We start from the raw sequence: 256495 nt of genomic DNA, 5'->3' as shown, positions 1-256495 counted from the left end.
GCCCCCCTTTTATGGGCTAGTGTATAGAAATACATATAGACGCGACTACCATGCGCCTTAAAAGTGTGCAACACTTCGTTCCAGCCATTCTACAGCGCTCTCAGATAATTGCGAGTGAGACCTCACAGACTTTAAGTAGCGTCTACGGTCGACTTAGAGCTGCAGAATTTTTTTGTCGCGATTTTGGCGAGGCGCGGCTATTACACGCAAGCGTAATTTTTCGGTTCAACTTTGCAGCTACAATAGGGAAAAACTACTTCATTATGCCATAGAGTCGGCCGATGTTTGACGCCTAGTTGCAGATAGATAACTTAAGGTTTTTTATCGCTATTGCTGTCGCCACTAGCCCCGGCTCCCTCCCTACCCTAGTAAATGAGGTAATTATTTTCGGTTCCGTCCTTCCGACTCGAAATTTATGTAAACGATATCAGGGACACTGCCCTCCATGGATTGAAAACTAACCCTGTACCCCGTATACAGGTGTCGATTGCTGATGAGCTGAATTGATGCTGTTCTTATCCGCCCAGTCAGCGCCAATTCGTGGTAAGCCGTTGCCAGTGACTTCGAGTAAAGGCGTCTGAATTCTGCTTTAAATAGCACGCAGCTGCATAGCGGTGGATTCTGGAAGATGGTAACAATTGGAGAGGACACTTAAGCTCCTCCGTACGGGTATGACGCGATAGTGTAGTGGGTTAGGCTTTCCATTCTGAGAAGTTTGACACCTTTGAACGCATTTTTCATTTTGCAGTTGTTTCAATTAATAATTTATCAATTACACACTCTATTTTTTAATTAACGTCATCGAGCATTGTATTTTTATTCTGAGCATTTTGACACCTTTGAAACCCCTTTTTATTTTTCCATTTTTATTTCTTCAAATATTCAATTACTAAATTAATTACAACGAATTAATTAACTCGTCATTGCCCATCACATACCAATTAGTCGTCAGTCACTAGAAACACAAATTACCGTGATACAGATTTTTTGACGCAGCCCCAAATTATTTCCGACTCGCGGTTCCGACTGCAGTAATGGCAGCTACAGGTAGCTGTAGTAATCTGGCAGCTCCCGGGGGAGAGTGCCGCGAAAGAAAACGCCTACACGTCTGGAAGATTTCTGCTACTTTGCATATTTTGTTTTTCGAATTATCGCCTCCCAATTTCGAGAAAGCGGCCCATACACAACTGTGGCTCTTAGTCGAGTGTATATGACATTTTCATTTAATAACCTGTTTAAAACTCAGCGCTGTTTAGCCAGTCTTACCTAATTATTTGTGTGCCGTGAGGTGCTGCACCAGCTTATCATATATCATTATTGATATATTTGCAATATCCTTAAAGACATACTGAGATATATCACACACGTAATGGTGGGGGGGGGGGAGGTTGGAGGGAGAGGGTCGGAGGGCGACCATGGCATGCACTGCAAATAAACAGAAAAGATAAAAACGAACTGGTCTATAACAAAGACAAACAAGAAAATTAAGCTGAAAATGATGAAAATCTATTCATAGACAGTGTCAGATGGCAACTCATTCGAATGTTTGGCAGCTTGTAGCAAAATCATGAATTCGAGCACGTACGCCTGGAAAACGGTACTGATATATTCAAGGTTGATCACATCAGATAGAAATAGGTGATTCCATGCGAATATAGGATGTGCGAATTGTACGGTACAACTGCTATGATAGAGTTTGAAGGAATATTGAAGCAAAAACTTAGTCAACGTTGTTGAAGCGGTCGCAAGTCCAGGTTGTTTCGGAGCTCTGAAAACTGACGCGCGCGTAGTTGCTCAGCATGATAGCATATTTTCGCAATGATTCAAGTGAATGTGCTAAGCAAGCCTGATGCGGATGCTGAGCAAGGGTAACCGGAACTATATTTAAGTGTTTGTACCTACGTTCTCTGATATCTTTATCAGAAATAACAGATCTCCAATAAATGCTAAGCAGAAATTTCATACATCTGCTACGCATTCTATCCAAGCGTGTTATGTTGGGTTGGGTTTTATGCAGCATATGCAGTTAAGTTCGCAATACGCGAAACACACAGTTAAGTATCCAAACATATGTGTCAAAACACCTGTATTCAAGCATGAGAATAAAATACATCTCAGCATTTTGTGTACCGCGGACCACAATGGCTCCCAAGCTGGACCACCCACTAAAACGGCAATACCCATTGAGCTTCAACACCAAGAAAGAAGGTTTCAAATTTAAAGTCTCAAGGTGGCAGAAAGCTGCAAGAATTAGGTTCCCGCGCAGTATGCGAAAAACGCATGAAGAGCAAGCTTTGTTCTACGAAACCATTTATTGAAACTGCACATATTACGATATCCTGAAGGGCAAGAGTGCTTTCGGAGTTTGGTAAGAAGCCTATGCATTTAGAATGCATGTGTTGCAAGAAGCCTGTGTGTATGTTCTCCCTTGCCTAAATCCAGAACAGCCACTTTTCGTAATGGTTCTCGTCGTATAGAGGGATTTTGAAGGACGTCTTCATGGTTTCTTTCCGTCCTCTGGACGCCTGCAAAGAAGCAAAGAACGCGTCACGACAGGGCTAACAATATGGATTGCAGAAGTTTAGAGGTTATTTCGCGGTGACATCAAGGTTACAAATGGAACGCATATGGCAACAACAGCAATGAGCCGTCCGCTCAAGGCGGCACTGGCGATTGGGTACAAGGACACCAGTAATCAGCTGCACAGAGAGATGTACATTTTGGTATGTGGAGCATTCTTTCTCAGCGCTTCATTACTTTTCCTCTCTCTTTGCGACCTCGGCTGGGATTTGCTCCGCATAATAACTTGTCTCATCTGTCAGATTGGAAGTGAAATAGACAACAGGCACGCAGAAGTGGAACCATGTGACAAGTGCCCATTTTCGGTCGGGTGCACAACTAAAATATTATTAGAGCGACCTCGAGACCCTAATGAAAACATGATTGCGGCACAAAGAGCAGTGCTTTAGCTTGCCGAGAAAAACAACTGCCCTCGGACGTTTGAAAGAGGTTAAACAGCAATGACTACTTCCAGCACAACAAGCAGGCAGTACTTGTGGATGCGGAAATGAGCGCTACAATAAAGCAAAGATTTCTGTAAATAGCTGTTTATCAGAAATAGCCTCAGCCTTTGTACTACATATTCTATTTACGATAAGTACAAATAGCCTGCAGCAAAGGCCGGCCATAAATTATGGAGGCATGCACGCAGAAGGGAACGCAACGCTAAAAGCACACAAGAGACCCATTAACTATCTGCTATTTTTATTTGCGCGCCTAGCAGGCAAATACGTGAAGAAAAAAATGAGCATGAACCAGAAGGAGGCCGACAAGCCATAGTGCACCCAAAGGCTACGTCGGCAGACTGCAGCGTTCATAACGCATACAGCTCGGAAGCAAATAGGAAAATGGAAGTCTCACTCATGCAGTCTCTGCTTTTTTTTCTTATATGATAAGCTTCCAAGCGCCTACATGTTATTGCGCCTTGGCTCCTACGTGGATTCTACTTACTATCTTTTGCTCAAGAAGTCTCGGCTCGCATTTTCGTGCACTGCAACGTCTTGAGGAATGCGCTTTTGCATTGTTTTCTAGAAGCATTAGTACTCATGCGCAGTCGTTTCAAGTGAAACCAGTTTTGCCTCCACGCAGATAAACGGAATAACGCATTCAGCGCCGGCAGAGAGTTTTTCATCGCGTTATAGAGTCTTGTACTCACGTACGGGCTTTCCGTGCCTGCCATTGTCACGCATTACACCTACGAGTGGGGCAGCTGACTCTGATAAGTTTGCACGATCTTTTAATCGCATAAGGGATTAAACAAGACGAGTTAAATAATGCTGTAAGTTTCTTTAGGTAGCACTGCCTTGGAATGTTCTGTTGCATCTCTAAATATTTACTATATGTAAACGTCAGTCATGTCCGTGCTAACACTAGGCTAGACTGCTGAGGGAAGCAATTTATTATCGCGAGGTGCTAACTACGTCAATGTTCATAGTCAGCAATCACGAATTCGGCTTTCCTCGTACCTACAGAGCCAATTATACAATGCATGCTATGCGTTGCCTTGTCTATATTGCAGGAAATAAAGACGCACCATACACAGTTAACTCGGCTGTGTGCTTATTTTTGTCCACTACTTCGTCCTCTTCGTCTGCATTTCCATGTATACAGTGTGCCCTTATAAAAACATGGGCGCTCGTTATTTTAAGCCAACCTGGGTTTGTACTGTTGCGCGCGCGCACAGAAAATCCCAGCCTTGCAAGATGCCTTAATGCCAACTTAATGCCAAACGCAAATCTAATGAAAATATTGCATATCGCCTAGCGCCGAGGACATCCCCAAAACTCAGAATGAAATGATTTACACCTCTGATCGCCATTGAATACGCTAATCATTTTCCTTCTCGCCATAGAGCGCACTTTTTTCGCCTGGTATGCGACTTGCGGTGGAACAAGGCTCTGAACATATATACGATACTATTGAATTGAAGTGCTCATTACTTGATCGTATATTCCCTGGTATCAAGTCAGAATGCCTGTTGGTTCAGACAACGGATTGACCAAACATGCCAGTTTTTTCCTCTCTGTCAGCCGCTGCCAGCCTGTTCGTCTATTTACTTTGTGTTTTGTTTTCACGAACCTGATTATAACATTAACAACGATGTATAACCACTACTGTGAGGCTGTGTTTGTGGCATGCTCTGTTTGAGTTTGGTGGTTTTGACGCCGCCAAAAGGTGTTAGCAAGCTTGCGGGGATAAGGTGCTGCGGGGATAAGGTGCTGCGGGGATAAGCTGACGCAGGACAGGTCTAATTAAAAGTCGATGGGAGAGGCATTTAACCTGCAGTGGACGGAGTTAAGATGATGATGGCAATATTGATTACGATGATGAAACGTGTTTTTCTCAGTCCCTCCTCTCTTGCGACCGCGTATGGGCTGATTTCTTAACTGGCCATCGGATTTTTGTAACATGACAGGCGTTGAGGTGAATTCAGCATTATTGGATAATACCCTGAAATAATGTAGTTAATACTCGTTAGCATTCACCCAAGCCCAGTCCTACAGATGCAAATGAAATCTGTACAGCTAGCGCGGAAACTTCATAGCTGAAGAAAAATTAGTCCTGGTCCGGACAACTTCTTGAACTACGCAGTTTCTGTTGAAGTTGTGCAGAGTTCCTTTGTAGCCGTATAGCTGCATTTGGGTGAATGCTACCGAGTATTAACTCTTTTAATACAAACCTGTTCCACCTTGGGCAACTCCCCTAAACATTGGACCAACATCGTTCCCAGTCGGAGTCGGTGATCAGTTTGCTCTCGCCCTACAATATGCTGGCCGTCCTGGTTAATTCAGTTGGTAGAGTGACGGCTTCAATGTGGTGGTGGCGGGTTCGAACCCCGGAATAAGACAAATTTTCTTGAGGTACGCAGTTTCTGTGGAAGCCTAGAGTTTTCTTTTGTAGCAGTATGGCTACGCATGAGTGGATGCCAACGAGTAATCACTCCTCTAGTGCACACTTGCTCCCCCATGGAGGATTCCCCTAAACATTATACCCAGAAATGCTACGCAACTTTTGTGCTTCATATTAGAAGTATAATTACAGGACTAAGGGTTGGGTTTATGGGGATTAACGTCCCAAAGCGACTAAGGCTATGAGAGACTAAGACAGGACTAAGGATTCAGAAATAAGGATCCATTTGTCAGAATTAGATGAAAATTAGAAATGACCATTGCAGAATATTTTGTAAACACCTAGTTTCCATGTCTTCCATCTTGGCTGTAGCTATGAGAAAGGTGTAGTCGGTGAGGTTTGCAGTATTAGTGTACTGAGCTTCCTGGCTCTTCCACTTAACTGGGAAGGCCATACTGACCCTGTACGATAAAGTCGTAATCTTGGCACTTCTGTATATGATGTCTCGACCTCCTAGAACAACAAAAATGTATGACGGTGATTCGACTTACTGTCTGTCTACTAGGCTGTTCTTTTAAAAAGGGTATGCCGTATTATTTTCACTAACCTTATGAGAGTTTTTCAAACCAATAAACCTCGTTTTAAGGGTCACGATGCGGATGAGAGTGCGCAGCTCGTGTCGCACAAGTGGTGCTGTTCTCTAAGCGATAAGATTGAGCGAGAGGCCTACAGCACCGACAGGCAAGGACGTGAAGAGGAAAGACAACACGGACGGCGTCCTTTCCTGCCCTCATTTTTTGCCGCTGTCAGTTTGAAAAATGTGACACATGCTATTTCGAGCCACAACACTAAAGAATGTGCGGGGTTGGTTTCTGATCTCACTCACGCGACTTCATTGTCTTTCCGCTTATTTTTTGTGAGGCTCGGTTCTGCCTCAAAAATAGCGACGGGCGTTTAGGCCGCTGGCATTTGACAGCTGTTTACTCACGCCAACGTGATTATCTGCCAGAAAAGAGCTAATGCGCTATCATCTACTTCTCTCCGACATTGCAGGAATTCGAGGTAACCCATATAAAACAAAATGAACGACCTTAGGCCAACTTGTTTCGAAGAATTTAGTAGGTTGGAAGTTCTTTAGAAATTCGAGTGTACCATTTTTTGTTCGGCACATAAGTTTGAGCTCTGGAAGAGATAAAATTTGAAGCCTTGGCCAATCGCAAACACTCTTCGCCTTTCTGCCAGTCAACCGTCAACATCTGTCACCTGTTTTGCCGGAGGACCACGAGATGAACTGGTGCTTGGTGTCGTCGGAGCAAGCTTCGTAGAGGATGGCCTGACTCCACAGAACAACCATTTCCGGTTTTTCTCGCTCTCGCTGCGTTTAGGTGTCTCCATTCGGCCGCCTTCAGAAAAATCTCTTGGCTGTTTGGGTGCTGCACAAGAGAAGCGTCCCGTGGAGCTGAAGGGAATCTGTACTCAACCCGGAACGGAACTGAAAATTTAGCAAACTTGATCTCTTGCAAAGAAAAGCGCAGTCGGAAGAATTGCTTTCTTCTATACTGTTTGTTGTCCCGGAATTCTGCGTTTCTGTCTGCAGAAAAAAAGATTTAAGTTTGTCTTGTTGTGAACAAGCTTAGGGTGACATCCTGTGTGTACTACGAGAATATTTGTCAGCGTCTAAAATACAGAGAAAACGTGCCCATGTGTAACACGAGGTTGGATGTTACGATTCTGTCTAAGGCAGTTAACTCATAATATAATCGAAACACAATTACTCAAATAGATCTCGAAGTGTAAACAGCTCCAAACCATACCAAATGTTGTGCGAAATATTTGTCCTAATTTAGCCAAGGATTCCTCGCATTCACGGTATTTAGGATGTCAGAGAGGACTTACCCCAAAATCTCAACGTTGCAAAGAGAGCACGCTCTTGCACAAAGTACGCTCGAGAATTCTCGATGGTGATGGTGAAAACTGCGTCGAGGAATAATTCTGCAGCGCGCATTACCTCTAACGCTCGCTGCCATGTATGAAGCGAAAACCGGCCTAATGGCCGCCTAGAAATGTTTTCCGACTAAACGAACTGACTATACCAAAAAATCAAAAAGACTTACCCTTGCGGACATGCCACATGCCGTTAGCTGAAAAAGGTGTAGTGCATTTCGCTTGACAGATACATTAGGTCAGGCATCAGACTTGTCGACGAGGAGCCCACTGCGACGGTGACCCAGCCGCTGTTCACAGAGAGAAAAGCCGGGCATATCAAGATATGCCGTTCGAGCGCCTGCTGCCGCGGGCGCACGATAAGCGCTGACACGAGATAAGCTACTGAACGCGGCCCGACAGCATTAGACGTGTTACTCGTAGCATGGGAGAATGGCTGCCAGGCTGCATGTTCTGTGCTGAGGGGAGGTTAAGGTTCGGTGCGAACGGTTGGCTCTGCAGCCCGTACACCCACACTTCAAATTTTATGCAACGCTGTATCAACAAATGGGATGCACAGACAACGCAACAGCACACGGACAAAGAAGTCAACAAAGGAGGCTGCACAGCACCGACGGAGCAGTGCAGTCTGTTTGGAACGCCACGCGTGTAAATACAGTGCGTGCCATACTAAGAGGGAACACAGGCAACGCATTTCCGCCTTGCTTCACAAAGCTGCTCTTTCCGTGAATGCGCCTGGCGCCGCCCATTCTCACTGGCTCTCAACCGCCACTTGCATACTCTGGACCTTTACCTGTGTACACATCATCGCTCATACACTGTGGTAGCTTAGTGGTTAGGACATTCGGCTTCAGAGCGTCTCAGTGTCGATTCTGGGCCGCAGCGGTGACATTTTGATGAAGGTGAAATGCAGAAGCACACATGTGCTGCGCGAGGTCTGTGCACGCCAAGGAAGCCTAGGTGCTGGAATTTAAATCAGGACCACCCGCTCTGCCGAAGTTTTCTCCATCCATTCTTTCACCTCGGCCTTCATCCCTCAGCTCTCGAAGCGTTCAGTGTCCACCACGAGGAAGACAGTTACTGCGGCTGTGAGTCTTCAAGCTTTTCGTTACATTAAATCTAATATTTGTCTCACCTGGATGAGAGGACAATCTCTGATTTTAAAAACAGTGTTGATGTACACGTTCGTATAATACTTGGAAAACAAATATCTTTGGAAAGTCGCGAAAATCTGGTTAGAAGAGCCACAGAAGGAAACTATCTTTCAGCTAATGTGCTATCTACGGCTTCTGTGAGCGTTGCACTAATTTACAGTCCTAACTTCTCTTGCATCTCTAAAGTCTGAACACACTATTATTAAATCTGTAATAATTATATAACTACCAGATAGAAGACATATATTTGCCTTCACCGCAGGCAACTGCAAAAAATATTTTGTTATCGGAAAACTCTCCAACTTCCCTTTTTTATTCATTTCTTCATGGTAAGTACGTGGTTACACCCAGCATGCGTGTTTTCTACTGTTTTCCTCACCCGTCTCAAGTGGTTACTGCCACTTGCTTCCTATTCGGAGAAAGCAACTTCCGCTTGGCGATGACTGACGTAAGTGGCGTGGAAAAGGTGCATCTCGACCGTGCTGCACAGCGCACACACTGTTATAGGCACAATGTAGGGGAAATCAGGTAGGTCTTGCAGATGTCTATTTTTTTAAAGCATGAAATGCTTTTAGCTCCCGTTGTCGGCAGTGTGGTGACGTCACGCCGAGACCGAGAGCGAACATCCGGGCTCTGAATTCCACTCATCCGGGCACTGAAACGAGAACATCCGGGCACCGTACGAGATTTAACAAGACTAGAGTGTACTAGAAAGTTCTAGTACACTCTAACAAGACTCTACGAGAGAGGGCCGTGGGGGGCCGCTTCCGCGCCGTCCCCAAGGATGGCGCTGCGGTCCCACACTCGCGCATGTAAAAGACCGGCCGCTGGGCCTTCAGCTCATGACGTTTGCCCCTTTGGCAGGCAGATGTATACACGATCGCGGAATATTAGAACGCGCTGCTTATACATTCTTGTCAGGCCTGCGTCTCGTCGTGTCCGCGTACGCTTCTGCATCGTCCTGCATTTCAATGCCGCCACCGTCACAGCTGCTTAAGCCGAGCAATGGAGCCTGATGAAGGTGAGGGAGGAAGCGTCTTGCGGAATGCGATCGCTTTGCGAGTGATACGCCATAGCAGAAGACTGCTCGCCGCTGCCGACACCGCCATGATTATGCGGCCGCTCCCGAAAGCGACCAGGCCGCGACGGTTCGCGGCTGCCTACCTAAGCCCGCTCTATTGCAGGCGATCGCTTCGACGCAACAAGAAGAGTGTGGTGTGGTGTGGTGAACACTAGACCCATTTCAAGATTTTGACTAGTACCATCTACAACCAATGTGTTATGCCCGTAAACATTTCATGCTTACTCTACTCTCGATTACGGGAAAGGCAGATTTTTTTTTTTATGGAAGCCTGTAGTATTTCTGGAAGCGTTGTTTCTTGCACAGCATGACATGCTTGTTTTGTTTGGCTGTTTTCTACACGAATGTTTTGTTTTGGACGACGTCAAAACGAATTGAGGAATGTGAGTATTGCTCTTATCAGCTGTTCTCAATCGTAGTGTCAGGCTTACGAGCTTGCCCAAAGCTGTGTCTTAGTCATCTTAGTTTCGCTTTTTTTTTCTCTATTTTCGTGTCTGATGTTATTTTAAATCTGTTTTGTATAAATTTCGTGTTCCTTTCTTGCATTTGACTTGTACCGCGTTCTTGTACCGATATTACGGTTTTTTCCATCTGTATATGCCTTTTTTCGATTTGCTCCCCTCACCCAATGCTCTTCGGGGCCTGTGAGGTACTAATAAATAAATAAATAAATAAATAAATAAATAAATATTTTATTTTCTTTTGAACGAACCCCGTGGCCTAATCTGCCCAATTCAGCTGTCGTTTTTTGTAAGCAAACCTCTGTATTACGTCGTCATGCCTGTCAGACGAGCACCACTCGGTGTTCCATTTCATTCGGTACAGACATAGCTAAAATGGAGGAATATAAAGGAGAATTAGGGGACTCCTTAAAACAGAAGTAGGATTAAAACACTTATGCTATCCGATACACGAAACACCATTTATAGCGCTTATTTGTTTACAGCACCGCTGATATGAGATGATAGGTGTTGGAAAAACAATGGAATAGAAAGTTCAGACTGCAAGAACTAGAAATGTATCGCACACCCGCTAAATAATGAAATAGTCTAGAAAGTATTATAAAAACCAATAGTAGGGAGGTCAGCAACCGCGTAACATAAAAGTGATAATAAGGTGAAGGAAAAACAAGCATACATTGATACTGTAAAAATTATCGCTTGTGTGAGCAATCAGGCAAGTAAAAAAATGCGAGTCACTACCAGAAAGGCATACAGACGTACAGGGTCGTCCACTCTTAGTTAGAATGCGCTAGCGCATGGCCGCACTCTTCAAAGGGCCACCGCGTGCGACACAATCGCTCATCGCAGCAAAGTGGCGCAGGAGAAGGTGTGCCTGGACGTGGTGCTTCGCGTCATCTGTCACTTCGCTTCGATGCGCAGCCGTTTCGGACACAGTGACCCTCCAAAGAGCACGGCCATGCGCTAGCGCATTCTAACTAAGAGTGGACGACCCTGTACATGAGAAAGGCATAAGGAAAGGAACGATAACAGATTGCACTATCGCCTTATAGTGCAGTCAGAAATTGTATAACATGATATTATCTGTAGCACTGTGAAGCCCACTACCCAGCTGCAATGCTCTGGGACTGCAGGTTACAGTGTAAATAAAATAAACAAAATAACACTTTGACTGCGCTCCTGATTTCTGATAGCGTGCAGCTTTGTGCTCAATGAAGTTAGTGAATCCACACTGGTAAATGGATCGTGTTTTGTCCATTCGTGGATGTCTACAGAGAAAAGTTAATGTTTTGCATGCGTCTGGTCACATTTGCATTCGTTTAGCGTGTTCCCGTGTTCACGTTTATTGCCACGACTGCGAAGACCAGGTATCCTGACCGATTTATGTTGCAATTACTGAGTAGCCACAGAAAAAAAGAAACTTAGGCCGAGATTTTTTTGTTTTGGAGGATTTTGATGATGATAGCTGCTGCGTGGTTCGTAAAGGGAAAAGTTTCTTTGTGCTTGTTAGGAATGAAGCTTATTCTTTTTCGCTGCACCCTGTCAACGCGTATGACGTTGGTGGCTTTTTGTGGGATCCAAACTGTGCACGCATTTTCCACACCCGTCATGCATGGGCAATGTAGGCAAAAAGCCTAGGGCTTTTTGAAAGCACCCGTTGTGAAAAACAGATTTCGCAAGACCGCAGAGCAGACAGTGTGTGCGTCCCATTTAAGATCAGATGCAGTGTAGCCTGGATACTTTTTTTGGACTCAAGAAAACGGCGAGCTCTTAATGGCATGGGCAATTTTCTCGATTGCTGTTATGCAGAAGGATTTTTACATGTTCAGTAAGGGATGGAGAGTCTGCGGCGCAGAGTCACTGTATGTGTACTATCACGATGGAAAGAAACGCGAACAGAGCGGAGCCTAGGCGCTCCACTGGTCGCATTACTTTCAAAGACGCTTTTACTTCGGTCGTAGTAAAAAGATGTTAGAGTTGTCCGTGATGCATTCTAGCACGACTCTAACGTCTTTTTCTAACCACCCTGGTAGAAATGCCATCAAAAGAAATTCGAACAGCGGAGCGCGTAGGCCCCGCGCTGTTCGCGTTTCTTTCCATCGTGATAGTACATACCACGGAGGGACTAGCGCTTCGTCTGCACACCACCTAAAACCGTCAAATATTCATGTACTTTCTGCTCTGCGTATAGGCCTTGTTAGTGTTTTGGTATCAAAGTAGCTAGCAATACGGTAGGCCAAACTAGTTCTATTTGCATTGGTTTCTGAGCGACCATAGAACTGTGCTCTAGATCAAGAATTCGTGGCATCGGTTTCCAGCTGCTGTGGCGCCATTTCACAGCAGGCACAATGAGAAAGCGCACGTAGGCTCTGACTTCCCTGCTCGAGCAGAAACACCAGGCTGGCGAAACTTATCTCGAAGCTTCCCCTCAGCTGTTTAAAATACGTTAGTACAAGCCTATAAGAACAGTACGCGCCGTTTAAAATACGTTAACTTTTACGTTACGTAGGGGTTTGAAGCACACAACATGGGAGGGAGAGCTTCGGGCTGTTCTCACTCACATGGTGTCTGGACGCTTTTGCCTACACATGGTAAGAAGGACACAGATAGTGGTATACGCAGGGTGCACAAGGCCGTAGCTATGGCTCGGTAAATGAGTAGTCCGATACGTCACCATGCAAAAGCTTCTAGGTGGAACACACCCGTGTTAAGCGTGGAGAATTGTTTTTCTATTGATTGAGAAGATAAGGCACGTACTGTTTTTATTCATTTAACCAAAATATGCCTGTAGAAAGTATATCTTCGCTTGCATCTAGCGCGTATATGACGCGTATATCTTGCGTCATTTGGTCAGTGGATGTGTATAGTGTACGATTTCATACACCTCCGAGTACTACCTCGCCACTTCAAGTTGTTTCAGAGGTAGTGCAAGAAACAATGGCGCAACCCACTAGAAATAATTAACAGCATCAGAGTGAAATTGTTTATATCATATTTTAATATTTTATTAAGTGACGGCATCCATGTTCATTACATATAGTGAGCAGACATCCGTCTGCGTAAACTGGATATCCGTTTACATCCTATATTCTTGCCTTCTAGTTCCTTTTTATGAAGACTGGTGCGGGTACCAAGAACAGGCTTGAGTCGAAGGCATCGAAGCTCACACTCAGTGGACCATCTGGAGCGCGGCAGCTGAGCTTCTGCATGAGACGAACCACGATGTAGAACAAGCTCATCTGCGCCATCTTCTTACCAGGGCACATTCGCGCCCCCAGTCTTAACGTGGGCAACGGGCCGGCGTCCTGGAGCAGCTGACCCGTGACGGGGTCCAGGAAGCGTTCTGGTCGGAACCTGTGGGGCTCTTCCCATAAGACGGGCTCGTGGTTCGCGGCGTACAGGTTGTACAGAATTCCCGCGTTATCTGGTATATCCGCCCCACCTGTAAGGCATGGAGCGCGACGAAGAGAATGCATTGCAGGAGCGCTCTGATAGGATTAATTAATGGTGAAGCGCGCCCTAAACGAGAAAGGCCGTTATGACCGAGAGTCTGACTTCAACCATACGTTCACGAGCAGCCTATGGAGAATTACCATTCTCCGAAATATTTTCGTGCGATGTTTTGCGATTGACTGCTGTCTCAAAATTTGCCCAGAACAAATTCCTACTGACACATGTGAGACTTTTATGAGCGCTGGGATCAGGCGGAAGTGTTGCTATGTTGAGGATAATTTTACAATGGAAGCTGTTCAAGTTGTTTTTTTTTTGTCACGAGAGCCGCACTGCTGGATTTGCACGGATACAGCGAAGAGAGGTAGGAGGATTAAGCGCAATCGACCAATTGTGGTTTTATCCCATTACGATGGGAAAAGAAAGCAAGTACATATAGCATTGATTTGATACTAAAAAAGGACTGACAGGGAGATTGCACAGAAACACAATGCGCTGACAGGAAAAAGAATCTTATTTTTTCTAGTAAAAAAGAAATTCCAACTAGCCCAATCCCAAGCATTTATTAGCTGCTAAGGGCACGTTTGCTGGTTTTCCGCCTCGGAGGCGTTGCCTTAACACGAAGGAGGAACGAGGAGCAAAGAGGAGTGGCGCCGTTCACCGCCCTACAGAGTTGTGGCGTCCTCTGGGCCCGCCGGCGTGAACTAGCGATAGGTCATTTGAGCTTCTGCAAATAAGGAGCGCCACTCTGTGGCCCTGCCATCGAAAGCATCCAAGTTAAGAGCGAAAAGCTCAACTGTCGCATATAAGAGCCATTTCTGGCGCGGCGTTTATAGCTGCTCGGTCATGCCCTCATGTTTTGCCTGTCGAATTCACTTTGTTTTAAGGAAAATGCTGTTGTAGTGGAGTAGTTAGCTTTACAGTAGTAAACGTGCTACACGATAACCTATCTAAAGTTACCGCCAAAACAATTGCCGTGTGGATGCGTGGCGCCATCTGCTGTAAACATGAGAAGTGAAAAATGATGCATTATTGAAAAGATAAATTTTTTCATAAAACACCGTGTTCCAGATACGAAAACAACTTTCCAACAATATGTTCATGCGACCAACACAAACAGCCCATATAGGTTGGAACTTTATGCAACCTAATGTGTTTACGGCAGCAACGGAGTGACAAATGTTGCGGAGGGGTCAGCTTGTCTATATCGCATGGATACCACGGAGCCAGGTGGTCGCGGGTGGCGCAGGGAACGCATTCGCGAAACTCTCGCTCTCTTAGGGAGCTTATACAGTAACTACAGTCAGGTGTAGCGTTACTGGGGAATTTTCTAAGCTTTTCCTGTTACTCTAGTACGATGTTGAGTGTCTCGGTCTGAGTCACTCAAGAAGCTTTCAGTAACTCTAGCCACGATGTGCCAGCGGACTTTCGCAGCGAGCGGCGAATTCCGAGTCGCAAATTGTTGTGACTGGATCCGGTGTAAAACTAGCGTAGTAACTATCGGTCACTTTTTTAGGCAACCTTGAGCAAGGACGAATTCTTTATTCGATGCGAAAACGGGCAGACTTTCTGCGCTATCTCTGAATGAAGAAATGACGGATGTAACCATGGCGCACATTAAGCCCACCACATTAAGGTGGGGAATGGCAACACACATGCCAGTGCGCGCCTTTTTGAAAGGCAAAACACCGCTTCCTTGGCTATGTATTGGCAGTCTTTTTCAATCGCATCAGCGGTAGCACTCGTTCGAAATCCAGTACTGCAAAGAGGGTGGAATTTTATAACTTTCAGGGGAATGGTTATTTTAAAAGGAAGGAAATCAGGTTTCAACCTTGTCTTCCGTCTTTAGTGACCAATGAGAATGTACGCATAGTCAAAATACATGCACAAGTAAGTGAAATTTTTTGCGTGCTTGGTTCGTACACGGTCTAAGCCTACAGAGAGAAGAAAATTAAAAGGAGCACAGGTACTCGACCCAATATTGGCAACGTATTGGCAATGGCCGGTGCTACAAAGGATCAGAGTGAAACCATCGAATTCCAAGCTTGGGATTTACATAAAAACATTTCAAGCTAAGAAAACCACTGTCTTTGTTCTCACTCCTGACATGAATATTTGAGTTCGAAATGCACATTATAGTCCCGAATAAACGCTTAGTCGAACTGTAGGCAAGTCTGTCTTATACTAACCAATTCTTATTCCTGTCAGAGATTTGTGAGGTACTCCGAGGGGAACCACAGGGTGGCATCGAAGTGTCTCCAAGATGCAGGCCACAGTGAACGGAAGCCGCTCCATGTCTTCGGGAGTCGGTTGATTGGTTCCTGTGACGGAATAATGCACTTTTTTATTGTAGAAAATGGTGCCCATTGGGCTACGATGGAAGTGCAGCGCGCTGATAGCGACGTACAGAACAATCTTGTTGAACGTTTTGGAATCGGAAGATTGAAGCAATCAAACGATAAAAGAAATACAAGGAAAAGAGTGGGAGTTAGAGGAGGTTGCTGTTAAAACTAGTTAGTGCATGCAGTGAAGTTATTGAAACAGTCTGTAACGATCAAACATCTGAAGATTAAAGAAGGTATAGAAAATGAAATGCGGTTATTAAATTTATTTATATTGTTGTGTGGCGTAACTACAGTAAGAAATGCTGTGTGTTTATACCAATCAAGAGTGACGAGCTGAGAAATCTTCGCAATTTCACAGCACTGGGATGCAAGGAAATGTTCCCGCATGAAAGCTCTTAAACATTAAGTTCTCATTCATGCAATGACATTTGTACGCTCAAAGTCATTTGCCATACCAATGGTGCTTTCTATCTCTTTTTGTATTTTGTCTTGAATCTCAGGCGATTTCATCATTATTAGAAAGAACCACTGCAGTTGTCCCATTGTAGCATTTGTGGCATCTGCAAAAAAGAACAAATAGCCGGAATACAGATTTGTTTCAAAGAAATACACCCAGGGACAAAAGAGAAACATAGCGTACTTACTGGTGAAGATGTCTACTGCAACTTGATGAATGTTCGGTTTGGTCAAATACATCGCGTTCTGCTGGTTTCCTTTGCACGCTTCCTCAGCTTCGGCGATCAGTGCATGTGTGATGTTTTCGAGATTTTCTGAAAATGAAACAGCCTACTTTGCACAACAAGTAAAAACACGTAACAAAATGAAAAAGGCCGTGTGGTGTTACCTGGAGGGTAGCAGCCGTTAGCGAATTCAAAAAGCCGGCCCATTACTCTCCGAAATTCAGCCATAACGGTTTTTATTTTTATTTCCGTTTTAGCGTGAATGATTCCAAGCCATGGCGCGACGTCACTCGGCAGGCCATCGGGCGCCAGTTTGTAGAAGTCATCGTTAAGTTCACGCAAATGTCGTATCTCGTGTCTTTCGAACTGAAAACTACAAAGAAAAAAAAACGCCATTCAAAGTATTCATCATTTTGAATACTTTCAAAAAGATGTCAAATTTCCTTGGTTCTTGTATTTATTTTCCATTAAAAATAACGAGGACGAGGCTAACAATAAGAACAAAGAGCGGATGCCTGCCACAGTGAGCTGAAGCAAACTTAGGGAGCAGCAAACGAAATTAAACTACTTGTACAGGTGAAATTGCTTTGATTTCTTTTTTGTATTATAATCATGGCTACGGAGCTCCGCTCACTGGAACTTTTCCAACAAAACCGTCTTGGAATAAGTTTTTGCACGGCAACAAATAAGCAAGAAAAGGAGAAGTAGTACCTTTAGTGTGTGACATAATCTTGCCCGGCACCTGCAGTTCGGAAACTATGGAAAGAAACCTGGGGGACATTTAACGCACCTTAAGAGAGGAATGCGATAGCATTCGAGCTACCCATTATTGCAACATCTTTTATTCTCATTCATACTTTTTCTGCCTTCTCTCTCTTGCTTCTCGTTCTCCTTTCTTACATGGGCGGTTGTGATGACGTCACCAAGTCACGCGACCTCTTTCTGCCAATCATTAAATTCCCTTGTGCCAAAGTGAGAAGGTTGCTCGCAATCCAGTGGGCTGTTTACTAGCTGATTCGGTGGGCAGCTTGTGATGACGTCATAAGTTCACTAAAACTCGCTATCCGCTGGGCCGGTTGCCGCCTGCCAAGGGGGCAGGTTGCAATGTCGCTACAAGGCCACATGACCTCTTACAACCAGTGAGGGAATTTCGTGAACCATGCCCCCATTGTTGCGGACTATGAGCTCTAATGCTGTCGAAATAAGACTTCCTTCCGCGTAACAACAAGCTTAATGGAGGCCAGTTTTTATTCTCTCAGCAAATTCAACCGAGCAGGTCAGGGGAAGGCGCAGCAGAATTTCTTATTGCAGTACGCAGGACAGCACTATGAAAGTAGGAAAGAAAGAAACGGGAACTAAAAAAGAATCTTCAAGGAAATAAGATGCGAGTATTCTTTGCCGTATCAGTGCAATTGGAAGCAAAATTTGGCCACAAAGCAGCTGAAAGCGGTAGTGGCGAAAGAGGCACATTCTTGTTCGCCTTGATTCGTCTGGGATAGTCCTGACAGTAGACAGTAAAACAGACTCGTTAGGCAATGGCCTGACTCCGTGATGACTGGATGACGCTGAGTAAAAGTATTTCACGGCTGAACTCCTCCATTTTAACAGTGCTATGTTTGTTGGTGTAAGTAAGCCGTTATCAGCCGCCATACTTCCCTTTGCTTATATAAACAGTTTGAGACTGAAATTGACTGTTGGAAAAAACGTGCGTATCAGTGAGCTTTAATTTTGAAAAATACCTGGTTCCGAATGTGGATGCTCCGATTTGATAGAAGAGGATCGCCGAAAATGGGCTCTTGAGCTCCGTGACTGCTGGTTTATCTCCCAAGGAATCCACGAACGCGTCAACTACGTTTACGCAGTCCCTTGGCAGGAGCTTGCTTGCTGAAAATTTCCTGAATTTATTTATGTGGAGAGAAAAGCAAAAAAAAGAAACGCTTCAGTAATGAAAGCAAAGATAAGAAGAAGACTGCATTGCCTGATAAAATATCAATATCGATGTGCATACAATATCTTGCATCTTTACTGCCGGGTACTCTGGTGCTTAAAAATTTTGAAAATGTTTACCTCTTCTTAAGCCTGTATCTAAAGGCATGAACTAATGTGGAGAGACCATGGTTCCGACAGCCGGTATGGCTGCGGGGCCGCACCGTGGAGCTGCTATGGCGCTGCTATCTCACGCGCGATAATGAAACATAGAGCATTAAGGGGGTACAATAAGTATAAAGTACTGAGAGGTAATTGGCAAGGAATAATGGTGCAAGGGCTTGCGCATGGGAGCCGTTTTATCAATCAATCTCTATCGCGAGCCGCTAGTGCAGCGAAGCTTTCCGCGGAGGTTCTACATACTGTCTGAACCATCGCATGGCTTTTACTCGATGCTGGGCATTCCTATGTGATGGTACTTCGGATTGGAGGTTAGATTGGCCTTTTTTTTCATGATGAACACTGTTTTTTGAAAAAAAGTGCCACTTACTCGACAAACTGCGATGCGCACCCCCCCTCGTCGCGAACGTCAGCAGCAGAGTAGCTGAACGCTGCACTAGAAATATATCAAGCATCATAAGCATAAGCGTGAGGGCGATGACGAAATTGGCATTCCCTCGGGGCAACTCTAATTAGTAGCGCCGCTGGGCGGCCCCGCAGTCGTTCCTGCCACCAGATCCGTGGTCACTCCAGTTTCGTTCACGCCTGTACCTTCAGAATCTGGACCTTCGCGGGGCGAAAGTTCTTGGCGCCAGACCCTATAGAGCAAGCTTAACGATGACGATAAAAAAAGGCAGTGGTTGTTTTGCCTCTGCAATCAGTTCTCGACCATACCAACAAAAACTTGTTTTTCGAATGAAAACTGATATTGTTCGCATGCACCTTGCGTTGCCCACAGATGACAATGCTTTGTTTGTTTTTCGTTTTTTTTTTGTAAAACGTAACATTGCAGCTCTCAGTAACGAGCAGGCATTAGTTTATCAACACTTAGTGAATTTTTAATGATAGAATAGACCATCAATTTCAAGAATGTCTCTCTTCGCTTTCAATGAAATGTAGCCTTTAATGTGGTGTAATTTTCTTTGGCGCATGTACAAGCGAAACAGATCACAGTCTAATACTTTCACGCAGAAGGCGATCTTTGTGCTAATAACTAACGGACAAACCTCAGCGCCGCGGAAGCAACCTTTCGAAGTGCTTTCCAGTGAGCGTTGTAGTCTTCGAAGAACACGTCGTGAACTCCTTCTGTCTGCAAGAAACCTGCGGGTGAGATGTAAAAGGAATATATTTTTATTGAACGAGAAAATAATACTTATATGCGATTTATGATGCAACAGTTTTTTTAGGCAGAAAAAAGATTTCAGGTTCATATCTTTCTAATATGCGGGCTGTAGAAGCCGCATACGCAGTTATGTAATACGTAATGAATGCGCAATACCTTAATTAGGTTTCGTATGCAGTCATCCGCTATTCAATTCACATCATTTTTGTACGCTAAAGGCAGAGTATGGTAATATGCAGTCAGTAAAATGCATCACGATGATAACGGCCAACAAGAAATTTGAAATAATTCATTCGTTAGCAAAGCTAAAAGAGGGGCCAGTTGGTTCTGCATCATGGTATATTGTGCGCTACTATACACAACACCACAAACGACGAGACTAAACAAGTACACACGAGGCGCGGGCTCATCTGCTTAATTTCATTTAACTTTTACCTCATGACGTGCCCGAATATTTGGTCATAATGATAGACGTGACGCCCCACCACTAATTCATTATTAATTATATTCATCTCTGTTTCTGTTAAGGCAGTCGAAGGGTCACGAATGCACTTGCAAATTATAAACGCAAATAAACGTTATAAAAATTCGACAGAAAAAATTAACCTCACTGAAAACACGTGGAGCTGATAAAGCTACGAAAAACATCAAATTGCTTAATTTGAAAATAAAAAGTATGATGATTAATGGCAACTGAAGTCTGTTAACAGTTTCGGCGAAATATTGCAAGAATAAATATGAGTGAATAAGCTATGAATTGATGAATAAAGGAAAGCATTGGTATTTGAGTGCTGGCGCAACGACGGACTGCACTTTGAAGAAATTATCAGCTCGGAACAAAATATAGTTCGCAGGAGAAATGTAAGCGACCGCGACCCCGAATTTGATGCATACTAAGGAGGGAAGGAGGAACAATGAAATGTATTCCGTCGAGGTCTAAAGCCAAGAATTTTGACGGCCTGCTTTAGCCATGACAAGAGTTTTAAGCCGTGAGTGTGAAGTTCGAACCCAAGCGCTTTGTTTTGAACACACTCAATGCAGTTAATTAATATGATGATGCTATACTGAGGCGTACTGAAATCTTATCATTTGGGAAATGCGTGTCCGTGCAGTTTCGTCTCGATGCAAAGGCGTATCACGCTACGCAATGAATCACAATAAGCACAGTAAATCAGATGTGAAGTATGTCACGGTATTAAGAATTTTACATTTTTTTAGGTGCGTTATTCTGTGAATAGTAGAAAATGTATTACATATTGCAGAAAATGTCTTAATTTGATTTTCTTTAGATTAATTCTACCTGTGAAATCTAGAAACACTTATATAGTTTCGTAAATTTTTCTCGTAGGATAAGTACGTCATCAGAGATAAGCCAGAACGTAATGCCTCTCCGCTTGGCGTGAGAGATTAGAGGCTTGTACTCATTATTAGTAACGCTGTGGTAGCGATCAGATAAACAGTCATTGCATCGAGGAATCTCTTGGCGCAATTGATTCCTTTTAAGTGCCTTATTTGGTGTTCAATGACTAACTCGACCAACAGCTTATTATGAATAGAAGTCTAATTTCACGGTGTCTGGTACTTACTACGGAATATCTCTCGCGAACTACAGTAACTGCGCTTAGCAACACGTTGTGTCAGAAGTCGTGCTCTTTATGAATGAGTAGGTTATTCTAGCTTAACATAGTTCTTAGTTGTGACTAAATATTATGTTCCGACAGTTTCCAGCTAAGTGAGCTTGGTGTTGTGATTTAGTGGAAAATTGTGATGCTGCTATGTTGAAGCGCATACTTTACTCCGGAGTAGCATACTTTGCCGGTTATGAGCATGTTAACTTGTCTTATAGCGCGCATTTGAGCTCCATTCATCACGGTCTGCACAAGCGTTCCCAGGAACCAGTGTGCGATGTGAGAGAGCAAAAGGGAAAACATAGTGAAGCGTGCTTACGACGGTTGACGACCGTGCGGAGGAAACTAACTGGAGTGGACCAGAACTGACGCATAACAAGTGCAGATCACCACTAAAAAGCAACACCTGAGATACCCGCTGGCCGATTTGATGCCGGGGAATATCTCTCATGATCTGTGGTAGAAGACCTAACTTTCGGACGGTGGCCAGCTGCCACACAGGCTATATGACACTTGAGAAAGGCTTTGAAGAACAAGCCTTTTCGTATATTCCACTTGTGGGGCACCTTTATAATTTTCCAATGCACCGTCACCTTCTCGCGGCAGTAAAGCTTACTACATGGTACGGCCACTAGCGAGGCTATCAACCACCTAGAATTATCTCCAAGAATTTTGCTGGCCCTTTGACGCCACAATATGTCCCCACTACCAATGTCATTTGTCTCCCGTGTTGCTAATCCCGAACACCATTCTCGGCACCTGTGCTTTGTAGTTTAACCAAATGTGCTGCAAGCGCACATTTTGATAAACAGCGTCTACTAGTTTCAACCACAGCAGGTCACCAAATACAAACGCAAATGATGTTTCGGGCTTTATGGCGGCCACGGCACTTTTCAGTCCTCCATAGCACTTTTAATGTGCTTCCGCAGCGACCAAAGGAAAAGAGAAATTAGGATTCATTCTGCTCGGGGTGCTTTGCCTCACCAAGCGGCGTCACAAAGTGCACAGCATACCGTCTACCTAATCGAGGAGTGTCATTGGTTTTACATGGGTGCCTTTGTGTTCTTAAACAGTCTACGTTATTAGTACCAGCAGGAACAAAAGCATCGTGATCAGCAGACCCAGCTTTGTGTCCAGGCGTCCCGCGCAGTCGTTCTTGCAGACCACGAAGGCCTCGTGGATGGCCGGGTGACTGTTCAGGAAAACCATGGGCTTCTCCCCTAGCCAGAGGGTGAACACGTCACCGTACATGGCGGACCACTCGTCGGCCTTGCAGTACAAGAACCTCACACGGGCCAGCGCTAGAACAGGAAAAAGAAAGTGAAATATAAAATAATGCAGATGAGAACCCTGAAGAACCAGACGCGCTAAGTGGCTCCACCTTCATTGTCATCTGTTAAGCAAGACGTGTGCCTAATGGGTCATGGTAAGGTGCAGGAAGCCACGCGGTCAAATACATTGTTTACATAACACATTATGAATTGGTCACATAGAAAAGTGACAACTATTGGGTCACATGACTCATTCTTGCACCCTTACTGTATGAAGACATCGTTTCATGCGGAGCCCGACCTTGAGATCTCGGGTGGTCTGGCTAAGCTGCTGACGATGTAAAATAAATTAACGTTACTAAGTACCTACCCATACTGATTTTGAATAAGAACAACTGAGGGCCGGGCATTGCAGTGGATGCTTTCTTAGGGAAGAAGAAAGAAAGGTTATACTAACGGAGTGCGGAGATGCCCTGTTAGAAAACGCACCTATAGTAGATTTCGGTGTTGCCGAAGGAGAACTCCTGTATGAGGAACAAGAATTCTTGCCAGCACTGTATTTTTCCACCATACCAGTAGGGCAACATCAACACAATGGCCATTAGACATAACGCACTATACAGCATATGCGACAAGTGAGCCTGCTATCACTCCTAGATAAAGTAATATCCACTTTTTCTTGCTACCTGTCAAGACATAAAGAGCTGCACTATGGAAACTATGGCAAGTTTTTTTGATACTCCAATGAGAACATGCAGCCCATCTACTGCGCATCGTCATTATCATAATGTCCGCCGGCCCCGTCAGCATACATCCTCCTTTTGCCTCTCCTCCCATTCATCAGTGCGCGCTCTATAGGTTTTTCTTTTGTGCACAGTTAATACGTTCTCCCCTTCTGATATGCTCCGAAGTGCACACTGTTTTATTTTTTATTTTAGCGAAAACTTCTCCGACAACTTTTTTCTCTAGTCGGTTCTCTTATCGCTGATGTAGGAGTCCGTTTCTTTTTTCAGACATTCAGTTGTTGAATCTATTATTTGCGCTACATGAAATTTTGTACTCGCATATTTCCCATGACCCCGAACAGAAATGTGTATTTGCCGCGTGCGTCGAATTAAAGCCATTTCATTTACCTTTTACATATAGAAGTACTCGGGTTTTCGTTTCTAATTACCTTAAAACGTAGTTAGTCAGTTAGTCTAGGAGCTCAGAATACCCATGGGCAGGCCTACTCACTGAGCAAGTTTCCAAGGAAGGGAAGTGGGAATGGCCCCCTGGGATATTTGGCGACTTTGTGATATAGTGTGATACAACTTATAAAAACAGCAGTTGCTAACACTGGGCCGCGGTCCGCGGCATCTTGCATTACTCCGCTGGCCAATCACAACTGTAAACGAAATCAATTTTTTAATGTTTGACTATATCAAACAATCCACGTATCAAAACTGTAGAGCTCGTAACTTTTTTCTTGTGCTAAGCGTCTTGTTTACGTAACAAGAAACGTTTCAGCCACAGACTACTTTTTCGTCGTGCATGAATTCTGCGCGCGGAGGCTGAATGTGGGCGGAGCTTCACTGCAGACTTAAGTTGTATCCGACTATGGGGAACCTGCGCTGAAGTTTGCCGTGTCGATTACAGCGCCGTAACGCACAGCATAGCGAGAGGAGCAAGCAGTTTTTGGGCCTATCGTAGCACTATTCCACGCCACCTTCCTGAGCCTATTGGCGTGAGCTTCTGCGCTCTGTCGAAGCCACACGTGGTGCGTGTCAGTTATCTGGGTTATGTCTGCAGAAGCGAGGCAAACAGTGCTATCAACCAAACGCGGGCTTCTAATCGTTCAGAATGTGCCCTCGCGTTCGTAGCGGCCCAAGCGACTGACGGCAGCAATTTTTAGTCGCCTAGTGGAATAACTGCAGTGCCACCTGGGCAGCGCAGGCTCCCCATAGAAGAATGCCACGCGGACTAGCAAGGCGGCTGCTGACACCAAAGCGACCACGCAGCGCCAATCGCAGAAGATCAGGATGCCCTCCGAAGCAGCCGGCACCGTGCCTGCCCTGCGCGAAAGGGAAGGTATCTAAAGAGTAGAATTACACAGTTTCTTGCCAAGCGTACCGTCTTTGCCAAAAGTAACCACGCGGTGGCGACGGCAGCGGGAGCGGAATCACGGCCGAGCGGCGAGTGTAATCATTGCCATAGAAATGTCTGGACATGCCTGGACAGTGGCCCAGTGCCGTAAGCGCAGTGGTCGGAGAAAATCGAGTGGCACCAAGGGAACGGCGTCGACGTGGCTTGCCAGTGCGCGTCTGTGCAGTGGGCTTTGCCGTTTTTTTTTTTTTTTTTGCGCGTACGCCCTCTTATTCACTGTTTTTTTTTTCTTTTACGCCAGAAATCGTCATACGTCAAAACTGTGCTTTTTCTCAAGGACAAGTCCGTGCCTTACGCATCTTTACTGGCCACCTGTGTGAAAATATCGGAGCGCACTTCCACGCAGCAAGCTGCTATGCGATAAGGCAAAATATGTAGCGAAAGTAGCGGCGTGTTGTGCGTGAGTGAGTTGTTATGAAAGCGAAGAAACAAAGCGTATTATATTTTCCCTTGTGCGTTACTTGCCTCTCTGGTGAGGACACAACGACTTCACTTCCAAAGCAAGCAATATACGTGCCATATAAGAATTTGACAGTGAAGAAACACAGCCTGACCATATACCGGTGTCAGACCGACGACCTCGGCGTGTTGTCGGCCGCGTGACTCACCAGGAACCTTCGAAAGCAAGTTCAGCGGCGAATTACCGAAGTGTGAAGGCTGCTATCTGCATTTTCTGTTAATGTAGGGTGTGTAGAGTGTTTGCAGCTTCAAATTCGAACTAGGAGATCACTTTTCATTTATGCGAAGAGATGCAATAGCACTCGCAGTGTTCCAGAACTGGACTAGGCAGAAACGATTCACGAGTTCTTAAGTAACCAGGACTTTGTTCTGAGCTTAAATAAAACGATGCGTTTATTATGCCGGCGAGCCAGGTGTGTTCTGCGACTGCATGAGAAAGTTTTTCGGTTCGTCTGTTTGTGAAACAAGTTCACCCGCGCCAGTCAATGCAGTATAATATATAAAAATATCCAAGACGTTATATAGATTTATGTTGTTCCAGAGCAGGGTACGCATACAATGCGGGCGCAAATGGAAAACGGAAGGCGAAGCCCCCTTAAAAGGGTCGCGTTGAAAAGTTTGCTTCATTTTTCGGTGGGAGGGAACCAAAGGGCATGCTAGAAAACATTGATTGAAGTTACGAAAACCGCTCTCCTATTTATTTTGCGTGCAATAAAAGCTTGTAGAAACACCCGTCCTTGAAAATTCGTTGAAAAGACAGGAGCAGCGTACCGAAGTTAAACGCTCAAGGTGTTCTGAGGAGACAAAGCATACGAGCTTCACAGTTGTACCTGAAAGCAGTCGACAGCGTGTGCTGTTGTGCACAGCGGCCTGGCTCAGCAGACCGGGGCTCCAAAGGCATGAAAACGCACGCTGAACTTGCCATAGATGCTATCCGGCGACTTTTTATCACCCGCAGAAGGATGGCAAGGACGCAGGTTTAGCTCACCCAGGTTACTCTCCGAACGGTAGATGTTCAGGCGACTTGATTGTTGGTGACAACGGTAGCCACAGCGAGAAAAAGACAGCATGAACACAACAAGTAAGAAATCTGCAAGAAAATGGAACACAAGAAATCAGCGCCGACCAGCCCCGGTGACCACAGCGCAGCGTCTCGTCCGCAATACCTCTCCCCCACTATGATAGAAGTCTTGTTACTTTTGCCGAAGACGGTACGTGTTGTGTAATACCTTTATGTGAAAACAGAGGAGAGAAGATGCATATTTTCTGGTATAAATATGAGTGTTTTTCCGTTACTCGCAAGCTCGTGTTTTCGCGTTATCACATAGGATACATCGCAAGGTTTGTTTGTTTGTTTGTTTGTTTGTTTGTTTGTTTGTTTGTTTATGGGGTTTAACGTCCCAAAGCGACTAAGGCTATGAGAGACGCCGATCCCGGCCGCGGCGGCTGGAATTTCTTTGGAGGAGAAATTCTAGAGGCCCGTGTACTGTGCGATGTCAGTGCACGTTAAAGAACCCCAGGTGGTCGAAATTTCCGGAGCCATCGCAAGGAGACAGGCAAATAGAGGGAACAGTGAAGAAAACTTTGGCATGTTGGTAGCGGGATGGTGCTCAGGGGGCTTGAAGAAGAACAAAAATATTACGCAGCAGAAGTTGCCACGAAGATGGAAAGAAGGGTGGCCGGGTAGGGTGGCGGCATTATCTGGGACCCCCGGGGAAATTAAAAGAGATGGGGCTTGGAGATAAAAAAAAAAACAGCAAATTTTGCGCGCCGAAAACAACGATAGCTGCGAGGAGTCCACGGAGAAATGCGCTCGCTGTGCGCTTGGCCGTTTTGGCATTCAACGGCCTTGAACTCTGCACAGGAGGAGCACCATTGCATTCCTCGTAGCATTCGTATGATTGGAGTCGGGATAGCGACAGGAAGGCGCAGTCTGGATGCCGCTCCCATGCCGCCGAAATGAGAGATGGATGCCTGGGGAGCAGCGGATGGCTAGCCCAAGTGGTCTGGAGCCCGCCGTCTGTTTCGGGCTCGGTCAACGGAGCAACATAACGCGCCAAATCGACGTGGGCAGTGAGATGAAGCAAGGCAAGATGCAGCGGCAGATAAGATGAAGTGCGTGACGCGCCAGCCAAACTGAGGAACAAAGGCAAGCAACTACACAGCACAAAGCTGCACCAATGCATGCAAGATGCTAGAATTGGCTCAAAGTGCAGCAAAAAGTTCCCTAAACCCTCCGCTTCTCCCAGCGAAAAATTTTAATGTGACCGTTTGACTTGGAAATAATGCGTGGCTAATGACTTTAGGGAAAAAGGGCTTACACTGCACGCGTGTAATGCTGACACATTACTGACCATGAACAATTGCGGAGTGCTGGATATGGTGTCTGGGAAAGACCTTCTTAGAGTAGGTTATCTCAATTTAGGGACATACTTCAGTTATCATAATGCTATTAAGTGTGCTTTGTGTTAATAAATACGAATAGTCCTCGATGATGTGTTCTAGCAGTGTAGCTGTGTATAAGTGCAGTGGAACCTGGAGACTATCAGCTATCTCCGCTGTTATTTTGTACGATACGGAAATGAACCGGGAATTCCCCTCCGCCCCCCCTCCCCCCGCCTCCTGAAAATCCACTCAATACTACTGGGTTATAAGGGGGGGGGGGCGCTCTGACGTGAAGGTAGAACAAAAGTGGGCACGTAATCGTCACAATCACCTGCAAATACAAGCTCCTCTCACACAGTATTTACGAAGATAATGCGACTTCAGACCTAGACCATGCAACATGTACCGGGATGGTCATTAAGGTGGCATTGGCATTAAGGTTCCTTTTACAAAGATGAATTTATGCGAGGCGGGTTGCAAAGCTAGTGAAGGCACTGAAGCATATAAGGAAGTGATGGTCGAGGAGGGCTAACAGTAATGACACCTGACCCCCCCCCCCCTCCCCCGTTCTCAATCTCTCTCGCCTAATGATTCTAATTGGTCTAAATATAAATACTGCGCTTGTTTCATACGTTTCAGCAGCACACGTGACCGCCACAAGCGCCCTAGGGTTGTTTCATGAGCCACTAAACCTAAAGGTCCTCGCGCTGGGTGATTTTTCTAATCATTTTTATCGCAAATACGAATGTTCGTAGTTGTTTCTCTCATTCCGGGAACATCACTTGTTACTGTGACAGAAACTACCTTCATACCAAAAAATCCAATTAGAAACCAGGCCGGGCAATCTGCCCGTATTCTTCAGCTGAAAATCATGAACGTACGCACCTTGTTTCGGCTAACACAGCGCAAGGGAATGAGGGCGTCAAATACAGCGGATGGACGACGAGGTCGTGTAGGTGATGGCCGCAGCTGGCGGCTTGGCTCACAGCAATAATTGCACTAGCCGAACCAGGTGCCCTTTACACGCTGTTGTTTGACAACGCTAAAAAATCCACTCGCAACGATCGCTTGTCAAGGACTCGAGAGTTGAACGCGCTCCTCTGCATGGCGGCGGCCGCTCTTCGGTGAATACCTGGAGACTCCTCGAAGCGGTCTCATTACAAGTTCTCCACAAGCAGCTCTAATATGTGGACTTCTCCCAGAAGGTGTGCATAGAATTGGGTATATTATTTAACTAAAGTTTTCTGTACAGAGGAAAATATGCATAGCATGTGAGGCATGTAAAACTTTGAAAAACACCATTGCGATTCATAGGAACGCTGTATGAAGAAGCCTAACCTACGCATGGTATTAGATATTGCACAAGCACCTAATTAAAGCTGGATCTACTGAAACAACACGAGGACAGGAATAAAAATTCAAGAACCAAGATGGGTAGCAATTTGCGCAGTTGCTATTTTACATTTTTTTGCAGGGAAGAAGACAGGACGCGCTTCTGTCCCCTGCTCGAGGTGCAGGGCCTGTCCCTTGATTAACGAAGTTACAAGCCTAAGAACAGCAGCATGGCCAATTTTGTTTGATATTTGTTTGATATGATTTATTTCCGTCAAAGCGGTAGGGGCTTGAACAAAAGTGAAAAATAGTTCACTTGACGAGGTTCAAGCCCCTCTTTACAAGGCATACAACGGTTGCGCAACGTAGTGATTAATTTTCCAAACACACTCAACACACACAAAAAAAATGAATGTGCAAAGCCACTGCACGAACTGAAGCAAAATAGCAAAATAAGAATATTGCATTTTCATGTCGGAAGATAGCATAGGCACAATACATATATAAAAGTAGGAAAAAAAATACATCATCATTATACAATTCTTAGTGAAGGTACCATCTCTATTATGACGAAAAAAAAGTCTTCAACATTGACATGCTAATATTTTCTAAATGGATGTTATGACTGTGAAGATAGTTAAGTAACGATGGAAGGGAATACTCTAACATTTGACGGCTAAAATTTGTACGCAAAAAAGGAACCTTCCAAATTTCTGGAGACCGAGACGTCAACCTGCCTTCTCTTAATTTTAAGTTTGCTATGGATGGAATAAGAGCCTCCTCGCTATGAAGATCTTGCTTATATCTTCTGGCCAAGGTGAAATAATAAAGGCTATGTATGGAAAGTATTTTGAATTTCGTGAAAAGGCTTCTGGTGTGTGTATTTGCCTCCACACCTGCGATTAGTCGAACGGCTTTCTTTTGTAGAATTTGAATTTGATTTAAGTTTGTAAATGTAGTGTTACCCCAAACAAGAAAACAGTAGTTCACATTAGACATAAATAACGCATTAAACAAATGAAGTTTAACAGCAGGAGGTAAGAAATTTTTGAATTTAGCTAGTATACCCACAGTCCTTGAAATTCGAGAAACGACGTTATTTACATGCACATCCCAGAGCATATGTTTATGAAAATATACACCAAGAGTTTTAATAGTATCGACAAGTTCTATTGCTGTGTGACCAATAGATAAATTGATACTTTTTGTAAATGTAGACTGTCTTGGGGTGAAAATTACTGCCTTTGTTTTTTTCCCATTTAGTTGTAATGAATTTAACGAGCTCCATAAACTTAAGTCCTTGAGAGTTTTGTTCATGTCTCTTTCTAGGCAATCATAACTTTGACTACAAAACAACAAGGTTGCATCATCTGCATATATGATAAACTTGGCATCCGAGGTGATATTTATGATATCATTAATGTAAAAATTAAATAGTAAGGGTCCTAGGATGCTTCCTTGAGGTACACCTGTCAAAACTCTTTTATAGGTCGATAAATGTTTGCCTATTGCTACACATTGGTTTCGATTTTGCAAATATGATGTCATTAATGATAATGAGATTCCCCGTATCCCATATAATTCCAATTTCTTTAATAGTGTTAGGTGATTGAGACTGTCGAATGCCTTAGAAAAGTCAATGTAGAGGCCCGCTGCAATTTTCCTATCCTCAAATGCTTTCAGGATTATTTCTTTTTGTGTTAAAAGTGCCAGTTCTGCAGATCTCCCCTTACGGAATCCAAACTGGGATGCACTGATAAGATCATATTTATTTGCAAATTTTGTTATTCTCAAGTGTATTATTTTTTCTAAGCCTTTAGAAAACACCGGCAAAATCGAAATGGGCCGGTAATTATGGAATGAATTTTTGTCACCTGATTTAAATATTGCTATAACTTTGGATATTTGCATTCTCTCCGGGAAGATACCGGTTGAGAGGGCAAGATTGTAGATATGTGTAAGCTGCGGTAATATTAAGTCAAGAACATATTTGACAGGAATTATTTGAATATTGTCAATGTCAGTAGCATGGCTATTTCTGAGCGATAAGAACACTGTGCTGAGTTCGCTCTCACTTGTTGGTTCTAAGAAAAGTGTGTTTGAGTTTCTACTCACACCAATTTGAGCTTCAGGATAATAAGAACTTGAAACTAAATTACAAAAAAAGTGGTTAAATGCTTCGGCTAGATCCTTATCACGCAGAATTTCGTTGTTCACTGTTATCTCACTGAGGCCTCTGTTGGTGGGAAAACGATTTAATAATACATTTATTTTGTTCCACATTAGTTCCGGTTTCTTGCTGCTACCGAGTTCAAATACATTATGCAAGTAATTACGCTTTTGATTTCTTAGTAAAGCATTTGTTCTGTTTCTATGTTTCTTAAACTTATTCCAGTCACTTGGATCACGTGTGGTTAGGAAATGTTTAAATAGTTTGTCCTTCTTTTTTATCATATTAATGCATTCTTTCGTGATCCAAGGCTTGCGAGACTTCTTAGCTTTTTTAATCTGGACGAAAGGGAAAGATTGAGTATACGCAAGCGCAAAGAGGTTGATAAACTCGTTATAGGCGTCATTGGCAGAGTTTAATCTATAAACGTTATCCCAGCTTGTCTCCATTATATTCTTCCTGAAGTTATTTAATGTTCGTTCATTGATGTTTTGCTTTACGCAACAGCCTTCGGCTTCCGCATCAGAGTGTGGTAACGGCAGTTTCGTGAACATGAATATGGGTAGGTGATCACTTAAGGTTGCAGCGCACACGCCGGCGGAAGTCTCATGAGTAGGTAAATTTGTAATGAAGAGGTCTATTAATGTATTTGTACTTATTGTAATGCGGGTTGCTGTTTCTATTAGATTGCTGAAACCATTTGAAGAGAGTATAGTTTGCAATTGACGTTGAGCTGTTGACTGACTTAAAAGATCAATATTGAAGTCACCTCCTAAATAGAGCGTTAGACCATTTTCGTTTGTAAACCATAGCAGCCTTTCCAGGTTAGCAAAAAAGCTTTCTATATTGCCATCAGGTGGGCGATAAACGACCACGAAAAGATGTTTGCAGCTGATAGCCGCTAGACATTCAGTGTGTTCGCTGATAAAAGAGAACTCTTCCAGTAAATCGCAATTTAAATTCTTCTTCACATTTAACAATATGCCACCACCTCGCTTTTTATGTCTGTTTAAAAAAAAGGTGTTATAGCTTTTGTCCGTCATGACGTCACCATCGCAGGAATACCAAGTCTCCGTCAACATTTTCACTTACTTCACCTCGCATTTATGGACTAAAGGACTGAATGCCATCATATCCCTGGCAATAATATTCGACATCACGATGGTAATCGCTTTCTTAAAGGTTTTTAGCTATTTTCGCGTTAATTAATTTCTTATTACTGTATGATATCGTGCTGGAAAGGTCGCTGTGGGAGGGGACCTTAAGGGTAGGGATGAACTGGGCGGGACGTCGGGTGGCCGCCACCACAGAGACGGAGCGAAGAAGAGGTATATGAACGAGGATTTATGATTTATTTATATGGCAAATGTTGAAGTGAAAGCTCTCAACTTTTTACACACTATCCACCATCCGGGAAAGAGGCTAGTTTCCTAGGCTGAAAAGTTTAGCAAATCAAAACGTTTACGCCACACTCCTTCTAGATTGTTGTTGGCACATGTAGTACCGCTTCCTTCACACATTTTCGCCTCACTTTAGGAGTGATTGATTGCCCAACTCTATCAAGATGACATAAAATACATGTGACAATGATGATTTGCGGCACGTATTTCTGGCAGGCTCGTCCGTTTACGGCGACCGATGGGGGAGCGACTTCTGGCTTACAAACGAAACCCACTATTGTGTTGCACCTGTCACAAGACTTGGACACGCAGTCACCCATGCAATTAATTGGAGACCTAATGGAAATTTTTGAGTGGCCTAGGGCCACATAAGTCCGCGACTGTCACCTGGCCTGAAATTCAAATGTGATTCTGTCGCGTCTTGAGCTGGTTACTATCGGCTGACACGGAAGAACTGCCTTAACATACGCTTCTGGAGGGAAGCATCCTTCTTTCTCCGAACAAACCCGATCCTACAGCTGCTGCTCCGGATAATGAAAGCAAGTATTTTTTTTTTTACTGTTCACTGATGCTGAGAAGAACTTCTGGCCAAAATGTAACAACCGCAGAACGGAGCCGGCCTTTCAAACTTAACTTCTCGGTCCGTTCAGGAAGGCTTACTTTTACGACTTCTTAGGAAAGAAAAAAAAAACACCGCATATACTATATAAGGCGCTCGACTTCAAGATCGCAGCATTCGAAACTCGATTAAACTTCGTCGCGGAAAGTACTACGACACGAAGCTTCCACATCGGGAGCTTTTAGGAAGGCTTTCTCGGCGTCAGGAGATCTGCAAGGACGTGCCGTAGCATCCTGGGGCGGCTTCGCGTGCTGCATAACGAAGCGTTCCCACTCTCGAAGTCTCCCCCACAGACACTTCTGACAGGAGCCTCACCGAGCGCATCTGTCGGCGCATTAATGAGCCAGAGAGCTGCCGACGCATAGTACGCTGGGTCTTTGCCATCCGATGTACGGTAGCAGCTGGTTCTAAGAATGCGGGAACAGCTCCATCCAGCCTGAATTAATGATAAGCGTCGAGTTATAGACTTGGGTCTCGTTTTCACGAAGACGTACAGTTCGCAAACTCTGCGATCAGTATGGAAGAGCGCAATGATAGGTCAGTCGTGTATAAACGTATAGGCCTATGGCGAACTGGAAATTGGAATGAGAGAGAAATTATGCGGCTGAGCGCAGAAATATTCTGGGCAGCTGAGAGAGCTGGCAAACCTAATTGAAGAAGGACTGCGGACGAGAACAAATCACGCGAAGCGCACCGTTCAAAGAGTTCGAATGACGCGTCAGAATTTGGCAGATAAAGGGCTTATAACGAAGAAGTTTTTTTGATACCCAATGATTTGCGCGCTTCTGGCATAATAAACGCGATAGGGTGAGGCTTTTTAAGCCGGAAATCAAACTCCTGAATCAGAAGTATATCTCGTTCTTTCTTAAACATCAGTCGTGTTTTGTTTCCCCACTTAATTAATTTACCGCACAAATAAGTAATTGCTTGCACATGAGTTGCAGGGGGCAGGATTTGATCTAACGTTGTTTTTTTTTCCTTTTTCGGCGCCCTACGGCGCCCAGCAGACACAACAGCTGAGGGTAACCCCCGCACACAGTCTCGCAAGAAGCAGAAACACGGTACCGCTAACTTAAAGATGAAATGTTGCACAAGTGGAACTGACAATATTTGGCTGTACGTGACGTAGCAATGCTTGCGAACGGATAATTCCTTTGCAGAGGACAACAGGCCAAAAAATAAAACTGCGAACCTAAGCTTGAAGTGTTCACGTCCCTTGAGAGATAAGCATCGCCTGAATTGAGATAATGCGAAATGTCGAAAAGTTAATTGAAGCCATGCTTTCACTAATCCGCTGGAGGCAGTAGCCCTTGCGTGAAATGTGCGAATCCGCCAGCTGAGCTTTGCGCCCGAGTTTTTTTGTGGATTACGATTCAGCTGGAAAGCGCTTCCAAGCCACACGAAATGAACAGAAGGTCGAAAAATAACGCACGATATAACAGAAGTTATACCTTTCTTGGGAGACAACATTTGAAACGTGACATAAATCCTGTGGCTCGAGATGTCCTTAATACTGTATGATTTATGTGGTCGTCCCATTGCATATCTTCAGTGAATACTACGCCAAGCGATTTGTATGATTTTACTAACTCAATCCGGTCTCGGTTGTAGCGTAGTTCACCGAAATCACTGCAATTTTTGTTTTTTGAATGAAAGAGTACTGCCTTAGATTTTGTTGCATTAACTGAAAGAAGATTGTTATCGGACCATGTCTTTAATTTTTCCAAAAAATATGTTAGCATTTTCATTAACTTACTACAACTAGTTTGGCTTATGCATAAACTAAACTTTGCTAAGCATAAACTATTTTGGTTTATGCGGTTTAACGTCCCAGTGCGACTCGTAAGCGAAGGAAAGAAGGTGGGAGGCAAAGAAGAAAGAGAGAAAGAGGTGCCGCAGTGAAGGGCTCCGGAATAACTTCGACAAGCTGGAGGTCTTTAACGTGCACTGACATCGCACAGCACACGGGAAAGTTTGAGTTTTGCCTCCAGCGAAACGCGGCCGCCTCGGCGGCTGGGTTCGAACCCGCGAAACTGCGGCTGAATGGCCGAGCGGGTAACCACGCACTGAGCCACCGCGACGGGGCTGCTTTGAAGGAATAATTTCAAAAGGATTTCACAATTGGGAAAAACAGTGTCCATTCAAGTCACCTCGTGATACTGGCGCGTGGCCGTTCCATCCTCACTGAATGTCCTCATGATACTGACGCTACAACTTTTGCAAGAATGTATTCTTGTCAACTTTCCCAATTTTGCATGCTGGACGAGTCTTGTGTTGGATTACAAGGCTGCTATATTAGCAACACGAAGTTACCTTATGCATCTTTGGGTATAATGATTTTGTTACTGAGTGGTAGTTTTAAATCTTTGAATTGCTGCCGCGAAAAGTAGATAACAGTTGTTGCCATCTCACTGATTGTTTTACCAGACATATACACAGAAAAAACGAGCTTTTATAAACTCCTCAATAAAACACGTTAGTCTTGCTGTTGCCGGAAGATCTATTCGAAACGAGGACGATGCATACTTAATGTAATTACTCACTTACTAACAGGAAGTCGCCTTGTAAGTGCAAATGATGCGACCGGCTGCTGCTGTGCCATTCTCCCCGTGGTTATGTATCATGATGATCTATAGTAGACTGAAACTGTTCAATCCACGTTGCTTTTTTTTAGAAGGCTGTGAGTTAGACGAAGCTGAACAAGTGCAGCCAAGATCAGGCCGCTGTTTCCGAGCGAGCCCCATTCGCGTTTTTAAGCAGTGTGGTTTCTAGATTTTCTGCACCTTTCAGTGTGAGAACTCTCGGAAAAGCTAAAGTTCCGCGCTCGCACTCGGCAAATAAAGAACGGCAGGCTAAGAAGACGGCAGCACTGAAGAAGCGTAAGCTCCCTCGAGCTTCGTAACACCAGCGGCGAAACAGACGCTGTGCAAATCTCCAGTCGGCAACTCGTTCGCGCCGTCGTGGGCCGCAAGGAGGCGCTCGCAGCTTTTCTTCGCCGTCGAGCCTCCGTAATTACACTGCGTCGAAAGGACGGAAATAACAGACAGGGAGCTCGGCTCGGTGCTGGGCGGCCGAGACTGCGCCGGGAGCTTTGAATTCCACGTGACACGCATTCGCAGCCACGGCTGATTGAGTACGCGCGCCCGGCCGCTGGATATGGGCTCCGTTCTTATTACTCTAGGGTGCATATAGAAAAAAATGAAACAGGCAGCGGAGAAAGTGGAAGCGGTGGTAACCGAAGGTGATGAAAGTACCGCATTCACTTCTCGCCTGTGCTGCAGCGACTTGAGCAGCCCATGGCGGTGGAACTGCGCTTCATCACGCCCATCGTTTCAAAATTGCGCCTGACTCCGTGTGGTAGGGAAAAAAAAGACATGCACTCACCAACCGCCAAATTACACGGCCACGGTTAGGCTTACGTGTTTGTCTAACTGACTCGCAACTTGTTCGAAGTGGAGTGCAGCTTCCAAAAGAATACTGCCTTCACGTGCACCCGAGACAGTAGAGAGTTTTGTGGCTTTGCGTGATTGTGTTTTTAGCGGAATAACGTATCAAGACCGCGCATGCGCTTTTACGCATATAGCGTGAAAACATGGCGGCGTCCTTGGTTTCATATACCGGATAACCACCCAGCCTTTCCTCTTACTCTTCCTCCTCCTTCCTAACGAGAGCCGCCCGTTTCTTCCGAATAAGCAGTCGTTGTGGTTCTGGTCGGCTTATTTAACGGTAACTGCAAGCGGTGCATGCTTTCGCTATGACCGACCTTGCTTCGACGACAAAGTGCAAGCCTTAATTCAGCCCAGTTTTTGAGATGCACTCTCGATTCTGGCGCCGCGCCGAAGGCTAATGGGGCCTCTATCTGTGCTGCTACCGTCTGCAACTATTCAGAAAGTAACAGAAGTAAGTTTCGAGCTTTATCGCGCTGTTTCATGCATACGAACAATTTACCATGACAATTTATATTCAATTTACAAAATTGTTTTCAGTATTACATGTAATGTGATGGAAAATGTTCTCGCTCGAGTGGTTTGTACTTTGCATTTCCCTCACTAGATGGCACCGCTGTGTACAACGATTTTTTAGAGTTTATTTTTGCGTTGTTGAAGTACGAAAACGAACTGACGCCTAGGTCCCAGTGACAGTCACCTCCCGCTCCGAACATCATTATCGTATTTCATGGACTTTTAACTGCCGCGGAACTTCTTGGGCATTTGTCAGGCGAAAACAAGCTGTACTCTGTTAATAGGTTGTGAAAGGCTCTGTGTCACCCAGACTTCGCGCACTTTTACGTGGGAAGCTTCCAGACACCCTTAGAGCGTGTGGGGGTAGCGATCTCGGACTCGAAGGAGATGCCCTCGACTCAGCGTGGCAAGCTCAGCGTAGACCAGCTACCAAGTGACAAGAGGTTTTTGGGCGCCTGGTGCCCAGCTTTCGCCGGTCGCAAGCCAGAGAATGGGTCGGAGCCAAAGGTTCACAAACAAAACAATGTTTATACAGCAATGAGACGATACAGAGAATTTCACAAACACTAGTACAAAAACAAAGTGATTAGCAACACAATGCAACTCGCGCAAAGTTAAACTCGAGAGAAAATACAATTCAAAGGAAGTATTACACCTAAAGTGCACTTAAACAGGAGAGAGAGGTAAACAAGCAAAACACAATTTGTTCACCGGGCACTGCGGCAGTCCGACGACCAGAGTTCCATGACGATGCCGTCCCGCAGACTGGCGAACGTTGCCTCGTTGGTCCAATGCTGGCCGAGTGATGTTTTCCCGGGAGTTGAACGGGCGCGCTTCGATGAAGCTTAAACGGCGGTCCGGACTGACTTGACAGCGGTCAACGTCCTTCTTTTATAGGCTCGCTCTCCCGTCTGTTTGTTGTACGCGCCAAAGTAGGCACGCACATACACGCAGTATCTCCTGTGTAGTTTCCCTTCCTTACTCTCGCCGGCCGCTCGTCCCCATTGGTCAGAGGTCGGGGGTGCGTCTCGAAGTTTCGAGCGTATTCCGGCGTGGCGCCATCGTGGCGGCGTCGCCGATGTCCGAGTGCAGAGGAGGGGGACATGTCTTAGCGCACGCAAGGCTTCCCCCTCTTCCCCCCGTCAGCTGTAGAAGCAACTCGGATGTTCTAGAGAAATCTTCGGCGTGGATGACTCATCCCCTCGGCGCACGCCGTGTCGGTGAGCGGTGGTGGAGGGGAGAGAGAGCACACGCACACAGGCTAGGCGCTCCGCGGGGGTTTCCTCCTCTCCCGTTCGTCTCGTGCCGGCGAGACGCGTCCACGCGGCGCTGTTTTTCTTTGTTTGCTTCAAAAATGCGCCGAATTTTGTGACACTCTGCTACCTTTATTTTGGTAACTTAGCTAGTGTGGCGACCGTTTTAAAACAGCCTTCCGCCTCCAATCAATGTATATCGCATTTAACGTTTTCAGAACGCTATACTGCATGCAAACGTAATTTTCCTTCGTAGTTTTGTTTCCGCTGCTTTGGTTTTCAGTGATGAACCGACTAGCCCAAATTGGCACTCTTCATCGGCTGCTGACAGCAAGGTCGCATGTTCGATTCCAGCCTTGGGGGCCGTATTGCAATGGAAGAGAAATACAGAACGGCCGTGTGGTCTGCGGTGTCATCGTGCGTTAAAGAACCCCAGGTGGTCTAAACTAAGAGCCCTCTGCTACGGTGCCCCTAGTAGGCCTTGCGTCACTTCGGGATTGAAACCCCCCCCCCACCCCCCCGCACACACACAAACACACACGTACACACACCCCACAAAAAAAAATTAAGAGAACCAAGAGCGAGTCAGAACATCAGCTTGAAAATCTACGAGCATTTCAGATATCACAAAACTGGTTCGTCTGTGATAACATTCTAGGTAGCATAAACGTAGCCAGTGTATGGAGCTAGATTTTGCTGAGTTTTGCTTCCTAAAAAGGAGAATAGCTGGTGTTGTCCTTCCTTCCTGACTTTTTTCGAGTTCTGCTTCCATCATTTCTCATCTCGCTCCTTATTTTATTTTTTTTCCTTTATTTTTCTGTCGCTCCCCGTCTTTTTATCCCACCCTTTTATTTTCGCTCGTCCAGCATACAATTTCACTCATGTATGGACGCGAAAGCATGAACTCTCTGCACACGTCCTGAAGGCGGGTAATATGTGTCAAGCGACAAGAAATGCGAATCTCCGCATTCTCCGTCAGAGTGCAAGCTAATCATCTCTGGAAGCGAAGCTGTGACAGAGTGTACTTTTTCTTCAAGCTTTCGTGAAAAGCTTCCTTGATCGTATATCCTTGGAGAGCTTTGAAAGTAAGAAGAATGAGTTCAAAATAAGCTTCCCGGGTCAAGGCCGTCGCATATTTTGTGCAAGAATGGGTACCGAAAAAGCAGCTCCTTCGCGTCGTGGCTCGCCCGCGTCCGCCGGAAATTTATGCATTAGTCCCATGCCATGTAGAAACAGCCGCAGCTTGAAAAGTCTTCCTGCATGGGAAATTTCCCGCACGGAACAAGAAAGTTGGGAGTTGAGCTCTCCAAGAAGATGGGTACGTTATTTTAGACATTTAAAGCAAAGCGGTATTTCGGAGCTGTCAGCCAATCCTGCCTCTGCATTTCCCCGCAATTTCCATCACAAGAGCTCACCGAGCGAGGTCTTCCTTAGAGACCCTGCTTGAATATTTCCGTGGCTCGTAGAACAAGAAAAGAAGAATTGCACGAAGAGGAAAAGAAAGGAAAGCAGTAAAACGACCTTTCGCAAGTACGCTTGTAGTGGTTTATGAGCAGGTGCGGCTGTTTACCGCGGCCGGTTTGGAGGACGTTCGGGCATTGATTCGCAAGCAGAGCATTTTCGACACACTGGTGCTGTAAAACGGTACGCTATGTCTTTGCACTCCATTTAATTCAGGTAAGGCTCGCGGCATACCTCGCTGTTGAAGGGCGATGCGTTTTCCTGTTTCGGGTAAGAGTACAAAGTTCATCTGTTTGCAGCGAGCACTCAACGCGCCATCAATAACAAAATGCCGGCGTTCGTTCATCTCAAATGATTATTTTTTCCTTTGAGAAACGTGGGAGATTGCCAGGGACGGTCGTGTTTCCTAATGGAGGAATGGGATGGAAAGAGGAGCGGAGGGGGGCTAAGGAGGGGTAGGGAGGGGGAGGGAGGGTGGGAGGAAGAAGAGAGACAGTAAGGAGTTCTCTCGCTTGTACGTCACCGTTTGTTTCGACGCTTTTTTTATTCGATTCTCGGAACGGTGGCATCCATCCATTCTGCCGGAAATAAATCTTCCCTGTACCTCATAAGTTAGCTCGCTTGGATGATGCGCGTAAAGCCCGTCCGATTTTCGCTGGCGCAGTAAAATATCAGAAATCTCCTCTGGCTTTGGCAGTAAATGAACGGAACACACTAGCGCCAAGCATCGTCTGCCATTCCGAATCATCGTCTTTTCAAACACATTTACTAACATCTTTGAACACAGAAAAGGCGTCGTAAGGGCTTAATGCTTGCGCAATTGATGAATGTCGTCCCATTTTCGCCAGTGCCTTTTTCGTTTTTTTTTATGTTCTGTTGTATATGATTTGTTTAAAAGATACCAAAGCTTGCTTTCTATACTGACCTGTTTACCCAGTTTTTGTTCCTTCTCGATTTGAATTGTAAACTTGACTTTGATTGTTGTTTGTTGTCGCGTTGCTGCTTTGTTCAAAATGTCCTCCCCCCTCCCCCCATGTAAATTTCAAGTGCTGGACTTTTATTGTAAATAAATAAATATATAAATGGGTCCACGTCACTATCGTCGCGAAGGAAAGGAACGTATAATTTAGGCGGCTGATGGAATATCTAATCATCCAATCGACACCAACTACCATGAACCGGATGCAAGGAACTACGTAACCCATCCACGCACTCTCGTTACGCCATGTGTTGCATATACGTATAAGTCGCGACGATTCCCTGTCCCGCTCAGTGATCAAGGAACTCTTACGAGGTTCCGAAACGTCTCGAACTTCTTGACATGGTCTGTGACCGTGTTCTTTTTCCCTCAATTAAATGCCTGACCAGACGAATTTTCGTCGAAGAAATGATTACATAAATCAATGGATAAATAAATAAATAAATAAATAAATAAATAAATGAGCCCCCATGTTGGCGACGATCGCGTAGTCAAAGTCAGCAGCCTGTAAGAGGCAGTTGTAAGTCATTCAAATTCCGCTGGTTCCACTAATATTCACGCTCTCATTTCGCTGCTTTCTTCTACAGGCCGTGACTGGTGACAAGCACTTTTATGAAAATCGTCGAGTGCTTCCCGAAAAGAATTGCGCCCGCGACGCTCCCCTCGGGACATACCAAGCGCCTGCGTCTCCCCAACCGAGGGAGCATTCGCGGAGGAGGGACGCGGATATACGAGGTCAGAGCTAACAGGAGAGGAAGACAGCGAACGCACTACTGCGCATGCGCTGAAGAGGGGAAGGCGAGCGAGCGGACGCATTCGAGCGTTGCACGAGCGCGTTCTCGGCTCTTGGGCGTCGACAGTCGCCGACTGCTCAGCGCTGGTTCCGGAGGAAGCGACGCACGACCCTCGAAGCGTAAGCAAAGGGGAAACAAGGTTTGCAGAGAGAGCTGGCCCTTGTCACAGCAGCGCCGGAAAAGGAGAAAGAACGCTACCGTACGCAGACGACTTCGTTGCTGACAGTTCTTCGGTGGGTGAAGATGTTGGTTCATACCTTTCTTTTTATTCAGCGTAGCGTATAGGGAAGTGTAAGAAGCCTACTTTTAGAGCTGTCGAGCTTACGAAACAGAAGCCTGAATTTGCGATAGCGGAAATAGCATGAAGATGCTGGAGAGCAATGGGGCAGCCTGTAGGTACTTTCCCCTTCACTCTGCACCTAAGGCAAGAACAGCAGAAGTAGTGTGATAGTGAGAGAAATTAAATTAAGGGAGATAAAAGCCGAGTTCTGTGTACCTGGAAAGCTAAAGATTGTAGCCATTCAAGACTAGTGTGCAATCACAGTGTTTGATTTTCTGCTCCTCAGGCATGTCAACAATTTCACAGTTAACAGCATGTGTCATGCTTTTTTTTTGTTTGCATGGTGCAAGCGATCTTCTAGTAGTTCGCTTATCATGTGTTTGCACTACGTAATGTGCCTACTTTTTAAAAACAAGGTACGATGAAACTAATAACCTCAGATAGAACACTAAAGTATTTCGCTTAGTTCGCTTATTTTTGTTTCAATTCAGTTGTAACATAACCACCAAATATGCGCTTCACTGCCTCGTCACTTTGCTAATACAGGATGGCGTTAGTAGATGTTCCCGTTTTTCATTTTTGTTTGTGAACAAGCGTGTTGCGCTACTGCTTGAAAACCATTTTAGGTTTTTTGACGATTACGAGAGTCGAGGTCATAAGGAGTTATTTTCCAAGCTGTACGTGAGTTTACGAAATGTGCTCTTACGTACCGAACAAAAGCGAGGGAAAAAAATGCCGGTGTGACAGTCATGCGGTATTATATATAAAGTCATATAAAGGTTGTTTATCAAATTCCACTTCACGTTATTAGTATACCTGAAAACAACAAAAACTTGAAATGATAGGAACAAGGTTATGTATAAAAGGAACCCTTGGATCATATTCAAAGGCTACCTGCAAGCGAAGGATGCCCAGAAATTAAGTTATCCGAAAAAACGTACGTTTTTTAAATCAAAACATGCGCGCAGGATAACTAGTCAATTCTCAACAAATTGATTGGCTGTCGTAAGGACGTAACCACGAAAACAGCTTCAGCAGTGATTACTACGGCGTAGCCAACGCATCTATCGCGCTTAGGTGCAATAGTAAAAGGATGTAATAAAAACTATTGAGTGCACGGAATAAAATAAAGTAGTGAAGCGCCCTGACGAAGCTTGATATCAGACGAATAGCGCTGAAAAATACTAAAGTTAACGGCTTACTAAAATGCGCTTTATTAGCTCTCTAGTTTGTCATAGGTTTTTAAATATTTTGGCGTCCATCTGAATCTGTCTATTCTACTGAAAGTTTCTTATAGCGCTCGCCCAGATATTTCCTTCCTATGGTCGTGTTAAGCTCTAAAACATCGCAAAATAAAAGTAAAATAATGCCATTTACAGATTACAAGAAAAGAGACATCCACAGGGGGGGGGGGGGGGGGGGGGGGGGGGCATATTGAATATTCCTTCCTTCCTTGAATGTGTACTGCAACACATCATCCTGGCTGGCATAGCAGGGGGTTTATTTCACATAGGCTACAAACACACAGACTATCAAGAGCGTGGATGGAAACTGCTCACCGACATGGTAATTGTGAATCTCTGAACGGGCCTTGGTATTAAATGTCCTATTGCCCGCTATCCCTGTGCAAACAAAAAATGATGCCTTAACGGAATATAGCGCTTGTTTTTCGCAATAGCGCTTTTTTTTTTTTTGCAGCGACACTCATACCAGGAATGAGCGTTAGGGCAATCAATTTTACTTTTATGCTACTATCAGGCAACAGCCCATTCCAGTATTTGTCTAATGCAATACAGAGCGTATCACGCGTGCAATAAATTGCGCGTTTAAAATCATGTGCCTGGAATTTCTTGTGGCGTCGGGGCCAGCACGGGTTCAAGCATTAAACTATACGGCCCATTCTACACGCTCAACATTGTTGGTTCTTTAGTGAGGAATTCTCGAAGGACCGTGTTTCAACGCTCTTGCATTTCCGCCATTTCGTGTTTTCTGCAGTTGCGAAATTGAGATTTTCTTCGGGAGCCTTTTCGCACGGTCCCATAGTTTGAAATGGCTTTCTCACGGGTGTCAAGATGCTTCTGATTTCTTATCTTTTTTTTTTTTTTGAGGAGGCAATCGAGGGAGCAAAAGATGAGTTGCACTGAACATCGCGAGAGACTGGCAGTTAAACGCGAGCCGCGACCGATTGCGGCTGGCTTAGGTGTGTCGTGTTATGCATGGTCTTGATTTGGCACTGTTTTTCTAATGTTTCTACGTAGTTCACGTGCATAAAACGCAGCATCACTGTAATAAACACCATGCTGAAAAAAATAAAAGGCGATAGCACAGTGCTCTCGTGCAGCGGCCAGCGAAGCTGATCCGCTCGCGCCGCCGGGGGTTTGAAACGCACGCGCGGCGCAGTCGTGGCCACATTTATTTTTATTTATGCATGCCTAGCGGACTTCGGACAGACATACAGCAGTTTATTTATTTTTTTTTTTTGAGATTGGAAGCCTTAGGGCTAGCGCCCAAAAATGAGGACAAAGCGCAGGCTTCCTTTGTTGGGGGAATGCTGAGGATGGCTGCAAGAATCTCTATTTAAAAAGCAGCACGTGCCAGCTTTCTGTCTCATGACGCTTTATTTACGGGGCAGTTGTCACTCTAAAAAGCAGCTCAGCTGCAAAGCTCTGGGAGAGTATGCATAATTCAGTGATGAAGCGCACAGATTTCGCCGTATGGCCCTGCCCTTCTTTTGTCTGCATAAAAAGGAGCGTGCCGCACGCAATATCATAAATACACGAGGAGGATACAAACGAACGGAAACTCTGTTGAATGACGCCGTACGTCAAGCCTTTATTTTATCATTTTGGAAAGCTAGGCATATGCTTGGCGCCGTAAGTACGACATCCCCGGGGGGCACAAGAAACGACGCTGGAAAAGGACGGCAACACACATAATCAGGCGAGGAGCTGCGTTGCCTGGGGGGCGTCTTTATGGCTGTTTGTTAAGTACGTTGCTATTTAGAATTGCAGAAGCAACATGTTGACAAAAAGAGAAATTAATTAATGGGGGGAAGGCTCACACGATCATGCGCTGTCCGCAGTAATGATACTCCAGACGAAAATAGTGCTGCGACTAATGGCTTTGGCGCAGTGGCATGAGTTGCAACTATGCAAGAAATCTAATTTTAGGTAACTACCCTTCTTTGTAAATTAGGCAGTATTAAAGAGTGACAAATTAGTTTTCATTGTGTGCCGGTGTAGAGATCAACACTTCGCATTTAGAACAAAAAAAAAAGTGGTGCAATAAAGGTCACTAAAGAAGAAAAACTTCAATATCTCGTCTAATGCAAATAGGCCCCCATGACACTTATCATGATCATCATAAGAGTTATGTTCGTTACAGAAAGATAACAAAAGACCTATCCCAGTGGTTTCGGATGACCTTTTTTAGATGCCAGTTATTGTCATTTGGGATAACGGCGATAATCTTATTGCCGTTGGAGAGCAAGTTGGAAGACTTACCATCAGCCAGCAACTTTTCTGTGCCACCCGAGCCCAACCTGTTCCAGCAGGATTCCCAACCTGTTTTTTGAAGCTTGACCCTATTCGTCATCGACTGGGTTTTTCTTTTCTTCCCTTAATATCCTCCAGTGCCACACCCTAGCTGTTAACTATCATACATGTTAGAATTCAGCCCAAGCCCATTTCCTTGTGTTTGTCTGGGCTAAAATATCAACTGGCGTTTCACATCAAATATGTGTTGCTATAGCCGTACCTGAACAAAGAACCGCAATAATTTTTCATTGCTGGCGTTCAGCTTTCGGTCTGATAAGAGCGATATTGGCAGTCTACCTCACTTAAAGAATTCTCTTCTAAAAATTACTGGTACGCGCACTCTTGAATGCATTAGTGCTTGTTCATAGCGTCGGAGCGTGGCGATTGTGTTCTGCGAATATGCGTCTCTATCATTGAAGGGCCCATTAAGGATTCATGGTTCACCTTACAACAGCCAAAGGTGCCGAAAGGGGCGGAATTTCGTTGCATAATAGTGCGTCTGAGTGATAATGCGATTCGGGGCGCGTATATACCTGAGTCCCGCAGAAAGCACAAGTCAGAGGTTCATTTTTATCAGCTTACACTAGTACACACTCGCAAACAAATCTTTTTCATTAGACACAATGTTTTCGCCAGTCATTAACCAAGAAAGGGCGCAGCGGAAGTGGTGTCTTTGCCTGCTGCCTGCTTATGGTGATAAGTTTTCAATGATAAAGAAAAAAAATCTATGAAGCAAGTAATGACCCCATTATGCACCTTACGGCGAGGTGGCTCTAAAGTTTGTTGTGCTTTATTGTTAGGAACACAAAAATCTTTGACAGCACTTGGAGACTCCTGTGCACTTAGCTGAGAAGTTAATTTCTTTGCCTTTTAATCTACAAATCAATAGGAGAACTGGAGCAATATGAATGCCGAGCACCCCATAAATGAGCAAATGGTCTCCTCAGGACAACCTACCACAAGCAAATTTCTTTTGTTTTCAAAAATGTTTTCAAAATATTGGCTATTAAAAGGAGGCTGCGCCATCCTCACGTATCGCCTCCCCCCCACACGCGTACATTTTTTTTCTATTTTTTTACGTTTCCAAAGTTCCTCGATCAGCCCGCGACTCCAACCGCAGGCCATCTGTAGCGTGGAAGTTTTCAGGCGTTCTTGCATCTTCTTTCTCATTCAATCACTTATGTGGCAACAGAAATGAAGAAACAAATAATCATGTACTGCTGGTAGATCTGTGCATCAAATCGTTGGCGTTAGTTGAGCTAATCAGCTAAATAACAGCTAATCTACTCTGTCCGCTTCATCACAAGCTGCGATTTTATGTGCTCGGAAGCTATTTAGAGAAGCAACAATTTGTTCTTTTTATTTGCGAAGGTATTTAGAGAACAACAGCAAAAAAATTTAAAGGCGGGCTGAAGGAGACATTAAAAAGATCTTATAGTCGCGGCTTTGTGCGAGTGAAAACTAAGATTCAATAGCTTCATAGAAAACCAGTATTCACTGGTCGCTGCAAAAAAAAAACAGTTAATTTGCACTGCGCTCAAGATTAGCACAGTAAAAGAAAAGAGGTTTCGGGCACATAAGCTCCCTGCAAGACCATCGTATTCGGAATAAGAATTTAAAATAAAACTAAAAAGTGTCCTTCTTGAAACATGTCTCCTAATTGAATTTTGCACTTAAGAAGAGGCGAGAGCTAACCGCTCAAGGCTAGTTGGTAATTAGATTAGGTGACCCTTATGTGTGGACTGTCTAGTTTCTAATGTGTTTCCACGAACCACATTAGCAGCATGCCCTTTATTAGAGGAGCATAATCCCTGTCCCAAGCCTACTTTTGTTCTTCTTATTTCCCGGCTTTCTAACAGTCTCTTGCCTTATTCTTATAATAAGTTTATTTACTACTTTAACACATTTTTGCCCAAATCAGAGTAAGATAAAAATATATATGCCCTTGGTTATATATTTAGAGAACTCGAAGCTGTCGTCTAGATTGCTTTGTACGGTTTCAGCAGCTGGTTTCGCGCATAAATGACGATGCCTGAGAGCCATTTTCAGGAGTTCGATGCAAGCGTGACTGAAAGGAACCCAAGAAAAAAATTCTGAGCCGATTATCGGCTCAAAACCTTAAGGTGGTTTTTTTTCTTTTCCGAGGTCATCATCTTCCGCTCCGCATCCGCTTCACCCCATTGCTTTGTGTGCTTGCTTGAAGAGGTGATCCTTCGAGAAGGATCACCTCATCTCCTCTCTAATATTACCTTCAGCTAGCGCTTTCTTTCTTCCTCAAAAGGCTAACCTCCCAGTTGCGTTTCCCCTTCACGTGGCGACGTGAGGAAATACTTGTTGATGATGAAATAGGGTTTCTCGACGGATTGATGGTTCGGACTCGCAAACATTCACATTACTCGAAGGTTAGCTATTTATTTACACATGAATAAACAAGAATAAAAGAGCAAGGAGAAAACTATATACAGCAGGACTGAACCGTTGATTAGACGAAATAAGCCACCGCTTAACGCAGAACGCTTAGATTTAAGCACTCTGTCTCCACCCTCGGCAGTGACTGCAACCAATAATAAATCAGTCGACATTTCTCACCAGTCGATGGTTAGGGAATGGAAAATAAAGTTTCCGTCATCTAATCAAAAACTGGGGAAAGGAGAGGTTCCGAGCACACATACAAACAGCACTGAATTCGCTGCATTCCGAACCTCTGCCTTCCGCAAAGTTTCCTTTCCCGCACACGTGCACGCGGGACACACGTATGCCTCGGGAACAATCCCTCAAGCTTCTTTATAAAAAAGAAGAAAGCTGTAGTTGAGGGCTCAAGCGCCCAGTGGCAACTACAGCCTAACCAGAGGCCTCTTGTGAGTACGCAAAGCTCTGGCGACCCATTGGCGCCGCGTCGCGTACCGCTCAGCCATCGTAGGCCTGCGTCCTCGCAATAAGCCATGTATATGAGCAGAGCGAATGACTGACAGGCAGGGAAACGAGAAGGCACAAAAAAAAAAAAAACATCCACTGGTCAGAAAAATGGCGACTGCAGGCATTCAAACACTGAACACAGCATTAAGCTGCGCGCTGGGAAGATCTCTGTGGTAGGAAGGCAAGACGGAGACGGAACGAGCGCTGTGGCGGCGGTGCCGCCGGCAACAATAGATCAGCCACGGAGTCTCTGTCGTGTGTCCGCGGTTCCACGAATTTGGTAACCCTTCCAATGAGAACAGGTGCACATCTCAAAGTAGCTACGTCGCGCCGTACGCTCGGTGCTGGAGAAAGTACAGCGAACTTCACACCCCCTCTCTTCTTTATCGAGGTCACACCGTGGGTGGGACCACTGACATGCATCACGAAAGTGCCAGTAAATAGTCCTATAAATGCTTCGCATTTAAAATGGGTTTTTAAGTGTTCCCTACCAGTGTGCTGGGATGACAAATTCTCATTTCAATCTCTTTTATTCGAATTACCAGGAACACAGTTTACACCTTTAGTTGACGTGATTAAGTCGTCAGAGGTAATGGAAGCTTGGCAGAAAGCGCAGTTTCTATTTTTTTCAGACTCTTCGCCTTCGTGCTTCATGGGGCTTATCGGTTCAAGTTTAAGCCCGGAGACAAACTTTTTCTTGTTAATTGAGGCCTCAAAGTTCTTTACGGAAATCTAGAAAGAAATGGTAGAAGTTTTGAGGCACGTGACCTTAGAGCCACCGCTAAGACTTCCAACATAGCATTATTAGCGCACGGGTGACCACTCAAAAGAAGCGTTCATTTGCACGCAGGGACTAATTTTGAGCTGATCTCTGCAATGCGTTGCATATTTCACTGAAATCTTACGCTCGCATGATTTGCCTTTAACACTCCGTTGATGCCTCCATAAAAAAATTAAGACGGTAATTTAGATTACAAAAAATCAATAAATAAGAAATGATCTGTTCTAGAACTTTCTGGTATCTCTGCTAGCAGTGAGTCCCAAACTTCCCCAAGTGGCGATTAACGCCTTAGTAGCAGTACAGTGTTCGAAATTGTAGCCTTCACGCGCGCACTTATGGAAGAAATCTTTGCACTGGGCTGTCCGTCTTTGTTACTTTGTTGCAAATGTGTTTAGGCCAGCGAGAAGATTCGTAAACTATATTGTTGAGGACGACAAAAAAGCAGTAGAGGAAATCGTTAAAATAAGAGTCATCGGCTGCTGAACTACTGTTGCTCAAGATAAAAAATACTGGAATTTTCTTTTGTACAGCAGGATGTGCGAGTGTACTTTCCCTGCAATGCGGTAAGTTGAATATATTTTCGATTGTTAGAGAACAGCGCTGTAGTGCTACTCAGTAGGAAGAAGGAGCAGACAGCGGTGTGGGGCTCATTCTTTGTGTGCTCTCATGCTGCTGACCTTCAAAAACAAGAGCTGATGCAGTAAAAAAAATGTTTAACTCACACTGTGTTACAGACCAATAGTCTAATTTTCTCCCGGTAGAAGCTGAAATGCTTGTTGTTTCCAATGCTTTGTTTCAGCCTCTACGGACGGTATGGATGAATTTTCAGGAACTGTTAAAATAATTAATAACGTTCCTGTTCTGAGCATTTTTTTAAAATGTTCGCTTACTTACAGCACACAGTAAGTTTGTAGAACTGCTCTCTACAGAAAGGAAGCGGTTTTACACCTTGCGTAAGGTACACAGAAATGAACTGTTGTGTTACTTGAGACTCGTTACAAGTAAAATTTTTATGTTCTTTTCCAGCTGATCCTGTTCCTGTAAATAAAGCCTTGAAGACATCTCGAGCTTTAGAAACCAACAAGAATCAACTGATCAGATGCTTCAAACTAATTACCTTGTTCAGTGTTGCATGGAATCACAAGCCACTTGCAAAGTTTGGTCTCTCATCTGTTCGATTAACACGGCAGATGCTGTTTGGACGTCAGTTAACACGAACGGTTAGAACGATTTTCGCTAAAGGTGCTGAGGTCATTGGCGAGGCATTCTTCCTGAAGGACGAGCGACTTGAGGGCGCTCAGCTACCTGGTGCTCATCCTGTCTGTGGCCCGCTTTCGAGAGGATGGGGCAAGAGTCAGACGTTGGATTGACAACGGTGCCCATCCTGCTGGAATACTATCGCTACCAACTAGCCCCTATAATGAGTCAGTGTTGGCAAATGCGACAGCGGAAGACGTGCTCGGTCCGCAATACGCTAGCACCCTCCGGATCGCATTCATCGGCGTCATGCTTGTCCTCTCACTGGTGGGCAACGTGGCGGTCTGCTTTCGGCTCCTGACGTCGCGACGCCAAAGGCTGCTCAAGGCGCAGGTCCTTTTCTTGAACTTGGCCCTTGCAGACCTGCTCGTCACCCTCGTCACAATGAACTCTCAGCTGCTGTGGGAGATCATGGACCGCGTGTGGATCGCTGGCGACATTTCCTGCCGGCTGTTCAAGGTATTGCAGACTTACGCGCTGGTGTCCTCCACGTACATGCTGGTGGGCATCGCGGTGGACCGCCACTTCGCCATCTGCAACCCGCTGGCTCCAGCGCCAAAACCACGCACCCTGGCCGCTGCATGCTGGCTGCTCTCCCTCGCTCCTTCCTTGCCAAACCTGTTCGTGTTCCGTCTTGTTGCCGTACGGGACAAGCACTACTGTGCCTCGGTCTTCTACATCTATCCAGACTACGTACCCGTACGGCGGATTTACATGGCGTTCGTTTTCGTGGCCGTGTTCTTGTTGCCGCTTGTTGCACTTGTTGCTCTGTACACTCACGTGTTGATTCGGATGTGGAAAATGGCCACGTGCTCGCCAGAGCCGTTCAACACCCACGTCGTGGTGGCCGGAGCTGAGAGCACCCGCAATACGCTGCCAAAGGTGCGCGTGCGGACGCTGAAGATGGCTGTGGCGATTTCCGTGGCGTTTCTGGTTACCAACCTGCCTTACATGGTTCAAGAGTTGTTGCTGGCTTTTGCGCCACACGTTTCCTTGGGACAGCACACGGTGGCAGTGTTCGGCGTCATGTCGGCCTCTAACAGCGCCATAAATCCGTACATTTATCTAGCCTTCAACGGTGGCGCAGGGTCCGCAACGTGCGACGCTCGCATGCGTGGTATGTGGCGCCGCCTGACGCGTTCCTCGGAGTGTAAACGGACCACTGTCACGTTCCGTTCCCAGAGGTCGACTTTGAAAACTGCGAGCAGTAAACGAGTGCCGGCGACAGGAAAGAAGCCGCCTCAACATGGTCGCGAGAAACGAGAAAAGCAGGAGAGGGCTGAGCAAAATTGCTGAGATAGCGAGAAAAATCATCATATGACTGCTTATACTATTCCTTGCGACCTTGTTCTTCCTCCGATTGCGATGCCTCAGCTAGCACCAAATAGCTTTGCACGCAGAGAGTTTGTCGGTCATGAATTTTTAATAAGTGCTGGCGTGGTGCATGGTGTCGAATATCTGTACGGTACCAGCATTATACTCTAATTTGGAACCACAATTTTCTCCTTTCGTGTTTCGCATACTCAGGGAGTTTACTCAGGACAGCACTGAGTCGGCACTTTGACTCGCGCCTCAATCTGGCCTCAAAGCTTTGACCTTAAACTGCTGCGTTAGAATCGCGCATGACCAGTTTCTTTCGCAAAAAGCACGGGACAAAAGAGCACACGGAACGAGCGTAGACTGACAACTGGTTTATTGCACCAACGCCTTCTTCCCTCAACGTCAAAACGCATGGGTACCAACCACACAAAGCCAAAAAAAAAAAAATGTTATCTCGCCAACCCGATGATGATGAAAACGTTTATTAAAGCCACAATGCCTTAGTTGAAGGGAAGGCTGATCGGGTCCCTAGTCCGGGACGCCTCATAAATCAGCCAACGCGGGAGGGCTGGGAGGCGGCCCTGTCCAGCTCGGAATTCGAGGAAGAACGAACCCTCGTCGCCAGAGCACGGGCAGCGGCTTTCGCCAACCCGAGAAATCCCAACCCCTTGCGGTTGTGGGAAGGAGGTGTTGGTGCAATAAACAAGCTAATAGTCAGCGCTTGTCCCGTGTGCTCCTCTCTTGTCTTGTCCTATTATGCGCAGTTCTTGTTTTTATAACGTCATATCAACTAGCCCCTCACCGCGCTCTTCTAGAGTCACAGCGCTTTACTGTGTCTTGCAAATAAGTTTGGGTATGTATACGTGTGTGTTTGCGCGCGGGTTTGCGTCTGTCTGCGCGTGTATGTGCGTCACATTGTTTTGCGTGCATGGCGCCTGGCCTAGGCTGCCATGCGTTCGTCTGTGAAAGAGTCTGTTGCGTTTAGTTTCTGTAAAATTATTGTTAAACAGAAAAAAATTCGTGCTTCTCAATCCATTTAACGTGCTCTTGAACAGCCTTTATATCTACTTCTGTTCTTCCCCTAAAGTTAGCGAGGAGGCGGCATTGAATATATTTGTGGCCGCGGTTTGTGAAGCGTACCAGGGCGCTTTATATGAAGCGCACTAGGCCCGTTCACTGGGTTGGAAGTATAACGGTCTTTCGGCGAAAATTCCGTGTCCGTGTGCGTGTGTGTGTTAGGCTTCCGCCTCCCGAGTACCCCTAGCGGATCGCAGCGGATCGGGGCCCCTTGTAGGGCGTGTACCTCCATGAGCCGACCGGTAAAAATGCATTTCCTGCATGCGAGAGTTCACCCTTCATTCAGCTCCACTTCCAGAAATCCTCCAGTCACCTAAACTCAGGCGAAGGCAGCACCCACCAGAAGACCATTCAGCAGGGAACGAAAAAGCGGCGGCAAAATCTAATACAAAGACGCAAAGAGAAGGCGATTATCAGGGGAGTGAAATGTACGACGAAATACTGCTAACGGAGATTTTTCGCATCACATCACATAGTATTGCCAGTGCTTTTTTGGGTGTTACCGTTTGGCTCCACAAGTGCCAAGGTAGCTTTAAGACCGCGTGCCACTACGTTTCATCGGTATTTACTGATTTGCGGAATCTCGGTATGAGCACCACTGTAACGATGCTAGTTTATTATCAGGAAGAATTTCCCAGCTTGGACTGTAACCATAACAGGAAATAACTCGAAACGAAAAGTTGCTGTGCTTTCCAGATATTCATACCACAGCAAAGAGCATTACTCCAAATGCGGCGTTCGCAGTGCTCTGCTTACACGACGCTACGTGCAATCCTAAGAAACGCTTATTCGCCCTAATTACAAAAAAAAAAACTCCTTTCTTTTTCTCTTTTCTTCCCGTTTTTTATCGTTCATCTTTTTGGTTCAGACCACAGCGCTCAGCGCCCTTGAACATTACGGGTTTCACTGACGCAGAAAAGTCATCACGGGCGTGTTTTAAATAAACGGAAGTATTCCTGCTATTCAACCTTTCCCTTTATTTTCTGCACCCGTAACTGCCAGAGCCCTTTCGATGTGTAATAGCATCGCATTTAGTATGGTGTATGCTTGATTACTCCAGGCATGACTGCCATTGAGATAAACTTACCTTAAAGGTGCGCTAAAAGGAATCTGAACTCGTCTTACAGCCGGAACTCGATATACACATTTCGAGCATTCCTAAATATGGCCCTGTGCGGCCGATTTCCCTAATTTAAATTGGATTAAACGTTCCGTCTCCCGCCTTCTTTTGAACTCACCGCTGACGGTGGGAGGAGTCAACCAACCTTTCAGCCTGTCCCGTGGCGGCTTGCCGCTCTGCCATCGGCGGAGTGATACGTAGCGATCGGCGAAAGCAAAGAGACCACGCGTATTTTGATCTCCATGGGCCTAATTTGCAGCTATGTTGTCTCTGACAGGATCTATTTATTCAAGGAAACCTAGAACAAAAACAAAATAAAAGCAAAAGCGAAGCAGCCACGCGACTGCCGGAAAGGCACTCCAAGCGTTAGTTGATTCCTCTGACCATCAGAGGCGAGTTAAAAAAAAAGGCGGAAGCCGGGACGTTTAATCCGATTTAAATTAGGGAAATCGGCCCCACAGTACAATAATTCGCCGTTTTTAAGAATGCTCGGAACATGTAGATCGAGTTCCCGTGGCAAAAAGACGAGTTCAGGTTCCTATTCAGCGCACCTTTAAGGCATACTCACCACACCTGTTTGAGTCATGCGCAGTTTTTGAGATTTTTGAAACTGTGCCATCAAAACTGCACACTTGCATTTTTGGGATTTAATATTCCTGCTCTTCTTGTGTTGTGACACTTCATCCGCATGGTAGCTAAAGGAGAGTCAGATGGGAACACAGCAGTGTGAACTTTCTGATGCAAACATTAAAGGTGCTATGTATGTTTATGAAAAATAAATGCCCGTTTCTTGAAAAGCTACAGCAATGTCGCGCAGTCTTCGGTGATAAAAAATAGACAAAAATTACTTTTACTTGGCATCGATGTTTACTTTAATCTTCGCCTTTCCTCCATCATTTTAAGAACGAAGCCCGTGATTTAGGTTTGAGATTTATTTACACTTAAATATATACTATGTGTGTAACAAAGAGTAAAAAAAGGAGGTCCCAAAGTTACTGTCAGGCGGACGTGCCAAACTGCCAGGAAAACCTCCTAAATCAAAGCAGTGTTATTGTTTGGATGCATGGAGTATTGCGGCATGATAATCTGTAATAAATTCGGAGGTATCAGAAATGGAAGCCAAAGTTGTCGAACATATATCTAGGCGGATCTTGTAGAATTGTGTATCTCAGATGGGAAGCCCGAACGAGACGACCAGAAGAATGCAGGAAGAGGACGATACAAACGCTGCCCTTTTGGGATGAATAATGTACAAATCGTCCGGCTCCCATCTTGCTTCAGTACATGTAAAATCAATAAGCCTCTCATATGGGAGTTATTAGACGCTACGTTAATGGCTGGAAAGTTCAGCTAAGCAGTATAAACGCTCGACTTTGGTTTTGTTCGCGATTAATTTATTGAAATTTCTTGTGCTTTTCTGCAACACAAAAAAATTGTTATAGTAAATATTTGATATAATTTCACGTTCTAAATAAAAAGTATATTTGTGCTAAGCAGTAAATCAGCTTTTCGTTTTTATGAGATTTTATTTGATGGTATACTCGAAAGAAATTATATGATGCTCGAAAAGAAAATCAAGTGAGGATGATAACCAGAAAACATAGACCATCTTAAGTAAAGAAGCTGTGTTTTGTGGCCAAGATCGTTGAACGTTCCAGGTTTGAGTTTTCGACGTTCCAACTTCCTTATAGCGCGCTAGAAAAGCTCGCTATTTGCGCAGAAGGCAGGATCAGTGTGTACATCAAAGCTTCCTACTGCGAATGTAGTCTTAGAGAGAGAGCATACAAGAAAATTTAAGCCGCATAAGAAAGCCTTCTCGTATTTGATGCGCTGCCGGTTCTGCTTTATGCCAACGTTTCGACGACGCATACTGCGGCTGACCGACAAAATATAATGGCAGATAACACATAAGGTTGATCTGCTGTACTAATGCGCGCAGTACAGAATGCACACAGCAGATTTATAAATTTGAATTCGGCGCCATGGGCGAAGCATCACGAAGACGATGGCTGCAGCGACAATTCAAGACGAATACATTTCTTTTTTTTGCGCTGTGGACACGGTAGCGTCGTGCATATGTAGGCACCATGATATTCCTTTTGCGTCCCTGATTTTGCTTTTGCTTCCATGTATTCCTATGGAGGCTAAGCCTACTTTTCACTCCCAAGATTTTTCCCTGTTTTTCCAGCCGTCGACAGCAGCCCCAGCGCATCTGCCTTACGGCACAGGTTGGTGTTATTCTATGCACGAATCGTCGTTGTGATCACTGGCTTGTTCAATGAGCACAAAAAAATGGCCGATGGTTTAGCATTGCTGAGCACCTAATATTGTGCGAAAGTGCAGTTTTTTGCAGGTGTACACCACCGCCATGTACCTAGATCGATTGATATGTCCGCTAACCCAGGGGGCAAGTTATGCGCGTCCAACTTTTTCGTCGTCAACGCTAATTTACCCCATGTACGCCGGCGGCCTATGCTCCTGTTCTGCGTTTCTGCAGCAGTGTTGTCAACGCCAACGCGTATTGCTGCACGGTCTTGTTTCTGCCGCAACGTTGTCCCTGCCAGCGCATGGAACGCACATCTCTTTGTCACTACCGCCACATGGTGCAAAAGGGGAATATAAGTTTAACAGTAATATTAGTTGATGAAGAAGGCGATGTGCAGTGCACAGTGCTAGAGTGTGCTGCAGTTTGCCGCAAGGGGTGTTGGGCTGCGGCGATAGCCTAGCACAGTGATGCGATGTTTTATGTACATGAGCTATCTACATACATTAAGGAAACAGTGGTACATCAACACACATAAGCAACGAAACACGAGAAAAACAGTCAATTCGGAGCACAAAGCTAATACATCATCACACAACACATCTAAGCAACAAAGAACTAGAAAAAAGGCAATAAACAACAGAGCTCTAAGAATGAGTGCCACTCTGGTTGAATACAGGGTTGAAAAAAATAGAAGTGAAAGCGGCGAAAGCCTAGTGCTCTCGCGCAGGGGCCAGCGAAGCTGATGTGTTCGAGCCAAAGCTAATTCGAATTCACAGATATTTATTTGATTTATTTATTTCACTTGGCACAAACCCACAAACGTCCTAAGATCTTGCTTGGGGTTTACCCATCGGAATTGTACTTTAAAACCAAAACACTTTCTTTGTGTTTAAAAGTGCTCTAGTCTCTAGCATATTTCTCTAGTCTCTAGTCTCTAGCAATTTTGCCCGCTATATGCGGGCAAAATTGTCAACAGAGTGTCTTCAGGAGGCTGCTGGGTTAATGTCATCATTCGTAGTTTTTTTTTTCAGATGCTACTGTTTTCTCGTTTCTGTCATAGCAATACTAAATGAGATCAGGTAATACAGCACTTTGTTAAATATCCTTTTCGTATTATCTCTCAACAGAGAACAAAGATAAACATTGGCATCAGTCCTATCGCTGGGTTCAGATAAGGACGAAAGCCGAGGTCCTTTGATCATTTTGTGTTTCCAAATACATTTTTATACCTGAGAGGAATACGTGTCCACGTGAGCGAATGATACTTAGTTTCACAAAAAAGGCTCTAATTTTTTGGGGAAAAATCTTACATCACACGAGCTAGAAAATGTCGCTTTTGCGATTTTGCAAAATCGCCAAATCGCCACTTTGGAGCTGAAGTCTTTGGGTTTGAACCCGGCCGCGGCGGCCACGTTTCGATGGAGGCGAAACGCAAGGCGCCCGAGAGCTATGCGAAGTCATCATCATCATCGTCAGCCTGATTACGCCCACTGCAGGGAAACGGCTTCTTCCATGTCTCTGCAATTAATCCTCCCCTTTGCCAGCTGCGGCCACTGTGTCCCCGCAAACTATATCCTGGAATAAGTGCAGCTCCTGCGAGCTCCCAAAGATGAGTTTCATTAATGAATATAGTATATTTAAATCTTCTATTTACATCTGTCACCCGATTTCAAGCAACCTTACTAGCTCTCTGCTCCCCTGCATATTTTGTAAGCTCCTCTACTTGCATTGTCATGTGTCCATGAGCGGCAGAAACGTGCACGCTCGGCACAACACGCCCGCTCCACATCAAGAGGGCGCTGTTCCCACACCTGTCTTACCTGCCGCGACGCATGGAGGAGGGCGCGACCGCAAATCATATGGAGGGCCCCCAGGCGGCGCAATCGGCAAGCACAAGCAAGCGAGCTTGCCTGTTCGCCAAGAGGTGGCGTAAGAACTGCGTCCAGAGTAAGTTCAGAGTAGTTCAAAATGTAACCTCTCAAAGATTCGATCGTGCCGCCTCTCTCCTGCGCGCGGCGCTATCACACTCGATTCTCCTCATCCGCCGGCTGCCCGCGCTGCTAAAGGCACGCTTTTTCTCCTAATCAATTAATTGCCTTATTCCTACATCCCTCCCTCCCACAATTTAGTAATCGCAACATCATCTCCTAAGCGCTGGCTGGCCGGTCGCAGCAATCGGTAAAGGCGCGTGCTTTTAGGACACTCTAGTGCCTCGGGAAGTATCAGGTTTTGAAAAAGGGCCATAACTGCATTGAGAATACTGAAAGTAACGTTTATCAGCAAGTTCGTTTTTTAAGGTGCTCGAACAGGAGATAATTATGTAAACCGAAGTTTTGTCCTAGTTAGTGTCATTCTTCCAATACCTTCTCCGTCGGAAGGTGGTTTACAGTGTGTATGGGACCTAATATTCCATTGACACGTGTTCATCTGCGTTTTGCTTTGCTTAGTGTGTACGTCCATATGCAACGCCAGCCATTTGCTCAGGATGTCTGATTGCAGTAAAACAGTTCAGTTCAGCATCCGTTCACGTGTGTGGCTTATTGATGTGAACTGGTTTTTTTCTCTGCTATATCGTCTGAAGCTACTAAGACAGTTCTGCAACTCCAAGGTGTTCAAACAGGGACGGCAACCACACACTGGTCACAACTGAGACGCAGGATTGACCGGATATTCTTTAAGACACCGGCGTGAAGAAAGCTTCCTAAATAAAAAGCCGTGATTACCTGTGTGATGAGCCACCCTTCTTTATCAAGATGAATAAAACACCTTGCGGACGCACCAAGTGCTAAGTATGTATTGTCTGCTCAAATTCTCTACGTTCTAACATAAAAACCGCAATAATTATTGGAGGTCGCCACGGTGGCTCACTGTCTTTGTTGTTCAGTTCCTGATCAGAAGGTTACAGGTTCGTTAAACCTGACAATTTGCAGTTGATTTGAACAACCACGAATTATTGCTCAGGATTTGCAATCACAGCGCATTGCTTTAAATATCTCACCTAATCTTGCAACGATGCAAAAGCCTTCCACTGACCAAAAACACATCCGCAAAAAAAAAAACGCTTTTTCACAGCATGCGTTTTTAGGATCTCAGTTACTAATGAGCATACCTATCTGCAAGCTGGAAAGAATAGCTCTTTTGCAACGAACCTTATCAAAATCATGATGTGTGAACAAAGTAGAAGGCAGAGTTTTTGGTGTTGTTAATACTGACGGGATGAACGTTAGCAGCTTACGACGCGATAAAGTCTAGCATAAGACTGAACCCACTGAGCACGGTGAATTTTTTAGTGCATAGTGCAAATTGCCTCAGAAATGACACAAAAAGAGTGAAGAGCAGACAGGAAGATTTGCAGAAGCCACTAGGCTGGTTGTCTATGACCTGCACGAGCATTCGTGATGATACCCTCGATGCAATTCAGTCCGAACTCGTCCTGCATGAAGTGCGTCGTAAAGTAGGCATCGGCCACGGATGCAGATGGTTTATCCCCTCGTAACAACGCTCGTCAACCGAGTGTGCGGCTGACGAGCTGTTACGAGGGGATAAATCGCGATGCCTGGGCTGGGCAGCTAAAGAATGCATCGCATTAAAAAAAAAAATTATGCGGCGATGCAAGAACCGGGAGCGATAAAGAATGCCCGTTACCTCGCCAACAACGCTGATGTTCGTCGGTACAAAATCCTTGAAAGAAAGAAGGCCACTGCTTCTTCGGCAAGCAGCCACGCTTTCTGTGGGGCGTCGTGAAAAGTAAGCAGAGATTTTCATGACATGAAACGGCGTTAAACGAGCAAAATCTCAGTATAGCGTTAACACACAGCAGAGAAAACTCAGCGTGCAGCGTTCGCTCTACCGTACTCAAGAAAAAAAAAATGGCGCAAAGGAAAAAAGAAAACGCAAGAAAAAAGCAAACTCCGCCTGTTTCCAAGATTAAGGGAGGTGGAGAACCAATTTCGCCAAGAAAAGCGTCGAGAAAGGCGCGCAAGGGGGCCCCAGCAGGTGACGCGTAAGCGAGGAGTTCAACGTGAGGCGGAGCTTTAAAATTATCAAACCGCTTGTTTAGAATAGGGCACCTCGATGCGCGGGTGGTTAGGCGTGCGTATTGACGCACCCTATTCGAGGAGTCCGCTCAGGCCCTTCCACCCGCGCAAACGAAGAAACTCGCAATCTACCCTCCAAGCCAAGGTAAGTGATCAGAGAATTGAATCTTGCGGTAATTGCTGGGACCTGCATTGCACGCTTCTAATGTCCTTTCTGAATATGCCTACAAAAAAACATTCCCGGACGATTACCTGCATAGTTGTCGAATTTTAGCTATACCTTAGGTGGAGTGAGACGCTGATATGCCAGCTTGAACACTTAGTAACTTTAGGCTGGTGTGCGGGAATTCATTCCGCTAGCCCTTAGACCCCCACTGACCGATTTCGCCACTGTCTGTCTGGCGACGAAGGCAGTACTGTGGGTCTAATAAGCTCCACCGCTGGCAGTACCTGCCATCGCAGGGCAGTGCGCATCGCTTAACCGCTGCACCACTGCGCCTGGAGTGGTATGAGGACCCCCAACAATCTATGAATGTAGTGAAGAGAATGACCAGTTCCGCATATGTGGGCAATAACCCATCAACGTTATCGTATAATACCCTTAAGCTAAATCATAAATGTCACCCCCCCCCGTCCCCCAGTTTTGGTGCGCTACCACTAAATCACCCCCCCCCCCCCCCCCCAGCTTGACCTTGAAAACCTAGCCTTGAACCAAAGCCGAAGCGAAAACCGAAGTGCTAGTGCACCTAATTCGCCTTTGGCCTAACCACGCTAAATTGCCGGTCAAATTTTGTGGCGTTAATGCTGCTAGACCTCATATCACTGTGCTTTATTCAGTAAATTTTTCTCGGAGTTTTCAAGTAGCCGGGTGAAGTAACCACTAATAGGGTGGGAGGATGCGGGTTAGCGCGATGCGTTATCACGCTCGGTCGCTATGCCACCCGTAATCCATATCTAGAAACAGAGAAAAGGCGTGTGTGGCAGCTCTGCACTGACAGTGTTAGAGTATATTAACAAAACTTCTGTTTGGGCTAGATGGTGCATAGCTTATATTGAAATGAAATTTAAGCGCACACGAAAAACGCACACAAGAGGAGGATGCACACAGGACAGGCGCTTGCGTGACACAGGACAGGCGTGTGCGCTTAAATTTCATTTCAATATAAGTGTTAGAGTAGCTAGGTGCAGTAAGTAGTCGTAAGCGAGCGGGAAGGGGGGTGCGGGGGAGAGGGTAGTTGACGACATGCCACCTACTGGTCGTTTTATGGCAACTCACATAATTTTCTCAAGAAACCTATTTAAGTTTGCAAATGACATGTATTGAGGGGTTCATTTACCAGCCAAACCATAGCTTTTACTTCAGAATAAATTTTTGCCTCAGTATATGCGCAACCAAACGTGCTGCTTTTTATATCGGCGCCGACGCTGATTCTAGATGAAGACTACCTGTACCTGCACAGAAAAAAAAATAATGAAAATAAAAATAAATTCGGTGCCTTTTATTATTAGAAACTGACCATTTATAAGGAGTGGTAAGGGTTTCCGTGCAAGGATAACGTCTGTGAGGGTGTCGCAGTCGTACACGGTTAAAGACAGTCAAGAAAGTCCAAGAAATCCGAGAATTCAATTGCTTAGGTTGCAGGGTTCTGCATGCTGTTAGATTCGCTGTTGACCTAATTAATGTTGACCTAATAAAGCAATTACTCCCTTATTAGATTCGCTGTTATATTTGGCTGCGTATCGTGAAAAAAATAGCTCAGTTTTCGTAAACAACCAAGTCTCACTAATGAAATCTGTAAACCGTTCCGTTCGCTCTACTACCACCAAAACATCACACTGCACTGATTGCTTTCGATCACTTTCAAAACCAATGGCGGTATAAATAGCCTTAGAAGAGCGATGTAAATATTATTAGAAAACCAAAAGCCCTAAAATCGGGAAGAGGAACCAAGAGAAGAATGAAAAGAATGAAGACGCGAGGGAATTCCTGTGCAAAGCCGACCCAGAAGGAAAGGAATGAACTTGGCAAACGCTTAAAAATCCTGCCAACAATCTTAGATGTCTATCAGATTTACTACCAGAAATTGACACTCTGCAGTACAGACGGGTTCATATTTACTGTTTGCTTTTATGAAGAAACATGGTACATAGTCGTTACAAGGAGGCGCAAGATCAATTACTGTAGTATGGTGAGCCCGAAAGAAAAGCGTGTAAGAAGAATAATATAGTGGGTGGAAAGCTCAACCTACAGTGACGTCTAGGTATAGAAATCGAGCGCTTGTTTGCCTGTGACCTGCTGCTATAAATTCAGCCAGTAGGCGCGGAGGGTTATTAAGGCTCAAAGAACAATAAAAAGACTGCCAGAATGCAACCAGGAGATGCTGAAGTACCACTATTACCAAATGGAGTACTGCTAATCACTAACCAGCTCAGAGGTAGCATAACCAGGCTCAGTATAAAAACAATACGTGACCTGGCTTCTTTTCATTTAGGCTGACGGAAGAAACAATAGACTTGAGGGGCGATTCTGATGCCCCCGTAAGACTAGTTATATGCATCCTGCTTTACACGGTAGATCTGTTTCACATGAGTTGTAAGTTACATGCTGCTATAACTCTGGTCCACATCAAAGTAGCCGCTGCAATTGATTTGATTAGAAAACCTGTGCCTAAATAAAGTGGTGCTGCATGCTCATCACTGCCTCTTAGCGTCTTTAAATTCCAGGTTACATTCTGAAATTCCACTAATAAAGTTCAGTTTTTTCAGATAATTCTTCCTGTCACGGCCAGTTGGGATTAGCTAGAAACCGAGAAGTCGCAAAAGATTGCTGGGTGGGACTTTCATGCGCAGCAAATCCCTCTCTTTTGATGCTGGAAGCAATTTTGCCCTGGATTTTTCAAGCAAGAAGGAAATCTTCGAGATTGCCTCCGAATACAGGGGTGGTCTGACAGCTGCTTTTATTAGAGCATACAGCCCAGCATGAGACAGGCACGTGAAGATTAGCCGCTGTGTGCTCCAATTCTCTTCTGACGACCGTGACTTGCTTGCACGAAGAGAAAGACTCTTACAATCGAGACGCTCGTATTTTGTTCTCGGCTCTAAAGGCGTGAGTAGAGTGAGAGGTGTGCCTTGCCTTATGTGTTGGAATGCATGTGTATCGATTCCATGCCTGACACTTGTTTCGCGACTCGACGCTGAAAGACGACGGCACCATGCGGGTGTCTATCCTAGGGTAAAACCACGGCCAGAGCTATTCAAAGCACGCGTCTGCGCTCTTCCTAGGTACACCCTTAGCCACGAAAACATCCTCTAAGCCCTAAATCATTCAACAATCTTTTATCGCACGCATGTCATAGCATACCTGAAGCGTCTCGTATTTCCTACAGGCAATTCGAGTTCCGAAGTGCTGCTCGCGATAAACATTGAGCTGCAGGCCGTGTTTTCCTCAGGGAGCAGAGAGTGTTCGGCGTCAGCACTGCTCAGCAAACAGCGCGCATGGGGTTTTTATCGCACTTGCCCGAGTACGTAGCAAATCATTCGGTCCTTTGTTTTGGCTGCTGCTTTTTATGCACTGTGGTCGAGCTCCTCCATCGCTGAATTTTAGAACAGTATTCTTTAGAAAGAAATGCCTGTGCGCATGCGATGCTTTCTCGAGAATTTCATCCTTCGCCGGCGCCCGCAACAGACCGTTGCCTCTGCACGAGATAGCGGACATAAACGTAGGGTGGATTAAAAAAAAAAGTCTGTAGCGTACGTGGGTCATGAAGTAGAGGCATGCGGCAATGTGGCACTAGATGGACGCAACGGCGTTGGCATCCGGGCAAGTGGTCGTACTAGTAATCTTAATGCCAGTGGTACCAGCAAGACTGCACGCTAACGCCAACGTTTTACTATAAGCGTAGTCACAGCTGAGCAATTAGAAGTCAGCTTAGTTGTTCGATTGATTAGAGTGGCTAATTCTGCTGCCCCACACCACCACTGCTGGCCCGTGCACTCCGAACTTTCCGAATCTTTAGCTTTTTTTTTAGTGTACTGTACGTATTGAAGTCGAGTCTCTATCCTTTTCGCATTGCGTGTTTCGTGATGATAACTTCGAATACATTGTCATTTTTCATTGTCATCATCATCATCGGCATGACTATGCAAACATCTCTCCTATCATCATCATCAGCAGCCTGACTACGTCCACTGCAGGACAAATGCCTCTACCATGTCTCTCCAATTAATCCTGTCCTTCGCCAGTTGCGGCCCCCTTATCACCACCAACTTTTTTATCTCATCCACCCACCTAACCTTCTGCCGCCCCGTGCTACGCTTCCTTTCTCTTGGAATCCGTGACCGCGGATCCGAATCACGAGGGCGAAATAACTAGAAGGATAAGAATGGAATAGAGTGCATTTGCCAGATTTTCTCACATCATGACGAGGAGTTTACCGATTTCTCTCAAGAGAAAAGTATGTAACAGCTGTAACTTACCGGCACTCACCTACGGGGCAGAGACGTGAAGGATAACGAAAAGGGTTCAAATTAAATTGAGGATCACGCAGCGAGCTATGGAAAAGTAAATGATCGGTGCACCATTAAGAGACAGAAACAAGGCAGAGTGGTTCATGGAACGGACGCTGTTTAATGACATCCTAGAGAAAACCAAAAGGGAGGAATGGGTATGGGCAGGGCATGTAATGCGTAGGCAAGATAACCGATGGTCCTTGAAGTAACGTATTGTCATGTATAGCAATTTTTACCATCATTTTTGGGCCACGCGTTGACTGATATAGAGGAGATGCTGAATACTACCTACTTTCGGCTCCTTCGCTGCTTTATACGTTTTTCCGCGAACAAAGCAAAGCACACTCATCCCTTAGAGAGGCTGCGAGGTGCATTAATTAAAGATAAGAGGAAGCTGTTCGCCAAGACAGAGCCATGGTGCAGGTTAAAGTTCGTATTTCTGATTCAAGGTACAGACCTGATAAGGAAAATAGGGAACCGAAGGAAATTTCCTGCTACCCCGACTCTCCCCATCTAAAGCTTGACTGCTTTTAGCCTGAATTTAGCATTTTTGTTAGCTTCGGCCCCGTAGATTCGGCCCCGTAGCCCAGCACCATAAAAATCGCTTATCATGTGCATTTTTTTTTTGTGGACTAAAAATTAGTGGCTTTTTTGGCGGATTTTTTTTTAGCAGAAACCGTTTTTACTGAATTTGCAAGCATGAATAACTGAAATGAGGCGCACGCATGATGACTAATTCAATTTTCTCTGTTCGTTTATTTTAGGGGACATGCAAAAGACGATTTTGCTCGGGTTCGAACCTCCCTGATTAGTGCTACGCAGTGGACGACGATGAGATGGCAGTGCCGCGGGACGGAGCGCTCGCGCTAGGCCAGCAGCGGCACATACACGCAAGAGGGATTCTTGCCAGGCTCTGAACCTCCAGATTAGTGCTTTCGCAATTGGCTTTGAAATCTCCAAAAGTGGCCGAACGATTTTTTTTAATAAATTGTTGTATTCGCTTTTATGCCTAATTTATTTGAGGCTCACCGGAATTTTCATTGCTGAAATCGACTGTGAAGTACACTAAAAAAAAAAGTTTCGTGAACTTAGCGGCTGCGAATTCCGTGGGAACGCTCCAGTAAAGGACGTTTTTTTTTCTGTTACGATTTTTAGCCTAGATGCTCACCTTGGGGAGCAGGTTTCTTCACGACTGTTATTTGTACTTTGACTCCATCTGTCTTGTTGCCCTGCTGGGACGTTAGCGCATGTCAAGACATTCATTGTTGTTAAAATTTTTAGAGAACAAATTTTCTTGATGAAATTTTCTTCTCACTCTAGATATGTCAGGGACAGAGCATCGCAAAAAAATTTAGCATCAACAACTTGTGCTTTACAAAAAAAAAACTTCTATGAATGCCTCGACTTGGAGCAGTCCAATAGAAACGCAGTGAATATTGAGCTAGAATTTGCTACATTTTTTAAACTCTGCGGCCTTTTTGGAAAATTTATAGGAAAGATATCTATATTAGAAAGCAATTTTCGTTAGATATAACAGACAAATTTAGTGAGAGTGCTCACAGAATATGCCGATATTGTTCAAAATATTTCATCTCTAGCATTTAGAAATAGAGAAAAAAGTTTCGCTGAATTTAGAATTTAGAATCTAGAATCCAGAATCGCTAGATTCTAGAAGAATCTGGAAGAATCTAGAAGAATTTAGAATCTCAGCCATTGAAGTCCTCGGGTATTATAGTGAACAAAGAAAGCGATTACGTCATCGCTCACTGTTTCACAATGTATAGGCACATGTCCACTTTGAATTAATTCCTGTTCTCTTTTTTGAGACTTCAGGTTTATTTGCATTTCACTAAATATCACATGGGTAATTGACTGCAAAGAATGCGGTCCCGAAGTTAGACTATTTTTCATGAGGCAAAAGGAAGACGGCCTTACAAAATAAATAAGTTTGTTCCCCCGCGCAGTGCAAATTCAGCAAATTTAAGGAACCAATGCTGATCGAAATTAAGCCTTAGCCATCTTTTCAGATGTTTCTCATAGTCCGCTATGTACAGTCGGCGGCAAAAGTTTACGGAATGTGGATGTGGGGGAAAAAATTGCTTTTGCTTAGTCATTCAGGTGAGTAGCCTTAAATACGTGCGGGTACATAGAAACTGACATGCTCCACCCGTTAGTATAAACACCTGGCGACTGGGAGGCGGGGTGGCTCAACAATAAATTACTTCCTTAAAAGTCTCAGTCCTTACGCTTTTGCTGCCTGCTACAGCTTTGGCGCGTAAAAGTCGATTACCTGAATGCTGACTTGCTAATGAGCCTATGATGAATGGGATCCATAGCCCGACGGCGATGCCGGCGGCGCATAAAATGGTGGCCTAGGCTGAGTCCACGGATGAGAAATTGTCCCGTCACTCCATAGGATTGGACAGCGATTAACAGCTGCTGATTATTCTTTGACGTACTTATAATAGTGATGCTTGCCTGTCGTTTGTCACCTGTAGTGAAAGGGAAAATAAAGACCCGTCTCTTGCTTTGGACGCAGCGATAAAAAAAAAAAATATACGACGCGCAAGAAAGTGCGGGAGGTGATATAAACCAGGAACTGTGCCGTTCGGACGAATTGATTTTCAAATGAACTCGCGCAGGTCGTGAAGTAGTTTTCTCACCAGAACCTCGCCCGAGCGTTGCATTAATATTCGCTGCTTCGCATCATTTCGTATACTCAAGTGCAATTTATCACCACTGGGCTGCAGGTCCGGTGGTAGCATGAGTATTTTTTTTCACTAAAGTTGGAGGGACCAAAAGAAAAATAAAATAAATAAGGAAAACGAAAATGTGACGGAATCAGAGGGAGGCAGTAAAGAAAGCGGTGCAGCTAAAGTTTCGAGACAGCGTATTTCACTCTTTCGGATAATAAAAGGTTCTGATAAAATAAAACACTGAACTTTGCTGATTAGTACTAGATAACATTTTGTCTGGTTTGGGAATTTAGGAGCTTCAAAACTTCATTGCAAGAAAAGGTCGCGTGGCTTTAGGAAAACAACACCGCTGTGTCAAGACAAAAAAATATATTTATGAAAAGGACAGGGTTGCTTTGAGGATTTTAAAGTGCTACTGTAGACTGAATTGACAACACAATTAACAGTTGCACTTCAGCTTTTTCTAGATCGCAAAATTTAATCTCGATGGAACCTTTACTTTCTGACAGATGAGCTAACGGGCACTGGGGTTGAATGGTGCGAAGATATGCTGGCAACATTTGAGGAACGCAACTACTTACGTATTTCGCATACTATTAAAGTTAAAGGGGTGTTTACTAACCAGAGACATAAAAAATAAACATAAGAATCTACCAATAAAAGCGAAGTGGCCCCGAAGTGTCAGTCACAGATTGGTATCGGAGCTGCTCCTCTTTAACCCCAAGACGGCGCCCGAGGCAGACGCATGTGCGAGCTGCTCCCAGCCCATTCGTGATACGCAGCAAGTTTTGCGTGAGTGTCGTGCAAGCAACGTTTTCACTGCAATTTTATCAACATACAGGCCAAGGAATACAACACTCTAATGGAATCCCGGACCAGCAAGCACAAGTGTGTTTACTTAGTGAAGCGTCGTGATCCTTCGTCGACAGGGCTTATCTGCACAGCCGGCGGCCCGGAAACGCCCCCCGAGGCACTCCGTTCTTCTCTGGATCTTCAAGACGCAGCTTCCGTCAGTGCTTCATCGAGTGTTCATCAGGTGATGCGAAAAATGCGTAGTCGAATGGATGCGTTGGCCGGTGAGGTGCGACAGCTTCTAGCCGAGAATGTGCTCCTGCCTGAGGCTGTGAATGGCCCAGGTGCATCTATGCTGGCTCGTACCGCCAACCACAGTGAGTTCTTGCCCTTCGAGTCTTCGGAATCTTGCAACTACGCGTCTGTTGTGGCGGCAACGATCGCTGCGGCAAATTCGGCACTCCCACCGGAGCCTCCTGCTCAGTACCAACTTACTCATCTGCCACGCCAGCCAAAAGCGGTGAGCCAGCTATCTCGGTCTCGAGCGACGTTTAGCACAGCTAAGCAGTCCATGCTTAAAGTAGTGTCCAAATCAGCGGCAAAGAAAAACCTATTTGATTCTCGCCTGTACCCTACTACAACAGCCTCAGATATACAGGAACTTTTGGCGGATATAGTGATAAAGTTGTCACGTGTACAAAACTGAAAACGAGGTACGATACGTATTGATCCTTCCATGTCTCTCTGGATGAGAATTGTTCGAATTTGTGAACAAACTTGAAGTGTGGCCTGATGGTAGTGTTTTCCGCCCTTTCTAGGGAACACTGCGGTCCTCACGGCGATTTTCTGATCCAAATGGTTATTTACCCACGTCCGCAACGGGCACAGGAAACTAAGCTTGATTGTTAAAATATGAGAGGGCTCCGCACGAAAAACGAAGTCCGCTTCTCCAATGCACATCAATGAGTACGACATTATATGCCTGACGGGAACGTGACTAAACTCATCGTGTGCAAGTGGCTGCTATTTGTCGGATAAGTATGCTGCTTTCAGAGCCGACGGAATGTATTCTGACGAAGTTAAATACGGGGGTGGAGTACTGACAGCCTGCCGTTCTGTGTTCGGTGCATTTAGAAGACCAGACCTGAAGACGTACAGCTGCAACGGAAAAAGATTAGCACAAGTGACTCATTACCGGAGCGGAAAAATTGCGAGACGCGGCGCTATTGTAGCCGTATGCGCAGATAGCGAGAGTGCCTGGCACATTCCACTTTCCAAAGTGGGGGTGGCCGACAGAATGCAGCCCATCCGAAAGCAGGCACTGCCACCCATTACTTTTGACAGTGCATCGCCACTTTTGACAGTTTATCCCCAGCACATTTTCAACGAAAAAGGGTGATAAAGATAACGTTGCTCGCCACGCCAGCGCAAAAAAAAAAATAAATAAGACGAGGTTATGTGCTTAGCCACCTTAGCACATGGTTTGGCTGATAAGACATCTACAGGCGTTCGTTTAGGATATTGCATTTCTGATCGGCGAATGTATAGCTGGGCTGCTTTCCGCCGGCCACCCACGCTTTAGGAAATGGAATGTTCCCGGCACTCTCGCTATCGGTGTACTCAGCGACAATAGCGCCGCGTGTCGCGATTTTTTCGCTCCTGTCATGTTTCACTTGTGCCATTCTTTTTCCGTTGCAGCTGTACGAAGAACGTGTGTGGTTGGAAATTCCAAAACGTGACAAATCACACTGTCTTCTCGACTGTTATTACTTTCCGCCAAATTCAGATCCTGGTGTTTTCACGAGTCAATTTTTTGATATTGGGGAAAATTTGATTTTTCAAAGTACAAGGTTCCCATTTACTGGGATTCTAACCTTCCTAGTGTCGAATGGACCGGTGGTTTGGTCACTAGTGACTGCACAGCCGTACTCGAAAAAGTCGAATGTCTTATTGATTTTATAAATTTCCGTTAGTTACGCAAACACAATACGATGAACTACGCTGATAACATTTTAGATCTAATCGTATCCAATGTGGCTCTTTTTGGTGTACAGGCGCTGCGCGATCTTCTTGTTCATTTTGACAAATACCACTGCCCGTTTACTCTGCCATCCGTTTTTTTTTTCTTTTCATCCAGTACGTGTCATGATATTGAAAAAATTAGGTGCGCTTACGGCGATTACCTTGGGCTGTACTACGTACTATCGTCAGCACGCTTAACGCGAATGATGGAAAGCGTGGCCGGGAGCGGCTTGGACTGACGCCAGCGCCGCGAAGTGTTGCGCGCTGTTGCCCAGATAGTATCTCGGTATGTTTGCGGTGGCAGACGATAGCTGGAGCGCAGCTCGATTTGACTGCTCACCTTGTTTTTTCGTTTGTATCGAGCCAGCGGGGTGAGTGCGCTCACTGGACTTATTGCCGACTTTTCTCTACTGGCCGCTGCTCACGCGGGCGCAGAAGACACGTCGCGGTTTGCTTATCTCCAAAAAGCTTTAAAGTGGCGCGGCTTCAGACTGCTCGAGCGCTTTTGCAGCTCGGGCTCAAGGCCGTTGATCGAAAGAAATGAAGATTCGGAAAAGGAGAGCAAACGTGGGTTTTTAGCGTTTGTAAAGCCTGGGCAATGAATTTTTAAATCCTGTGGCATCGTTGCGCAGGTTCTTCACTTCTAATATTCTGGGATAGCATGCGTCGCTGTGTTCTCGCAGGTTAATGTCTGGCTTCCCGTTGCGCCCACGCTGCCCTCTAGATGCAGTGCAGGTGCGTAAGAGCTGCTCGTGTCATGAGCAAGAAAGGCACGTCGATGCCATTAAAACTAAAATTTGGTTATTAGCGAGAAGCGCCAACAAATCTGAAACGAGCCTATTTTGAGCACAAGCACAAAATAGGAACAAACCAGTCCTGGATTCAACGAGAAATAATGGCTGGAGCACTTGTCGGCAGCAAAAAGAGCAAAATAAATAAATAAATTAAAGCATGGTACAAAGGAAATTCTGCCTAATCGACAACCTAGTAGCGCGTGCTCCCGCCATGTGCGCTTTTCACTGCGTCCATTCGCTCAGGCAGCGAATTGTAGTGGGCGTTAACCGCCTCTCTGCTCGCCTGCAAGAGCTGCTGTTCTTCTAGGGCGATCCAGAGCTGGTCCGCCGTTGTGCAACTCGAGCCCAAGCACCTCGAAGGATTAGATTTCATCATGTCCCAAATATTTTCAATAATGATTAGATTCAATAATGATTAGATCGTGGCTACAGCTGGGTCACTCAAGCTGCATGATCGCTTGGCGATCTAGGAACTCCTGTGCAACTCGTGCAGTGTGGATGGGAGCGCGGTCGTGCTGAAAGCAGAAGAATCCCTCCGGGAAGGGCCCATCCAGCACGTAGGGCATGAGCACATGCTCCAATGTGTCCACTGTTGTGCTGGCGCCCACATTCCGCTGGCCTCTCTGGAAACCAGCGCCGCGCGCCCGCAGTCGCGCAAAGCGAGCCCACACTCTCATCTGACATGTCGCGGCTTGCAGCGTGAATCCTCCTGCCTCGCTGGCGCGGACCCTTCCTCCTACCCCTCCTCACCGTCGGTTCGAACTCCTACGACGCTTCGCCAGCCGCCCTTTCCAGTCTGCAAGCCTTCAACGGGCGGGCCCTTCTCGATCATTCGTCTGATTTGAACGGTGGCCAGGGCCGTGACCTGATAGGAGGATTTGAACGGCTGGCTGCCGCAACGGACACCGGCGGCTATAAAAACGGAGCCGCGCTGAGCCCGAGCAGCAGACCCTTCTTCTTTGTGCCGGCCCGTGGTGCTCTTGGCCCTTGTATCATGTAAAAGCCCTTGTACATAATGTACATAAACATCTTTTGACTCACCGTCGCCTCGACCGTTTCTTGGCTCGGAGGCCCAGTCCCAACACCACGTAGGAGTCCGCTGTCATACGGCCTGGAATTCTGTGGATGGATCCCAGGCCTTGGTAGCTCACCGCACCCCAAACGTTCACAGCTGTGCGTCAACTTGTGATCACGTCTCAGACGTACCAGTAATCGTAACTGAATAAAAAGATGACATGTCATCACTGGATGGTTGTAAAATGCACCAAGTACTTACCGGTAATGCTCAGGACGCCAAATTCTTTGGCGTTGGTCCCACCGCATACAAAACGTTTCTTAGTCTGTAAATACGACGTATTCGCAGCCGCCCGGCGTCCAGCCTTCGTGTTCTTGAGCAAACTGGAGTCGCTGGTGGCGATGCGACGCTTCCAACACTGGCTTCCTTGCTGCGACCCGGCTTTGGATGCCCGCTTCACGCAGTCTTCTGCGCACAGTGTCTGTGCTAAGTTGTAGCCCATGCTCATCGCGTATTTGGCGCGCTGTCAGGAAGAGGTCGTCGACTGAAGCGGCTACAATGAGGAGATCTTCTTTTGGGGTTATTGCCAACTTCGGAATTGCGCGTTGATATGTTTTGCCGGGCTAGTAGCGTATTCCACCCGGCATCGTGTCCAGGAGCACCGCCGCTGTGCCGACGGAGGAAGGAACGTGGGCCGGAGACAGGGAGTAGGGGAAGTAAAGGAAAAACTGTATTACAATATTTACAAAGTTATTTACAAACAATGACAAACAGGGCAAAAGCTGAGAAGTCTCAGGGAAACGCTGAAGGAATCACTCCTCGATGAACGCGTCGAGCGCTTTAAATAATCCCTCCCGAGGTCTTCCCGCCTTTTTCGACCAATCGTAGGGACTTCGTCCGGGTACTCCTTAAGGGCGTTCCCCGCTCCATCGTCTTCCTCGGCTGAGCCACTTGAATAAAGTTTACTGGAAGTGTCCCTTCCGGCCAGGGGGATCCCATATCTTCTTTCAAGGAAACGGCCTAAGGCGAACACCTGCAGCGGCGTCACCCGCGCAGTTGACAAAAGAGCGAGGCGCGGTTGAAAGGCAGACGCTCGTCTCCGCAGGTGGCAGCAGGCGTTGAGTGATGTCACCCTCGCAGATGTACACACATGGTCGCAAGGTCAATACTGCTGCGTTTGGTGCTGTTCCAAGGAAACGCCCGAAGGCGAACACTTGCAGCGGCGTCATCCCTGCTGTTGACAAAAGAGCGAAGTGCGAATGAATGGCAGACGCACGTCTCCGCGCGTGGCAGCAGGCGTTGAGTGAGGTCACCCCGGTGGATGTACGCAAATAGTCGCACGGTCATTACTGCTGCGTTGGATGCTGTTTAAGGGGAACTCCTTAAGTCGGGGAAAACACGTGGTGGCAGTTATGCCGCAGTGGAGGTAAGCGGAATCAAGGAGTCGTGTCCGTCCCTCGTGTCCGGTTCCACCTTTCTTTTCAGGAGGTCGCATGGGAGCGCGTGCACGGAGAAAGACCACTTTCGCAGAACCACGCACTGCCTCTGGGAATGGCCTATGTGGATACAGGTGTGACGGGAACACACAGAGAGAGCTAGGGGGGGGGGGGGGGATGAGTCACAACAGCGTGCAGCATCATCTATCCGTTCTTCGTCTCTGATTGCCCGGACAATTCGGTTCACCATGGAAACTAGGCCCCCAACTGTAGCAGCTATTTCTCGCTGCGACATTGTGCGGGCCATGTTAACTATAGCGAATGGTACGGCAAAACAGCGCTGACGGACGGGACGGAAGAAGAGACAAACACATGCGCTGAACTAACAACCAAATGGTTTATTGCGAAAGAGGGGTGCAATATAAAGCATAGAAGGGAAAACTGCGGTGTAAACATGACAAGGCATACATTCGGGATATCATCAATGATTAAGAAAAGCGATCTCCTGTGGGAATAGAGCCACCGATGGTTGGCTTACACATGAGTTGCCTAATGTGTGAATGTGAAAGGCCTCCGATATCAGGCGTGAGGTGTGATCTCTATACTTGGCGATGATAGTGGTTTGGTCTAAAAACGCCTCACATTTGTCGCAATCTGCGAAATGAATGACCATGTTATTTCGGCGTGACTTGTTTTCTATGTCTTTCGCGTGTTCGCGTAGCCGATCATTGACGCACCGTCCGGTCTCCCCGATGTAAAATCGGCCGCATGACAGTGGAACCTTGTAGATCACACCACAGCAACAGTTGACAAATTTGTTTCTGTGTTTCTTCTGACATGCCTTCTTTCCATTTTCCTGATTCACTCTCTTGCACAGGCCTCCCAACTTGTTCCTGGCAGAGAAAAGGAGCTTCACGCCGGCTTTGTTCACAATCTTTTTCAGGTTGTGCGATACTTGATGAACATACAGAATACTGTATTCCGGAATACTGTACGGAATACGGAATACTGTATTCCGTATGTTCATCAAGTATCGCACAACCTGAAAAAGATTGTGAACAAAGCCGGCGTGAAGCTCCTTTTCTCTGCCAGGAACAAGTTGGGAGGCCTGTGCAAGAGAGTGAATCAGGAAAATGGAAAGAAGGCATGTCAGAAGAAACACAGAAACAAATTTGTCAACTGTTGCTGTGGTGTGATCTACAAGGTTCCACTGTCATGCGGCCGATTTTACATCGGGGAGACCGGACGGTGCGTCAATGATCGGCTACGCGAACACGCGAAAGACATAGAAAACAAGTCACGCCGAAATGACATGGTCATTCATTTCGCAGATTGCGACAAATGTGAGGCGTTTTTAGACCAAACCACTATCATCGCCAAGTATAGAGATCACACCTCACGCCTGATATCGGAGGCCTTTCACATTCACACATTAGGCAACTCATGTGTAAGCCAACCATCGGTGGCTCTATTCCCACAGGAGATCGCTTTTCTTAATCATTGATGATATCCCGAATGTATGCCTTGTCATGTTTACACCGCAGTTTTCCCTTCTATGCTTTATATTGCACCCCTCTTTCGCAATAAACCATTTGGTTGTTAGTTCAGCGCATGTGTTTGTCTCTTCTTCCGTCCCGTCCGTCAGCGCTGTTTTGCCGTACCATTCGACATGAACCAACCAGCCCGACTCAGCCCTCTCCTTAACTATAGCGAACCGCTCTTCCCTCGGCACTCTTCGCGGCATCTTTAGCACACACTGCTTAGATGAATGGCTTTATATAATCCTGGTCTAACGTCACCCCAAAAAATTTAATTGGCTGTCGCCGCGCCTATATCGGCGTTAGCGCGTTTATGCTGTCTCATCTGGCTAGCTGCCTGAGAACGGTCCACTTCGTGCTTCTTTATCGCTTCATGCTGTAGTGTAATCAATTACTTGGCTGCTTTGCACGAAACTCCCAAACCGTAACCTATGGTTTGTGTATTGATGATATTCCTACACGAGAAACGCCACTTTACAGTATTCTTTCTTCTTGATAGCAATCTTCGCGCCAAATCAAGTGCCATGCATGCCGTATCAGAGTCACTTGGTAAGGATCGCATCAGGAGTGCCCGGATAAGAGCACGCGGGAACAATTCACTTGGTTTCCAGAATATCCCAAAGGCCAATCTATTATAAGCCAACTGGTATCCTTCATCGGCTTATACCATTGGACTCGTATCTCTGGCCAGAGGCTTCCTAGTTTGCATAATATTCCCGCCGCGGCATCCAATGGTATTTGTACTCAGCTGCTGTCCCGTGAGACCCGGGTTAGATCCCGGCCGCGGCGGTCGTGTTTTGATGGATGCGAAATGCTATACGCACGTGTGCTGTGCGACGCCAGTGCACGTGAAAGAACTACAGGTGCGAGAAATTATCCGCTGCCCTCCGCTGCTGTATCCACAACCTGAGTCGCTTTGGTGTGGCATCCATAGCCTGAGGCGCTTTGGGACATTAAATATCATAAAACCAAACCAAGTTTTCCTAAAGAGTCAGTTTTTTATCCCAAGGGAGGCTGTACATACCGCTTCTCGCTAATAACCAGGCATTAAAATTTTAGTTTGAATTGCATCGACGTGTCTTTCTTGCTCATGACACGAGCAGCTCTTACGCACCTGCACTGCATCTACAGTGCAGCGTGGGCGAAACAGGAAGCCAGACACTAACCTGCGAGAGCACAGCGACGCACGTTGTCCCAGAATATGAGAAGTGAAGAGCCTGCGCAACGATGCCACCGGATTTAAAAATTTATTGCCCAATCTTCACAAACGCCACAAACCCACGTTTGCTCTGATTTTCCGAATCTTCATTTCTTTCGATCAACGGCATTGAGCGCGAGCTGAAAAAGCGGTCGAGCGGTCTGAAGCCGCGCCACTTCAGAGCTTTTTGGAGATAAGCAAACCGCAACGTGTTTTCTGCGCCCGCGTGAGTAGTCAAATCGAGCTGCGTTCCGGCTATCGTCAGCCACCGCAAACATACCGAGATATTATCTGGGCAACAGCGCGCAACACTTCGCGGCGCTGGCGTCAGTCCAAGCCGCTCCTGGCCACGATCTGTCATTCGTGTTAAGCGTGCTGACGATTGTACACATTGAACTTCAGAACTACGACTGGTCTGGCTTTTTTGAGATCGAGAATGTTGACGCAGGTGTTGAGCTACTGACACCAGTTGTGCAGAGAATATTGAAAAAATGTATACCGCGGTGTCAACCGAGGAAGTCTGGATTTCCTGCTGCTTTTCTTGTGATTTGAGACATTATTTCAAGAAAGAAGAGGTATCATAAACTTTACGTAAAATCAGAAAGTGAATATTGGTACCAAAGATAGATATTGGTTATGTAGACAAGTGGAAAAACTGATTGCACACGATGAAGCTGAATACCACAAACTTCTAGAAGAGAACATTGTAAGAACCAAACTGTTTTTGGGCTTTTGTGCGGAAGAAAAGGAATGATAATGTTTGTGCTGCCAAGCTGAAAATTCTTGATGGTATCTGTTCTGAACAGCTTGATGTATGCCAAGCTTTCGCTTATCACTTCAGCTCTTTCTTTTTTGTGTGCACCCTGATAGCGCAACTGCTGTTATCACTTTTGAAGACACCGCTGAATGCTTAGCGCATGAAAGTGTCGCTGAGCATGAGGTTGTATCGGCAATTCACAAGCTTAAATCAAAACTTTCAACACGAGTGGACGAAATTCTCCTGTTTCATAATCAAAGAATGCGCCGGCATTTTTGTTGCTGCTTGGCACATTTGATCAATTTATCCTTGCGCACTGGTGTTTTTCCTTCTCATTTCGAGCTCTCAGTAGTTCCTGTATTCAAGTCTCGCGATGCTTATGATATGAATAATTTTCGCGCTGTGTCGCTGATATGTTTTTTTGCGGAATTTTTTTGAAATGGTAATGTACGAACGCATGAGCTCATATTTCAAACAAAAGATATAAACTCTGCAGCACGGTTTTTTAAAAGGACGATTAATGAAAACTAATTTATGCAGTATTCTCGGAAGCCACTTTGACAACCGCTGTAATGTGATCCGATTTTCCGGGTTTATTTCCGACGAGTTTGTATCGTAATCTGGAGTGTCTCAGGGATCCAACTCACGAGAGCTGCTGTTTTTTAGTGTTTATCAGTGATTTGTCGATACACGTTATGAACTCGAGGCTTTTGCTTTTTGCGGATGATTTTAAATTATTCTGCAAGATTCAGAACATAGAGGACTGCCGCAGCTTGCAAGCTGACATTAACAAGATCGAGAAATGGGTGCTTGATGAATCGCCTTAAACTGAATTTTAAACATCCGCTTTGTCCTTAACTAGAAAACGCAATACTGTCATGTTTTATTATGCACTTGCTGCCGGCCAAATATCTCGTGCTCCCCATGTACGAGACCTTAGTGTTAATGTGGTCTGAAGGCTTTATTCTCGATTCCATGTATCTACAATTGTATTGCTTGCATTGAGACAGCTTTGGCTTATTTCCAGAGTAACAAAAAAAAATTGTCGATATGAGAGTCTGCACGCTCTTCATTGTGCTTTCGTGAGACCGCGCCTTGAGTTCGCGTCGGCAGCTTGGAATAACATCTCTATTAGCTACTGCAAGAAAATTCAAAATGCTCAAAGTAAGTTCGTACGCATTCTCTATGCCAGATATATTGGTCGCCTTGTTTCTACGACTCTGATTCCCTCTTAGCATACCTCAGTATGTCTACTCTTCATGACAGGCGACTCATGCGTGACATGAGTTTCTGCAAAAAGTTGTGCGTGGCTCCATTGACTTTAAACAATTATTGATACCACTGAGATTTTTCGTGCCTCATTCAAAAGCCGCCAAATGTTCTGATACTTCTTATCCCATGATGCATGCCATGTGTCCAATGACTCATTTGCAGAACACACATAATTCGACATTTGTAAGCACGGACATGTTTGCCTAAACTGGTTTTCATAAGCCATCTGAATGAATGTCTTTAAATTTGTCTTTGCTACCTATTGTGTTCATGACATGTTTGTATCTGACTTAATGTGCTCTCGTTTTAGGCCAACTGTCTGTTGGGGCACACGCAAGTAAATTCATCTATCAATAAATAAATGACTTACGGCACAGTGGTGCACAACAATGCATCTATTGAAAGCTTTGCGGCTATATGCAAAAACGATGATAAAGAAAACCCCGGATGATCATCATTGCACTATGACTGCACGTGCTCGCACAATTCACACATCATGGTTTATTTGGTCAGGTACGCAGATATGTCTTACGGTTCGTTCTTCGTATGGTCCTTACTTCGCCCTACAAATGGAGAGTTCTTGCTTCGTTCAGTAAAAGAGTGGTTATATTTTGTCCAGGACTCTAACCAGGCACTTCCAGCGGTTTACCAGGCCCTATCTTTACGCCTACGTGGCTGACCTTGTACCATTCGAACGGAAGTCGTATTGTTAAGTAACGTTTAAACTGGTTTATACCCTGAAAGAGTGTACGGTGTGGTCGGTGATTTGAGACAAATAAACGACCAATAGCTTTCGCGGTTTTTTGCTTTATATTTTTTATGAAAACGTCTGCAGTATTTTTCACACCAAGCTGACTGTCAGAGCAGCGCGCTCAATAAACATCAGGATGTAATTCCAGCATAGCAGCCGAATAAAATATTCGTAAGAACTCCCAGCAACGCCGAGGCAACCGTCCGGCGTACATTTGGCGATATTATAAGGAATGTTACGGCGACTCATTGGCGCGTCTCGCCTCCGCTGCGCTCTGGAGCTTCGCGCTTTTGGCTTCAGCCTTTCGCTGTTTCAGTTCGGGGTCTACCCGGCACTTCCGTCGCCTAGGCTCAGCGTGCTTCTCATTGGCTGTGGGATCACACTGTCGAATTTGGAGCTTTGCAGCAATGTCACGTTCATTTAACGCGGGATTCTGACGACACCATTGGTTCAGATCAACAGCCGCGGCACGCTTCTTCTTTGCTGGGGCGCGATTACGAGTTGCTCAAAATCGTCTCAATCGGAAAGTGTCTCAAAAAGTGTCTCATTTGCCCCGTTCCTATTGGTCGGTCGTGACCAGCGGCCATATTGGTTTTTTGCGTCAACGGCCGACGTCAGAAGTGCGCCAGAAGTGGTGACGTTGCTTGCCTAATTATGCGAGCCGATTGAGACGATTTTTTGAGACTGGAACGAGTGATCTCAAACCGCTCGAGACAGAAAATGGCGGTTGTTTACATGGCCGGTGGCCGCGCGAGCAACGGTGTAAGAGGGTGCATGAAGGCGGTTTTGACGTGCCGGACGAGTTGTTTCGACGTTTTGACATAGGAAGGAGCATAACGGCTGTGCGACGAACTCGCCGTTGAACTTGGAGGTGTGCGGGTGAGTGCGCGGTCAGTGGAGCGGCAAGTGCCTGTGCGCGCCTTCGCCGCCGGTGGGTTTCAAGACACCGTAGGAAATGAAGTAAACGTCGGCGTAGCCCAACCGACTGTGGAAGTGTTTGCGGTGAGTTGCGGAGACCACTGTCAAAGTTAAGTCACAGAAGGTGCGCGCTTTCCGACGAGACCCCCAAGACAAGGCGGCGGCGAAGGAGGACTTCCTTCGCATAAACTTTCGCCACCGCAGTATCCCCGGCGGCGTCATCCGAGCATCATCCGAACGGAACGGCAACAACACCAACACGAATGTCAAGTGCTTAACCCGAAGCGGGCGGCATGTGTTGGTTACGAGGCGTCGTGAGTGATTGTTGGCGCAGTGACCGGGCGCGTGCCGGCCTTAATTCCCGCAGTGAGATTGCAAGCTCCCAGCAGCTGCACCGGTCTGCTCCCGTGTGTCGGCAGTTGCTGCAGTGTGATTATTCATGGTCGCCGGGTATTTTCTGAACAAAAATAAATATAATCACGCATCGCCCTTGGAGCACATTTGCCATCGATAGCAGCAAGGTGAGTTCACACTGGCGAGTCGCGGAGGTCGCGCGACAGGCTTAAATCGATTTATTACGCTCCCTCCCCGCTTTACATGTGCTTCGCAAACCGTAACTAATTGACCGAAATCGGTCGCCTAGAATACTAGCGCGACGATTGCAACTCGCCAGTGTGAACTTGCCTTGAAGCTGCCTTCGCCGGTTTTCGAGCCAAGCGCTCCTTCCAAATTGTTCTCGGCAGACTCGTAGCAATCACTGCCTTTAAACAGATTTTTCCGCGCACTTAAGACGTCTGCGCAGTACTTTGATTCTGCGTAATGTGTAAAAAAAGAGGACAGCCGTCGAATCAGCTGATTTTTTTTCTGGCTGCCATGTTTACGATGGCTGAATATGTGCGTGGAAGGGATAAGGCTGAATCGGTTGAATCAGGCGGCAGCTCACGCCGCCTAGCCGCCGCTACCGACGCTTTTCCAGCGTCAGCGCACCCTCGCGGCAGCAAAAGTGACTGAAGAGCAAACTTAATTGCAAAATTGAGGACGCTTCTTCTTTTGCTTCATGTCGTTGAGTTTGAAACATAGTTTGTTAGCGAAATAAAACATTCTTCAAATTATTAACGGCGTGTTTACAGCAAAACTTTAGTATACGGTCCCTTATTGCGCAACTAAATGCTTCCTGGGTGGAACCCTACTAGTAGACACCACAACCTCGCTGCTAATTGGTTGATTCCGCGGTCAACAACTCGCGGTGTCGTCATTTTGACGTCAGAGTCTCAAAATTGAGACGATTTCTCGTAATCGCGCCCCTGGTGTCCTATCCCGCGACGGCTCCAGTTCCATGGCACGTCCGGGCGTGCTGGTGATCAAAGGAAGAATGGCGAGAGTGTGCGCTCCGCACGCTCGTACGTTTCGAGGGGCTCCCGAGGGGCCCCGAGCGGTTTCGAGTGGCTTCGGATGGCTACAAGTGTGCTCCCAATGGCTTCGAGTGAGGGCGTTTGGTGCCGTCACACACTCCTTATGGTGTACATCAAGTCACATTCTATGCAATTTGAGGTTTTTTCATTTTATTTAATTAAAGGTAATTGCCTGTGACTCCATATGCACTGATATGATAACGTTTTTGCATTGTGCACCTTCAAGATACATCATTTTACAACATTTGGATTCAAATTCTTCATCATTCATTAAATTGCGTGGTGGTGTAGCCTCGAACAGCTTTCGGGCTTCGGGTATCGACTTTTCACTATCTGGTGAGGCTATTGTATTTCGCGTAATACGATTGACGTATTAGCCTGAAGGTAGGTTAGCTACGGCACCAATAAGAACAAAGAAGTCTAACAACACCAGGGAATGAACTTTAGCGTAACGTGACGTCATGTGCAAAAATCTGAACCCGAAACACCAAATTTTACTCACGCTATTTTAACGAAGCGAAACTGCAGGCATCTGAGTATGGCAGCACATGACATGCAAGATTATTTTTGTTTGGTTTGGTTTATTGGGGCTTAACGTCCCAAAACAACTCAGGCTATGAGGGACGCCGTAGCGAAGGATCTAAGGAGAAGTGAAAGCAAAATACAGTGAACCTAGCAATTCTCACTTGGAGTCGCATTTTTCAGGTATAAAATGCCTGCGTTTTGAACTGTGATATGGTCGAGCCGCTCATCGCTAATAGCAAGTAAACTACTGTGGAGCTTAGTTATCTATGCACAGAGGGGACAGAAAAAAAAATATTGCAGTGGTTGAGAATTGCGCAAGTGAAGAGATACCCTGGAAATCGGAATGGTGTCATTAACTCTGATTATTAGTAATATAGTATATAAGCGCATTTCTTGATAAGTTAACGCACAGATCTCCCGTGTACTCTTCTACGCAGGGGCTAGGGTGAGAAAGTATTGAAGAGGGAAAAAAAACTCAGGGGGGGGAGATATTTTCGGAACTAGCTCTGCATTTGGAGCTCGGTTACCGTATCCCGAAGAAGCAGTGTGCTTTCACGCGTCGAAAAATTTTGATGACATGCCGAAGACCGGCCACGTTTTGTTTTATGTTCGCCCAACACCTTTCAACTTTTTCCACGCCCCCCTGCAGAGACCCTTGAAGCTAGAAGCAAGGATAATGCTATGAGCAATGGAAGTCTACTTACGCTAGTACATGTCTCCAGTTTTGAAACCAGCCCACGCACGCCGCGGCGTTGTGCGCACAGTTTTAGGCGCCTTTCAGAAACACGAAGTCTCTCTGCACGTGTCTACAAGAGCTCAGCCCTAAGCTCTCCTCGAAACGGCTGAAGACTTGTTATATTTTATTGCGGCACCTGAGTGCAGTAAACATATCCATGAAACCTGCATGCGTCCTGTCATAAAGAAACTCACAAACTCAATAAGACATGCGCACTGTCAATGTGCCTTTTAGTGCAATGCTTTCGAGTGGCTTTTCCCTTTATTGAGTTGCCTGCCATTCAGTGACGCATTAAATCCGCACTCTCGTCCTGTCATTGCGTATGCAGATTGTAATTTCGTCTGAAAAAAAAAAACATCGTTTTGCGACAACAATAATTATTTCATGAAATTGATTCCGATCAAACATTCTTACTGCATTTTCGATGAGACAGGTGCCGTTTTGATGATACCTCGGGTGAACCACGATGCTTCATATTGCTGGTTTGGGGCCAATTGTTTTACTTGGGACGTTGAAAAAAACGTCCTTAATGTCAAATTAATGTTATATGATGTTCCAACTATTATCATAGATATTCCTGAGGTCTTGAGTTTTCTTGAGTGATATATTTTTCAAGCAATTTTTTATCTTTGTCATCATCATCATCGCCATGACGTAGAATGACGCCAATATATAGACGCAAGAGGCTGGCAGCGAGGCTAATGCGGCAAACAATCTTAATGAGCGTTTGCTGATTTTCTCAGTACAAAACTAAATCGCGTATTAACTGTGATAATTAACTGCGATAATAAGTTTTAACAGCTGGTGGATGGCATTGAAGATCAAGGGGACCATGCACGCTGTGACCGGAAGCCCCAGACTGGAACCGTGTAATTGTTTCGCTGCAGCGCCAGCAAAGAATTGGCCTTCAGTAACAACCTTAAACGCCCTGCATTCAGGTCTTCACAAGCCCTGTTTGCAGAGCTCATAGCATTAATAGAGGGAGCACTGCAAAAACACCCCTTTTCTGGGGAGCAGCAAGAATTAGCTTAATTTCGCGCAAGTCTAAAACAGTCACATTACCTCAAAACGAAGAGCAGGCATAGATACACAAATTCGCCGCATTGTGTAACTGTTCCTCATGTCTATGACGTGGGAATTCATTTGCGCTATTACTCAGTTTTTTTTCCCCAAAGAGAGCAGTTACAGATATGTGTGAAGTAAAAAGTTGTATTAAAAAGAAAAAGGAAAAGATAGTGACCCCAGGAAAATTAGGATGCGTGTCTACACATTATGTTTTTGTTTCATCCCATCTTCTTGGGTGGACTTGCTTAATGCGGTTGGTACATGCCACAGAGTTGGGAAAACTTATACGACATCGTTAACGCGCAGAGCTGCTTTTCTATTCCTTCTATCTACTCCACTTTTGACCATGGTAGTTAATCTGGATGAAGTGTAACAAATTGCCTAGGCTTTAATGCGTAAACTGTAATAAGGAAAAAAAACGACAAAAATCGTCTAAGATAAACGTGTGTGCACAAGCTATCTCATATTACTGTGCCGCAGCTTAAATTTTCTTCCTTTATTGCCTGCCATTGTCTTGAATTGTTAATACGATGACGAGAAAAATTCCGCCGTATTTCACAAGAGATTTATAGCGGAGCGCATGTCGTAAATTCTTGCCGTTTTCTGTTGAAAACTGCCTGCAATACCTGTGGAGGATTCCCTGCGCCTCTGCTCAAGAATGCTGTTTTTGTCGCTTTGTAAGCTAGAGGCTTAAAAGCTTCCCGTTACTCCGTGATCTTTTTGAATCGTTGATAAGCAGCTTAGCAAAAAACGAAAACAAGAAAAATGAACGACTGTGTTGCAGGACGTGACCGCGGAGAAGTTGAACGAAAATTTGAGCACGTGCAGAGCTTACATTAGGCTGAGTTTGATTTTTCTTGCCTTCAGTGTCTTGCGTTTTGGGTTCAAAGCGCCTGCACAGTTTGTTAGCCAGAAGGTAGAAAGCACGTAAATACTTCAAGGAAGCTTTTCCTTATAATTACTACAGTGAGTTATTTGCATAGAGGGGTCTTGCGGAACGAAGCTCACGGTAGCCTGAAGTGTGCAATGTATTTTAGCATAAACCCGACAAAACTTTTTGCTGCGCCCTTTACTCAGTGTGTTTTTGATAAAAGAAAGAAAAGCGCAAGTAAAAAAAAAAAGCGGTGACATTTTCCCAATGAGATGGAACCCAACTCTCATGTATGTTTTAATTCTTCCGGATTGAAAGTAGAATAACCATGTGGAGCTCTTTTTACTCATGTAAGATCATAACCCAATTCGAAAGAATGTAGGGCTCTGAAGTTTGCCTTTTTGAATGGGAGATATAATTTTGCGAGTTGAAGTGAACACAACTATTCGAATCGAAGGGACGAGTGACCAAGATTGCAGTGCGTAATCAGAATTTGGGAATTACAACAAAAAAAAAGAAAAAAAAATAACATGCGAAAGGCTTGAGCAAGTTAAAAAGTGGCGACTTTTATCATGAGTGGAAGAGGTATTGTTGGAAATGCGATTTTGGTGGTAATGCTTTAGTCTTTGCTAACTCCGTCTGGAGGTTTTCAAGGACATGGGGCTATATGTTTGGGGGCAACGAAGCACCACTGCGAAGGGCAAACAGTGGGCTACAAACTACGCTGTAATTTTATGCGTGAGCATTACTTGCCTCATGTGTGGCTCCACACTTCCTGTTCATATATTAACTCGGGTGAGCTCAGGTAAGTTCGCAGGAGCGCCGCGAAAACTGCAGCCAATGGGAGGAAGATCTGGTAGGCTCAGGTAGTAAGTTAGGTAAGCTGCACGAGAAGTTGCTGGAGAATAGCAACATAAGTCCTCAACCCCTACCAGTGGCAGTGATAGGAACAGCAACCTGCCAGTGCAGGGGAGCATCGGTTAACCGCTGCGAAACTGTACTGGTAGTGGTATGAGGGCTCGGCGTCATATATGAATGTTAAGTAGAAAATGACGAATTTTGCATATATGGGACTTAAACCACGGAACTCAGAATGGTATGCAGTTTGGGGGCCAACGCGAACGAAGTTACCCAAACGCACAGAATGCCACCGACGTGGTCAACCACAAACACACCAGTGAAAACAGCAGTAGTGCGCAATTATTTCGCATGCATAGCACGTAAAGAGATTTGGTTGGTTGGTTGGTTTATGGGGTTTAACGTCCCAAAGCGACTAAGGCTATGAGAGACGCCGTAGTGGAGGGCTCCGGAAATTTCGACCACCTGGGGTTCTTTAACGTGCACTGACATCACACAGTACACGGGCCTCGAATTTCTCCTCCAAAGAAATTCAGCCGCCGCGGCCGGGATCGAACCCGCGTCTTTCGGGCCAGCAGCCGAGCACCATAGCCACTGAGCCACCGCGGCGGCGTAAAGAGATTTAAGTGCTCCCCGTAGTTTTTTTTGTGTTTTAAAATGTCATTGGTGAGTGTATGGTAGAGAGAGGGTGTGGTTGATGGTCCTTTGCGATCACAAAAATGAACAAGGGAGGGGAAAACCTCAGGTTGCTTGAGCCAACGTTTCGACAAGGGGACTTGTCTTCGTCTGGGCAAAGCGTTCATCATTGGCAGGGATTAAATAGGGCCTTCGCTCCGAGGAGCAAGGCCCCGGGGGTGGGGAAGGAAAGTGGTGTGAGAGGGGATGCGTGTCAGGAAGGAGAGGGAGGTGAACCTTGATTCGTTAAGCTGCAATAGTGGAAAAACTTATATCCGGGGGGTGTGTAATGAACAAAGGCTTTGAAGGGGCTGCGACGGGGGGAGGCGCTGTAGGACCTGAAAAACTCAGATAAAAGGATTAGTTAGCGTGGTACAGGGAAATGAGAAGAAGGCAAACAACATAGGTTGGCACTGGAAGGAGGGGCATTTCCAAGGAAGGACAAGACAGGGGGGGGGGGGGGGGGGGGGAATGGCTCGAGTTCAGAGAAAGCCATAGTAGGGGATTAGGAAAAAAAAAAGAAAGGGGGTGAGTCACAGGGAGACGGTGAGAAGGCCGGAAATGTGGTGGAAGATATGACGTGGGAAGGGTGCAAAGAGTGATAGTATACTCAGAAGTACTTGTATTTGGCCGTGTTGGTTCATAACTTTTCAGGAGGACACAGGGGCGCAACAAAAGACATAGAAGCAGACAGGGACAAGCCCTTGTCCCTGTCTACCTCCACGCCCGTGCCCCCATCCCGCCCCTGTGTCCTCCTGAAAAGATAATATACTTATGCGAGGTTCTAGGAAATGGTCTGAGCACGTCCTGCCAATGATGAGCACGTCCTGCCAATGAATCCCTGCCAATGATGAACGCTTTGCCCAGACGAAGACAAGTCCCCTTGTCGAAACGTTGGCTCAAGCAACCTGAGGTTTTCCCCTCCCTTGTTCATTTTTGTGATCGCATTGGTGAGTGTATGTCTTTCCAATCCCTATCAATTTTCTTCTGATTAATTTTACCATTTTGTTTGCCAAATTGTAGCCTTGTTTGAAACTAGAGGCCACAAAATGTTTGGATATTAACGAAAGCAAGAAGACAGAAAATTTTGAAATGCTCCCTTCAACGTTGTCGATACACATAAGCTAAATGCACATAGAGTGCACACAAGCTTAGCTACTTATTTTTTTTTGCTTGCGTTAGGCTGCTTAGAGAAAAAGAATTAAAGATCTTCGTTACCCTCGAGTACACAATGAGCAAGTGTTTTGAGGCGTGTTAAGGCAGAGCTTTTTCTGATAAAAAATACATGGAAATAATTCAAGGAGAGAACATTGTCTCGAGTCCATTTTACAAAGTGAAATAGCTTAAATTGAGGCACACCGTTTTTGATGGAACATATTTCGCACCAGTTAGTTCTAGGGTTCCTCAAGGGTCAACCCTTGATCTCGTACTAATGAAAATTTACATAAATGGCTTACGTACTGATGTTACTTCGATAATTTGTTTTCTGATGAATGCATGATTTAACGTAAATAACTAATGATTGCGATTTTTGCTCTCTAGGTCATTCTCAATAGCATAACTAATTGACGTCATACTTGGAAAACGGAACTAAACATTAAAAAATGTCCTTCAGTTTCTTGGTCGAGGGCCACTTGTCTGTCTTATTTTCTTCAGGTATCTCCTTGAAAGCGCAGCATCTTGCCGGTACCTTGGCGTTCACGTAACTAACACTCTGTGCTGATAATTACATATCGAACACATAGCATGTAAAGTATACAAAACGCTAGGCTACCTTCGCCGAAACTTCTTTACTGCTCCATATGCACTAAAGTCATTATTATACAGCACCTACATGGTACCAAAAATAGAATATAATTAATCTTCCTGGGACTTTGGACAGGTCAAATTAGCTGTTATGTTGGAAACCTTGCAGAATCGTGCAGCTTGTTTAATTTTTGCTACTTTCGTTAAGCTAGCGTCACTCAAATGAAATCCGCTTTAAACCTGGCCCCTCTAGCCACCTGCCGAAAGCACACCCGCCTTTGCTTTTTCCACAAGATTTTCTGATTTAAACCTCAACTTCGCTCCCCATGGTTTCAACCACAACCTTCGTTTCGTATCGCCTTAACCACCTAAAACGTCACAGTGCCCCACTGTAACCCAGTCACATGTGCGCGATCACATTTTCCGCGAACCTGTAAAGAATGGAATTCCCTATCCGCATCATTAAGTATCATCAATAATTCAATTCAATTTAAAAAAGTCCGGACTCTTCTCTCTAACTACCGTTTTTGTATTTTGTGCATTAATTCATTTGCTGTGCGCGTTTGGTTCACCGTGTGTTAATATTGTTTTTATTTTTGTTCATTAAAAGTTTTGTTATGGTGTTCTATGAAGATTTTTAGCGTTATTGTTCATGACCTGAATTGTTCCTTAGTTTTGTATAGAAAATGCTTTGCCGTTTTGTTATTGTTCTATGCTTTTCCCCTCTGAAATGTACTTTGTAGTAGATAAATAAATATAAAATAAATAAACTAGACACCACTATGCCTTAGGGCCTTCGTGTGGCCCAGTCCAAGTCACCTCCTGCTCTAGAACAATAATTTAAAAGCCGTTCCTATCGTATGCCGAGTGCGCGATGTTACCTCGTCGAATGCTTTCATCCTCTGCAGGAAATATAATGAATTTCATGATTATGCTACGTGAGATACTTTCTTTGCCTTACATTTTTTCTTTCTAAACTGAATGTTTTTCACCGACACGGCGGCTAATTCCCCCGATACTTCCCTCGCGAGGATTATTCAGAGCCCGCTTTGCGAGAGTAGCTTCGTTACCGCGTCTTATCATGGAGGGTCATTCTAGGGATACATGAAAGTATTCTTGTGATCTTTCAGTTACCAGCCTTATAGAAGGGTATATTGTCTGCTTCGATGCTGAAACATTAGGTGCACAGAAAGCTAAACAGTTTCTCTACGTTTTCTGTAACATTTATAGTGCTTACAATGAACTATTGATTAAAGGGCTTTGGGAATGGGAAGTTACTGAAAAAAGCCGAAACCACTCCTAAAGCTCGACTTTTCTTTAAAAATCAGAAAATAACTATTATGAAACTACGGGTGTAAGATTGCGTGTTGGAAGGGCTGCAGGAAAGTTGCATGATTCACAATAATATTGCTCGTCGATACTTCAGGAAAGTGTCATAAAGCCAAGAACAAGTTCACCTAGTGCCACATAAAGGAGCCTAGCTATATTACGTATGTTGTTCCTCCTGATAGCTGAAACCCGCAGCTTTCCTGCGGCGTAGCTCATCCTTTACTTGTCAACCTGAGTTTATGCCGAGCATAACTCAAACGACCGCTGTACGGGTAATAAGTAACCTGATATTCCATGCCCACCCACCCGCTAAGTGTACACTGAGATGCTCGGTGCTTTCAGTTCTTTTCGACTTCTTTAGGTGAAAATCCAATTATTAATGCTTGTTGTTTCTTTTCCTTCTTTTGAATTGACTACGTTTTCTGTTCACTTCACTATACATAGGGACTAAACCAACTCCTCTTGTTCGCCATACAGAAAACTGCTTTCAGCTTTACTTCGTTCAGGTTTATACCTACAGCGTTTAAACAGCGAAAACGGAATAAAACACAGTTAAGAGGGGTAAGTGCGGAGAGAGATTACAAAGAAAAACAAATTATCAAATTGAAGCGTCTGTAGTGGTTGCAGAATCAGTGCGAATGTGGTCGGAGGAGCCAGTCGAAAGAAACGAGGGCAAAAAATGCGTTCAGTCTCTTCATACTCTTCGCTTAACAAGTGTTTCTCATTTTCAATGCAGGATTTAGTCACTAGATTTACGTGTTCAAGATCAAGGCGATTCCATAACAATCTGCAAGTTCGAGTCGACGAGCTGTCGGGAGGTTTTATACCATAAGACAAGACATTTATTTGCATTAAATCATGTTATTGGTCACGCAATTAATAGCAGAAGCACTCCACTGCTAATATGCTAAGAGAAGGGGCCCCTGTTTTTGAAAAACACTGATGCGAAGAAATAAAGGAAATAAATTAAGTAAATAAATAAACAAAAAAAATCGTGGTGATGTTCTATGTAGTCAAACGTAAGGGTGTGCAAATGGTACCTTTTTTTGAAACCGATATGAGTACGATTTGAGCACGAACTCGAATAGTGCAGTTAAAAGCCGAATTAATTTGAATCGAATAATAACAGAGCCGAATAAATTTTTGCGCAATTATTCGCTACTTCTCGAATATTTTCAGGCGAAATTTCTCTTGGGGCGCTAAATAACGGCAGGATGCCTTTCTAAGTTTTTGTAATAGCTGTTCTAACAAGGTTAAGCTGAGTGTGACAATAAGCGTGCGTACAGTCAGGGGTGCATCTTGAGTCTTCTCTGCAATGTCTCCCTCCTTGTGGTTTGCGGCTCGTCTTTCTTACCAAGGTGGTCAGACGTCTATGGTCATATCGATGCAAAAATCCAACTTTGGTCTTCCCTAGGAAACAGGCAACACGAATTCATTATATCAATGTGAGACACTGACGTCACATGCATAAGAAAATTACCTTTTCCTACTAATTACTGAAGTGAACAGAGCACGTCCAAATCTCATTGATGAGAGGTACGACGGTTGAGTAGAAGGTTGATAGATTCGCTATCTAAATCTCTATCGAGCGATTCGCTATCAGTCGAGTAGAACGTTGATTCACTATCGAAAAAGTTTGTATATTCCAACACCCCTAGTAAAACATGTCCTACATTCACGAAGAAAAATTTTGCAAATTAAAAATCGTAAGATACTGTTATGCAAATATTCAACGTAATGGTCCATTCTTCTGATACGATCAATATCTTTGTTTTAAAGTGTTTCTATCGAACTCACTGAGCAGTTGAGACTACTATAGAAAGCCAATGGGGAATAGTTTTTAGAACAGCAAAAACGTTAATAGAAAAAAAAAAAATAGAAGACTGCCGTCGGGTGATCTGCGGATATACTGATTGTTACAGTTAAATTTACATCACATGAAAAAATTTGCGTTCATAAACGATTTCCCGCTCAAGCATGCTTTTGTCGAGAATTTCTGGGTATGAAAAAAGAATACGGAACTGAAAACAATGAAAGCCGTTCCTGCCCCTCTAAAATCAAATGTTCTGTGTTGATGGTTGTGGAGGCAGGTAGTAGGCACTTTGCTCTTCTCTGTAAGATACTGTTCAGTTAGGAACGCCCCCGAACCTGTCTTACAATTCCCTAGTGCAAGAGGTTCAGAGTTCTGCCAATGTTTGTCGCCCTCTTCGATTATCCATTCGCAGCAATGTTATCTTTTTATTATTTTAAGATATCTGCAAGAAACTCCTTGATATGGCTGTACCTCAACGACTTTCGTTGACTGGACGCCCAGTTTAACTAGACAAAAATGAGGTTAGCAAGGCATTTACGAAATGTGCACTGCGATGATACCGAGTTTACCGCCGTTTAATATTTAATACAGATGAAATAATTATTGAGGCAAGCACCTACAACGGCTTGCCGGCAATTGCTCCACCTGAGTCATTTAGTTAAGTGATTGTGCATCTTCCACTCTTCCATAAGGCCAGTGCCCTCTAAAAACTTCAACAGTTCATGAGACTAATCACCGCTCAGTTCGGGAGCACTCGGGGTGCACGATACGAGAGAAGTCGTCCAAGGAAACGTTCACTCTCCTGAGGTTTTCCAGGAGTGTCTCACGCTCAGCTGTAAGACGCCGCCATGCTAAAGTGAAGTGGTTCACATGACCCACCATATTACAGTGTACGCACATAGGTGAGGTGGCTCGGTGAATTTTGAGACCTTCGCTAGGCAGCTAGTGGTGCAACATTTTTCACACTTCGGCCACTTTTCCACCACCCTTGCGTTACGCGAGGCTTGTCGCGCGACTGACGAAATCTCTTGTATCGACTGCGCATGAACTCTGCTATTACGTTGTCACCCAAATGCTAAGCAGCGCGGAATTTCGCCAAAAAGATCGAAGAAAAACTACAGCCGTTGGAGCGGAATGTCTTCTTGAATTCTAAAGTTTACGGTGCTTCACATAAATGCAGCCGACGAAGATTTCTACACAGAGACCTTGCACAGGATAAGAAGGTTCAGGTTAAAGCTGTAACTGCTATGAATACAACAGAAAGCTTCACTACACAAGAAGAGCGTACCACACCCGTTGTAACTAGGGGCTTGGCTTTCCGGCTTATGTTTTTAAAAATTGGCGGATTGTTTTTCCGGTAATTATTAAAGAGGACAGGTTTCATTCTTTTTTTTCGGTGAATATGTATTTCCTACAGGTGAACAACCTTGTTAAGTGTCCCATTTGACTGAGTAATTCCCATTCGATAGCAACTTAGCAGCCGTGTGCATATCCAGGATATTTATCTCTATGGGTTGAAACCAATTTTAGGAAGTTGAATTCCGTGTACGATTGTTTTTTTTTCCAGGGTCAAGGCGAATAGCCAAGTTCTTAGTTATAACCTCCTCGCACGCGGCAGAAAAGCGGGACTAAACTTACATCTGCGGCCTGGTGACATATAATCTCAACTCAAATATTGAATCACGACTAAAAGAAACGCATTCTGTTTGAGCGAAAGAAATACCTGCTTACATAGGCTGCATGCTTATAGGAAGATTTTATAATGCATACTTTTAAATGCTGCTTTTTTAGCTTATAGGAAAGGAAAGCTCTGAAACAGTTACCAGTAACGGGATAGAAGACGCTGCCTTTCTTATACAGGACGGGAACGAAGTAGATAAGGGAAACCATGGTCCCACGAGAAAGATGGACCCGTTGGGTACATTGCTGAAAGAAGATCCTGTTGTTTCCCACTGTCAACGAAAAGCTAAAAAAAATTTTCTCACAACGCAAAAACGCTGTAAGCGGTTCTAAACGGGAGATTGGGAGAATTGTTTTACTCGTGGTCTCCTCACCTTTCCTACGAGCTTCATGCACCTAACGGTAGAGAACAGGACATCTCCTCAACCTAACCTAATCTATTCAATGCTTCACTACTTCTTTACTGCTCATGTCAAGATACTGAATTTTCAATTTCAGCTCAAGCGCATTAAGGGGATGTCAAAGTGGTTTGAAACCAGAATTCCGACGTCTCGAACATTGAATACCACGGGCACGAAGGAAAAGGAAAGGGGATATGAGGGAAGAAGAAGAAGGGACACAAAACGTATGGAGATGTAAGACCACGTTCCCTTCGGGTTACTCCAGCGCTCGTCGCTGAGTTTCAGAAATTTCAGACATACGATAGGGGCTGGTCACAAAAAAATGAAACGAACACAGTTGTTTTGTAATGTTGCGCGAGACTTTGATGTTTATGTTTGGGATGTCAACATTCTCGCATATTATTCGAGGGAAAAAATTTTCGGGAGCGAAGTGCCATTTGAAAAAATGTCGAGTATTAAGACTTAGCGAGAATTCATTCGTTATAGTTATTTAACATTTTTAGCAGGGTTCTCATGAATAAAGTTACTGAGTAGTATTTAAGAGCTGCATGGCTGGAGTACGTGGCATGAGTAATGTCTTCCTGGGTGATTTTCCTTTTTGCAGATTTCAAACCCGCCTATTGTATGAACACCCATTCAGTAAACTGTTGTGGTACACTCCGAAACCTTGTGCACTCAGGTGACAGTATAGTTCATTAGCTGTTTGCTGATTACGTTTTAAAATTATTCTCAGAATACAGTGGAATTCTGAATCGATTGACTTTCAATAAACAGGGTTTGACGACATGGCTGCTCTTAAATAATTTATTACCTGTTCAATTAACGCTGGAGGTTTTTACTTGCCAGCATAACAGGAGAAAGCAGAGAAAAAAATTTCGATGTGTTGTTGAAATGGTCCGTGTTTGATGAAAAGATTGGATCTCTTTATGTGTTGAATATGCCCCATCCTCGTTTAGTTGGGTGCCATACACCGTCCCACTGTGAATATAAAATTATAAAAATCCGTATGACGGCCACTGACCAGTCAAGCAAAAAGAATGAAGTGAGCATATAAGTTCCGCATTAAGGACACTAAGTCGTGACATTTTTGCAAGCGAAACATTTTATATTGAATCCCAATGTTTTGAAGCCGGTCCGGCTGTTTCTTCACGCGTGACTGGGGGCTTTGGCTAGCGTATTTAAGTACGGTATATACTTAATGTTATGGTGGGAGAAGTGTCCCACCTTAGTGTAATTCATCAAACTCAACCAGGCAGGCAATTCTGTCGAGATGTTTAGTTTGCCGCCTTAAGGACATGACGCGGTAGGCTTAATGATTTTAATGCACTTATATACTGAACAATCTCTACAATAATAGATTCTTGGGAGTCTTCATACTAATTCTGGCTCTGCGGTGCAGTGGTTAAGCGATGTGCAACTGCCCTGCGATGGTAGGTGCGGCCACCGGTAGAGATTGGGACAACCGGGTTGCTCTTCCCGAGCGAGCTGTTACAAACAGTCAGTAATTTAGGGGCCACCCGCCTCTCTTTTGCCTTAGTTTTTGGGAGTGCTGATGGCCTTCTCTCTTGGCTTTGATTCATCGTCATTATTTTCGCATTGATAGTTGAGGTAGGCGCAAGAACAACCGTGCTGTTAAGCTAATTTCCTCTACTGAAGACCAGCTCCTCGCTTTATCCAGTTATCATTGTTAAAACCTATGAGAAAAAGTTTTCAAATAGGTAGAGTTTTGAAGTTATATTTTCATTTTATTGTCCGGAATATATTAAGCTAAATCCAGCCTTTTATAAATCCAATCGGATGCTCTTTATGAGGACTTTGTTACAAGTACGAAATTTTTTGACGCACAGCAGCACCTGCGACAAAAGGTATTTGTCCGCCGCCGCGGTGGCTCAGTGGTTATGGTGCTCGGCTGCTGACCCGAAAGACGCGGGTTCGATCCCGGCCGCGGCGGTTGAATTTCTTTGGAGGGGAAATTCTAGAGGCCCGTGTACTGTGCGATGTCAGTGCACGTTAAAGAACCCCAGGTGGTCGGAATTTCCGGAACCCTCCACTACGGCGTCTCTCATAGCCTCAGGCGCTTTGGGACGTTAAACCCCATAAACCAAACCAAAAGATATTTGTCCTTTAGGTTGCATTCCGGGCTTTCTTTCAAAAGACTTGAATAAAATAAATAAAATTATGCGACGAAGAACTGTTCGGTGCAGCTTCCTTCGATGACTAGAAGATTACCCGCAATTTTTGTTCCTGCATTTCTTTGTGCGGCTGCTGAAACTGCTGGCTGCCTAAATAATGGAAAGTCTCGCGTGAGCCATTTTATTATTGCAGCGAGATTAGATGCGTCCATTGACTTACTAGCCATCGTCAACTTCCAGCTTTGTTGAAAGTTATGACGAAGCATGCTGGAAATTGTAGTAACTGTTCAGTCTTTCGTGAAGGTAATGCGTCCGCTTTTAATTAATGTAAGATATTTTTTTCCTATTATGTGGTCCTGGTTGCGCTATTTATAACGTCGTGAGAGCTCTTAAAGCTACATTCTAAGTTAGTGCTTTTACACAAGTAACTGTAGCAAAGCGATTAGTTAGAACTGAATTGCTTCGGTAATCGGTTTCATAAGAAATACAGGATCATGACCATTAATCTTCCTCCATTATTAGAAGCCTCTATGGCTACTGTTGCTGTGGTGGCGTACAGTGGAGCAAGGAGCACTGAAGAGCGGTGGCTCTCTTCCGATCGAGAACACATTTGCGTACTTCCGAAGCGGAGAATGGCTTTATTCAGATATTGGTTACCGTTTAGCACGGCCAATGGAGATTCGCATAAAATATCTGAGTGGTCATTAGGCAGTGATTTGTCTTTTTAGGACCAAAACGAAGGAAAAATCTTGCCGTATATCTTATTAGAAGACCCCGTGAAAGTCAGTGAACCATCTGCTTTTTGTTTTTGTCAGGCGATGAAACTAGAAAGTAAGGAAGTGGCCTTTCTTATCGCTTTTTGATCACTGTTCACGATGGTGATTTCCAGGCGCACTTTTTCAAACTGTTGTATGGTTTCGATTGAACTGATGGAGGTAGAGGTCGGGGAGCCGTATTCAAAGTACGGACCGTCGTTATACACGTGAACGTACGGAGATCGATCGTCGCCTTTTTTTGCCAAGACAACGGAAGCCCCGGACAAAATTCCGCTGCAAAGGCTCCTTCAAAGCGTAGTTCTATTCGTTTGGACATACGCCCGAAAAGTGGAAGCTCTAGCCTCTGCCCGTTTCTTTACTGAAAAAGTTGACCGGGCAAAGCTCATATCGGAATGCTGCTGACTTCTTTTTAGATTTTATGAGCTATCTAACATTAGGGGGCGACAACCGCTGATAGCTGTTTCTTCTAGCCCCTTCTGTAGAGGTTGTTCTGGCTTCGCATACAGTCTAACAAAGAGTCGTACCTGCTATCAGAGTGAATCACGTCAGCAGACAGCAATGCTTTCCCTAAAGCAGAATCAATAAGTCATTAGATGACGGCACTTGAAACTGTTTTGGGAAGCGATTTTAAGAAAATATAGCTCTTTTATGGCCCCTCAAAACTCTGAGAGTGGTATGTAGAGCAAGAGACTAAAAATAACTTACTTCAGAGTACGATTCATTTACAGAGAAGATGGAAATATAAGTATTCTTAAATGATGATTTTGGTAGCTGCAGTTTACACAGGCAGGTGAACATTCGCACATTTTATAGAGGAAAGAAATCAATGTGTAACGGAATGTTCATGAAAAGGAGACCCGACGCCGAAGTCTGCTGTAATACATAACCGCAAAAACAAAAACAGTCTGGGAAACGTATAGCGCTGCACTGAAGTAAGGCTTCGTATTTGTTCCTTTTTCTGCTTAAGGAAATCAGCTTCGCTTGTACTTAGGCTGTTCAGCAATTGTGCTATGTCTGACCACGGCAGTATAGTGACTTCGAGTCAACTATGACGCCACCCTCTTTTGTAACGAGTCCTGAACAGTGCTGTCTGAACAGTAACTTATTCGCGCGCGAGAAAACGGCACATTCTGTTTCCTTTTTCTGCTAAAGAACTAAGAAAATTCAAAGAAGATAGAGGAGCGTTCAGCCATAGGGAACCATGTTTATCATGTGGGAAATGAAAAATCGTGTAAGGTTGCGGTTTATTACCTACAAGATAGTTTCGATTCTGGGCGAAATTGAGCGCAGTGCACGCGGGATAAAACGGAACAAGCATTGCGCCTATGTGAGAACGGTTTGGTTTGGTTTGGTTTATGGGGTTTAACGTCCCAAAGCGACTAAGGCTATGAGAGACGCCGTAGTGGAGGGCTCCGGAAATTTCGACCACCTGGGGTTCTTTAACGTGCACAGACATCGCACAGTGCACGGGCCTCTAGAATTCCTCCTCCGTAGAAATTCAACCGCCGCGGCCGGGATCGAACCCGCGTTTTTCGGGTCAGCAGCCAAGCACCATAACCACTGAGCCACCGCGGCGGTGTTATGTGAGAACGATTAGGAGAGATGCCACCAAATCCCACGATATTTTTCTACTAAGGACAAAAATCTCGCGCGGTGAGACACGTAAGTAAGGAAACAGAGTCTTTTGTATATATATGGAGAGTTTGGTGGCATTCGTTGCAGCTTGAAGTACATAGCACAGGGTGTGGCTTAACGATCACGAGAGTGGTTATGAAATGTCATTAAAGTTCGTCGATGTAGTAGATTTGCCGAGAATACGGTCAGAAGTCAATGACAGATGACGACACCGTAATGGCATATAACCGTAGCTGTGGGACTCTTACACGGCAGTTGGTGTTAAGGGGACAGTTCGTTGCTTCTGAATGCCTGTATTCGTCCCGCGCTCGTGGCAAAGAGGCGTATAAGATTATCCCATAATCGACGTACTTATTTGAGCTCTTGGTTATCTTCACGAGGCCAACCAGCAAGGATTGTAGAAGAGAGAGAATTAAAAACGCGGCTGGAACTTTAGGTCATAACAGCAATGCATTCCGTCCTATTCAAAACCTTAGCTACAAACTTTTTGTTGACGCTATTGGTGGTCACGACGCTGAACTGGTACGCGGAATCAACAGAGCCAGACTTGCTTTTCCAGAGAAAAATTTGTCACTGCTGCAACGCTAGCTGTCGGGACGACGAAGGGATCGTTGCTTTGTTCGAAATCCTTTTTGTCTTGCCTTGACACACCGTGAAGTTCTCTGCGGCGTTCTTAGAGTGGTAGCATTAGGGAGGCCCACGAGTAGCATATGTAGTCATGAACATATCTCTATTCTCCAGGTTTATGAGATGAAGCCCGCAAAGTTCGCTGCTGTTATCATTATTTCCCATCACGGTTAATAAACTGTCACGATCAATTCGGCAAAAAGGTGGGCGGGCTTTTCCGCGTACTGACAGGGTCGCTATTGCAGCTAAATTTATCGGGGAAGACTGGAGTTCGTCGCCGGAAACTGCCATGTTTTTACTTTATAGGCATTATTGATATGTAAAGGAAGCCCGACTGTGGCGTTTGGGAAAAATTCATTCTTGTCAGTTTCTTCAGCTTCTTCGCAAACCTGCAGAGAGAGCAGATGAGTTTGAAATCGTATGAATCGTTTAGCCGCCGCGGTGGCTCAGTGGTTATGGTGCTCAGCTGCTGACCCAAAAGGCGCGGGTTCGATCCCGGCCACGGCGGTTGAATTTCTTTGGAGGAGAAATTCTATAGGCTCGTGTGCTGTGCAATGTCAGTGCACGTTAAAGAACCCCAGGTGGTCGAAATTTCCGGAGCCCTCCACTACGGCGTCCGTCATAGCCTTAGTCGCTTTGGGACGTTAAACCCCATAAAGCAAACCTATTAATCGTTTGAGTTTGTAAACGTGCTATGTGGTGTTTTCAAATCACGGGGTGAAACCTCGATCTTTCATTCTTTCACATGCGCTCTATCTGTGGTCGAGATCTCATTCTGGCAGGGAGAACTCAGGACTTCTTAGGAGAGTTTTGTGGAGCATTTTTTTTACTCAAGAGTTGAAAATTGGTTTTTGAGAGAAGGAAATGACGCATTAATGGTCTCACGTCTCGGCGGACACGGGAACCGCGCCGTCACGCTCGTGATTGGGGAAAGTGAAAAAGAAAAAGCAGATTGAAAAGTATACACAACTAAATGAATGTCCAGATAACTCTGAGCTTCGTAGCTTCGTTTGCTGTATGCATAAATTAGATTGTGATCCAAATGGGGTAGAATTAATGTATTAACCAATGTAAGGTGGGCTTGGCGAATATACGATGTTTATTCCGTCCTTATGCTAGAGCAATAAACGAAACATGCGATCACCCCCATTCTGACATCAGTTCAATTGCAAAGTACAAGGCGAAAACGCTGGGGACCATTGTCACGAGCAGCTGCAAAGCACGGCATAGGTCATCGAAGGAGAATAAAATGTGTTGCACTCAAAAGAGTTTATAATGGGAACACTTGAATGAACTTTTCGTATTCAATTTCTTCATCCCCGAGATATCCTGAGATACCCTTCACGACCAGATGGTTGTGAAACTAACAGTGAATTCAACTCAGTGTCAACGAGGATTCGATTTGGGTGTGCTGTTGTGCTGTAATAGAGTTGGTATTCTTGGTCATGTCTTGCTCTCTTCTGCGTCTTTCTTAAGGCAAAACCGCATTAAAAAGTCGGTTTCGTCCTTATAAAGGCAGAGTTCTCATTTTACTTTCCTGGTATCAATAAATTCTCCGCATTTAAGCAACACAGAAAATAATAGGCCGCTTTAAATTTAGTGTTCTATACTTTCTAAAAGTTAAAAAAATGTTCCAATGAATCTTTTTTCTTGCATTTTCTTTTGCGTAGGTCGCAGTTTTCCGCAACCCATACGAAAACTGACTCTACGTTTTGTTTTGCTTAGAATTAACAGACAACTAGATGATCATGAAAAAAATATACAAAACCCTACACACAAAGAAGGTAAGCGTCGAAAATCCTACTTTTGGGTGAAGACCGGAAATTTTCACCAGAAAGTTTATTTTCAGTGTTAAATTTCGAGGTTCTTTTTTTCCTCTTGTTTCTGTCTTATTGTCTTCTCTTTTCAGTAGAAATGCAGGAACTTACACATTTTTCTGCATGCTAGACATACTAGGCCAGGAAAAATTGAAAGCTTCTTTGCAAGCGATAATGTCAGCTATCAAAAGTTAATGATGCAGTACATAGAGATGAAGGCTCTTGGGGTTCTTTTAAGTTACACAGTAACATAAACCAAACTCTACTAAAGAGATAATGACACCTGCCGCATCCTGACTGTACAGAAGACAACAACGCCAGGAGGAATCGACTGACCGCCGAAAGAAGTCAAACAAACATGTGAAGCCACTCGCTAAGCATGTTTGTTTGTTGTAATACAATGCAATAGCGCTGGAGCATCGCCAGCAATAATTGATTATATTCGTCTGAAGAAAGTGATAGATTAAACCTAAATCAGCATGACAGAAGCTAAGGGGAACCGACAACTGACGCTTGTGCATCGGAAAGCAGATGGAATCCTTCCTTTTCGGCATCTATTGCTTCAGAGAGAAACATGGTAGAGATATAAATCATTTTTCAGGATCCTGAAGAGCGTGCATATTAGGTGATCGAGTATTGGAGGAGCATCGAGAGAACGAGTGGCATGCCAAGACATGCTTTGCTAACGGGGTAATGGCCGATCTATTGAGAGCTCATTCCACTTGAGACTAGCCTCATAGCATCAAGCGTGCGGTACTTCGGGAACTTCTGACACGTTAAAGTGACAGTTTTCTATAGAACTGAGATGTGGCCGATCTGTCAATTAAAAAAAAATATATTTTTAAAATGCTGACCACCGCTAATCGAATCACAAAGCATTCAAGGCATCACCGTTTTCCGCAACCGTCTGAGCTATGCGGACGCCGCTGGCGGGGTGCTATGGCTGCCATTGCGCAATCTTGCTGAATACATTCGTCTTCCTTTTTCGTCCACTACTTCAAGACTCCGTGCTATTTCTTTTAAAAAATGGAGAGCGAAGCTACGGCAAAACTGTTTGTCTTTTCCTTACCTAACACTTCGCTGTCTCTTTCAGCGCTTTTATACGTTCTAAATATGAAACGAGTATTTAGTTCCTGCCATTCGTTCCCGGGCTATAGTAAAAAGCATGAAAGCAAAACAATAGCCTCGAAATTTAATGCGCATGCACCACGGGGAAAGCTGCGTTTCGGGCCGCTCACATCGATCGGGCCCTTAAAGCTTTCTTTACTGCAACAGTGGAACTGTTTAACAGCGAAATGTTTGGTGTCATTGCATGGAAAAATATTTAAATAAAAAGGGGGCACGCCAGGCTTTTCTCGGGTGACTTAACTGAGCTGACAAGTTATTCGGTGGGGTAATTATTGTGGCGCCGGAAGCAGGCGCGGCTGGCGTCTGAAAGCAGAGACATGCCAGCCACTCACCTCTACGTTCCTGCTCGGTTTGTTTCTTTCGCCATGCCACTGCGAGCAAGATATGTTTGCAACAAGGATAAAATGAAAGAACGCACACTGAGGCGTCAGCTTAATGGAGCGCTGCTAGGGTTTTCTGCAGGCCAATGCTTATGAGAGCGTGTTGGAATACACCATACCTATCTTGAGAAAAGTGGGGGTGGGGCAGGGGGGCGGTTAGCGCTTTTCTTGTGTTTTTACAGCCTATCTGGCATGGGAAAAAAGCGGGAAGGAGCTACCGCCGTTCTTGTCCTTTTTCCGTACTTAGCTTAATCGCCGACAAATGTAGTTTTAAAGCAACAGGGTTTGTGGTTGTCAGACATTTGAGAAGCGAGTTATGGTTCGGGTGAATAACGTGGAACGGAAGGCTGGCGCTGGTCGAAGTTGTTTTGGGCGGAAGTGCTAAACAAATAAGTCTGCGCCAGGCTCGCAAATGCAGAGCAGGAACAAGATAAAGAAACACATAAGCTAGTCGCTTTTGCTTCCCTAACCATAATCGAAAATAGCAAGCAGGAAGCGTAAGCGAAGCTTTGAAGTCGTCGTTACTTTTGACGCGCATGTGGTTGAATCACAAATTCGGGTGCGTTTAAATTGAAAGAAATGCGTTTGTTCCTGAAGGTTTATTTATACTGCCGCTTCCCAAAAAGAGACGTACATGAGACTAATTATTTGCATTTAATAACAATTTACTTTTATATTGTTTAAGGTCGTCAGATAACGTGTGTCAAAGCGACAGCGAGGATGACTTTCAATTCCTTCCCTTATATGTATGCAATCCGCAAAGTTGAGGCACATGGGGCACCAGATAGTCGTAGAAGGTTGTAATTTTTTTCCCGATGGAGCTGGTACGACGGAAGATTAGTGAGGTGGTGAACTAGACAAAAAAGTTTGAAGGCAAGACCATTATGCGCAGAGGAAATTATCGCTTCACCGAAGAGAATAATGGAAACGAAAAGATCGAAAGTAAGCTCAGAAAGGTAACTTAGAAACACGTACATCCACAAATGATATCCCGAAGGTGCCACAGTATGTTGCCGCCCTAGTTGGCACATTTCTTGAGGTGAAGTTAGCGTATCACAGGATGAACAGAAGAAGGGAAGGAAAGGCATGTCATGTCCTGAGTTACTTGTTTTGATCCTGTGTTAAGCTCACTTTATCCCAGTCGGGTAGTTCTGGTTTCAAATATGAGTTACGAAGCTCAGAACAATAAAGGAAGAAAAAAACTGCTGATTACTGACATGAGGCAAAATATAAGTTGAAGCTCTCGCACGCAACTAATTATATAATATTTTAACCAAGGACATACCATGTGTTTTAAAATATATGTATTTCCATTAAAAGCCCTGAAATATATGTTCGTGATGTTTTCGTAGCTGTAATGTGTGCCAATGTGGACAATATTTCTGTAACTGAGTGCAAATAAAGTAGAAATACTAACTTCAATTACCTAATCAGCCCATAAGTTATGTGTGTGCACCTATACGAAAGAAGATATTACTGCGAAATTAAAGGCGATATACATCGAAAGCGAGCTCAGTTTTTAAAATGTCGGATAATTTACATGCGGTTCGAGATATCAAACCTAAAAAACACAACTTTGAAAAACTTCTTGAGCTGGCATTTCCGCAATGCAAAATGATGAAAGGACGTCATTAGAATATTTATTGCAAGAAATACTTATTTCGCTCATTTATTTTATGATGTAGAAGATGACGGCTTTCTGCGAGGGCATCACGTGCAGCGAAGACATTTGATGAATGCGCAATGTGGAAATGCGAAGTAAGGAGCTTTGGGAGACACCCTCTTGTCGTCTGATAAATTATACCAAGTTGGCGACTAAGATGTTAAAAGTCGTCTCACTTTCAGTGTTGATGGCCTTAACAACTTTCAGTGTTGATGGCCTAAAATGAGAAATTTACGGAAGTTAATTGGTCTACTGGTTATTTCATCTTTTATTTGCCTATATCACATCAGTGTTAAATGTTGGGATACTTGGTGTTCAGACTTCACAAGCATATTTTAGCGCAAAAGACAGGAAAGGGGGACAGGACTGCATTAGTGACACGCCTGTCGCTCTGTATAATGCTGAGATAAATTTCCTATTGCGTCTTATATGATCTCCTATGTAATTCCAAGTTCCTCGGTAGGTAGCGCTGGCGCAGGCCAGAAGCGTATTTATATGCCTCGTTCTCGCTTCAATAAAGCAGTGGCCAGTAGCGCCCGTGTTCGTCTTGTCTTTCTGTCGTCCCGTTTTTTTGCACTAAAATATGCCTGTGAAATCATATCAGTGTTGTGCGCAATGCCACACCATTCATGTGAGCAGATTGCACCTGCGTATCTCTCACGGCTTTTAAAAGAGAAATCTGTATCGAATAATTAGAAATACTCGGTATAACGACATTATTTTTTGTCACTGTTGGAGACGCAAGAGAATAAAATGTGGTGTATGTTGCACACACAAAAAAAGAAGCCTAAGCGAAGAAGGTATGTACCATTAAGCCTGAGGACATCATCGTCAACATCAAGATGGGCATCAGTTCAGCCGCATTATCATCGCTCCTCAGCGTAACCAAATAAACCACTGTTATACCTAGAAGCCATTTTCTAACGGCTCCAATAGCAAGAGAAAAAGACACACATCTGCAATACACTTGAGCATTTTCTTTCTTGCGGCCCACAATCAAAGAAAGGACATGATGAAAACCCATGCTGAAATGTTCCGAGATGTCACAAACTGTTGCTCGAACTCAGCGACAACTTCAACAACGTACAATGCATTTTATATGGGATATATGTTAAATATAAGGCATTTCGAACTTGAGGCATTTTGTCTATTTTACACATGACGTTTTGTATAGAATAAATCATCGCAAAGTTTCAACATTAGTGCCAAGCAGAGCAGCTCCTCTAGAGGGGTCCTAGCTGATCGCAGGAAGGGCAAGCATCCCATGTGAACATAGTGAAGGCGATTGCAATTCTTCACTACATATTTTTCTTATGGAATGTGAACAAAACACTACCGAGAAAATGAATAAAAGGAAAAAACATTTGCAGCTTGGCGGTTCTTCTCCGAGGCCACATTCCTGCCAACAACAACAACAACAACGAAAAACGGCCATGCGCAAAACACGCACCGCTTTCATCTCTGCGTCACACACTTCTTCCGGAACATGACACATTTTGGCCCTGTTTAGAGAGAAGCCCGTCTTCTTTGCACGCGTGAGGGAGGCTTCCGGGTGGTGTTCGGGGAAACAAAGCGTACGCGTGAAAGGGCGCGTAGAGATCCCGGTGTATCAGTAAAAAGAATGAAAAACTAGAGCACCGGCGGAAGGTGCGCCTGGGGCGTCTCCTATTATTCTTCCTTCACTTTGAAGAAAATTCTCCGCGTTCTGTGCTCATCCAAGCTTAGGGCCGGCGTCTTGTGAAGCGCGACATGTTTCTCTTTTTTTTTTTATTCTTGAGTAACGGCCTCTAGCATGGCGAGTCGTGTGTTTAGTAATCTCACTTTTCTGGCCGTTCAAGGTAGTTTATATTTTCTTGCGCGAATGTCATTCGCAGAAAAGAACGCTCACGCTTCCAAAGGCTTCAGAAGCGTGAACTGCTGGGCGAGTTGGTTCAAGTTCAAGTAAAAAAAAAGATGCCCAGGATTAGCTTGGTTAAGCCAAGAATGCGTTGCATATTGCGCGGTCTTTTTGCGCGAGGTATTGCTTGGCGGCACTCGATTTTATCCGCAGCTTTTCCTCCGTGACGTATGGATGGATGGATGGATGGATGAATGGATAGGAGCGTCCCCTTTGAAACGGGGCGGTGGCAACCGCCACCATGCTCAGGCGTTCGTTTTTTTTTTCCTGTTTTTTTTCTTCTTCTTTTCTTTTTTCTTTTTTTTCTTTTTTCACGTGATTTGGTGACGTCACGTCACGTGGTTTGGTGGCTGCCCGGCCGCGCCCAAGGGCTGAACTCAGTGATTGCAATATGCTACGCATAAAAACAGTGCTAAAGGATGCAGGACCGGGAGAAGACACACGCTGACTGTCGCCGGTCTGAATGTGTTTTCTCCTGCTCCTGCGTCCTGTTTCGCTGGCTTTCCTCACTTGAACACGTTAAAAAGGCTTTAGGAGGTTATTTATTCAACCTATTCATCTTATCCGCCTAAGTGTCAGGAATGAGGATATTCAAAATTCCGCAAGTGCGCTTTCCTGCATAACAATGTTGCCCCCAACAAGATGGCTGACCATGCGTTTCCAGCTGAAACAAAGCAAGAAATAGTGGTTTTTTGTTTGATTCTTCCAAAATACGTTTCACACATTCTATCCACACCTTTAGCGCCTGTCCTGTAGACCACGTAGTTCATTAATAGCGAAGTCGGCCATCTTGTCTGGGGCAACATAGTTATGTGGGAAAGCGCACTTGCGGAATTTTGAATATCCCCATTGAGTTTTGCTCGTGCAACGCACAAGCCTTGCTTAAGCACGGGAAACTTTCTGATGATGTAGTATGTAACAAAAAATGTTGGTAACAGCGGCATGTTTGAGAAAATTTCGACGCGTGCTTAGTATAGTGGTAGCTTTTAAGATCGTTCCCGACAGTTTCTTGCATTTTCTATATTTTTGCGCATCTCATTCTTAGCATTGATTCTTTCAGAAAGCTTGTTTTGCCGCATTATTATGCTTTTGGTAGCAGTGCACACTTTACAAGCACACAAATTTGAACAATAACGAACGGAGAAAAGCACTAGAAATGAAACGCGTGAAGAGCCGTACAGTGGATGAGTGTGCACTGTGGAGAAGGAACAGGATGCAGTTCAGATGGGGAAATAAGCAATGCACATCTGGCATTTTTATTGCGGTAGCTCTATTAGGTGCATCTCGATTTCGGGCACACGTACAGTCTTTGTCAAAAGTAACCAGACTGCATGGTTTGCTTCTAGCTCGTACAGTGGAGCCTTTACGGCTTACCTGAAGCTTAAATGGTCGTTACAGGTAAGAACTGGAGGTCTTCTTAGCTTCCAACACCTTTTGATCTTTAGGAAAGACACAAGGGCTCCACTATTCAAGCTAGAAGCAAAACATGCAGCCTGGTTACTTTTGACAAAGACGGTACATATGTTCCATATGCTCCATGTCCATATCCTCGCCAGACCCGAGCAGATGGTGTCTCAGCGTTAATGCGAACACATTTCTGAACTCTAGGTGTACTCACAGTTGTACACGGGACATTTTTCCGACGTGGTTCGAGCAGTAGTTTGTGTGAGGTTTTTTTCAGCTCGGTGCCATTGGCGTCTGTGCCCATAAAGAACACGCAAAAAAGATCTTATAACGCTTATTTATTGGAAAACATGCGCAAGAGAATGCGTGTAAAAGTCATACTTATACATACCTTTATCGCTAATTGCGAGAAACTTCGCAGCTACTATGTCACGGGCCGAAGGAAGTTAATTTAAGAAGAAAAAAAAGCTCACTTGTGAAGCTGCTCAGAGGCCCGCTATTGTTAAACAATTCTTTAAAAACTGACCATGAGGGGAGCGTAGACAGTGCTTTCTGACTTCCATTGTCACTTAATCTGCAGAAGTGGTGCCTTCTTAAAAACTTCAATGAAAGACAAATGCGTATAACAATGTACGCGGGGTCTAACGAAGATATTAAATTACGGACCACCAACTGCACATTGGAATATAATTTATAAAATTTCGGTGTATTCGAACTTCCGGTTTACTTCAACTGGTGCTTTCGCCGCAGAAACACTGTTTATTAAAGACGCTCTCATAGTTCAAACTGGAGAGAATCTGAACAAATTTTTAGTCTCATGCCTTTTTGGTTTTATTTAGAGTGGACTGTAGAAAGCAACCAGTGTCGAATAGTGCCACATGGGCGCTGGCTCCAATTATCCATCTGTTCTGTTTGAAATGTTTGGCATACCAGAGTAGTTCCTCCCAAAACAATTCTGGTTTGGCAAACTATTTAAGTCCATCCATACTGAACCGAACTACGGGGACAGGGGAAGAAAGAAAGGTGAAAGCCTGTGTTTTCTGGCATGGAATCTTCCAGCATTCATTGTCGAAGGAGAAGCATGTATTATCGCGACAAGTCATTGAGGTGCTCCATCTCGTCGACGAGGCTAGAGCACACAACGCGAGCCGAGAGGGGCGACAGTTGCGAGCGACCTAGCAGGTCATTCGTTTCCCAAAGCCAGTGCCGCGCTACTCACGGCCGCGGTTCGCACCACATTGCGGTGATGCAATCATCCTGTCAGCAAGGCACGTGGAAAACGGCGCATACGAATCCCCTGCCACCGCAGTCACAGCTAGCTCTGCGAGTCTTGCTCTGAGAAGAGGGGGCGGAGCACAGGAGGCATAACATGTCGCGACCGAAAAGACACATGCTCAACCTTGTTGCGGCCTTTTTATTGTCGGCTCTCTACGTTTGGTGGTCATGCAAGTTATTACAAAGCGTCTATTGCTGGCATGCCTTGGAAGCCTTCTTTTCTGCGAAGGAGCGGAGCTTTAGAGTGCAGAGAATCGTGTCGTTTTAGATGGAAAAAGCTGCATAACCAGAAGCCACAAGGATTGAACCCAGTACTTTTGCCAGAAAAGAAAAACTAGCCAAAAAAGACGAACACACAAGGAGAGAACAACTCAGGTCCAAGGCTCTCCTTGTGTGTTCGTCTTTTTTTGGCTAGTTTTTCTTTTTTGACATGCCATACCAACAGGCCCACCATTCTGCTCTGCGCCAGTGATCTTGGAGGTCGTTTTGGAAAGCTTCGTCTTAAACTGGATTTTTAAGCTTTGCTTCATGTTTCATGCGATGAACTTCTTTTGGCTGCTCTTGCATGGCCTGCTATCACTTTCTTCACTCTTCGTTTCACAGCTTTTCTTATACGGGCGATTTTACGAATAGTTTGCTTAGTTTCTGCTCAGCATCCTACGCCTTTAAATATGTAAAATGTTCGCGATAATTTGCAGCTTTGTTTTCTTTATAAAATCTAACGTTCGACGAAAACTCGTCTGGTCGGGAAGAAGATTCATGAAGTCAATAGAAGGAACGCCGACCAAAAGGTTGTTGTTTAATATGAACACGAAGACGTTTCGGCTTCCATACGGAAGCCTTGATCACTGGGCGGAAAGCCCAAAGCACATCGCTTAAGTGCGCTGAAGTAATCGCCCCAGGCATCTTGCGTACGTAGGCGGGAGATTGCCTGCGTTGTGGTTGAGGGTTTTTTCCGTTGATTGAATTATTAGGGATTCCAGATATCGACGTGACAGCCAATTCTTCTCTTTTGCGATGACTGAAGCTTCTTCCCAGGCTATTTTGTGCGTCGCGGCTTCCACGTGTTCCGCAAGTGCATTAGAAGCAATCCTCTTGTTCCTGACGTCGTTCCTGTGGTCCCTCAATCGTCTTTCGAAATTCCCGCTCTCGCCGATATAGCAGTAGTCGCAATCTGCGCAGGGAATCTTGTAGATGACGCCAGGAAACTTCTCTTTCTTTATCTTGTCTTTGACAGATACCAGCTCGTGCCTAAGCTTGCACGCCGGAACGTGAGCGACGTGTACACCGTAAGTGCGTAAAACGCGAGCCAGAGACTCGCTCACGCCCGGTACATATGGGATAGCGGCTCGGGCTCGGCGCGGGGGACCAACTGGTTCTGACGGGCGCGATGACCGTTGAAGAACGGAATCTACGAAGTGCTTCGGGTAGCCACATTCACTCAGTTCTCGGCGCACTTGGCGTAGGTCAGCAGCCCGATCTTCTGGTCTTGGGCACATGTTTTTGGCACGTCGGACGAGGGAAGCCACGACGGAGCGTTTGTGGCAAACCGGGTGCACGGAATTAAAATGAAGGTACCGGCCTGTGTGGGTGTCCTTTCTATAAACTTTGAAAGAAAGGCGGTGGTTACGGCGTTCGACCAAAACGTCCAGAAAAGGAAGACGGCAAGCAGCCTCCTCCTCAACCGTGAATTGAATGGAGTCTTCCATGCTATTGATGTGATCTGTGAAGGCACCTAACGCATCCTTTTTGATAATGCAGAAACAGTCATCCACGTAACGTACAAACACTTTTGGGTGCGGGTCGAAGGTGGCCAGTGCACGGGCTTCTATTGCTTCCATGGTAAGGTTTGCGGTTGTCACCGATATAGATGCGCCCATAGCGGTGCCGTGAACTTGTTTATAGACTGCATCCCGGAAAACAAAGTAAGTGTTCTCAAGGCAGAACTGCAACAGCTTCAGGAGATCTGATGCTTCGATAGGGGTTCTTTCACACAATCCGTCGTCATTCTGCAGCGCTGAACGGCACACCTCAACAGCCAGATCCACGGGTACGCTGGTGAACAGCGACTTTACATCAAAGGACACCATGACCTCGTCATCCTCCACCGTGACGTCACGTACTTTTTCAATGAAATCAAAAGAGTCACGTATGAAAGTCGAGCTCTTTCCAACGAGTGGCGCCAAAACCTTGTGCACGTAGCCCGACAAGCGATATAAGGGCGACCGTGTAAAGTCAACTATCGGTCGCATCGGGACATTAGGCTTATGGATCTTCGGGAGACCATACAAGGCGGGAGCGGATCCATTGTGGCAGAGAAGCTTGAAATAAAGTGACTTGTTGTCCGGTGGAACAAAACGGAAGACGTCAGTCAAATGAATCTGCAAGTTCCTTTCTATCTTCAGCGTGGGGTCCCGTTTCAGCGGCAAGTATGTACTGTCGTCCTGCAGAAGGTCATTCATTTTCTCGAGGTAGTCGCTGCTGTCCAAGATGACGGTAGCGTTGCCTTTGTCAGCGGGAAGTATAGTTATGTCCGAGTTCTTACGCAGGCTCTTGATACCATCACGCTCCCCAGAAAGAAGCGGGGTCGGAGGGTGTCGCGGAAGCTTGGCAAGGATACTGACTGCACGAGTTCGGGCCTCATCTCGGCGGTGGTTTACTACTTGACCTATAGCGCGTTCGACAGCACAGACGATTTTTCTTGCGTCTGGCGCAGCTCTCGCGCTAAAGTTCAACCCGAGCTCAAGTACGGCGAGTTCTGCTTGAGTAGGCCTGTAAGAAGACAGGTTGTGGACTGTCGAAGAGGACGGGCCACGCGCACCGACATTTTTGTGAGGCAACAGCCTTGATAACTTCTTTTGATGCGACAGCTCTCGTTGGCGGGACATGAGGCTCACCTTGTAGTTAGCATGTAACTGGATGCTGGCGAAGTCGTCCGGACACTGGTGCTCGAGGCGGCGACGAGCAAAGAAGACTTCGTTCTGCAGGTGCCTGATGGAGTCTTTGCAATCTAGGATCCTGGCTTGAAGCTGTTGCCGTTCCGCTCTTGATACCACGCTGTGGCCAAAGGCTGTGTCAACAGGTCGTAGCAGACGGAGGGATCTCGGAATAAGGCTCCTAGCCTTGCATATGAGGTTAAAATCCAGATGGGCTTTAAAAGCAGAGAGTCGCATGGATAGCGAAACGTACTTGCGCACATGAGTGACGAAGGGTTGGCCATACGACCGTCGTAGGGTGATGAAATCTAACGTTCGACGAAAACTCGTCTGGTCGGGAAGAAGATTCATGAAGTCAATAGAAGGAACGCCGACCAAAAGGTTGTTGTTTAATATGAACACGAAGACGTTTCGGATTTCTCTGGACATCTGGATTTTAACCTCATATGCAAGGCTAGGAGCCTTATTCCAAGATCCCTCCGTCTGCTACGACCTGTTGACACAGCCTTTGGCCACAGCGTGGTATCAAGAGCGGAACGGCAACTGCTTCAAGCCAGGATCCTAGATTGCAAATACTCCATCAGGCACCTGCAGAACGAAGTCTTCTTTGCTCGTCGCCGCCTCGAGCACAAGTGTCCGGACGACTTCGCCAGCATCCAGTTACATGCTAACTACAAGGTGAGCCTCATGTCCCGCCAACGAGAGCTGTCGCATCAAAAGAAGTTATCAAGGCTGTTGCCTCACAAAAATGTCGGTGCGCGTGGCCCGTCCTCTTCGACAGTCCACAACCTGTCTTCTTACAGGCCTACTCAAGCAGAACTCGCCGTACTTGAGCTCGGGTTGAACTTTAGCGCGAGAGCTGCGCCAGACGCAAGAAAAATCGTCTGTGCTGTCGAACGCGCTATAGGTCAAGTAGTAAACCACCGCCGAGATGAGGCCCGAACTCGTGCAGTCAGCATCCTTGCCAAGCTTCCGCGACACCCTCCGACCCTGCTTCTTTCTGGGGAGCGTGATGGTATCAAGAGCCTGTGTAAGAACTCGGACATAACTATACTTCCCGCTGACAAAGGCAACGCTACCGTCATCTTGGACAGCAGCGACTACCTCGAGAAAATGAATGACCTTCTGCAGGACGACAGTACATACTTGCCGCTGAAACGGGACCCCACGCTGAAGATAGAAAGGAACTTGCAGATTCATTTGACTGACGTCTTCCGTTTTGTTCCACCGGACAACAAGTCACTTTATTTCAAGCTTCTCTGCCACAATGGATCCGCTCCCGCCTTGTATGGTCTCCCGAAGATCCATAAGCCTAATGTCCCGATGCGACCGATAGTTGACTTTACACGGTCGCCTTTATATCGCTTGTCGGGCTACGTGCACAAGGTTTTGGCGCCACTCGTTGGAAAGAGCTCGACTTTCATACGTGACTCTTTCGATTTCATTGAAAAAGTACGTGACGTCACGGTGGAGGATGACGAGGTCATGGTGTCCTTTGATGTAAAGTCGCTGTTCACCAGCGTACCCGTGGATCTGGCTGTTGAGGTGTGCCGTTCAGCGCTGCAGAATGACGACGGATTGTGTGAAAGAACCCCTATCGAAGCATCAGATCTCCTGAAGCTGTTGCAGTTCTGCCTTGAGAACACTTACTTTGCTTTCCGGGATGCAGTCTATAAACAAGTTCACGGCACCGCTATGGGCGCATCTATATCGGTGACAACCGCAAACCTTACCATGGAAGCAATAGAAGCCCGTGCACTGGCCACCTTCGACCCGCACCCAAAAGTGTTTGTACGTTACGTGGATGACTGTTTCTGCATTATCAAAAAGGATGCGTTAGGTGCCTTCACAGATCACCTCAATTGCATGGAAGACTCCATTCAATTCACGGTTGAGGAGGAGGCTGCTTGCCGTCTTCCTTTTCTGGACGTTTTGGTCGAACGCCGTAACCACCGCCTTTCTTTCAAAGTTTATAGAAAGGACACCCACACAGGCCGGTACCTTCATTTTAATTCCGTGCACCCGGTTTGCCACAAACGCTCCGTCGTGGCTTCCCTCGTCCGACGTGCCAAAAACATCTGCCCAAGACCAGAAGATCGGGCTGCTGACCTACGCCAAGTGCGCCGAGAACTGAGTGAATGCGGCTACCCGAAGCACTTCGTAGATTCCGTTCTTCAACGGTCATCGCGCCCGTCAGAACCAGTTGGTCCCCCGCGCCGAGCCCGAGCCGCTATCCCATATGTACCGGGCGTGAGCGAGTCTCTGGCTCGCGTTTTACGCACTTACGGTGTACACGTCGCTCACGTTCCGGCGTGCAAGCTTAGGCACGAGCTGGTATCTGTCAAAGACAAGATAAAGAAAGAGAAGTTTCCTGGCGTCATCTACAAGATTCCCTGCGCAGATTGCGACTACTGCTATATCGGCGAGAGCGGGAATTTCGAAAGACGATTGAGGGACCACAGGAACGACGTCAGGAACAAGAGGATTGCTTCTAATGCACTTGCGGAACACGTGGAAGCCGCGACGCACAAAATAGCCTGGGAAGAAGCTTCAGTCATCGCAAGAGAGAAGAATTGGCTGTCACGTCGATATCTGGAATCCCTAATAATTCAATCAACGGAAAAAAACCCTCAACCACAACGCAGGCAATCTCCCGCCTACGTACGCAAGACGCCTGGGGCGATTACTTCAGCGCACTTAAGCGATGTGCTTTGGGCTTTCCGCCCAGTGATCAAGGCTTCCGTATGGAAGCCGAAACGTCTTCGTGTTCATATTAAACAACAACCTTTTGGTCGGCGTTCCTTCTATTGACTTCATGTTTTCTTTATACTGCAGCCACCTCTTCTTTTGTCACTGGGAGTTGTAAGCCTCAATAATGTGTTAGACAAAAGCAAGAATAGCCAATTGAATGGCTTTGTGAAATTGCACCCTTGTCCCTTGGCTGGCCCAAATCTGCTCACAGCTGAGGTAGCCAGTTTCATGTTCGTCTGCCTCTAGCCTTTTTCAAACCGTCACAGAGCCACCGCGGCGCCTCACTAAGCCACTAACAAAACTGTATAATACACAGCAGAGAGGCCTAGCCTCCATTTGTAAGTATCAATGTGCAAGCCATGGAGACGCACTCTGGTAATAAACATAAGTTTGCCTTTGTTCGCTTTTCCAGCAGTCTGGCCCTTTTGTTTCCGGACTATGAAATATAGGTAGATTAGCCACTCCAGAACTTCGACACCTTTTGCGTCTGCAAACAGCGCGCGTATGTAAAAGGGTGCTGTGAAAGCGCTTGTGGCGTTGGGCACTTCACTACAGCGTATGGTGATACCGGGAGAGGGCTTTTTTTTTTCTTTTCCATCTACAGGTTATTGCTAACTGCGCTCCCTCTGTGTGTTGCGATAACAACAGCGACTGAGGTAAGCAACGTCAGTTGAGCGAAGCAGGGTTGCTAGGGGCTTCTGCATAATTATGGGTAACGACATACACGAGCTACGCTGTTAACTGTGTAATGATCGATCTGCCAGAAATGAGGGCTCCCGCCCTTAACTGTGTACGCCAGCCTCATCAGCTTGCGAGCGGAAGTAAACGAAGCGGCCCCTATATGGGAGTGCAGCCGCTTGCTTGCATAACAGCCTTTTCGTAAACGGCCCCTGCGTACGAGCACACACGAATAAGTTATTTTGGCTGAGGTATGGAAAATGCTTCGAATTCTCGAGTAGTTTTGTTGCTCTTCCATATATGTCAGCTAATCGCACTTAACTTGGTTATCTTGCTTCAAGTGGAAAAAAAGAATACCACTTAATGTCTCCTAGTGTGAGCTTAAAGTTGAACATGGCGTTTGACTGCGGCAGTATTTTTGGACAGTGCATCCTTGTTTCCTCAGCCCGCTGGCTTGTAAACATACCCCAGAGGTATGGCTAAAGAATAATATTAAATAAGAAATAAACTTGGTAAAAGTGAAGGCTATTAATATTATGATCAGAGCACAAAAACCTGCGTGACAGCCGCTGTAAAGAATTACATATTTGTGCTTTGTGCTGATGAATAGCTCAGTTGCGTTTATAAATGAAATCAGTGCTATGCTCTCTCAGTTGCCCGTTCATGGATCCAGTTCTAACGGACACGGAAAACTTTTTGCTCCATAAATGCTAAAGCTGAGCACATGTTTTTATATGGACGGACCACTAGCGATCGCTTGAGTAGGCATATGAATTAATGTAAACAATATATCATTACGCGACCAAAGACAAGTTCAACACATGATCTGCCACTTGCCTCTTTATTCGAAATTGAGCGCCCCCTTCGCACAGATACTGCAAGCCACATGTATACCTCTGTTAACGCATGCGGCTGCTGAGCCTAAGCTCGCGGCATCGAATCCCTCCCGCGGCGGCCGGATTTCGATGGCTTCGAAATGAAAAAGCCGCCGTGTGGTTTGTGATGCTAATGCAGTTTAGCGTCTTAAGTGGCCGAAAGAAAACCACAGCCTTCACCTACCATCATTCATATAGTGCACCGCGGTGCAGATTCACGACTTGAAACCGAATGTTAAACTGCGCGTTGTTCCTCTGGCCACCTTCAAGCACGTGTACACCCTGCGTTCCTTTTTAGAGCCCTCCCCATCAATTCGCATCTCCTCCCCCCCCCCCCCTCCTGCCCCCCACACTTCCCTCTCGTCCAAAAAAAAAAAAGAAAGCATTGTGAACATTCGGGTTAGACAGCCGATTTGAAGATTAGATCTTGTATTCCAATTTGCCGAAGGTCCATCCCAACAGTCTTCACATACGGCCAGCCTGTGATGCTCCATTTCTTCTCGCCGCACTGATCGTTATAAGCAGACCATTGGCGCATTCAAGTTTTGCCGCGACTGCAAAGGTTGATGAAAAAGGCCTTTGGCGAACTGGCGCACGAGAATCAAGGTATATGAAAGATACATTAGACGGGCAGCTCCGGATTTCGCAAGCGCGGGTGTGCTCTATTAAGGCTTCGGTAGCGAACTGACATAATGATCCTGGTGTACGCCTAAGATCTTTCGTAATTTTCTTTCATCTAACAAGATCGTCAGTTTATGGGGCGGCACTTTTATACGGGCCCTGCTCATTGCGTTCCCAGAAGAACAGATGCCTGCAATGTTGCGCGCAACGTTTTCTGAATTCCCGAGAAAAACCTTAATATGAAGAGCTTATGCTGTGGTGGACAGTAGCCAAGAAGTCTGATAATTTTAAGCCATTTTTATTCTTGGAAACTAGGATAATTGTTCAGCTAAGTGCTGTACTTACCAGTATACTCTGTTTTTTTACCGTAACTAAAGAAAACAGGTAACTGTTTTTTTACCGTAACTAAAGAAAACAGGTAACTGTTTTTTTACCGCAACTAAAGAAAACAGGTAACAGTCACGTGTAAACAAAATGCACAGGCAGTCAGACAATGTGGTGCTACGAATCTGCGTTTGTAGTATTGGTTGTACAGCCGTGGGCAAAAGTAAGAGATTCCTGCCTAGTGCTCCGAAACATGCAGCTCTGCATGAGGACGGAACCTGAAGAAGCCTTCCTGCTGCCGAGACCGGCAAACTGGGTCCTCCTTCAGAACGGCCAGTTCGGAATACGAGGAGAGGTCTCTTATTTTTGCCCAGTACTGTACATTTCACAATAAAATTGAGCGCCTTCAGATTGCATTTTTGAATGTGACTTCGCTTTTCTTATTTCGTTCCGTTGCTGGTGTTACGTTTCGCCTTCGTTGTGAGGAAAAATCGGCGCGGTTTCAGCGGAATGCCGACGAGTCACGAAAGGAACGCGGGGTCAGCGCCTGGATTAGCCACGGAAGCAGCACAGCTCTGCAGTGCGCCCGGGGGTCAGTTTGGTCCAGTCTGACAGTAGCGTTCGTCTTCCTGGAAGTAGTTTTCAGCGAGCGTCTCCCCCACACCGCGCGGACTTGCACGTAGCCTGTACCTTGCACGTGCGAACTCATGAAATGCGCGGGAACGCCGCTCGTGGACATTTCAGCGTCTGCGCGACGTAGATGGCATCTTTCTCCCACTCCCAACACGTGACGGGGGCGTCTCACCATAGAGCGTCTCGCCATCGAGCCTCTCACCATAGAGCGTCTCACCATCGAGTGTCTCGTCATCAAGCTCCTTGTCGAGACTCTTTGTTTGTACGTAATGTAATTTAATTGTATAAAGTTTTTCTCCTCGTATTTCCCGCATCATCGTCTCCGACCTCCCTCATTCCCTCTCCGGCCCGACCATGCTACCTGATCCGCAACACTGGGTGGTCTTTGGAGGGTGAGGCTTCTCCAAGGTTGAGAATCGGATGGGTGGGTATGTGGGCACCGAACACGCGCACACCCACACGCATACGCTGAAAATGTCTTTTTTTTTTTTTGCTGAAAAAGGAGTACGCTGTCAACGATTTAAAAAAAATGAAGAGAATCCTCATAACTTATCTCAATGACGTTCAATACGCCGTCAAACTGACGTTCGCCTTTTAAAAGCGGAAACAAGCTGAAGGTACGTATCCACTATAGAATATTGCTTTCGTGGCCACTTCGGAATATTTTTCTTCACGAAACTCATAGGACACCTTTATTCGAATCACCTCAGACTTCTCAGTGCGTTTCATTGCACGCATTTCTCAGTGATATCGACTGCATCTCGCTATAAAGTTCATATGTCCTGGAGGGGCGAATGAGGAATTATATTTGAATAAGACTTCGCAGGCTCATCTATCTTCCTTAGAACCTATTTATACCATATAGGAAATTGTGGGAAAAAGGGATAACATCGAATGAATCTGCGTTTCTGCCGACATGCGGGCGAGTAAAGGAAAGTGCATTTGCGGAATATATATGCGGTTGAATGACTGACTAGTTATACGATTGGGAAGGCTTTCTGCATTACAGAGGCGCCACCACTCTGGAACAATCTCCATTCTTTGTCTTTCTGCTATAGATGGTTGCGTCCTCAGTGAGTATAACTTTCCTGAGCATCCGATAAGCTTCATGCGATAAAAGATTCTTTCATCGGTGCACAAACAATTTTACCTCCTCATCGTTTTGTGATTGCCTCCGCACTTGTCTACAGCCTGAAGAAACGTTTCTGTATGCATATATATGTCCATCATTTTTACTCATATAAGTTGCTCAATTTTTGCCGAACAGAAGGGAAGAAATCAACGTGCATCAAGTTGCCGTCAAAAGTATTCTGTTACTGTGACCAACGGAATAGTTTACTAGCTGTAACACTAGGTACGCCAACTAAAATTGCCTTCGGAGGCATCGTTAATTTTGCGTTTTCCGCCTTCCTCAGCAAAGTGTTTTTTTTTGCCATAAAAATTTTCTGCAAATCCTATAAAACCTAGCCTGTAGAGCGCAGTTCTGGTTTATGAGCAAAGCTTGCGTCATTGAAAAGAGCGGGCTTCAACACTAAGGGAATCGCATACTGGTCAACAGGTCACAACAGGTCACAAGAAATTAATGACGCAAAACTGAACGCAGTGAACAAAAGCACGAAAAAAAAAAACATTCAGGCTACTCTGGAATAAACGGCGTCGTCGTGTCTCTCCCGAATACACTGTCTCCGATGGCTGCACTATCGACAGAAATGTGTGCGCTACGCAGCTCAAATGTGATAACCATAGGATGAGATCTCGTAAGTAAACTTTGAATATTCTTTGAAACATAGTGACGAGAACCTCTGTTACGATAATTTTTGAGTGAAGTAAACCGAGTAAGTCACGTGCGCGTCTGGTGCCATGCGCAAGCAGTTTTAAGGTACGAAATGATTTCATAGTTCGGCACGTGCCTGACTTCCAGGAGTGAACTATATCTTCCTTTTTGGTGTCGGCAATTTACCAGATGCAATATAACCACGTCCACACGAAAGCCCAAAGCTCTTGGAGAAATCACGCCTGCCAAAACGCGACTAACTTCACGCACATTATTCTTCATTTTTGGGCATCAAGTGAACTCAGAGTTCGGGATACATACACGGCTTTAAAAGAAACAGTTATTGCGACTGGCATTGACCAAAGCGGCTTCGAATTGGAAATAAACTTAAAATGCTCGCCTGCTCTCCGTAACAAGATGTGTACTCCTCCAAAGTTGTATTTTGTTTTATTTTTGTTCATTTTTCTTCCTAGATGACTTGCGACTATTCAAGACGGTGAAAGCTGTTGCAATAGATGGAGCCCACTTAGCGTTAACTTGACATGAAGAACGAAAGAAAGAAGCGCAGCAAAAGTTAGTTAAAATAAAAGTTCTTCATTTGGCACGTTTTATTAGCTCAAGAGTAGAGCATCGCTCACGATCTAGTATGCCAGTGGAAAGTTTCGTTGTTTCAACACTCGAAGACCTAAACGGCTTTATATACCATGACGTGCCTCGCAAAAGTATCCTTTCACTGACGCTGACTTCAAGAGAGTTTGTGTGTTTATATCAGACTAAATTCGCGCCTAAGTATGTTTGCCCGCTGCGTTAAACGAATACGCGCGTGGCACTCTGCCGCGCGTGTTAAATATACCCCGACCTCTGGAGGATCATTTCAAAGGGAGGAACGTGAGGCTTTGCAAAAAGAACACCTCCATCTTTTAAGAAAGCGTTTTTGAGGGCTAGTTTGTTCGCGATCAAAGAAAGAAAAAAAATTGCGCAAAATAACCAAGATGGAAGGCAGAGGGACTGTGCCTATGGTGTTGTGTTCGTTGCTTTGCCTTTCGTCCTTGCCATTTAGCACATTTTTTTTATTTTCTTCATCTTCTATGGCCCATTTGGAGCCAAGCGCTTTTAAAAACCGCGTTCAAGGGAAAAATTCGGCGGACAATTTATGTCTATAGGCGCCTGTTCGTTTTTGTTTCCCGCAATGCATATGCGAAGTGCATATGCGAGTGAGAGGTAATTTACTTTGCTATTCCAAATGTGTTCTAGGGGAAACCTCTGCTGGGAAACAACAAATCACGAAAACGTTCTTCATAGTCATAAGTTCGTAGAAGGGGCGTCTGTACTTGGAATCCCACGTGTTGCGTCGTGATTGACTCAAAAATATGTTGGCAACGCCCAACAATTCTCTTAGTCTATATTTTCTAGAGACGACGACATTGACTCGTCAGAGACCGAGCTATCAAAAATGAACTCCTAGATTAAATTATATGTAAACGCAAGGGCAAAAGAACTTGCTTTGAGGCTAGTTGGTTCATGACTGAAGTTCAGAATGGCGCAAAAGACACAACACAGGAAAAATAGGGGATGACACAAAGAGCGCCTACTACCAACTGAATTTATTGCGGAAACACCCTCTTTTATAAGGCAAGACATATCAACCACGAACCGGAAGCAGAAAAAACACATATTCATGGTTTGAATTCACATTTCGCAACACCATCGGCAGAAAAGAAAAATCTACAAGAACAAAAAAAAACACAGAATCTAACACAGAATCTAAACACAGAATCTCTGAAGGGCAACCTTCAGAGATGATTTGAAAGAGAAACACTCGTTCTCTTTTTGCTGTTTATGCTTTTTCAAGGCTGAAGTGAACTTTTGGACATTTTGGTGACGCCGATTGGTCTTTGCGGATGTATGGCAAAAATAATTGCCCCACGAAGGGTATACTTCTGTTCATGTGGCAGTGTGTGGAGTTATGCGGTATTGTGAGTGCCTAAACACACCAAAACGTTTCTTCGGCAGATCTTTGCTTTTATTTCGTAAAGACGCGCATGTTTTTACCTATAAAGACTAAGCTTTCTTGGATGAGTGCAAAATTTTTTGTTGTAAGTGTAAAAAACAAACCATGAAACATGCGAACAGATGAACGCGGTGCCACGTACTGCAGTCGTTTTACAAAAATACTACCAAGCACCCACACTTGCAGTTAATGTCAGCGACCCTCTCTCTGTTTTGAAGCGTTCGAGGAGCATGGTATTTGACCATGTGGCGTATTTCGTAAATTCTGATGGGATGGGATGACACTGGCGCAGAATAGCGCATTCTTCACAGTGCACAAAATAGACACGCACGGCGGGAATGAATACGTCATTTCTGGCACTTTATAACGCCGCTTTTCTGCGTTTTGGTTTGAAAAATGACGATTTTTCAGAGCTGTCTCTGGAGTACGCACTTTAATTACGAATATTGGCTCTTGCTTTTAGGACTCTTTCATGACATAGCGAAAAATAAATTTTTCATGCGGCGAAACATTACTTTGCAGTTGGCTTTCAAGATAATTAGTCCTGCATGGGTCTGTTGTGAAAAGATCACACATTTTTCGTGGAAGTAAGCGTTAACGTAGTAAATATGTCAAAACAATTCCCGTTACATTTTCATTCCCTTTTTGAAAGGGGAAGTTATCTTATACTGTTTATACTTTTGCCTTCAAAAGCAGTGATTTCTGACACCAAGCTGGCTTATCTACGTCTCACAGAGTTCTGTCGGCGAGATTGTCACTAGTCCCAAAAAAGAGAAATTTATAAGCTATGTAGTGAAAGCCTGAAACCTCGCTCAACCGCCACTCTGCCTAAAATGAGCCTAAAGTTATACTGGTGTGGCACCACAGGGACAGGGACAGAGACAGAGTGACAACAACACAAGTGCTCACTAACAACTGACAAAGTTTATTAAAAGCACAAAAATATATAGACAAAACCTATGGTTACATGCACAGTCATAACACGGTTACAAAGGTTACAGGCAAGAGCACACATTAAATCACGACGAATCTACCTGTTATCATGGTTTAGTGTTCTTTGAAGATAATCAACCTCGGCGTCAAGCAGTAGCAAGGATGGCAAACTCACGGTCCCTGTCCCTGTGGTGCCACACCAGTATGAATTCGTACCAACTCGCCCAATTTTCAACCCTTTTGAGCCTAAAGTTATTTGGACCCATTTTAATTCATCTTACCTGAACTGGTTGGTGTTTGAAAGCACAAGCTGAAGGGCGAGTTGGTTATTCATTGTTTGAGTTGGTTATTCATTGTGTTCCCCGGTTGGCCTGGCTCAAATCCACTCGTCTCCTAGGAAATTTCTCAAAACTGGTGGGTGTTCCACAATGCTTCCTAATTAGTTTGAGCACATACAGTGCTCTTAGCGACTCCTTATCGCCTGTTTTCCCGTTTGAAAAATTATCCAGACACGGGTGCCGAGCTTTGTCCCAACGGGAATCCTAAACGAAAGCAGCGGATTCGTACCTGCCCTCCGTTCCGTCCCAGCGCGCCCTAACGCTAGCCGTACGCGTGCGGTGAAGATGCGCGTACAATGTACAGAACCGGCGGAGTTCATAGCAGAGCCAAGCTAATTACAACCACAACGAAGGACGACTTCTGGCGCAGCGCTCAATGGCGCAGCGGCTGACCAGAGAGCAGCTAATTAAATCAGAATTGAGTGCGTCGATTTTACAAGTGCGCGCGCCCGCGTCATACGCCAACGCCGCCGGCCCAGTGCCGGCCGCCAACGGGCGGAGAGAACGACACGCTGGAAGGATTCTTGGCTTCATTTGCCGCGCAAGTCCGAGCGCGAGATGACTTGGTTAGCCCTTACAAATGCGGATTTTCAGAAAGCTTACGAGCCTTCGATGCAGAAGGAAAGATAAATGGATACAATGACAATTACAGAAAAAGTAGAGCGAAAAATCATGAAAAGCACCGCACTTAGAGATCAAGCGTAAAAAAAAACGAATGAGCACGGATTGAGAGCTGTTCTGCACATGAAAAAGAGCCCCGCCGCGGCCCCTATAGTCTTTGTGAGAAGGAAACGAAGGTAATTCGAAAGTAAAGGGACGAGGGTTATGAGAAGGCTGGCTTGCCTGCAATTCTTCAGTAATCGATTTAAGTATACATGGAAATATAAAGGTGTACTACTTTAACTTTTTTTTTTAAATACATAAAACTGCCTGTTGAACTAAACATTTATGAGCCTGCGGACAACGCTTCTCGCATTTTTGCCCCGCAATAATTTTTGATGTCAACCTTTTGCGACATATTGAGTTATAATTAGTTTCTTTAGTTAGTAGAATGCGTTGTGATGGCAGAAGCTCATAGCTCGGTTCTGCTTTCTTCTGCGGGTGCCCTGAAAAGCAGCAATATCATATTTCAAGCACAGTAAGCAGCATAATAATAAAAGTAAAAGCGGGTCCCACAAGGTAGGAGAAGATTCTCTTCAGTTTAAATAAATGTATGTTTTCTCATGGAAGTTATGTTCCTCAAGTGGTTTTAGCTTGAGGGCTTGAACGCAATGACACACTGAGTTCCTGTAGTCTTCCTCACGAGTTCAGCTGGAGCTGCACTAATTCCTAGCGATAAGGTTTACTGATGGTCAATAGGATTTGTTTCTTCCTGTTTAGTCATCTGATGACAGCACCCAGTTGTGCAGCGATACTGGCTAGTAAGTCATCAGAATCATCATCATCCCGACTACATCCATAGCGGGACCAAGGGCCCTCCCTCTGATTTACTATTATTTTCGTCCTGCCACACTGTAGTTGTCCTACCCCAACAAACTTCTTTATAACATACGCCGTTGCGATTGTACGCCGTACCTTGATACACTTACTCTCCGTTGCAATTACTGCGTTACCCTAAAGGCACATCGGTTGTGTAGTCTTCGCATTTCGTGCCTAACCCACGTCGATTTCCTAGCGTCGCACTTTAGGCGTGTTGGTGTAGCAGGACATAAAAGGACGGTGAAAAAAGTCAGGTGATTCATGAGCGCTCGTGTGTCACCTTCCTTGGTCCACCGTTCTCGTCTGGTGCCGCGCTTAAACTTTTATGTCGATTTACTCGTGTTGATTGCAGCTAAGATAAACTTAAGTCGTGTTTGCTCCCCAAAGAACTCTCATCTCTGTTTTTTCTTGAAGTTATTCGATGATTTGCTCAATTGCTCAATTTACTCATGATTTACTCAATATATCTGAAAAGTTTTAAACTATTAGACTCGAAGGTGCTCCCCCCCCCTCCCCCTTAGCTACTGATGAAGGCAGCGGTCAGACCTGGAACGCCACAGAGAGTGCTAAAAATATTGGGGTTCGGGCAGGCCGCCATTGGGAACTGAATCTGGTATCTGGTAACTTTTTAACCGAAGAACTTCATAGAGTGATGCAACCTAGCTGCGGTGTTCAAGTAGCTGTCGGGCTTAAAGTGAGATACGACTGGCGTAGTTAGCAGGGAAGATGAAGCTATTAATAGGTACTCGTTTATATATAGTGAGTATTGCGAGTATTCAGATGTTGAAAGCTTCATCTACCCTGTTAATTTCGCTAGTCATATCCCATTTCATGCCTGATAACTTACTGAACATCGCAGCTATGCTGTTTCACTCGATAAGATTCTTCAGTTCAACAGCTCCCAGTTTCTGTTTTCAAGGGCGGCCGGCCCGAACCGAGAAATTTTGAGCACCCAATGCGCCGTCGAAGGTCTGAAAGCTGCCTTGATCAGGTGCCTCGCAGCCGTTGAGGAAATAAGTTTTTGTAACGCAAAATGACGTAGCTCTAAGAAAGTACTATCACACTGGGCTTATTTTAAGTGTTGGCTGTTTCGAAAAGTGAAATTTTCGCCTTCGATAGTACAGAATGTGTTGACGCCATGGTCTGAAGACTGGGACGTACCTGTTTGGCTGACTCTACAAAAAAATAAATACAGGCGTAAAATGCGCTCGATTTTCGTTAGACATTGCTGTTGACGGGAAACGAAGAAAAAGGGCAGGCTATAACTGGTTTGGTTTGGTTTATGGGGTTTAACGTCCCAAAGCGACTAAGGCTATGAGAGACGCCGTAGTGGAGGGGCTCCGGAAATTTCGACCACCTGGGGTTCTTTAACGTGCACTGACATCGCACAGTACACGGGCCTCTAGAATTTCTCCTCCAAAGAAATTCCAGCCGCCGCGGCCGGGTTCGAACCCGCGTCTTTTGGGTCAGCAGCCGAGCACCATAGCCACTGAGCCACCGCGGCGGCAGGCTATAACTCGAACACACGCTAGGCTGGTGGAGACACGACGCCTTCGCAATTAAGCCATAAACTTGATTGTTAGTAGTTGCAAGAATTGTCATCTTTGACGCCGTCTAACCTTGTAGTGTCGCAAGCCGAGTTGTTTTGCCATAAAATGCCGTATTTAGCAAGCCGGTAGTGATTCTCATAGTAAATACGACGTATGAACGCTCAAAAACAAGAGCAATTTCCAGTCAAGAAAAATAGTGTCTTTCCTTTCTCAAGTATGTCGCTGGGCACTTGTGCTATCCACAGAGTCACCCTATGCGCAAGCATTCAAGCACATATAAAAGCACGGAGCACGGAGGCATTACGCTCTTAGACACAATCGCGTGCTCGCACTCAGCGCTAGTATGCACAGGAGCGTTCTATTTGAACAGGCATTCTCGGCACGAATGACTGGTAATGAGGAGCTGAGCTAGAAAGCTTTGTTCTTATGAAAGTTTGTGGTAATGACATGCACCTCACAGAATAATAATAAAAAAATTAGGAGTGGAAACAGGCGCGTGAAACAAAAGGAGCTTCGTAATGTACGTGTTTCTTGATATCCTTCAACAGATCGCGAGGAAAGGAGCGTAGGGCTGCTCTGGTCATTGGTATTCAGGATTGGCGACTGAATAAGATTTTCTCGGCGCCTGTGCACGGGAATATGGCCCCTGGAAACTTTTAAGGCGTGCTACCCACGATGTAGAATAGCTCGCTGGAAAGTCCCCAGGCAATTCGCCCTAAATTGCCGGGCGATTCGAATACGGAGGACGTCTGCTGCGGGGTGAGCTTCTCAGGACAAGAAACATCAATTTCATGAACTCGACAAAGCACGAATGAGATCAGAACAGCTTGGCGTGAGGGAACCGCGAGATTCGCGATGTAAAGCGTATGCGGACCAGCTCTTACAGAAGGGGTTAAATTCTCTTATTTTACAACTCCAATCTGCAATTCTGCGATATAAGAATCTGCGATGTAAGAATCTCCAATCTGCGATTCTTACATGGAGATCATGAAGTTTTTGATCCCAACTGATTCCCGATAATTTATGCGTCTAACTTTGCACCTCTGAAATGCAGCGAAGCGCACGGAAATGATAGTCTTCTTCATTAGTAGCTTGTATTCTTTTTTACCTTCTCTTGCGCTCTGTGCTTACCTGTCGTTTACCCGCGAGCTAGTCGAACGAAATGGCTATAACTAAGTCATGCAGGTGTTTCGCTTGTAAAGTGCAGGTTTTAGAAATTTTCATTTAACTTTTACCAGTCCGACTCGCAAAGTGGTCAGATTCTCAAAGCTGGTACTGTAAACTAACAGATGCACATACAAACGGGACCACGAAGTCAAGATGAGGTGCTGCAGGATCAACGTGAACAATTGCTCTGCTTTATACACTTCAATCTCCACTAGGTGTCAGCCATGCGTGCCGCGCCCTTTCTGCTACTTTTGCAGCTGATCAAAAGAAAATGCGTTTTTGGTCATAAAATTCGCCCATTGGCTGGAGGGAAGTGGCTTCATCAAACCGGAGCGGTCCATTTTGCTTGAGGGAAATGACGTCACCGGACCGGAGTATTCCCATTGACTGAAGGGAAGCGACGTCATCAGATCAGAAGTTACGTCGTCAACAGATGCTAATTATTGCTGTCACATATTGCCATTAGGTGTCTTGTGAATTTCCTTTACTACGCAGTGGGCGGCGCCGTGAGTTTGGCCGTGCAGTTGCTAGCCGCAGCCAAAGTGGCAATACAGCGAGGACTGGACAGCATAGCATACTAGAACACGCCTAAATTCTTTTCAATTTCACCCTTTCTGCGCCTATAAAAATTTGAAGTTTACCAGTATAATCAGGGCATTTCAAATGCGAGTGGAGGTGGGGTTCAGGTCTTGGTTTGAAGATAAGCTGTTCGGAATATATGCTGACTTGAAGGAGCTTGAGGTTATCTCCAGCAGCATGAAACTTATGAGTGATATATGCTAGTTAGTCTAATTTACGTAAAAATTCTAGCTCGCTCTGGTTGCGCTTTGCAAACGTTTGAAGGACAGGCGTGTTAAGGAACGCGGAACTTATACAAATCAGGACTGGTACAGCAACAATCCTTGAAAGATTACCTAAAATCCCTGCACTTCATTATGGTCAAAAGCACGCGACGTACAGTTTTTTCTACCGTAGGGGAGATATGATATTACTTTTAGGCACCCTCAACGGTTTTCAGCATTAAGAATGAAATACACGCATTCTCATCTATCTATGGGTGAGCTGAGAAAACAAGCACCAAAGATTACGCCGCGATCGTTCGGTGTTCTTCAAGCAGTTTCTAGGAGCATACTAGGAGCATTCTGCTATTAGCTGCATTCTAGGAGCTCGGTAAATCAGGAAGCTTTACCAATTCAGATAATGCGGTGATAGTTGAGCGGGCGAGACAGCTACCATTTTTAAATATACAAATATTACATCATAAGGAAAACATGCTCCTTGTAAGCCTATTAATCACGCCACAGTTTGAAACCCCTTGGAGGATTTCATTCAACAGCAAATGCATTTTATCATTAAGCTTATGTCATATTTCAAAATAAACTTTACCTGCATTTGTGGTCCTTGAATATCACAGTAATACAGATCTGGCGGATTATATATTCGGAGATGTCTAATCATGCTGGAGTAAGGTGCTCGAAGATAGCCTTCTTGCGTTTCGACAAGAAGCCCGGTTCAAGTAAGTGAACTTCTTAGCGTGAAAGCCGGAGCTGGAGGCATTTTGGGTATGCTAATTAGGACCGAATAAAATGGCATGTTTTATTGGTGTGGAATGGGCATTCGTTTTTTCGGCAGGAAAAAATTACCACAAGGCCCGTGCGCATGACTGCGTGCGCGAGGTACATGTGTTTGTGCTCTGTGCTATTTTAACCTATTTTAAGTCTGACGACGAAGGTGAGCGGGAAAGATGGTTAGGCAATTGCTCCTCTCGACGCAGGTAGTCGTCGATATCTTGCGGACGTTGGTCGAAGCATGGTCGGGTTGTGTCAATGGTAAAACCACAAAGACCAATACGTCGATACGGGCAGCGAGGAGTAATATGGCCGGCTTCACCGGAATGAACGCACAACAGGTGGTTGTCAGAAGTCCTCCATGCATTCGCTGGATTATCAGTCAAATTTGCGCGAAGCTGATGGAAGGATATTTAATTAGCCGCTCTTCAGCGTGTAGCATGAAAGGGGACGCAGTGGATGAGAATGGGGTAATCGGCCTAGAAGCCGAAGGTACGCTCTTTCTGCCAATACGCCGCTATTTTTGGCCACGCATCCGGAGCGGCCGTTCGAGGGAATGTTAATTTCCTGCTTTAGGAAAGGTCATTGCTTGCGTACGTACTCGCCTGCGTTCGGCGACCAGAACTCGAAAGTAGGCCGCTGCTGTCAACTCGTCAGGCTTCGACTTCCAAACTCGGACTAGCTTGCGGTACTTCTGGGAGCGCAAAGCCATTATGTCGCGCAGCAGTGGTTTGGAACAAAGTTTCTCCTGCGAGCTGAGTTTGATCCCACATGCGAGCTTTCGTAAGGGATTGCTGACGTCATTCAGAAGGCTTTAGTTAAAATACAGTAGTGAAGCTTGAGTTCAACTTTCTTTGCACTAGAGCAAGTTTTGTACATCATAAAGTGGGGAAACATCACGAAATCAGACATAATCACCATAAAAGTCTTCAGCAGGACAGCAGCCTTTCCCATAAGCTTTCAATTAACGCTGTCGATGGCCAGCTGTTATAATAAAGGCCGTTGTCCTGTAGTGTGCGTAGGTAGTTAGGCTGCTGCTTCTGCGGATGATGATGATGATGTTGGTGTGCCAGGTTCGACCACCTTATCGCCACGAACTTTCTAATCTCATCCGCCTACCTTACGCTTCGACGCTCCCTGCTGCGCTTGCTGTTTTTGTTTTTTGGAATCCGCTTCGTAGTTTTAGACATCGGTTATGTTGCGTTCATATAACATCCCCTCTCCTTGCCACTTCTTGATTTCGGCCAGGATATCGCTGGAACATATTCGTTCTTCTATCCTTCTGCTCTCTTCTTGTCCCTTAACCTTACACCGATCATTTTCCCGTCCATACCTGGCTGCGTTGTCCTCAGTGTAAGCTCAATACTTTCTGTTAGCGGCCAAAATTCTGCCCCGTTGGTTAGTACTGGTAAGGTACAGCTTAATCATCAGCCTGAGTAGGCTAGCGGCACGAAAAAGGCCTCTACCATTTCTCTCCGATTAATCCTGAAGAGATGTGGTTAACATAGGCAAACCAAATTATGGAGGCTCTTTTCCAATGGCCAAAGTGTTTTTAATGCACTTACCCTCGTAAACTTGCTTTGTCACTATGGACACTAGATTAAAGTTTGAAAGCTGACAATTGTATATATTTTCGTCGACGTAATACGGACATCAATGATGTCCATAATCCTCGTGCTTGAACACGCCTTTCGAAAATGCAATACAGGAATCTCATCTTCGTAACAGCGCTTGTGAAAAGGTTGCTTCACGATCTCCTGCAGAAGGCTGACGGGTTTGGTACAACTTGCGGAAAAGATTAAACATGCATAGAGTTAGGAGTAACGTGGTGATGAGTATTGCAGGTCACTGGCCAAAGTCAATAAAGAAAGACGTTTCGGGAGCGCTACGGCTCCCTTGTTCACTATATCTAGATATAGTGAACAAGGGAGCCGTAGCGCTCCCGAAACGTCTTTCTGTATTGACTTTGGCCAGTGACCTGCGATACTCATCACCATGATTCCTGACCAGACGGTATGCCGTCAAACCCTCGACTACAGGAGTAACGTGTTTGGACTAAATGAGCATTTTCCTCGCACTATACCTGTTTGCGGCTGCCACTGGTATTGCGTCTTCTGTAAAAACCAAAAGGAGAGCAAACCCGTGGTTTTCTGCTGCGAAGCAGAAATCATTAGTGCTTTTGGGATCTGTACCGCATGCAATGCTCGGGAAAAGACCTCCGAATATCAGCTCTACTCAGAAAAGCGAAACAGGCTTTGCTCCATTGCATGAGCATCAATAGCACGGCACGGCTGCCTAAGAGGCTCGGGTTACGAACGCGGTCGAGATATCCTGTGTCCTCAGCGCACCAGGGTGCCAGCCCACTTCAACTTTCAACAGCTCATTAAGAAGTCGTATTTCCGCTATAAGCTGCGCCCCCTTCCGGGTTGCATTACCAGTGTCCTTTGTTACAATGTGGCCCCCTAAAATGCAGAGGACTGGCAAGAATGCACATGGTGGCACTCACATCAGTTCCTACCCAAGTAGCACAGGTAATTGGCCCAGTATTGCAAATGGATTGTTTCACTCTGTTACCTTGAAGGACCAGTGTTAGCTAATACGTTTCCAATATTGGCCGATTAGCTGTGTTGAGTGGGTAGCCTGCTAAAGCGGCGTACAGCGCATTCCATAAATCGGTAGAACCAGCCAGAAATATTACCTTTACTGGCGTTACCTTTCGCAGACGAAGGGCTGAACGGCTTGGTCCTTTGGTCAACTGAGAAGGATGGTGGTACTGTTTAGGCCAATGAGACAGTACGAATTCACACGCAGAGGTGCTGCTCTCGCGACTACGTAACCGCAGCCAATGCTTGTCACCGAGCACGGCACGAACTGCCCGAGGGATGGATGTCACAAAATTCTGTGCTCATTTTTGAATCCGGCGGGAGCGAAAGAAAACGCGCTTGCTTACGCTGTAAAAACTAGAACAGCGGAGAAAAATTCACTGCCAGTCAACGGAGAGTGTGCAGCCGAGCTCGTAAGTGACGACCTCTCCAAACCCCTCTCAAGTGGCGGCATCCGGCAGGGGAAGAAACGACTCAATTTCTCGATGTCCCCTCGAATAAAGTACCTTGATGGGACAGCGTCACTTTCAGGGTGGGGATAGAACTTCCGCCGGCTGCATGCTGTGCCTCACTCCCGTTTGGTCGAGCGCACTGCGGCGGCGGACCGTTGATAACAGAAATTTGCGGTGTTGACAAGATATTCTGCACACTTGGCACCCTAACAAGACAGGGTGGTGCAAGCAATTGAGGAAACTGAAATGAAGTTAGTTACGCAAAAGAAGGTAGTTTTTCTCAGCTCATTTTTCGAGAAACTCGGTACCTTGTAAACAGTCGTACCATCGGGCAACTGATAGCCAACAATCTCAGACAATATTTTGAACACTAAAATCCCAGAATTCCTTTTGCACACACACAGACGGCACAAGACCAGGGAGACATTGTGTCGTGTTTGTGTGCGTAAAAAAATATTGAGAAGGAATCAACTTGCCCCGCAACGCATATTACTAGTATACTCTAAAATGTAAGGTACTGTATGGAAACGTTGAAGACAATTTTCCATTCTCCCGATGTGTAGAACAATATTTGTTACAAGTTTTTTCCACCGCTCGCATCAACCATTTAAAACTGCCATAGAAAATCAATGACGAACATTTTTGGGGGATGGCAAAAACGTTAATAGCAAACAAAAAAATTCAAGCCTGTCGACGGAAGATGTGGATATATTGATTGTTACAGTGAAATCTTACAGTACTTAAAAATTTGCGATCATAAACTCCCTCCTGTTCAAACATGATTTTTTCCAGAAGTGCTGGTAAGAATGCAGCATATTGCTTCGCGATTCATTGATCTGGATACCGAAGGGCGTTACTTGTCTGAAAGCGGCCGAGATTATTCAGAATAAGGAGCCTTGCACCATCGTTGAAAGTGAACAATTCAAATAGGCGCGTTAAGGAAAGAGTTAAAAGGAGGCGCGATATGGTTACTGCCACCACTTTCGCAGCGAAAGCTGTTGAAGCTTTGGTTTAGTCATATGGGCCTCCATACTACGGTGGAATTTGCATAATCAGCCGTAAGAAGTGAATTACACTATGAATTTAATTATTTGACTTGCCAGCTGCCATTGGTACAGTGGAAGAGGTGAAATTACCGTTATCAGGTTTTGGTAAGAACAAGGGGCAGGAGAGGCAAAATGCGAGGGATAAGAGAGAGAGAGACTGGAAGGCTACGGATGACCAGATAAGATTTTACTGATTCTTGTCAGGATGGCCATAGGCATTCTGTTACGGCTGACTATGCAGATTCTACGGTCAAATGCCGGTCTAAAATTGCTAGGCCATAGCTTAACGAGCTCTCATTGATTATGATGCGTTAAGCCGGTAAGCATGACTGCACAAATTTGTTTCATTCCAAAATTCATAGAACCGCCCTTAAGAAATCGATACCTTAGATTAGCAGGGTGTAACGGGGTGTACGGCGTTGGATGACTTGGGAATCGAACGGTCGTACCACACCAGAACAAGGCAAACTATTCCGAAAGAGTGGAGATCTAGGTACGAGATGACTCCCCTGCATAGAAACATGCATCCGGAGCATCACTTGGCAAGGAGGATTGCCAGAGCCAAGGCGATTAATCGTAGCTGCAATAACTTAAAAGCGGCCTTCTTTGTAGTCTCTTGAAAGGGATTTCAGCGATCTCGGTAATCCACCAGGTAGAGGTAGTCAATGGATTATCTGTCGAACGAGGAGAAATTGGAGAGATGGAAGAGTTAGAGATTGCTCTGGCTGCCTCACATCCTACGTTAGAATACATCCTCACAGATTCCCAGACAGCCTACAGAACCTGTATGTGGGGCATATTTGCCCCGCTCGCCTGCAGAATCCTAAAACAATCCAGAGCTTGTGCATTCAACAAACAGCTGATTTGGGTAGCAGGCCACCAGGAGGAAAAGAAAAACGAGCGTGCGCACGCCGCCGCCTGCGCATTTCTTCCCCGGGATCCCTCCTCTGCCCTCCCTAGAGATTGTGATCCATTTGTTCCGTTGATAACCTATGCCGAAATTGTACGACGCCAACGTCTCATGAGGCAAATCTTTCTCTATCCCGCTAAGGCTTTGAACAAATCAGAAGAATGTCATCTCAGAGAACTGAAAACTGTGTCATCCAACAATCCGGCTAAACTTCAGTAGGTAAATTCAGAAGCTTTGTTTGTGTAATGGGGTTTAAAATCCCAAAACGGCTCAGGCTATTAGGGAGGCCGTAGTGAAGGGCTCCGGAAATTTCGACCACGTGGGGTTCTTTAACGTGCATTGACATCGCACAGTACACGGGCCTCTAGAATTTCGCCTCCATCGAAATTGGGCCGCCGCGCCCGAGATCGAACTCGAGTCTTTTGGTCCAGCAGCCGAGCACCATAACCACTGAGCCACCGCGGCGGTGCCAAAATTCAGAAGTTTTGAATCAGGGTGTGAATTCTTTTGTCAATATACGCAGACATATATCATATTGCGTAGGCCCTCCGGGCTAACAGTTCTATGGACTTAATAGAACAGTCAACGTGGAAAGAATGGGAGGCAGCCCTATTCAGCTCGAACCTCGAGGACCAACAAGCCCCCGTCGAAGGAGCACGAACGGCGGTGTTTGACAAAAATGTTTACTGAGGACCCGCTCCACTTCCCCTAATTCCCCCTCCCCTTTTTTCCCCATGAAACATGTTCATCTTCATCATCAACATCATTGCAGGAAAAGTGGGTACATTGGGAGTGTTGCCTTTTCTTACTTGTGTCGTTTTTCTTTTTCGTCAACTGACGCATCCTTAGACGTGAGGCCACCTATAGTATATATTGTTTGTAGATTTGCAGCTACGACGCAGAAATGCGCATCATTATACATTCTGTCTCTCCAGAACATGGTTGAACAAGGCAGTAGCAGTGAGCTCAGACCGGCGCCTTAGCTCTCTGGCGCCTAAATGCGGTGTCTGCGTTGTATAAGCAGCATTGGGAGCCAGGAAGCTGGATAAGACCTGCGATGTTACATTTGCGAACGCTGCTCATTCAAGCACAAGGCGGCGGATTGGAGTCGCAAACACAAAGAAAAAGGAGCCAGAATGAAGCTTCAAAACTTTTTCTTCCGCCATGTCAGCCGAATCGCACAACGAAAGAAGCATTGTAAAGGTATTTATATATATGTATACACATACAGGCTAGCATATACCACGAATCTAGGATGAATTCCTCCGAAATGTAGGAGCAGTCGGCGAACTGAGAAAATCAGAATTCAGCATACTCCTCGTTTCGCGCCATCCGTTACCCTCCGCGGCACCTACAATAAAAAGCAAAAAGAGCAGCTGATGCTGCAGGTTGCGCTTTACAATGCATTCTTGAAGACACCCGAAGAAGGGCGAACAGCGTGCAGAAACAAACAGCAACAATCTCTGCTACGCATCAGGCCACCTTTAATATAGTATTTGGCCTGCTTCTTTTTTACTTGTAATGATGACCGAAGCTGGTTGCAAAAATATTTTGAGGAGTTTCAGTAGTTGTTACCATCATGCGCCTACGCATTGCCTCTCCTTTGCAGTGGCGCTCATATAGTAACCTGTTTCTAGAGATATATTTCTGCAGCAGCTAACCTCTTTGCCCAAATTTGCAAACTCCTAACCAAACCTTAGGAATCTGAACGCGATAGTAGTCACCGCAGTAAACTTCTTCTTTCGACTCCCGCATTCAATGCACGCTCACGAGCTTGTTCTTCTGCTGGCGTCCGACGCGTAAGATGCTCCGCTTCAGCCTTTCTCTTTGGCAGCCTGCGCGTCCCCCTGTAGCCTACGCCGCCTTGCTTCTGCCTCTCTCTCTTCTAGCTCTGCATCGCCTTGGGGGTTGCGCCACATTTCTGCCTCCTAAAGGGCCAGTCTAAAGGCGTCTTGATTACCGTGCGACGCACGTTTACGCTCCGCCGCCGACTTTTGAGTCGCTGGGTGGTCCACCACGACGCCACGAAGGAACCGGCTATCCACTAACCGAAACTCCGGCACTCGTCCAAAGCACAGCGTCCATCTTAAACGGCAGCTTACACGACCGAGAAACGCTCCTTCGCTGCCTCTCTACCCCCCCCCCCCCCCCCCCCTACCCACGTCGTGCACCCTGTCATATGGCTAGGCGCGTTAACACGACTGCGACAACAGCTCATCGTATCGACTCTCCGGGGTGTCGCCCTCGTGTAAACAAAAAAAAAAATGCGCCAGGAAAGCGCGTCGTGCGAATCTGTAGGGCAGATAAAGATCGAGAACGGCACGTCGACTTTCCTGGTGAATGAAAAAAGTTTGTAGGCGACCGTCCTCCTCCTTGCACTGGCTGCGCAATAGCTGCTCAGCCGGATAGCAAGCACACTGCGCTCAAGATGGGAACTGGACCTCTCCCTAGCGTCCACTGGGCGGGGGGTCACGCCACAATAGATTTGTTGTGGTCCATGTAAACAGTGGCATGTCAGATCCGCGAGACACGCTAGGAAATAAGATGCGCCACTGTCGTATTCATGTAAGCGTGTTTTATGACTCGACACGTCAGCCGCAGACCAGTGGAAACTTTCCACACGCGCGTACTACGGCGCAGGTGGCCCCGCGCGAACCGCTCATTCATCTGCCTTGACGGATGGTGAGCGGCGTCCCCCTCTCATTGGTTGATAGTGGTGCACGTCACGACGACTGCCGACCAATCCTGAATTAGTGCGACGGCGCACATGACTTCTCCTTCGAACGTCCACTGCAATGCTATCGTATTAAAAGTAATCAAGCAGCCGTGACGGCGGCTTGAGCGGCCGAGTGGCGGCGCTGCGGTCTCTAGGGCTGGCCTCCGCTCCTTCCTTGGATGATAAGGAGTAAGTGGGTAACGTGTGTGACGCGATTTCACGCCTTCGCAGCGCTGTCACACCGTGTGAGGGCGCAGGCATAGTCAGTCAGTTTACTAGGGGTGTGCGAATATTCGGGAATTTCCAGTACCGAATCCGATATTGTCCTATACGATTATTCGAATGAATCGAATGGTGTACCTTCACAATTAATCGAAACGATTAGAATACGTCCTCAAGTTTTCGAATACTTTTGGAATAATTGACGTGAAGTTCGATTAAGGTCTGGCGTATTTTATTTCCACTACTATTAAAAGACAAGGACCATACGCTCCACGTATGCTGATGTGATTGGTATGCGTGTAATAGAGGGCTAAGCGTCGCGGTACGGTTCATTCGCTTGGCGTGGTTCATAATCCTCATACATTGGCACGTGTGAGGAATTTCTTTAACCAGGTAATAACTTCTGTATGTAAGTTAAGTCGGCAAAGTTCTGAGAGTAGATTTTTTGAGGTACCTTATCGAATGCTTTGGCAAAGGCTAAAATGGTGTCACCAATTTGTAGGTTCGCATCAAAGTTGAAACGGAGACCGTGAGGTAAAATAGCAAGCTGCGTCCCGCGCGATATGCCTTTTCGAAATCCATGTTGGAATGGAATGAAAAATTTATAGAACCTAGATGCTACATTATCTGTGAGTAGATGACGTGTTCCATTAATTTACAAGAGACGATAGTCAGCGAAATTGGACGACAGCTTAGGGGAGAGCCTTTTTTACCTGACCTGAACACAGGAACGACCTTCCCCATTTGGTCTCCATCCTCTTTCTTTCCATATGTAATTTAATGGAAGAAACAGCGCAAAGAAACACGGACACACGTAGAAACGACACACACGCACGAGCGCTGACTCACAACTGAAATTTTATTCTTGTGGAAAGACGCTTAAATAGAAAACGTGAGGGGGTGGGTAACAGGGCAGCTGCAGCGATAACCGGCAATCAGTGTGGTCGCGTCACAAGATGAAAAAAACAACAACAGGGAACAAAAGAAAGTTATAATCGATAAAAGGGCGATGTAAAGGGTCGCGAAACGGTGGTCAGGTAGGTAACATTAACAACAAACACTGAAAAAGTACCCAAAAGGGCGGGGAATGATAAAAGCTATGAAGGACACAGTTGAGATTATGCAGGTGGAAACATAAAAAAATACAAAAATATAAAACGTGAAGAAGGTAAGTGTTAAAAAACGTGCCCAAAAGGGGGTGTGGAAATAAAAGCAAGATAAAAGCAGTACCAACGAGGATTCCGTGAATTAATCAGCTGTGTGTGGCGCACCAGAAAGCTTAGGTGTTTGTCAACTCGCCCAGAAAATGCAGCTCTTTTTTTGACAAGGAGAGGGATGGAGTACTGACGCATTCTTGACCGGCATAATGGATTTCTAGGGATTTAACGATTTCCCTCGTCAGCCTCGTCGCAATCCAGATAATCATCGCTCAGGCTGACTTCTCTGCCTTTTTCTAAATTAAAGATGTCGCTATCCCTCTCGCCCTGGTTCCGTACTGCTGAAAGAGCTGCTTCTCGCCATCTGAAGTAGCAAAGCATTACAATGGCGAGGAAAGTTTCGGCTTGAACAAGGTAGGATGCGTACGTGATGTGTGTGAGTGAGAACTCCCATTTTGTGGAGATTGTGCGGTTTTAAACAGTATAGCGTTAAAGACCCCGTCCGCCAGGAAATCCGGTGTCGGCTTTGTCGGCTTAGGCATCGGTGTCGGCTATGTGAGAAAAATTCTCTGTGGCTTAGCTTGGTTAAGCCCGGTAATTGCGAAAGCAATATCCGTACCTACGCCATGGTTCAGCTGGTAGTGTAGCTGGTGGTGGTGCTTGTTGTTAGACTTGTGGTGATGCATCGGTTATGAAATCCAATCCAATCCAATCCAACCTAATCCACTCCAATCCCATCCAATGCAATCTAATCTGATGTAATCTAATCTAATCTAATCTAATCCAATCCAATCCAATCCAGTGCAGTCCAATCCAACCTAATCCAATCTAATGAAATCAAGGTCAAATGAAGGTCAATGGTGGTCACCGCCGCGGCACGGCAAAGGCGTGAAAGTGCAAGTAGTATTGCTTTCGCAATAAAAATCGCGAGCTCTGTCGGGTGGTGCCCAGGGAGCAACCTAGGAGGCAGGAGGGCCACCTAGGCCACGTAACCTTGCGGATTCATCACAGCCTGCCCACCGGATAGTCAGTAAACTGCCAACCGAGGTAGGTGGCAGGTAAATTAATCATTGGTCGTTCGGGACGAGCAACCTGGGCCGCATAAGGCCCACCACCTGGAGCACATGCCATCGCCGGCAGTGGCGCATCCGCTTAACCGCTGCGCCAGGAGGGGTACGAGGACTCCCAGGGATTTATGAATGTAAAGTACGGAATTACTTTCACCACATATAGATAATTAACTCATTACGGTATTGAATGATATCCTAAACGCGCAGCGTAAGTGTCCCCTCCATTTTTTTGTGTTCTTGTAGCGTTCTGCTATTTGCTTTTTGTATCAAGCGACGTTTCCATCTGACGTAGGGTGTGGCCAAAGGATCGTCAAGTGATGGAATATCTTGGAGGCCGTGCAATGAGTAAAATGCCGCTTCTGTCTGTGCACTAGACCCTATTTGACAGGGATGACGGCGACAGCTTATTAAGGCACATATATATAATAAGATGCTTTTTTAAGCCTATTCTAAAAAGAGAGATAAAAGATGCCTATCTACGCTTGCTTCAAAAGCAGTACCTTTTTCGGGTGCAAATATTTTCTGTGGGAAAAAGCTGAGTCTTTTGAGCGAATACCGTATATTAACAGAGCAAAATCACTTACCGCTCCTTTCAATCTCTATCTAGAGCGCTAAATGAATAGAATTTTAACGAAATCATGCGTTGAGCTATGAAATCTAAGAAAATGGTGGAAAGTTGAACAAAGTAAAGCGGCGAAAAAAATTCCTGTAATAAATATAAAACGATGAGTTAAGATACTCAATTCATTTTTTTACCTCATCTCCCAAAGTAAGACACGGTCTGTAATGCTCTGTAAGACACGGTCAGAATGCGTGCGCACTTTCCGTGCATCGACTACATCGGCTAGAGAATGGGGCAGCAGGCTGCAGTAGCTGTCACCACTGACAGACGCTACTTTCTCAATAGCGTCCCTTACGTATGAGTAATACAGGTGACGCTTTACGTAGGAAGCGAGACTGGCCCGCTGCAGTGGAACGGATTCCTTTCGTCGTCGGCGCGACCACCGCAGTGGCTTGCTACTTAAGGGCTGCCACTTCGTAGCTCGCGCAGCCAGCTGTGCAGGCGTCGGAAAGAAGCGGTAAGTGCACTCACTGCAATCTCTCGACGAAAGCCGCTGGAAACGGGTTACAGGTAAGTGACTTCTTGAGTGAAGGTCGCTTTTTTTTTTCTCTGGAGGTCGTCTTTTTCTACGTTCGTGTAGCGCAGGAGATGCCGAAGTGCATTAATAGCGATGATTTCACGACAGTTGAAGGAAGCCTGCAAATGAGTTGGATCCTTCAGTGTTTTTAATAAAGTGTGAGTTCAGCGTATGCGTTATGATTTGCAAAAGATTCTAGAGTGTGTATACAAGAATACACTCTTGGTAATTTCTGAAAAAGAGGAACTTGAAGAAGGCGGTGAAAACGGTCCGAACACAATAAAGTACATCCCACTCGCAGGACGCGAGATTCAATGAAAGATCAATAATGTAATGCTTTGCTGGGTTCTCTGCAATAAACATCGCAACGAGTTGAAATTTATCGGACTTTATGGGCAAGCAATCGTATATCAAATAAAAAGTAGATGAAATTGAGGCACTTCGAGTTCTCCGAAAAGTTTCCATCTGCGACAGGAAAGTTGCTAAATGAATGACAGATACGACACATGCGTTAAGGCGGAATGCCGAAACTAAATCGCCTCGATAAGTCTTGCCGAGTAAACACGGAGAGTGAAAGCCTCGGTGTTGAAAAAGATCTTCCCGAACGACGAAATCATTCGACGTTCGAGTCAACATATTTACTAACGTAATGAACCCTTAAGGATAATTAGTGCACTCCCGAGTTTGGCTGTCAAAAAGTAGTTTTTTTGTTGGTAACTTAATAAACACATACATTCCTGCTTGTTGCAAAGTCTACTCATTTGGATAATGAATGCTACAAGCCGCTCGCTTTCAAACGCCGAAGCAAATACGCAATGCTACAGAGCGCCGCCTCTAGAATGCCAAGACCACTGTACCTAAACCTACGGTAGGAACAAACAGTAAGAATGTTCCGCGAGGAATTCAAGAACCAAAAGAGACCACGTCCGAGAGCAAAATGTTCTTCTCTTCGATTTCACGACTTAAAGACTGTAGCAATTCACTCATGCTGTTCTTGCCACGAAATGCTGCGGGTTGAGCTTAAGTCAACTCCAGTAGCATGGACAACATTATGCGTACTGCACGAGTTACGGGGGCTAATAGTTGTTGATTGTGCTTCAGAACAAGAAAGCCTTCCCGAAGAGTGCATTTTCTTTTGTTTAGAAGGTGAGTCGTGTACGAGATGAAGCGTTTATTCCTCCAGCCTACGTACTATCCGGTTTTCGCAGTTTCACCTTTTCCTCTGATTATTTCTCCCCTCGCAATGAACGTACTCCCTACCCCTCCACTTTTCAGATATTCATAGCGAAAAAAATGTGTTCATTACTTGAGTAAATACACTATACATTGATATAATTAAGTTTTCGAAGTCGAGTTCAGCAAAAGCTGTACTTTGCATTTTTCTATCGCGCGTAAAGGGCGAACTATTTCCCTATTTTGGGCCCTATTCTGCGATGGCAACAACTGTGCAAAAAGGGGCAGATCATTTCTGAAAGCAACAGTTGTACGCACACCCTCGTGAACGATTGGAATTTGTGCTTTTTGGAGCGGTTACTGTTTCACTTCAAATATCTTGAACTTAATATCTAAAAGAGCTTTTGTGGAACTAAAACCGGCCGCTGTCGCGAATAGTTTCTCTTATTTTTGCCTTAAATAAAAAAAAAATATGTTGCCATGTTGTGCCACTTGCAAAGCTTTTCTAATAATTTGATCTTCTAGTTTGTTTTAAAGGAGAGCAGTAGACATTACTAAGGATTCAATCGACGTGTTCGCAGACAAACAACAACTTCATCAGCACAATGCGATCAATGATTCTGATAATGTGGTCTTTTCGCCGCTCCCTCCACATGGCTCTTAGTATCTCTACAGGCTACGGGTACGAGTCAGATATCTATCAAATAATCTGATCTTAAAACCCCTAACTCGCAGCAAAAACTATACGAGGAGTCCGTACGTAGCCTTTGCTACTCAGCGGCATTAGTGCAGATCGGATATCAAACTGATTTTTTCTTTGAGATCAATACTCGCTTTTGAACTTAAAGCAGGACCCAAGAAGTCATCCTAAGTGGAACGCACAAAGAAAAACGAGCCTTCAGCAAAGAGATTTTTTTGTTGCCCAATAGCGTCGGGTATCGATGCTTGGAACGTCTCTTTATGGACGGACGCAGGCTGCGCTGCACTCCCACAGACAACAGCTGAAGGTGATTTAAAGTTGCATGTTTTCCGCTCAACTGGCCATACCCCTCCCCCCCCCCTCCCCCCTGGCTGTCCTTCCGATTGTACTGTGCCTTCGTTTCTCTTTGAAGTGGTGGTACTTGCACTTTGGCTCTCTTGCGGGTAAAAAAAACAGCAACAAATGTATTGAGGATTTTGCCCTTTGTGCCAGGCTAACTCTGTGTTAGAGTTGCTGTGCACCGCCTAAGAAGTGCCGCATGATGGTTTAGCAAGGGTTGGTGGGGAAGGCGTTGGGAAACTGAGCATTTCGTAGAAGCATGTTTCGGTATTTTTTCGTGTTTACAAGCCTAACCAAAGGAGTCGAACGACAACCACTTCTGCCATTAACCTCCTTTGTCTTTTTCGTCGCTGCCCTTGCGCGTGGATCTTTGGTTCCACATGAAACATTCACAAGAGCTATTTCCTCAATTACGCTATAACCTTTCTTCTTCTAGTGCATGAAACATTTGTGCAAACGCCTCTGTGACCCATCAAGCTGAGAGACGCAGCAGGCACGATCTCTAGCCACCAGCTGTCGATCATTTCAGAAGGATTTTCAAATTACCTGCACTCTTGATTTCGGTTCAACATAGACTTGGTAGTTCCACAAAAGCTCCTGCCGTAATTGCTATTCCTCATATTTTTATCTAGAAGCACACTCATGCAAGCTTTTTCAAGTAGAAGAATAACCTTTGGAGCGTCCTTTTCGCCTCATTAACTGGAACCTCTGTGGTAGGCGTTTATTTAAGTTGGACAGCTGTTTCCTCGTTTTTCTTTGCAATACAGCTATGAGTAACCAGGTTCCATTTATTTGGTGAGCGTTCCGTATAAAACGGGAGCATTGCTAGCGAGGCGGAAAGGAGGCGGAACCTATAGGCACGTGTTTTCTTCTTCTTCCATTGGGGCACGTGACGTCTGGAAACTAGGGATCTGAAGGATATTTAAATTTCAAACGCCTCCTCAACGGTTCCAGTGCAAAGAGATGCATTTGCGTGGCGATGTTTTTTAGTCGTTCGCTCCGGGCAGATCACGTTTCTTGCCTGCCGACTATTTTCAGCTGGGAATCGACAACTGTGCTCGAGAAAGCACGCTCCGTGCGTGAACAGCGTTGGCATAGTTGTTCTTTTCGGCGAGAAACTTTAACAAAAAACTGTCGCCGGGACGACGGCGACGGTTAAACAGTGTTTCGATTTTGAGACCGTTTCTCTGCAAGCATAAAACACTGAAAAAGGAAAGAGTTTAAGTCACGCTAACAGATTTCTATCGTGAAGTGCAATATGCTCACTAATAACTTTTGGTAAAGTGAATACAGCTTACATGTAATAAGTCTTGTCCTGAAATCAGAAAAAAAGGAGAGGGTACCTCTAGCTGCATTTCTGTGGTTCTCGTTGTCCTATCTCCCTCATGGAGTCCATATCGATCTATCCGTACGGATCTGCCATATGGAGTCCATATGGTCAATACCGATATCTGCCATATGGAGTCCTGAATAGAGATGCGAAGGCCTGAAAGAAACACTGCAATTTTGGAAAAAAAACCGTTTTTTTTTTCGTTTTTTTCAGACGAGGAAAAATGGAAAGAAACATCAAAAATTTCACAATGCAATTTCAAGGTTTTATAATTGCTTGCTTTTAGTTTAGACTTTTGATTTTGCTTTGAAAACCATTACAGTGTGCATAGTTGAACGATTCTAGAGCAGTCATCATCGCCTATGCCAGGTAGTGCTTTTAAAACGTTCGTGCTGCGAGTCCGCGGGTTGAAGGCCAGGTCACATATAAGATCCAGGCTTGACTTAAAAACACACTAATACTTGAACTCACGGCTCAAGTAGAACAAAATGGCTGAAAATTCTACAGCTCGGCACACACGGCATAAATAACATAGGCTGCTGTGCACGTAAGCGGTTTTAGCCAAATACAAGCCTAGCTTCCTGATTTCCAACGTAGCAGAGTAGAGGACATCCGCAGGAATTTGATCCAAGACAGGGGTCTGGGACTCAGCGATGCACGTGGCCCCATCTAACTGGTGGCAAGGCCTTTGCACCAACCAGCCGCTAACTCGTCTGGCTTGCCGACTGCTGCCGATACCACAATCAACTTCCAGCTGCGAACGAAACTGGTCACGTTTCGGAAACGTCCGTACAAGGATTCCCAACAGGCTTTCAGGGGAACGCGTTCGAAAGGCTGTTTATGTGCAGTCGAACCTAGCTGTGGACACAACTTCAGGCCATGCTGCTGCGCGTAGTGCCGCATCCAGCGACAGTGACTCTGAGTCCGATATGGAGTGACTTATAGATCAGTTTTCATGTTCCCTTTCTCGGTGCAATAGAACAAGAAGTTCGTTCCACAAATATGATATTTATATCTCCATATTCGCCTAAAGTGCAAATCATTATTTATCTTCGCGGTGCAATAGAGCAAGATGTTCGTTTCACAATACGACATCTATAACTGCATATTCGACTGAACTTCGGAGAATTATTATTGATCGTCGTGCTGTTGCAAATAAATCTGTTTTTGATACGTTTTGCAAAATTTCCAATTTTTCATGAAAAAAACCCGAAAAGAATGGTTTTTTTCACGCCTTTCAAAATTTCTTGAGATTTTACATCTCTAGTCCTGAATACTACAGTTTTAGGCCCACCGCACTTAAACTAGGAGAGCGGCACTAGAAGCCCGAGGTTCCGATACTGTGTACCGCCTGAAACGTTACGCTGTTTTCTGCCAGTATACCGTGACTCAGAGCTGGACAACTAGCTACTTTGAAGTGGCAGTAAACGACGGCCTGAGGTTGTTAGCTCCATCTATTAGGGTAGGCTTCTCGGGCGAAAGTTTTTTTGTCCAGCGTAGCAGTTTAGCAGGCGGAAGACTGCGGGTGGTTAAGTATAGCACCAGAAATGTGCAGTGTGCTGAACACCGATGTCGTGAATCCTTATCTCGATCACACACGCATGTGCACCAAGACACGCTACTGAGCCCCGTTTTCTCGCTGTTAATAGTTCCAGTGCAGGGCAAAATGGGAAGAAAATGACTCAAACTTCTTGAACCAATTCGGTCTAAGCTTCGTCAGGGTATGGTGTTGATAACCGCGTGAGTGATAAACAGATTTAGGAAAATACCTGTTCTCCCTCTTGCTTCGGTGCAAAAGGCAAAATTCACAGTTTTGAAAGCCTCAGGAATGCCGGAGCAACTTGCATGTTTAGGCATATCTCGATCTGTCAATGTTTCTCAAAAATGCTCCTGAGGAAATTGGTTGCAACGGCAGTAGGGCGACGTTCAATAAAAGCCTCATCGGGGTTCATGTTTTTTTGCAATATTCTAGTAGAGCGCTTTGTTTATAAGGCGTTGCATGATATTCAGACATGTGAAAACATCAACAGACCACATAGAGCGTTGTCTGGTGCTTGCACTAAATGCCCCTCTTTAGTCGGATTTGAAAGATAAAAATGCGCCATTCGGTTAAGTTCAGGGCTCTAAAGCACATGAAAATTCAGTCCTGAAGGGCTGATTGAGTCTGTATAGAAATACTGGTATATTTGTCTAGAACTTAAGGGGTGATTTTTTCTACTTCTGTAGCAAACAGCTTTGCAAACAACATGATTTCGCGCCTTTAGATATAGTTGGATACGGCAACAAAACCGTCAGCAAGCTTTCCTTACGTTACAAGTGCTTTAAAAACGCTCCAAAGAAAGTTTGCGGTTTCAAGTTACGACCATTTCTGTTGCAGTCATGGCTATTTGTAGAAGTGGTGATGAACGTTGAAGGATGTAGTGCTTTTACATTACATTTTTTTTTCAATTCATGGAACTCCTATTGTTTTTATGCAATGCAGTTTTCAGAAGTTCGTTACTATAAATGGATTAAGCTGCGTACACAACTACCTGGATGTTCAGTGAAGTTTGTATGAGTTCGTGTGAGTATTTGTTATAAGTATCGCATAGAGAATGCAAATCATTTCAGTTACATGTGGGCACTATTATTCCTGGTCAGAAGCTACCACAGGATTTGAGCACTGGGTTTGCTAAGAGTAGTGCAATCGATGTGTATTAAAGAAAGGAGGCGTCGCTTCATGCACAATGTTTTAACTCAGCTGAGGCCGGTTTAAAGCCGCCGAAGTATTTATGTCCAGAACGTCGCAAATATGCGATGCGAGGGATTTAAACTGCAAGTGTGAATGGGGCATGCCCACTCAGCACCGGCGCATGGCAATGAAACATTATGTCCAATGGAGGCTGAGTGAGACTAATCAGGCTACTTGGAACACAGGTCCAGAAAATCTTCGGAGTTTAGTTGAAACTGTGTTCCAGATACGTATATGCAGAACCGTGAAAACTTTCTTTTCATCAACTGGAATGTTGTTCTAAACATTTCATTGCAGTGTTCATTTGCAGCATAGTTTCATTTATATAAGCGCAATGAAAAAGAATGTTTCATAACTTCAAGTTATATGTGTGAAACCAGATAAAGAACTTTACATGCGCTTCAAATTCACAACGTCAAACGTCATTGTTCTACGTAAGCAAAAAATTCAGGCCCTTGAATCGAGCTCTCGTTGAAAGTGTGTTATCAAGTTGTACAAAATCTCGCTTCGAAATGTCATCTTGAGCGAACTCAGGCAGAGGCGGCATTGAGCGGTGTGTACTTTCTTTTCCTCTATGGATCGCGAAATAAAGCAACCTGCAGCAACTAAACCAAACAATGAATCCTGGTCCGGGCGTGAGCGTTAGACGACGATTCTGAACGGGTGACTACTGGATCAGCGTAGTAAACCGAATAATAATATTCGCATCACAACCTAACTGCAGCTCCAAGAAGGGGCCCCTTAGCCGCCGCGGTGCCGCAGTGGTTACGGTGCGCGGCTGCTGATCCGAAAGACGCGGGTTCGACCCCAGCCGCGGTGGCTGTATTTTGATAGAGGCGGAATGCCAGCGGCCCGTTTACTGTGCAATGCCAGTGCACGTTAAGGAAACCCAAGTGGTCGAAATTACCCGGAGCCCATCACTACGGCGTGCCTCATAACCTGAGTCACTTTGGGACGTTCAACCCCATCAACCAAGAAGCTCTTTTTCTTTCACAGAGTGCGTGTGTCCCCATCGTTAGTCATTTACGAAGTGGGACAAAAGTTTCTCCCAAGTTCCAGTACCGGCGTTTAAGCCATCGCATGTCATGTCTCTTTGAGTAATGTGGCCGTATTACTGTAAGAACCGCGGCACTTGACGGCTTAAAGTAATACGGTCGAGGACCATTAAAACTGCTTGAGTATGACAAATGAGGGCCTGTTCGAGAAGGTGCTGCTCGTCCTAACAAACTTGCAGTCATTTTTCAAACGCTGCTCGCGCGGAATTGCTGTTCATTGACTTACGGTTCGCTAAGGATCTTAAATGAACCTGTTTTTTTTTTTGCAAAGTTCGCGCCAGTCTCTTCGCTTAGATCCTACTTTTTTTTGCATCTTGAAAAAGAAGCGAGAGAAGAGTTTTGTTACTGGGAAACTTCGGGTTGTAAAGCAATCAGGCCGGTCACACGATATAAACAGTAAGGTTCTGGGAAGGAACTTCGATGCTCCGAGAAACTCTCGGCAATTCCTTGTTTTTGTGTAAAGTTCACCCTATCATTGTTCATGGCCTTGATGAGAAGAGTAAAAATCCGTTAAAAGCTTTTTTTTTTCTGCCTCCCAGGAGTCCTTCTTTTATTCTTTTTTTTAATACTAAGGATGTCACTTTAAGCAGGAAGCAGCTATTTTGGTTAAACGGTTCCGCCAGAATGAGCCCATGTTGTGTCTTTGCTTCTGTGTGTCGTCTTTCGACTTGCATCCATGCAACACAGATATTCTCCGCGTAACCCTGGGTTACGTGGGTGAAAATGCGGGCGACACTTGAATTATTGAAAGCAGCAGAAATAACTGAAAGTGAATATTCGAGGTGGGCGAATCTTACATTTCTTGGTTCATATAACCAAAAATTTCGTTTTTTGAGAGTGTTTAGAAATTTCCAGAATCATTTTCTCCTTTGGTGCAAGCATTTTTGTCAATGCGATGATGGTGCCGCAAAGGGTTGGCGCAGCCTTCAGTGCTAAGAGTAAAAAAAGTTCGGTTTGAACTCATTCGAATAGCAAGTACTATTCGCAAACTATTTGAAGCTTTGTATTTTTGCACAGATTTAGTAAAAGGCGAGAGGTACAAATATAGAGAGCATTGATTTCTCACGTGTGAGTCCATCCGCGATAGGTACGGCTAAGGCTTGCATGTGCTCGCATGAGGTCACCTGGAGCAAACGCGTGCTGATGTCCGTGGTCTTGACGCACCTCAGAACTGTTAATACTGCAGAGGCTCGGCAGGTTTCGCAGCGAAGCACTGGCGTTTATCGCGGGATACTAAAAAAAAAATGGTAAGACGCGGACTGATGAACAAAAATATGTTTGAAAATTTATCTTCCTTTATTTCTGGACTTGCATTCGTGCAGCTGTTTCAGTGAATCTATCTTTTCTGTTGAATATGCTCGTCTAACTCTCCGTGGATGCGCGATAAAAATAAAGTGCTGTGTTTGGCTGAGCTTGCAGGCGGGCGCAAGTGCGAGCGTACATGTCTCAATTCACATTATTCTGCTGTTCAGTTATCATGAATTTCGCCAATTTAAGAGTTCCAGTAAAAGATAGCAACATAAATTTGCGTAATCAATCGTAATTGATCGGATCAAGCCTAGGATTTCTGGACACTTTCCTCTCAAGCCACCTGGAACCGGTCAGGAGCGCTGTCGCTAAGAAAGTGACGCCTAAAAACATTATTGTTGCGAAAGTGCTTAAAGAAACAGTAAAAAGCGATCTCTGTATGTAGTGTGTCGAAACTCACCTCCGCAATACAAGAGCATAATCGTTTATTTTTTGAAGGCATAATGAAGACTCGTACTCGCCTGCTTTCTTTTTCATCTTATTTCGCTTCCCTTCGTACTTTGCCTTCTGCTCTTTTTTTCATCTTATTTCGCTTCCCTTCGTTGTTTGCCTTCTGCTTTCTTTTTCGTCTTATTTCGCTTCCCTTCGTACTTGGTCGCTTCCCTTCGTACTTGGTCGCTTCCCTTCGTACTTCGCCTTCTGCTTTCTTTTTCATCTTATTTCGCCTCCCTTCGTACTTCGCCGCTTCTCTTCGTACTTTGCCTTGTGCTTTCTTTTTCATCTTATTTCGCTTCCCTTCGTACTTGGTCGCTTCCCTTCGTACTTTGCCTTCTGCTTTCTTTTTCATCTTATTTCGCCTCCCTTCGTACTTCGCCGCTTCTCTTCGTACTTTGCCTTCTGCTTTCTTTTTCATCTTATTTCGCTTCCCTTCGTACTTGGTCGCTTCCCTTCATACTTCGCCTTCTGCTTTCTTTTTGATCTTATTTCGCCTCCCTTCGTACTTTGCTTTCTGCGTTCTATTTCATCTCATTTCACTTCTCTTCGTACTGCGCCTTCTGCTTTCTTTTTCATCTTATTTCGCTTGAGTTCGCACTTTGCCTCCTGCTTTCTTTTTCATTTTATTTCGTTTCCCTTCGTACTTCGCGTCCTATTTTCTCTTTCAGGATAGCCGAGATATTCTTCAGATCAAGATAAACTCAACCTTTATTCAAAAACTGCACTCTTCTTTCTACTAAGATAGTTTTAGGCATGGAATGTTCGTAGCCCTTCCCTCGTTTCTCGTTTTTGCATTAGTTCGGGTGATGACACCATAATCCTAGTGGATGCAAAGGTGGAAACTGAAAGGGAACTTATAAAAAACCCGCACGAGACCGCGATTGCCAGTAAAGAGAATTGTGCCAGCCCTGAATCTTTTGATGATGCAGGTAGGGAATTGTAATGGCCGGGAATATTGTGACGAACACAGGAGAAGTGTGCACTTTTCTCCTTTTGGCTGTACGTGTTTTGGTTTGTGTCAGAACCTTATACCTTAGTAAAGTATTTACGTCTGTGTATACAAATGATCTGCTTTAGGAATGTAGCAATGAGATGTGAGTATGCGCTTAGTCTGTCCAATCTTTCCTTCGTGTGCTCTTTAATCTCGAGGTAAGCACTAGAGAGCGGTTCCCTGCGCAATGAAAACTCTACAAACCCTATGTCTTGCTTCTTTGTCTTCCTTCTTTACGTCTGTCCAGTGAGCTAGGATACATAGGACACTGAATCTCCAAGTTTTTAGTATCGTAGGCAACCAGAAAATAGCGTTTTTTTTTGTTCAAGTCGCGTAAAGTGCTTCTCGTCAGGCACCTTCTCCTAAATATACTCGTTGTAACTCAATATGACAACACTTCAGAATAATTTCATGAATGGATTTACGTAGGAGGATTTAAATTCTTTCGGCCTCTCCTCAGGATGCTGTGTACACTGTACCAGAAAGCTTTTGAGAGTACCTCAACTCAGTCACCACCCCTGAATACGCAAGCGCGCTTAACCGCGTGGCAGAGTGTGATAAAACTGCTCAAAATCTCCTAAAAAATGCTGTTTTTGTCAGTATGACCCTTAAATGAGAACGCCATAAGCTTTGTGCATTCTGTTCTTGTCGACCTAGTGCCGTTCCTTAGCGTCGAAGAAAAAAAAATTTTAACAAAGGCAGCCCGTTTAAATTCAATGCCCCTTAGCAAGCGACCGAAAGGTGGCGCAAACTGTCGATGTCCCAATTCCAAGGCACATTAATATCTATGCATTCTAACGCGACGAAACTGCTTTCTCCTGCATTGAGTGAATGCTTGCAAACATGTCGACATATTGCTGTGGTGATGCCATCATGAGTAGTTAGGAGGGCATCAATAGATTTATAGCACCTGCAAAAATACAAGCTCTGTAAAATTCTCGTTATAAGTACGCGTGGTGTAAAAGCGCGAATGGTCTGTACTTAGTCTAGCTGAATTTCTAAGTCGGCTTCTCATCCATAGTCTCTAATGCTAGCTAATCCCCATGCGGCGTGGCGACGGCCTTTTTCGGGAAGGTGCGTTGCACAGTGACAAAATTTCAGGGAAACGCGAAAGCCAGGTCAGTTTCGCAGTCATGAGTAATATAATTAGGGTTAAAGATTAATTCTTCAATCAGTATCTCCCATATTTTGAACTTCATTTCCATATACTAGGGGTTTGAGAGAAGACTAAGTAATTTTTAAAAATAGGCTTTTTGGGGTAAAGATGGATTTTACGGCATTGCATAGCAAGTGTTGGCGGACAGCGGAAAGCTGATGAATTGTCCTATACTAAGCTGGTTAACTGCTTTCTGATCATTATCTTTCTAACTATCACAGCAAGGCAACTGGTCCTAAGTACGCATTGGTAGCCGGTTGTTAGTAATAGCCATATTAATTTTTAGAATTTTGGAAACGTGATTATCTTCGGTGCTGTGGGTCTACAAAATTTGGCTACGTTGTGGAAAAATACATGCGCTTTTGAAAAGCATGTAGGCAAAGCGACTTTTACAGTGCACCTCCTCATCGTCATCATCGTCATCATCATCATCATCAGCCCGACTACGCCCACGGCAGGACAAAGGCTTCTCCAATGTCTCTCTAATTAACCCTGTCCTTTGCCAGCTGCGGCCACCGTATCCGCGCAAATTTCTCAATCTCATCCGCCCACCTAACTTTCTGCCGCCCCTTGCTACGCTTGCCTTCTCTTGGAATCCACTACGTTACCCTTAAGGACCAGCGGTTATCGTGCCTTCGGATTACATGCCCTGCCCAAGCCCATTTCTTCTTCTTAATTTCGACTACAATGTCATTAACCCGCGTTTGTTCCCTCACCCACTCCGCCCACTTCTGATCTCGTAACGTTACACCTATCATTTTTCTTTCCAAAGCTCGCTACGTTCTCCTTAACGTAAGCTGAACCTTCTTTGTTAGCCTCCACGTTTGTGCCACATATGTGAGTAGCGGTAAGATACAACTCCTGCACTCTTTTCTCTTGGGGGATATTGGTAAAGTGCCTTCCATGATCTGCACACAACTTGCCAAAAAAATAAAAATTTTTTTTCGAGCCCCAGCATTAAGGGTAATCGCGTTTTCTAAATGCTGAAAACTGATATGACTATTACCAACGACCGGCTACAAATCTCTGATTCTAACTTGGTGCCTTACTATAACAGTTAAAAGTTAATTATTAAAAACTAGTTGACCAGATTACTACTTAAAATGGTTGACCGGTTTTCGAGTGTCAGTGAACACTAATAACACTATGCTTAAAGGGCGAGATTTTTATATGAAAAACCTATCTTTCGGAAATTATGTAAAATCTTCCCTGAAACACCCGCTGTAAAGCCAACCAATACAAACTGATCAGTTGAAGCATTCCATACGTTTCTTGAGCTGTTTTTAAAAGCAAGCCTCTCAAACCAGGGGATGAAAGACTGCGAAGTCAACACACAACGAAAAAATGGCGCTCCAAGAAATTTCTTTGAATTGTGCCTTTCGTTTTGAAGCTACTCTCAGAAATTAGTATTTCTGCGCCGACAGTCGACGATTACAGAACATTAATATCAATCAGGTGAGGTGTACTTGGAGGTTTTCCTTCTCATTCGCAGGAATATTAATCATCCTGGTGGCAGCTTTGTGGCCGGCTGACTTTAAAACAGACAGCTACTGTGGAAAGCTAGTCCGCACAGCATAAACCAAGAAGAGTGCTCTCCCGGGGCAATGCAACTTATCCATTATTCTTCACATTTATAATAATTTCATTTCTTCACAAGTTTTTTTTTTTCAGATGTATGCAGTGCTAGGCAATGATTGCGAATCACGTCGCGGCAATAATTATGAATAATGAGATAATTATGGCGCCATTACAGACTCGTTAGAACCTAATAATTTAGGTTCTTTGCAGCGAGGTTGTGATTTGCTAATATACTCTGCTACAGATGTACTTCATTTCACTAAACCCTCTAACGGGCGGTGACGAGAGAAGATAGATCATGCTTGGAATAATTTGCAGTAGGCTGTGGACTTCTTTTCTCTGCTCATTTTACGCCGATACTTGAGTGCGTAGCGCCCACTGTGCTACCCTGAGTGAAATCCCATGTTTAAAGAGCGTTCAGAGCGCAAGACAGGAAGAAATAATTGCGGTCTGATTACTGAATCTTCACATGATGCTCCAGATTTCGTTTTGAACCGGGCAAATGTGCGAGTGCGAACCTGCGCGCAGTCTATACATAGCCCCGAAGCACAAGTGGTAGAATAGTTGCGTGGATACAGAGAAGTAGAATGTTAGCGATACTCAATTGAGTGCTATGCGGAAAATAGCTTCACGAAATAACGGACATCACTCAATATCGCAAAGGTTTAAAGTGACAACGTACAGGGCTACGAGGTCTCGTTCAGTATTGTGAGCTTGCTTTCACTAGGAGCCCAAATTTCGGAAAGCGATAACCTCCACAAGGAAAAACGCTAACCGCTGAGCAGAAAAAAAAGGAAGCACAACTGTCTGCTCAAAACATGACTAAGAATTATGCTGCTTAAGTATCCTGCGAAAACAAAGGTCCTCCGTAAGGCAGAAGAAGGCTCTGCAAAAAGCGTCGCCAATTCTTACGCAGAAATTCTCAATTTCAGCACACTGGCCGATTTTTCGTATCACCATCGCTTTCTACTCGGCCCTTTCCTTGGCCGTATCAAGCCATAGTTTGCCTCTTGTTGTTGTCGTTCCCTGTCTCATGTCCGCATCTAGACGTTGATGTTTCCTCTGAAGCGGTGTCTTGCCGGATTTCACTTCGTCGTCTTTATTACTGCAAGGTATGGTGAAGTCTCATTTGTTTTCTTATCCATAGATCTCTGCTTTGATGCTTCAGCTTTATTAGCTTAATGATTCTTTCCATATTTTTCCCCGCTACCCTTTAATAACATTTAAAGCTTTCCCGTGAGCGCCTCCAAAACTCGGCCTTACTGACGGTACTTGCAGCATAAAATTTTTGTATACTTCTGTTTTGAACTGCACTGGAAAGGTGCTTATCATCGGCGGCAAAATAAATTCGATTCTATTCCTAATTTCATGGTAGCTTTAATTTCATACTTCCGCTCTGCAACCGTTATTTTTTCGCGATAAATGCGTACGCTTACTACAACCATTATCACAGTGCCGACAGTAAACATTTGTTCGTTTCCCGAAGTGTGGAGCGTAATCTGTTTAACCTCATGCCTAGTTTTACTCACACGTTTGAATGCACATGGCCTGTTTAACTCATCAATAAAGTGCGGCAATTGATGCTGTGATTTATTTTTGGTGGGATTTACAGATTCAGGAATATTGCCTTAGAAATCTGATATTTCTACGGCCATATTCGCGATTCTGTTCAGTTCTTTTCTATAAAACCACAAAAATAAATCTCACAAACTTGCAGAAAACAAAAGAAAAGGAATTGTATCTCTCTGCTTGACATATTTTGATTTCGGTATCACTTTTCTTCTCATGTCGATGATTAGGTTTGCATGCCTAGTAGTGCTGTAAACAACCACTATCATGACACCCAGCCAGTTGAAGCTCTGATTGTGTTGTCAACCTCGATTCGAGAATGTCTTGAGAAATTCTAGCATCCAGTGATATTATATTCATCTTCTATGGGTGATAGGGTCTCCCATATCAGACGGTGAGGACTATACTGGTGCCGGAGGCTTCGTTGCGGTGCAAGTGTCGCGCAATGGGTGCCTGAATTCCATTATCACCAAATTCACGGGGTGCTATTTCTAGTCACCTTTTTTTCACTGATTTTATTGCGTCGCCTTGCCGTATTTTAGGATTTGATCCATGTGTTCTTATCCAATCGCCAGCGAGCGGCAAGGTAAAAAGTTTCGATACGTCTCTCGAAGCATCATTGAGAACCCGACAGGGACACCGTCCTTCCTTCTTTCATTCCCTCCTTCATCCCTTCCCTTCCGACTTGGTTCGATTGTCCACCGACATATGTGAGACAGTTATTGCCTCATTTTCCGTCTTGAAAATCAATTTTCAATTTACACCTTCAGCCGGGCTACTTCGATGCCTCTGGGTTTTCTTACCTAGAGTACTGTTTTCAAGTAGAACATTATAAATGCAACCCTACCGATAGTACTTGATTTGCAGTCAGTCTTCTAGAACAATTCTTGTGCTACAAACTCACGTCGTCTCACCCCGGCACGACCACCAGTGATGCGCACAGCCGAATATACGTGTCTCACCATCAAGTCTATGGCAAGACTTGGAAACGCCGAGGGAAACGAATGCAACTAGAAAAGAACTGAAGCAATTGGCTGCAAAGCTCAAATAAACGTGCATAGCTTTTTCGGCAAAAATATTGCTCTGTACGAATAGCAACGCACCATGCAACCTACCGCTGCAGTTTAAACACCGTCATTACGATGTATACGAGGTCAAATATTTTTTCGTTATAGCCGTTCCTACATTATAACCATATGCGACTGCTTGACGCCATTGAAATTCTCTGCCAGCGTGTACAGCGAGGGTAGGATAGCTGGCATTTAGTGTGCCCTCGATTTGTGTCCAGGAAGCATTCAACATGCGCCCAGAGCGCCCACCACGAGGCCGAATACGGCAGCCTTGACAACTAGAAGCTGTTTTTTGTGTCCCGCATGGCCTTAAAAGCATACAATACGGGTCTTGAAGGAACATTATCGTAGAGCATAGCGGCAGGATTTCTTCAGAACATTTTAGCTCCGTTTTAGCGCTCTATCTCACACACGCACACGCACACGCACACGCACGCACACGCACGCACACGCACGCACACGCACGCACACGCACGCACACGCACGCACACGCGCACGCACACGCGCACGCACGCACACGCACGCACACGCGCACGCACGCACGCACACGCACGCACACGCACGCACACGCGCACGCACGCACGCACGCACGCACACGCACGCACACGCGCACGCGCGCACACACACACACACACACACACACACGCACGCACACACGCGCGCACGCGCGCACACACGCGCGCACGCGCGCACGCACGCGCGCACACACACACGCACGCACGCGCGCACACACGCACGCACGCGCACACACACACGCACGCACGCGCACACACACACGCACGCACGCGCACACACACACGCACGCACGCGCACACACACACGCACGCACGCGCACACACACACGCACGCACGCGCACACACACACGCACGCACGCGCACACACGCACGCACGCGCACACACACACGCACGCACGCGCACACACACACGCACGCACGCGCACACACGCACGCACGCGCACACACGCACGCACGCGCACACAGAGAGAGAGAGAGAGAGAGAGAGAACGCATGCTTTGTCTCAGTTTGTGGAAGTCCTCAGTACAGCTTGGCACAGGCTGTGGCACTGAAAGTAAAAAGAGTGGCAGCTACATTTAGTAAAAAAGTGCAACTGCACTACAAGGATTTCCGCTAGAAAAGTAAACGGAATTGCGCACAGAAGAACTCGCGCCGCGGACCGTGAACGACAGCAAAGGCACATGCGTTAGTGACTGCGACATTGCAACTAGCGTGGAAAGCACAAGGACAGCGACAAAAGGAACCGACGGGACAGCACGCTAGTTCCTTTTGTCGCTGTCCTTGTGCTTTCCACGCTAGTTGCAATGTCGCAGTCACTAACGCATTCACACCAACTAGCCCAACTGTCTTCCATGATCAAAGGCACATAGCGCGAGATGCAATATACAGTACGTGTTAGCGAAATGTTTAGGGGAATCCCCCAAGGTGGAGTAGATTTGTAATAAGGGAGTAATTACTCATTGACATCCACCCAAGCGGTTCCGGCGTTAAAACCCGGGACCACCGCTTCACCGGAGCAGTCGCTCTACCAACTGAGCTAACCAGGACGGCAAGCTTATGGTAGGGTGAGAGCAAATTGATCAATAACTCAAGTGAGAACAGTGTTATTCAAACTAGCTATCCTTTAGTTAGCTTTCCTTTGTAGCCGTATGGCTGCGCTTGAGTGGACGTCAATGAGTAATTACCCCCTTAATACAGTACGTGTGTTGTGTTGTGTTGGGTTTAATGGCACATAGGAAGCTAAGGCTTTCATACGCCAAGCACAATACGCTTTTATATCAGAAGCAGCGGACATTGCCCGCGACCCAGGGAAATTCTCTGCTTTTTCAATACAGGGTTTCTCTCTCTCTTTCTCTCTACAGGGAACATATGGGCAGCAGGAACCCAAAGAGCTGTCACAACTGCCCACCGTGGGCTCGCCACCTGCCACCATCTGCCGCCTTCCCTAGAGACGACGCAATAAGGGCATCCGCAGTCACCGCGGTGCACACGACCACCCGCCAGTCGGTCGCGTCTGTACCTCTCCTGGTTACTGTCAGGCCGCTCGTGACAAACGGCCGTGGATACTGGGAGCCGTAAAATTCTGGCCGTTGGGGCTCTGTTCGCCGGCTGCTACCCTCTCCGCTGCGCGCCGACTGTGAGATCAAGTCGCTACATAGCAAGCCCTTCAATAGACACGCCTGGCTTGTATCCGGGACTAAAGAGGGAAAAACCTAACAAAAAGCAGAATAGAGGGAAGCTGTGCGGTACTATAGGATGGCAGCTATCTCGCAGAAAGTGAATATCTGAACTACGCTTTAGGGAAATCGGTAAAATGAGAGGTAAGAAGAACAAAGGCACATGACCCCAGGCACAGTACCCGAATGCGCCGAGTCTGCACCGTAGGCAAGGAAAAGGTGGAAGCGTGGGCTGCGCAACGGGCGGGGGCCTTAACGTGCTTGCCGAAACGATAAATAATGCCGCGTACGCACCCGTTTAGCCGTCACTTACTTCCCACGGTGTAGAGCAATGTCACCACGTGTTACACAACCCTGAGTGGTGTCATCATCATCATCATCGTCAGCCTGACTAGGCCCACTGCAGGTCAAAGCCCTCTCCCATGTGCCTTCAATTAACCTTGTCCTTTGCCAGTCGCGGCCACAATATCACCGCAAACTTCTCAATCTCAGCCGCCCACCTAACTTCCTGCCGCCCCCTGCTACGCTTGCCTTCTCTTGGAATCCACTCCGTTACCCTTAAGGACCAGTGGTTTATCTACCTTATTATTACATGCCCTGTTCAAGCCCATTTTCCCCTCTTTTTTTCAACTAGGATGTCAATAGTCCGCGTTCGTTCCCTCACCCACTCCGCCCGCTTCCCGTTTCTTAACGTCGTACCTATCATTTTTCTCTCATAGCTCACTGCGTTGTCATTAACTTAAGCTGAACCCTCTTTGTTAGCCTCCACATTCCTGCCTCATAGGTGAGCACCGGCAAGATACACGTGTTGTATACTTTTCTCATGAGGGATATTAGTAAGCTGAAGGGTTGAAATGCGGGCCAGTTGGTACATTGTAAACGGAGAAAAAACCAGTCACACAAGACGACGGACAAGTGTACACTCTTCTTGTCCGTCGTCTTGTGTGACTGGTTTTTTCTCCGTTTATTAGTAAGCTGCCATTCATTACCTGTAGCAACATATCATAGTGGGAGAGTTGGTATTGCATCTTTAAGGAACGAAACAGCGCAACTAAAACGAAGGACCAAGAAAAAGAGAGACACGAACACGCGCTGACTTACAACTGACTGTTTTAATCGGAAAACCACATATAAATATAAACCGCATATCTCTAATCACTGCTATGTTAGTGGTTTGCGATGACGACGTGAGCCTGTGACGCAGCGATTAGAGATATGTGGTTTATATGTGGTTTTCCGATTAAAACAGTCAGTTGTAAGTCAGCGCGTGTTCGTGTCTCTCTTTTTCTTGGTCCTTCGTTTTAGTTGCGCTGTTTCGTTCCTTAAACATTCATTACCTGCAGGAGAGAAGCTGCCATAGGCACTCCACCCCATTCTTATTCTTCTAGTTATTTCCCTCTCATGATCCAATCAGCGGTCACTACCTGCCCTAAGTAGACATATTTCCTTACTATAAGTGGTGTAGATTAATCCAAAGCACTCCACTACTCCGGCCTACACATTACGGCCATTCCATGCCGAATAACACACACTTTTTGCTTTTTCTGGACCATCTTTGTCCACAAAGAATTTCTTCTCAAGCGTAAAAACTTAACAAGGTAGGGAGGTGAAAATTGCTGTTATGTGTATTTTTTACAAGGAACATGTTTCTGACAAGATTTCGTGGAGAGAAAACTCCGAAAGTTTAAAGATTTTTTAAAGATTTAATTTACCCGGCTCTCTTCAGGCCACTGCGCGTCTGTACACAGGCAAGCACTTTAAAGTGCTGAGTGTAGCATCTGGCTGGAATAGTATCTGAACGAAGTCCCTTGGTTGCTAGGACCATTAGGCTAATATGGGAACCTTCATTCGCTCTCTGATTTGTTTTCAATGTGTACGTGTGTTGAATAGAATAGTCCTTAAGCGAAACCTGATCCCGAAATGTGAACAGCGGTGCGGGACGGAGGGAACGTTATTTTCATAATACAAAAAAAAAAAACAGTCCTTTGCGCGCGAAATTGTTTCCGTGCCACTAAAGGCCAAGGCTCCAAAGGAGTACGAGAGAGAGAAAAGGGGTGCTAAATATAGGCCCGAAAATCTACTATAGTGAAGAATACCAAGACGGCAGCATGCTTCCTGGAGTCTAGCCATCATTTAAGCGATCGGGGAGCACTGTATTTGCGTGAGTGAATAAAAACGCTTTTTTTGCTCGTATTTTTGGGCGATAAGGTTTTTATGAGTATTAAATTGCCTCTTGAATGTTTTTCTGACCCTCCAGGGTCTGAATGTAAAAAGGAGTATAATCGCTTTAGTCTGTGCTATCGGGAAGAGTCAGCAGAACAACTCAGAGTTTATTCAGGAACATTGCAGCACGCCTAGGGGTCGTCGTCGTCGCCCTCAAATTCAGGCAATTGCGTTCACTATGCTACAGTACACGACAAAGGACTAGGAAGAAAAGCAAAAATGTAAAGTTCATCAGGCTCACCACATACCGAAACGCTGTCACATCAGGCCCTGTCATATCCGCGTTGCGTTAATGAAAATTTTAGGGTCATCAATCTCCTCACAACTCGTACTTTGGCTATTGTTAGCCGAGACCCGGTTTATTTTTTGAGGCTTGCCGTGGGTGTAGACATCATCGAGCACGTAGGCAGTCACCTTGCGTGAAACCTTATTCTATGGCGAGAACGATGCTAAGAAAAGCCCCGATTGTATTGGGGTACAAGGCGCACTACATCAACAGATAACAGTTTATGACAACCATGAACCGCTTTACCCGCAGTTCTCCAACCGACAAAGAAAACAGCATAGTGTTCATGCACCTCTGACTACGGGTGCGCCCGGGTGACAGTTTTATGTCACCCTTCCTTCTTTCCTATTTTTCATGTTACGCGAGTGTCATCCTTGTCTCGCCCCTGTCAAACACACTCGCGCACAGAGGAAAAATGTTGTCACCGCTGTGTTCCGCTGGAGTCTTCCTCCTTGTTTTTTGAAGCTGTGCATCCGTTCAGAGAACAGCGAAGCAGAACCTGCAGCTATAACCAACTTAAGGCTTCCACCTCTGAATTTGTCTTTGGATGATCTATTAGAACACGAAAAGACAGAGTTCAGAAAACGAATTAGGCTTTAAAAACAGCTCGTTTAACTCTTTTTTTTTGTACCATTTGCATGTTAAGTGTTACACATAGTTCCTATACGTAAGTGTTTTGTTCCAACAGTGGTAGAGAAGAAGTCGGTAGAAAATAAAAAGAGCAGAAACATTCTCATCCGTCTTTCTTCTTTTCTGCCCTTTTGAACAAAGCATCAACAAGGCAAACTTCGCATCTAAATATTCCAGTAACGTTCTTTACAGTGTGCAAGCTGCTTGTCTGTTCAACAACACTGTACAAGGTTTCTTTCTCATCTTTTTCTCTCTAAAGATTAGCAGCAGCCTAATGCGATACGTATTGTTCCTGTTTCATGAAAATTATTACATTTCTTCTTTTGTAGCTCACCACAGCTAATTTGTCCTACGAAAACAAAGAGAAAGTCCCCTCCGAACAATATGCCAGTGCGCCTGAATACACTTCTGAGATTATGATCAAGAAGCTAATTTTAGATGCGTGCAGTAAGAGCTTATTTTTTAATCGCTTTAGTCCCTGTGTCTTAGCGGTGATTGCAAAGATGTGACTGCTCGCACTTAGAAGTATTTCTCCGCTAATAAATCGACGGTACTTGCCATTGCGCAAAACGTGATCATAAATTGTATTTAAACACGTTCTGTACGCAGTATCTGCCGCTAGAATTAAAATTCCGAATGCTGAAACTTAAAGTGAAGATAACAAAGATTCAAAGCTCTTTCTGGTGTCCCCACCACTGGAGTGCACGTGTCGAGAAATTCCATGATAATGAGCATGACGAAGAGCACAAAACCACCGATTGTAGTTGCTGGTTTTGTGCTTTGCCTGTCCAGCGTATTTCATTTATTGTTTATTAACTGTGGGAAAGCTGAAATACAGAAAGCAGCAGCTGTTACTTCATTGTCATTTTTGAAGACTTAAATCCTGATTGTGAACAAGCTAAAGGCTTCTTTTGACCGAAGACAAAAACCTAATGAACGGCCAGCTTTAAGCAACATGGCTTGAATACATTAATGCATCACAATACGAACCAGATAACGGGTTCGAGGAATCCGTGGCTGTAAGAATGCCTTTCCGGCAGTGCGCCGGCGAAAGTGCGGATTCGTCCGTACGTCGAGAGAAAGAAAGGAAGGAAGGAATGGGAGCAGTCCTTCGGTTGTGTTTACATCTCCAGCGATGGTAGTGCGTCGATGTGGCACGGGCACTTTCTTTTATCGGTGTCCCTTGACGAGCGGCTCCGCCAGCATCGATTGCCGGCATTTCAGGAGGCTTCTCGGCTCGATCGAGCAATCTACGTTGCCCACGGTCGAACGTCCCTCGACCGTGAGTAACGTAGATTAGAGCCGCGGAACCCTTCGAAACCAGCGTACGGGACAGGAGAGCCATCCGGACGACCTGGTAGCTTGGCCAATATATACGAAGCACAATGCAGTTTCAATAAACCGCGTACAAACTACGTTCTATAATCAACGACTGTCGGATGCAGGGTAACTGGCAGTTGATTTGAACCTCGAATATACGGCACGACAATAAACCCAGAAGGCGGCTACACAGGAACAACAAAGAGATGCAAGCTCTTGAGCACAACTAGAAACTGTAATCGCTAAGCGAAGGAGAACGAAAACACACTAGTTCTCGACCTTTCTTAATCACCAGATTTTTTAAGTTCTTATATCAACGCGAAGTGCAGAGCGAGGCCAGTTATGTTCTTTCAAATAGTTTAGCTTTCTTTTTCAATGAGTCTAATGGATAGCACGCTTCCACATGATTCATTTGTGTCTTATTCAAAGGATCATGTTATAGACCGGCATCTATCTGGAGTCCGAATCGCACATATTTAAAGAAAAGGTAACCTCTATCGCTCACCTACTCCGATTTGTGGGCTGAAAGTCATGAGACTTGTCAGTTCAGTCAATGCTGCTGCTGTACAGAGCACCCTTCTTTTGCGTTTGGGGTACAGTACACCTGTGCGTTCGAACCCACGCAAGACGAATTTGCATGCCCTGCAGTCTGTACAAGGTCACGCTTTTCGTACATGCCTGGGTCACCTTCGAAGAGCATCAACAGTCGCAACCACTGCTTTAGCCAATGACTACCCGCTTTTGACGTATATAGCCCTTCAAGCAATGCGTATTCACATACGTCACCTAACAAGAATTCCCCAGCTTAACCTTGAATCAGTGCCGGTACAGAGACCAATAGCGGCCCAGCAGTCGTCCATCCCATCACAGTTCACCCCGGCAACATGACCCTTCTCTGCACTGTGGTGTCTGCGGGAGCCATGCGTGCGCCTTAAAATTCCAAGGATAGCGAACAAGTCACAGTTGTCGACGCTGGCCCAAAATTTGACACTATCCTTAATCCATCCCGAATATAGTGACCGCAATAATTTATACAGAGATGGTTCGATCTCATCTACTAGTACAGCTTGCGCCGTGATCATCCCTGTGAGACAGACCACGGCGCTAAAGTCTCGTTTCTGCCAAGCACTCGCAGATGTCTTGCTACGTCGAGCCTTCCCGTAAAAAAAAAAAAAGTTATCGAGCCGACTGGCTGACCGCCCTCCCTCCCACGGCGCTCCAAACGTATCCCTGTGCAGAATGCACTCATGCGTTGGACAACCGGAAGCGAACCACGTGATCGCGTAGCGCGCGGCATAGGGCCGACCTTGTCAGGTCCGCGTACGTCCTGGACGCGGTTCACAACACAATCAAAATCTGCGACAAAAAGTGTGGCAGGAATCAAACAAACGAATTAAGCCTCTCGAAATACCCAGAACTACTAAAGCGCCGCGGTGGCGCGCATACAACCAAGGCCAACAGTAAAGTTTCACAGGTTCTTTATCTTCCTCGCACCAGAGGTGCCCCGCCAGGGACGGGTGGTTTAACTCGAAGACTGAAGCGTTCCTTCGCACCAGGGGTGCCCCGTCAGAGACGTTCTCGTGATGAGTTGACACGCAGGGATGAAAAAGGGAATAACTGAAGATTTATATACAAATATTTACAGAATATACAAGTTAGATACAACGGCAAAAAGACAAACAACCAAAAGGCGGAACTGGCTAATACTAGGGGAGGCCCCTATTCGGCATAGCCGAAGATGCATAGCACCTGACCTTAGCGCAGAACCCCGCTTCCGGCTCCGGGGCCCGGTTTTAAAGCCCTAAAGGCCCGGCCCACATTTCGTAGCTTCCAATAATGTTGCACTCTTAACATGGTTGGCTCTCCAAGGGCATAGCCAGCCCTCCGGCTTCTACAAGGTAGACCACCCTCTCTACCACAAAATAAAATAAAAACAAACACAAATACACATTCGTGCCAGCACGCGCGCGAATCGGTTTCGCAGGGTGGGGGGACACTCGTACTTGGCGGCGCGTTCGCGAGCGGCCGCGTTCCAAGAAAGGAGACGCTTCGCTTTGAGCGCCCCCAGACGCGTTCCGATGACCCCGCGTATACTACCGATCCCTTACACGCCCTTCCCAAGATTCTACAAAGGGCTCAAATGCCACTTTTAGAATTACAGCAACAAGGGATCGGTCCAACTCATGAAATCGCCGCGAGGGCGACGTACATAGAGCAGTCACATATCGTGTCATCACAGGCAAACAAAACCTGACGCAAAATGCACACGTGCACCAACAAAACAAGCGAAATGCACACATTCAAGTGCGCGTTTCACACAATCAAATACATACAGTGGCATGCCTGGCGTGCGCCGTAACACGGCGTCCATGTACCCAGTTCACTTGCATGCACGTCCTGCTCGCAAACGAGCGCACACACACACCAACACTCGAAACTGGAGCGTTCACTAACGTTCGCACGATGTCCTTAAGTGGCCACGTGAGCCTCCTTAATCGCACTGAGCGTCCTTGTGCGCGTTCGAGCCCACACGTGTCTCATTCGACACGATTAACACCTAATGGCCACTATGCTCATCAGGCTGGTGCCACAGCGGGGTGAGAGCTCAAAAGCTGGTGCCCTCCAGGATCAAACACGTCCCGGTTCTCGATGGGTCTAAATCCCTGACCACATGACGCACCTGAGGGTCCGCTCTCTCTGGCGCGCCGGTACGAACCCCGTGCTGCGTAAGGAGCATAGCCCTTGCCTCGTCTAACCATACCAATGCGGCCGGTCTCGCTACGCTTGATTCGATGACCTGCAGCACGGAACTTAATGTTCCACGTACCGGCTTTCAACATGAAAGCCGCGCTCCTGCCTCCTGGCACTTCACCTCGCTTAGAGCCATGTGCCCCGTTCCTGCTCGGGCAAACACTGACGTTGCCGTTCCCTGCTTGATAGGCATTTGCCGGCTTCGTGGCATCGTCTAACTCCGAGGCTCCATGAGCTCCCCCGCAGTCGCTTGACCCGAGCTTGCCTTGCGGCAAGTCGCCACTCATTTCCGGGTCCTCAAATGACCTGGCCGGACACACACCGAGTGCGTTCAACAACTGCACGGAGCTCCGCCCGGTAGGCGCAACAGGCCCACCTCCGTTCTCTGGCTCGGATGGAACGCTCCTGCCATCACTGACGCTACGAGGCACTTGCTGCCCTATGGCCGACACAGTGTGTGTTTGCAGCAACGCCAGATTTTCACCTGTTACCAGCTCCGTGTCCGAGGTCACAATCTTAGTCATAGAGCCTGCAGGAATTCCACTGCTGTTCTGTTTGTTATCGGACACCTTGGTCTCGATTGGCCCTAGATCGTGAGAATTGGGCTGCTCCTGTTCTTTGCTAGCCGCCCGCGGTGGCGGAAAAGCTGTGATATTTCCGCGTCTTTCAGGAATCCTGTTTTCAATTCCTGAACCTTTTGCGTCTTTTCCTAACAAAGTTGCGTTCCCGCATACCGGCTGATTGCTTTCAGCGTCCACACTGCTGCTTCCCTGAGCTGTGCATGGCAAGCATAATCCTTTGTCTTCCAGCACAGGCGGCGGCCTCACCTCTCGGGACTCAGAGCAGTTCTCCCTGGCTAGTTCACTAGCTTTCCTAGACTCCTTGAGCTCAGCGAGCTCCAGCGCTAGCTGCTGGCTCTTTGCTTCTAATTCCTCGAAGACGCACTTAACATCCTGAGGTTTCTCCTCGCACAGCGGCGCCTTTCCTCTATTCACTTTCGCAAGTTCAGCCTGAAAGTACGCTAAGCGCGCCTTCGCTAATTCCACTTGGTACCTCACATCGAGTGAGGGCCGGCATGGATAACCGTCCATACCGCCGTCTGTACCCCTCAACTATCCCACCGGCTCGAACACATGCACAGGGACGTGAACAATGCGACGAAGGAAACTCACAGTTTCGATGCGTCGATCCGCATTGCCATCTCCTTGGCGGCGCAGTCCACCGCCACTTTCACCGGATGCTGCGATGAGCTGTCGCACGCCGCTGGTCCTGTGCACGTTGTCGTCACTTGCTGTGACCCGCCGGTGATCGTCAAGTTCTCGAAGCGCTGCTTTTCTTGACCGGACGCAGTCCCGCGTCGCTGGACTACTGCCGTGGTCCTTGCCGCTGTCTCACCGCAGGTCCTTTTTCGAACGCTGCTGTTGCCTGACCGTCGCCTTTCACCCTGCGTTCAATCGTCTTCATTCACCGTCTTCCGATGGCCGCAAGATCCTGTCGACTGCGCCAGTAAAGATCAGGTTCTTCTTCGTCTTCTTTGCACCAGAGGTGCCCCGCCGGAGACCGTCTTGTGATCAGTTGACACGCAGGGATAAAAAAAGGCAATAACTGAAGATTTATATACAAATATTTACAGAATATACAAGTTAGATACAACGGCAAAAAGACAAACAACCAAAAGGCGGAACTGGCTAATACTAGGGGAGGCCCCTACTCGGCATAGCCGAAGATGCATAGCACCTGACCTTAGCGCAGAACCCCGCTTCCGGCTCCGGGGCCCGGTTTTAAAGCCCTAAAGGCCCGGCCCACATTTCGTAGCTTCCAATCATGTTGCACTCTTAGCATGATTGGCTCTCCAAGGGCATAGCCAGCCCTCCGGCTTCTACAAGGTAGACCACCCTCTCTAACAAAATAAAATAAAAACAAACACAAATCCCATTCGTGCCAGCACGCGCGCGAATCGGTTCCGCAGGGTGGGGGGACACCCGTACTTGCCGGCGCGTTCGCGAGCGGCCGCGTTCCAAGAAAGGAGACGCTTCGCTTTGAGCGCCCCCAGACGCGTTCCGATGACCCCGCCTACACTACCGATCCCTTACACCAACACCCGTCGGTGGTTAACAATAAAATCAACGGCGAGGATGCGGCCGTCCAGGCCGAAAGTGCAATGTAGCTCACTCTTTTGTTGTCATTTGTGATGTTCTCACGTTCCCGGCGGGCACCCCACGCATATCCGATCACTGGCTTCCGTCAGTCAGGCTTGACATTGGTTGGGACACCACAGGTAGTACGTGTACGTGGCGTAGAAACGCCAACATACTGAAAAGCTTGGACAGAACGGCCGACACGGCGTGCACACGGCACCAGTAGTTTCATGCTTGGGCTTCGCCGCAACTGGCTCGCTGGATACGCTCAAGGCTCGCTGGGACGTGATTCTGGTAGCGATCGATCAAAACCGCTGACACCGTGTAACGCAGATACTGAATTACACCCTCAAGGTCGTCTGTCTAGAGCAGAGGGGGAGCGCTCTTAACCTTCGCCATGAGCGATTATCTGAGTCGCCTTAGAACTCGTTATGACGTGTTACTGTTTCAGTCATCACGGACTGCTCCGTGGGCTTAGTTCGGGCAGCCGGTATTATCCACCTGCGCTCCGTCACGCGTACGCAGACACGGCTGTCGAATTCGCTCCCGCTGACGAATTCGCACACTGAGCAAAAGCGCGTTCCACATCTGCGCAATTTTTACGTGACATCTTTTGGAACTTTACACATCCTACGTCTGGCCACACCCCGCCAGCCAATACGGCGAACTTCGGCTCGATTTTCGTGGACATTTGCCGCGGGTAGCGGAGGAGTTGAACGAGCATCTGTGTGCGACGACTGCAGGCTATCTATTCGCCGCGCTACAAGCGATGAATGGAGCCCCAGCCATAAGTTGAGACGACATTTCAACAAGCTTTTACATATTGTTTTTGGCGCGATACACGGCGTGCTGCTAGGAATGATAAACGGATTTTTAATGTAAGCGTTGCCGCCATTTTTTTTCATAAAAGGCTCAGTATCATCATCCTGAAGGCGGGTGAAGTGCCCTTTTCAGAAATTATAACTCTCAAGAGGCAGTTTTTCTTATACATTGAGGAAAAAGTATAGGCAAAGTTTTTTTGCTTGAGGCGAATGCACATGGCAGACCTTGCCATGAAATTGGTGTTTAGAATCCAGCTGTGTTTTCAATAGATCTTCTTAGTCGTGGAACTCGTAAACAAAACCCACTGCCACCAAAGTCTTGCGATCACAAGCATTGTCAGAAAGGACAAGAATATCAACCTCTTAGTCTGAAACTGAAAAAGACAAGGACCACTCTTTTAAAAATAACACTGTTCGGGCTGTATTCAAGTTCCTAGACGGAGGGTGAAAACTTGACACGACCTCAACGCTCTCTGAAAAGCGCCTGTCACGTTCAGGTGCCAGTGCACACGAGGCGACATGTAGTGCCATAGGAAGCACTTCCGGGATGCTACTCTTCGGAAGAACTGAAAACTTTGGTCCTGTGATGAGCACCTCTAGGACAGAACAAAGCCCTGGCTCGACGTCCATGGTGTGCACCTTGTTTTCAGGCACTTGTTCCTTTATTTCTATCTTTCTGGAAACTTGAGCACTTTCCTGCTGCCTCGAAGCTTGCTATCAGAAAACATGAGTGAAAGATCTACAGTAAGACAAGTAAAGAAATGAAGGTTGCTAAGATCGCTAGCCAGAAGTGTTAGTAACTCAAAGTTAATAAGAACGTCGCAGAAAAAAAACGGAAGAAAATAATAAAATAAAACGACACAAGCACTGGCATTGAAGAAGGTTTATATGAAGAAGGTATATCATGGACAGCCTAAAAAATAACAAGGCGCGCTTCTTCATAGCTGCATGCTATTTTTGTAGGGGAAGTGATGCCAGTAGTGGTCACCTTGTCAAAACTGCAAGTGCTAAAAAATATGGCTGTGGCTGCGTCATACATACACAGTTCGCCCTATGAGTTAAAGATTGCAGTCCTGTTGGCTTTCTCGTTACTTTTACGCACCACAGACGCTCCAAACTCCTGGTAAACGTGTCAACCCGGACCATGAAAAAAATATTTTAGGATAAGCAATAAAAAAAGTGTAATACCTTTCGATAGCGCTTATTATAAGGTGATAAAGCGGGCCTATAGCTAGCACTAATCTTCAAGCAGCTCTCAATAAATCTTGCCCGCACCTTTTGAGTCAAAGCTTCGGTGACAAATTAAGTGGCTCTCCTATTTAGAGCTGGCTATCCAAGTGCATTTCTTTCTAGCATTTTTGAAAGCCTGCTCTACAAAACAACAGGGCAAAAGAGCGAAACATGATGCGAACAGTCAGGTAATTCCTTATTTCCACAAGTTTTCGCATAATTAGAAAGCAAATAGTTGTCACATCTACATGATTTTCTCTGCCCTGCACAAGCTTGGGAACGTCTGTGCAATGTTTGGTGATCGAAAGCACGAATCACGCTCTGAAAGCATGTCATCAAGTGCACAAAATTAATGCAGGAGGCAACATTTCTGTAAGATCCCCCTCACCTGCAATAGTATTTAAATTGGAAGAACGGGGAGACGTTATAACGACATGGCGAGAGAACACAACTATAACGTCAAAAATAAATGCGGCGGTTTCTTGGCATACCATTATAAGGGCTGTGGTTGTAAACCGCTCTTCAACTAAATCAAGTTTCTTGAATACGCCAAAGAAAAACTAGAGCGAGTGTTTATCCAAGCTTTTCTTATTTCCAAAGTGGGAGAGAAGTGTCAGCACACCCTCGTTTTCCCTCCTTGATAAAGAGCAGCGATTTCATGTGAGGGGGTCGGGACGCTTTCCCAGCTGTTTCTTACAGCTTTTAGCCTAGCTCTTCCTTTTTAAATAGGAGGGAAATAAAAAAATTACCCACGATTACGTTACTTCCTAATGCGAAATTTGAGCGCAGCAAATAAGCTGTTTCACCTTTTCGATAGATTGAGGCAAAGAAATCGAGCAACACATGTATGCGCTATCACAGAATTTTTTTTTATTTTTCACACGTATTCCTTTAACAAAGACTCCACTAACAGTTCTTGTCAGTCATGAAGGAAGCTTTGTGGTCGGAGAAATAGACTGATATATGTTCGACTTGGTACACCAATGCTTGATTCTCAAAGACGAGATCTATACAAGTGCCTCGCAAGGTTGTCACAGCCGTGGGACGCGTTACGAGCGAGAGGAACGGGATGTTCTCCCGCATAAGTGTTAGGAAATTGCTGTTTGTCTTTATGCCAACATTAAAGTCCCCCACTACTAACATCGGTGTGGATCGATGGACGGTTAATGCGAGTTGCAGGAAGTGCACGACGTCTTTCGTGAGTGCGGTAGGGGCGAAGTAGGCAGCTACTACCAGCAAGCCGTTGGGCAACTTTGCGGCGCACAGTTAGGCAACTTCATGTGACGTGCCAAATATTTCGACTGGTATTGCAGAGAGACCTGTGCGCAAGTAGATAGCGACTCCCGCCGCTCTGTTGTGGTCTCTGCGAGCACCACAGCAGTATAGGAAATCTATGATTTCGAGAGGCTCTTCGGGATCCATGCAGGTTTCAGCAAAGCAAAGTACAGAGGAATGGCGCAGAATGTGATCGTGGTGTACGTCCTTGGCATGTGCGGCAAGAGAGCGTACGTTAAGAATGTGGTTGTGAATGATGAATCAAGTGCTGCCAGCGAATGACGCGTCCATTGGCTGTCTGCGTGTGTTACTGATGTGTGGTTAACATGTTAAGCTTCGCCTGTAAGAGTGGAACGCGACAGCGTCTTGCAACGCTGCCAGGGAGTCCACAGAACGCCATCGCCAATTCGGCTGTACGCCTTGCTGGACGGTAAATTTATTTTTTGAGGAAAGGAAATGTATCTCTCTCTCTCTCTCTCTCGCATATCTGGGTCGACACCTGCACCTAGCCGTAAGGGAAAGGGGGAAGATGGGAGTGAACGAAGACGCCGTATTAGCTAGACGCGCCTTTGTTCATTCCAAACCATTCAGCTGGCATTACGGAGTGGCTAGCGTGCGCGTATCGCACTCCGGAGACCCTGGTTCGATTCCCCAACTCGACCAATTTCGTTCTCGGTTTTATTGATTTATGCGGTTTAACTAGAAAGGTTAATTAGGCTATTTCATATTTATATTCTTGTATTTCTATCCATCGTGTTCTGTCATTAACCTGTCAATTGTTGGAACTGTCTAGGATGTTCGACACAACGTATATGAAACGAGCAACGTCTTACTGAGTGGGGAAGTGCGTGGTGGTGGAGGGAACGCGGCTTCGTACTTATCTGTTTTTTTCAGCAGCGTCTCCTTCCGCGGACGCTGTTGTCGCTGCGGCGCGCGTCTTTCTTTCTTTTCTTTTCTTTTCTTCTGACCTCTTCATTCTTCTCTATATTAATTAGGCTAATTGATGAATTAAGCAATTAACTAAACTCAGTCCAACTTAGTTGCAGCATCACTATACGATCCCTTTGATTGGTTGCATAGTTACTAGGCAAAGTACAATTGGCCCCATTTGAAATTCGCGCACTGTGACGTCACGAGCATTTCGACCAATTGAAAAGCGTGACATTGGGGGCGGAGCTGGTTACGAGGCCGACGCCGACGCGAAACCCAGGAACGGACGCCAAAGAGCTGCGCTCTAAAGATTGCTGAGGCTCAGCTTGGCTAAGCCTGGGGAATGCGAAGCATAATAGTGGCTAGGCTTGGTAATACGTGGCTTTCCTTGGTTGAATACTTGGTCATTTTAATACAACCACTAGAAGCCTTCGTCGTGGGGGAAGACAACGGCATGGCTACAGCGGAACGCCGACTAACCCCGAGACGCGCGTTGGGTGAGCGCCTGGATTGCCACGGAAGCCGCGTCTGCCTGCCCGGTGGAGCGAGCGTTTCACCTACACCGAGTGTGAACGCGCGTTCGAAATGCGCGGGAATGCGCGGGTGTGACGGCTAGGGGCCCCACGGCGACGGCGCGAGGTGGAGGCCGGCTCTCTCATCCGATGTCACGTGGTGTGACGTCACGGTGTCACGTGGCGTGACGGCTAGGGGTCCCACGGCGACGGCGCGAGGTGGAGGCCGGCTCTCTCATCCGATGTCACGTGGTGTGACGTCACGGTGTCACGTGGTGTGACGGCACGGTGTCACGTGGGGGTCCCACGGCGACGGCGTGAGTGGTAGCTCTAGCAATATGCTTCGCATAAAAAGCTTCGTGGAATATATAGAGGGCAGTGTGCAGTCGACCCCTTTGTTATGTGGTCATGTATACAGTGGTCAATCTGGCAGTTGTGCCAATGAGAGGCTGAAAGAACAGCGCTGTATATTGTACACAAAGCCGTCCGGGTCAACGGGATGCTTCATTCCCGAAAATGCGACCGCCTGCCGGATTATAGAATGATCTGCGCTACAATTAAAACGTGGCGTAATCCTTAACACGTACAGTGAACGGTTGGGGAATATAAGAAATGAAGCGCCTGGAATTTCAAGGAACCATGATCACCGCGTTAGCAACTCTTCTGTCGCTTTTACAAAGAAAAAGCGTATGTTTCTAAACATTTCAGAATCTTCAACGCTTTTTTTGCGTGCGCTAGCTCCGAGAGTCCAAAATCTAAAAATTCGACGATGTTTGCTTGTCCGAAGCCTCTCTGCGACTTTGAGGTTGCTCGGGAAAAGCAGCCTGGATCTCGCAAGCCCCACCAGTGGCAGCACCTGCCACCGCAGGACAGTGGCGCACCGCATAGCCGCTGTACCGCAGCGCCAGGAGTGGTATGAGCCCTTCCAGCGATCTATGAATATGGAGTAGAGAATGGCCAATTTTGCATATATGCTCATTAAACCATTAACGCTGTCGCGTTAAACCCTTAAGGCGGAGCATAAGTCCCACTTCGAGAATCTTTGTCTGAAGCTGCTTGACGTTGAAACTAAGCCTCGAACCGAAGTGAATGTCTAACTGCTAGGGCACCTAATTCGCACTTGGCCTGACCAGGCTAAATCATTCGCCATTTCTTTTGCTTTCACATAACTTCGTGTCGGGACTGACAAGACTGCTTTTGTTCGTATTGTTTTAGGCTGGCCATGTATCCATGCTTGACGAGCTTTCTACTAAACCTTGTTGAAGGTCACCGCTCATGTCATCGTCTTCTTTGATTCGTTCTTGTCTTTAATGCGAGGTTTCACCCTTCATGAGCTACAAATATGCCCCGAAGATTCATTTTAACAACCAGTCTACCCATGCAAATTTCAAAGCCTGTGCATTCCGTTATATTCGCTTATACGGTGCCATATTGTGGCGTCTAACTGATGATCATACGGGGCTGGTAGCAAGGCATTTTTCAAGAATGTGTAGGCTCCGGGTTTGAATCTTGCAGCGGCCGCCTGTGATGTCCTGGAACACGTAAGCTATGGAGTGCCGTCGGCACTTGCATTCTTCTGGCACCCACACAAAACTCATTACATACAAAGCCCTTTTTAGGTCTAAAGTAGTATTTGTATGTTCACAAAAGAAAGTATTCAAACATGTAACGACCATGTGCAGAGTAAACAGTAGACATTTCATGTGTGAAACAAAAACCAACATATTCACATGTACAGCGCACACAGAGGCTTCGGAGAAATGGAGTTGTAAATGTATAGAGGGATTATGGCTACGTATACGTATGATTACAGGCACATTTATGATGCCAGCAGTATACGTGCTGATGAGCTATGTACACGTCAAGCACACATAAAGGAATAAGTGGAGAAAACACTATGTACAGTGCTATATAAAGCTGCACACAGTGAGCTATATGAATGGGTTTCTCACATAAATGTCCCATGACTCTCATGAAAGGCCACGGAAAAGAAGGGAAACGACGTAGAATTTTTCCTTCTCCTAAAAAAAACTCCTCTTCCGAATAAATTAGCAGCTTCCTCCGAAGACGCCTAATTATTGGTTAAAGAAGAATATTTTTCCATTCTCAAATTCGGACCAACCGCCTAAAATCCCTAAATAAAGCCACATCTTATTTTAATAGAACCGAACATGCAGTGTGCCTGACATCAAGCAAAACATATCCCTATCCGATCTGGCATAGAAATGTCATATCCAAGTATTAGCAATTGATCACAAAATACTTTATAATATGGCTCAAAAAAACGCTTGCATTTTCTTACCTCCGTACCCATATTTCCGCTTGAATCAATAACTGCTGAAAAGCTTTTGTTTCACTCGTGCGTACAGTCCCCGTCAAAAGTATACAGCCCAAAGGGTTTGCTGCTAAGCTGTTCGGCGAGGCTTCCTTGCAGATTTAGTACTCAAAAGCTTAGGAGGATTGATGAAGCGACACTTTTACTCGTTCGAGATATTGCGGCTGATGAGGCATGCTGTAGGCCTCAAAGGCAAGCCCCTTGGACTGTATGCTTGACGGGAGTGTACGTCTTCGTTTTCCTTCTCACCGTTGTCTCTGTCGCTCCGACGTGAAACAAAATCCTCAAATCAAATGCTGTCATAAGTAATCCTGAAATATTTAGCTGAATGGTGCCTGAGCTATTTAAGAAATTTGAACTACAATTCTTGTCATCCATTCGTTATGCGGTCACTGCAATATTATTTGCGGTCCAAGACGTCCTTGAAATATTTTAGTTGCGATTTTTTTGCCTTATTTCTTTTATTTGAGGGCTAAAAACTGCGTGATGCGGGGTGACATCCATTACCCCTTGCCCGTATTTTTTAATCCAACCCATGTAGCTCTCATTGCAATTTTAAGGACAAATAGATGGCGTTGATAACGATGACTGATTAAATAAGAGTAGCACTTGCGGTTCAATCCACCACACCGCTCGGAACACAACAAAAGTTGTGACCTCCATATCTCTCACAAAGGCTGCACCGGACGCGTTGAGGATTCGAGGCTGCTGTTTTTCTCGCAGAACATAAGTCTCGTGAACTAGGATTCCCTGGTGAGTCTTCTACCACACAAAGAACCATCGCGCATGCCTGTGGCACCAAACAAGACAACGAAGGCTCATGCGACGCAGGAGGGCGGAAAAGGGCAGCCGTATATGTCGCGATGTGCGAGACAGGGATCGGATGGCGTGAGACGCAGCTCGACAGCAGAAGAAGGAAGAGCGGCGGCAGCGGCTTGAGCCCAACAGCCGAGGATAATTGGGTGCGGTTGGCCGTGACAGGCGAGAAGCATCCTCAGCCTTCAAACGCTCGCGTATGCCGCCGCGTACGTGAACCACAGACTGAGAAGATCGATTCGCGTATGAGACCCGTTGCGGCGGCAGCTTGCACGCCTCTGTGGACGTCGGCTTAAGCGGATCGTGAGAAAGCAGATTCTCATTTTTTTTATTCCAAAAGTGCATGTTTTTTCTACCTATCATACTAAAAAAAGCTGACAAATGCGGTTGAGAGACTACAGGAAGATCATATTCCTGTCGTTGTCAGGGCAGCGCGTCTTCGGCTCCCCAAAGACAAGTCTTGTCGAAATCCTGCCTAGCGGACGAAGGCTCCTCTCAGGAGCCTTCGTCCATCATTCATTTTGTTTGAATAACGGACGAATGGCTAGTTAACATCCAAGGTGAAATACACAATACCACACACAACTACGAGAAAGGTGCGAGTGCTGGATGGGGTCGGGAATATGTGTGCCAGTGTGTGAAGCCTTTGGACAGACACGAATTTTCCTGTGGAATACTTCTGTACTTCAAAAAACTATTAAATAACAATGGCTTCTGAACCACAAAAAGAGGGGACACTTAAGCTCCGCCTTAGAGGCATGACGCGATAGCGTATTGGGGTAATTCCGATATATGTAGAAGTTCATTCTTTATTATGTACTATCGCGCTCAATATGAGTTGCAACGCGCGGTCATCGACCAGGGCTCGTTCCGTGGTGTGCCTCCTCCAAACAGTCGCTCGGAATTCTGGGAGAAACTGCTCTTCCAGGAAACAACAGCACCCCCGCTCAGGAAAAAGTTTCTCCCACAATTCCGAGCGACTGTTTGAAGGAGGCACACCACGGAACGAGTCCCGGTCGATGAACCCGCGTTGCAACTCATATTGAGCGCGACAGTACATTCTTAGGTCCCGATAGTCCTCATACTCTTCCTAGCGCAGTAGTGCAGCGGTTAAGCGATGCGCCACTGTCCTGGGATAGCGGACGCTTACAGCAGTGGGCTTTATGTGGCCCATGTTGTTCTTCCCAAGCGACCAATCATTAATTTAATGTTCACCTACCACGGTGGGAGCTTGCTCTTTATCCACTGGGCAGGTTGTGATGGCGCTGCAAGGTCACGTGACCTAGGTGGGGCAACCTGCCTCCTCGGTTGCTCTCTTGTCGCCACCTGCCAGGCATTCTCGAAATGTTGCACACACGGCGATACCCGGCTTCACCAAGCAGAGTGAAGCTATCGCTTAAATAAAAATGACCTATACAGCGCTACGTAAACCTAGCGCAAATCGCTTGATGCATCATGTGCAACATGTGCAATAGCGAGCGTCCATAGCGGCGGTCGGCGCAGCGGCGGACTTGAATGCCTGCACAACAGCGAATCACGTGACACACCACATGCCACAACTGATGAGGAGTAGCTGCCGAGCAGCAGCCACGCGCGATTTTGCACATGCGGTGCGCCTCCCGTTAGAGGTCAAATCTAAGAGCCAGATGACCTTCAGGCTCGACGTGGGAGGAGTGGAGCTCTTACTTCTAAAGAAACGTGCACGATTTGCCATCAGCCTGCCCTTTCCTTGTTCGCTCTTTCGTTTCTCTCTCTGCAGCCAATGGTCTTCATGCCAACGGCAGGAAACCCTCGATCGCTCTGCAGTTACTGCAAGCTCCCTAAAAATCCATTTATTTTCTAAACGTGAGCTTTCTTACTGCAGTTAGAGGTGAGCCGGCCTGGAAAATATCACTTCAGATAGTAAAAGCATTTAGTGACGTTGACTTCCATTCCCTGAAATCAACGTCGTTGTTGCTGGCTTCGCAAGCGTAGCTTTTCTATGCGCTGATAACACATACGCGAGAAGCCTCAACGCTGCTTACATAACATTAGAGAACAGGGAGCCTGCTTGGCTTGGTACTCCTTCTTCTCTTCTTTCTGGGCACTTTTGCAAACATATCGGGTGCCTTTTACGCTTTCGCTGTTTCCTTTGTTCCTGGCTTCATTATTATTTTTTATTTTTTGTAGTGTATGAAAACGGGCTCCTTATCTGTGACGAAATCTGAGGAGGCTGTTGGGGGTCTGACATAATTTATGTGGTTATCAATGTCTTAGTGGCCCGGGTCAGCGTTCTTTTTGATGGAATACCACACTGAGGCACTGTTTAGCCGTCGTCTGTTTTATTTGTTTAGTACGCCCTTTGTCGTGCAAGCCTTTCATCAGATGCTGGTGTACGCACTGACATCCGATAATTTCCATACCCCGGCTCGTGGAGGCATGTCTGGGGTGTGGGTGCCAGCTGTAGCTTGTGCGTCGGTGGAACTAAAGTTTTGTTTGTTTGATGTTGCCTTTATCGCTGAACTTATGAAATATAAGCTGTTGAATCTTGGGTTTGGAGGCTTTTGCGTAACTGCCGATTTATTTTGTGAGAGTTTCCGAATTTTTGCGCTTTTTTTTGTTGAAACTCGCGTTGTTTCGCAATATAATAACTCAAGAGAAAGACAAAAAGCCAAGCTGCCAGCAGATGAATGGACTCATTCAAAGCTATTTTAGGGGTGCCTTCTATTAACCGTTGCTGAAAATTTCTCCCTACTTTTCACTCATTTTACACACGAGACCAACCCGCGCATGCGTGGCTTCTCTTGCGTGCTGAGCACAATGTTGTCACGTGCTGGTAACAGCGGGCACCACAACAAGGAGTGAGTAGGCTGGTGCTGAAGTGATACTTCCTTGGGCGATCTTGTGCCCGCCATACACGAAACAACTCAGCGCAGGCTAAAGCAGCAAGTGCGGTTGAGCGTTAAAATTGCGGGTTGGCAGCGCTCATTATAAAGCCAGCAGCGATTTTTCAAGATAAGAAACTGAAACACTGAAAAAAAAATTGCAGTCTCTCTCGTTGTTCGGAGTAGATGTAAGCATAAAATGCTTTGTAGTATGGTGCTAGCTGCATGCTTGAAATGTTTCTCGTCCAAGCCGTTCCACGCCACAACACAACGCACTTTTGCCGCCGACCTCGTTGGAGCGCATAACAAGACAAAGATACAAGCGCTGTGATAATGCGTTCCCGAGTAAATACAGTGTACCGTGTGCCGAGTCAAAGGGAAATTTGTTTTCAAGATACCGCCTCGGCCAAACACAACGATAGCATCCGTGGCACCCCACGGGCGCGGCAGTATGCAACCCGTAGCACTCTCTCACCACTGTTTTCATCCTTCACTATGACACCCCGCGTCCGTTTGTTCTTCATCCCCAAGCTGGGGCTAAAACGCCACCTTATCATTAGTGTCATTTTCACACCGGCGGGTTCGCGGCTTGCGAGCGGTGAGATGGGATCTCTTACAACTGTGCTGCCTACTGTCGCCGGCAACCCGATCGATCGTTGCCGTGACTGCAGGGCCCTAGAAGGACAACAGGGCTTGCATCCGTCCGGGACTGAAATTTCCGGAAAGTTCGCTTCATGTTCTCTGTCCCGTTCGCCGCGGTTCCCTGACGATGTTGGCCTACGTATAATTAACTGGAGCTAAAAGCATTTCATGAGTAATAATCATGAATACCGCGGAAACAGTTTCGTGGGATCACGTTTTTCTCCCAGGCAACAAAGCTATAAGAGCACCTCCCGTCGGCGATAAACAAAGGGATATGAATACAGGCCAAAACGGAAACAAAGCGCATCATTGCAATGTCCCTGAAGGCGGTTATGTAAGGTACATGCCTGGTATTTGCAAGCAGAGGGTGGGCAGGGATGTCGCTGATAAGCACTGACACGCTCTTGGGCTCCACTTTGAAGCCATACGAATGTAAACAGAAAGATCATGAAAGATCTTTATAATCACAAACTTGTGCACGGCTGGCCAGTGCCCATACATACCAAGTTTAAGCAGAGAAAGCTAAACAGCCTCTTTCAGGATATTCCGGACTGAGCTCAGAAATTGGTAAGCCTAATGAGGGTCATCCAATACAAACCTTGCTGGAATGCTGGTGTCTTCATGGGCAATTACAGAGGGAATCGGCAGACACTTGCCCTTACATGAATCGAACGAGTGGGCCATGCGGGTCTTCATTGGCATCCACGTCTTGGTCGCTTCATAGTGACCCTGCTTGGAGGCTGTCCACAAACTAGACAGAAAGCGCCTTCTAAACTGAAGTAAACGCGCCGTAATAGAAGCCACACTAAATGAAAGCGTGGTGTTGTCCTCTGCTCGAAACATTTCACGCTCATATCTACATGTCTAGAGTCACTTCTATCAGAAAGCGTTTGTCTGCAGAGAAATGCTCACGAATGCTCAGTCACCTGGTAGGCGCAGCAGCTCCAACGTATGGGTGAGACGATAAAACAAAACAATGTTAGGCCACTTAATAGCACCCAATCACTCTAGCATTGCACATTCTTATGCGTGGACCTACAAATGAGAACATCGGCATTTTCCACGCATGGAATGTTTCCTAGCGTTGTGCGCTATCAACGCGACACTTTGTACGCTCGTTCATTGTATGACAGACTGTCAGGCTGAAACCAAATATTAAGCAGCCTTACTAAAGAGAGCAACGAACTGCTCAGGTTTGTGTGTGTGTGTTGTGTTGGGTATAATGGCAGATAGGCAGCTAAGACCATCATGCGCCGAGCACAAGGAATTTTATAAAAATGAAGTGATCGGTGGTGTAGAGGGAATACAATTGTACTTACTTAGTGTTCAGGTCTGTGCGGCTAGGATTCTTAGATTGCATCCAATAGTAGCACAGTGGCTGCGATATCTATTTAATAAAGGTTTGAATCAATCATTCAATAAATCGATTAATCAATCAATAAATCTTTTATTCTGCTTCTCGTTTCTCGTGGCTGCCTGGTTCGCCGTGCAACCGTTAGGAAGAAATGCATTTTTATTTTCAGACGCTCGACGCGCTAACCAAAGGCTGTGTAGCGTACAGCTGTCGGTGTCAATTGGGAAAGGAAGCCTACCGCGCCGAGAAAAAGGAAAAAAAAAAGAGATTTTTCTGGCGTTACGTATAATCGATCCGAATCGCTGTGTATACGAATGGGTTGTCCCCGAGCGGCGAATTCCTCCTCCACGAAGAGCCTTGTAAGATGAGGCAGCACCCTTCCGCGGCGGTCTCTTACGGAATGCATCGCAGGTGCCGCAGTTAATTATGCATGGCTGCGCCACGCGCTCCCGTCTTTAGCATTGATCCCGCACCGCTCGTGCCTAGCAACACTCCGTCGCCAATTCGGTGCACTGCAGTGGAATATGATTATAAAGAAGGACGCTACCTCTATAGAAGCTGACACACTACTGCGAGTACCGTTGCTTTCAGGGGTGTAGCAACTCTTTAGGCGTTGCTACCAACTCTATAGCATCAAAAAGCTCATAGAAAAGGAGTTCAAGGCTTGATTGAAATAAGCAGTGTGGCCTCTTGTCACATCGATGGAGCCAAATAGAGTTGGAACACAAAATATCAGCAGTCTTTGGACCGCCGTCCCCTGCAGCGGGGTCAGCACTGAACAGAATATGCTGAACGGTAATAGAATTACCTGCGCGCCTCACTTCATTGCAAATGCAGGAGAAATGGACTCTGAGAAGCAACGAGGTCCGCATTATTTCTTGTGCATCGGGTGGGGCAGTGTGCCAAGATTCGCAAAGCTTTTTTGCCATATTCGCTCCTCTTCCTGCCGACGAAAATATTCGGAAGTCTTTTTTATTCACAAGGCAGTTATGTAAACATGCTATTTTAAGAGAGCATGCTATCTTAAGATAGCATGTTTGGTTTGGTTTAGTTTATGGGGTTTAACGTCCCAAAGCGACTAAGGCTATGATAGACGCCGTAGTGGGGGGCTCCGGAAATTTCGACCACCTGGGGTTCTTTAAAGTGCACTGACATCGCACAGTACACGGGCCTCGAATTTCTCCTCCAAAGAAATTCAGCCGCCGCGGATAGCATGTTCACAGCGAATTGTTTCAGGTACTTGCTGGCGTCCGTAACACTGCATTCACTACATGGGAAGCAGTGCATTATGTCCGGTGTGCCACAAACTATAATTACACAGGCCTCTCACACGACACTAGGCCCTGTCTTGTTACCTTCCGTGTCTTTTTTTGACAGGCCCATCCCTCATACAAAAAAAGCTGGTCACTGGTGGAGTTTCATAAAACACGTCTAGCCAATGTCAAAAGGGATCGCGAGCTTTGAAATATAGAAAATTGGTGATAAAAGAATTTTAAAACACCGCCATTTCTTTTTGTCCTGCGAGTTCAAAAACATTAGAAATGATTTTCTTCTTTCCTGCTGAAAATGCCGCTGCCACGTTCGGGGAATCGAAAAAGAAATAACTGGTAAGATTTGAAATAAAACACTGAACTTATATCTTCAGCGCTCCTCCTGAGAAAAGCGTTTGTATGATCCCTATGTTAAGGCAAGAAATTTAGGATTTATGACGTATGATAACCGTACAGAAATGTGGGGTGATCATTCCCTGCACTTTGTCATTCGAAACTTCTCAAAGAAATTATTTTCTAAACTTTTTCAAAGTTTAGAATAGATTGCTTTTTGTGGTCCACCAAGCTCAATTGTTTTCAAATGAGAACAAGACGCAAGAAACGCCACTTAGTCAAACAAGCAGCTTCAGAAATCCCAAGGAAAGGGATAATTCATAGAACAGCTTGCCCTGAACAAATCCTTTATCAGTTCTGAGGGCTCTTTCCCTCTGAACGATACGTACCGTGTTGTCTCCTTCGTGGCGGCGGTGTCGTGCAAGGCAAGGCCACTCCGATTCTCCATCCGGCGCAGAGCACTTCCTCCATAGGTCGTTGGTGCTGTTCGCCGGCCTCCCTCTAAAAAAAAAATAAACAAAAGAAAGCGGCACCTTGAGCGTTTTTTTTCGGTTAGTCTTCGTCTGTTTCTAGTGCGCTGAGGATCTTTTGGTATAGTACAACTACTTTCACAGCGGAATTGACGGTGGTCATGAAATTTTTGGGCGCAAGAGCTCCTGTGTTTTTCGTACAAGACAAGCTGTTTTTCGTGCATTTTTCATTTTTTCATTTTTCAAGAATTTCGCCTTGTACTACGTTGCATACAACAGGTGCAACGATGCGAAAAGTATAAAGATAGTCCGCATGAAAAAGTAAAGGCAGACGGGATGCTCCTCGTTTCGTTCGTTGCGTGGCCGAGTGGTTTAAGGCATGAGAAAGTGGCAGCGGGTAGTCCCCAGTAAGGTCCAAACTCATGACCAATGCATCCGGTAATAAGCATGCTGGCAAAGAATTTATTAGTAGTAGAGCGACTGCTCCGGTGAAGCGGTGGTCCCGGGTTCAAACCCCGGACCAGGAGAAATTTTTCTTTCACTACGAAGTTTCTGAGAAAGCTGTATAGCTTTCCTTTTTAGCACCCTGGCTGCGCTCGGGTGGATGTCAATGAGTAAATAATCTCTTACTAAAAATTAGTATTTTTCGCTTACTGCAACGAACGCAGTATTTTTAGACCTTGGATGTATGCAACGCAGACAAAGTGCTAGCTTTGACGGCGCTGCATATGGCGCGTGAAACGCAGTATAAAGAATCCGAGCACCAGGTCAGGGGGAAGCTTTTACGGGTTGCATCACGGGTGGGTACGCGGCGGCACTGGGGATCGAACGCCGCACCGCCCTCATGCGAAACGCTGAAACCACTAGGTCACCACTGCGTTTTCACAGCGTAATTCGAAGAAACATCAATGTTGCTAGGTGGAAATACTTCAAAGGTGCACTTTTAAACCGAGACTATTTGAGTTTTTTTAATTAAGGTTCTGTGAAACAACAGTTTGATGTCCGCAAGGCCACAAAGTGAATGTTGTGGGGCATTTTTTGTAAAGGACAGATGTTTTAGTGATTCACTAGCCGTACCTTTGAAGGTATTCAGAGCAACGAGAAATAGCGCTCGTCTACTGAAGAGAGTAAAAGGGTGCAAAAGTTGCCAAATGGGGTAGCAAGCACCACTAACGTTCAGATGTAAGATACCCTCGAACAGAGTCACCAATCGACGCACTTCACCAAAGATCTGTAATAAATTGGTTGTATCTCACATCGCTACAGGTATGCTCCTTTTCTATTTCTGTGCACAAAAAGCACTGCACTGCCACTCGCTTCCTTTATGCCAATTCTCTTCTTATTATATCGGAGAAGCATGCTCTTTTTGCTAAAAATCGTGCAGCTAAGGAAGGGCCGGCAGATATTTTCTCAGGTCTACCATAAAATAATTGCTCAAACAGCTCTCAAACTATTGCCACTAAGACTAAAAAAGTCTGCGTTTCTATTACTGTACCAAAGCCACTGGTTCAGCATAGCATTTGTTATAGTATGGGAGCAGACAGGCAAGTGCAGATAAACTAACAAGCAACAACTCTGAGGTGTAGCTGGTTCGAACTGCCAGCCGAAGAGTCTGCTTCTAGCTCGTCTCATAGAAAACGATGTTGCTTCCATATGAAAATCTCGCTGCGGTTAGTGGCCTTGATCCAGATTTTTTTCCGTTTTCAGTTCAAGATGTTGTTGGTGTTGCCTCTGAAGAGATGACACATGCCCACGATGGGGATTTGCCAGCGTTTGGTGCAGGTACAAACAGGATAAAAATTAGTTCAGGCTTATCTCAAGTGGCTCATAAATAAAAAAATTGGGAAAACAAACAACGAATTTCGAGAAACTTTGAGGAGATTGGAATGAAAATCTGGGAAACAGCGAGGTGAGGGTTAAAAGAATTTATTTAAAAATAAGGAGCATAGTAAAGTTCACACAGGTTCTTTGTCTTCCTCCTTGCACCAGGGGTGCACCGCCAGAGACGGTTTATCTAACTCGAAGACGGAAGCTCTTCGCACCAGGGGTGCACCGTCAGAGACGGTCTCTCGATGATTCGAGACGCAGGGATAAAGGGAAAACTTATGTACAGTTTATGTACAGCAATTTACAATAGATACAAGTTCAGGCACTCGAGACAAATTAACGGCACAAATATACAAAACAACAAAAAGGCGGAACTGGCTAATACTAGGGGAGGCCCCTACTCGGCGTTGCCGAAGATGCGTAGCATCTCACCTTAGCGCAGAACCCCGCTTCCAGCTCCGGGGCCCGGTTTTAAAGCCCTAAAGGCCCGGCCCACATTTCGTGGCTTCCAATCATGTTACAATGTTCACATGATTGGTTTAGGGAGAGCCTGACCAGCCCTCCAGCTCCCGTAAGGTGAAGAACCCTCTCCACCACAAAATAAAAACAAACACAAATACACATTCGTGCCAGCACGTGCGCGAATCGGTACCGCGGGGCGGGGGGACACCCGAATTTCCCGGCGCGTTCGCAAGCGGCCGCGTTCCGAGAAAGGAGACGCTCCGCTTTGAGTGCCCCCAGCCGCGTTCCGATGACCCCCGCGAACGCTACCGATACCTTACACGCCCCCCCAAGATTCTACAAAGGGCTCAAATGCCACTTTCAGAATTATAAAAAGGAGGGATCGGTACGGGTCACAAAACCACCCTGTGGGTGACATACCGCAGCTACACAAGTACTGGCAGCGACAAAACCAAAAGCAAAATAATGCACACGCGCACCAACACATTACAGAAAATGCTTACGGGCACCAAGAAAACAAGCAAATTGCACACTAAAATACACCCAGTGGCATGCCTGCCGTGCGCCGTAACACAGCGTCCAAGTTGGTGGGTTGCACCCAGTTCACCACCACCAAGTAGACACCCTCGTCCTGCTCGCGAACGAGCACACGCACACACACAGACACTCGCAACTTGAGCGTTCAGTAGCACTCGCACGACGTCCGTAAGTGGCCACGTGAGCCTCCTTAGTCGCACCGAGCGTCCTTGTGTGCGTTCGAGCCACTACGCGTCTCAACACAATTAACGCCTAACTGCCCCTCGGCTCATTAGGCTGGTGCCACAGCAGGGCAAGAATTCAAAAATTGCTGCCCTCCAGGATCGAAAACAACGTCCTGATCCTCGATAAGTCCAAATCTTTGACCCCATGACGCACCTGAGGGCCCGCTCTCTCTGGCGCGCCGGTACGAGCCGCGCGCTGCATAAGGAGCATAGCCCCTGCCCTGTCTAACCGTACCACTGACGCCGGTTTTGCTACTCTTGATCTGGCATACTGCAGCACGGAACGTACTTCTCCACGCAGCGACTTTCAATTTGAAAGCCACGCCCTTGCCTCCTGCTACTTCGCCTCGCTTGGAACCATTTGCCCCGTTCCTCCACGAGCAAACACTGATGTTGCCGTTCCCTGCTTGATAGGCATTTGCCGGCTTCGTGGCATCGTCTAACTCCGAGGCTCCATGAGCTCCCTGACAGTCACTTGACCCGAGCTTGCCTTGCGGCAAGTCGCCACTCATTTCCGGGTCCTCGACTGACCTGGCCGGGCACACACCGGGTGCGTTCGACAACCGCGGCGCTCTGCACGGTCGGCCCAGCGGGCCCACCTCCGCTCTCTGCCTCGGATGTAGAGCTGTTGTCACCAGGAACGCTACGGGGCACTTCATGCCCTATGGCCGACACAGTGTGTGTTTGCAGCAACGCCAGATTTTCACCGGTTACTAGCTCCGTGTCGGAGGTCACAATCTTAGTCATAGAGCCTGCAGGAATTAGATCACTCTCTTGCTTGGTTTCGGACAATTTGGTCTCGACTGGCCCTAGACCATCAGAATTGGGCTGCTCTTTTTCTTTGCTAGCCGCCCGCAGTGGCGAAGCTGTGATCCCTTCAGAAATCTCGTTTTCGCTCTCTGCGGCATTTCCTAACAAAGAGGCGTCCGCGCATATCGGCTGATTACCTACAGTGACCTGGCTGCTCTTTCCTCCACCTGTGCTTGAGCAGCATAAGTCTTTGTCTTCCAGCACAGGCGGCCTCATCTCTCGGGACTCGGAGCAGTTCTCCGTGGCTGATTGACTGGCTCTTCTACTCTCCTTGATCTGAGAGATCTCGAGCTCTACCTGCTGGCGTCTTGCTTCTATAACCTTCAAGACATACTTAACATCCTGAGGTTCTTCCTCGCGAAGCAGCGCCTTTCCGCCATTTACTTTCACAAGTTGAGCCTGAAGGTCCGCTAAGCGCGCCTTCGCTAACTCAACCTGGTACCTCACATCGAGTGAGGGCCGGCATGGATAACTCTCCATACCGCCGTCTGTATCCCTCAACTGTCCTACCAGCTCGAATACATGCACAGGGACGCTAACAATGCGACGAAGGAAACTCACAGTTTCGACGCGTCGATCCGCATTGCCAGCTCCTTGGCGTCGCAGTCCACCGCCACTTTCACCGGACGCTGCGATGAACTGCCGTACGCCGCTGGTCCTGTGCCCGCTGTCGTCACTTGCTGCGACCCGCCGGTGACCGTCGAGTTGTCGACGCGTTTTTATCCTTGACCGGACGCAGTCTCGCGTCGCTGGACTACTGCCGTGGTCCTTGCGTCCTTGCCGCTGTCTCTCAGCAGGTCCTTTCTCGAACGCTGCTGTTGCCTGACCGTCGCCTTCCTCCCTGCCTTCAAGTATTCTTCCTGCGCCGTCTTCCGATGGCCGCAGGATCCTGTCGACGCGCCAGTAAAGTTTCACACAGGTTCTTTGTCTTCCTCCTTGCACCAGGGGTGCATCGCCAGAGACGGTTTATCTAACTCGAAGACTGAAGCTCTTCGCACCAGGGGTGCACCGTCAGAGACGGTCTCTCGATGATTCGAGACGCAGGGATAAAGGGAAAACTTATGTACAGTTTATGTACAGCAATTTACAATAGATACAAGTTCAGGCACTCGAGACAAATTAACGGCACAAATATACAAAACAACAAAAAGGCGGAACTGGCTAATACTAGGGGAGGCCCCTACTCGGCGTTGCCGAAGATGCGTAGCATCTCACCTTAGCGCAGAACCCCGCTTCCAGCTCCGGGGCCCGGTTTTAAAGCCCTAAAGGCCCGGCCCACATTTCGTGGCTTCCAATCATGTTACAATGTTCACATGATTGGTTTAGGGAGAGCCTGACCAGCCCTCCAGCTCCCGTAAGGTGAAGAACCCTCTCCACCCCAAAATAAAAACAAACACAAATATACATTCGTGCCAGCACGTGCGCGAATCGGTACCGCGGGGCGGGGGGACACCCGAATTTCCCGGCGCGTTCGCAAGCGGCCGCGTTCCGAGAAAGGAGACGCTCCGCTTTGAGTGCCCCCAGCCGCGTTCCGATGACCCCCGCGAACGCTACCGATACCTTACAAGCATAAATAAATAATCTGAACCCTAGCGCACTTCATCATCTGTGTGCTTGTGCGCGGCCACCGTTGTCTAACTCAAACATATTGTCACGCCTATCCTTCATTAAATAACTATTTTAGAATCGTCAAGGCCAGCCAGAGGCTTCACAGTAATTTGCTGATACGCGAAGTTTTTACCGCTCATTACCCACTGGGCCCACGTGCTCAAAAAGGCAGCGTTGAAGCGGACAAGAGCCGACCTCGGTTTTAAAGCTTAATCTTCCCGCGGGGCCGATTACACGGCATACACACGGTACCTCTAGCAATTTATGGGAGCGATTTAATTTGGTTATATTTTTGTCCCTACACCGTTACACACGCATAATGGCAGCGTATTTTTCTTGCAGCTAGGTAAAGTGGAAAGAAACGTGCTACCCCGTCAGTAGGCGTGTCAGCGCGTAGAAGCAGTGGTGTTTCATTTGTCCAGTATAGACAAGCCTAACGACTGAACTCAATCATGGCGGAAATCATAAATTAAAGATTTACCTTAACCATCATTACTATTGCTAACATGAATCATGAGCATACAAAGCCATGTTCTCACAACGGGGCTTAACTGATTTTGCTTTCGCAAGGTTCTAAGGCGAAAACATGGTCAATTTCGAAATAGTTGTTCGAATTCATAATACCTATCACGTAAGAAAATAGAAAAAAAACTAATTACTGTGTTCCTTGTGTGCGTGTCCTGTTTTGTACTTTGTACTTTACTAATCGCTAAGCGTTGCGTATTTATGATGCCAATGAATACAAAATTTCGGAAAAAAACGCAGTAGAAGGGACACAAACATTCTCATCGATCATGATGTATGCATCTTCGCAGCGGAAAAAAATGTTAACGAAATACCGACTACAGCGAGTATGGCACTTCTTAACACGAGAATATCAACGAAAGTTGCTTGGGTCCTCTTTATGCTGGCGGTACTCCTGTACATATGCTACGATATGCTCACGACGATGCTTGGCTTGACAGGCTAGCCTCGTGTTCTTCCTCGCATTCTTCCTCTTCACCTCTCGCTCACGAGCACTGTGAACCTCGGCTGCAGACAATGGCTGATGCGACGGTCCCACGTCCGTCACGGTGTAGAGCTGCACTCCTCACGCGGCCTCCGTTCTGAGGAGGAAAGAATACGAAGCGGCCACGTACAGCCTTTGTCAAAAGTTTAGAGCCCAAGGGGTTTGCTTCTAAGCCTCGCAGTGGGACTCCTGTAACATTCGTGGTAGTCGTACTCATTGGAGGAGGCAGGACCAGAAATCTTCTTACCATAAGCAAATTTGGAGCGCTGGAGATGCATTACGAACCAGACAGTGGGCTTCAGAAGCAAACCCCCCGGGCTCCAAACTTTTGACAAAGGCTGTACAGTGGTGAGCAGCCTTGTCTAGAGCGCTTGAGCAGTGCGCACTTGGTAACAAAAACCGAAATTAGAGAGCAGTCCCTCATTACAGGGCAAAGTTTTCGTGCCTGCTTTGTTTACGAGGCTATCTAGCGCTACTTCCGTGCAAGCGTTGCAGCTGGACCCTAGAGGCTGCCACAAAATCTGGATTTGTTTGCAAGGAAGTGCACCGCCCGAGCGCTCTAGACAAGGCTGCTCACCACTGTACATGTGAGTTGCGGTCGGCCTAGTCATGTGATTTTGCTGCAGCACCACACCTGGCACCCGCCGACGTGCGGTCTGTCATCTGCATATAGAAAACAATACAGTGCACCAACTTCCTGTTTCGCCTCCCGGCTCCTGTGGAAGCCTTTTAAACGCAGAATTTTGTTTCATAATTCCTTTCCCAGAATGAAACCTCAAAGCTAACGCATATCTCGAGGGGGGATGCTAAATTTGTTGAGTGCAGTTTGATATATTTTAAGAAACAAAAATTCCGGGTGAGGAAATTATTTTCAGTGTGTTTAAAAGACGATTTTTCCGGAACATTTAATCTCCACATGCGATATAAAAGTGAATACAATACGAGGGGTAATTGATAAATAATTTTCGTGCTGTTAATGTTTCCTAAATAAAGTCAAAGCCGCAGAGGAAATCAGATTCGAATCGCTCTCTAAAAGTTCGGGAAAGCACCAGCCAGTGCTGCTAAGCTTATAGCGGCCTGTCACATTTTTTTCCGCAGCCACTCGCTCATTATCTTTCCTTGTTACGTCACGGATGGTGTCAACTCGCCGTTCCTTTTAAATGTTCAAACTATATGCCACTTGGTGGCAGGCAAGAGAACTAGAAGCGCTTGACTCTAATTCCTGTAATGTTACGCATTCAAAAACAGAACGCTAATCCATTCAGCCACAGCTGCCAAGTGAATGTTCATTTTAATCTGGTTGCTACCCTATCTCAGTAACATTTTCGTATTTTCATGCATGCACAGAACAGAAGATCGCACGCAGGCGGGTATCTAGTCGACATCACCGGAACGCTGATCTTTCCTACGATACAGTATCCGAACTTCCGCTACGCCTCTTTAGTGGCGTGAGAACTTTCTAAAGGGCGATTTTGGCTCAAAAGCATCTTGGAATGCAACCTCAAAGGTAACGCACTCAGGAAAGACAGTAAATTGTTTCTGCAACACCTAACTGCAGGCGTTGCATCGCGGCTAGTCTCGCAGCTGTTTGAACGACTATTTAGACTGCAAAAAAAAAAAAATCAAATAATGCAACCTAAACACCAGCACATACCAAGGAATGATCTGTGAATAGAAAAGTTATTATGAAAAAGGGGCTTCAAGTGTCTCGACAGTGTTAAAATACGCTGTGCTAATCCATTTCACTACGGAACCAAAGAGAATAAGTGGTTTTAAACGCGATCTTCTCGTTTTGATGATGATAGTGAATATTTATGGCACAAGGGCATCTGCGGCCAATGAGCGCCATGGCACAGGGCATTTTCGTTTACTCAAGGTGTGGTCAAAGACCGATTTCCCAAGCATTTCACCCTAATTAACCCGAGCACCAGGCCATGGGAAGCTTGTACTCGGGTATTTTTAAAACCATGGTATAAAATTTATCTTTGTATTTTATTCCATCTGCGACCAAACACTTACCTTGAAACCTACAACACCCAATAAGATTCTGAGTATTATGTTATATTTTTTAGTACATTTCTAATATTTCGACACGCTTCACCGACGCAGACTCCGCGCTGAGCCGCGAGGACGTCGAAACGGACACTCACGCGAGGAGCGCTCGGGTTGGGCTCGGTTTTGTGTAAGATTAAACTCGGCCGCTCTGGGGTCCCCTTCTAAGTCTGCGGTTGCGCTCTTTCTGGTTCGTGACAATATAGCGTAACGGCGAACGGCGTTCGCAGGCAATATATCTTAGTACTTTGTCTATATATTATTTCGCGTTCATGCATGTTGAAAACAGAAGACTGTCATACGGTATTAAACCTCAACAATAAAAGCATGCACCAAGGAACAGACACGCGCAGATCACTCGTTTATTGGTTTTTGGCGTTTTTATTTTTTTTGAAACCTTAAAGCTTACAGGCATGCACTCTAAGTGAGTTGACTTGGATGAATACTTCAGCCACACACACACCATAAAACAGAGATGTCCAGGGAGGTCCCATATCTACGCTGTTTACTTTCCAGCAGCTGTTATGTTGAGTTCCCTAGAGCCAGTGGCAATCTATTATTTGCAGCAGGCGGTCGTTCGCGATAAAACCCCGCACAGATCAGGTTCTCAAGGTAAACAACTGATTTTAAGGTCCAGATTTATTATTTTGACTGCACGGGGCTGTTTTTATTCTTCGATCAAAAATGCACGAGAAAATGTTGTAATCTCGGTATTGTTATTTTCCGAAGTCATGTTTTATCGACGCAGAAGAGAGATGCCGTTCTAAAGAATGAAAATGTGATCGTAAAGAAACATAATGCATTTAGGGAAAGACCGTCTAGAAGAAGCAAGCCTCTCTCAGTGAGAGCGCTTTGTATGGGTCAAATTTCATGCAACACTTTTCCTAATTTCATTCGCGGCGGAATTTTAATAACGGTAACACCACTTGATATTGCATGTTTAGGGAAAAAAAAGCACTACATAGTATCGCTGACACGGCTTAGAAATAGATGCGAATCTGTAGAGCCACTCGCTATAGTTGTGAGGTTGTGACGTTCCGCTTTAGAGACTACGGTCGCTAGTGATATCTTTGGCTAGAGGCTCGTACCTTTTTAAACTTCACAATGTGCCGAATTTTCGCAAGAATTGCTAACACTATGCGTGACTGAATATTTTAGCTTAATTGGAACCCACACCGAAGGCTATGCTTAATACAAGCAACGCATACACTTCATCAAAATCATGCTGTCTTGTAAGTGCCACGACTGGTAAAAAGTCACGGATGTGAAGACTGATACCTCTGATACACAGGCACCCGAAAGGCCTTTTAAAATAAGGTCTTTTTGCTCAGTGTCGTAATTGGTGTGCAGGTACACTGCACAATTCAACCTTTGCCACTAAGGGCCTCGGAGACGAAAGCGCCCGTCGGAGACCTTCGGAGAAAAAAGGCGCGGCCTTCGCGAACTTACGATCGCTGCGCCGTCCAGCGTCAGAAGGTAAAAACAAAGAAGAAGAATTCGCTCTGCAAACAGTGCTTGAAAGCATATTAAAAATAAAAAAAATTGATTGCCTAATTTTGCTTTTCCGGTGGGTGCTTGTGTGATATGCTCAGATTTCAAGAACGTAAAAATGTTGCCGCAACACCGAGTACCCCTGGTGGCCAAGGCAGTCAACAAAACCTGCTGCTGATGAGGAATGCTGTTACTGTTCTTTTAAAAAGGACAGAAGGCTAATTCATTTTCTGAGGTCGGCTAATCAGTAAAATGTCCCCACCTTAATTTTAAAACTCTCACTTCAACCACCTCCTGCACAGCACCGGCAGCAAAGACTGAATCAACGTTTCACCTTTGGACTACACCGTGTAGCCGTGCCTCTTTTCTTTAAGGGTTTGCATCTTTCGGTGAAAGAAATGCCTTTGATGGAAATGTCTTCAAGGAGTGCTGTGTGACCCGAGTTATAACGAGCGAATTATTTATTGAATGAATTCGAGCCTACAAAACGGAAATAGACTGGGCAGAGGTGAAAAAGAGATGCGCAGTTAGCAATTGTCGCGTCTGAGGATGCCCACGAATATCAGTGGCACTAAATATATTACTAAATTAGAAACGTTGTAACATTACGGCAGAGTACTATATAGCATCGTGACTACCTTCGGGGTGCCTTCGCGTGTAATCATGATGATTATGTAGTCAGCGATGTGTGAAAAATGAACCAATACGAAAAAAATTGACGCCGTTCATGAAGCCTAAACCACCGTGGCCTAAACAGATGGCTAGGTTCGTTTGGGCTAAGAGCATATGTGAAGGCAAGCGCAGGCAACAATAACAGACCACTGTCTGACAGAATACAATCAACAACAACAGAAATGTGATGAGTTGGGGTGGTTAACCGCATCGAAACGGCGTCAGAAAGACCCCAAGATACGTTCAGTTAAAGTTTGCTGCTCACTAATGACCTGTCTCAATGCCAGGTGCCGCCGAAAGATGAAAAGGTCTGCCATTGAGCCATCGGTGAGAATAGAAGGAAAAATAATTCGGGTGTTGCGGCGAGCACTTGCAAAGATTCCTAAAAATTGGGCGTTTGAAGTATACAGAAAATCTTTTCGGTAACGAACCCTCCGCTACGGCGGGCATCAGTGACTTCAGAAATTAAGCTAACCGCTAGCAAATGACCTTAAATATGCTAGTTATATTTTTAATCAGCACAGCCAAGTTGCTGTCGCCAATGGTGAGCCTTTAGCTACGGGCAAGTATAAGCAAAGTACGTCCTAGGAGCGCTCCAGCGAGACGACATCAACAGTTTTCAGAATGAAACCGACACTCAGTGCAGGAAGCGTGCACCAAGTTGGGTGCAAATTCAACGTCTGCTGCTGAGGCGTTCTAATCACTGCGGCGCCCAATTTTGTCTGTGCTATTGTATCGCACCGTGCAGGCTGTTTTGCTTAGCCCACTGGTGCACACGAAAAAAAAAAAAACGTTGCCATCGCCAATTACGTGGTCGTCATTTTTGACACCGAGGAAGCAAAAGAAACCACCTGCCACTGCACAACATCGGAAACAGTGCGAATGGCGTGCCCTACCGATTACAGGATTACAACATGTCAGCAGCGCATATTGAGTTTGCACGCAACTATCTGCACGCATGGCACGTTCAGTTTCGATTTCATGCGATGAAACGCCTCGGATGGCCTCGCACTGCTGGGCTTCAAAGCGACTTTTTCTCCGTTTTAAAAGCTTCTATGGCATCTTCTTACTCATCGCTACGATGTCGCTGTTGGCATTAACATACCGTCTGCACTAATTCGAAAGTTAATTACTGAAATATTTAATCTTCTAAACATTTCAAATTATAGAATAAATTACAGATGTCCGCCGTCACTGACACTTTGTTTCTTAAAGCATATGCCTTCAATTCGGATCACCTTTTTTTTAGAAATTTTTGAAAGTGCTCTCTGCAACAAGCGGTGTGGACCGGAGACGAAAATAACTTTAAATCATCGTCGTTCCTGCAGGACGCAACGGTAGCAAGAAAACTGGCTAAGCATTGGCTGAGGGAAATAAAAAGAAGAAAATATTCTGCGAGCTCAAGGGTAATCAGTGGTCGTTACGGCTGATTACTCGCGCGCAGATTGCCGGAAACAAGTTTGAGCAAGCCTATAATGCAGTAACATTGCACTTTACCTCACACCTACCGAGTGGGTGGGCGCCGCGAAAGTACGTCACCCACGCACATGAGAAGGAGCCCCGAGAAAACCATTAGCTTCGCTCGAACAGAAGCGTCGTTGCAGGATGTCTTTAATCACTTTAATGTCCTGGGGAGATTGAGCAACCTAGTGAGGTATATTACGGGTACAGCATAATGCCTATGTGCCCGCCTGTGTGCCCGCCTATGTGCGACATATATTTTTTGGGATGTGTGTGCTCACGTTACATTCGGTATGCAGAGATGGACCAATTTGTAGTTTAAATGAGATGAGCATTGAGAGCGTATACGCTAGCGTTTGATTTTTTTTTTAAGTACGTCCCTTTCACCTATACCGCTTTGGCAAGATCCTTGACTACCAAAACTTTTAGTCCCAGCCACCATTATTTAGTTGCTTTTCTGTCCAGTACGCCATGACTTTAGCGGTCGAACTCGGTAGCTGGAGCGTACTCAGTGCGTGTGGAAACGATTTACCACTGAAATACTGCCAGCTGCCAGCAAACGGACGTACGCTGATTGAAAAAAATGTGCCTCATCTGTTTCGTCGTTCAAATATGTATCGATATGCTTCTGTATTTCTGGATACGTGCTGCTGGCGAGTTTAGAAATGCACGAAGTTGGCTATTTATTTTGATCAGACAACAGAATCTGGTTTTTATCGCAGTATGAAGACGAGTCTGTCATAAAGCTTCGCGAAAAACTAGCTCGGAAAACGAAAGCTGTAAACGGTTAGGTGCGCTTACACATGATAGCTAGATTTGGTGTTTGATAAACAATTCGGCCACAATAAAAAAAGTAATAAACGGGAAGCTGAAACTTAGCTTGTTCCCGTGCGCATCGTAGTACACTCCCTGAACGCATAGAGTTGGTTTGTTGGCATTTTAGGTTTCACATGATGCGCAGCCGTGCTTACACAATGCCGGGGAAGCGGTTTCGTTTTTTTCTGCCGAAGCAACATGGTGGGCGTAATTCTCAGAGAGCTAAAACTGGCGCTGCGCATTTTGCATACTCCCATATTCAATGCTACCGCTCAGCATAAGGGGCTCGGAAGGTTCGGAATTCAAAATTGCTACAGTGTACAAGTCAAGAGCATTTGTATTCATAAGGATGAATTTTTAGGCAGCACATCTAAGATTTACAGATGATTAACTTAAAGTTAAAGTAAAGAACGGGCATGGCTGTACCTGGTACCATACCCTTACCGAAAATTCTTTAGTCTGCAGGTTGTCTACAAATGTCATTGCAGTCTATAGGGATTCTACACACAAATCCTAGAGACTAGTTTATGTAGAATATAAATCTTACTGACACTCTATAGACAATCTGTACATTTATAGTCACGCAATTATAGCAGCCTTCTGTGCGTATACAGTCTATAGACAATGAATAAACACAAGAAAATATTATAGAAATGCAATAGCGCTGGCACCAAGTCTGGAGAAAGTGCCTGTAAATCATTTATTAAGGCCGTTTTAAAGGGTACGTTTCTATTTTCTACCCATCGTCTAATGCTCTTTGGACATGTGGCAGGCAGCCATCCGACGATACAAGGGTTTCTTTTTTTTTCTAGAAAACTTAGATGATAAAAGTCGGGTCAGCAAATGCCGAAACATGTTGCGTTTGCTTACTTCTAGCTGCTGTCTAGCTACTTCTAGAGCACTACCCCAGGTTACTGAAGAGTATTTGTACACTCAGCTGTGACCGAATGTGCGTGCGTGCGTGTCCCCTCTTTAAGGACACTAAGGTCAGAAGTACTACCAAGTTCGATATTTTCATTGTTCTACATTTCTTTACATATCTCGTCACAAAAACTCTAACACATGCAACGTGGCACTTTCGAAGAGCGATCATATATCAACTTTTGCCGGAAGACAACGAATCGCTGGCAGCAGTTCCGTAATCATCATCTGCAGGCTGTCCCGTCGCACTCCATTTACCTCTCTCGTATGCCTGCCGTGACAACTTCTATCCAAAGAAACTTCCTAAGCTCATCAGTCTACTTGGCTTGCAGCCGCGCTCTGCTATGCCTTTCTTTCTCTCGTATCCCCACTCTCAGGCAAGCACACCGTCAACTGCAGTCTCTGTGTATTCTCATCCTAATTTCAGCTAAAACACCATCAGTCATGCTCGTTCCCTAATCCTCGCTTCTATGTGTCTTTCTCTTAATGCTGCAGCTGCAATTTTTCTTCGCACCTCTCCATTGCCAAATATCTAAGTATTCTTGTTCTTGCCGATACGTATTGATCATGTTTACGCGTTACTGCTGTTGCCTTGTTCACTTGCGAAAGCTGTTAGCGCTGGACGGTTGTACGCCCTTTCCCTAATGTTTTCGGTATGTTTTTGTTTTCGAAAAGCGCTTCTCATCTCTGAGATTTGCCCTTGGAATTGTACTTGCATCTGTTGCATTTGCGATTGGATTTGCTGCATCATATCCTGCATCATCTGCTGCATCATCTGTTGCATTCGTGTTTCAAGGTCTCCTTCGCTACCGCAAAAAGCAGGCCCTCTTAAAACAATATATAAACACACAACTCACACCTCCTGATGTAATTGCGCTCCAAGAGACCGGAATCAAGCCGACCTTACAAGGGTACGAGGTTTACGAGAGTCAAAACGAAGGTAAAGCGGCCGTCCTAGTCAGCAAAACCATTACCGCCATCAGGCACGATACCATCGCCGACACCGACGTTGAACACGCGCTTGTTGAACTTATTCCGAAAAAGCGAAAGGGACGCAGCACGTTCTTACTGAACGTGTACAGCCCGCCGAGACAAAGAAAAGCCAAACTCTTCGAACTGTTTTATGGAGCGCACAAGCTGGCCAAAGAAAATGCACTCATCATCGTAGGAGATTTCAACGCCATGGACAGGAGTTGGGGATACCAGAAACAAGACATCAAGGGAAGGACATTAGTGGAAGTAGCGGAATACTTTGGCTGCAGTCTAATCACAGATCCTGCGACCCCCACGAGAATCGGGAATAGCGTGAGCACGGACACATGCCCGGACCTCACCTTCGTAAGGAACAGCAGGGAGTCACAGTGGGAAAACATGATGGAAAATCTAGGCAGCGATCACTTTATCCTCCGGACACGAATAACATCCGACACCATAAGACGCCAGATTGGACAGGCGAAAATCACTGACTGGAACGCGTTTCGCGGGGCTTGCAACAAATCTGAAGGAGGTATCCAATCACTGGAGGAATGGAGCGGCATGCTGAGAGAAACGCGACAACGGTGCACAAAAAGTCTAAGGAGAACGACAGCAACGCCTGAAGTAGACGCCCACCTCCTCAGACTATGGGAAGCGAGACGCAGTCTCACCAAAAGATGGCGGAAGCAAAAACACAACAGGAAACTAAAACTAAAGATAGCAGAAATTACGGCAAAGGCGGAAGAATACGCGATGCAACTCGCGAAACAAAATTGGGAACAACTCAGCGACTCACTTAGGGGAACTCTAGGCACGGCCAGAACCTGGAATCTCTTAAGAGCACTAATCGATCCGACCAAAATAAAATCAGAGAACAATAAAGCCATCCACCGGTTCATCCACTCCTTCGAGGGATCAGACATCGCCCTACTGGAGAAGGCACGAGAAAAATGTTTCGGCGATCACAACCCCCCGCAATACCAAGGAACGTATCGAGGAGCCGAAAACGAGAAACTCGACCGCCCCATAACTGTGGAAGAAGTTTACGCGGCAATAAGAAACACCACCAGAAACACGGCAGCCGGAGCGGACAGAATCGACAACGCCTTAATCCGCAACCTGAGCGACGACCTCATACAAGAGCTCGTCACCTTTCTTAACAAACATTGGGAGGCGGAGACGGTTCCCGAAGATTGGAAACACGCCGAAGTAATAATGATACCTAAACCTGGTAAAAAGCTACAAATTGAAAACCTCAGGCCTATATCACTCACGTCGTGCCTTGGCAAGCTTTACGAACGGGTTGTAACTTTCAGACTGCAAAATTACATGGAAGACAACGACTGTGTACCACATACCATGTTCGGCTTCAGAGCGAAGCTCTCGACGCAGGACGTTCTCCTCCAAATACAAGAAGATGTCCTGCGAAACGTACCTCGGACGGGAGAAAATGTCATAATGGCCCTGGACATCAAGGGGGCATTCGATAACGTCAGCCACGAAGCGATCCTTACGGGCCTAGACAACCTGGATTGCGGACGCAGAATCCACGGCTTCGTCAAAGCCTTCCTGTCCGATAGAACTGCCACCATCGGCATAGGAGACCTTCGATCGGAAAAAATTCGCACTCCAAACAAAGGAACACCCCAAGGGTCAGTTATCTCACCCCTACTCTTCAACATAGCTATGATAGGCCTAGCTCGAAAACTAGAGAACATCGAAGGCATCAGGCATGCAATGTATGCTGACGATATAACAGTCTGGACAAACACGGGCTGTCTCGGAGAGAAGGAAGAAAGGCTACAGCAAGCGGCCTCTTGTGTAGAGCAATACCTCGCAGAAAGAGGACTCGCATGCTCGACCGAGAAATCGGAACTGCTGAGAGTCTGGAGAGGCAAGCAAAACCGGACCGTCCCAACCAACGAGGACCTAAAACTCAACGTCTACCTAGATGGGACGCCCATACCCGAAAAGACAACAATAAGAATTTTGGGCATGTGGGTTCAATCCAACCAGCGCAGTACTCACACTTTTACCCTACTGAAAGCAACAACGCTACAAGTCGCACGCATGATCACCCGCATCACCAACAGGCGACATGGCATGCGTGAAGAAGACACACTAAAACTAGTCAGAAGCCTAGTAGTTAGTCGAATCACGTACAGCCTACCCTACCAGTGCCTCAACAAAAATGAAATACAACAAGCGGATGCCCTGCTACGCAAAGCGTATAAGACAGCGCTCCGACTACCACGCAACACGTCTACAGAAAAACTCATGGCCCAGGGATTACACAACACCTTTGAGGAGCTACGAGAGGCGCAGCTTGAGTCACAAAAACTCAGGCTGTTGCAAACAACGACAGGAAGAGCGCTCCTGCAGAGGCTCGGATACCGCGAGCAGATGCGAGAAATGTCGAGGACGGCAACGACCCCGACGAGCTTCGCAAGACCCTCAAGGTAGCGCCAATACCAAAAAACATGGATCCCAACCTCCATCGAGGCAGAAGAGAAGCAAGGGCCGAATTCATCGAGAAAACATACGCTCCTCAAGCCACGACCGTGTATACAGACGCGTCTTGGAGAGGAGGAGATACCAAAATCGCTGTAGCGGCGGTGGTCGATTCGTCTTTACGCGAAATGACCAGCGCGTCTCTCCGAGGCTGCACAGCTGCAGAGTCCGAGGAAGTAGCCGTTGCTCTAGCGGTGGCAGAGGGCTATAGAACCGGGCGGTCACTAACAATACTTACGGACTCTCAAACAGCCTGCCGGAATTACATGAATGGCAGGATAGGTCGTCACGCGCTCCGTATACTCCTCGCAGCGAGTGACAGAATTAAAAACCGGGAAGTACAAAACGACAAGATCCTACACAAAATTGTGTGGGTACCGGGGCACACGGGGGTTGCAGGGAACCGAGAGGCCGACAGGATAGCTCGAGGATACATTACTTTCCGAGCTTCCGACGAGACCGCGGAACTCGCGCCAGCACCCAGGGAATACTCGGCCATACTACAAAACTATAGAGGCAGAAGAATGCGATATCCCCCACCGCACAAATCTCTCAGCAGAGAGGAAGCTGTCACTTGGAGGCAATTACAAACAGGCTCTTTCCCAAACCTACATATACTAAACAAAATGCACCCTACGATATACACGAACAAATGTCCCTGGTGCGACGAAAAACCTACACTATACCACATCACATGGGCCTGCCAAAACATAGACGTGGTCCCCAAAATACAAAACCCGAGTGCGGAGCAGTGGGAGACTCTGCTGTCCAGCGACCGCTGCGAAGACCAACAAGGTCTGGTACAGCGAGCTCAACGGGCGGCAGTGGCCAGCGGAGCCCTGGACTGAGGGCAACCGACCACTGATTAGAGGCGGACGACTTCGACAGAGAAGGCTCCTGGGGGTAGAACCAAGACGTCTCTGAAGAAGCCCCCAAACCGCAGGAAAAACCATTACTGCAAATAAAGTTTTCCCTTCCTTTCCCTTCCTTCGCACCTCTCGCTATTGGATATCTTTATTCTCATTACAAGGCTCTTCGCTCGTAGACCGCAAAGCTTCCGCTCGGCAAGTCAATACAGGAAGCAGTTCTACAAATTGTAAGTCATTAAACTTTCGTATCCTAACTTCTTTGAAATTTCTGCAAGTGGAAGAGACATTTAAATAGTTTGCGGACACCTTTATATCGCATTAAAAGAATATACTTGCACAAGAAAAGGAGGAAGAGGGGAGAACTAAATACTGGACAGAGCGCTAATTACTGTGTATTAATATATGTATTTCGATTTGAACTAAATCTCGCCTCCAAACTAACTTTAAATTATCACGCCCCTACAGATATTCCCTCTCTCCAAAACACCTGGAACCTGCTCATGCACTCGTTTTCTCGTAACAGCGAAGCTGCACCGCCGGGTACCGTTTAATCGCTGAGGAGAGCACGAAAATGATGTTCTAGAGGGAGCACATACTGTTTCCATAGTTACTATATTAACGAAGCTTTAAGTGTCTCGGTTTGCGTCCAAAATAGAGGCATTACAATTGCAATGGCAGGAAATTGGTGAATAATAGAGATAAGGTCCAGTTTCCAGCGCAAATAATCGGGGAACGGGATATGATTAAACAATGTCTGAGCTCCTGAAAACCGCTTGCTATAAGTATGTTGCGAACAAATTCCTTGTATATCTGACATATCTATCATTCGCAGTCCTTTTTTCTTCAAACGACGAAAAAATGAAGCTGAAGGACTGTTGCAAGATACATGGTTCTTTATGTACAAACAGAACTGCATAAAAAAAAATGAGTATATTTTTTATTAAAAAAAAAACTTCTCGTGTCACACGACTATTGACATAGTTGCTGTTGAGTTCAAAAAAAAAAAAAGAGAAGCATTGCCTGCCCTTCTGTTTTCGTTGCATCTCACTTCTATAAAAGCGTGAATACTCTTTTGTTAGTGCTCCGTACGAAAACATGTGAAAAAAACAAGAGGAAAAGAATGAAGGTGGTCGAAGCTCACATTGCACCAAAGTCCCTCTCACAACATCAGCAGAAGGAAAGCCCGCGCGGCAAATATGCACCATAAAATTAAAGATGACAAATTAGTGCCGTATGTCGACGATGCCGACTGCAGGCACTAAGAGGCACATGTTGTGGCTATAGCTGACCACAAAGGAGAATGCATAGCAGTTGCGATCATACCAGCGAAAAGTTCGGAAGAAGCAGAAGAAGCAGCGATATCATACGCCGTGTGCATAATAGTCTCGCAGGAAAAGACCATAATAAGGGACTCAAAAACTGCAATAAATAACTTCACTAAAAGCAGAGTACACCCCCCGTCCGCAAAAAAATTCAGGGGGCACTTTGACTGTCTAAAGTGCATAGAGGCGAAAGCGTTTTCCGCACCACTTTCAGTGCTTCTGTGGCACTGGTGGCGTCACATGTAATTGAGTACTAATTACTAAGTGATGACAAATCACTAATTAATGGTTAATTACTGATTAATGCCTGAATACTAATTAACTGCTAATTAAGCTTAAGCTTAAGCTTCGCCTTTAGGAGTGGAACGCGACAGCGTGTTGTAGCGCTGCCAGGGAGTCGACGGAACGCCACCACCCGTTCGGCGCGATGCCTTGCCGTTTCAACGCAACGGTTTTTGAGGAAAGGAAATGGCGCAGTAAATCTCTGTCATCTCGGTGGACACCTGAACTGCACCGTAGAGGAACGGAGGAAGTGGGAGTGAAAGAAGAAAGACGAAGATGGCCCGTAATGAAGAAAATGAAAATTGTATTTGAGGAAAGAAAATTACGCAGTAACTGTCTCACATATCTCAGTGGACACCCGTCAAAATTCAGGGGGGGGGGGGGGGGGTGCACTTTTTTGACCTAAAGTGTGGTCACTGATGTGTGGTTAAGATGTTAAGCTTCGCCTCTAAGAGTGAAGCGTGAGAGCGTCTTGCAACGCTACCAGGGAGTCCATAGAACGCCATCGCCCATTCGGTTCTACGCCTCGCTCGTCGGTAAATTGGTTTTTGAGGAAAGGAAATGTATTTCTCTCTCATATCTCGGTGGACACCTAAACCTCGCCGGAAGGGAAAGGAGGAGGATGGCAGTGAGCGAAGACACCGTATTCACTAGACGTGCCTTTGTTCATTCCAAACCATCGAGCTGGCATGGCGGAGTGGAAGCATGCTCGTCTCGCACTCCGAAGACCGGGGTTCGATTCCCGAGCTCGACCAATTTCTTACTAGGTTTTATTTATTTATATGGCCTGACTAGAGAAGTTAAGTAGGCTAATTGGGTAATTAAGCAGTTAACTAAGCTCAGTCCCACTTACTTGGAGCATCACTATATGGTCCCTTCAATTGGTTGCATGGTTACTAGCCAAAGTAGAATTGGCGCCGTTTGAAATTGGCGCACTGTGACGTCACGACCGTTTCGACCAACTGAAAAGCGTGACATTCTCTGTCGACAACTGCTGTTTACAACGATGAGACATTAAAGGCTTTCGCCTTAAAAGTAATGAGCAAATACCGCCCAGAAACTCGAATCAAACTAATATGGACACGCGCAAACTCAGGTCTCCCAGGAAACGAAAAGGTCAACAACATAGCCCGAGAACTAACGATCCGGGCAGGACCAGACGCGTTCCCAAACCACGGGGCCAGCTCAGCGAGGGACCATCTACTCACTTTTAGTGAAATCACGACTCTTTATCAAAGGAGCAGAATGGAATATCCACCTCCCAACTCCACGCTCACGCAAGAGCAAGCAACCACTCCCAGGCAGCTCCAAATGCACACATTCCCATGCCCCGCAATACTAGCCAAAATTCATCCAGATATATGCTCTGCAGAATGCAAAAGCTGCGGAGAGTATGCTAACTTTAACCACATCATGTGGGGCTGCAGTCAGAACCATTTCAGGCGAATAACCACAGATGGGCAGTGGGAGACCGCGCTGCGCAGCTCGGACCTGTGGGAACAAAAGTTGCTCACAGAGAGAGCTGACCAGGTCGCCGAGATCCAAGAGAGTGTAGCCCACCTGCGCCAGAAGGAAGCCTCCTCTTCAATGACTCAAATAAAGTTTATTCTCTCTCTCTCTCTCTCTCTCTCTCTCTAGGGTCAGGCAGTGTCTTGCCTAAACTCTACTCGTCACTTTCCCGGCCGAGGTGGTCGAATTTCGCTGGAGGCGAAATTTTAGAGGCCCGTGCACTGTGCGATGTCAGTGCACGTTAAAGAACCTTAGGGGGTCGAAATTTCCGGACCCCTTCACTACGGCGTCCCTCGTAGCCTGAGTACCTTTGGAGCATTAAACCCCTACAAACCTATTCGTCACATTTTTCTAGGTAAGAGAGGGGTGAAAGGGAAAACAGGGTGATTACTCTAGGTAAATCAAGATTTTTGTTGGCGTGCTAGCCTGCACAGGGAGGTGACAACAGAAGCAGACTTAATAAAAAGAAAGGTAGAACATATAACTATGCTGCATTACCAGGGGCAATAGGCCAAGCCAAGGCATTGGTAAAAAGCTAGTGCTTTAAAAGCCTCTTTCGAAGCACGCTTTGCGCCACGTCCGAGAATCGTTTGGTAGGTGATCGCCCGGACGTTCACACTAGCCAGTGGCGTACGTAGAAGCAGGATCTCTGAGCTATACTGCGGGCAGGGTCGAATAACGTATAGCATGTAGCAATTTCATGGCAGTCACTGACAGTGCATGAAAATCACAAAATTTGTGTAATAATAATCCTTACTCCCGCTTTGATTCTCGGGTAGTAAATTCTGTTGTAGCTTGCGTTAATAAACCCTCCGAGTGCTGAGCGACCGACACAAAATTTAGAGCTTGGTGATGCCACATTTTTAATTTTAGTTCATCCTAGTTTTGGCTTCCCAGCAGCGCATGCACAACGGATTATTGAGCTGCTAGTGTGCGCGTTGGTTTGTGCAAGAGGGCATCCGGGCAGAAGGGCTACAGGGGTAGAACCGTGTTTAAAGACAAGACTGGTGTTAACATTATTGATATTGGCATACCTCTTCTGTTGGCAGTTTTTCTTTCGTTGAAAGGCGTGCGAATATTCAAAAAATTTTCTAATAGCGATTCGAATATTCTCCTATTTGTTCACTGAACGAAACAGATGATGCATGCTGAAAATTATTGGAAACAATATTAGTATGCTTTCAAGTTTGGCAGTTCTCGAATGATAGGCATAAAGTTCGAAGTAGGCCGGCCATAGCTTTCTTCAGGGACTGGTTGAAAAACAGAACGCATGCTGCCCTGATCGGCATAGACGGAATGGGGGCTTCAAAGCGGCGACGCTGCCCATTGGTGTGGCGGCGTTCATAATGCTTGCACATGGCCTCCGAGATTGAACGCGCTGTAGTCCTCATAGAAAACCCTCCCTTGATGCCCGGTTCCTGAGGACATGCCTATTAATAGCTCTCTCTCCTCTCACCTACTAGGTGTGGCGCTAGTTTATTCACTGCGATCAGTAGCCAAAGGTAACCTTGCTTTGATGCATCTTGCCTAGCGCATTCAGACACAGACAAGAGAAGATCTACAGGCAACACAGACGCTAGCTGCTCTCTGTTGTCCTCAATGCGTTAGTCGGGATACTTCAAATTATCAACGAACCAGCTCTGTTAGGAATAGGGGGTAATTTTTCGGCTGGTGTTATTAATGGTCACGGAGGTAATATACTGACTTCATGTTGAGTACCCCATAATGAGTACCCCAAGGTGGTTGGAGCTTTGTCATGCTGCTATTGTGCAGCTTTTTCTCCTGCCCCCCTTTTTCGCCATGCATATTTTATCTTGGTAAAAGTAAAATTGATTGATTGATTGACAATGAAGATCAGTGTTGCAAATTTTGACTGCTTTAGCTGTAAACAAATAGGGCGCGGTATCGTCCCACAGTACCGCTGCTAGCGCTACGCTGTGTCGCGCGAATGTCTGTTTCTGCAAATATTAGCACAAACCACTAATTTTTGTAAAAATATTCTATTGGTATTCAATTCCATTCTATCTTCATTGGATTCATACTCAGTTCTGTTTTTTGCTACGCTATTCGAATTCGTTGCGGTTAGGAAAAAGTACTGTTCGCACACCCCCACCTTTTCTGCTACCCACGGCCTTCATTTGTAAAGCAATGAGTTCACACTGCAGATTACCCTCTCCTATATGTTAGGTAGGTGCAGCGCGCACGACTTTCTTCTCTTTTATTTTCATCGAGTCAGATTTCAGGCAACGTTGTTTGTTCGGCAACTCAATAACGTTGTCCCACTAACATTTTGTTAGTGCTTAATTTATTGCGGCCGTTTTCTCAAGACAAATAGCTGCGCGTGTCCCCCACCGAAGTTCCTTTTCCTTTTTTCCGTTTTACACGCGTGCATGTCGGGGTGAGGCTCACTGAGCGAGTGCTTCCCATTCGGTGTGCTAGAGGTGAATACTGCCGCGAGCGATGTGCGCAGTGCAGTGCACTCCGATTGTTTGTCGCAATTCATGCAAGTCATTTTAGTGTCTGAGTCACGCAATGACAGGTTCTGGAGCGCCAACACGGTATTTTCAGCCCCAAGATGTCCGAAGAAAAAGATTTCGTATTACTGCTTCTTTGGGAAACGAGAGTGTTTAAGCTGCTGATAAAACGTCGAGCTGGCTGTCCACGGAGGTGCGAAAACAAGAAAGGACATGGAAAAATTTGATCATCTCGGCATTTGGTTAGCTTTGCTCTTTCGTCTGTTAAGAAAAAAAGAGAAAGGAAAATAACAGAGATAAATAGGTTTTCAATCAATCGCAACGCACGGTGAGCCAACCATAGTGCACAAGAAAGAAACGTTTCGCTTTAACTTGCAGACGAAGAGGTGAGGATACGGAGGCTTTCGTCCGCTGGAAATAACATCAGTGGACAGGCTAGCATATTCAGCAAACGACGCTGGCTGATCAATTCGCCGAAAATCGAAAGGCTTAGGTAAAAGAACCGTAGAAATAAAGTGAGCAAGAGGAAGCATGCAACGATCGAGCATGTCAAAACATCAGACGGGTAAAGCGTTTTGCGGCCGTTTCTTTTGTTATTATGCATATCAGTGAGTTGTCTCTGAATTAGATGGCAATGATCTCATAATAATTGACCAATAAACCAACATAAATGCTGTTCCTCATGAATACCGAGGCTTCGTAGCCTCATGGATACATGAAATACGGCACGAATTCGAACGCGAAAACTATCTGTTATTGCTTGAGCGTGTAGCACATTTATTTGCAATCAAATTGTGAATATACACATGCTAGTACAGAAAGTAGCTATGACCTGCATTACTTTATAAAAAAATTGACGCAGAGATTGGAAGCTTTTTTTTTTACAGTACCACTACTTGGCGCACTTTACGGATTTCGCACATACGTGTATGTCCCTGAAGCCGCTTCAACCTTTGCGCGCGCCCATGGTGGAGAGGAGGAGGAGAGCACACCTGCGACAAGGAGGCAATCAGAGGCGCATGCCATACGTGACGTCACAGGTGGCGTGCCCGATCAGAGAGCGCAGGCCCCATAGGTGACGTCAGAGGCTGCTCCGCAGCAGTTGTCGCGCTGAATGTATAGGGGAACCCCAGGAATACTCCAAACCAACAGATGAAGGATACAGCGTCGCTTCGCGTTCGTGCCTAGGCGTGTTTGAACACTGTCTCTGTGGCGCTGTTTACCGGGTGAGCATGGAGGCTAACCCGGGGCCGTCCGGTTTGTTTGTTGACGAGTACCGTCGTGTGCGAAGACGGGGAAGAAGAACAGACAAAGACGACAGCGGCAGCGGGAATCAACGGAGACCCATCTTGTGGCTAAGAAACAGAAAGAATTGGAAAAAATCAGACAGCATGTGCAGAGAATACGTCAGCACGAAACCGATGGAGTGCATGTGCCAATGTATATGCAACAAGTAAATAGGATGTAATAAATAGCAAGCACGTTGCTGTGACGTCCTAGCGTTGCCGTAGCAAGCTGTGCGAGAAGCGCGATCAGTGCTAATAAATCATCATTCTTCCTGGAACAGCATGCCAGTTCGGACCCATTTGTCTCTGCTATGTTCGACAGGAATGTCTGCTCGTACGCCTCCGTATCGGCAGCGGTCGAACCGTACGCTGGCTCGGACGCATGTTGTAAGTATAGGGTGTAAGGCGGGGCCTTCAAAATTGTCAAAAGAAGAAATTCACCGCACTAAAAGGCGTGACCAACAGCGAGCCCGAGTCTTACTGCCCAATATTCCGCGCTTGGCCATGCTAAACTATTCTCGAATTTGTTTGTACTCCATGTTTAGAGTTAGCCACATTCGCAATCCCCTTCCTTAATGCATCCTACTGCTCGGGACTTCTCCTTCACGTGCCGAATCGCTGCACATACGTGACCGCAGCGGCGACTTGGGCCCCACCTTGTTTCGTAGGGAGCCCTAGCTCAGGTTTGCCTGAGCGGCAGCAGCGCCACATCGATCCCCTGGCGGCGAGGGGAGAAATTTCAGGGAGCGTGCAGTGATCTTGGGCCGGGTGAAGCGCGCTTCGAACGTTCTTTCAATTTTGTGAATTGCATAGACTTCTCCGTCTTCTCAGACCACTAGAAGTCATTACTGTTGTGGTGCTGAGTGCCACAACAGTCTTTACGAGGCAAATGGTATGAAAAGCAGAAAGCGTGGGTCGCAGCTGTCCGCAGAATTTCCTCTTTGTTTTGCTGTAGTACAGGCGTGATTTGCATCGCGTAGCAGTATTAATAATCGTGAGCATTTCTGAGATTAGACACCTTTAGCTTGTAATGTACCGTGGTACCGTTGCCGGTACCGGAGTACTGGGAGCTAGCGCACAGCCAATGCACAAGCGAAATTCGCCTTGACGGCTCCAGATGGCGCCAGGTACCCGGCAGCTGCGCGCGTGCCTGCAGCATCATGACCGATCAGCGCGTGCTCACAAGCGGTGGGCGGGCTCCCCGTAGTTCGGTAGCGGCAACACGGTACAGAGTATGCTAAAGCTGGCTATTGTCATATATGCCAGTATTTCCCACGTAGGACTCGCAAGATAAAGCGGCACGCGGGCGAGCTCTCTTGATTTGTGCGTGTGTGAACGCAGTGAGCGTATTTAGTATATATAGGCATATGTGGGTATCATAGTATCGCAGGTAACACTAGCATAGAAAGTTGGGTTACTTTGTTTAAATGCATTTCGAATAAGCAGCGCAAAAACACTTAATACGGAGAGAGAAGCGATAAACTTTCGGTGCTATGTTTTTCGCTTCTCCATTTTTGGCCCCTGGGTTTTTTGCGTTGCTTTCCAGTCCGCAATGACACTTAATGACACTCGACGGCAGTTCTCGTTTCGATGCAGTTCATGCAAGATTATGATAGCGCCACTACCGGTTGCTTGCTGGTAAGTACTGCGCGGCAAGCAAATCGGCCTACATACGAGCGCCTACATACGAGCGGCCGCTTTTTGAATACAGGTTGCCAGATAACGTTAAGTAAACAAGCAATCCGTTGTCGTCGACGTTAAGAAAAGCTTTTGCCGTGGCAAAATTCGTTTGTTTGTTACCCTAGCGCGCTGGTTTTAAGCTCCATTACCGTCGTCTAATACTTTAATATGCTATTATCTCTATTATCACTTACGGAGTAAGAGTCGCCTCTCATTGGATAATAAAACAATCCATCTAAACTAATTAGCATTTGATGGATACGCAGCTATTTAATGACACTGAATTGTCCAAAACAAGTCGTTGAGCTTTGTCTAATGCTTACAGCTGTGTGCAGTTTTTTTTTCCTTGGCTTCTCCTCCTAGCTTAAAACTTAAGGGTGTTTCGGACGTCGCATATACAGCTCTCTCTGCAAATGGGCAAGACAAAGAAACTCCAGAGCAAGAGAGTAAAAGAAGAGCCTATTAAGACGACAGTGACAAAGCGAAAAGAACGCCGGAAAGAAAGGAGTCACGCGGAGCGAGTGGAATTGAAAAGCGAAAATGTGAGCAAAGGGAGGTAAGAAAGAAAAAAAATACTCGGAATTAACTAAGCAAACTACTCCTTTGTGCGCAGCGGGAAGCACGCACAGCTTTCGGTAGACAATGCGGGTCTCAGCTCCTGCGACATAGAGGGCGGGACACGTGCTTCCGTTAGTTCTGTCCTATTGTGCGCATCTACTTTTTGAGGTTGACTCTGGCGAAGAAGCCAAGCTTAACGCCTCTCGAGAGAAAGGCGGAAAAGGGATAAGCGATGCGGAACTTTCAGTCCGTCATGCAGAGGTGACGAGAGCAGCACTCACTCGCTCCAAACACGCTCCTATGGTCAGAGATAACGCGCTCTTCATTACTATTCATATACAAGCAAGTAGCAGGAGTCAGCGGCGCGTGGGCGCTGTGCCATTGCCGTTTGGGGACCGGACTCACACTGCTTAAAAACTTAAGCGGCACAGTGGATAAGCTAAAAAGCAAAGAAGAACGTAGAGAACAGCAACGGCACACAAAATTCCTACACATTGTGACGAGTTAGCAGCGACAATTGCCACCAAACGCGCTCACCAGGAACCAGAGCAGCGGGACACAGGGAAAACTTCGGCATGGCAGGAAGGTGATACAAACGCTCTGTTATGCCCGCTACTCTACATGAGATTCTAAAGCACAGCCCGTAGCCTATTCTGTGCGCATGGTAGACAGGCCAAGAACTATGCACCTCGCAATGCTGGAAAGCACTGGAAACAGAGCAGTGAATAGGGTGGTTCCAGACAGCGTGCTTATGCAGTGTGTGCAGCCATGTGTGAACCGCGGTGTTGTGCATAAACACATAGAAAGTGAGCATTTATATATTTTCTGCAGTTTCTTCTGGAGCGTCCTCCTGGACTCGGGGCATGCAGAATCGCGCCATTCGGACCCAGTGAGCGAATTCGCTACACCATGCAATGTTCCTACGTCCAAAAATATAGGGAGCTCTGCCTGCAAGAAGCGCCTCGATTATTGAGCAGAACGCTTTCCGTCGCTGTGCCGGGAATGATGGAAAGCAGAAAGCTGGGCTGTCTTGTTCGAGAAGTTCTACTACTGTTGCGCGTATTACATGGTACTAGTGTCGTTTCAACGCACATCAGGAATTTGAATGCGGGGCAAGACTATGCGTGCTAGAACCATAAAATATCAAAAACAAAACTCGATGAAAAAAAATTTTGGATTTTTTATAAAATCTTTTAGTTGTTGAACGCCTGTAGAAAACAGCCTGCGTCTCTTAAAGGTACCTAGCTTGAGGCTAACAGGGTATTTAAGTTTGATAACATAATGTTACCTCATTCATAGACAATTAAGTGAAATCAGATGACGTTGCTGACGTGTGAGCTAGCATTGTATAGCAATAAATCGATTCCAAAAGGAAATTTATTGCTCAGTGTACTTAAAATCTGTACGAATTGTGAAGCTGCCCCGCCCAGCATAGCGTTCGAAGTAGGAGATGCCGATTCGATCTTGTTCAAGCTTTCATGACATCGCATTTTACAACAGTGTCTCATCCGTAACAAATAAAGGAAATACAAAATGGGCTGGTGGTTCAATGGGGATTGCAGCTAGCGCTCTACCTGTACTTATACTGTTTGTTTACGCCGCAAATCTGCCCCTCCACAGCTTGATTGTTATCGTCATCATCATCATCATCAGCCTGACTACTCCCACTCCAAGGCAAAGGCCTCTCTCATGTCTGTATTAGCCATATCATTTGCCAGCTGTGGTCCCCTCATCCCCGCAAATTTCTTAATCTCATCTGCCCACCTAACTTTCTTTCGCACTCTTCTATGCTTGCCTTCTCTTGGAATCCACTCCGTTACCCTTAACGATCAGCGGTTACCTTGCCTTCGCATTACATGCTCTGCCCAAGGCCATTTATTTCCCTTGACTTCGACTACAATGTCGAGAAACTACGTTTGTTCCCTCACACACACTGCCCGCTTCCAGTCTCTCAACGTTACACCTGTCATTTTTCTTTCCATACCTCGCTGCGTTGTCCTTAAAGGGGCCCAGAAACACAATCTTAGTTAACTGTTTTGCCTGTTGATTGCATACAGTGAGTTATAATGGTACTATTAGCGTCGGTAACACCGCGTATATTCCGTTTTTTAATATTTAAATATCCCCCCAAAAACAACTTCATGGCTCTGATGGTGTCGCCACACAGTGGCGGGTTTTTAGCAGCGGATATGACATCACCTGGCGCGAGCTTGATGACCGGACAAACAGTAAATATACTGCAAATTGTGTGAATAAATGGAGAAACATTTTGTCACCTGTCTGCGTTTTATATTATATCAACAAAGACAATTTCTTTGTCTTAGATAAAAGCCCTGCAAGGCAAGTAAAATAAAAATACACCACCAGGGGCGCTCTGGCATGGAAACAACGCTGCCAGTCTCACAGAGAGCAGGCAACCATGGAGTACAAACTTCCGCGACATGCTCTGGCTGGCTGTTTTGATTGGTTGCGCCACGTGCCGTCATCGGGAGAGCGAAATAGGAGTGGGAAGCCCCGCCAAGATCGAGTTGAGGGCAGCGTTTTGTTTGCTTGTATTTTGAAATTTCTTCACTGAATAACTCCCGTTCCTGTGCATAGATTCCTGTAATTCTCTTTAAGTCAGCATCTGTGTGAGATAAACAACCCACCTGAAGTATAGCCGGTATCCCCCCAAGCAGTGTTTCGCAGCCCCTTTAAGCTGAACACTTTTCGTTTGCCTCGACGTTTCTGCCCGATAAGTGAGTACCGGTTGATTGTTATAGCCGAGGCCAGTAGTTGCACTCCACCCCAAACCCGTTCAGCCCGCATTGCGCTAAAGTAATAAATCGGCAGATGGTTTCTTTCGCGTATTGAGAGCGAAACTATGCTGCATTTCGCTTTCTCTTGTGTTCGTACATGCAAGATGCACACAAAGTTATCCCCGACGCTAGAGAGTTCTACTGTAACTATTCCCATAGAAAGGACATCACGGCTAGCAGTGAGTCTATTCAGAGTACGACGACCATAAGACGATCTCTTTGCGCTACTACTCCTGCGCTCGTCAATACTTCTCAAAAAAATAGAGGGGGAATCTTCCGGCTACGCTCAGCAGGCTGCCAATAAAATGCAGCTGTGTTCTTGGGTCGCACCTGATTTTATTGCAACAAAAAGACAAGAAATGAGAGCGAAAAGTGGGCTGCTTTCTTATATGTTGGTAGCGCATATCCAAATGACGTAAGCCGCCACTACAAAAAGACTAGTAAATGCGGCGAATGAACAAGCTGTCATATAACGTAAATTATAAACTATCCATAAAAAGCACTAAACGACTGAAAAAAAAAGAGAGAGGGGGGAGCAGTTTGTGATCTCAGGAACACCGACTTATCTGTCCGAAAGGCTACGCAAAGTTTTTTACCTTTATAACACAAATGAGTTCGCGCTGGAAAGAACTCCTCACGGCTGTCAGATTTCATTTCAAACAATCAAGGAGGCTAAATAGAATCTATGCTAAATGTTCCAGTAAAATTCTCGGATCTCCAGAATCACCGAAGGAGCCCCACGACACAGTAAAATCAGAATATTGAAACCACTACGCTAAATATTCGTCCTATTGGGCCTTTGAGAACATAACGTAGGATGCACGCTTTGATGGTTTTTACGCTTATTTAAACGCAATTTTCTCAGCAGGTGCAACACATAGCTATTCTGGTTCTTTTGTGTCTCAGTATGCCTCCTTACAATCTAAACGAAAATATTGTTTGTGAAAAATATTAACTTCTTTGTATTTTTTTCCGGAAGGTAGCTTTTTTTTTAAAAAATAAACCCTTTGCAGGAAAATGTGGCTGCGTTTATGTGTACCATTTTAGTTCACAAGCTTTTAAAGTCTATGCAGGGGACGCAGAAAATTTCAGTCATATTTTTTTTATGATATTCTGACAATGGGTTAAATTAAAAATAATGTGACACTTGGTCATTTAAGGATAAAAACAACACGCATAGTCATTGCAACTTCTTTGCAGAACTAACATGCGTTGAAACATCTGGATGGCCAGTACCAGCGGGATTACTATGCTTGTTCATTTTTCGTTTTTTCTTATAGCTTGATTTATAAGCTATAGAGCACTTGCCTCATCAAACTACTTTCGACTTCGTTGCTGACTTCCTCACCCTACGGACCAAGGTTTGTGAAGGAACCTTGTGATGAGACAGAAGAAAAAAGGATGGAAATGAGAGATCAGTCGCGTGTCCTCAGGCATTCATGATTGATCATTTCAGCGTCTACAAGGGTGTCCACAACGTTAGGTGAGTGGGCGGGCACGATTACACCTGTCCTGAATCACTTCACTTTTTCTCATACAGGACCAAAAGGCAGATAGGGAAGACTAACCAGCTATTAGTTCCTACAAGCACTTTAATGCAAGATATGTCCACGGGGTCAGCACCAACGAAAACAAAGGTCGCCAAGTTCCATGGACATATAGTACGCTAAGATGTAATTCGGCCTCGGTGAGGCAGTGAACAAGTTTCTGTTTCTATTGCAGCTTGTATGAAAGCTAGAACAAAAATAGAAGCCGTGTAAAGCAAACCGAAGCAGCATATTGTTGCACGTTCGTGGTGACACTGTGTCATGTGGAAGAAAATGGCGGCCAGAAATTCATATCACGCTTATTCCATTTCATGTGTAACATATCTGGGAAAATGTCGATGCAGTGTTTACTCAAACGCTGGTTTCTGGAAACGACCAACTTCAGATTGGTGCAGCTGGTGTCACCATCCGAAGACCATTACATATAATGTGGAAGCACAATGGGGTTAGAAGACTTGGCAGTAAACAAGAAAAATAGTTGCACAAATTTTCTGCACATCCAGGACTGAGTTAAAATTTTTGTCGCTGTCTTGGTAAAAGCTAGTGAGGCAATACTGTCTTTTGCACTTTACTTGTTTCACATGTGAGACCGGTTGACGTAAAAAAGGTGAGTGAGGAGAGGGACAAGAGCCGGCGTAAAACGGACAAATTTCATTCTCCAGTCCAGGCGTTGTTTGCGCCTCAGCAGAGTTTCCGAAAGGGCCTCTCAAAAGTAAACTGCCGTCAGCCATCTTGCAAAACCAGCTCCTATACAACCACGCGCGCACACACACACCTCTCCCTTCAGGTTTCTTCAGCTCCACAGATTTGATAACACATACGGTGCGAAAAGTCGCCCGGCAAGCGCCTTTTCAGTTCGGAGCATTGTCTTTCTCCGCCGTGCACAAATACTGAGCGGCGGGTCTCGACGAGAAAAAAAAAAGGTAAAATACCATGAGTGAAAGAAACCGTTTCATTCCTACGCTCACCTTGGTCTTCGGCGTTTTTATGGCCGGCGCGACTCTCATTTCGTTTGGGTTTCACCATCTGTTTGCTTAGCAACAATTCCACAAGGCTCGAAAAAACAGGGGCGCCGTCGCAGCCGTAAAAGTGACAGACTTTGGTATATATATATATAACTATAAAAACTTGCAATAGGGTTCGGCCGAGTAGGCTGGGCTGTTCTCCGCTCTCCCATAAACTCAAAAACTGTGAGGGAAAAACTGTCTCCAGCGTGTGCTCTCTTTTCCCTTTTTGTTTTAGATGCGAGAAGATAGCTGAGATGAAAGCAAAAGCTAGAGGATGCGATACCTTCAAATGATTTCTTTGTGCGTAATGACCTTTTATATAATATTTGTAAAAATTCGTCAGGAACGACACATTTATTTTTATTGATAAGACTCATTAGAGATTATAGTTACCAGATAAGAAATTTTTTACTTTTAGTTTTGTATACGTATTAATGTTATGAGCTTAGAACGAAGAACAGTTTTTAAGGTTCTCAATAATGTTTCGTGGTACGTTCACAGAAGACTGCGCGCGAAGTCATCTATGGTCGTCTATACCCAACAGAACCAGAACTTACACGCCGTCCAAACTAGATGGCCCAGCAACACATTAGGTGCCCTAACTACCGGTTTTGAAATAAAAGTTTAACGGCTATTGCGTGAAATGCACGCCCCGGGAAGCCACAATTCATTATATTTGTTCAAAAACTTATGCGCTGTTTTAAAGGGACCACTAGTGTGAAATACACTGGGATGTTTGGCTTTGGCTAAACAATATTCCCAATATTCGTCAATTGCGAAATTCGACACGGTGAAACAATGTCTGTGTGCATGACTTAGTGAAGTATTTTTCAATTTAATTTGCGTTCAGTTATAATCACTATTTCAGTGGAGACAGTTTGATGTAAATACATAAATCTGGCGGTACTAAACTTGCAATCTGTATGAACTCGCACAAAGATGCGACGCAAGAAAAACTAATTTCAATGAGAAATCTGCACTATGGGCAGCCGCGGGGGTTAAGGTTCGGCAGGTGATCACAGCCTCAGCAGGTGCATTTCGTCGTAAGACGATATGCTCAAACCCTCTTCTAATAAGAATTTTGTATATGATGGAGAACCACAACCGTCGGAATTAAAACAAAAACCTTCAACTGCACTGTGCACTTGTCTGCAGCCCAAAGTGCTGATTTAGCAGGATAACTGTTATTAACTATAAACTATCTGCACTAACTGCGCGCCAGTGGACTTTTTTTGACTGCTAATTTCTGCACTAAAGCAACTTGTATTATCTAACCAAGAGCGGATCAGCTGTATTTCTGTCAGCATGCTGTCTGGTTTAATTCTTTTTTTACAACTTTTCTTGCAGGTTATAAGCGTGTTACGCCCTGGAAGTTGATGTTTTTTGCGCTGTTACTTTTTTCCAGCGGCAAAGCTCACACTCGTTCCAAGTTTAACTTCTCCTGTACCTATCTCACTAAAGGGCCAATTTATTTTGGGAGATTTTTGATAGGCTTACCCACCTCAATCGTATTCAAGAGATTTTTAGATGCTCTTTACTTTTTGTTCGTTAGAGCCTTATCAAACTGTTCTCCAGTTCTTTTGCCCTGAAGCGCGCGCTAAAAAGGTTCAGTGCGGCCGACGCTAATAAGGCATTAGAAGCTTTTAGCACAGCGTAGCGAGTACCCTCATGTGCAGGCAGTCCTGAGGCGACACCTGGCGGCAGCGCCTGTGCGCACTGGCACAGCTAGAGGCAGAGAAGCTGGCACTGGCGGCGCGCTGTACGCCGTGAGCGGTAACGGGGGCGGCATGCGCTACGCTGTAGGTCTCTGTTATGCAGCGGAAATTTTGTCTGTTTGTTTGACTCTCCTGTGTAGACTGTAGCAGGCCGGTGTTTTTTTTTTTTTCACGTTAGTGGCATTAAGAGACGGGGGGGGGGGGGGGGGGGGTGACGATGAAAAAAAGGCTGAGGCTTAACTTGGTTAAGCCTGGAGAACGCGAAGCATCATCGTGTCGCGTAATTTGGAGGCGCACAACCACAGCGACGGCGCGAGGTGGGCCCCCGTTTCTCCACTGTCGTGACGTCATCAAGTCACGTGGTGTGACGTCATGTATCACGTCATTTGGAGGCGCACAACCACAGCGACGCCGCGAGGTGGGCCCCCGTTTCTCCACTGACGTGACGTCATCGTGTCACGTGGTGTGACGTCATGTATCACGTGATTTGGAGGCGCACAACCACAGCGACGGCGCGAGGTGGGCCCCCGTTTCTCCACTGCCGTGACGCCATCGTGTCACGTGGTGTGACATCATCGTGTCACGTGATTTGGAGACGCACAACCACAGCGACGGCGCGAGGTGGGCCCCCGTTTCTCCACTGTCGTGACGTCATCGTGTCACGTGGTGTGACGTCATGTATCACGTGATTTGGAGGCGCATAACCACGGTGAAGGGTAGCTAAAGTAGTATGCTTCGCATAAAACTTGCTGTGTGTAGCGCCGTGTGTGTCCGTCTTTCTCAGTCGTTGTCTTTCTCTGCCCTACGTCTTTCTTTTTCCTGTGAAAAACTTATTCTCACGTAAGGTGACTAGGGGATCGGCTAATGCACCTCACTGAAATTTGAAGGATTTGTGTGCATAGACGGCAGCACTTCTGGACCAAGTTGTGTACCAAGAAAGGCATCAACCTTTAGGAAATCTCCAGAGATCAGTTATTTTGGAAGTACGAGATGGCGCCCAGGCTGAAAAAATTTTGCCATGCTACCACAGCTCGTGAATCCAAGAAGGAGCATTTATCTTCCAATTAGTGAGCATTATTACGTTAAGCAAGCGCAAACGAATAGTTTGCTCAAGCGGCCTTTGAAGAGAACATCATAAAATGAGGTAAGCTAAGAGTTCACACCGCAGGACCTGACGATATTCTAGAGCACTTGTAAGAATTTTGGTGTAATACGTCCAGCCTTATACATGTTTCGTTGTGCCACGACCGTAGCTTATACTGGTGCACAGATGCACTCAGGTGATTGAGTGAAGCTTACGCTGTGCGCAGAAATTACACCGGAGACGCTCCCCTCGACGCATCTTTCTGGCTTTGTTCTTTCCCTGCCTCCACTGCAGCGGTGCCTTAGTGGATGCGGTGACCGGCTGCTGATTGCTCGGCTGCTGTTCGGAAAGACGCTGGTTTGATCCCGACCGCGGCGGTCGCACTTCGGTAAAGGTGCAGTGCTAGACGCCCGTGTACTGTGTGGTGTCAATGCACATTAATGAGCCCCGGTGGTCGAAACTATGCCCAGCCCTCTGCTACGACGGCCCTCATGACCTGAGTCGCTTTGGGACCTTAAACCCTGCAAATTCAAATCTTTCACTTCCTAAGGACACCTTTGAGGAGTCCAATGAAAGAGCCAGCCTATGTTGCGCCTTTCCTTTTGTTAAAGTCTATTTCACAGTAGGGGAGATGAGGTGGCCACAGCTGGCGCAGGGCAGGGTTAACTGGAAGTCATGGCGGGGGCTCTTTTTCGGGTATTGGATGTAGCTAGGATTACATTCGCGAAAATGATGATGTAATAGATTACCGCAAGAACTGCGCGAAGTCGATGTAGCAGGTGTTGAATTTTCGTAATAATTACCTCTTATTTGCCGAACCTTCGTGCGCCGTAAAGCCCTATTAATCATGAACATTTTCGGTGGAGAGAACGCAGAGTGGTTGGAATCCTTCATAGCTGAAAATAAACGGCAAACAAAGGGTACGCCTCAGTGCGCTAGTAAAAGTTTCGACAAGAGGACTTGGCGGTGGAAGCGCTTGCCCAGACGAAGGCAAGTCTTATTATCAAAACGTCGGCTAATAGGCTGAGAATATTGAGGATATCCTCTTCCACGTCAGGTTACCCTCAGTTGTTTGAAGCTTATGACATCGTTTATGCATCACCAGCCGTTTCGGTCACTTGTAATGCGAGGAATATGTTAAAAGGACCCCTGAATGTGTACAGAACGTTGATATGCGCACTTCGCATTTATGAATGTGCAAAAGCGGGAGAACAAGGGTTCGCATCTTTTTCGTATTTCAAAATTTTGTTGCCAGAGATGAACCCCCCTTTTTTTTTGTTAAATTATGCCCGCTAACTATTGTATACCTTATTCATTGCCGCAAATTATACTAATAGGTTTTAACAGTTTGTATACTTTTGTTCAAGCTCGTCTGCCAAACTTGTGCACTTTTCTTATGTATCCCTGATGGGAGGTCCCCCAGAAAGTTTTCAAAAACTTATAACTCATTTGTGTTTCGTTTTAATAAACCTTCAAACCTTCAAACCATATAAGCTATAGTGCTTGGAAGTAGCTCATTAGTGAGAATAATTATTTGATCTAGACCAATTAAACCGCTCCACCATTTCGCTCCGAGTAATTACGTGCAAAATCCAATGTCTTGCTTTCCGACACCTGACAATATATTCTATGCAGAAAATCACAACGAGGTAGCGTGCTTCAAGGCGACCCTTAGTAAGTTGTGGTATAATGAACTCGATTTATGCCGGATGGGTTCCAATACCCGTAGAGTCTGCGGCTAATTCATATCAATCCCAGGTGGTTCCCCTCTTGTATGGCTTCGCACTCAATACATTCTAAGAAGCTACATCGATGACCTTATGTTCAATTCTCTTTCAAAGACCCTCTCGATCCAGCCACGGGACTGGCATCTAGTAGGTGCTTCCCCTCGACTGCAAACAACGCAGCCGTTCTTCAGCAAGGGTCCTTGCGGCCCTCATTTGGTCCGCCGCGTCTGAGAAATCCGCACAGCTCCAAATGTTCCACGACGGCGAGGGGCTGAAAAGGAAACGCCTGTGTTTGCAGTCGACTGAAACTTTTTGCGGCATGTAGGGTACTTTGAGAGTTTAAGTGGCTACAGCTAGCCCACACAGTGTGTCTATGGGTACCGCAGCGGTCTTTTGATCCCGGCCGCAGTTTGGCAAGCACGTCGAAGCCAAGCCCCCGTGTTAAAGCAGGGGATTGTCGATCCTTCGTTCCTTGTCAGATCGAAGCACACTTGGGTGCTTGCGCTGAAGACGGTGAGAGTATTGCGGGATCAATATAGCTGACGGGACGCACAGCAGGTGTTTCGGCATGGCAAGCATAGGTAACCGGCACATAAGAAACTTTCTCGCAAGACAGCGCTAAATGAAACACAAAAACAGAAAGACTCTTGCCAGCTTTTGTTCGTTCTGGGTTCATTACGCTGCCCTGATGTACGACCAGGATCGCAACATGCCTATATCGTGATGCTTTAAGTAGGTAGCTTTGAAATTGAACTCCTGATTTTGTCAAGCTCTTCTTACAAGTACTGGGTAGCTGTATATGAACGACCGCTTTCATAAGTGTACTACACATAAGAAAATTATTTTTCAAAATTTTTCTTACGCATGTTTCAATGGGCGGGGCACTCATGCGGCACTGCCACTTGGAGGCAACTTCGGGACGCAGATATTGTGGTGTTTTTAGAATACAACTTTGAATTGGAATCCTGCACTTTTCTTTTTCTTTTTATGGTGTACAGCTTTTGTCAACAAAAAGATGGCGTAATAGGCGTAGCATGCAAAGAGAGAACTACATTAGGTATTTTCGTTTAGAAGAGTTCCTCTGGGCCACGAAACCAGCTGTAACCCCCACGCGCGCTGGCAGCAACGCCATTGCATATTGCTTACGGACAGATGTGTTGATCTGTACACCATTTGCACCATCATGGTGCATTTTCGCTGATATCAAACAGCTTCTGACCATAGTAAATACACAGTTTCTCTTTTGTATAAATATTCCCAAGAATCGCTGCTTATCTCAGATGCTGCCGATTCTTCACTGAGCGGCTTTCACCGAGAGTTCATTCTCTTCGCTTCGGCATGCTTAGTAGTCACGCCTGCTGCGGCTGCGGCTGAAATGGTATGACAGCCACTGCCCTCTCCAGCGCTCGACCACATCCCAACGGCTGAGCGAAGGTTCCTAAGTATCGCAGCCCTCGTACGACACCTCAGCTCACAAAACGCTGAAGGCGGTCCTAACGTTCCTCAATAGCAGTGGCCGCTCCAGACTTGCCAGAGGGCGCACATCAATTGCTTCCACTCAGCTGCGCCAATACCTCCTAGAAAGACTTCAGGCCTGCGCGCTCCCAAATGTCACGTGAGCAACGTCATTTCCGGTAGGCGATCGCCTCTTCGAGGGTCGGGAGGCGCGCGCGCACGAAACGAACCGACGAACCCCGCAGTCGGCGCGCGCGGACCAGCGGCAGGAAGCCTGCCGTTGCGTGCATCGTTCTGGCGTTGTTCTGTGTTTCTGCACTGTGTGCGCGTTCCTGCGCATGATCGGCGCGCGTGGTGGTTGTGAAGGAGTGAAGTGCGGCTATCAGCATGCCTTACAAGTGCTGTGTGCCGAAATGCCGGGGAAACTACGACGAAGACTCGAAAATTCAAGTCTGCTCATTTCCGAAGGACGATGCCCAGCGGAACAAGTGGCTGCGTGCAATACCACGCAAGGATTACCAAGTTACAGCTTCTTCAAGGGTAAGAACTGCTTTAATTAGCTTGTTGTGTACCGTCATGCCCGCTTTTACGCTTCGCAAAGTTCATTGTCAGTGCGAGCATATTGAGCGTTAGACCTAGAATCCGTTGTGCCGCATAGAAGGACGAGGCGACTCTCAGAATGCTTCCTACGGCTGACAAGCGAAATTCTTTCGTGTTCATATTAAGGCGAAAGCCTTTAATGCCTCATTGTGTCGTTAGCAGACGCGTCGGCAGCCGTGTCGACAGACGCGTCGGCAGGAATCAGGAATGTCGACAGACGCGTCGACAGATGCGTCGGCAGCCGTGTCGACAGACGCGTCGGCAGCCGTGTCGACAGACGCGTCGGCAGGAGTGTCGACAGACGCGTGCACGTTAAAGAACCGTAGATGGTCGAAATTATCCGGAGTCCTCCACTACGGCGTCTCTCATAGCCTGAGCTGCTTTGGGACGTTAAACACCAAATACCATGTGTTTTCTGCGAAAAGTGTTCGTTCAGCCTGTGCTTGCATCAGGAAAGAATCTGCCAATACCAAAAAAAAACTACCTTGAGCACGTATACATAATTAATGTCTTTCGGAGACACATTGATATCTTTTTGTGGTACAGTCCCCTGTTTTCGTTTTTGCAGGTCTGTGCGCTGCACTTCCATGAGAGCTTTATTAAAAAAAAACCGGCTATCGACCCAAGGACTGGAAAGGTTATCGAGACCACTTTGCCGGTGCCACGACTGGACCCTAGCGCTGTGCCTTCAATATTCAAGGATTGCCCATCGTACCTGTCCACACCACAGTGTTCCAAAACAAGAGAGGAGCATGTGCTTGTTTGTATGTGGAGTGTTTATTGCTTTGATTTGTTCTCGCAGTGCCATATTATGGGAAGTAACCAAGTTCCTCATTCTAGTCGATTGCAATTGTTTTTCATCATATATGTTTTGTGCTTAACCGTATGTTGCTAAAAGTTTTGTGTTATTTTGGACTGCGAACCATGACTGCCTTCGTTTCCTTGATGTTTGTTGCAGTGACCTGTTCTACTGTATGTGACATGGTCTAAGTCTTAAGTGTGACCATGAGTACAATTTATGTTTTCATATTTAAAGGGTATGTTTGTTTTACAAATCTGTGGTTACTACCTGGCAGTTCAATTTTGTTACCTTGATGCTTCATTAGTTCTGTTTACTGTATGTATATTGTATTGTCTTACGTTTATTTATAGCGCCTTTCCATGCCCATGACCAATAAACCGAAATTTGTCTTTTGGTTGCCGACTAAATTTTGCCTCATTCTTGAATTATCAGCAAACAATAAACTCCCCATGGGAGCAGTAATTGTAGAACGCTGCAATAGGCACCATTACACAGTTTGCATGAAGGTGACGATCGAGTTGCTGTTGCCTCCATCATCCCGAATTCACGTAACGCACGCCGCTGAAGCCGAAGACAGCGAAGCGAAACAACTGCACTGCAGAATTCTCGCGTTTTCTATCAGTTATTCACTCACCTAGAGTACTTTGTCAATCTTACTTCTCTAAAGAGTGCACTGCAGCTGACCAGGCCCCTAGTTATTTCACAGCAGGCTCTTCCTTTCTTTATAAATGAGCGCACGCCTATCTTTTTGTACGCTTGTAAAGCGGTCGCACTCGCGCTTAATACAGCGGTTGATAGAGAGCGACTAAACCATCCTAAAAAAGCGACACCTAGCGCAGCGGAGGAAGCGAGCGACGCGGCCATCCGCCTACTGGATGTGACGTCACTCGCGCAGCGCGCAGGCCTCAAGTCTTTCTAGGAGGTATTGGCTGCGCCCATTATACACTCGCTTTCTGTTTGAATGGAGGAAGGCTTTCTGCGCACAACTTTTCAGTTTTCTGCGTCCTGCCATTTAAGCAATCCTCGCGTAGTCATTGTACTGGAACACTAATGCATTCCTTTGGCAATCTACGCTGGCTTTAGCGCAGAAATACAGGTCATTTTTTTTATTCTCTTCATTTCATTCATTCAATTATAGGGTATCAATTATAATCATGAACAGGGCTATCTCCCTGCCAATACATTGTTTCACTCACGATCTATCTATAGCGGGGAGATTCTACTCTTCGATGCGCGCTAATCAAATACATCGCTGTCATCGTGCAATGCCTGAATTATTTCCGTATTAACTTACGCAGATAATAAGCAAACCCAACTGACACAAAAAAAATTGCTTTCCAAGAAATCTCAAACCCAACTGATATTTAACGCGCCATTGGACACAAAAAAAACTGCTTTCCAAGAAATCTCTTGGCATCGCGCAATATTCCAATAAATTATTCGAAGTCCATTAAAGAAGAGCTAACAGTGGACACTATTTTTATTTAAAAAAAAATCTCTGCCTCTCCCGTAAACGAGAGTAGACTAAGCATGAAATGTTTACGGGGGGGGGGCCTAATGTCATCTCGGTGGACACCCGAACCGCACCGTACAGGAAGGGAGGAACGCCACCACCCGTTCAGCGCGATGCCTTGCCATTTGAACGCAAGGTTTTTTGAGGAAAGGAAATGGCGCAGTAATTCTCTGCCATCTCGGTGGACACCCGAACCGCACCGTAAAGGAACGGAGGAACGCCACCACCCGTTCAGCGCGATGCCTTGCCATTTGAACGCAAGGTTTTTTGAGGAAAGGAAATGGCGCAGTAATTCTCTGCCATCTCGGTGGACACCCGAACCGCACCGTAAAGGAACGGAGGAACGCCACCACCCGTTCAGCGTGATGCCTTGCCATTTGAACGCAAGGTTTTTTTGAGGAAAGGAAATGGCGCAGTAATTCTCTGCCATCTCGGTGGACACCCGAACCGCACCGTAAAGGAACGGAGGAACGCCACCACCCGTTCAGCGCGATGCCTTGCCATTTGAACGCAGCGCTTCTCCCCCGGGCCCCTGTGCGCCTGGGCGGCTTTGCTTCGATGCGCGAAGCCCCTAAGAGATCACGTATCACAACGAAGTGTAACGTGGCATTTATGTGCTTTTTGCACGCGTTATTAGAAATCGGAAATTATAATTCCGTGCATTATCAAACCCACAGCTCCACTGATATCTTGATAAACATTGAGAAGGCACTGGCAGCAGTTATTTTTTGTCTCGTTTGGAGACCAACCGGCGCTTGCATGCCGGTCGCGTAGGAGGGCTTAGAGAGTCTCGTTAAATCTCGTTAAGTCTCGTACGGTGCCCGGATGTTCTCGTTTCAGAGCCCGGATGAGTGGATTTCAGTGCCCGGATGACTGGAATTCAGTGCCCGGATGACTGGAATTCAGTGCCCGGATGAGTGGATTTCAGTGCCCGGATGAGTGGATTTCAGTGCCCGGATGATGGCTCTCGGTCTCGGCGTGACGTCACCACACTGCCGACAACGGGAGCTAAAAGCATTTCATGCTTAAAATAAGCAAACCCAACTGATATTTAACGCGCCATTGGACACAAAAAAATCTCTGCCTCTCCCGTAACCGGGAGTAGAGTAAGCATGAAATGTTTACGGGCCTAATGTCATCTCGGTGGACACCCGAACCGCACCGTACAGGAAGGGAGGAACGCCACCACCCGTTCAGCGTGATGCCTTGCCATTTGAACGCAAGGTTTTTTGAGGAAAGGAAATGGCGCAGTAATTCTCTGCCATCTCGGTGGACACCCGAACCGCACCGTAATGGAAGGGAGGAACGCCACCACCCGTTCGGCGCGATGCCTTGCCCTTTGAACGCAGCGCTTCTCCTCCGGGCCCCTGTGCGCATTTGCTTCGATGCGCGAAGCCCCTAAGAGATCATGTATGACAACGAAGTGTAACGTGGCATTTATGTGCTTTTTGCACGCGTTATTAGAAATCGGAAATTATAATTCCGTGCATTATCAAACCCACAGCTCCACTGATATCTTGATAAACATTGAGAAGGCACTGGCAGCAGTTATTTTTTGTCTCGTTTGGAGGCCAACCGGCGCTTGCATGCCGGTCGCGTAGGAGGGCTTAGAGAGTCTCGTTAAATCTCGTTAAGTCTCGTACGGTGCCCGGATGTTCTCGTTTCAGAGCCCGGATGACTGGAATTCAGTGCTCGGATGAGTGGATTTCAGTGCCCGGATGACTGGAATTCAGTGCCCGGATGAGTGGATTTCAGTGCCCGGATGACTGGAATTCAGTGCCCGGATGAGTGGATTTCAGTGCCCGGATGACTGGAATTCAGTGCCCGGATGAGTGGATTTCAGTGCCCGGATGATGGCTCGGCGTGACGTCACCACACTGCCGACAACGGGAGCTAAAAGCATTTCATGCTTAAAAATTGCTTTCCAAGGAACCTCTTGGCATCGCGGAATATTGCAATAAATTATTCGAAGTCCATTAAAAGATGAGCTAACAGTGGACACTATTTTTATTTAAAAAAAAATCTCTGCCTCTCCCGTAAACGAGAGTAGACTAAGCATGAAATGTTTACGGGGGGGGGGGGCTAATGTCATCTCGGTGGACACCCGAACCGCACCGTACAGGAAGGGAGGAACGCCACCACCCGTTCAGCGCGATGCCTTGCCATTTGAACGCAAGGTTTTTTGAGGAAAGGAAATGGCGCAGTAATTCTCTGCCATCTCGGTGGACACCCGAACCGCACCGTAAAGGAACGGAGGAACGCCACCACCCGTTCGGCGCGATGCCTTGCCCTTTGAACGCAGCGCTTCTCCCCCGGGCCCCTGTGCGCCTGCGCGGCTTTGCTTCGATGCGCGAAGCCCCTAAGAGATCACGTATCACAACGAAGTGTAACGTGGCATTTATGTGCTTTTTGCACGCGTTATTAGAAATCGGAAATTATAATTCCGTGCATTATCAAACCCACAGCTACACTGATATCTTGATAAACATTGAGAAGGCACTGGCAGCAGTTATTTTTTGTCTCGTTTGGAGACCAACCGGCGCTTGCATGCCGGTCGCGTAGGAGGGCTTAGAGAGTCTCGTTAAATCTCGTTAAGTCTCGTACGGTGCCCGGATGTTCTCGTTTCAGAGCCCGGATGACTGGAATTCAGTGCCCGGATGACTGGAATTCAGTGCCCAGATGAGTGGATTTCAGTGCCCGGATGAGTGGATTTCAGTGCCCGGATGATGGCTCTCGGTCTCGGCGTGACGTCACCACACTGCCGACAACGGGAGCTAAAAGCATTTCATGCTTAAAACGCGAAATAAGAGGGGCACGAAATATCTCCCGTTTGAAGCCTTGACATTCGATTTTTATCCGTCACCGTTAGATAACCCCCCTTAACTAAGGAGGGGCACACAAAGCGCACCTTAAGCACAAAAAATCAAAGAACGCTTGGTCATCACTAATTGCAACTTCAATTCTTACTCCGCAGTTCCTTTCCGACAAATTTACATACGGTGTACTCCACTACACTCTAAAACCATGTCGCAATTCACTACGCAGTTGAAGGCGATCGCTCAGCAAACAGACCGGCGGGTCAGCACTTAAGGGCGGGTTTCTTCAGTATTTTTAAGCATGAAATGCTTTTAGCCCCCGTTGTCGGCAGTGTGGTGACGTCACGCCGAGACCGAGATCCACTCATCCGGGCATTGAAATCCACTCATCCGGGCATTGAAATCCACTCATCCGGGCATTGAAATCCACTCATCCGGGCATTGAAATCCACTCATCCGGGCTCTGAAACGAGAACATCCGGGCACCGTACGAGACTTAACGAGAATTAACGAGACTCTGTAAGCCCTCCTACGCGACCGGCATGCGAGCGCCGGTTGGTCTCCAAAGGAGTCACAAAAAATAACTACTGCCAGTGCCTTCTCAATGTTTATCAAGATATCAGTCGCTGTGCGTTTGATAATGCACGGAATTATAATTTCCGATTTCTAATAACGCGTGCAAAAAGCAATAAATGCCACGATACACTTGGTTGTCGTACGTGATCTCTTAGGGGCTTCGCGCATCGAAGCAAAGCCGCGCAGGCGGACAGGGGCCCGGGGGAGAAGCGCTGCGTTCAAAGGGCAAGGCATCGCGCCGAACGGGTGGTGGCGTTCCTCCCTTCCATTATGGTGCGGTTCGGGTGTCCACCGAGATGGCAGAGAATTACTCCACCATTTCCTTTCCTCAAAAAACCTTGCGTTCAAATGGCAAGGCGTCGCGCTGAACGGGTGGTGGCGTTCCTCCCTTCCTGTACGGTGCGGGTGTCCACCGAGATGACATTAGGCCCGTAAACATTTCATGCTTACTCTACTCTCGGTTACGGGAGAGGCAGAGATTTTTTTTTCTCAATGAATCTCGCTTTCTTCTGTCTCGCTTTGTATCACACAGCAGGAATCTGCATGAATTAAGGCGGGGAGCGGAAAATAATGTAGTCAATTTGGTGTAACTTTTAGTTTTTTACCTATTTATTAACGTAATCTTAGGGACTTAATAAATCACCTCATACAAAATTAAAGTGAAATCTGCAGAAAACAGAGTGAGAATAGAAGGAGCCGCTCTCGCTCCACTAATTAACTGCGGGTAATGGGAAATATACAGGTTGTAGTTTTAGGCGTTTTAAAGGAATACGAAAAAAGAGCGTCGCCTGCTTTAATACTGCACAGCGGGTGTGTGAAATTCAGAGTGTTTAATCTGCTGAATTGCAGTACTGAACTACAGTACTGAACTGCAGTACTGAAATACAGTTTTGTGTCGTAGGGGCTAGTGGAGCTTAAGAATATTTTTTTTCTTGGTCTATTCGTGTACAGCTCGTCTTTTGCAGTTTGACTTTCGTCCGCTGCACCGTCATGTACGCTACAAATGACACACAACTCAAGCATGCTCTTATTTTGGATGGTGGCTGCGCGAAAAAACAAATTTAGGTACTGATGCTAGTCAGCTGGTTTTTAGTAGGTTAAGTAGCGGCAGCATTTTATCGCATTTTGTTATTTATGCCATGCATGTGACAATGCAGTTTCTTGTTTGATTCTTGATTGGGTGGTTGCCAGGCGCTACCTTTTTGATCGACTTTAATTTTGACGCACGCAAAACATCCCTGAAAGCAAACCCTCCGCCTTTTTTCCCTATTCCACGGTAAAAAAAAAAAGTGAGTCTGGTCAATTTTTCAATGCGAGACACAATAACCATCCGCGGAAGCCGTGTTCTGCCAGTTGGGCTCACGCTCGAGCTGAAATTGCGAGAGCGCTTCTCTGTGCCGCACTGCGTTGGTTCGCAGTAACAGTGCTGGAGGCGCCAAGTAGTATCAGTGACGTCAGTCCAATGAGAGGAGAAAATGTTGCAGTCTTCTATGAAAGCGCTAATGCGCCTAATGGCATGGTTTCGTTTTCGCGGTTCGAGACAGCGTTTGGGCCCAATACAGGCTGCGCTACGGCGAAACTGATACCCGAGGGATAAGCGAGCTACGATCCGTTGTGGACACTGCGTTTGGGGTGACATATCCACAACCGACGCATTGTCTTCAGATGACGTGAGGGAGCAAACACGTGTAAGGGCTGCTCCCGATTGCGCTGCAGCTCAAGTTGCTGCTGCCCCGTCCTTTTCGCCAGGCGTCTTAACGTCTTTCGCTAGAAATGCCTTCTCCTCCGATGATCGACCGCTGACGTTACGCCTCAAATGAGGAGGTACCTGGCCCTTTTGAAATGCTGCTTAAGAGCATTCAGTAAGCTCCTTTGTCATGCGAGGGTTACAGTCCGAACTGTGCCATGAAACTTTTTTTCGCTGAATGCAATTGGTATTCAAACAACTGTAAACAAGTTATTAGTCTACAAAGTAAAATTTAAAGTTTATTACAGTTACTACTCTATGATTTCTAGTCCTTTATTTAGTGCCTGGTCGGCCCTTAGGGGGAAGCAACATTGGCGGGTGATGGGTAAAAAACAAAATTTTTTGCATTATCTTTGTTCCTTTTCACAGCTGTGCTTTATTGAATGCGTTTATTTTTAGATTGAATTATCAGTACGGCTTCAGTACTCAAGCGGAAGATGGTAGGTCGCGCGGGGCAGCGACCATGTCTGACACAGCTCTGGGGACGAAGCTCCTGTGAGAACTGTAGTCAGGTATGCGTACATGGAGACAAGATATGGTTGAAGGCTACGGCAAAAGAAGCATTTCTGACGTAGAAGCTATTTATAAACGTAGCTATTGGGAAACGGGGATTGGCTTGGCGCTGATAACCTTGCCAAACAGTAGAAAAATCCATTTACTTTCTTTATCCTAGCGTGACTTCTCTTAGGGAAATTAGAAAGACCACGGCAAAGGAGAAATGAATGATCAGGCTGAATCGTACATTGTTTTCTTTTTCTGCGATGTCAAAACCAGCTGATAACCTTGCGTAACAGTAGAAAAATCCATTTAATTTCTTTATGCCAGCGTGACTTCTCTCAGCGGAGTAAGAAAGGCCACGGCAACGGAGAAATGAATGATCAGGAAGAATAGGAGATTGTTTCTTTTTCTGTGATGTCAAAAGAAACGCATGGAGCCCATAAAAATTTTCGAGCGAGGGTGCATCATGGCTGCCACTACTGCAGGCGAGGAATGTTTTAACCACTGCCTCAGCATACATCACTTTGAGCGAAAGAAAGAAAGAATGTAGACGGGAAAATGAGAAAGTAGATGCGGATTGCTACTATCGGCCAGAAAAATAAATGAACCACGGCTCCGGCGACAGGAGCGGCTGCGGGGCCGCAGCGGCACCGCTATCTGATGCCGCTCGCTGGCTCCCCGAGTGACGACAAACTGTACCCGCTGTCTTGTGCGGGATGCTTGTGATATTTTTGTCTTGCGCGGGATGCTTGTTACACCTGACAAATTGTCACTGCTCTACCGCGGCGAAGAAGGGCGCGCATCGCATTAGTCCAGCATATGGCGCTGTATCACTCTAGCGGAGTGAGCGATTGGATGGAAATCACCAGGCCGCTGCTCTATGAAGAGACGAAGCCCCGGTTAAATTTACCTCATTAATTTAAATTACCCCCATGTTAAAAACTTGAGCTGTGTTTTTTACATTTAACCCTACGTTTGTGCACTTCACCGGCGCGTAACCAATGACGTCACACTTGCAGTTAAACGCACCGTATTAGGCATTTATACCAGACTTAGAACTCCGTAGGCGATGTGGCTTATTTTAAGAACATTTCCGTGAATTTTTTTTTTTTTGGTTGCGTGTTGGCTTGTTTCCCACTTCATGGCGTGGTGTAACTCAGAAGTTTCTTTTTGTAAGCACAGATTAGAGGGTTGAGTATGTATATGAATAGATTGAGCAATTTTACTGAGTGTCAGTCTCAAAATGTTTCGCTTTGGAAATAGGGCGTATGTTTCTTTCTCTGATGCCTCTAAAAGCTGCTTTAATGTACTGCTACAATACGTGGTCCGTCATATGCGTGCTGTATGATAGTGCCGTCAGGACGGGTTGGCTGGAAGGACGAAATATAAATATTACATTCGGTCGTTAAAGTTTATTGACTCTTGAAGTATTCGTAGAACCTGGCCCGCACAGAGCGGATTATTGAACTTTTTCCAATACCGACACAGAGCAACAGTATTCAAATGAACAGTTCCCATACACAGCCCACCGAACCGCGTTTAGGTAATAAGAGGCTTTGACTTACTCAGCACCGTGAGGTAGGAAGGGCCCCGACATGCAAGCAAAAAAACTGCAGGGTACACTTTAGCTTAGCCTTAAGGATATGGAGCGAAAGCTTAATCGGTTTCTGCCCATATGTGCGGCATTGGTCGTTTTCTACTTTGCATTCATGGGCCACTGGGAGTCTTGATTCTACTCCTGACGGAGTGGCGTAGCGGTTAGGCATTGCGCCACTGCCCTGCGATGGCAGGTGATGCCACCGGTGAGGCTTGCGAGACCCCGCAACGTCAAAGTCAACCTCACAGCAACCCCAATGCCACGTGAAAACCAGAGGTGTTCACAGGGCATATGTAGCGATGGTACACAGTCCGAGGAAGCTCACTTAGTGGTTCGGTCGTAATAATATTTCGAACGCGTGCCACCATCGTAGCGCAATAAACTCGTTTTCAATCAATCGTCATAGTAGTCATGTAATCAATGCAGTGTCCAAAATACCATTTAGCGCATCATCATCACGGCGCGCGCGAGGAATTTCTGAAAACACGGAATAATCTCGAATGTTGTCTTAGGCTTTATATTTTCAGACAACTCTTAGCTTTAGCTGGCACACAGGCGAAGGAAAACAATATTCGAAAGCAATACAAGAAATACGAAACTATAAAAATATGAAACGTTCTTGGAGTCCCACGCGTCCGTGGCTGTATTGTCATGCTTGTTTTTTCCGAGAACCGGTAATCTCTTATATCCATGGCGCAGGTTAGCGCGGTTGTTTACGTCAGTAGATGAATGCCATTGCTCTAGGGAGACGCTTTGCGGGTTCCCCGTGATTACACGCTAGCTAATATAAAAGGTTCACTACCAAAAGCGGAAATAAAGCTGACAGCGACACGAAACAATTCTGCTGTTGCCGGGTTTCCAAAATTTAGTGCATTGATCTTTTTTTTTTGTCACAGCGTTTTCTTTTTAATCAGCGCCTCTTGTTCCTGATCAGTTCCCCAGCAACAAAAACGTGATAAGTAGCCGCCTCAGCGTGCTTGCAGTCGCCGTTTTTTTCGTGAAATGTGATTGTTTTGGGCCGTTGGGACATGATGAAGCCGGAGCATCACATGTGTGCTGGCTACAGTTGCTATTTTTTATAGTTGGCTAAGCACACTACCCCTCAGCGAGTTATGGAAAGGAAAATGAAGGATGTAAAGTTAAGAGACAGCAAGAGGGCAGAGTGGGTCAAAGAAATAACCGCATGCTAATTACATCCTAGTCGAAATCAAGAGGAAGAAATGGTTACTAGCAGGGCATGTAATGCGAAGGCGAGATAACCGATGGTCCCCCTTTGTAGTAACGGAATAGATTCCAAGGGATGAAAAAGATGAGGAATAGTGTATGAGGCAGCCCAAGTATTCACTGCAAACTTAGGAAACAAGAACATAAGAGGCGGTTCATCTCGGCGGGTTCATCTCTATATCTAATTTCTATCCGCAGTTTTCAAGCAAACATCAGGACCGACAACGTCACAGCATGATCAGCCTTGAAGGAAGGGAATCAAGGTTATTTTGCTTGACTGAGATGCCTTTATGGATTTCAGTGTACATGCAAGTAACACTGTCATTGTAATTACAGCATCGTGGTTGTCGCTGCGTATTATAGCCTAGCAAAAAAAGATTAATTAACAGGATGGGCAAAACAAAAAACTTCGCTTGAATTATACATATTTGGGAGAGTCTATAAGCCATCGGATTATGATTTCGTGGGCCCCTTGTTGGTCAAAAGCAACCGAAAGAACGCACTTGAAGGAGAACAGATCCTGACCTCACTCTTTTGTTCTTCGAGTAGCGATGCTTAAGAGAGAAGTTTAATCTTCAGTCCTGGTACTCACTGAAACTTTGCGGGGCAGCTTTAATCCTATTTTTGTTTCTTTCCTTTATGTAGCGGGTATTACTGAAGATAGATAATGCTGTCCTGGAAACAAACAGAGGGTGAAGGTTAGATTTTATTATATATCTTTTGAATTTTGCATGGTAACTTTATGGTTTCCCTATTGATCAAGACATGATATCAAGAAAAAGTCTGAGAGAAATTGCAGGTAAAAAAAGTAAAAAAAAAGACAACATTAATAAATCCGCAAGTATTAGCAAGTTTCTTTTAATGCACGTGGCTCTCTGACTATATCTGTGGCGTCCGATTTGCAGCCTTTGGGCTGCGGCCGTGTATCTATTTTTCAACCAGCGTCCGTTCCGGCGGACGCGGTTGTTGCGACGCGCGTCTTTACTCTGTCTTTTACTCTGCCCTCTTATCTTTCAACTCTCTTCTATCTGCACGTGGCAGAGGTGTGGCTCGGCTTGAGCCAGTTGGCAGGCCCGTGCTCTTTCCTTTTCATCCTTCTCTCAGTCGCAACCAACCAACCTACGAAAAGCGCAAAGATGTTCTAGTTGCGACTGAAAGAAGGATGAAAAGGAAAGAGCATGGGCCTGCCAACTGGCTCAAGCCGAGCCACCACCGCTGCCACGTGCAGATAGAAGAGAGTTGAAAGATAAGAGGACAGAGTCAAGATAAGAGGACTCGCATGCTCGACCGAGAAGTCGGAACTGCTGAGAATCTGGAGAGGCAAGCAAAACCGGACCGTCCCAACCAACGAGGACCTAAAACTCAACGTCTACCCAGAAGGGACGCCCATACCCGAAAAGACAACAATAAGAATTTTGGGCATGTGGGTTCAATCCAACCAGCGCAGTACTCACACTTTTACCCTACTGAAAGCAACAACGCTACAAGTCGCACGCAAACCTACATATACTAAACAAAATGCACCCTACGATATACACGAACAGATGTCCCTGGTGCGACGAAAAACCTATTCTATACCACATCACATGGGCCTCCCAAAAAACATAGACGTGGTCTCCAAAATACAAAACCCGAGTGCGGAGCAGTGGGAGACTCTGCTGTCCAGCGACCGCTGTGAAGTCCAACAAGGTCTGGTACAGCGAGCTCAACGGGCGGCAGTGGCCAGCGGAGCCCTGGACTGAGGGCAACCGACCACTGATTAGAGGCGGACGACTTCGACAGAGAAGGCTCCTGGGGGTAGAACCAAGACGTCTCTGAAGATGCCCCCAAACCACAGGAAAAACAATTAGTGTAAATAAAGTTTTCCCTTCCCTTAGCGTACGAGCAAGAATCTAGAATAAAAATAAATAGATAAATCTTGAGCAAGAAAGTATAATAAATGTGTCGCTATGCAGGTGAAACATGAAACGTCGAAACGCTTCAGTGATTTCTTTCCATGAGAAATACAACAAAGAGAAATTAAGAGTAACCGGATATATCACCCTGTTCATATGCTCTCGCCTTTGCTTCCACCACCCCATTTATTTTGTCTCCATAGACTGGGTTAATTACATGAGCTCATAGAGCGACGGCTGCAAAGAGGCATAGCGTAACTGCGATGATAAGCCCCGCAATATCGTATCTTCATTAAGGGCGCATCTTTGCTCGCGAGCGCAATTTAAGCCTTGTGTGTTCATTACTAGAAAAATGAGCACGCCTTGCGGCCGCGTGGTATTCTTCGCTCCCCTCATTACAGTATAATTAAGGACCCGACTCGCTTAGAAATTAAGAGACCACATCACACCGTTTCATTTTCATCCGCGTGACACGGTCCCCCGCAGCCCCCGGTCTTTGATTTTGCCTCGGGGAGCAGCTCTGCAATGGCACAGAGTGCGCACAAACCTAGCTGCCGGAAACCTTTCCGCGTCATGAAATTTCTTTTCAGAAGAATGCGCTAAAGCGTCACCGAAACGGGAGACGGTTGATTTTATTTTCAGCACTTTTTTCCATCCGCTTCCCTCTTTTTGTGTTAAGAAAGCGGGAGTGTTTGACGCATATCAACGCAGGACAGTCCCTCGACGTTTCCTAGCTGTAGCAAATATACCATAAGCTACAGATGAAAAGCGAACAAGTAAATTGAATCCCGGTGAGCTAAATGAGAAGCTCTTAGGTGCGGGAACCTCAATACAAGCGTAGGGTAAATTCACTTCGAAGGCGCGAACACTGCCTTTTGGAAGTGTTGTTCGACCTCACTAGTAGATCCTGTACAGGAGCTAGTACGTTGGGGGTTTTATGGTGACATTTCCGCTACCTTGTTCGCGTTTCATTCGTTGCTGCGGGTGCAGTCGTGAGAAAAGATTAGCTCGAGTGACGTGCCACCGGGGTGGTAGATAGGAGCACTAGGCGCTGCTGTTAGGAACTCGCCGATAACAAATGTGTCAGGTGTGTCCGCAAAGTACGGCGACGCGCCAACCACACGATGCGAGTTTCGCCGCTCCAGTAACGTCATTGTGTTAACCTTTTTTACTCGCGGCTGTACATTACGCTTCCGAAGCGTCTTATATATAGCATTTGAAAGGGTGCTACACAGTGCTATTTTCGTTGCTACTCATCATGTCACCGGTTTGTGTGCAGATATTGTGAGGGTAGTCCGTGGACGCCGAGAAAGGTTTAATCTGGATGCAAGTGAGGCTTTGCTTTTGGTGTAGTAGGAGATCGAGGCAAAATGCGGGACAAATTTTTGAAATTGTCGCCCTCTTTTTGTTAGTGGGGCGAAACACGTGGGACGAGGAGCCCTTTAGAAAAAAAAAAAATAGATGTTTTCTTCCTATCCCTTAACTCCTGTGGAGAGACGTTTTAATGGCACTGGGTAAACAGCAAATATCAATTCAAAATCGCGAACGAAACATATTTCGAACCCGTTTCATTACGCCCCTTTGTGTCAAGGAAAAACAATGCCCCTCCGTTTCTCTAATGGAGTCATCGGTATTTCATAACGCCACCTGCGCAAAATCAAATAACTTTCCTGGTTCTGAAATGACTTTTTCTTATTGAGTTTGCCTTTTAAATATATGGCTGCTCCGGTTATTGGTAGCCTGAAATTGTTCTCACATATTTTGCCACGCCTTGAAAGCTGAAATGGGTGTTTGATTGGCGGGCAGTAGACGGATCTACTGCCCGCCAAAAGAGAAATTACTAAAAAGGGAGTAAAGCTGTCCTCTACCGCACTCTCTTTTGTAAACGAGAGTGCGCTAGAGGACAACTTTCTCAATTTTTACTCCCATGCGGGCGTATTCGTGTTTTGAGTATAGATTGGTTTGCTGCTCACAAATAAAGAAGTGGAGGACGAAGGGAACTTAAAGAAAAGGATGCGCGGTAGGCCGTAATGTCCACAGGTGTGCGCAGAGAATTACAGCGCAAAGTAGTAGGCGTTTGGACATGGCAACCGATTTGAGAAACCTCAGGAGCGTCTTCACAGCCTTCTGATTTCACAGATGGGGGCCGCGATGCTAGGGAATCCTTTGCTCAGTCACTGTTCTGTCATGTCGACCGAGATAGCAGCTCTGCAAAGCAGTAGCAGGCACAGTGCTACAAAACGTAATCAATGGTCTGTTCGCAGCTGTAGCCGTAGTAGGCCGGAGTCTAGTAATCGCAATGTAGTAATTTTCTAATAATCCAACGAAAATTGACGAGTACGGACAGGAAGCATCGCCCGTGGACCAGTGCTGTTTTGCTGCTTAAAGTTTGTATCGACAGACAGAAAAATTGTATAGACACACAAAAGAGCTTGTGATGCATTCAAGGTGAAGTAAATTAGACAATATACAAGCGGTCAAAACCCTCACGTCGTCAATCCATGCCGTCCGGATAAATAAATTACTTTTCCCTTAATGCGGTAGACTGGCCGGCTGGTGCAGGAGACGTTGAATTTAGAGAGCTCTAAGATTAAGGGAATAGGAACTGAATTATTTACACAGCACCTGCTGATGTCATCGAGACTCTCGGCTTCTGTGTTTGTTCTTAATATTTTAAATTTTCCGCCTACTCGTATCGCTTAGGCGCTCCGTACTTTTTTATAAAAGTGGGAGCGAATTCGTCCGAATGCGTCTACTCTTTCAACTAAACATTAAGAAAATGATTTTTTAGCTGTCCTTAGAGGTGTTGCAGCCGATTCCGTATTCACGCTACACAGTGTATACCGGACCACCAAGGTGACCACGGACGTAAATGCAAAAGAACATCAAGCATCTTTAAACAAGCGTGTGGTTGCTGATACGTCTAAAAAGAAACTTAAATATCATTTGAGCTGAACAATAACTCTCATGAAAACTAGTTCAGTGCGTTCGCAGAAAAAAGTCGGCAAATGTCTGCGTCCATCCAACTTCTTTCCATCCAACTTCCAACTGTCCATCCAGCTTTTTTTGCTGGTAAGCCTTTTTCTCATTTTTTGACCCGTACATTAGGTTTTATAGCGCTTCCTTTGATTAATAAAATGAGACTGTTATATGTATTTATAAGTATGTTCCTCGCACGAACTGTTAAGTTTGGTATGCAAGTACAAAACGCGCGATTTAGTAAAAAAAAAAATTGCTTTCAATGTCTCTGATCCTTATATTGTCTTTTGAAAATTCGCGCTTCGTGCAGATTTTATGACGCCTTGTATTGAAGGAAAAATACGCTAAAATTATAAAATACCACTTTCAGCACTTTTTTTACAAGAAGTATTTACTTTTTGTTCACAGCAAGAAAAATCACTCGTTGTATGGAATATTGGAGAAGATTTGATACCAACTTGAAACGCGTGTTTGTATACTGTCAAGTGGTGGATTTTAAGAATTGCGCTTTCAGAAGGCGGGCTCTGTGATCTCTTGCGATCATGTGAAGAAACAACTGAATCGTTAATAGAGGCCCCGCGAGCTAAGCGAAGCAAGAAGATGAAGCAGGGACCTTCAATATCGATAGGCGAATAAAAAGCACGAGATGCCCGAAATCCAGATTATATACGTACAGCGCCGCATTCTGTTTCAATTCCCGGAAAGAGCTGCAATAATTGCAAACAAAATTTCAAAGATTCCGCAAATTGCAGTTGTACGCTTGCATACTCGCTTTGTTTAGTGTAGGGCATTATTGGAATCTGTGCGATCAGGGTATCTGACGCTTTGGTTCTGTTTGTCTTTTCTGAGACTCAACTGAAATTCGAAATTCGTTGAGATCACTTGCTTTTCAGGAATAGGGTCTACGTCTGTACTCTGTATGAATAAACCGAAGAAAATCAATCAGCATTTCTTTTATTTCCAGGATGCATTAAAATCATGCTTATTCTTTATTTCATGGAGCGACTTGCCGTTTAAAAGTTTTCATTTGAGCGCTGCGCTACAACAAATGAAGCAGAAAATTAAGCTCCATCTCGAGGAAATGACGCGATCCCACTGGTGGGTTAACACCATTTGTTTCTGTAATAGTCCTTCTCAACTTAACATTCATAGATCTCTGGGAGTCCACATACCGCTTCTGGCTTAGTGGTGCAGCGGTTAAGCGATGCGCCACTGGCCTGCGATGGCAGGTGCTGCCACCGGTGGGGCTTGGGAGACGCAGGTTGCTCTTCCCGAGCAACCTCTCGCATCCGATCATTAATTTAACTGCCATCTACCACGGTCGGCAAGTAGTGAGGACGACACAAGATCACGTGTCCAAGGCAGCCTGTCTGCTGCGTAGGAGACCCCACTAGGTTGTTTCTCTGGTGCTTTTTTCGTAACTAACGTAGTAGTTTCGGCGTGTTCGTATGACAAGACATAAACGTTTAAGCTCACGACTGGACGGGGACGGTAAACAAAGACGGGTGGTGCTTAGAGCCAAGAATTATAGTTCACTAGCGTTGTAGTTTGGACGTGTTGTTAGGAGATAACATGAAAGCTAAAACGCACAACCAAACGTGTGTAACCCGTCTTTATTCACCGTCATTGTCTGTTTGTGCGCTTAAACTTTCATGTCATGCTTCTTTCGTGCAATTTTCGCTCTCGGCCAACGAAGCCGACGCCAACAATTTTGCGACACGGGCGCTTTAACGCTATCGGGTTGAAAGAATAAGCGATCACTGCTTCTCCTTCTTCGGCGCACATCAAATGTAGACGACCAACTCTCCTACTGGAGCCCCAGCAGCCTCCTATGATGTGCCGAACCGCGCGGGCAAGTTCGAACGACAGCTGCGGAATCCCGAGGCACACACTTCGCTCTGGGTGCAAAAACATGAAGCTTTAAAACAGCCCTCGCGAGACTGCCGGATACTGCCGACAAAAACACGGTCTGTTTACTTGCGTAGCGCTCTGGAAGTGGAGACAGGGAGCAGTGGATACTTTTTTTTTTCCTTCTCGCGGAGTTGAAAAGCACCGTTTGAGCTTTTATTGAAGAAATACTCGGCCTTCTGAAACTGTAGCAAAGGTGGATGCGGGTTGGCAGGGCAAGGACTTGAATCGGAACTGAGCATGAGGGCACAACCATACACGGCGGAGTCTGTAAAGGTCTGCTGAATAATAGGTAGGACTGAATAATACGTAAACTGAAGTGATTGTGTAAGTTACGAGCTCAAAAAATTTCCTATAGGAAAACGTTGCGCCGTAATAACTCTTTCCGTATGTGTATAACGCGAGATTTCTTTGAAGTAGATATTGTGGGGAGCCTGTAAGTAATTCGGGGTGAAGTTTATATTTATGTCATTCGTTGAGTGGCTCATTACGTTGGGTCTTTTTCAAATGGCCCTTTGTGTGCGTTTGTAGAGAGTCCCTTTTCGCAATGGAATTTTCAAGAATAGAGAGCAACCCTTTGTTTGCAAAAAATTTTTTTTAGCTTTGTGAGCTAAGAATGTCTCTGTTAACATTTGGAACGGATTTTATCGCGAATTCTCTGAGAAAGAACATCGAAACATGTTCAGCAGCATAGGCATCAGCAAAGACACTAATCTTTAACCAATTCAAAATCACCAAGTGATGATAAGAATAAAAGGTATAAGGTGAAAACCTGTTACATATTTCGTCAGTTATTAAATTAATGAACCATTTGCAGGATCGTAACAGCACAATGCAGCAACAAAATTTAAGCGTCGCATTCTCGTTGCATTCTTGGGTACAGCTTAGATAAAAAACCTTTTCGCCGTAATCGAAACAGTTCATTCGCTTATATTAAGACGGCACGCGTTGATCATATTCAAGGAAAACGTGTTGGCCGATAAACTATAAAATATTTTCCTTAGAAGACGTTGAGGAAACAACACTAGACTCAATCACACACTAATGCCGATTCTGAAGATTACAGTTGGCTATTTTCTCTGCGATGCTCGTGTGGCTTGGTTGCTTTGGTTTATGGGGTTTAACGTCCCAAAGCGACTAAGGCTATGAGAGACGCCGTAGTGGAGGGCTCCGTAAATTTCGACCACCTGGGGTTCTTTAACGTGCACTGACATCGCACAGTACACAGGCCTCTAGAATTTCTCCTCCAAAAAAATTCAACCGCCTAGGCCGGGATCGAACCCGCGTCTTTCGGGTCAGCAGCCGAGCACCATAACCACTGAGCCACCGCGGCGGCGCAAAATGTACAGAGTGTGCTTCTTCTTACACAGTTTGCTTTACATTTCTAGCAGATATAAAACCATTTCGAACCTTTTATTGTCGAAGGGCGCTAACTAGTCACTAAAAAGTAGGAAAGTGGGTTAAGGCGCAATGAGCTGGATAGTGGCACGAACACTAAAGGCAGAATTCTCTTCGTGCGAACTTCGGAGGGCCAGTATAGCAGGAGTGACCTGAACTGAGTCGACTGATGTGACACCGACCAGAAGTAAGGTTTAGTTTGGTTTGGTTTATGGGGTTTAACGACCCAAAGCGACTAAGGCTATGAGAGACGCCGTAGTGGAGGGCTCCGGAAATTTCGAACACCTGGGGTTCTTTAACGTGCACTGACATCGCACAGTACTCGGGCCTCTAGAATTTCTCCTCCAAAAAAATTCAACCGCCTAGGCCGGGATCGAACCCGCGTCTTTCGGGTCAGCAGCCGAGCACCATAACCACTGAGCCACCGCGGCGGCAGAAGTAAGGATTGTATTGGTTTTGATTTTATGGAGGTTTGACGCCCCATAGCGACCCAGGCAATAAGGGACGCCGCAGTGAAGGGCTCCGGAAATTTCAACCACCTGGAGTTCATTAACGTGCACTGACATTGAACAGTACACGGGCCTCTAGAATTTCACCTCCATCGAAACTCGACCTCAGCGTCCCGGATCGAACCCGCATCTTTCAGGTCAGCACCCGAGCGCCATAGCTACTGAGCCGCCGCGGCGGCTGTAAGAATTCTAATGGCTTGCAGCTCAGTTAGAATATTTGCGTACTTAGCTAGACGACTTCCCGGTCTTGGTGCTTCAGTATATTTAGAATAATTAATCGAATATAATTCTTTAAGGAGCTGAATTTTATCTGTTTCTCTCACCCGATATTGAGATCAGTAGTCTCTCTTACGAGAAGAGACTGCCATAGCTTCTTTCCATCCCAAGACAAGTGGGCGGACAAAAAGATGGTCAGCCGGTGACTTTTGATAATGGCTAGGAACGCCCGTTTACTAGTGTGTAAGGAAGAACAATTGTCCGCCCTCGTATCCAGACCGGCATATTGAAACCGTTCACAAGGTGAACGTGCGTAATCACTATTGACCGCGCTTTACTAACCTGTCGAACATGGGAGAAGGACAACACATGCAGGTACCACGGTCGGACAAGCAAAGGTATCATCATAGACGCCCCCAGGTCTCTTTATAAAAAGTGAGGGGAAGATCAGTGCCTGCTCATGTATGGTTTGGACAAAATTTCTGGCCCCCTTCCTGATGGCTTTTATGAGGGATACTGCGCACTTTGCCCCCCCCCCCCCCCCCTCCACCTCTGCTCACGCCTGTGGGCATCATCCCGACTAAGTTACAAAACACTCCTTATTTCCATACTTGCAGCCGGAACCCACTAGTGAAAGGCTGAGTGCTACTGCCGCACCAAAACAAAAACCCCAGGAGACAGAGTTATGACTGGTGACTGTTCATTTTGCCGCATGACCAGTTTCGAGCAAAGAGCAAAATTCCCCCGATGGCTTCATCCTCTCTACTTGAGGAAGTGGCCAGTGACTGTTCATGATGCGATATTGCGCTTGTGATGCGTCTAGCGGGGCCACCTGACTGGTCTGTAGAGACGTCAGTTTGCTTTCCCGACTTGGGAAGCTAAGGAACCTGATGAGTGAAAAAGAACCGAGCAATTTATGTCAAGCGCTTAATTCGTCGCTAAATTTTTATATGTGCAAATAAGCCCTTCTTGTATACTTTTGCTCTCAATGCCCCTCTCTACAAAATGATCGAGTTTGGACTTACAGTTATCAGCCTTGCAGAGCGCAGACGAGGTGATCCAAGGCACCACTTCTTACATCAGTGGCTGCGGTTGTATCTACGGCGGATCGAATTCCCGCTTGTAATGCGGTCTAGGGCACAAACACCTTATTGGGACATTTATTGAATCTATCTTTGTACGCGATGCGCTTTCTCATCATGTGCACGCAGTAATGCTGCTGTGGATCGTATAAAACGGTTTCATCATGTTCAGCCTTTCATACAAGCTGAGCTGTAGTGCCAGGCTGTCTTACAGCGTTGCGCAGCGTGTATGTCCCCACCACATAATGCATGAGTGTAGCCCGCCGCGTCGTCCACATCTGGTCGATGCAGAGGGGCGTGATTCTACTTCTCAGTGGCAGCATAGACTTAATAGGTATGTATTGTTCTTCTGTTGCTCTTTGCGCCAACAAAACAACAGCGAACGCAGAGGGATAGCGAGACCAGGCTTTCCCACTCTCCCACGCACCTCCCTTTTATGGATTGTGCGCACCTTCTCTTTTATTGAGCTGTTACTATCGCTGTTTGTGGCTGCCATCATTTATGAATGCTTGACGGCAAGCGACGGGGCTTTCAATTCCATCTTTCTGCTGGCCCGTCACGCGATATGTCAGGCAACACAGAGGGAAGGGAAAGAGCCCCTGGGAAAACGACAGATGGTTTTGCGAGGGGAATAAACATGCTGCAGCCGTTTGAATAATAAATTTACAGTGCAATAACTTCTCAAGGAAGATAAAGAAATGGTAAAAACAGCGTGCATTTCCGTGTGCCTGCAAAGAGAGATGGGCCTGGGTAGCTGCTCGCCGGTAAAAGGAAAAGCCTTTTGCTCGTGATGGTGCTCTTAAGTACTTAGCCCTGCTCGATGACACCTTTAGGAACTATGAACGTGTAATGCAGTGGATGGCACGCAGTTTTTTTTTTTCAAAAGTGAGTACACATTATACAGCGTTAGACGCATCCGGTCAAGGGGCAGGCGGTGCCACTTTTCGCGAAGAAGTTGCCCTGGAACACCGATATCTACCTTACTTCTGGTCTATGCAAGTTAAGGCGACGGTCCCACTCCGGCAGCGCGAATGCTACATTTTAGGCTGTGTCTGTCCCAGCATTCTGCTCGTTGTTCTTGTTCAAACAGCACAATGTGTAGGCATGATTCGAAAGCTGAATGCACATACGTATTGTGTTCTGTTGGGTTTTATGGCAAATAGGCACCTAAGGCAATCATGCCCCAAGCTCATCTTAATGTGCACTCGGTCAACACATGCACACCGCTATCGTGTAGCTGCATTATCAACTCGGCACAAGAGGAGTTATTTTAGATAAAGAATTCAGTAGTTTCGTTGATATGACCTACTTATAGAAGATTTCTGAAGGAACTACTTCACTTGCGACACTTTCATTTAGCCTACACATAAAGTAGATGTTTATTTATTATCGAATGCTCTGAGAATGTGCGTTCGTTGAAGTGTAGTTGACCGGTGGCCTTTTAAATATAAAAATCTTGGATATTTGGGGCAAAAATATGTGTTCGGCAGGCATAGAAGCAATATTTTCCGTACTTCGGGAGAACATCATAGCGGTGCAGTGTCCGAAGTTTGATCAACTTATCTTCAGTAGTTTGTGTTTACTTACCTTTCTAATTTGAATTTTTCCGCAATACTGCCTCACGGAAAGAATTCTTTAAATCGGAAAGGCAGTTGTAAACTAACTAATGATGACAAGTTTATTATGCTGCTCTCCGGGGACCGGAACAACATTTCCTCTGAGGTGGCTAACAAGATCCGATGCTTTAGTGGAGCTGGTAAAAAAAAAAATATTGGGTGCACGCTCAATTGACAATTCTTCGGAAACCTGCGCAAAAAATTCCAACGCGATGATCGAGGAGTTTGGTGAACTTGACTGCATTTCGTTGAGTGTAAAATGCTACCGAGAGACTTTATTCAAGGACAGAGGCAAAATGCATGTCTACCTCTTAATGAATGTGCTTGGGTCATGCAAGCTCAATCACTACGCCATGCGTGCACGCCACATTTGCTGGAACAGAAAAGCCTGGAGAATTCATATTTTTTTAACAGGCCTCTCACTTCGATGAAAGCAAGGCCCCGCACTCTGCACAACCATGCTGTCTAATCGTGCAAAATTCCCGAGGCTGTTGCGTGCGCCAGCCAGCAACGTCGCGCACATTACAGCTATCGGCGTGTTTGCCACAGCCACACAAGCGTGTCCCGACGAGAGATCGGCCTGTGTTTGAGCACGCGAGCTCCACAGGTCACCACGGAACTCCTGTACTCCTCCTTTACCCCACGTCGAGGTTTTCGTTACGTAGAGCAATACCTCTCCTTGGTGGGCGGCTTTAGATCTGTTTGTCTGTTTTCTAGCGTAACAACACTCATACTTTTTTTGCTTGGGGTTACGGCATTGCACGTTTCATGTTCCTATTTTGGGAATATATTTCTGCCTCAACGAAAATCTTAAGCCTCGGAAGCCGTATGGGCTCGATATGCAAGCGGCTCTAGAAGAGGACCGACACGGTATTCCGTTGATTGCCTTTTATCATAGAATCCACATGTTATGTCTAGGGCACGGTCCACTTAGGATCTCAGCACCATTATCTGGAGTGTACGTTCAGCTTATTTCTATTTGCCCGCCCATTCTAGAGGCGTTGAACTTAGCTGCTTCGGTAGAGGGTGAGTAAAAATTAGGTGTGTGCTCGAGAAGACAAAGCTGATTGAAGTGATCGAAGCGCCTTCGGAGTCGTTTACAGGATGTGTTCATATTCCTTACTTAGTCTTTTCATTGCTTTATTTTGTAGCACAGACACAGGATCCTTGCTTCTTAAATACGATGGCACTTGCACCGGCTACGCTATGCATTTGCTCAGTTTCTTTCGATTATGTTGCTTCATTTGTTTGATACGCTTACGTCTCAATTTTTCATTCCTTTCAAACTCGCCGCCCTTTATTTCGTGCTTATTCTCCCTTCCTCGCGATAATCTTCGCTTTAATGATTTCTGTTTTTTTCTTCCGTTCACTTTTCCAACTTTGCCCGTCTTCACTTCCATTCCTTTTTGAGTTTATGCCCCTTCCTTTGCTTTTACCTTTCTCGATTTCACTTGTTTTTTTTTTCTCACCTTTCGTTTCTCAACTTGCAAATGTTTCTTTGGATTGTATAAGGTAAAGCACACTCGAACGGGTAATAAGAAGTTCCTTTGCTAGTGTCTCTTTCTATATTGCTTATTGTCTATGTTCGGGTAATTTGCCCTACTTTAACTCAGAAAGAGGGCAAAGTTTGAATACAGCAATGCGATAGTCATCTTTTGAGGTCCATTTTAAATGCACACATGGGCAACATTAAAAAGTAGCCATTGTTACAACTAAGCGCGCGTAAAAAGCAGATAAAGGTGTGTGTAGGCTCTAGCTGTTTTCTATTGATATACGAGTAGTCCATATAGGGTCAATCCACGCCAAACTCTCCAAACTTTGTTGTCGACCTTTCCCGATATCATTAAACAAATTTTATGGCTGCATCTTCAGTAGTACGGACAGTAATTTCCTTTAATAGTTATGAAAAAGATTTTCCGGTCATGTGAGAGTCGTTTATTTTTCCAGACGACCGATAAACTAAAAAACAAAAAAAACTTCCTTGATTTATTTTCCTGTCGAAATTTTTGTTCTGAACAATGTAAGCATGATACATTAGTGTCAGGTAGATATAAACCGCGAGCGGAAGTATTTTGTATGTATTTATAGTTCCTTTATTGGCTAAAAAGTACTATTTTCACTGTTTTCAAAACACGCGAGTGGCATTAGTGAGTAGTATAGGACGCTTCATCGGGGGTAGGGGACATATAGAGTCGTCCGCAGACTTGCCTACAGCATACTGAAAACAATTGCGCAGAAACACGAGGAATATGCAGAGATAAACACAAGGACAAGCCTACAGAACTCCAGCGGCGCCCCCTATTGCACATTTGTGAAAACTGTCGTGGCCTGGCTGGCTCAAAGCACGTTTCAAAAACGCGAGGAGATAAATGACGAACACTAAGAACGTGCATGCACAACAAGGCCACGTTTTTGTGCCCTTGGACGCTCGTAAATGGAAGAAGATGCGACTGCAGGCCGTTCTCCGAAGTTGATGCGTGCGGAACTTCCGCGAGAATTTCACGCACAAGACAAGCGAATCAACTCTAACGGTGAAAAAAAGAGAGCGCTGTTTAACTAAATTTTGTCGCATAACAGTTCGCACCCCATCACTTTACGCTGAGCTGCTTCGGCCTCAACTTCGAAACGAAAGAAAACAGCAGTATTTGCTCGGCCGTGCTGGCCGGAGACACTCAAGGTCTGCGTAAAGTACCGGGGGACGCTGTCCCTTGAACGCTGCTCTCCACAGCTCCCGTGCACTCCCGCTTTTGCTTTCCACCACGCTTTCACCACCCAGCCTTTTCCCTTACCTCGTTTTTTTATTTTTCGGTTCATTCGCAGTGCGGGAAGCTTTTCCGCGCTCGTAAATAGCGTTTTGTTTGTTTATTTAACGGAAGCGGCAAATGTCGGCATGGGCTTTGAAAGGGCTTGTTCATAAAACATGGTGATGAACGGTCGAAGGTGACTATCCTTCCGTTTCTTTTTTTTTATAGACGAGAAGATTTGGCCTACTCTATTTTCGTATTGCGAGCGCTCGTTTGCTGCACGATCGATCATCTGCCGTGCCGCTCGTGCTCACCATGGTGGAAGGGTGGCACAAGGCTTGGAACGCCAAGCTGAAACAAATCGTTGCGCGAAGCGAAAAGACAACGTTGGGTTATGTTCCGTGAAATGGAAGTTAGTCACGGTGTATGATTTGCTGCGGGCAGCTGCTAGAGGCGAGAAAAGAAATGAAAGAGAACAGAAGCGCCTCACTGGCGACGCCATCTTATAGGGATATAGGGATCTTATAGGGACAGCCTATAGGGATTCACGTCAGTTTCCGACACACTTCTTCGTGACTTTTGTGCTGTACGTAGTCGTTCACAATTTGTTAATTTAGGGGAAAGCTAATTCCTTGTTTTGATAAGGTCAGAACATCGGCCGAACATGTTAAATAGTTTTGATTTATTGGGTAGTAGCAGTGAATGTTCGAAACCGGGAGAGTTTCCGGGCTAGAACCAAACTATACTGATATATTCGCGCGACACCTGCTGAATAAGCAAACTGCCTTTATAACACACTCTACTGCTCACAAATATAAATGTTAAAGCAAAATTATCCAGGAAAGAATAAAAATAAAGAAAATACGGGAAGGTTATAACAAGTACAGCACTCTGTTTGGCGGCCTTCTGAAGGGTCATTTCAAAGTATAAAAGAAGAAAACGGTAAGGAATGGCGTTTAGCACATGTGCTCAGGACGACTTTAAAGAATGATAGCATACATTTACCGTATTTATGCCAGCGTGTACCGTGCTCCCGGAAGCCGTATTTTAAGGTAGCGCTTCAAAACGTCAGACTTTTTAGCATAGCATCTCTCCCGTATAAAAAACAAGTATAACGATAGAAAATAGTGCAAAATTTATTGCACAAGTAAATACGCACAATTTGCAACCACTTCTATGTAGTTATACGCTGGCATAGGTGTGACTTTAATTACCTTCGTTTCTACATGTTATGAAGGTGCACAAACTTCTACGTTTTAGTTAACAGCGAACTTAGCGGCTTTTCAAATGCGCCCGTGAAGCTGGCAACGTTTCGTACCCCTGCCTACATATCGGTAGTGCACACCATTACCTAGGCGTGCTTAGCAAGATTGCGTAAACCACATTAAGTGCTTTGCGAGCGCTGTCAACGGCACAACAATGACACTTATAGTTCGCTTTGCCGCAGCGTCGCTTGCCAGGACGCACACACCGTGGCGATATGTAGTGACTCAAAGCATTACAAATCTGGCCTGAAGAAACTTTTTTCTCCAGTTGATGATGAGATGACAATGGTGAGTGATTACCTCACTGTCGTGTTTTCAGAGGGAAAACTATGAAACCAAAGCAAAACGTTAACACCAACACAAGGCTGAAGAAGTGGTGTCGTTCCTACACAACTATTTACACGGCCATAGTTAGGCTTAACGGCTTGGGAATTGCCGAATATCTGATCAATATGCGCTAGTTGTCGCTTCATTCAGAGGCATTCTTGTGAATTCCCACCTGTATAAAGTTCCTATTGGAATTGACAGTATGTAGAACGGTTTATTGACACGTTGAAGCACCAGCGATAAAGACCCTGGCGCAAGAAGTCCGGGAACCAGCGAGGCGAGGGACCGGCACACAAGCGGCAGTTCTCCAGCACGAGCCTTCTACGGACTTCTTCTTCTTCACCTCGGCGCTAGCGCTTCGTCGTCGTTGGTAGTACTGTATCATCTTCTTCATTCCAACTGCCCCCGCGGAAAGAGGGAGCCATCCTGGCGACTCAAGGCGAGGAGACGACGAGAGGGCTGTAATAAGGCTTCAAGCGGCTGACATGAACGACGTCGCGACCACGGCGGCGATGGTCCAAAGAAGGTGTCACCGGTTCGATGATATAGTTCACAGGTGACGTACGCTCTAAGATACGGTAAGGACCAATGTGCTTGGCCGAAAATTTGGACGCAGCCGGAACAGAGAGCCAGACCAGTGATCCAGTGGAGAATTGGGCAGCGGGCGTGTGTTGATCGGACTCATGTTTGCGGAGTCCTTGACGTTCAGCGGTGAAGGAGCGAGCCAACCGGCGGCACTGCTCAGCATGGCGGGCAATGTCAGAAAGGGAAGTATATTCCGAGCTGTCGGGGTTGTAGGGAAGGATTGTGTCCAGGAGACAGGAAGGCTCGCGCCCGAATAAAAGAAAGAATGGGGAGAAGCCGGTGGTTGCCTGAGATGCGGTGTTATATGCATAGGTCACAAACGGAAGAACTTGATTCCAATTAGAGCTGTCGGAGCTAATGTACATGGCGATCATGTCCCCAAGAGTCCGGTTGAATTGTTCGGTGAGGCCGTTGGTTTGGGGGTGGTAAGCAGTAGTGGTACGGTGAACTGAGTGGCACGCATCGAGAAGCTCTCTAACAACTTCAGACAAGAAGACACGGCCGCGGTCACTGAGAAGTTCTCGCGGAGCGCCGTGACGTAGGACGAAGTGATGAAGAAGGAAGAAGGCGACGTCGCGAGCAGTAGCCGCAGGTAGGGCAGCGGTCTCAGCATACCGAGTGAGGTGGTCCACGGCAACGATAATCCATCGATTCCCGGCGGTCGTGAAGGGGAGCGGCCCATATAGGTCGATGCCCACACGATCGAAAGGGCGAGCCGGGCATGGTAATGGCTGTAACGGGGCAGTCGAGGGTCGAGGTGGCGACTTCCGCTGCTGACAGGCTGTGCAAGAGCGAACGTAGCGACGAACGAAGTTGTACATGCCCCGCCAGTAGTACCTCTGCCGTAGGCGCTCGTAGGTTTTTAGCGATCCAGCGTGAGCGCTCTGAGGGTCGGCATGGTAGTGCGCACAGATCTCAGACCGAAGGTGTCGGGGAATCACGAGGAGCCACTTTCGGCCGTCCGGACGATAGTTGCGGCGGTATAGGAGATCGTCGCGGATGGCAAAATGGGAAGCTTGGCGACGAAGAGCCCGAGGGAAGGAGGACGTAGAGTGTGCACGAAGGACATCGAGCAAGGATGAAATCCATGGATCCTGGCGTTGTTGATTGGGCATGTCCGTAGTAGTGAGCGCTGCGAGTAGGGAATCAGATAAGGGGGAAGAAGGCGCAGGAGAGGGCAGTGGCGAGCGTGACAAGGCGTCAACGTCGGAGTGCTTGCGGCCCGACCGGTAGACTACGGTAATATCGAATTCCTGAAGACGGAGCGCCCAGCGGCCAAGGCGTCCTGAGGGATCTTTGAGGGAGGCCAACCAGCACAAGGCGTGGTGATCAGTAACGACGGTGAACGGGCGGCCATATAAGTATGGGCGAAATTTCGTGAGAGCCCACACTACGGCCAGGCACTCCTTTTCAGTCACGGTGTAGTTCGACTCGGCTTTGGTGAGAGCACGGCTGGCGTACGCAACAACGTATTCAGAAAATTCGGGCTTGCGCTGGGCCAGGACAGCACCGAGGCCAATTCCGCTTGCGTCGGTGTGCACCTCAGTAGGAGCACTGGGGTCATAGTTCCGAAGAATAGGGGGTGAAGTAAGAAGGCGACGGAGCGCAGCAAAAGCTTCATCGCAGGCAGAGTCCCACGTAGACAGGTCGGCGGGACCATTGAGGAGTTTCGTAAGGGGCGCGACGATAGAGGCGAAATTAGGGACAAAGCGCCGAAAATAGGAGCAGAGGCCCACAAATCGGCGCAGCTGTTTCGTAGAGATCGGTTTAGGGAAGTCAGCCACAGCACGGAGTTTGTCAGGATCAGGTAGGACGCCATCTTTGGATACGAGGTGGCCGAGTATTGTCAGTTGCCGGGCGCCAAAGTGACATTTCTTGAGGTTAAGTTGGAAGCCAGCAGGGGTGAGGCAGCTCAATATCTGGCGCAAGCGCTGGAGATGCGTCGGAAAATCGGGCGAAAACACAACAACATCATCTAAATAGCAGATACAAATGTTCCACTTGAGGCCGCGCAAGATGTTGTCCATCATTCGTTCGAACGTGGCGGGAGCGTTACACAGACCGAATGGCATTACGGTGAATTCGTATAGGCCGTCAGGGGTAACGAATGCCGTTTTAGGACGGTCGGACTCAGACATCGGGACTTGCCAATAGCCGGAACGGAGATCCAGAGAAGAGAACTCGGCGCCTTGCAAGCAGTCAAGGGCGTCGTCAATACGGGGTAGCGGGTAGACGTCTTTGCGCGTAATTTTGTTGAGCCGGCGATAGTCCACGCAAAATCGTATCGAGCCATCCTTCTTTTTGACCAGGACAACTGGGGAGGACCAAGGACTTGCAGATGGCTGAATAACGCCGCGTTGTAGCATATCGTCCACTTGCTCAGCGATGAGACGGCGTTCAGGAAGTGACACACGGTAGGGGCGCTGACGGAGAGGAGTATGGGTACCGGTTTCAATGTGGTGCTCGACAGTGGTCGCACGGCCCAAAGAAGAGGACTGGTGGTCAAACGATGAGCGAAACTGGTCGAGCAGGACAAGAAGCTGCGCGTGTTGAGCTGTGTCGAGGGCAGGATCAATAGAGCGGTCGAAAATGTCCGAAGGCAGTGGGTGATCGGGAGTAGCGCGACGTGGGGTGAGGGCAGCGAGGTCAAGACTGGAGGAGGGCACATCGGTGTCGAAGGAAGAGATGAAGTCAGCGGGTTCAAAATGACCAAGGCACTCGCCACGAAGAAGGGGAAACGCAGAGAATGAGGTGTTAGAGACGAGGATTGCGGCAGCACCGTGGTGAATGTCGATGACGGCGAAAGGAAGAGAGAGAAGTCGGCGAGAGGCAAGGAGGGGGGAAGGCTTGAAGAGAACGGTGGCGTCAGAAACAGAAGCGGCGCACACAGGGACGAGCACAGCACTCTCAGGGGGAATATCTGTGTCCTCGGCAACAACAAGCTTATCATCACAGCGAATCGGAGGTTCGTCGAAGAGTGCATCACAAAGCGGAGAAAAGACGACCTGCGCACGGGCACAGTCAATGACGGCGCTATGGCGGGATAGAAAGTCCCAGCCAAGGATTACGTCATGGGAGCTTGCACGGAGGACAAAAAATTCGACAACGTATAAAACATCGGCGATGACGACGCGGGCTGTGCAAGCGGCAGAAGGATGAACGGGCTCGGCGCTAGCTGTACGGAGGGAGAGTCCAGAAGATGGGGTGGTAACTTTTCGAAGTGAACGGCAGAAGTTTTCGTTAATAACAGAAACGGTGGCCCCAGTGTCCACAAGCGCAAGTGTCGGGACGCCGTCTACAAACACGTCAAGAAGATTCGGCGGTGAAAGGCGAGGACTTGAGCAGGGCGATGAGAGCGCAGTTCGTGCCCCAGGAACTGCGGCTGCTAGTTTTCCGAATCGGCGGTGGCGGTGCGACGCCTCATGGGCGACAAGTAGCGGCGGCGAGGGGAGGGCGAGCGGTGGGAAACGTAGGGCTGGCGACCAAGCGCGCGATCCGGCGAGGTGCCCCGATGGGGTGGTTCGAAAGGTGGGCGGAAGGTGCGATCCGTACCGGGGTAGTCCGGCAGGGGGTGCAGAGGCGCAGGCATAGTACGTCGACAGAGGCGCGCGACGTGGCCTGGAATACCGCAGGCGTAGCAGATAGGTCTGTTATCAGCCGTGCGCCAAGGATTGTAGGCAGCGGGCGCGAAACGGTGTCGTGGAACAGCAGGCGCAGACACCGCAGGAGGAGCGTATGCATAGGCCTGCTGCCGCGGTGGTCCTCTGACAGCGTCGGCATAGGTGAGAGGCACAGGTGCGGGCGCAGGCGGCACGGTTACTGCAGGATCGTAGCTCAGCGGGGCGGCAACTGGGTTGGGCTGGATTGGGAAAAGACCGGCCTGGGGAGCCTAGGGTGCCGGTTGCCGAAGACAAGGAAGTGCATCGGCGACCTCCTGCGTGATGGCGTGCCGGATCTCAGGACTGAGGACGGGCGGTGACGAGTGTTGATGAGAAAGGAGCGAGAGTTGCCTGGCGACCTCGTCCCGCACGAAGTCTTTGATGGTAGCGAGTAAGTCGTTGTTGATGCCCAGGCCGGAGATGGAGTCGGCAGGTGGGGGAGAGCGACGAGCACAAAGGCGTTGTTTCCGCAACTCGTCGAAACCTTGGCACAGGGTGTACACCGAGGCAACGGTGGTGGGGCTCTTCGCCAACAACATCTGAAAGGCGTCGTCGTCGATGCCTTTCAGGATATGCTTTATCTTGTCAGCCTCGGTCATAGCCGGGTGAACACGCTTACAAAGGTCCACTACATCCTCAATGTAGCTCGTGAAAGTCTCGTTAGTGTGCTGAGCTCGGACACGCAGGCTTTGCTCAGCGCGCAGTTTCCGCACGGCGGGACGAACGAAAACCTCCGCGAGTGTGCTCTTCAGAACGGCCCAGGTGGGAATGTCGGCCTCGTGGTTCCGGAACCACAGGTTCGCAACGTCGCTGAGGTAGAAAATTACATTGGTGAGTTTGACGCGGTCGTCCCAGTTGTTATGGCGGCTCACCCGTTCATACGACTCCAGCCAATCTTCCACATCCTGGTCGCTGTGGCCGCTGAAAACAGCTGGGTCCCGCTGCCGGACGGCACCGGAGCAGATGACTGGCTCCGGCGGGGGGCTGGCTGTTGACTGGGGGGCTGCTGACCGGCCTTGGACATCGGGATGGTGCGACTGCGAAGGTCCACGGTGATGGGGAAAGGTGACCGCCGCAACCTCCACCATTATTACTAAATAAATAGAGACCTCGACATTTGAGTGAGTGTGTGTGTCAAAGCCGTCATTTAGAGCCAGATATGCCGGCGACTGCGGTGATGAGGCTGTAATTGGTCCAAAGCGGGCGATCAGCGCGCCACCATGTCTCGCAAGTCTTCTCCTGGCAGTTTACGAGCAAAACATGCCCCTAAAAGAAACCACCAAAGTGCTGGAACGGCGGTAATGACTGCGCATGTGCAGATCGTCAGCTTAGACCCTTAAACGGTAACGTAAGCACGGTAAGGATGTGCTGTAATTCTCTATTATTTCTCATATTGAGCCTATAACTTCTGACTAAAAGTTAGGGAATAGGGAATTTGTTTGCAGTGAGGTGGTAATTTGGCGCTTTTGTGCCCTATTCACGGTAATCTCCACGGTAATATGGTGCTTCACCGCCCCTGTGGATGAGAAGAGACCAAGTCGTCGTCATTAGCATGCTATGCTTCTGCAGGTAGATATATTCCAATGACGGGAACATAAGACGCAATCAGGCAGAAACTATTTTCAAGTTTGATCCACATGTCTGACATGACGTTGCAACAGTTGCACATTTAATCAGCTGTATTTTCGCTACGTACTATCGAAGGCGGCATGAATCCATAAATCTAGTGCAGAGAGAATCAGTGGTAAAATATTTTGGCAAAAAGTACTAAAAAAATGGTGAAATTTGTGCTCCGCTCATGTCAGTGTGCGAATAATAGCTTCAAATGCATTTCATTTATTGGTGTTTGAGCAGACATGGCAGAAACCTTACTGGCACCATTGATAACGCAACTCTGCTCCATGCTCCAGAGGTCAACAGGAATTTTTCACTTTAAGCCAAGAATTCGGACAATGGGTTTCTGGTGCTGTTGTCATGTACATCATGTACAGTCTTTGTCAAAAGTTACCAGGCTGCATGGTTTGCTTCTCATTTGTATAATAGAGCCTTTACGGCTTTCCCTAAGGTTGAAAGGTTCTTTGAAGGTGAGGACAGGGGTTCTTCTTACCGTACAGAGATTTAGAGCTTGAGGGCTGGCTTAATAGTTTAAATATACGACTGAAAAGCAAAACCATGCAGCCTGGTTACTTTCGACAAAGACTGTACATCAGTGTGGTTCATGATCTTCGGCTAATGTGTTGATGTGGACCTTGTACTCTTCTCTGCCCTAGAGACATTGAAACAAACGCCAGACCACCAAGACGCCGGCGCACAGCTTGAAGTCCAAAAGAGCAGACGAACCTAAAGCGGACAATGCTTTGTCAGTGATGCTTAAGAGCATGAACGACCGGATCTTGTAGTTAGCCAAAGGCTAGACCCAGCTCTCCAAAGACGTTAGGATCATCAAAGAGAATCTAGTGTTACTAGAAAGCAAAACTTTATATTTAAACATCGTCTCGAAGCCTGTGTCAAAAACTAATAATTTACGCTAACGTGTCAAAGCGAACGCTGCTGAACGTTTGACTTCGCTCCAAGCAACCCTACAGTCTCGGTTATTACATGACTTAGAGAGCCACTGCAGAAGAAATAATTATATCCTGGGTGGCGTTCTTGATACACGCTGAACATTGTGTCAGGCAGGACAAAAAGCATTCGCTGCTTTGTCAAACATACTCGGCAGTGAATTTACGGGAATAGGTATAGAATGTATCCATCGAATTAGAACTTTTGCTTCTTATCTCCATTCAAATCTAATTTCACAAAAAATTTCCGTCAGATTTTTTTCTTGCTGCCCTTCAAGCACGTAAAGAGCTAACTGAATTCGTAGAAAAGCTACCTCAATCTACGCATGCTATCTGAATCTACATCATCAGACATTTGTTATTAATGATTGCTACATGACGAATCCGGAAGCTAATACAATTAAGCATTTGCACGCCATTCCCTCTTGCCAAAGCGCGCAGATTTGCTTCCTCTCCTTGGGCACAAGAGACACTTCGATGAGCAAAGACACAGATAACACTTTCGTAAAACTTTCAGTGCAGCAGGACGTAAAACTTTCAGTGCAGCGGGGCTTTGCTTACGGCCCTCTGTTTTTCTCCTCATTTGAGAATGTTTTTTCTAGCACTAGGTTGACTCTTATAAATGTAAAAATCTGCTAAGCCATAACGCACGCCCATCTTTTATGCCACGCACGTCATAACATTCCTTACGCGCTTCATATTTTTTGGGGGTGGCGTGATGTCCGAAGTACAGCTCGCGATAAAGTGGGCAGCCGTTCATGTTTTCCGGTGCGAGCAAAGCGCGTTCGGCGCCAGCGCTGCTCAACAAACTACAGGCACAGTTTTTTGTTTATCGCTCTTGAATGAGTAAATCATTCTGTCTTGTACCTTTTTGCTGTTTTCTGCTATGTTAACTTATCGAGCGACCGTGTTACACTACACTTCAAGACACTCTTTTCCTGCAACGCGTCTGTTTGATAGAGGCTCTCTCGAGAATAGCAGCCTTGGTGAACGCTCCCAGTAGATTGTTGCATATGACTAAAATGCCGGACGCTACGAAGGAAGTGACCAAATAACAGCCATTATTTCACTTTAGCGCCTTATCTTGGCCACCAGTTTAAGCTGCGGTAAGCTTTTTTTAGCACAAAGAAAAACAACCATTGGAAGCCTCAGCCTTCTCTTATCATTTATTTGCTTACTTTCAGCGGGCTCTGAGTGCTGAGTGAGTGTGATATGGGCGTGTGTAATAAATCCCACGAGCACGAGGATACTGCCGAACAGATAACTGGTACTTGTTGCAGTGCCACTGGTCGTTCTGGTGCGCGTACTGGTAGGAACAGCATTAATTGAAGTATTTGTAGCAGCAGTGGTAGGAGCTGAGTGAGTGAGTGTTTACTAATGGTAACTAATTGTAGTTGTGGTACATGCACATCGCTGAGTGTATTTATATTAAAATAGCTGCACTTAATACTAGTACTATCGCTCCACTGCAACTTTTGCAGCTCCTCTGCAACTGCTGTCCACAACCACGTTACACTTTCCCATTCTCATTTCCTTTGCAAGTACACAAGCTGGTAGTTTCGGTCACGCTTGTGTTTTTTTTCAAGTTTCGTCTGTCGCGAGGACAACATAGAAAGTGTTTTCATGATTTTTCTTAAATAAAAAGCATTTGTTCTTCAGCACTTTTAGATGACATGCTGGTCCACATAGGCCAGCGGAAGAGATAACTCCGAATGTACACACCTTCCGTGCAGCGATATTATTTTTGCTTTCGAAAGGAAAAAAAAAATCACCAACTTAAACTTCGAGCAAACAGACTTCTTTGTGTCCGCAATCAAGTTTTGCGGACGTGGTGTGAAAAGGTCAAGCGTGGCGCTGTGTAAGACCTTTCAAGTTCAGTTTACTAAACAAGGGGTCAGTCCTTCTGAGCGAAGCCGCGAACTGATAAAGTCCCCGCGCGCAACCTCGATCCCACGTCCCAAACTTCTCTCCTTCTCCCAACGAGATATCGTCCTTTGAAGTGCGGGTGGTGGAAAAACAAAGTTGAATGTGCATCTTTTGCTTCTTTTGTACAGCCATCTAACCCTTTGATGGTCACTGTCAGGTCTCCTTTTTATTTGTTTCCTCTATTCTTTAATTTATTTTTTAGCGCAGCTAAACCTGACAGCGTCAGCTTACACCTGCAGTGCAGACCTTGAAAACGCATACATTCTTTTTTGTTCTGACTGTCAGCGATTTCTGTCTTCGCGCTACTGCTCTAAACAACCTAATAGATGATGTGCTAGTCTTGCGTCTTTCTGTCTTCCATCTTGACCTACCAGCGCTGACAATCTGCTGTTCATTTTTTTTTCCGGCTGTAAGTATGACAATAGAACCTTCCAGTTCCTAAGGGATCTAATTCCCCAAGCTTTACGAGCAGCAGCGGAAACTCTACGCGCCCGCGCTCGAGAGTGGTCTCAGAAACATTTAGCCGCTCGGTGTTTTCTTGCCTTCATCACCGTAATCTTCATCAACCATCACCGAACCGGTTATGGTTATGCACTGCGTCATCATGTTAATCATTTTTGCGAACCACCTAACGCTGATCAGTTGCTGCCCAATTTTGAGATTTTTTCTTCCCGGACTTTTCATTTCCTGTTCCGTGCGGCTTGCTACATTCATCATATCGTCCATGGTGCGAATACTCGAAGCAAAAAAGAGCACATCTGTTGAAAGCTGTGGTCAGTCGCGTCCACGATCCCTTCGGTGTTTTTAGGCACACTTCACCTTATTCACTGACTAATCGAAATTACCTGGAAACTATTTGAGTCCAGTGCAGCACGTCAAGTTCAAGTGCCGTGATGCTTCTCCCAGCAACACAAAAAACGGTGAGGGTGGGGGAGTAGCATTATGACCGGTTTTTGCTGTGCTACGCGAAGTAATGGCCGATATGTCAAGCATTCTTCTTTCAAATCGTCGCGCGCATAACCTAGGGCAGGGCTCTGTAGTACAACTAAAAGTACCACGAAGCGGAATGTGTTATTGGCATACAATCTACGAAAGATCCACTAGAAGGAACGAGAATCGTATTTCTTTTTGCATTTTGATGTGCGCACTTTTCGTTTGGTCGAGAAGCAAGATGGTTTTACTTATATATATATATATAT

The 256495-nt window shown here is 46.0% G+C and overlaps 2 protein-coding genes and 1 long non-coding RNA gene across 7 annotated transcripts; 1 reads left to right on the top strand and 2 right to left on the bottom strand.

Annotated features, from left to right (window-relative positions):
• Nucleotides 1-2293: 2293 nt before the first annotated feature.
• On the bottom strand, nt 2294-7830 carry LOC149341425 (uncharacterized). Its single transcript, XR_016282928.1, has 3 exons — nt 7524-7830; nt 6673-6842; nt 2294-2525 (listed from the first exon to the last, which is right to left on the bottom strand). It is a non-coding gene; the product is annotated as an uncharacterized LOC149341425 (long non-coding RNA).
• Nucleotides 7831-13070: 5240 nt separating this feature from the next.
• LOC149341423 (steroid 17-alpha-hydroxylase/17,20 lyase-like) lies at nt 13071-185987 on the bottom strand. Of its 3 annotated transcripts, XM_089543516.1 has the most exons (10): nt 184986-185987; nt 180484-180595; nt 22542-22721; nt 19677-19770; nt 18264-18419; nt 16689-16897; nt 16489-16614; nt 16300-16404; nt 15689-15820; nt 13072-13491 (listed from the first exon to the last, which is right to left on the bottom strand). In XM_089543516.1, exons 2-10 carry the CDS (start codon nt 180563-180565, stop codon nt 13148-13150), a joined length of 1428 nt encoding a protein of 475 aa, XP_089399642.1. In that variant the 5' UTR covers nt 180566-180595; nt 184986-185987; the 3' UTR covers nt 13072-13147. The 3 variants fall into 3 exon arrangements, with proteins under 3 accessions (XP_089399643.1, XP_089399640.1, XP_089399642.1); XM_089543517.1 differs by lacking the exons at nt 180484-180595; nt 184986-185987 and adding an exon at nt 26284-26375 and having other exon boundaries at nt 13071-13491; XM_089543514.1 differs by lacking the exons at nt 180484-180595; nt 184986-185987 and adding an exon at nt 23928-24070 and having other exon boundaries at nt 13071-13491.
• LOC149341424 (oxytocin receptor-like) lies at nt 28746-54684 on the top strand. 3 transcript variants are annotated; one of them, XM_089543511.1, is made up of 3 exons: nt 28764-28885; nt 41444-41883; nt 50190-54684. In XM_089543511.1, exon 3 carries the CDS (start codon nt 50670-50672, stop codon nt 51714-51716), a length of 1047 nt encoding a protein of 348 aa, XP_089399637.1. In that variant the 5' UTR covers nt 28764-28885; nt 41444-41883; nt 50190-50669; the 3' UTR covers nt 51717-54684. The 3 variants fall into 3 exon arrangements, with proteins under 3 accessions (XP_089399639.1, XP_089399637.1, XP_089399638.1); XM_089543512.1 differs by having other exon boundaries at nt 41444-41899; XM_089543513.1 differs by lacking the exon at nt 41444-41883 and having other exon boundaries at nt 28746-28804.
• Nucleotides 185988-256495: the final 70508 nt, after the last annotated feature.

The sequence above is a fragment of the Amblyomma mixtum genome, chromosome 5, assembly GCF_055824585.1.
Source record: "Amblyomma mixtum isolate Tamu chromosome 5, ASM5582458v1, whole genome shotgun sequence".
Classification (NCBI taxonomy): Eukaryota; Metazoa; Arthropoda; class Arachnida; order Ixodida; family Ixodidae; genus Amblyomma; species Amblyomma mixtum.
The sequence above is the reverse complement of the archived record's forward strand: the minus strand, read 5'-3'. Positions and strand labels throughout refer to the sequence as shown.

Coding starts and splice junctions, on each gene's coding strand:
- LOC149341423 (XM_089543514.1), bottom strand. CDS start 24,057: ATGCAAGATGCCGCGGACCGCGGCCCAGTGTTAGCAACTGCTGTTTTT. Junction 16,615..16,688: donor TAACGGCTGCTACCCTCCAG/GTAACACCACAC, acceptor TTTCATTTTCAG/AAAATCTCGAAAACATCACA. Junction 16,405..16,488: donor TGCAGTAGACATCTTCACCA/GTAAGTACGCTA, acceptor TCTTTTTTGCAG/ATGCCACAAATGCTACAATG.
- LOC149341424 (XM_089543513.1), top strand. CDS start 50,670: ATGCTTGTCCTCTCACTGGTGGGCAACGTGGCGGTCTGCTTTCGGCTC.